The sequence below is a fragment of the Vulpes lagopus genome, chromosome 12 (genome assembly GCF_018345385.1).
Source record: "Vulpes lagopus strain Blue_001 chromosome 12, ASM1834538v1, whole genome shotgun sequence".
Lineage (NCBI taxonomy): Eukaryota > Metazoa > Chordata > Mammalia > Carnivora > Canidae > Vulpes > Vulpes lagopus.
In genome coordinates, this window is record NC_054835.1 from 84,650,465 (window position 1) to 84,938,822 (window position 288,358).

A 288,358-nucleotide genomic window follows, 5' to 3' on the forward strand; every position below is an offset into this window, starting at 1 on the left:
CTTGATTAAGTCCCAATAGTTCATTTTTGCTTTTGTTTCCCTTTCCTTCATAGATGTATCTTGCAAGAAGTTGCTGTGGCCAAGTTCAAAAAGGGTGTTGCCTGTGTTCTCCTCTAGGATTTTGATGGAATCTTGTCTCACATTTAGATCTTTCATCCACTTTATCTTTGTGTATGCTGTAAAAGAATGGTCTAGTTTCATTCTTCTGCACGTGGCTGTCTAATTTTCCTAGCACCATTTATTGAAGAGACTGTCTTTGTTCCAGTGGATAGCCTTTCCTACTTTGTCAAATATTAGTGGACCATAGAGTTGAGGGCCCATTTCTGGGTTCTCTATTCTGTTCCATTGATCTATGTGTCTGTTTTTGTGCCAGTATCACACTGTCTTGATGATCACAGCTTTGTAGGACAACTTGAAATCTGGCATTGTGATGCTCCCAGCTCTGGTTTTCTTTTTCAATATCCCCCTGGCTATTTAGGGTCTTTTCTGATTTCACACAAATCTTAAGACGATTTGTTCCAACTCTCTAAAGAAAGCCCATGGTATTTTGATAGGGATTGCATTAAACGTGTAAATTGCCCTGGGTAGCATTTCACATTATTCACAATATTAATTCTTCCAATCCATGAGCATGGAATATTTTTCCATCTCTTTGTGTCTTCCTCAATTCCTTTCAGAAGTGTTCTGTAGTTTTTAGGGTATAGATCCTTTACCTCTTTGGCTAGGTTTATTCCTAGGTATCTTATGCTTCTGGGTGCAATTGTATATGGGATTGACTCCTTAATTTCTCTTTCTTCAGCCTCATTGTTAGTGTATAGAAATGCCACTGATTTCTCGGCATTGATTTTGTATCCTGCCACACTGCCAAATTGCTGTATGAGTTCTAGCAATCTTGGGGTGGAGTCATTGGGTGTTCTATGTATAGTATTATGTCATCTGCAAAGAGGGAGAGTTTGACTTCTTCTTTACCAACTTTAATGCCATTTATTTCTTTTTGTTGCCTGATTGATGAGGCTAGGACTTCTAGTCCTATGTTGAATAGCAGTGGTGAGAGTGGACATCTCTGTTGTGTTCCTGATCTTAGGGGAAAGGCTCCCAGTGTTTCCCCATTGAGAATGATATTTGCAGGGATCCCTGGGTGGCGCAATAGTTTGGTGTCTGCCTTTGGTCCAGGGCACAATCCTGGAGACCCAGGATCGAGTCCCACATCGGGCTCCTGGTGCATGGAGCCTGCTTCTCCCTCTGCCTGTGTCTCTGCCTCTCTCTCTCTCTCTGTGACTATCATAAATAAATAAATTAATTAAAAAGAGAGAGAATGATATTTGCTGTGGGCTTTTTGTGGATGGCTTTTAAGATGCTGAGGAATGTTCCCTCTATCCCTACACTCTGAGGAGTTTTGATCAGGAATGGATGCTGTATTTTGTCAAATGCTTTCTCTGCATCTATTGAGAGGATCATATGGCTCTTGTTTTCTCTCTTGTTAATATGATCTATCACGTTGATTGTTTTATGAGTGTTGAACCAGCCTTGCATCCCAGGGATAAATCCCACTGGGTCATGGTGAATAATCTTCTTAATGTATTGTTGGATCCTATTGGCTAGTATCTTGTTGAGAGTTTTTGCATGTGTTCATCAGGGATATTGGTCTATAATTCTCCTTTTCGGTGGAGTCTTTGGTTTTGGAATTAAGGTGATGTTGGCCTCATAAAACGAATTTGGAAGTATTCTGTCCCTTTCTATCTTTTGGAACAGCTTTAGTAGAATAGGTATGGTTTCTTCTTTAAATGTTTGATAGAATTCCCCTGGGAAGCCATCTGGCCCTGGACTTTTGTCTTGGGAGGTTTTTTGATGACTGCTTCAATTTCCTCCCTGGTTATTGGCCTGTTCAGTTTTTCTATTTCTTCCTGTTCCAGTTTTGGTAGTTTGTGGTTTTCCAGAAATGCATCCATTTCTTCTAGATTGCCTAATTTATTGGTGTATAGCTGCTCATAATATGTTTTTAAAATTATCTTTATTTCATGTGGGACTTGACCCTGGGACCCCAGGACCACACCCCGGCCAAAGGCAGGCGCCAAACCCCTGAGTCACCCAGGGATCCCCTCCTCGTGGTCTTTTAATTGTTTTTCTCTTTTTTCCTCAGCTTCCTTCCTTGCCATCAACTTGTCTTCTATGTCACTAACTTCCTTCTACCTCATTGACCGCCGTCATTAGGACCTTCAGTTTGGATTGCATCTCATTTAATTGATTTTTTAATTTTGCCTGATCAGATCTAAATTCTGCAGTCATGAAGTCTCTTGATTCCTTTATGCTTTTTTCCAGAGCCACCAGTAGCTTTATAATTGTGGTTCTGAATTGGCTTTCTGACACTGAATTGTAATCCAAATTCTGTAACTCTGTGTCAGAGAGTACTGTTTTGAATTCTTCCTTTTGTGGTGAGTTCTTCTTTCTAGTCATTTTGCTCAGTGCAGAGTGGCTGTATGAGCAGGCTGCGTCAAGAATATCAACCATGACCTAAGTAAATTTCACCCTAGATGATTCTGCCCAGGTCAGAGACCAGAAATTGAAAACAAAGATCAGAATGAAACAAAAAAGGACCACTAAAGTGAAAACCATATTTTAAAACAAAGTATTAAAAAATAAAAGGCCAGGAATCCCAAAGAAGAGGAAAAAAAAAAAAGAAAAATGAAAAAAAGGAGAAGAAAATAAAGGGAGGGGTACTGGGAGATGGTGGTGGTTATGAAGTTTAGTGGAGGGAGAATTATTCTACCTGAGGGGTTCTAGATGGTGATCCTCTTGTTTCTAAGTATATTAAGTTCTCTATGTTAGAAAATGCTTAGTCCCAAATTTATATAAACCTGAAACACTTGTAGAAGGCCCCAACATTGACTACCAAAACACAAATGAGATAAAAGAGGGGACTGAATGGGAATGAGGAATCTCACAGAATACCAACATAGTATCCCACTTGGTTCTGGGTGCATGCTGGTCATGTTTTAGACGGTATTAACTCCTGCCACTGGAGAATAAAATGAGGCAGAGAAAACAAAAAAACACAAAACAAACAAACAAAAAACCCATATCTTGTATATCTCCCCAAATTAACTTGAGTATGTTGAAGGGAATCTAGAAGTGGAAAAATTATCTAGGACTTGTAATTGTAGAAATATGAAAGTCAAAAAGGAAGAATCTTAAAAATGAAGAGGTACATTTTTTAAAGAAGTTTTATCTCTACTTCACACTTTACACGGTAATAATTAATTAGGGATTTAAATGTGAAAGTCAAAACTATAAAAGCTCTAGAGTAAATTAGTAAGATTACATCTCTATAATCTGGAAATATGAAAGGATTGCTTGAACATTAAACTCTGACCACAGAAGAATAGATTGGTAAATCTATTTGTTACACATGCAAGTGACAAAAAAGTACTGACATTGAAAATATAGATAATTCCTATATCAATAAAAAATATACCCTTTGAAAAAGAAAGTTAAAATGGCTAACAAGTAAATAGATGTCTCACACATTAGTGGTCAAGAAAATATAAATTAATACCTCAATGAATATTATTTGTTGCAAACTAAACTGCCTCAAATTTGAAAGACTGATAATACAAAACTTTGCTAAGGTTGTGACTCAATAACTTATTCACTGCCATTTGGGACTGAAAATTCCCAAGTTAACAATAAGATATTTTTCACTAATTTTTACATTAATTTTTTTTAAATGGTGGTATATATACATAACAAAATTCACCATCTTATCCATTTTTTTTTAAAGATTTTATTTATTTATTCATGAGAGGCACAGAGAGAAGACAGATGCTTAACCAATTGAGTCACCCAGGCACCTTCATAAATTAATTTTCAAGAAATTACTGAACACCCACTCTTTGCCCAATGCCGTGCTAGGTATAACGGGTGTTAGGTTTTCTTTTAATGATCGGCGGAGAAAATTAAAGACAGTAGAGCCAGGTGGTAAGTTCGAGGGCGCTTTAACCGGGAGCGCTCCTGGGCGAGGTTTCGTGACTCGGAGAGGAGGCCCGAGTCAGCGAAGCCGCAGGGGGCTTATGAAGAGTTTTCGGAGGGAAGATGCGGGCAGGGCGGCACTCCGATGAAGGCAAGGGTTACAGGTCTTTGTAGACCTGGGTGGGGCGGCCAGGTGGCGTTGGCGGGAAGATGGGGGTGGGGCGGCAAGGCGCGTAATTGGGAGGTTGCTGGCCTCGGGTGGGCCGTTCTGAGGTCCCCAATCTCAGCAGCCCAACAACGGGGATGTAAAAGAAGTGGACTATGACTTCATGAAGGGCATGTCTTCCTCCAGCCCACACAGAGCAGAGAATACCGCCTACTTTGCTAGACTGATAACTACTCCTGAGCTGGAATCCCTTCTGTAGGATAATCACTCCTGGCTGCTAATCAGACTACACAACTGCCAGGGACAAATCTATAGCAAGATGAAATTAGGATAACTGGTTCCTTGCAATGAGGGAGATTGCACTGCAGAATCTAGAAGTGTCTCATCAATTAGAGAGAGCTATAAGGTTATTATCAGATTTGGGGAAGGGCAAGGGTTAGGTGGAATTTAAGTAAAGCAATATTTTGGTAGGCTCAAAGCAGAAAAGAGCTGTGTGTAAAGAGATCAATGTTAGGTTGGACTGTAAAGTGGACCCAGGGGCCTATTCCTTGGAATTGACAAAGTTAAGATAGATGCTGAATATGTTTAGAAAGCCTTTATTAGAGGCTTTTTAGGTAAAATGGAAATAAAGGCTGCTTCTTTGAAATTCACTTAGATCATGCCAAATAGGAAGAACAGGATGTTTCATTCTTATTAGACTTTAAACAGTAAGTTTTCTGACACTTATGATTTTAGAGAACAAGGATTCTAAGTAAGAAAGCAATGGTCAAAGGGATTGTGATGACACTTTGCAGCTGCAGCCTGTGGTAGAAATATTGTTTCCTTGGGTTCCCTGGGTGGCGCAGCGGTTTGGCGCCTGCCTTTGGCCTAGGGCGAGATCCTGGAGACCCAGGATCGAATCCCACGTCGGGCTCCTGGTGCATGGAGCCTGCTTCTTCCTCTGCCTGTGTCTCTGCCTCTCTCTCTCTCTCTCTCTCTCTCTCTCTCTGTGTGACTATCATAAATAAATACAAATTAAAAAAAAAAAAAGAAATAGTTTCCTTTACCTTTGCAGCTGGTTTTATCTGTCTCTTATCTGTGTCTGTTATTTGTCAAAAAAACCCCAAAAACAAAAAAACAAGACAATGGGTCCTAAATGAAGTTTCTTATGTTAAGCCTCACTTCACCAAACTGAGAATTAGTGTAGGGGCCAATGGCAGATCGCCCCAGGATAAGCCACTTTGGCATGAACATTATTTTGAGTTGAAAACAATCCAAACCTAGCAGATTCAGAAAAACTTTTTACTTTCCCCTCAACCGAGGCCTTACTAGGAAGTGAGCTATTAATAGAGCTGCCTCTTTACCTAAGAAACTAATTTGCATAATAGGTCACCTTTGTTTTCCAAACATCTCCTTCACCTTCCCAGTGGTGCTCTCCCGCCCCTCTCCTTAGCTCCTATCAGCATCCTGCTTCCTGTCTTTGGAATGTCCATGTCTGTGTAGATTCCCCACGTGCACACTATTACACTTGGATTTGACTCCCTGTACGTGTTATTAAATTTGATTTTTTCCTGTTAATCTGTCTCATGTTAATTGGATTCTAGTCCAGCTAGAAGGACCTTCCTAATTCTTCCTCCCCATGAGTTTCATTTGTCCCAGACAGAATCTTAAACCACCGACCTGCCATCACCCGATCAAGCGCTAGTTGGGTCTTCTGCGTGATGAGGTCCCGGCGTCCCCTAAAGTAAGTAACTGGGCAATGACAGACTCACTTCCTCACTTGGCGGCTACTCGGACCTCGTTCCCACTCCCCGAGGCCCCGAAGTCTTCCCTTTCGTGCAGCTCCCGTGGACGCCATTCTGCCCGCTGGGCTGGATGCTGCCTGATTCAAATGGGCTGTTTTTGTTCAAAGAAACTCTTTAGTATCTAAAAATATGCTTCAATCGATCTTTTCACATACCCCAGCATGGCAAATGGCCGGTCTGATTTTTACTTTTTCAGAGGGAGCTGATGCTTTGCTGCCTCCTTCGTTGTCGACTCACCACACAATGCAGGTCCCTGAACTGTGTCAACTCGGTCATCACCTCTGGAAAATGACAGACATCGATCGACCTTTCCTTCCAAAAGTGGAGACAAGGTGGAGCCACAGAAACCCTAAAGCTCACGCCTTCTTCCTCTTGGTCCCCGTCCTCCTCCGCACGCTCCGTCCTGTTTCCCTCCGGCCCCAGGTGTCCCAGGAGGGATGCCCGGTGACCCCCTCCGGGCTGAGTCAGTCCCACAGAGCCGTGGAGGCGGCAGGACGGGGCTCCGGCTAGAGAAACAGGAGGCTGCTCGGGCTGATTAAGCCTGGCTCCAGGAAGGCCCGCGGTGTATGCGGGCGAGAGTCGCACCGCCAGCCGCGGGCCCCAGAGCCACGCCCCCGTCCGCCATACTGCGCTCCGCCTGCGGCTCAGGTCCTGGCCCCGCCCCCCGGCGTCCCCCTCGGCCTCGGCCCCGCCCCCCGGCGTCGCCCTCGGCCCCGCACCCCCGGCGTCCCCATCGGCCCCGCCCCCCCGGCGTCCCCATCGGCCCCGCACCCCCGGCGTCCCCATCGGCCCCGCCCCCCCGGCGTCGCCCTCGGCCCCGCACCCCCGGCGTCCCCATCGGCCCCGCCCCCCCGGCGTCCCCCTCGGCCCCGCACCCCGGCGTCGCCCTCGGCCCCACCCCCGGCGTCGCCCTCGGCCCCGCCCCCCGACGTCCCCTCGGCCACGCCCCCCGGCGTCCCCCTCGGCCCCGCCCCCCGGCGTCCCCCTCGGCCTCGGCCCCGCCCCCCGGCGTCCCCCTCGGCCCCGCCCCCAGCCGCGAGCTTGGCGCCCGGAGCTGGAGGGACCGGCTCCCGGGCCGGCCGTGTGGGGGCGGGGCGGGGTGCAGCTGCGAGGCCCGCGGCGGCGGGAGGTGGAGCCTCGGTCCGGAAGCCGGCGGCTCGCTGTCATGGCGGTGCCGGCCCGCGGCGTCTCCCTGGTCGGCGGCCGCCTGAGCCGCGCGCCAGCGCTGGGTGGGGGCCCCGCGCTGCCCCTGGGGGCGTCCCGCGGCCTTCGGAGCAGCGGCGTGAGGTAGGGCGCCCGGGACGCTCCTGTGCTCGCTGCGGGCGCTGCCCTCCCGGAGCGGGGAGCGAGCCGCGGGCCGCGGGGGGGCGGCGGGGCGGGGCGGGGGCTCCGGGCTCCGGGCTGGGCCTGATCCGGGCGGCGTGGACGTGGCGGGCTTCGGGCTGCAGGAGCGCCGGGGGCGGGCCTCGGAGGAGCCTGAGGCCCGCGGGGCGGGCGCGGGGCAGGCGGTCGCTCGCCTCAGGAGCCGACGCCGTGCGGGTGGCCGTGGCCGTGGGTCTCGGGAGCAAAGGGGCGAGCGTTGCCCACGTGGTTCCCGGCGTCGGAGTCTCCGGATTCCGCTGGTCGCTCTGGGTCCTTTGCAGCCCTGAGACCCCCTGAGGCCCGCAGTGATTCCGCGGGTCTTGGCCTCCCGGCGCCTCTGGGCCGTGACACGTGCTGGGGCCCCCGGACTCCTCACTTCTCCGCGCTGTTTGCTGGAGTCACAAACCCAAATCTAAAGAGCCTTTTTTTTTTTATTGTATTATTTATTTATTTATTTGTTTGTTTATTTATTTATGATAGTCGATTTATTTATTTATTTACTTATTTATGATAGTCGCACAGGGAGAGGCAGAGACACAGGCGGAGGGAGAAGCAGGCTCCACGCCGGGAGCCCCACTCGGGCCTCGACCCCGGGACCCCAGGATCGCGCCCCGGGCCAAAGGCAGGCGCCAAACCGCTGCGCCACCAGGGATCGCACAAACTCAAATCGAGGAATCTAAAAATAATACTCTTGACCCAGAGCCAGTGGGTGCAGAAGAGATTCTGTTTTCAGACACTCGGGGCTTCCCGTTACGCGTGTTCACTGCAGTTCTACGAGCTCAGAGGTTGTGTCTTTTTCATCCTTTTCTTTTCTTTTTTTTTTTTTTCATCCTTTTGTATCACCAGTGAGCAGCACAGTGCCCGGAAGAAAATACTAATCAGTAATGTAGAAACATAGCGACTGCTTAAGTTAAATTGATCAGCTCTCATTTTACACATATATTCTCAGTCCTGAGGGACTAAAATTCAAAAAATATGTATTTCCAGTAGGGTTTCCTTTAGATGTGATTTCTATTGATTAGGTCTTCTACAAGGATATGAGAATATAACTGGTTATGAGTTCTGCTGATGGAAGCTGTCTGGTGTCTGAAAAAATTCCAGTTAGTTTGGATACCTAGCAAAAGCAGATTCTGTGGGATTCTGGTTGAATCGCAGATTTTTTTTTAAAATTTGTTTTATTTATTTACGATAGACAGAGAGAGATTGAGGCAGAGACACAGGCGGAGGGAGAAGCAGGCTCCTTGCGGGGAGCCGGATGTGGGACTCGATCGATCCCGGGTCTCCAGGATCAGGCCCTGGTCCAGAGGCAGGCGCCAAACCGCTGAGCCACCCAGGGATCCCCTGAATTGCAGAGTTAAAGATACTATGTACTGTAGTCTCTCTAGATAATTATTTTTAAAATTTCAGTTGTTTTAGGACTTCTTTCCAGAGTGAGGATAGCCTTTTCCAGATTGTGTGAAGTTGATGAATTTCCCTTTGTCAGCTTGATGTGAAGAACTCCTCACCCCCTCCTTTCCATGTACATTGAATGGGAGTCACACAGTTATAACCCAAACACTTCCTGGTAGCCACTTGCTTCATACATACATGCACAAGCAAAGGCTTAATTCAGATCTTTTAAATTGTATTTAATGATCTCTTTATAATTTAAGATAGTTGAGTTCAACAGTTTTGGAAAGCTGTTCTTAATATAGAGAAGTATTATTTTAAACCCAGCAGCTTTCATCCCCCAGATGATACAGGTTATAATTACAAAAATAATTATTATTTAGCTTTTATTTTCTTAAGGCAGCACTAATCAAGTTAGGATAGGGTGGTGTTTTTGACATCCTCTTGTCACTGAATATCATATATGAAGGTGAAGTTAGCTGTCAGGTTGAGAAACACCTGTGGACTATTGGGTCTCGGGTGGGGAGGAATTCGGACAGTGTGTTGATGCTTATTGGTGTCTCTTTTCTCTTCTAGGACCAGCAGAGAGAAGAGATTCCATCTTCCAGAGGTCGCCACTGTCTGCCTCCTCACTTGTCCCCATCCTCAGTCATCTTTTTGAATATGTAGTTACACATTAGTTGCCTAGTTCTTCATAGTGAAAGTAGTTTAATCTGACGACATTCTTATTGACTTGAAATTTGAGCCTTAGTGTTATTTTTACTGAAAATTATCTTGAGTTTGATAAACTCTCCCCAGTATTGACTGTGTTAAATTAACAGATTTATTACCAGTTTCTGAGCTATATAGAGCCTTAAATGAAAAACGAAAAAGCATTTTTGATTATTTTTCATATATTTTTTTGAAGATTTTATTTATTCACCCATGAGAGACACACACACACACACAGAGAGAGAGAGAGGCAGATATGCAGGCAGAGGGAGAAGCAGGCTCCATGCAGGGAGCCCGATGTGGGACTCGATCCCGGGTCTCCAGGATCAGGCCCTGAGCCGAAGGCAGCGCTAAACTGGTGAGCTACCTGGGCTGCCCTGTTTTTCATATTTTTGAGTAGATACCTACGATAATGGAACATATAAGTACTTCTTCAATGAAGTATTTTTTTAAATTGGAATTTCAAAAAGTAATTTTTTTTTTTTAAGATTTTATTTATTTATTCATGAGACAGAGAGAGAGAGGCAGAGACACAGGCAGAGGGAGAAGCAGGCTCCATGCAGGGAGCCCAACCTGGGACTCAATCCCAGGTCTCCAGGATCAGGCCCTGGGCTAAAGGCGGTGCTAAACCACTGAGCCACTTGGGCTGCCCTCAAAAAGTAATCTTTGACGGGATTTGAAAATTATTAAATCTTGAAGTATTTAAGTTTTCTCTCATTTTTTAGATTTACAGTGAGATTTTTTTTCTTATTTCATGAGAAATTTCATGAGAAATTAGTCTTATTAATTTGAAGAAAATATATTTAATGTCAGAGAAATAAATAAGCCCTTATATTTGTTGCGGCTTATTATTTCTTGAAATATCTAAAGAGCCAAAAGGTTAAAAATTAAAAAAAAGAGGTAGTGATTAAATTTGTATTGTTTTGCCTTTCTGTGTGAATTTACAAATCAAAATTTCTTTGGATTATAAATATCACATGAATCTTTGGCCCAGTGCTTTCAATGTATGGAGGTAGGCAGCAGCATTTCCCATTTGGAGGGGAGGTTCTGCACCTTGTACATTAATGCCAAGGCCAAAGCAGATTTGCAGGTATCCTGCAATAAGAGCTCAAATGCTGCTTTTGATCATCCTACCTGAACTCATTTTCAATAATTAAATGGATCTCTTAAACTTTGGTTCCACGTTTATCCTGTTGCAAAGTGATTCCTAAAATAATTTATTTGGCAGATTTTCTTTTGTTCCCTGCTCCTGCTGTGATGCCTTTTAATATTTAAAATTTTAATTCCAGCCTATAGCTCTTAATAGAAGCCTCACCTTACTTTATGTCTCATTGCCAGTGGCGTTACAATTTTTGCAGCTAGATTAGCATTTAAAAAAAAGCAAAAAACGGGTTGCCTGTGTGGCTCAGTCCAGTACGCAGCTGCATCAGGCTCCCTGCTCAGATTCTCCCTCTGCCCCTTATTCCTGAGCTCTCTCTCCCTCTCTCTCTCTCGAATAAATCCAATCTTAACAACAACAAACACCACTACAGTTTTGGAGCTAGTAAAAGATACTGGTTTATGTTATTTAAATATTCATGTCTTATAGAGGGAGTAGTTGAATTTTATAATTGAGAAAAGTCCAGATTTGGTCAGTAAGGCTGTTCATTTTTATTCATACTCTCCCTGTTAGTATTTATACAACATTTCTGTCTCTATGAAAGAATTACTTGATTTAAAAATCCTCTTATCATGTGAAGCTTGAGGGACTCAGACTCCACTTAGGACCCTGACTAAAGCTGGCTTTCCATAGACTTGATTTCAACCAAGATACGAGTTCCAATGACTAGCAAAAGCAGTTTCTCAAAATCATATTTTGTTGGGAAATGTGATAGTGTGGTTTTCCTATCTTAATGCTTTATCAATCTAATGAGATAGCTGTCTGGCTACAATGTTGATTTTATAAGCAGTTCTTAATGGCATTTTAAATGTGGAACCTAAATGTTTTACCTTTTAGTATCTATATCTGAGTTTTATGTCCTCGTCCCAGCTGTTTACAGATAATGTGTTCAATGTAATGTCTCTAAAATCAAGTTTCCTGATTAAAATAGATCAATAGATGAAAAAAGACTGGCATTAATCTCAGATCTTGTTACTCATTCATGGTGTTAGGAATATTTAGCAGTTTCTTTAATGATCTGACCTTGTTTTTCAAATGTTATCTTTTCATGTTAATACCTTGATTGGATGGTTAAAAACCGCAGGAGAAAACCAAGCACCACATAATTTTCCATGATCACATACTTTTCTGGAATTCTGTGGAGCCCGATGACAGGTTTTTTTTTTTTTTTTTCTTAAAAAAATTTTTTTTAAAGATATTTATTTATTTATTCATGAGAGAGACAGAGACCGATGACAGGTTTTAAAATAGTTTGGCTTGGAGATGATTAAGTTGTAGAGGGAGGTTTAAAGAGCTTGGAACTTGGGAGGAATTTGAACTGTCCGTGGGATAAATTAAAGATTAGTAGTAAATGAGATTTGTTATTAAGTGCCATTTGGACCAGAAAAAAAAAGAAAAAACCCTAAAAGAAAACTTTGTGGTCATAATGGAACATAATCTAAGCCTAAATTAATGTCAAAGAACTCATGGTTGGGAATTAGCCAAGAATGCTTATCCAAGCTGTTCCACTTAACATTACATCATGTCCATTTTCTGTGTTGCTGTTGTCTTTACTAACATTTTATTGGCTGCATTATATTACATTAAGTCAGTTGGTCATAACATAACCATCTTGGCATTGTTCAGTGTCTAGTTCTTAGAACATACGAAATAATTTACTCTCAGATTCAGGTCATGTTCTTGTCAACATTGTACCAATGAGATTCGTTCACTTAATGATCTGAAAGTGATCAATGATGTGTGTAGATTTCTGTAATTACAATAAAGAGTGTGCCTAGAACCAAAAGACTAAAGATTCATAATTTTAAAGTTAGGGCATTTATAGTTTAAAATAGATGTCTTAGCATCTAAGATTCTGAAAAAAGCGGAAATATTTAGGTAGCTAATGTTCTATTTTACAGGTTAAGGGACCTGAAAGAGAAATTGCAAAATTGAGTCACAGAATTATGCATAATGAAAAGAACTTGTTTTTAGGTTATGCTTTTAGTTACAAAAGTATAATTTCTGGTAAAATAACGTTAAGGTAGAAGTATAGAAATTACGTGAAATGAAATGTTTTTAAAATTCCATAAACTTAACATTCCTAAATATTACTTTCAAAAAATTTATTTACTTCAGAAGGCTCCCTAGTACTAAAGTAGAGACATTTCTACTCTAATTCAGACAATCTCCAAGTGAGGCCCTAAAATACAGTGATTAAGCTATGATACAACCTGCAGAGAAATTTGAATTGCTAATGATCATATTAGATTTTTTTATCTTTATAGATCATAAACCAGTCCATTGCAGCCCTAATTTTAAAAAGTTGTGGTTGAAAATGAGATTGAGGGGATCCCTGGGTGGCTCCGTGGTTTAGCGCTTGCCTTCGGCCCTGGGGTCCCAGGATCGGGTCCCACATGGGGCTTCTTGCATGGAGCCTGCTTCTCCCTCTGCCTGTGTCTCTGCCTCCCTCTCTCTCTGTGTCTCTCATGAATAAATAAATAAAATCTTTAAAAAAAAATGAGATTGAAACCTAGATGCAGAAGCAAGATACCAAGAATACAAATTAAATATACTGCTGATCCTGGGTATATTTTTTTTGTTGTTGTTTTACTATTTTATGAAGGAATATTTTGATACCCAAGAAAAGTAGTGATTTTTTTCTTCTATTTACTCCTTTACTATATTTAAATACTACATTTTGTTCTAATAACCATAGATTAGAATGATTACAGTTTATTTCCTGGAAAATATGGAGAAATCAACAACCTCATGGAAACAACACTAAGTGATGGGTTTCTGGTCTCATTTGCTCCTGGTTATTTGAGTATATCACCATCTGTCACTTAAAAGAGACATTTTTGCAAATCAGCCAGTGAACTTTTAGCCAATTCCTTTTCTGTAAATTAAACAGAACATTATTTAGATAAGGAAATTGCATTCAGAGCAGTTAAGTGTCCAGCCTCCTTACAGCTCCCATCTACTAAGAAAGACTCCACTGGAAATGTAAGCAAACAGGCATTTATTTGGGCAATTAGAATTGCAATTTGGGAAACCCAGATTCAGGTAGAAAGCTGACTCCTGAGAAAGACACAGAGGGGACAGAATTATAAAGGCTAAAGGCTTACGAGTGTAGTTCTCATTTAAGTCATCAATGCAAAACAGATTGAAACTAGGTTAACTCCGATTGGCTGGGTTAATATTCAAATGAGGGATTTGAGGTGAGGTTAAGTCTAGGCTGAGGGCTGTAGCTGGCAATAAAGTTGAGTTCCTCCAATGAGGGCTTGCATAAATTCCTCCTTCCTACAGCCTTTCCACCCAATTTTAAAGAGACTTTTAGACTTGCAGGTTCCATTTTAAAATCTCCTTTTACACTATTAATGGTGAAAGTCAGGGCTGACTTATGGCTTAGAATAAATAATTTGTAATGCATTATCCTGCCCTAATACTCACTGCTCCCCAAACTCCCAAAACTGATTTATTGCTTTTTAATGAAGCCACATTTAGTGCCAGCCAGGCAATGGGGGGAGAATACTGAAAGGGAGAGCTCTTTGTCCTGCTGCTTTTGGGAGTCACTTGCAATATTACCTATTCAGAAGATGTCACCTGAGCAAGTAATGACAGGGTGCATTGTGTGAGTAATATCTAAAGGGTCGGGTAGCCCAAGTGGCTCAGCGATTGGCGCCGCCTTCAGCCCAGGGTGTGATCCTGGGGACCTGGGATGAGTCCTGTGTGGGGTTCCCTGCATGGAGCCTGCGTCTCCTGCCTGTGTCTCTGCCTCTCTCTCCGTTTCTCATGAATAAATAAATAAATAAAATCTTTAAAAAAAAAATCTAAGGGGTTAAATTGCACTCTTGGTGTGTATTAATGGCAATATGACTATATAATTTTTTGATCAAACCACATTTTTAAGAGTAAAATGAGACATTAAAATAATGAAAATTACATATTTGGAATATTTTACTGACTTACAAATATTTTAGGCCCTATAAAAGAGTCCTGTTCAAAACTTTTTCAACATTAACATTTTAAAAGGTAATTTATATCCTTATACATTAAAACCATTGAAAAATTTTGATCTTAGTTTTGTATTAATTTTTTTATGTTAATTATGTGACTACTAACTTTCAACATGCTGAATTCTTGGTACTTATTGAATCAGTTTCTTAGCTGTTTAATACCTTGACATTGATCATTTCCTGGAGAAAATCTTTTTTTAAATTTTTTTTTAAGATTTTTTATTTATTCATAGAGAGAGAGAGAGGCAGAGACAGAAGCAGGAACCATGCAGAGACCAGCTGTGGGACTCAATCCAGGGTCTCCAGGATCACGCCCTAGGCTGCAGGTGGCGCTAAACCGCTGCGCCACCGGGGCTGCCCTCCTGGAGAAAATCTTATGCTTAATTTAAAAATTAAATATGCTACAGTTTTTTCTTAAGTTGGAAATTATTCTTTAGACAATGTATTTTTAGTTTTCAGAGTACTTTTTCTACAGATACTAAAGCACCTATTAAGCTCAGAGCAAACTTCTAAGTGGAACATCATTTCTAGTTTTTTTAATATTGAAATATGAAGATATTTTAGCCTAAATATTTTCACCATTACTGTCTTTGTGTCTCCTTTCAGAGTACTTCTCTTTGACAAATACTTATGTTAAATGTCATCACATAAGTTGTTTCTATCTGTGCCTTTTAAAATATTTTGCTGTGTTTAGATGTGCTAAAATTATAGGTCTTTTTAATTATATGCCATTACATTCCCAAATATAAATGTATTCAATGAAAAGTAGCTCCATCAAAAGATTCTTCCCACAAATTGGTATATTTTATTTATTTTTATTTTTTATTTTTTAAAGATTTTATTTATTCATGGGAGACAGAGGCAGGACACAGGCAGAGGGAGAAGCAGGCTCCCTGCAGGGAGCCCGATGGGGGACTAGATCCTGGGTCTCCAGGATCACACCCTGGGCTGAAGGCTGCGCTAAACCACTGAGCCACCAGGGCTGCCTAAATTGGTATATTTTAAATTAGGATTATAGATGTGTTTGTTTACTAAGGTACCCTAAACTAGATGGTTTAAAACAATGGAAAATTAGCCTCACACTTCTGGAAGCTAGAAAACTGAAATCGGGATAGTGTGGAGCTTTGTTCTCTCCTCTTCTTGCTGGCAATCTTTAGTTTTCCTTGGTTTGTAGTTTCATAAACTCCCAATCTCTGCCTCTGTGGTCACAGGGCCATCTTCCCTGTGTGTCTTCAAATGTAGTTCTCTGTGAATATCTCTGTGTCTTTTCTGATAGGGATGGCAGGCATATTGGATTAAGGGCTCACTTTACTTCATATGGCCTCTTCATCCTACATCTTAATTATATTCGCAAATATTTTATTTTGAATAAGATCACAATCACAGGTACAAAGGATCCAAATTTGAACACATGTTTTTGGGAGACATAATTCAGCCCACAGTAGACTTTCAGAATTGCTTTTATGTTGTTCAAGCCTTTGTTCAGTTCTTATATTGCTTCTCATACTTTTGAAGGGATACATTTCTTCCCTTGAAGGGACACATTTCTTTTTATAAGCTTTGGTTTCAGTGATTACAATTCACTAAAAGTTTCAGATCTCAAGTCCCCTTTCCACTTGGTGTTTTTTTTTTTAATGTGTTGATTAGCAATTTCCAACAGATTTTGACCAAAATGCAACAATTTTCGGACCTTAGATTAATTTACAAAGTAAAATTTCAAACATTTATTTCTAAAATCTGACATAGGCAGTGAGGAGAGTAAAGTCTGCCATAGTAAAAAATAATTTTTTTATATTCAAAATATAATAAGGCTAGCAGTTTAGTTATAGTAACTGGATTTATGTGTACGGTATTTGCTAATTTTGGTTTTGATTTACATTTTAGATAATAGTAGCTTATGACTTGTTTGCACATAGCTATAATTTGTGCCGTGACCCATTTCGGGCATATATGTTTCACAGGTTTCTTCATATTGAAAGTGACTGGCCCCCTGTCAGGAATATAGAATGAGGATTCCTGCTCTGGGAGTGATGTGGGCCTAAAGAAATTCTTTTTTTTTTTTTTTAAGATTTTATTTATTTATTCATGAGAGACACAGAGAGGCAGAGACATAGGCAGAGGGAGAAGCAGGCTTCCTGTGGGGAGCCCCATGTGACATTTGATCCCAGGGATTCAGTCCCAGGGTCCCAGGATCATGTCCTGAGCCAAAGGCATTCGCTCCACCCAGGCGCCCCTAAAGAAGTGGTTCTTAACCGAGGCTCAGCAGAACTGCTTTATACCTGCTTAAATACAATACTATGGGATTTTAAAATCTAGTCTATAGAGTCTCAAAAAGTTCCTGGCAATTTCTTAGCCAGTTTGTTTCATCAGCTGAGTCCTGTTGTATTCTATGACAGAAATTTTGCCAGAGTTTGCACTTTTTGTGCAAACTAGAAGCAAAACTGGTTGAGTTTTTCATTAGAATTAAGAACTTTTCATCAAACGTAATCAAAAGAACTGAAAAGACAAACCACATAATGGTGATACTTGATACACAAACCTACCTGACATGAATGTGTAAATAACTACTACAAAATAGACACAGATTAATATTTCATTAGAAAAAGGGTCAAGAGTGATGAACAGGCATTCCAAAGAAGAGGAGCTCCAAATGGCCTATTAACCTATAAGACCTTCAACCTTTAGTAATTAGGAAAATGCATATTAAGACCACAATTAAATACCATAGAACTAATTGGTTAAGTTAAAAACTTTGACAATACCAAGGAAGTAGAGCAATAGAAACTATTATACACCACTGAAGGACTTGTGAACTAGTGCAGCAGCTTTGGAAAACAAGTTGAAACACAGCTGAACACACATGTATCCTATAATCAGCAATTCCATTATGGAGTGTACACCTTTAAGAAACATGCATATATTGTATTTTATAGATAATGTTATATCTTCAATGTTTAGAGTTATAAACATTGGTTAATAAAGGAAAGCAATGGAATTATAAACCCACATCTCAGGATAGTGCTTAACTCTGGAAGAGGATAGGGTTTGGATAGAGAGGGTTACAAGATGATTTTGGTGATTATGTTGATACCTTAAGCTGGGTTGTAAGGTTGTTAATTGTATTATTTTTCCTTTTTATATGTTTTATAGGTACTTTCAGTTCTCTTCTAAATATAGTTCAATAATACCTCTTTTGATAACATTTAAAAAAACATTTTAAGATGGATAAATAACTAGGGACACCCACCGGTGGCTCAGTGGTTGAGCGTCTGGCTTGGGCTCAGGGTATGGTCTTGGAGTCCCAGGATCAAGGAACCTGCTTTTCCCTCTGCCTATGTCTCTGTGTTTCTCATGAATAAATAAATCTTAAAAAAAAAAAGATGGATAAATATCTAGAATATTGTCTCACCATTTTACGTCACATATTCCCTTTTAATCTTTAGTCGTATGCAGGCACATTTTGACAATTGAAATTATGTACCTACAACTTTTCATCCCATATTTTCCCTTAACTTTATGCAGAATGTGTTCACATATTGCTGTTTTTGTAGTTACTGTTTTCAGTGGCAGCGTAAGAATTCTAACAAGTTATAATACAATGAACAATTTATTTTAACTCTGGTGATTCCACAGGTATTTAATAAACACATACAATGTGCGAAATACTCTTGGGTAGTAAGAAAATGGTAGTAAATATAAACTTCCTGCCCTCCAAGCTTAGAGCATGGTGTGTGCGTGTAGGGGCGTGAGGCAGTGGTTTTCACAAGGGTTTGCTATGTGATAGAAAGTTCAGGGCAGGGTCCTGCAGGGGCTCACAGCAGAGGCAGTTCCCTGGGGCAGATGGGTTAGAGAACATTTCCCAGAGATCTTTCCAAGCTGAGACTTGAGGAATGTGCGGGAGTGAAGGAGGAACAGACTTGGTAGGACGTTGGGGAGGTCAGAAGGAGTAGAGTTTCAGAAAGAGGGAGTAGTGTATGTAAAGGCCCAGAAACAACCTGGCACAGTCAGTACATTGAAATGCAGCTGCTGGGCAGCTCGTTGGCTCAGTGGTTTAGCGCCGCCTTCAGCTCAGGGCCTGATGCTGGAGACCCGGGATCGAGTCCCACTTTGGGCTCCCTGCATGGAGCCTGCTTCTCCCTCTGCCAGTGTCTCTGCCTCTTTCTCTCTGTGTCTCTCATGGGTGAATAAATAAAATCTTAAAAAAAAAATTGAAATGCAGCTGCATCTAACTTGGGACTCGGTGAGCATAGTGTTCTTTAGTAGTGAGGTAAAAGAAAGCTCAAGCAAGGGGCTCATAAGCTACAGGAAATTTGAGTTTTAGTTAAAATTCCCTTTGCTCAATTTTTCCGGTAAAAAATATTGGAGTTCTATTTGTCTTATGTTCTTGTCCTCATACCTTACACCCAGTCTCAGTAAATCCAGTGGTTCCAGCCTCAAAATTAACTCAGAATCAGACTACTTAGTGCCTCCACCACTACCCTCTTTGTGCAAGCCACCATCATCTCCTGCCTGGGATACCACACTAGCCTCTGATTGGTACCCCCACTCCTCCCTTGTTATCATAGAGTCTCCCCACATTTTAACCAGTTAGGGAATAATGAAAATCGGGTAATAGCATTCTGCAAAATTACCAAATGGCTTTCAGTATCACAGTAAAAGCCAACATCCCTTTGAAGGTCTGCAGCACCTTATGTGATCTGATGTTCCATGACTTCTCTGACTTGTGTCCTGTCCTGGTACACTTGTTTCCACTGCCACCACTGACCTTGCTGTTCATTAGCCATGCCAGGTGTGCTCCTGCCTAAAGTACTTACTATGCACTTCCCTTGGCCTAGAATTATTTTGTCCTGATACCTTCATGACATATTCCCTCATTTCCTTTAATTATGATAAAATATCACCTGATTAGTCAGAGAAGAAACACCTAACCCATCTATATAAAATGACAACTCTCTGGGATGCCTGGGTAGCTCAGTCAGTTAAGTGTCCAACTCTTGGTTTCAGCTGAGGTCATGATCTGAGAATCATGAGATCAAGTCCTGCATTAGGCTGGCACTCAGCACAGAGTCTGCTCGATATTCTCTCTCTCCATCTCCCTCTGCCCCTCCCCCTGTGCACTCGCAAGCTTTCTAAATAAATAAATAAATAAATAAATAAATAAATAAATAAATAAATAAATAAAATCTTTAAAATGATAACTCTGGCTTCCATATACGCCCTTTTCCTCTGTTCTTCACATGATATGTTAAATGATATGTTAAATATTTGCCTTAGAAAGATTTATGTCTTCTTATAAAAAAAAAAAAAGCTTACCTCTTCTTCAACTAGGATATAGTTCCCATAAAGGTGGGCAGTTTGTTTTTTGTACTGTTACTTATATTTCCAGTGCCTATAATACTGCCTGGTAGAAAGTTTTCAGTGTGTATTTATTAAATTGATGAACAGTAGGCTTATAGTGAGGAGTTTTAACCAGAACTGGCATTATTAAATTTGGAAAATCACTCTGGCTATGTGTGGACAATGGGTTGGCAGAGAATGACGAGTCAGGGAGAACTCTAGCAGCTGTATGCTTCTATGGCTGAATATTTGCACTGTTATTGATATTTAATATTTTTCAAAAATGTGCATGTTGAAAGACTATGCAAGCTAAATAATGAATGTGTTTACTAGTTCTTCCAGCATATGGACTGAAATGGGCATGGTGAGATACCACCCCATAGCCACTTGCAGTCTAAAATTTGAAAGACCAGCCATATGAAGTTATGGCAAGTATGTGGTGCAACTGGAACTCTCATATACTGCCTGTAGAAATGTAAAATGGTACACCCACTATGGAAAACAGATTGAAAGATTCTTACAAATGTAGACATATGACCCAGCCATTCCACTCCTGGGTATCTGCTCAAGAGAAAATATGTACATACAATGACTTGTATATATGTGCATACCTTGCATATGTGCAAACAATGACTTGAACACGAATGTTTATAACAGCTTTATTTGGCACTACTAAAAACTGGAAACAACATAAATATCTATCAACGACTGAACAGATAAACAAATTTTGATATATCCATACAATGGAAAACTACTCAGCAATAAAAAGAAATAAGTAGTGCGTGCTTCAGCAGCACATATACTAAAAAAAAAATGAAGTTTTGATACATGCAACAACATGAATGAATCTTAATTATGCTGAGTGAAAGTAACTGGAGAAAATGGAGCATGTAATGCATGATTCCGTTTTTATAAAATTTGTGATAATATAAACTAATATATAGTGATGGAAAGCAGATCAGTGGTTAGGGATGGGGAAGGGAGCATGGCAAGGATGGGGGAATGATGAGATTACAAAGGAGTACCAGAATTCTTTTGGGGGTTTTGTTTATTTGATTATGATGATAGTTTCCCAAGTATATACATAGAGTAAAACATCCAATTGCACACTTTAAACAGGTGCAGTATATATTATTCAGCTATACTTCAATAAAACTTATAAAATTAGGACAGTGGAGCAAGATTGATACACTGAATTTGCCATGATTTTCTTTGCCTTAAAAGCTATGAAATTTTAGTGAAAAGTAGACAGAAACAAAAGTTGAGTTTACTTACAGTTATAGAGTCTAGTTATAATTGTATTGTCTAATCAGTTTATTTGCTTAGTTAAATTGTTTACCTACAGTAAGGATTATTTATAAAATATACTTTTGTGTTGAACTGAAGAAGTGGTTTTCGAACATGGTCATGCACAAGAACACCTGTGGGAATTTGTTAGATGTACAATTTCCAGCCTGTTCTGAATGATGGGGGTGGGAATCTTCAACTTCAGCCAGCTTCCCAGGCAGTTTTGGTGTATGTTTCCATAGACCACATTTCAGAATCACTTCTTAGTAGAACAATGTTCACGTCAAAATTGTATGAACCTGGATGGACACTACGGACTGCTAGTGCCAGATTGAGGTGGAATATTCTTCTTGATATATGTATGTATATATGTATATACCCCAACCTCTTAGAAAGGACAGTTGACTTATTTGGAAGGGGCAGCAAATTTGCATTTTATTTGGGTTGGTTGATATTAATGATGCCTGCCCCCATTAGAAAATAAAAAGAGTACAGGTACTAGAAAGAATTCAGGTGCCATAAGGTTTCCTTTTCTCCTTTTTTCTCTTCTGCTTCTTCCCCTTCCTCCTTTTCCTTTCTTCATAATATTCATTGACCTGCATTTGGTGTTTGTGTAATAATCATATGCTACATACAGATGTTGCTTCCACCATCTTTCAATAGTGAAAGGACAAGGGCAGCAGGAAGGAAGAACCATGTTAGCCTCTATCAGGTACCTTAAAAAGAAATGGACACACAGTAAGAGCAACCTTAATTCACCACTTTTAAGTTTGAAATCATGGGGAGCAAGAGAGCCTTTTCAATATATGCATTACTCTGTGCCTTTTTAGGGATTGATATATGGTTGCTCACTCGGAGAGTCATAGATGTGTTACTCATTCTTGGACCTTATACCTTTATGTGACTGAGTGTTCCTTATTGTACTTTTAGTGCTCTATTTATTCTTTTGTTTTCCACAGACGTGATGCCATTATTATCTCAGGAACTGAAATGGCCAAACAAATCCAGAAAGAAATACAGAGAGGTGTGGAATCATGGATTTCCCTTGGGAACAGAAGACCTCACCTCAGTATCATCTTAGTGGGCGATAACCCAGCAAGCCATACATACGTCAGGAAGAAGATCAGAGCCGCCTCTGCTGTAGGTGGGAATGCATTTTAGTTGTTCTTTTTATTATATCACGTGTTCTTGTTTTTCTTCCAAGTCTGATAATTCTCAATGATAATTGTCAAATAAGTGCTATTTGAATAGCATTTATTATTATTGTTATGTTAGAGATTAGTTACCAAGGTATATGTTCATTTCTTAATCTTTTTCTTCAGCTTTCTTACTGAATTAACTCATTGTGATTTTGGGTCATATGGTGACATGTCAGAGGAACACTGCACATTTAAAGGGCCCACTTTTAGGTACAGCAAATGGAATGTAGTCAGTGGTATTGTAATAGGATTGTATGGTGACAGGTGGTAGCTACACTTATGATGAGCACAGCAAAATGAATAGATTTGTCAAAAAACCCTATTGTACACCTGAAAACTAAGTAGTATTGTATGTCAGCTATATATTTCAAGTTTTTTAATTGCCCATTTTTATTATATTTGCTTGAATCAGATAATAAACTTGGCCAGTTCACTCTGCTGAACTTGGCCGGATAGTGGTGGCAGTAGTATTGGTATCTTTACTGTATTCAAATCTACTAACAGTAGCTTATTACAAATAAATGCAGTGGGATACTGGGCTGAAAAATGCATGTGAATCATGAGAAAGCATCTGTGCTATTTGAGAAATCCTTTTAATGGTGCTTTGAACATGAGTTTTGTAGAAGGACTTTTCCTTCCAGTGGGACAGGAGCAGAGAAAACCAATTTGCATACCATGTAAGACACCATTAATGAAAAGCGACATCTTTGTTAGTCCAGTGACTTTCTGTATTTGTTTTTCTTCCAGGTATCTGTAGTGAGATCATTCTAAAACCTAAGGATGTTTCTCAGGAAGAACTTTTGGACATAACTGATCAATTGAATATGGACCCAAGAGTCAGTGGTATATTAGTTCAGTTGCCACTGCCAGGTACATCAGGCTCTTCTATATGTCTGCTTTGGTTGTAGGTTAAAGGGCATCTTTTAACATTGTATCATGATACCGCAAGTAATTTAGAAAATAGTTCATCAAGGGACTAGCTGTTATATTAGCAATCTTCTTGTCATTTATAGTTTTTTTCAACAATGTGAAATATCTCTGAGAGTTTCTTTAATGTGATGCTTTACACTGGTGCCACTTACTCTGGGATGCTGTCTCCTTTTGGTCACAAGAACCTTCTTCCTTTGTGTGAAACAATTGGCCTTCACTAAGCTCATGTGGCTGCATAGCCACATCGCTCCAAAGGGCAGCATCAACATTCCAGGTCACTTAGTTCTTGGACAACCTACTCCCATTCAGTTAGAATTCTACTGAAGTGACTTAATCTTGTTTTCTGCATTTGTAGTTCTTACCTTCACGTGGACCTGGGCTTCTGCTGTCTTTGCTTTGTTGTTGCCATTTTCAGACCTTCTGTTCACATCTAATTTCACTTCCAGCACCCCCACATTTTGTTTCATTGTTGCCCTGTCATCTTTACAGGTTAATTCTTTTTGTCAAATGTCATGTGAATTGATCACTGGGAGACACTGGGAAGTATGATTTGCTGTTTATGTTTGAGCGGAATAACAAATGTACAGTGGCCAATCGTCAACAGACTTGTAAAGAAGTGACATGTTGCTCATTTAACCTGATGCTCATCTTTATTTACATAGCAATTTGTAGACCAGAGGACCGGCAGCTCTTATGTAATTACTCACAGTTAATTTTACCACTATAACTACATTTGAACTGTGTTATCGGATGTCTAGTGTTATTTAACTAAATTGTGGCTCTGAAATTCATGCATATTTCAGCTACGTACAGTGAGGACTGCCAGCATACTATAGATTACAGTAGTTTTGAGTTCTGTAAATTTTGACTTTCAGAAAGCAAAAGCTGAATGGTGCTATGGCATGGGATCTTTGTAGGACATTAATATTATACTCTACCCAGCAATGTAACCTGATGCCTTAGTATATAACTTTTGTGCTATTTAAATTGTACCAAAAATACATATTTCTGATTCTTGTAGGGGTTTATTAACATCACAAATCTTTCCCCCAAAATTTGGCCGTGGGCTTACATCCAATTGTTTGGCTCATATTTAACAAGTCTTTTTTTCTACTGTATTTGCCAAGCAACCTTGTTGTAGTTTGTAGTTTTTTAAATCTCTCCCACTTCTATTTGTACTGAATTCAAATAGTTATAGAAAACATGTCACAAATTTCCCAATTTCCAAATATAAAACATTAGATTTAGTTTGTCTTAAAAATTAAGTTCTTACCTGTAGAAATTTTATACCCTTTTTGGGCAACCTTTCTCATTTGGCAAATTTATTAGAAAATTGCCACTAGATGGCACTGTTGATCGGTCTGTACTAAAACTGCTTAGTCCTGTGTTCATTTTAGTGAGAAGAGTAGAGGCAAAGGAATTGTGGTAATAACAAATATCTAGATGCTCTAAGAAAGGACAATTCTCTAGCTTGCTGCAAAACCACTAATATATAAAATAATACTGGCTAAAATTTATTATATTAAGCATTTATTCTCAAGCACTTTACATTTATTACTTCATTGAATCCTCAATAATGGGAATGGGAAGAGGGGGGTTGGAGCTATTATTATGTACATTTTACTAATGAAGGATTTGAGGCACAGAGAGGTTAAGTAACTTCCCTTAAGGTCACTGGAGCTGGTAATAATTGAGCTGGGATGTGATTCCAGAAAGACTGCTTCCTCATGCTCTTCCTCTTAACCATTATGTTACCCCTCACCAGCATATCAGTGTTAGCTAGTAAGTAATGTCTCATACCGTGTGGCAAGTATTTCTTAATATGGATGGTTTTATCTAATTCTCACATAGCCTTGTGAGTAGGAATTATCTTCTTTATTTTATATATAAGGAGACTTGTCTATATTACTTACCCTACTTAATTAATCTATATTATACTAGGACAGATGGTTTGTTGATTGATAGAAAAGTTGGCTAAAGTAGGAAACCCTAAAACAATGCATATTTGTATTATATTGTATAATATATTATAACATATATCACTTAAATATTTATTCATCAATCTTTTGATGTGGATCCACAGCTCTTTGGAACCTACTGATTAGAATAATGAATCCTCTTCTGGCATTAATAATACCTGTGATTCATTGCCTCTCATTTTCAGTTTGAGGTGAAACTATCTCCATGAAAATTCATATTGATTTTTTTTTAAAAAAGATTTTATTCATCTATTCATGAGAGACACACAGAGAAAGACAGAGGCAGGGGGAGAAGGAGGCTCCCTATAAGGAGCCCGATGTGGAACTTGATCCCAGGACCCCAGGATCATGCCCTGAGCCAAAGGCAGACAGATGCTCAACCACTGAGCCACCCAGGCATCCCTTCATATTGATTTTTAAAATATCTCCCAATCTGGGGTGCCTGGGTGGCTCAGTGGGTTAAGCATCCAACTCTTGATTTTGACTCAGGCCCTGATCTCAGGGTCATTGAGATCAAGCCCCACATCAGGCTCTGCACTTAGCTTGGAGTCTGCTTGAAATTCTTTCTCCCTTTCCCTCTTCTCCTTCCCTTACTTGTGCTCTCTAACTAAATAAATTAATTAAATACATTTAAAAAAATCTCCCAATCTTCATGATTGTCTTGTCCATATCTAAATCCTTACTAATTCATTTTAGTTTTCAAGAGTGTTTCCAAAACATTCAATTTATTTTTTATAGAAATAGCAACTGTTTTCTTCTCACATTCCTTGTCATTTTTTATACCATTTTTAATTAAATTACATATTTTACTGTGAAAGAACTAGCAAAAAAAAATGGATTAGGAAATATACAGAACTGTCTTTTGATTATCATAAAAGTAGTTTTCTTAACTGCTTTCTGATTTGTTCAGCAAGCCCTGAGCATCAGCTTCTGTGTTTTGCAGAAGAAATGGAACTCCTTTAGTCATTTTGGTAGGCTAGTTATGTGGAAGTAGGTTGAGATAGCTCATCCCTGTCCAGGTCTTAATAAGATTGTTACAATGAATAAGTGAAACAAAGAGCAAATGAACAAATGAGACGATTCTAGTGGATAACACCTCCAGTTTTCAATCATTTGGCTAATTATGTCATGATTAGAAATGGGAGATTATTTTTCACAATTTAGGGCAATATTTGAGTAAAAGAAATTCTAAATTAGAATTATTCTGATGTCGCAGGACAAGTTTGCATAGATTAATCAGAGTGTACAAACAGCTTCCAAGCATCTCATTTGGACAAAACCCAAAGAAATAAGATAGAATTCTGCCCTATTTGGTGGTATTGAGTCTGTCTTAGGCCAGTCCCCTTTTTATGTTTAGAGGCTGCACAACTTTGGTCAGGATTGGAAGTATTTGGGATATAATTGTGTATCCACAGTCATACAGCCTGGATGTTTTTCCTATAGCTGATCCTCAAACTTTGGAGAAATAAAGCCATATGCAATGCTTTCCTGTTCCTATTCTGACTGTAAGCAGTCTGTCAGTATCAATAAGTGGGCATTTTGTCAAGGCCACAAAGATATCTGATATTCATGTTCTGTGGATTTTTTTCTCCTAATCAGGTAGTTTGTGCTTTTAGCTTTTATTGAGTAATACCTACTGAAGTGACACTATATTAAAAGTTATGTCCTTTGTAGGGTATGTATCAGTATGTAATGTGAAAAAAAGGTAAAATAATGATCTTTAAAAATTGAGAGCCATTTTTTTCTACTAAAATAATGAAAGGGAAATTACAATATCTAGAATCTTAAAGCACACTGGAAATTCGCTATAAATATTTGTTATAGTATGGGATTTGGTACAGGAGAAGTTTGGTTTAAAAGGATTTCAATGAAATTAATTGTGTGAAAGCAATCAAATGTAAGCCTATAAAACAACAGTCACTTAATGAGATTTTATTTATTTATTTATTTTTTACTTAATGAGATTTTAATGTGATATTTTACTTAACAACTATTACTAGTATTAGTAATTGCAAATATTTACCATTTATTGTTGGCAGACACTGGTCTAAACTGCTTTGTATATAGTAAATCATTTAACACTCACAGCAATTCTTACCAGTAGGTGCTATTTCTTTTGGTCAGTGGCTTAAAGTTAAGGATAGTAGGTGAACCAAGAAACTTGTATAAGGTTAGGGAGGTAGCGAGTAGCAGAGCAATGCTGGGAGAATCAATGATAGTATCCTTTCAACCATAATCACTGTCCTAAGATGGAGACTGCAAGGCAGGTGCCAAGAGAGATGCTTGCTCATTTCCCCTTGTTTTCTTGCTTCCTCAAGTCAACTTTTCACCTATTTTTAAAACAAAATCATTAGATAGAATGGGAAAACTTATTCCATCTTATCTTTTTCTAAATAGTTTTTCAAATGTTTCCCTTCAGTCATTCCCTTTGAATGTTAACATCTTCCAAATTATGCAAGGGTATTAAACAGAAATTAGAATGAAATATAGGATTATATTTGGAGGGATTGAGTAAGAAGGGTTAGAGTTTGCTGTAGAGATTTAACAAAGATAAACTTTTCTAATAGTAGGCATCAAAATGGGGATATTTATCTAATTAGTAAGGATAGAGATATATGCACTGCCTAAAACTTGTTTGGAGAAAAAAAGTCTTGCCATAATTGCTTTTCTTAAAAGATTGTGCAGTTTATGTATACAGAATACTTGTTGCTCTATTTTTAATGTTCTTGACAAGAGTGGGAAATTTTCATCACGGGACCTCTTCATGTTTGTAGGGCCATTTATTCTGTTTATTTCTTTTTTTAAAATTTTTTATTTATTTATGATAGTCACAGAGAGAGAGAGAGAGGCCGAGACATAGGTAGAGGGAGAAGCAGGCTCCATGCACCAGGAGCCCGACGTGGGATTCGATCCTGGGTCCCCAGGATCGCGCCCTGGGCCAAAGGCAGGCGCTAAACCTCTGTGCCACCCAGGGTTCCCTATTCTGTTTATTTCTAACTGATTTCCAGATTTTGCCTTGACCTTTGTTAACAACATTTTCTCTCTTTCTCTGGGGAGAAAGCCCAGTTCTGTGTTTGAGTGTTCAGAACAATTCCACATGGAATATTTTATTACTTTTTTAGTAATATGTTTCCTCTGCTGGAGTGCTAGTTCCACCAAAGTAGGGAGAATATTGCAGTCAACATTTTATTCTGAATCCACTCTGTATTATGGTAGCCCTTTAGTGAATGTTACTGCTGGAATGAATCAACCCTCTAGTTTCTCAGCAGCTGCTTTTTTTTTTTGTTTTAATTCAAGCCTCATTCTTCTGCATATTTTCTAAGAGTTGTGTATAAGTTCTGACTTTGTTCAAGATTTGATGAGGATCTTCTGTCTCTCCACCCCTGCAAGCTTCCTATAGCTATAGTATTTATTATACAGAAGACACGCCAAGATAATGTATATTTTATTTCTTGAATAGAGCTTTAGCCTCTGACCCCTTAACTATATTGGTTATCTTTCAAACATAGAGCCGACTTCTCTCCATCCTTCAGGTCTTAGTTTAAATGCCACTGCCTCACCGAGCCCTTCCCAGCCCACACCCTCTGAAATTATTTTAATTCTGCTATTTTCTGTTTTAGTGTTGCCTTTCTCAGTGGCAGAAAAAGTTCTCCAAAATCCACATGCTCCTTTCCATGTCCCAGCTTCTCAGAGTAACTGAGTTGGGGCCATGTGACTACTTTCCACTGGACTATAAGGGGAAGTGACTTTTTTTGAGCCATTTCTGGACTGAGAGTGGCTAAAAGCTACTGCGCTCCACTCCCACTCTTTTTTTTTGTTGCAGTTATCACAGAAGGTAGGTGTTACAAATGATAGTAAATTATAAGAAGGAGGAAAGTGGGATGCTTGTGGAGCTTTACATGAATAAGAATTAAGTATCCTTTCATAAATGACTCAGATTTCAGATTAAAACTCACACACACACACGTACAAATTTGATGATAACTATAAACCCACTGACCTAAGAAGCTCAACAAACTCCAAGCCCATGCAATATGAAGAAAACTATACCAAAAAACAATCAAGTTATTCAAAAGCAGTGTGATAGAAAAAATATTAAAAGTAGCAAGGAGAGGGCACCTGGGTGGCTCCGTGGTTGAGCATCTACCTTTCATTCAGGTCATGATCCTGGGATCCTGGGATCAAGTCCCACATCAGGCTCCTCGAGGGGAACCTGTTTCTCCCTCTGCCTGTGTCTTTGCCTCTCTCTCTCTCTCTCTATGTGTGTCTCTCATGAGTAAATAAATAAAATCTTTAAAAAAAAAAAAGAAAGTAGCAAGAAGGGGAAAATCCCATTAATATATTTGGTACTAAATACTTATCTTAGAAAAGAAGAAAGATCCCAAATCAATAACCTCAGCTTTCACCTAAAGATACTAGAAAAAAAGAGCAAGTTAAAACAAAGGAAAGACAGAAAAGAAAATAATAAAGATCAAAGCAGAGATTAATATGATAGAAAACAGGGACACCTGGGTGGCTCAGCAGTTGACTGTCTGCCTTTGGCTCATGGTGTGAGGATCGAGTCTCACATCAGGCTCCCTGCATGGAGCTTGCTTCTCCTTCTGCTGTGTCTCTGCCTCTTTCTCTGTGTCTCTCATGAATAAATAAATAAAATCTTTAAAAAAATAAAATAGAAAACAAATAATGAAGAAAATGAATGAAACAAAAGCTAGATGGATCAAAGCAAAAGAAGATACAAATTACTAATATCAGGAATGAGAGAGAGAACATCACTACAGATTCTAAAGCAATTAAAAGGGTAAAAGAGGTGGCTCAGCAGTTTAGCGCCACCTTTGGTCCAGGGCGGGATCCTGGAGACCCAGGATCCAGTCCTGCATTGGGCTCCCTGCATGGAGCCTGCTTCTCTCTTTGCCTGTGTCTCTGCCTCTCTCTCTCTCTCTCTGTATCTCTAGTAAATAAATAAAATCTTAAAAAAATAATAAAAGGGTAAAAGGGAATATTTTGAACAGCTTTATGCCAAGTAATTTGAAATGGACAACTTTCTTAAAAGACACACAGTGCTAGGGCCCATTTAAGAAGTGGATAATGTGAATAATTCTATTAAAAAATTGACTTTTTAGTTAAAATTCATTCCACAAAGAAAGGTCCATGTTCATATGGCTTCACTGGTGAATTCTACCAGCTATTTAAGGAAAAATAATGCTCAAAAAGGAATGAATACTCTCAAACTCTTTATATGAGGCACCACCACCCTGATATCAAAACCAGACAAAGACATTACAAAACAGGAAAACCATAGGCCAGTATCCTTTATGAACATAAATGTGAAAGATATTAACAATGTCTAACAATACCTAAAAGGGATCATTCTTCATGACGCTAAAAGGATTTTGTTCTAAGAATGCAACATTGCTTTAACATTAGAAAATCAAACAATCAGTTAACAAACTAAATATGAAAATCATATGAACATCTCGATAGATATAGGTTAAAATATTGAATAAGATCTACCACTGATTCTTGATGAAAGTTGTCATCTAACTAATAATAAAGGGAGTGTTCTCAAGCTGATTAAGGGGCAAGTATGAAAAATTTCCAGCTGGGACACCTGGGTGGCTCAGCGGTAGAGCGTCTGCCCTTGGCCTGGGACATGATCCTGTAGCCCCAGGATCAAGTCCCACATCAGGTTCCCTGCATGGAGCCTGCTTCTCTCTCTGCCTATGTCTCTGCCCCTCTCTCTCTCTCTCTCTCTCTCTCTCTGTCTCTTATGAACAAATAAATAAAATTAAAAAAAAATTTCCAGCTAATGTCATAGTTGATCATGAAAGAATTAATGTTTTCCTCCTGTGATCCAGAGGAAGTAAAGGTCCACTCCTGCCATTTCTGTGTGACACTGCACTGGAGATTGTAAGTGGAGCAATAAGGCAAGAAAAAGAAAAAAAGGCAGAAAATACGACTGTCTATGTATAAAATCCAATGGCACCTAAGTAAAAGACTACTGATACTATTAAGTGATTCTAGCGAGGTTGGAAGATACAAGAGTAATATGTTAAACAGAATTGCTGTTTTGTATATTAGCATCAAATATCAGGTATTAAAATGAAAAAAAATAACATCAAAAAATGAAACTGTTAGGCATAAATTTGACAGAAGATCTGAAAAACCTGTACATTGAAAACTGTAGAACACTCCTAAGAGAGATGAAGTAAAACCTAAATAAATGGATCAATATACTATGTTTATAGATGAGAAAACTAAGTATTCTTAAAATGTCAGTTATTTTTACATTGATTTGAAGATTCAAGGCAATCAGAAATCTTAAAATCAAAAGGTACAAACTTCCAGTTTTAAAATAAATAATTCATGGGGATATAATGTGCAGTGTGTACTAAAATTATTAATACTATATTGCATATTTAAAAGTTACTAAGAGTAGATCTTGAAACTTCTCATAAGAAAAAATGTAACTGTATAGTGATGGATGTTAACTAGATTTGTTTATATACATATATTTTGCAATATATATAAATATAAAATCATGTATAACTGAAACTAATATAATGTTATAGGTCAATTGTACCTTTATAACAACAAATTTTTAAAAAGACTATAAAGCTACTACAATAATCAAGGCAATATAGTATTGAAGTCACCCAGATTAATAGAAGAAATTAAAAGTCCAGAAATAGATTCATACCTATATCAACATCTGAGTTTTTCCAAGGATGGGAAGACAAATTAATGCAGAAAGAAGGTGCTTTTCAACAATAGGTACTGGAAAATTAGACTACTTATGGATATGAAACAACAACTTGATAAATTAGACGTTATCAAAATGTAAAACCTGTGTTCTTCAAAAGATACTGTTAAAAGAAAGAAAAGGTAAGACACCGACCAGAAGAAAGATTTGCAAAGCATATATTGTATAATGTATAGAATATACAGAATATGTGAAGAATTCTCAAAAATCACTCTCAGGAAATTAAAAACAACCCAAGTGAAAAAAGCCCAACTCCTAGCCAGAATAATGTAAGTCCTTTTGTTCTTAAAACAAGAAAAAGCTGAACAAACTAAAAATCAGTCCTTTTCTTGACCCATCAGAGAACTGAGGTTGTAGGGCAAACCACTATCCCAAAATCTAGATAGAGGTAAATCCAGAGAGTCACAACCAAGTTCTACTCCCATTGAATGGAAGCTATTGGAGCTATAAACTGATAGGAACACTTAAATGGAATTTTGATGAATTTTTGGAGGCAGAATGTGTATTAGCATAAGAATGAGAAACTCCTGAACCCATAGTTTTGGGTGTGGCTTTCAGCAAAAAAAATCACAAGGCATGACAAAAGCAAATGAAAACAGTCTGAAGGAACAAAACGAGCATCAGAACAAGATTAATATATGACATAGATTTTGGAATTATTGGACAGGGAATTTAACTTTGATTAATATATTAAGGGCTCTCATGGAAAAAGTAGATAACATGCAAGAAAAGATGGGCAATGAAAGCAGAGAGAGGGAAACTCTCAGAAAGAATAAAAAAGAAATGGTAGAAATCAAAGCTACTCTAACAGAAATGAAGAATGCTTTGATGGGCTCTGTTGCAGACTGGACATGCCAAGAATCATACACTTGAGAATATGCCAGGAGAAACTTCTCAAATTGAAATGCAGAGAAATAAAAAAAGGAAAAGAATAAACCCCAAAACATCGAAGAACCATAGGACATTTTGAAAAGGTATAGCACACATGCAATTGGAATTTCAAGGGAAGAGAGAAACAGGGCAAAAGAAATATTTGAAGTAATAATGGCTGAAACTTTCCAAAATTAGTGACCGACAACAAACCACAGAGAACACCAAACAGGATAAATACCAAAAATCATTGAAAGATTTAACAGACACTTCACCACAGAAGACATAATTACATGAGTAGATACTCAACATAAGTAGTTACTAGGGAAATTCAAATGGAAACTATAATAAGATAACTATTACACACCTGTTAAAATGACTGAAATTAAAAAGACTACTGACCATACCATATATTGGTGAGGATGTATTGCTGGTGAAAATGCAAAAAGGTTCACCTTGAAAATAGTTTGATAGTGTCTTAAAAAGTTATACATATATGTATATACTATATGGTGCAGCCATTCTGTGTCTTATGTATTTACCTAAAAGAAAAGCAAACGCATATTGATATAAAGACTTGTATATGCATGTTCATAGAAGCTTTATTTTCTTATAATTCTGGAGGCTAAAAATCTGCAATCAGAGTGCCAGCATGGTCAGATTTGGGAGAGTTCTCTTCCTGTTTTTTGTATTTTCTGTATCCTCACATGGTGGAGAAAGAGAGCAAACTCTCTGGTATCTCTTTTTATAAGGGCACTAATTCCATCATGATGGTTCCATCCTGATGACCTCATCTACACCTAATTACTTCCTAAAGGCCCCATCTCCAAATACTATTATATTAGGATTTGGGGCTTCAGTATGTACATTTGGGGGGACACAACTGAGTCCATAGCAAGTGGTTACCTATGGTTGGAGGTTAGGGGACAGGACAGGAAAGAGGGAGGGAAAGGGGCTTGAGAAATTCCAAGGTGGTGGATGTGTTCATTGATTGTGATGGTTTCACATGTATATACATATGCGAAAATTTATCAAATTATATACTTCAAATGTATACAGTCTCTTATATTCAAATATTCTTAAGTAAAGCTGTGTTTAAAAAAACAAATCTTTTAAGAATGCAAATAAATGCAATGGAAGTGTGTGGAAAGGAAGTCAAAGGACTGATAAGCTCAGGATGTAGGATGAAGTTTCCATTAAGTTGGAGCAGTTGATTGTATTGTGTGCTTAAATATAGATTACTATCAAGGCCATAACTTTTGTTTTGGGTGATGGATTTGCATATGCCTAGCTTATTGTGAAAAATAATTGTTTAAGGTTGGACCGCACTTGGACCAATATTGAGATGTGTCACAAGCCATGAATTATGATGTACCCAATTGATGCATTTGAGGCTTACTCAAAGAAAAAAGGCCAGATTTCTAAGAATATTCTGCTCAAATCCTTTGTTACATGATTTGAGTGTTTACATAGAAAAAAAAGCCATCCCTATGATAGCATTTTTCCATTTTATTTACTTATTTATTTATTTTAAAGATTTTATTTATTTATTTGACAGAGAAAGAGAACACGAGAGAGAATACAAGCAGGTGTTGGGCAGAGATAGAGTGAGAAGCAGGCTCCCCACTGAACAGGTAGCCTGGTGCGGGGCCTGGGATCATGATGTGAGCCAAAGGCAGATGCTTAACTTTAAAAAAATTTCTTAACAGGTAATATTTATATGCAAAGAATTTATATGCAAGGTCAACAGTGGAGGTGGGTTCTCCTGCATGTGGCTATGTTAACCAAGTGGTGGCAGCATTGAGTAAGCAGTGTGTGTGGGGGGGTGTGTTTGTTTGTTTTGTTTTTAAGACATGGTTTATACTGGAAGCCAAGTAAATTACTTTGATATGATTTACATATTAGTACGATTCGTTGGTCCCTATCGCCATGTACATCTCTCATTTATTCCCAGGTAGAAACCATTTCAAGAGGTCACCGAACTCTATAGAATTACCCCTTTGTGAGCAATTGCTATCATAGACAGGTTATATCATGTAACTCAAGATGCCTGACTACTCTAAAGTACCTTCAAAAATCCAGAATTTTTGGGAACGCAGTGATTACTTCTTTTCCTTTTTTCCTTTTTCTTTTTCCTTTATTATGATGTCCTTATCTATTTTTGAGTGCATTCAACATTGATAAAAAATTTACCAAAATCAAAAAGCTCTTCAAAACATCTGAATATTTCTTTGTAGAAAGTCTTTTGAAAGATCTGTTCATATGATTGCTTTCTGGCCCTCTTCATTCATCTACCAGTTCATACAATATTTACCTAGAATCTAATCTGCATATGACTCTGTGCCAGGCACTAGGGGAAACAGGTAGTTAGAAAACAGTTGGGTCTAACTATCCTCGCAAAGTTTGCAGGCAAGGTCCCCCAAACACAACAATCTCTTCTTTCCCCTTGTGTGTCAGAGGAAGCTCATTAGAACAGACACGCTCACTCATCTGAGGGTTTTTCTTCATAGAATATACACTGCTTCGACTGCTATATGGTACATTTATCAGAAGTCAGTGTGTCTAGTATATAGGGTACCAAGAGCTTAATTAACCAGGATGTTTTCAATACTTCTTCTGAAGAATAAGGCAACTTTTGCATCTCTGTGTACTCTTCAGGTTACTCGAGAGAATTATGAAGAGCAAAGGTAGCAACCTTTGTGTTGTGTATAGGTTCCCACTCCATTCTTTCTTTCTTTCTTTTTTTTTTTTTCCTTGCCAGCCTGTGAAATAGGCCTGCCTAGGGATATCCTGTGCGGCTTCTATGGCTATAGGAGAAAGAGGCTAAGGAAGGGTGGAGGGCCAGATCCACCTCTCCTGGCCTAGTCAACACCTCCCACTCCACCTCCAAGCTCTACTAATTCTCAAATTTGGAGGTGGAGTAGCAGAATGAGATTAGACTCACTTCCCATTCCTTTCTTGTCCGCTTACTCTTTGATGATGAAGCAACTCTTAAATGATGTTGGGCAAGTGGTAAGCACCTGATAAGTATTTTCTGTCTCGAAACCTTGATGTAGAACCCAAAGGGTATAATTTAAATATTACTTATTGGCTTGAGAACAGGAAACACAGCTTCCAGAGGTATCTCTCTTATTTACTCCTACAAAATAATTAACTCGTTAAGAGACTATAGCTAAATAATTTGATTAGGCAGACATTTATTCCATTAGAATATAGGCTCCAGAGGGTAAGGATTTTGTCTGTTTGGTTCACTACGTATCCTCAATCCTTAGAACAATATGGGGCACATGGTAGACACCCAGTATTTGTTGAGTGAACAAGTGAGCGAATTTTCAAGGGCCTATATATTGTGTTTAGAGTGTGGACTTCAACCTATCACAAAGCTTTGCCTTAAATTTCAGACTTTTCAAATCCTGAAATGAAGAAATCAATAAAAAACAGACAAACGTGAATCTTTTACTTTAGATTTATATTGGAATATGTAAACATGCCAGATACATAACAATGCAGATGCAAAGATACTGACAAAGATTTTAATGAAAGCCACCTTTGGTTTTTCGTTTTATTTTTAAAGGGTAGATGTCAGAGGTTGTAGAAGGATCAGACATCTGTTCTAATTGTTCCTGGTTGTCCACTGATTTTGTCTAGTTTCATCTGTAAGTCAGGGATAATAGTACTCATTTATCTAACAGGTATTTATTGAGTCCCTCCTATCCCAGGCATTGTTCTTTGTGCTAGGAAGACATCAAGGAAAAAAAGACAAAAATTTCTGTCCTTGTGGAGTAGCAGGAGAGACAGACGATAAAAAGTCAATGTGATAAATATACATTTATATTTATTAGAAGTTGATGTGCTATGAGAAAAAAAGTAGAGCATAGAATAGAGAATCAAGATATTGGAGGACAGATTGTATTTTTGTTTCTTCAACATTTTATTATGAAAAATCTCAAATTTACAGAAGAGTTAAAAGAATGATACAGGGAACACCCATATAATCCCAACCTAAATACTATAATTGTTAACATGTTGCTATTTTGCTTTGTCATATCTACCCATTGATTCATTCATCAATCCCTCTTGTTTTTGAGGCATTTAAAAGTAAGAACATACGATGTATCCCTAAAACTTCAGCATGCATATCATTAACCACAGGTCAGTATGTATGTTTTTATGTAAAATTTATGTTGCATTGACATACATACATTTTAAGCATATTGAATGTAAGTTTTAATCAGTTTTGAAATAATGTAAACCCCCTAGCAGAATATAGTGTGTGTGGGTGTGTGTTTATCAACTGAGAGAGTTTTCTCATGTTCCTTTCCAGTCAATTCCTGTCCCTGCCTCCATCCTAATCCTCAAGAACTGCTGGTTTGTTTGTTTTTTATATGCATATTTCCCATTTGAATACATTCCTTTGAAAAATACCTATTTATGTATTTGGCTCATTTTTAAAAACTGATTTATCTTTTAATGATTTTGTTTTGAGAGTTCTTTATATATCTGGATACAAGTTCTTTGTCAGATATATATTTTACAAATATTTTCTCCCAGTTTTTGGCTTGGCATCCGTTTTGTTAATATTATTTTTTGGTGGGTATAAGATTTTAATGTTTCTGAAGTCTAATTCATCAGTTTTTTTTATTTTGTGCTTTATGCTTTTGTATTCTAAGAAACCTTTGCCTGTATCTAGCACAAATTAAAGTTTTCACCCAGAACCCAGTTTTAGCTTTTATGTTTAGATTTATTACAGTTCAGTATCCCGCCCCACTGCCAAATGGCTATCAAGTTACTCAAGGACTTTTTGTTCAAAAGATTTTCCTTCCTCCACTGAATTGCTTCGGCATCTTTATAAAAAATCAAATGATTGTATAAATGTGAATCTAAAGCTGGGCTCTTGGGCAGCCCCGGTGGCCCACCGGTTTAGTGCCGCCTTCACCTGGGGTCTGATCTTGAGACCCAGGATCGAATCCCACGTCGGGCTCCCGGTGCATGGAGCCTGCTTCTCCCTCTGCCTGTGTCTCTGCCTCCCTCTCTCTCTCTCTCTTTGTGTCTGTCATGAATGAATGAATAAAATCTTTTAAATAAATAAATAAATAAATAAATAAATAAATAAATAAGTAAGTAAGTAAGTAAAGCAAGCTGGGCTCTTTATTCTGTTTCTTTGATGTATTTTTCTGCCCTTATACCAGTACCACACTGTCCTGATCACTTAGCTATATAGCAAGTCTTCAAGTCTGATATTATAAGTCCTCTAACTTCACTCACTTTCAAGATTGCTTTGGATATTCCTGTGCCTGCTCATATAAATCTTAGAATCAGTCAGCCTCTACCAAAAATACTCATAGAATTTTGATTGAGATTACATTGAACCTATAGATCAATTTGGAAGACTTGACATCTTAGTACTGTTGAATCTTCCAGTCCGTGAACACAACATGCCTTCTATTTGTTTAGGTCATCTGTCAGCAGGGTTTTATAGTTGTTATTATAGAGGCCATTCTCAAATTTTAAAAATTTACTCCTAAGTGCTTTATGATTAGTTAACTATTATAAGAAATATTTTTAACATTTCATTTGCAAGTAGTTGCTGTTTGTATACAGAAATACAACTGATTTTTTTGTATTGATTTTGACTTTGTATTCTGTGATCTTGCTAAGTCCACTTTATTAGTTCTTTCATTGTTTTGTAAATTCTTTAGAATATTCTGTGTAAATAACCATGCCATCTGTGACTAGAGCATTTCAATTCTTCCTTTCTGATTTAGGCTTCTATTTTTCTTTTTCTTATATTATCACACTAACTAGGATCTCCAGTAAAATATTGGATAGTAATGGTAGCAGAGACACCCTTGTCTTCTTTTTTTTTTGGAGAAAAAGATTCAGTATTTCATTATTAAGTATAAACTTAGCTATAAGTTTTTTTGTAAATGCCTATTATATTGAGGACTTTAAGCTTTGCATTGCCTTTACCAAACCACTGGTACTATCTTTGTGTAGTTCTCCGAGCCTTGGATGGGCTTCTCGGAGTTTTCTTTCTGTGTGTGTTGTTCAGGGGTCAGAGATTTGAGCAGAATTTACAGATATACTTTGAGTCTCCACTCTGTGGCTTTCTTCTTTTCTGGATATCTCCCTCCAATTTTCAGCTGCTGTGGTAGCCTCAAACTTTGTGCTTTGATTCCTTAAGCAAGTAGGACTGCAGATATCTATCCAAGTTCTAGCTGTTCTGAGCCTAAAGAAAACCTCCAAAATGGGAAACTTGGGCAGCCCGGGTGGCTCAGTGGTCTAGCGCCACCTTCGGCCCAGGGTGTGATCCTGGAGACCCGGGATCAAGTCCCATGTCGGGCTTTCTGCTTGGAGCCTGCTTCTCCCTCTGCCTGTGTCTCTGCCTCTCTCTCTCTCTCTGTGTCTCTTATGAATAAATAAATAAACTCTTAAAAAAAAGGGGTGGGGGACTCTTTGAGTGACATTCCTGTCTTTCAGATGCCCACTCTCCTCCAAATCTGTCTGGGTCTAGTGATTCTCCAGTGTTTTACAGATGGCTTTTATAAAATAGTAGTTATTTGAACATTTTTTATTGAGATATAATTGGCATATAACATTGTATTAGTTTCCAGTGTATAACACAACGCTTCAATATTTGGATATATTGTGAAATACTCACCATGGTAAGTCTAGTGAACATTTATCACCATACATAGATACAAGATTTTTTTCTTATAATAAGAACTTATAAGATCTATTCTCTTAACAATTTTCAAATACACAATACAATATTATTCACTGTAGTCATCCTGCTGTACACTACATCAGTAATGTACATAACAACTATAGGTCATTGTTTTTTATGTTTGTTTTCCAGTGTTTACAGTAATTGTGAGAAGTTTGGTCTAACCTAAACTACTTCACGATTATCAGAAATGGAACCTACTTTAAATAACATGATCAGAATAGTCCTTACAAATAATGTAACATTTAAGCAAAGATTGAGTAGATGGAATAGATATTGAGTGTGAGTCAGAATGGCTCCAGACTTTTTTTTTTTTTTTTTTGGCTCCAGACTTTTTTGGCAAGCAGCACAGGAGGATGGAATTGCCATCAACTGAAATGGAGAAAACTATGGGAAAATCAGTTTAATAAAAAAAGATCTGTGCCCTAGAAGGCTCACACTCATAAGTGAGAGAGAGAGTTAAATAACTAATGTTATCAACTGACTGAACTAATGTGCTATAAGTATTCTTTATAGCAGTTCTGTGGGAGAGCAGAGGAGGAAAATGTATCATTTCAATTTGTGATGAAGGAACAGGTGCCAATCAACGTGTTGAGGAATGACTAGGGTGGGAAAGACAGGGAAGAAGGAATTAGTTATGGAAGAGTCATCATGCATTTCATGAACAATAGTACAGAAATACAAAGTTAATTCTAAGGAAATGAGGGAATGGGACATTGCTTGATGTGACCAATTTGACTATGGTGGTTGGGAAAGAGATGGAGCCTTTGGAGAGGAGGTTTTAGGAAAAAGATATAACCAGGCTGAGGACAGTATTATTTATTATGCTAATGAGCTTGCACTTAACCTATAGAGGCAGTAGGAGAAGGTACTTTTTTTTTTAAGATTTTATTTATTTATTTGAGAGAGAGAAAGCAATAGAGCAGGCATGAGCCAGGTGAGGGGCAGAGGGAAAAGCCAACTCCCCACTGAGCAGGGAGCCTGGAGCTGCATCCCCAAACCCAAGCCACAGGCAGATGCTTAATCCACTGAGCCATCCAGGCGCCCCAAGAGGAGGTACTTTTAAATAATAACATAAAAATCCTTGGATAGAGAATAAACCAATAATTTGTTCTTTTTTGGGTGTGTTCATTGTCCAAAGGCAATTAAGCATACACATACGCGCGCGCGCGCGCGCACACACACACACACACACACACACACACACAATCATACACATAGTGTAGTAGTTCTATAGAATGGTCTCAAGGCATTCTCTGGGTTGTTTTCTTGCAACATTATGGTTATAATTTGAAGGCCTTTTTTTTTTGACATGATTTAATGACCTCTCATGATCATAAATAGAGGGGAAACATAAAGTGAATACTGCCAATTTTCCCATTCATTTGGTAGGATGTTGACTGGTTATTCATTAGCCGCTGTATTCTGTGGGTCAAAAATATTTTATAACCATTGTGAAAAAAATTGATGCTACTGAGTCTTAGGATTGTTTCTTCAAATCATGGACCCAAGGACTTCAGGGGACTTCCACTACATGTCAGTCAAAAGCAGAAAATATATTTATTTCTCTTACTCATATAATAAAGTATTCAATGCTTTTCTGCACATGTTTAGGCATGTATTAACCTAGAAATTGTGTTGTATTTGTAGGCCTAAAAGAAACAGTGCATTCCTTGGGATATGTTAGGATTATCAAATGTCTTGATTAGAAAGTGGGGGGCTCCTCCAATTTTAACTTTTAAAAAAATAGTATTTATTTATATATTGATTGATTGATTTATAGTGTGTGAGCAGGGGGAGGAACAAAGGGAGAGGGAGAATCTCAAGCAGACTCCCTGCTGAGCATGGAGCCCAAAGTGGGGCTGTATCTCATGACCCTGAGATCATGACCTGAACTGAAAGCAAGAGTCGGACTCTCAACCGACAGTCACCCAGCCACCCCCAATTTTAACTTTTTTTAAAGATTTTATTTATTTGAGAGAGAGTGAGAGAGAGAGCATGAGTGAGGGAGGGGGCAGAAGCCGGGGGGAGGGTGAGCAGCAGACTCCCTGCTGAGCAGGGAGCCCAATGTGGGACTCTGTTCCAGGGCCCTGGGATCATGACCTGAGCCAAAGGCAGATTTTTAACCAACTAAGCCACTCGGAGCCCCCAAATTTTAATTTTTGAATGGTATTTGAGATGATTGGATACTTATGACTTCTATATACATAAGGAAAAACTGGCTTTAGGGCAAAAAGATGTAGATTTTAATTCTGGATCTTCCTCTTCATAGTGGCTTGAAATTAGCTGAATCTCCCAACTCTGGGCTTTGTCTTGAAAATGGAGATGATAATACCTTTTTCATTTTAGTCTCCAGTAACTATGAATATCAAAAAGGAAGTGGATATGATAGTAACATGAACATTATAAAGCACTATGTAAATATAAGTTATACGAATTTGTATTATTGCCATTCACTGCATATTACATAATAAAAAGTGTATCTTTCCTGGCAAAGACTGCAAGTGAGATTTAATTCACTGCTGAGATAACATAGAGTTCTATAAAAATGTATGTATGTATGTATATATGTATATGTAATGTATGAATCAGTCTCCTTTATTCTTATGATCTTAATTTTTAAAATCTACTCATATAGGTTCTTTTCCTTTTAGACTAAATAACCTCAGTTTTCATATGCTCTCTATGTTACACCTTTGTGTGTCCACACATCTTTTAAATAACTATTAATGAAGTGGCTTAAGAAAAAATTGCTTGGAATTGGTGGCCTGATTATGAACTGAGTTTCACTTGAAGGCATACCTAAGAGGACTGGTCTCTAGTGCTGGCCCCCATATTCTCACATGTTTATAGAGCTTCTTAAGAATTTTAGCCGTTGCATGAGATAAATTATTTGCTATAACTTCAGTGTTATTGTTAGTGAATGGAAGAGCACAGACCAATAGGTGGTGACATTAAGTGTAGCTCAGACTTATTGGTAAGGGGATGACTCTCCAAACCTACAAGAGACCTGAGTTCTTTCAATCAGTCCATGTTAAAATTAAAATTAGCCAATTTTAAGCTTAGAAATGAACTAATTTAAGCCCTAGGTCAATAATGGAGATCTTAAATACAATTACTTTTCATTTACAAAGCTTTTGATTAACTGTGCCATCTATCCATATGCCGTATATCCATGGCATGGAGCTTCAACATAAATGGTTAATGTCTAAGAAATGAATCATCAATATCATCCAAGTTAAAAAATGAGCCACTGTTTTTATTCTCAAATAGTGAACATGTGGTTTTTAAGAAGTTTTACTAGAACCTGTATAATCATTTTCTGGTTTCAGAGAAAACAGAGGGATACTTACTCTGCTAGAACATTACAGAATAAATACAGTTATTGAAAGTGAACAACTGTTGATTGGAAAGACATTTCAAAGACCCCATTTCTATATGAACATAATTCAAATTACTACTTTCATACATATAAAAGACTTCAGTAGTTTAATGCTGGAAAATTGGATTTAAAGTAAAATAGTAGTATCCCATTTAGAATATAGAAGATCTAAGGTACAAGGCATAGCTCTTGAAAACAATTTAAACTTTGACTTTGGTAATGTTCTTAAAAATTATATTTAGGGACACCTGAGTGGCCCAGTGATTGAGCGTCTGCCTTTGGTTCAGGTCATGATCCCGGGGTTGTGGGATCGATTCCCACATCAGGCTCCCCCCAGGAGCCTGCTTCTCCCTCTGTCTATGTCTCTGTCTCTCTCTGTGTGTCTCTCATGAATAAATAAATAAAATCTTTAAAAAAATTATATCTAAATGCCATCCATTGTGTAATGAACAAAGAAACTTTAATGTAGCAAATAGTAACTTTACTTCAGTAATATTAGGCGGATGGGCTGATTGTTGGGTTTAGGGTAACCTAAGCCACTCTGCATAGAGTAATAAAAGCCTTATTACTTTTACTTATTACTTTTCAAAATGAGATGATGACTGACACCTCCTATCTATATGTTCTTTTCCTTCCAAATAGAAAACCAAAATGATATTTTGGATATCAGTGTGCTAGTGCTTCAGAGAAATATGCGTGTGTGTATGTGTAGGTGTGTGTGTGTGTGATTTGCTTTTTTGTTATGTCATTTGGGAGGAGGTTAGGCACACAAATGATGTTATGAGTATTTTAACACCAGCAAAGCCCTTTAATCTGTGATAGTGGAAATATTTAATAGAAGACTATTCATGGAAATGTCTTTTGTAGGAAAAACATAGATCTAAACCACTAAGTAGGGAAACTAATTGAGGCAAAGACTTAGGACCTGGCTGTTTCCAGATCTCATTGGTATTGTTTTATTTCAGACATTTTACCCTTTCACCAGGCCAGCCGCTCCCGCCCTGCAATTGCCTTATACCATTACAGTGGTTAATTATAGCCATCAGCCAAAGCACTTTGGCTTACTATTTTGGTGGAAAGAAAAAGGGCGAAGTAATGATTTTACACCTTTCCTGAGGCTAACTCATAATGTAGATCTTCAGATCTCAAGTAAAGACCTCCAAATAAATGACCATTTAAAAATAGACCAGGGCAGCCCCCATGGCCCAGCGGTTTAGCGCCACCTTCAACCCGAGGTTGATCCTGGAGACCCGGGATCGAGTCCCACGTCAGGCTCCCTGCATGGAGCCTCCTTCTCCCTCGGCCTGTGTCTCTGCCTCTCTCTCTCTCTCTCTCTCTCGCTCTGTGTGTGTGTCTGTAGTGAATAAATAAATAAAATTTAAAAAATAAATAAAAATAAAAATAGACCAATTTATTTACTTTTCAGACCATGTGGATGAGCGAACAGTGTGCAATGGAATTGCCCCTGAAAAAGATGTAGATGGATTTCATATTATCAATATTGGAAGACTGTGCCTTGATCAGCATTCTCTCATACCCGCCACTGCCAGTGCAGTTTGGGAAATAATCAAGAGAACAGGTTGGTAACTTGTGGTCCACTGGACATATGTATGAAGTGCCACACTGAGCATTTGTGCAGTTCCTTGGTGGAACCATTTCACTATTGAGTGAAAGAAAATGATAAGCCATAAAACTTCAGTCTGTAGAAAGTTATAAAATCATAGAAGTCAAAGAATAATCCAAAATAAATAAAATAAAATAAAATAAAATAAAATAAAATAAAATAAAATAAAATAAAATAAGGAACGCATGTCAGCTTACTGGTAACTACTGTTGCACCTTATAGGAGTGGATTTTTCCCAGTAGTAGGATTGTGTCCCTGCTTTTAAATTATAAACTTACTGTGCATTTTCCAAAATGAATTGTGATTTTCCTTACCTTTAGAAACAAAATGTGATGAACATATTTGAGCCATCTCTAATGGCTTCAGTGTTTACTGTAGACATTTACATTTGAATTGTGCTCTGAATACAATACAAATATTCTCTTGGACTCTGGAGGTATATAGAGAGATATATACCTCTACATTAATCAGTTCCATATTGCCTTTATGTTGTGATTGTCCTGCCTCTCTCTCTCTCACTGTCTCTTCCACTTCTGACAGCATCTTCTCCTTTCAATTGTGCTATTTTCTAAAGGAGAAAATTTCAAGAGAAAGTAAATCCTAGAACCATGCTCTTAGGACGTTACTACTTGTAAAAGCCTTAATTCTAACCTCTTCATTTTACTTATGAAGCAACTATGCCCAAAGGAGGTAGAGTGTGCTATATCTGCAAGTTTTATCTTTCATAACTTTCTGAATCCCTAAAGTTCAGTGCCTTTCTCCTATGGGGTAAAGTGCATGAGTTTTGTAAGAAATACCCTTTTTCCCAATTCATTTTGTTCCAAATTTGCTGAAAGTTTGATTACCAATTAAGCTTGACATTGTTGTACTTTGTTACTTTATAATTAGTAGTAATTATTACTTATATTTTAAGTTTTTTGCATGTCTAACTCTTTGTGTGAATCTCCATATTTAAAAGTAATTTAGTGACAACTTGAAAAATGTAGTTTTTTAACAAGGACAATTAAAGAGGAAGTGACAAATCCAAGAAACATAAAAATAATGTTTATAAATAATGAATGTGGGCACATTATAGACTAGCCACACAGTAATTCAAATTTTATTCGAAGTTTTTAAAGAATGTTTTAGTTGGCTGTTCAAATGTTTAATTTGCTTCTTGTTTTTGATTCCTCATTTAAATCAAACTCTGTGTTTTAAGGAATTGAAACATTTGGGAAAAATGTGGTTGTAGCTGGAAGATCCAAGAATGTAGGGATGCCCATTGCCATGCTTTTACACACTGATGGAGAACACGAACGGCCAGGAGGTAGGTAGGACCTTAGAGATTCCATATACTCTTACAAATTTCTTTATTGTTAAAGTCATCAAGTAAGGATGTTTAACAATGTGACTTGGTATATTCGTGAGTTTATGCAAATTAAGGCTTCCCTTCTTCATCTAATGACATGAGCACCTTGAAAATGAATAAAAGAATTGCTGGGAATATACAGCCCCTTTGTCCCTATTACTGTTATTATTTTGGCCTTATACATTTTCTTTAAATAATTGACAATATAAACATTAAGAAAAGTAGAAAGCCACTAAATACATAACAATCACATGTTGACGGACTTCTGCATGCTCAGAGGCACACACACACACTGATGTATAGATATATAGATTTCTTATAATTATTAACCTGGGTGAATTCCAGTGTCTTGATCTTAAATTTTTAGATCTTTCTTTTAGGATCTTTGTTGACATAAGGCACATGAAATAACTTTTTAAGTCACAAAGCCCTATGGGAAAAGAAGCCCAGTGATGACATATCACTATCTTAAATGATGAATGAGACTTTTGAGTATTACTTTTCCTTCCTGGGCCTGAGGATTTAAATATTTCCGCTAATCAAAATGTGTATATGGATTGCAGTAAATTAGGGCCTGGTAATGATTCCAGGTAACTTTAAAAAGCCTTAGTTTTGAGGAGCTTTTTGAAAGGCTAAATCTAGTAATATGAACACAATATCATGGTGAACATCTACAATTCTAGTGTTATTATTTATGTCTAACTCAATCTACTAGTGCTGTCTCTTAGGATATAATATTGATTCATATTTGCCTTTGTGGAGTATTTTCTGCATTAAGCAAGTTAAAACAACCAGAAACATTTACCTGGGTATACCATTTTTTTGGAAAATTTTGACTCGGTGTCAGTTTGCCATTTTTTTCTTCATTTTCAACCTTTTATTTTCTTACTTCATTGATAACATAACAAGCAGCATTATGTTGTTCCACAACCTACATGGTACTTTCTCATAAACCATCTTTTTCATTCTTAGTAATTCTGGCATAGATTATTTTAATTTTGCAGCTAAAGGAATGAGCTCTCCAGACTTTAGATGACTTACCTAAGGCACACAAAGAAGTGGTGAATCCAGAGCTGGGAGCTGGGTGTTGACTGGGTTTAGGAGGATAGACTTGGAGTCAGACCCTGTCCTGCCAAGCCATGTGTGCTTGGGCGAGACATTTATGCCCAAGTTTCCACTTCCCACATCCGTAAAATGCAAATAATATTAATATCTCCTTCTCTGGGTTTTTGTGAAAATTAGATGAGATATGAGTGTAAAGCCCTAATTATAGTGCCTGACACAGTAAGTTAAGTTAGCGCTCAGTAAGTGTGAACTGTGGCTGTTACTATTATTTCCACTATATGTTTAACTTAATAATCTGCGGCCATATTAACTGTAAAGTTTAGAGTGACATGATCCAAGTTAATGATGTATTTTTCCCCTTCATTTGGAATTTTGTCTTTTTCTGCTAGTCTTTGTTGCAATAATTTACATAAACATAAAATTTATAAAGTCTGTAAAGTGTTTGATTAGAAATATGACATCATAATGTACATAATCGTACTTCCCATTGTACTTTTTCTCATAGGTTATCAATGTATTTTATGCTAATTTCTTGGTAGGTTTGAATTTTGAATTATTTATTTGTCTAGAATACCTAAGTCTAAGAAAATCAATTTATCCCTTTTTTATGCGACTTTAAATTAGACATCCCCGTGTCATAATACATATTAACTTTATAAACATTTTATGTTGTGTATTACAAAATATTCTCACTTGAATGCATGTTAAAAATTGAATAAAAGTGGAATGAGTTATAATATTGGTTATTTATATGCCAGGTAGTTAAATTTGCATTTATTATAGCAGCACCTAGGTGCCGTTATAATTGCAGTATCTAAAAGGTAATAAATTATATTAAAAATGAGGTTGGGCAGTTTGTAAAATGAGTGGTGTTTAATCTCATGCATATTTAATGGGAATGTGGTGACATATATGATTAATATAATGAATTGTTGAGAGCTGCTTACTGAAGATTTGGAGTCTGTGGGAAAGTTAATATTTCAAACGTTCCTGTCTGTTAGAGCAGTAATTATGTGCAGTGACTACATGTGCATTGTTAGCTAATGGAGATAATGAAGGGGGATTAACTAGGCAAATTCATATCTATGGGACTGTTCTGATGACACTCACAATGTTGAGCAGTCAGCTCCTACTGTATTTCTTTGCCAGAAGAGATTCAGAACCCTAATGATTCATTTGTGTCTTAAAGCCAAAGATAATTGTACTAGAAGAAAAATGGCTATACTGTAATTTAGCTTGATTAATATGTGTCACTTTTGGCTAGCTTTTAGTCCTGATTATTTAGGACATAAATCCCAGTTGTTTGGTGAGAAAGAGTTTCTTTTAATTCCTCAAGGGCTTGAAATATATAAAGCACTGAGAATGTGCTAAAATCATGAGGCAAAAGGGTAGTGCTGGTGCTTGACACTGCAGGATGCTGCAGGGAGATCATCTTCTGCTGAGGACATGTCATCACAGAAGGCTTTGTTGAGGACGTGGCATTTGAGCCACTCTATAATTTATATAGAGTAGATCAGAGATGGTTCCTGTCTTTCAAGAGCTTAGAGTCTTGGTGGTAAAGGGGGAGATAGATACAGAGGTGCATGATATACAAGTATGCATGTTTTAAATTGTAAATATCCAATGGCACAAAATAAATTTTGACATCTCTAAGAAAACACTGCATTTGCTTAGGGAAGCCTGTGGTTAATTGAGGGGGTGTAAAGATAATGATAATGGAGAATCTCTTCTCTTGAGCTCCACTACTTACAAGGATACTTGAATGCCATTGTGACTACCTAGAAGACACTGTGTATTCTTTTAACTTCTTTGTATATGGTAACCTACCCAGTCTCACTTTTCTTTAGAATGGAAACTGAATACCATTGGTTTCAGCCCAATGTCTTTATTTGTAGCTTTACTATGAGGAAGCAAGAGAGAAGTTCTTCAGTTTCTCTAAAATAGAAATTCCTCCAAGATAACAAAGTGGCATGATGACCAGGTGTTAAGATTATTAATTGTCACCAAAGGAATGAGATTCTGATTTTATTTCAAGGTTTTTTAGAGTAAGTGTCTTTTTGCGTAGTTTATATTCTTACATTTAGGGGTCTTAGATTACCCCTAAATGACTACAGCATGTAGTTACACGCTTCTCCTCTAGCTGAAAGGTTGTTGTATCATTGCAATCCTTGCATTGATGTAGGGATTTACTTTTACTTTTTTTTTTTTTAAAAAGATTTATTTATATATTTTAGAGAGAGCAAGCATGCATGCTGGAGGGGGAGGGGCAGAGGGAGAGGGAGAGAATCCCAAGCAAACTTCCCAATGAGCATGAAGCCTGATTTGGGGCTCTATCTCACGACCTTGAGATCATGACCTGAGCCAAAACCAAGAGTTGGACACTCAACAATTGAGCCATCCAGGTGCCCTGATGCAGGGACTTTTTCAAAGAGCATTTTAAAAGGAAGAACAACAAGATAATTGTGCTTAGAGTTCAGTAGGCTCAAGGATCTTCTTAATTTCATACAATATGCATTCAGTACTTAATGCTCTGTGAAACACTGTAGAGAAGAGTGGTAGAAAAGACTTAGTTCTGTTTCTGGAAGATGATAGTCCACATCTTCAGAGTTCATCTTTGAAGACTGTTTTCTCAAAACACTGCTTCTGCTTTGGTGAGCAGCTTTGGATTCAAGCTGCCCTTCTGCTGCAACTTTCTGTATATCAGGTAATTTTTACTCAAGGGGAATCTTATCAAAATGGAAAACCATGAGACATTTTGCCAAGAGAATGCCCTTCCTTTGTGAAAATTGGCTCCAGTTGTGAAAATGAACACTTTTGCCGGACTGGAAGCATTATCTCTTACCTATAGGACATGCTTTCAGGTGGTAACACAGGAGTGGATGTTCCAAGCAGTGCAATGTGATGTGAGTGGTATGTATGATTAAGGTCAGACCAGTGCCAGGTTGGGCCAGGCACTCTCGGGTTTCAAAGAGAGGAGCCAATAGGAACGCCTGGGAACGCAGGAGTCATGCAAAGGATCACACCACAAGGACTGGAGACAGTCTTGTTGGCAGCAGAGTGGAGTGAGACGTTTGCTACCTCCATGGAATGAACCATTGTCAAACTGGGGCAGGGAGGATGGCAGGCATTTAGTCTCTCTCCCTCCCATCCCACTACCCCTAAGTTAGAAGTACTCATAATAAGATATTGCAAATATTATGTCTTGTGATGTTTCCATGTTGGTTAGACTTTACTGAATTCCAGCCCTGAGTTTGCATAGTGGAAAGTAACAGAAAAAAAAAAATGCTTGTTCTAGTCTCCTTTTCTAAGCTGAATAATAAGGGTACTGCTTAATTTATTTTTAAAGATTTTATGTATTTGAAAGAGAGCATAGGGGGAGGGGGAAGGCAGTGGGAGAGGGAGAAGCAGGCTCCCCACTGAGCAGGGGGCCCAATGTTGGGCTGGATCCCAGGACTCCTAGATCATGACTGAGCTGAAGTCAGACACTTAACCAATTGAGACACTCAGGTGCACCGAGTACTGCTTAATTTTTAACATCTCCTAAATTCAGCCAGTTCTTATCTAGAAAGCACTGTACTTGGAATATAGCACGTATTCTTACATAAGACAGCTGGAACTATTACACTCTTGGATCTAACATTAAACATTATTTAAAATATAAAGTGACATCCACATCTTTCTTTTTCCCTTTCATTTTCTCTCTTTCCCCATGACCTCAGAGTACGAGGTATTTATTACCAGTACAAAGCATCCCTTTTCTAGCGTTTGTAAGCCAGCTTATTCCAGGTACCACTCATAAGGTTATTGTGATCTGCTCTACACTGCCTTTCAGTACATTCCTCTTGTCACTTTCTTCCTGGGACCTGATGCTGAAGGTCCATGGAATCCGAGGCTGGACTTCAAACATGCCATCCTTTCCACACCTCCTTGCCCTTGTATATCCTGTTCCCTCTGCATGGGATGCCACTTCTCACCGCTCACCTGCTCGCTTCACCACTTCACACCCATTTTTTTAGATGCGGCCCAAATCTTCTGACCTTACACATGATGTAGATGCTGTAGTCGCAATACTTCTCCTCTCTCATGTTGATCATCTACATGTTCTTTCCTACACATGTTTGGTGAATGTGAACTTCTCCAAGACAAATATGTGTCTCTGGCTTTTTCATATTTCTGAAATTCAGCACAGGACTTGGCATGTAATAATGTAACCAGCCAGCCCATCAATGAAAGTTTATTTAGTGTCTCCTATGTGCCAAGTAATGTGCTGGTATTGTAGAAAATGAGGCTACAGGCTAGGAATTTAAAATAAAATATTGTCATTTACAGAAATCCTTGTATCTTGAGAAGGAAGGGAAAAAGGGTGAGAGAAGTAGCTAGTAGCTAGCTAGTAGCTTACCACACACTAATTCCTTCGTATTTTAAAGTTACAGACATTGGGACACCTGGGTGGCTCAGCGATTGAGCACCTGCCTTCGGCTCAGGGCATGATCCCGGGGTCCTGGGATCAAGTTCCATATCCAGCTCCCTGCGGAAAACCTACTCCTCCCTCTGCCTGTGTCTCTACCTCTCTCTCTCTCTGTCTCTGTGTCTCTCATGAATAAATAAATAAATCTTTTTAAAAAATAAAGTTACAGACATTTATTATAAAAGTATAATTTAAGACTCCCCTCTCCCCAAGAATCAGATCACAGGGGAGAGGAGTGCTTCATGACTATCAGAGGATAGAGAGGAGACCTCAGGACACTGGAACGGAGGGGAGGATATTCCTGGCAGCATTAATTCAAAGATGTTACCGTACTTTTCCAGGAAAAACATTTAGGATCTATCCTTTTTTAGACTAACTTTTTTTCCCATCAAGCTGTTGATAGATACTGCTTTCTTACAAAAGAGCTGATTTTTTTTGTCACTAAACATGGGGAATATGATGGTAAATAAACCAGCGATTGCTCTGTCCTATTGAGCTTACAGTCTAGTAAGAAAGACAGCCATTAAACAGGGATGAATGATTAATCACCATAATTGTGCAAAGTGCTGCAAAAGAGAGAGCTTTCTATAATAAGAGTTTAGCTATAGGAAGGAAGAATTTTTAATTATGGTTATATATGAATGTTATATCCTTCTGTTGTCTACCTTCTGTTACCATTCTATACTTCAGACCACTAATAGGTGAAAACAAAGCTATCTTCTACTTGAAATTATTAAAAATTATGTCTGGGGCCATACCACCCTGAACACACTTGATCTCATCTGAAATTATTAAAAATTCCTAAAATCTGGAAGAAAACATTTCTCTCTCTACAAAATAAATAATTCATACCATACATATAAATGATGCATTAGTGATTTAAAACAAAGTCAGGGGCACCTGGGTGGCTTAGTTGGTTGAGTGTCCAAGTCTTGGTTTTGGCTCAGGTCATGATCTCAGGTTCATGAGATTAAACGCTGCATCAGGCTCCACACTCAGCGGAGAGTTTGCTAGAAGATTCTCTTTCTCTCTCTCCTCCCCTCCCTTGACCCCTCCCCACATGCACTTGCTGTCTCTCCAAAATAAATAAATCTACTTAAAAAAAAAAAAGTCAGTCCCAAAAGTGTTGTTATATAAAGATCCTAAATGTGCTTAAATAGTGTAGGGTCTAGTCTGTTTGATCAAGAAGTATCTCTGAAGTTTCTTGGTTTTTTTTCTTCTTCTAATTTGTTGCTTTTTTTAATTCTGAAATCTTTTTCTATTTCCCTTTGTGAATATTTCTGCAGACTTTCAGGACTTCCCAGTGCTGCTTCTCTTTGCTACCTCCCTCTTTGTTCTGTTTTAACCCCTTAATTGCCATTCTTCAGCCTTGCAGATAGGAGTGCTCCTTCTTACTCATGTATTATATGTCAGCGCAGATATAACTTCTTGAGCAGGCTTCTCTGATAGCCTGTCCCACCATGGACATACTGAAGGACTTCTCCTTCACATCATATATCAGTTGGTGATTAGTGTTTCTTAGTGTCATTATTTGATTAATGTTCATCATACCTACTTGACTGTTAACCCCACAAAAGCAAAGACCGCCTCTGTTTATCTTCCCATCTTATCTCCAATACCTCACACAATAGCTGTCCAGAAAGTCTTTGTTCAACAGATGAACAGGTACATTTACTTTATTTGTAGACAAAGAGTATCATGAAAGATTTAATACAGCTACTCATAAGCTGTATTCTAAGCAACACTGATGTAAATGGATTTGAATTTTTTAAAAAAGGGAGAGGAGTTGGTCAAATAAGTTTGGGAAGTCTGGATTAAACAAAATTGAACCTATAACTTGACTGTGATATTTCTCAGAAACTTTAATATAATAATAATATAGTATAGCCTCTAACATGGTAAGCACTGTGATTCTCTGACATGGTGACAATATTTAGTATTTGATTCTGGGAAGTTGGTTTTTTGTTTTTTGTTTTCCCTAACAAAATACATATATTTGTATTTATGTTTGCTATATTTGTATCTACATGTTTGCTATATTTGTGCTAGTATACCCCCAGAGCCCTAGCCTTTTTCCATAGAGAGGATGAATAGAAGGGCAGTAAGCAAGCAGCACAATGTTCTTGGAAACGTCTGTATATTTCACTCTCAAATGCAGGCAGAAATCTTGCAAATACTTACTTAGTATTCATTTTTGATCTTCTAAGCATGCTTGCAGAATCAGACATTACTGTTAGGTCCTTGAGTTTTATTTTCATCTGTTAATCTTGGAAAGTGGAAAATAAATGCAAAAATTATATACAGCTGTAGCAAACACACACACACACACACACACACACACACACACACACACACAAACCCCTCTTCTAGCCAAAGAAACTAGAAAGGAAAAAACAATACTTTGGCTCATGTCAGCACCCATTGCCCATGGCTGAGCTGGCTAGCTTGTTTTGGCTAAAATTTGGAGGGATTTGATTGCTTTAGTTTTTTTATAGTTTAAAATCTGTTTCACAATCAGAAATACTATCAATCCTGACTTGGCAATTTGGCACCATGGGGAATTTGGTCACCTGGGGAATTGATTCATGTAGATGACTCACCGCATTTCATTCCCATTCATAGGAAAGTAGTCCTAGAAATAGAATGCTTCAAAGCCAACATCTTCATTTATGGCTGCCATGTTGTTCACACCATAGCTGCAGTTTTGATTGGTGAAGATTGGCTTCTGGAGCAGGAGAACCTAGTTGATGAGCATAGACTCTTTGTTCTTATTGCCTAAATACACATTCTGTTCTTGTATATCACTATGAGATCAGAGTATGCACAGCACAATTGTTGGAAGAATTAAGTGAACTGATACCTGTAAAGTATTTAGTATTCACACATGTTAGCTATTACAGTATACTTACTCTAAAAAGTGTTTTTAGAGGAGCAGCGCCACCTTCAGCCCAGGGTGTGATTCTGGAGACCCCGGATCAAGTCCCAAGTCAGGCTTCCTGCATGGAGCCTGCTTCTCCCTCTGGCTCTGCCTGTGTCTCTGCCTCTCTGTGTGTGTCTCTCACGAATAAATCAGTAAAATCTTAAAAAAAAAATACACCTGTCTCAATTTTTAAAAATAAATAAAAAGTATTTAAGGTATGCCATAGCAATATATAAAACACATTGCCAATGAGAAATAGTTAAAAGGGGGGAAGCAAGGCCTAAACTAAAACAGAGCCAAGAATAAGGCCATTAAAAATGGGCATATCATTAAATCTTAATGGGTATATTACTACTGTCAAGCACATTGCTTTTCATATACTAGTGCTGAATGTATGTTTGGTGAATTTGTTTGAATCTAAACTATACTTTCTATGATTGAGTCACTAATTTCATCTTGAGAGCTTTAGCAGGAAAAGAAATGATTAGTTACCCAATTAAGTGTCTTTAGGATTAAAAAAAATACATGCTCAGGATAAAGAAAACATTTTCTGGTGTTAAGACTGAAAAATAATTTCTCCTGAAGGTACTTATAAACAGGAAACTATATAATAAACTGAGTAATATTCACAAAATGCTTTTTATTTTTTTAATTTATTTCTTTTTAAAGATTTTATTTATTTATTTATGAGAGATACTGAGAGAAAGAGAGGCAGAGACCCAGGCAGAGGGAGAAGCAGACTCCATGCAGGGAGCCCGATGTGGGACTCGATCCCTGGTCTCCAGGATCACACCCCAGGCTGCAGGCAGCACTAAACCATTGCGCCACCAGGGCTGCCCTCAACATGCTTTTTAATTTAATGAAATGGCCACATCTTATAGGGCTATTTCTTTTATTGCTTAAGCACAGATTAAAGCTACCACTGGCATGCATTTCTTTTATTTCACTAGATATTTCTTCTCATTCTCTATTTCTGGGTCATTCTGTTCTTCCCAACTTCTAAAACAGTGTTTCTCAACCTTTGCCGCCCACTAGAATCATTGAGGGGCTTTTGAAAATATGGCTGCCTGAGCCCAACACAGAATAATTGAATCAGAATCTTTTTTTTAAAGATTTTATTTATTTGTTCATGAGAGACACAGAGAGAGAGAGAGAGAGGCAGAGACACAGGCAGAGGGAGAAGCAGGCTTCATGCAGGGAGCCCGACTTGGGACTCCATCCTGGGTCTCCAGGTCCACACCCTGGGCTGAAGGCGGCGCTAAACCACTGATCCACCCAGGCTGCCCAAATCAGAGTCTTCAAGTTGGACCTGAGTATCAGTATTTTTTAGAAAGCTCCATAGAAGATTCTAAGGTTGGTCAAGGTTGAGAACAATTACTCAAAACACTGGGATAAGCCTAGAGCTTCACTTCTCATTCCAGAGCCATTCCTGGGTCATCCTTTCTAGTACCTTAGCTTTAAATGCCCTCTGTATTGCCAATATGTCAAGACCCATGTAACCACTGTTCACTTGACAAGTCCACTTGCATGGCCAATAGACACTTCCCAACTTACCATATGCAAACCTTCAATCTTAATTTTACTCCTCATAGTCTGTCCTATCTTAGGACATACCACTGTCACTTCACCCAGGTGCTCCGGCCACCCTTGACCTCTCTCTCACATTTCATGTCTTATCATTAGCAATCTATTTAAAATATACCCATGATCACTTCCACCAAAACGATCCTAGTCAAGATAGCCATCATCTTTCACTTGGAGCACTATCAAATTTACAAACTAGTTTCTCTGCATCCACCCTTGTCCCTTCTTCCATACGTTCTACACAGTGGGTCTCAATCACCCATGGTTTCCTGTAACATTCAGAACAACATTACATCAGAATAAACTCCAGATTCCTTAATATGATATGCAAGACCTTACAGGAACTGACCTGGGCTGCATTTTTTCACTCGCTTCCTACCATCCTCACCCTCCATCACTGCCCTCCAGCTGCAGCTGCCCTTTGCTTCCCAAGAATATGTCATCCACACTCTTGTGTCAGGGTCTTTGATTTGATTTTCCTTCCAACTGAAATGCTCTTTTTTGAAATTATTTACATAAGTTATTTTTCTAATTTCCTTTGGGTTTCTCTCTGAATGTTAACTTCTCACCTTATCCCTTGCCACCTTATCAAAATAACACCCATGCTATTATTCTATATTCACTTACTCTGCATTCCTGTCTTCATAACATAAATTACTATGTAGAATTGTATTATGTCTATTTTTTCACTTATGTATTATCTTTATTGAAGAAATGAATCTTTGACTTCAATAAACTTTGGCCAAATAAAGGGGCAGATATTTTTCAATATCTAGAAACATTGGTGGTCAGGGCTCTGTCATTTCTCCCTAATACTGTTTGTTTCAAAGGTACTTTGAGATAGTTGTTTAAAAGAAGGAAGCTTGAAATGGTATTTGACTATTTAAAAGTGAAACTGTCTCCCTTAGTTGTCATCTACCTAATTGTCCATGTGTTTGGAAGAAAACTGAAGGATCTACAACAAATCAGACCAGCCAGGTCTTAACCAGATAAAAATGCATTTGAAACCTGGCCCATTTTAAGCATGAAAAGAAGGCTTAGATCTGAGTGCTCTGTAACTATCCCTAAAATTATTTGGGTGATTTAATCCAGAAAAAGCAGCTGAAGTTGAAATAGAAAACTTAAAGAGGTGCCTGGGTGGCTCAGTCAGTTAAATGTCTGCCTTCAACTCAGGTCACGATCCCGGAGTCCTGGGGTGGAGCTCCACATCTTTGGGCTCCTGCTCTACGGGGAGTCTGCTTCCTTTTCTCCTCTCTCTCTCTGCCCCTCCATCCTGCTTGTGCTCTCTCTCTCTCAAAGAAATAATAAAATCTTAAAAGAAATAGAGTAAAACAAAGAACTAGAAAACTTAGAGTAAATGGAATTTAGGAGTCAAGAGAATGCAGTACTATTTCAAGATCTGGGAAATGGCCCCATGATCATTTTATAAATGATAAAAATGGAAGCTAAAACTGCCCTTTTTGTATTAGAGACACATGTGTTTTCTGTCATTAGCTGGCCTCTTATCACTACTACCAGTGCACACCAGGTAGGATCTGAAGGCAGAATTTATCCCTATGAAAGAAGAAGTGTCATCCACGATCCCTCACAGGCAGGACAATTGTCCAGAAATGGTGTTCTGAAGTGACTACATAGTGGTTGCCAGCTCTGATTTTACCACTGTGAACTCCAGCAGAGCTGCTGCTTTCTGCCCAGTGTGGACAGAGGCTGTCGAGTGCCATGATGAGCAGCCTGGGCTCTAGAGCCAGACTAAATTAGTTTGAATTCTGGCTCTTACATAGTTTATATGACCTTGGACAAATGACTGGACTTTTTGTGTCTCCTTGGTTTCTTCATTTATAAAATACAAATAGCATTACTCACTACCTTATAAAAAATAATCTAACAGTGTCTTGTGAAGATTGTGTGATATGGAAATGTATGATAATATGTGTAAGGTGCTAGAACAGTGTTAGATGTAGTAAGTTCTTATATAAGGGTTATCTTATATCTAGACTCTGTCCATTTAGCTGTTACAGAGAATTTCTCTGTGTGTGTGTGTGTGTGTGTGTTATGCTACAAGATACAATCACATCTTACAAATTGAGTAAGAAACACACAGTCAGGGCTGCCCAGGTGGCTCAGCGGTTTAGCGCCACCTTCAGCCCAGGGCCTGATCCTGGAGACCCGGAATCGAGTCCCACGTTGGGCTCCCTGCATGGAGCCTGCTTCTCCTGCCTGTGTCTCTGCCTCTCTCTCTCTCTGTGTCTCATGAATAAATCAATAAAATCTTTAAAAAAAATAAAAGAAACATTCCAATCCAGAATCTTTAGACCTCTGTAGGCATTTGTCCAAAAACAACTCAGGCTGCTTTTCTCCTTTGGATGCTGTTCTGGTGATGAATACCGTTTTCTTGCCTGTAATTTCCTCAGCGTTTTTTCTTTCTTTCTTTCTTTCTTTCTTTCTTTCTTTCTTTCTTTCTTTCTTTCTTTCTTTCTTTCTTTCTTTCTTTCTTTCTTTCTTCTCTCTTTTCTTTCTTTCTTTCTTTCTTCTCTCTTTTCTTTCTTTCTTTTCTTTCTTTCCTTATTGGAGAGGGAGGAGGGAGAGAGAGAGAGGGAGAATCCTAAGCAGACTGCACACCCAGCACCAGAGTCTGACTCAGGAGTTAGTCTCACAACCCTGAAAGCATGACCTGAGCTGAAATCAAGAGTTGGGTGCTCATCTGACTGAGCCACCCAAGCACCCCTCCTTTAAAACCAGACCATGGTATGAGTTAATGTATTGAGAATGACTCTGTTTTCTCTTATCCAGAGAAAGTGGCAAAGCAAAAGCCTACATGTGAGATTCTAGCTCCTATTGGATTTGCCATTTTACTTCATCTGTCAATTCAAGTTCAAGCTGCTATTTGAAAATTTGCCTCATGGAAAAGGAAGTTGAGACTTGTTCTGTGTTACTGTTGAAGACAGATCTAGAATTATGGTAAAAGTTGCAAAAAGGTAAACTGGCTTTTGCAAGGAAGAAGTTTCTGTCTGGGCTAAATAACATGCCTTTGCACATTTTTATGGAAAATAATTTATTGATGCATAAGGATGGGGGTATTGAAGCAGAAGAAAAATAAGTTCTGCTTACATCAAGAATCTGTCTTCTCTAAGACCTTTAACTGCCCCTGCGCTGTTCTTAGTTAGAGAAGATAGTGATGCTCTGTGCCAACACTGTAACTTATAACTCCTTTTAATGTGGAGCGTACCACACTGTATTCTCATTCCGATTTACATATCTGTTTCTCATGTGAGAGTATGGAATTGTGTGTTTCCATTGCTTAGCATGATTCTGGGATTACTTCTTGATAATTGAATAAATGGAGCTAGAGAATGACCTAGAAATGGCCAACAAAAAAATAAACTTTTCATTTTAAGTAATTTAAACAAAAAAGTGCTACTCTAAAATGAAGTATATTGTGCTGTTTGTTCTAGCATCTTATAGCAAATATTATTTGTCTCAAATTGGCACTCTGTGTTAGTTGCCAAAACTCTTCACTACAATCTGCAATTTTACACAAATTACAGTGTAATAATAGCCTAGAAAACTGCTCAGACAGCTCCCAGTAGACAATTCTTGATTGACTGTGGACTTTTATATAGTAAGAAGTGTATCTTGCCCAGTAGTTAATTATTAAGTTCTAACAGAACTCTCAGATTCCAGGAGATAGGTTCTAAGTTTTTTATTCTTACTCTATTTTACAAACATGATGTAAAGCTCTGGGCACCATGAAGTTGCTTAAGACTCTGCTTATAAATGTTTTTTATCTGGGTCTGTGTGATCATTAGAAAAATTAGGTCCTCGCCCAGGCTGATATCACATGCACAGTAAGAGGATGAAACCGAGTGTGGGAGAAAGTCATCTGAGGGTCAGAGATATTCATCATTCTGCAGAGTAGCTGCTGTAACTTGTTAGTACTGGTTACCCCAGGGAAGAGTTGAGGAGTTAGAAGGGATTAGGTGCAGCAAGCCAGAGGATTTGCTGAAGAAAAATTAAGAGGGCACCAAAACTGGAAACAGGAATGACAAGAATTTTCACAGGTTAACTAAGCATATAGTTTGCAGGACAGCTGGTTCCCAGGAGCAGGGACAGGTACCAAGGTGCTCATCAGCAGGAGGCAAAGGCAGAAGAGACTGAGGCATGATTTGAACACATTCGCCTTTCACTCCGACGATTTACCTCTCCTTTGCTATCATCCTCTGGTCTCCTGAGTAATAGGCTGAAAGCCTTTCCACAGGGTGATATGGTTATAATCAGAAACTCACCAATCGAGTTTAACTATAGTTTTGATATTTCCCCATGGGTTTCACTGGTCAGACTCACTCAGGAGTAATAACAAGTTAACTAGACATTATTGAGGGGAAGGTGGAGTTGCCTAGAAGAGCTTTCTATACTTACTGAAATTCACCTTCATATTTTTTTTCTTTTACTCAAGACTTTACAGGTTGTTATCTGTATATACAACTCAGTGGATTATTATGTATCTCTCAATTCCTTGCTGAAATCATCAGCACTGATGAAAGGGGAGGTTTTAGTGTGGTTTGATTTTTGTGGGCATTGGGAGGCTCTCATGCAGGAGAACACGCTTACATAGGTTGCTGATGTGTAAGAGGACCTTTCTGCATGTAGGGGAACTGTACTAAGAGATGGGAGGAAGCCTCACAGTTTTGCCTTGGGATGCTTTGAAACACGTATTCTACACTTATTGATGGTTTATAGCAAATGAGAAAAAGAAGAAACACGAGACTTCATAGATTTTGCTCTGTATAGCTGGGCAGATGGTGGTACCGTTAACCGAAATAAGAGACTATCAAGTGCTACCAGCCTCTCATTGTTCTTCCTTTTCAAAGCTTTCCTTGTTGTTTTCTTTTATTTGTCCTTACTAACTTTAAGATGAAATCATATTCTTTCAAAAAAAAAAAAGCACAACTACCAGTTTTTATTGGAATTGTATTAAATTTGTAATGAACAGAGAGAATTATCATCTGTATTGTTTTGAGTCTTTTATCCAAGAACATGGTTTATCCTTCTAGTTCTTCAGTCTTATGTCTTTGGTGTTGTTCTGGAGATTTTCTTTTATCAGATAGATTTTCCGTATTTCTCGTTAGGTTTATTTCCGAGTATTTTATCTTTTGTATTGCTATTGTAGTGGAGTCTTTTCTTTTACTGTTTCTTCTAATATGTTGTTATAAATGAAAGCTGTTTATTACTGTATGTTTATTTTTTACTTGGCAATTTATTGAATTCTCTCACTGCTTATGATAGACTTATTTAATATTAACACCTTACCTCCTAATTTCTTTTGTTTCTTTTTTGTTCTTTATCTAACTTTTAAGTGAAGTGATTGATTTGCTTATTTTCTTATTTTTATTTTATTGATATAATAATTTTAGATCTCTGAGTTTTCCTCTATGCTTTGTTTTATCTTTATTTTATAGGATCTAATATGTAGTGATTTCATTATAAATGTTTCTAGAAATTCCACACTGTTGTTTGTGTTTTCTTTTTGATCCAAAAATTATTTAAAATAGGATTTTAAAAAATTCCAATGGAAGAACTCTAATTTCTGATTTTTTCAATAATTATAACTATTGATTTGTGATTAAAGAAAACACTAAAGTTTATCTAGTTGTCTATTTTTGAGTATTAATTAAAATACTCTGTGGTTAAAATCATACCATTTAAAAATATTCTTTGATCACATGAAAAGAAAATATATATTCTACTTTCAAAATGTGATGTATTACAATCAGGTACATAACATGAATTATGCTATATACATTTTCTATATCTTTGATCTGTTGATTGAGAAAGGTGAATTAAATTTAGCAAATACAGTGTGTTTCTTTTTCAATTTGTAGCCCCTATAATTTCTGCTATATGAATTATGTTTCTCTTTTATATGTTATCTATTTATCATTGTTGTGTGCTCATTTGAATCATGTCTTTGCATTACGATGTGCACTTCATTGTCCTATCTAATGTAAAGTTACTCCTTATTTAACAATAAGAACATCATCTCTTTTTTTGTAGTTGTCCTGCTATACATTTGCCCATTTTTTAACATTGCCAAACAGCTTTGTTTTAGATGTGCCTTACATCCAGCGTAGAATTAAATTTTGTTTTTGCTTTGCAAGCCAATTTGGAAGTATTATTATTTTAAATAGATAGCTTAGGAAAAGTTAGTGTGATGATAAATATGTATGATCTGAACTGTCATAGTATTCTCTGTTCTTTTTGTTGTTTTTATTCATTTTTTACATTTTTTCCCTTTTTTGTGGATGGTTCTTCTGATACTTAGGAAGGTTTGTTGTTACTCTAATAGTTATTTTAACTTTACACAGTACTCTTAGTTGTCTGTTCTTCATATGGTATCTATTGATACTCTAATTTTAAAAATGATAAAATACTTTCTTTTTCTTCCCTGATTCCATTTCTTTTGTCTCCTACTTGATATTTGCCAATAAAAATGATCTTTTAACACTTTTACCTTATACTTCTAAAATCCTTATACTTCCATTAGTTGATTGATCAGCTTTAAATGTTTTTCTGTTGATCCTGCTCATTAAATAGTAGATGATCAGCGAACTTTCTCACCTTCGCCCTTCCCATTCCAGTTTGGTTGGTTGTAACATTTCTCCATAATCAGAGCAAATAGTATTTACATTTTTGTCTGTCACCCCCATCCTCATATTTTTTTAAGTCTCAGTTTTATGGCTAAATATATCCCAAACTCTCCAATAATCCTTTTGATAGTTTATGATATATGATACTTGATTCGTTAAATTTAATCATTTAGCAAGTTCCTCAGGGAAAAAAAGAAAAACATGGGAACAATATTCCAAGTTCTTAAAATTTCAGAATTGTTTGTAACTTTTAATCTTGGATGATATGACTGGATATAAAGTCCTTGACTCCCAATTTTTTTAGATGAGTCTCCTGTAAATATTGCTCTGCTGTTTTCTGGAGTTGAATGTACCAATCTGAATTTTTGCTTTTATGCTTTTACCACTCTTTTTTTAAACTTTACATTACTGAAATTTTTCTTAATCTTGACCATTATAGGTCACTTTATATGGATTCAAATCTTCTTTTCCCAGATTTTGTGACTTTATGTTCTTAATTTTTAAATTTTTGGTGTAATATTTGGCCATAATGTTCAGCTTTTCCATTGCAACACTTTTTGTTGTTGAGTATATTGGTATGTTAGTAAATTATTTTTTTTATTATTATTTTTTTAAAGATTTATTTATTTATTTATTCAGAGAGAGAGAGAGAGAGAGAGGCAGAGACACAGGCAGAGAGAGAAGTAGGCTCCATGCAGGGAGCCCGAGACGTGGGACTCGATCCTGGGTCTCCAGGATCACACTCTGGGCTGCAGGCGGCGCTAAACCGCTGCGCCACTGGGGCTGCCCTGTTAGTAAATTCTTAAAAAAGTTTTTTTTTGCCTTTTGTTTTTTTCCTTGGGTCTGCTATTTTTTAAATGTATTCTTTCATTTACTTAAAAAAAATAGTAAAATCCACTCTTCTGGGTGTACAGTTCCATGAATTTAGACAAATGAATATTGTCATGTAACCACCACTAGAATCAGAAAAGATCCATCCTTCCCCAAATTCCTGGGCTAATTTTTACATAGCATCCTTTTGCTAATTCTATGTCAAATCCTTTTTTTGTTTCTTTGTTTTATTACTTATCATTGAATGAGTTGGATTTCTTGGATCTGCTATTCTTAGGGTACTTCTGCTGGGGGTTGGAGAGGAGGTGCCTGGCAGTCCTCAGATCCCTCCTTCATCACTTACACAGACTCCAACTGCCTCCTGTTGAAATGGCTCCTCCATGGGAGTCTAGCCACTAGGAACTTTACTGGATCCAAGAAGGCTTCTTCTGTATTTATTCCTATCTTTGCTACAGATAAGAGATATGTTTTGCATTTTGACATGAACCCTGCACCTACAAGCAGTATATTTTTGCAGTCATTTTCAGAGATCGCTGCTACTGGCCATCTTACTCTCTGCATTGCTTTGCTGCCTTTATTCTTGTGCAGTATATGCTAACTCTACTGGGCCTGGGTAACTCTCACATATTTTTTGGAGGTTGTGGAAAATATGTCTTCTAGTTTTGCTAAAAATGGATATTATGGAGTTTTTTTAATTCATTGTGTAGCATTTGTATGTTATCTACAGAAGAAGAAAAAAGGCACTGTCTCACGCAATGTCCTCACCGGGAATCCTTTGACTTCCTTCCTCCTGGCCTTCTTTCACTCCTCCTCCTTGGTTCACACTTAAAGCACTGGAACCCCTCAGTCTGCTAACTTCTCTTATTCATACATCAGTTCCTTAAAGCATGTGTGAATACCACCTGTTACATCTTAGACCTCTTTGTCATTTCCTAAACATATAACTTCAAAAGTAGTCCACTTTTTTTCCTGTTATTCTGTTGGCTTGGAACGCCCTTTCCCTAATTAGTATGCCCTACCTCATACTTGAGACCAAAAAAAAGTATACTGCCTCCTTTAGGAACCCTTCCTAGACACCTTCAAAAGAAGAGGTAGGATTAATCTCTTAGCTGTGCTTTCACAATACATTGCTCCATTTTTGGTGCACTTATCTTGCTGTTTTCAGTATTTATATACTTTGTTATCAGGCCAATGAGTATCCCCTGCATTTATATGTTAACCTGTCAGCACAGAACTTTCAACTGTTGTGTTTCTAGAAACTTACCTTACAGCTCCCTTATGATGGTCAGTCTTAGTTGATTTTCCACTGATTAATTGAAGGTTACAGTATTTAGGGTCATGTAGGTTTTCTTATCTAGCTTTTGTTCTTAATTTCCCTACTCTTAGAATGTAACTGAATCTCCTCTAGAATTGGGGCATTCATAAATTTTGAAAAACCTCAGTAACCATTAATGGCAATTCTTCATTCCAGGTGATGCAACGGTGACAATAGCTCACAGGTACACTCCCAAAGAACAACTGAAGATCCATACTCAGCTGGCAGATGTTATCATAGTAGCTGCTGGTAAGTCTTTAGTAGCTGTTATTTGGTAGAATGTCATCAGCAGAGTAATTCCTCCCCTAATTGCTGACATGTCTGTAAAAACAGCTTCTCGGGAGAGGTAGGAATACGTATGACTAACTTCCATCGACTGGATCCTGTCTCTTGGCAGTTATTATATTGGTTCCTTGTGCCTACATTAACATTTGTCAGTTCCAAAAAAAAAAATTGTCAGTTCATTATGGAAAACCCAAATCGCCTTTGGGGTGACAGATGAAGCACAAGAACAAACATGCACATGGCCAGTTCTTCACAGACATGGTTGAGTCTAAACATGAATGAGTTATGGGGAAACAAGTAGGAAATGCTCTTTAAAAGATAGCCAGGGACAGCTCATATAGGACCTCGGCAAGGACCTGGATATAAGCCAAGGACAGCTGAATGCAGATTGATGTGGCCTGGCTTATGATTTTAAAAGAGTGCTTAAACTATGTCAAAGAGTGTGGACCCAAGAGGGGCAAGAGGAGGCACAGAGAAGAGGTATTGTGTTTTCATTTACGAGACCTGGGATTTTTCCTAATTTGTTTTATATTTGAACATACAAAATAATTTTATTCTACTTCTACCTCTACTCTTGCCACATGGTATTTCTACATCGCAGATGATTGTGATTCTTCTTGATTTATCCAAGGCTTGACTGAGAGCCTTTTTCATTTTGTTTATCAATGAGATGTTGCTGATAATTTCTAGACTTTATATTTGAATTGCTGGGTAGTGACAAACTGTAAAATAGAAGTTCCAGAAGAAATTGAGTTTGATGAAGAGGCTAATGATAGTTTAAATTAGTTTCAGGCAGCCCTGGTGGCTAGCAGTTTAGCTCCGCCTTCAGCCCAGGGCCTGATCTTGGAGACCTGGGATCGAGTCCCACATCGGGCTCCCTGCATGGAGTCTGCTTCTCCCTCTGCCTGTGTCTCTGCCTCTCTCTCTCTCTCTCTGTCTCTCATAAATAAATAAATACATAAAATCTTTAAAAAAAAATTAGTTTCAACCAAATTTAGTTTGCTTTCTTAATCTGATCTAGGCCCCTCCTTAAAATTTGGGATATATATGTGATGACTCCAGGTAAATTAATTTGCTTCCTGATAGAGAAAAAATACAAATACTTATACTCCAAAAGTCTCCAGTAAGCTGGTACAGCTAATTACATTTCTGGTTTTTCTGACACATTATATTCAGGTGACAATAAATGCTAATTTTTGAACAGAATTGACAGAAGGAAGACAGGTCTTTGGAGAAGCAATAAACTTTTTCAGACCCCACATAACATTAAGTGATATACTGCTGCAGCAACTGATATATTTGCAGAAGACAAATATTATACCGACTTCTTTTTAGAAGTCACTTGGATTCACATACAGGAGTCCGCATTTGGTGAGTAGAGAGGCGTTTGGCCATCTTTGTTCATCTCAAACTTTAGAGAGAATGAAATCTACATATTCTTGAAAAGTACTCCTTGATTCTAATGTTAACACTTGTAAATAATAATTCACAGTTTATTTTAGTTTCTATTTTCCAGTTATAATAGTGAATACTTTCTTCTAGTGAGAAAAAAAATCCCTCTATGTGCATTTATGGTTATGTTTTTCTTGTCATGGGAAGTGGCATATAGAAAATCCTCTCTCAAGAACCAACAACATTCTCTTGTGAATAAAGCAAGCTTTATGTTACAGACATTATTGCTACCACTGTCTTCATTTTTCAGTGTTTCCTACAGACTCACTGTATGCTCCTTTGTAAAGGCCTAAATAGGCACTGACTACAAGGTGTTAAAAAAGAAGATGGGAAAAGAAAAAGGAAAGTAAGGCAGGGAAGGGAAAGGAAAGACCAAGCCTATATAAAACTAACAAAATAGGAGCCTGGAGGTACTCAGGCCCCTAGATGTGGATGCAGTTTTGAGGCTCCGTCTAGCAGCCATCTGAGTCAGGGCATCGTGGTACCACTAGAGGGCACCAGGCGGGTACCAGCTGTGGTAGACAGCCAAGCTCCATTCACACTCCATCCCCGTCCTGGCTGGAGGACATTTTGAATGATGGTGGTATGAGCAGGTCTTGTGCCCTGCCTTGTATTCCAGCCTTAATGCCTGTAACTAAATACAAAGCTATGCAGAATGCTAGAAGTCAGCCCTGTAGATAACCCTGCAGTTGTCCTGAAGAATAAATATTTGGATAATGGGAAATTTGGGGGAAGAACATTGAGAGTTTATAAGAAATAATAAAGAGTGCTTATTTCCACATCCTTAATAATCACTTGGAAAATTTAAGGATAAAATAGGTAGGTATCAGCAACTTACAGTGAAATTATAAAGAATGCACAAATTAACATAAAAAAAGAAATTCCGTATCACCAGACAATAGGAATGAAATCTTACTAAAATGAACCACATCATGCGTTATGTGTGGGAAATAAACAAATACAATTAGTGGGTATTAAAGAAGGAGATAGTGATCTAATGGCAGAGGTAGCTGGAACCGGGAGGGCTGGATCGTTGTCATAACTAGAATGTCAGCATATATGGAAGCAATCCCATCTAGAAGTCAGGAAGAGTAGAAGGAGGAGTGGTGCATGATGTATCAGCAAGATCGATAACGTCTTTCGATAATGTCTGAGGGATGACACTGAAGAATGTACTGACGAAATCTCGCAATGGGCTTGCAGAAGAAAAAGTAAAAAAAGGAAATCATTGTGTAAAGATCCTGAGGCATGAATAGAATTAGCTTAGGTTAATATTCATCTTACCCCTCCAGTTTTTCAGATTCTCGTAGTCCTATCCTTATAGGTTTAACTCTGTATTGCTTCCGTTTTAAACATATCCCTGTGCATTCAGGATTTAGATTAATTTAGCTCAAATCTGAAAATCTGATCTTGTCAAGTTATGCATTTAGAAATAAGAAACTTCAAGTCACTCCTCAGAGCTACTCTCTGAGTTCACAGAGAGAATTAAACTGTTTCTGGGGTACTTTACTGTACCATGGTTATGACACTTACCTGTATGGTTGTCCATTATCTTCACTAGACTGTAGTAAGAATGGGACTGGTATTTCTTTTTTTAACATGGTACATAAGTGCTTCAAACAGTATCTGGCACGTAGTGAGTACTCCATTAATGTGTGTTGTATTCCTTTTGAAATTACAATTGGAGCAAGGACTTCAAATTGATACAAATTTAGCTGATGAATTTTTAAGAATATAATTTTATGAAGATGGAATCATTCTAGTTATTAGTTGATTCACATAGTGGTAGCGTTAGTAACTACTAAACATTCATAGTTTGTCATTGTATAGTAAATTGATATAAAGTCATAAAGGTAAAAGATTTGTTCATAAAAGAGCAGTTTGTATCATTAAGTGGATAATTGAACTGATTTGATTTGAAATAATAAGATTACAAAATTCTGAGCAGGAGAAAGGAAAGTAGCCAGAATAGGGCACAATGCTAAGAGTGTATTTGAAGACCCTTCGTTCACTTCTATCTCATGCTTCCAGGAAAGTGTGGGAAATCCTGTCTATAAAAGTTCTAAGAATCTTCATTATTTAAATAGGATAGGCAAGTTTTTTCCAGCCACTGTCTGAAGGACAATATGAGGAATATGTCCAATATGAGGAAACTGTGGAACTAGCTTCATTCAGATGATGAGCTGCTGAGTCAATGCCACTTGCATACTATCTTCTGCATACAGAGTATCATAGTTGGTGAAAGCTGGCAGTTTGTCCACTAAGCCATCCCCTCCAGCATGATGAATGAACCTTTACAGTCATAACTCCAGCGTCTCTATTGCAACACTTTTAATGATAGACACTGTAATATAAAACAGGATAAATAGGCAATTCGGTCGAGTAATTTGGAGTATTCATACTTACTCGTCATAAAATAAAGATGACCAGCCAACTTCTCTTCATGACTTCTCCCATCATATCAAGTTTTGCATGTGCTGCCATCAAATGCCCTCTTAGGTTCTCAATAGACGTCCGGTGGATTTCCTCTTCCTTGGAGTAGGGTTAATTATTTTCAGGAGGCCAGGACACTGAGAAATTCTAAGGGGTGAGGGATGGAAATCTGCTCCATCATCATCCATAGCTCATGCAACTTGGGAGTGGAACTTGTTCCTTTACAGCCATGGGTGCTTTCTGAGTGCATGCCAGCACGTTTCACGGCTTCACTATTGCTTTTGTTCTTTTCTTATCTTATTTCTTATTTTTCATCTTGCCCCTTTAGCCTCTGTCTCTCCACTTAGAAGTCCTTCCTGCCCTCCTAAATGTCATTTATCTCAATTTTATCAGTTATTTTCATGCCGTAAATGCACTGTAAATACATTGAGTACTGTAAATGCACTGGCCTTGCCAGAGTGAGAATTCTAGAATTTAAATTCTACCTCTGTCACTCGCTAATTGTCTAATCTTAGTCAAGTCATCCCGCCTCTGAGCCTCAGTCTCTTTAATGTGAAGAATAATCTCTAACATAGCATTGTTATGCCGGCCAATCCAGGCAAAGAATATGGCAGTGACTAGCCTATTGCAAATACTCAAAAAGTGTTGTATGCTAATATGTTGTATGTTAGTCCTTCTTAGACCATTGCACATGAATTTAAACAATAATTTAGAAACAATAGATCAGTTTATTACTAATCTACAACTTCTACATAACTAAAGGAATATACTTTTGATACTAACATAGTATCAAAATTGACTGGTCATCATAAACTTAAAGAAAGTGACTTACAGATACGAGACCAGCTTCATAAAAGCTCTATTTTTACGTAAGATTTGTGGCTTCTCGGGATGACACCAACTTTTGCTCATAGCTGTGTATTCTTTTGTCCCTGGATGAATCCCTTGTGGCCCTCTCTTTTGGAACAGTTGGACTTTGTGAGGGGTTTCTTCTCTCAGACCTTACCCCCAGCCTCTCAGTCTCCCTCTCCTTCCTTCTACCTCTTTCCCCTCCCCCATTGTAGCCTCTACAACCCAGCCCCAGAGCCTCCCTGATCCGCAACAATTAGGCTTCATCAATGTAGAGAGGATGCTTAACTATTGATTATTTCCCTGACATCAGTAATTCATCCCTACCATAAAAACCTAGCAAACATGCGCAATAAGCCAGTGTAAACCAACCAGTTAACAGTCTGATGTTGAGCCTTTCCCTATTTTATATTTACATATAAATATTTACACAGTTCTTTCACCCTGCATGGATTATTTGTGTTTTACAGCTCCACCCTGTGCATGTTTCCTTGTAAAATGTATTCTTTTAAACCATGATTTCTACTAACTTAATAGTATTCTATGCCATAGGTATAATTCATTTATTCAGTTCTTGAGGGTTGGACATTTAGATTGTTCCCAGTGTTTTACTATTATAAACATTGTGGTAAACAACTGTGAACATCTTTATAAACACCTACAATTATTTGCACAAGGAACCTATTATATTTATTAGATTGGTCTTTAGTTCATTATTTGCTAATGAATGGTTATTTGTGTTCTCAAAAACAAAACTAATATAATTTGTTTATTTAAAATATTTTATTTATTATTCATGAGAGACACAGAAAGAGAGAGCCAGAGCCAGAGACACAGGTTGAGCATCTGCCTTCGGCTCAGGGCATGATCCCAGAGTCCCGGGATCAAGTCCCGCATCAGGCTCCCTGCATGGAGCCTGCTTCTCCCTCTGCCTATGTCTCTGCCTTCTCTCTGTGTCTCATTAATAAATAAATAAAATCTTAAAAAAAATATTAAAAATGCACATAAAAGTGAGCCACAAAACAATGTTACCACCTATACATCCCACCAGCCAGGTTTGTCTAATCTGAATATCATTATAGATGTTTTTAACTTCTACATACTGTACATTTCTGCAAACTTGTTTTGTTCTGCTTAACATTATGTTTTCGAGATCTGTTTATGCAGATACATGTAGCATATACTACTACTTTATAATTCTCAGTTGATGGAGTGTCCATTTTCTGTTGATAGATAACGTATGTTCTCATTTACTGTTTTATAAACAGTGCTATGGTGTGTAAGGGTGATATTTCCTTAGATATTAATTTTGCCTCTACTTGGGCCCTACATCAGGGGCTGGAAAACAAAAATAAGTAAAATATAGTTCCAATTCTTTTATTTTTAATTTTAATTATTTTTTACTTTTTATTTTTTAATTTTTTTTATTGGAGTTCAATTTGCCAACATATAGCATAACACCCAGGGCTCATCCCGCCAAGTGCCCCCCTCGGTGCCCATCACCCAGTCACCCCAACCCCCCGCCCACCTCCCTTTCCACTACCCCTTGTTCGTTTCCCAGAGTTAGGTGTCTCTCATGTTTTGTCACCCTCACTGATATTTTCACTCATTTTCTCTCCTTTCCCCTTTATTCCCTTTCCCTAATTTTTATTCCCAAATGAATGAGGCCATATAATGTTTGTCCTTCTCCAGTTGACTTATTTCTATAGTTCCAATTCCTGAGAACAGAGTCTTAACAGAGAAAAAAGATGATGCACAAACAAATCAGTATGATACGGTTCACTCATATAGTATTAGAGTCCTGTGTATGTGTGTTTGTGTGTGTGTGTATGTGTGTCTGGTAACAATCCATTATCTAGAAAAAGGGAAAAAGAGAGACAAAGAAGGACAAAGACAGAAACAGAGAGACAAAGACAGAGACAAGAGAGATAGAGACTGAGACTAAGATAGAGAGACAAGAGACCAAGAAGGATGGAGACACAGAAAGGGAGAAACACAGAGACAGAGACTTGGAGGGAGAGTGAGAGAGAGAGAGAGAGAGAGAGAGAGAGAGAGCATAACTGAGGAGCAATGACCACCTCCTTCCTCCTTTGGAAGATGAAATGATGGAGCTGGGTGACAGCCCACAGAATGAACAGAGAGGCACTGGGCAGAATCCAAGGGAAGGGGACCTCTGACAGCTTCAAGCTGTAGAACACTATGCATGTATCAAAGGAAATATTAGACACCTGTCAAAATGATAGATGCCTGTCTGTGGTCATCAAATGGTGAAGCTGAGTCTTTAGGAAAGACCAGACAGCTGAAAAAATGAAGAGATTTGGATTTTTATCCTGTAGGCCAGGGGCAACTGTTAAAGTTGTAAGCATTGGAATAACATGATCGTATTTAAATTCTAGGAGGGTTACTTTGGTAGCTTCTGTGCAGTGATGAGGCTGGAAGTAGCACTGACGTGGCTCTAAACTAATACAGGGGGTTTTGAAAGTGAGATGGAGAAACAGAAAGTAGACTAGAGAGACTTTCTGGCTTTGCATCCTGGATGTGTGGCATGGCCGTGGACGAGGAAGAATGCATAGAAGGAAGCAGGTGTGGAAGGAGTCGAAGATGGGTGGGTACAAATTTTGAAGTATAACAAAATAATAAAAGAGGAGAAGGGGATGGAAATCTAGAGCACCTAGATGAAACATGTGATGGATACAGAATAGTGAGAAGTAACTCACACTGTACTGTGACGTCCAGTAGCCAGGACCATGCCTTATTTATCCTTGTATTTTTATAAGAACCCTACACCAGGGACTAGAAAACTCGCTGTTGGATGAATATGCTTCTTTCTTTATAATTCAGGTGCCTATCTTGGTTTTTTGTTTTGTTTTTTCCCCTATCTTGGTTTTAAAGGCTTTATTTTCCCCTAGAAGTTGAGGAGGGCCTTCAGAGAAGCAGATGATGTCTTTCAGGTCCATTCAGCCTTAGACTCTCCTTAATACCTTGTTTGGGACTATTCCACTTCACAAAGACTTAATATGGCATTGCATCAACATCATTGACTCAGAGCTCACACCTGCAGGGTTCAAAGGTAAGATAGGGAGGAGGCAGAGAAACATCTGAGAAATGATGACTGTCTTCAGTGAGAGAACAAGAAAATACTATAGCTCTCGTTTCTAGTGTGGGTAAGAATATGAGCCCTTCTCTGGTGAAGTCAGCATTCCTGTGGTAGATTGGAGTGTGTGGTGTGGGATGTCTCCTCTAAACGTGTGTTGACTGGTGGAAAGTGAAATGATTTCATTAGATCTGTAGTCATTAGTTGTGGCTTTGCAATAGCATCCACTCATCTCATTAAACTCCAGGAAAATTGAAAATTAAAAAATTTGGGGATCAAAATGTCACCTGTCAGCACTTGTGTAATCATCCACACAGAGGTGGTGTTTGAAATGTGCTGTGGAGACTCTGTGCACCTGGCTACCTGCTTTAGGTGTGGCTCTGGTTCTAGAAGGAGAGCAATGAGAAGTAAGGAATCACTGTGTTGGCATAGATCTCCTCCGGCAGCTTTCTATGAAAGTCCTTTCTTTTTGCCCATTTATATAGTCAGAAAGGTTTCTGTCTCTGTTTCTTCGTCTGATGCCAAAGTGCATTTCCCCCAAATTTATTTCTGATTTGGCTAATTAATAATTGCTTATTTTAGAATGACTTACCTTTGTTAACAAAACCTGAGGATTAATGAGTTCTATGCATGAATGTGGGCTTTATGACTGTGGTTGGAACAAATTCAAATAAGTCATAGTTCTTCTCTGAGTGTTCAGATTGCAGGCAATTCACTCTTACTATCCTAATATGTGCCCTTTAAATCAAGATAGCAGTCAATATCAGGGATCATATATTTCACTGCAAAGCAAGGCAGGTGTATTTCAATAATGTTTCTGTTGAGTTTCTATTGTGTTTTATAATTCACACTTTCATTTATTTTTGAAATAACCAGGATGATTCCTTGTCTTTATAAAATACAAACACACACATACAGGGATACACACACACCCAGGACACATAGACACACACAACAAAGGATACATTATAATACACATTCTTCCCAGAGTAGTTGGTCAGGATATTTGTGGTAAAATAATGTGGCACACCACGTCAGAATGAATGAGAATTGCTTCTTGAATACTAACAGTATTCAAGAACCAGAAGTTCTTTTAGGTTACTAAGATATCACCTCAACTTTACTTTATTTGAATAAAAAACTATTTGAAGGAGTTTCCCCTTCTATGATAAATTTTTTGACTTTTTTGGAAGCTCTTCAAAGGAGTACTAGATGGCTTGGAAAGAACTCAGAAATGGCATTAGTTTACCATGGGTGCTGGATTAGATAGTGAACCGGGGTAAATTTCTCCAAATACAAATAAATATATTTAAAAACTTGTTTTGGATATAAGCTTGTGAACAGATATTATCTCAATCCCCAAAGTACTGCATGTAGGAATTTATCGCAGCGGTTTGGCGCCTGCCTTTGGCCCAGGGCGCGATCCTGGAGACCCAGGATCGAATCCCACATCGGGCTCCCGGTGCATGGAGCCTGCTTCTCCCTCTGCCTGTGTCTCTGCCTCTCTCTCTCTCTCTCTCTCTCTCTGTGACTATCATAAATAAATAAAGATTAAAAAAAATGTTTAAAAAAAAAAAAAGATAAAGAGAATTGTAGGGGTGCCTGGGTGGCTCAGTTGGTTAAGCATGTAATTTTGGCTCAGGTCATGATCCCAGGCTCCTGGGATAGAGTGCGACATGGGGCTTCTGTTCAGTGGAGAGTCTGCTTCTCCCTCTGCCCCTCCCACCACTCATGCTCGCTCTTGCCCGCTCTCTGTCTCTCTCTCAAATAAATAAAATCTTTAGGGAAAAAAAAGAATGGTAAGGAAGTCTACAGAGACGTTATTCAAAGATAGCTATCACAGAGTTATCTATGATAGCAAAAAGCTGGGAACAGCCTAAACATCCAACAACACGGAAGCATCTACTGTGAATGATGATATAGTTATAAAAAGGGATTCCTAGGGCCAATTATATTTGAAAATAATTATATTAGATTGCATCTATGGTAGAAATTCAAATAGGAACACACGCACACACACACACACACACACACACACACACACACACTAACAGGGAAACAAAGAGGGAAGAAAAAATACAACTTGAGTAGTTACTTCTGGCTAATGGGTAATAGATGATAGGTAACTGTTGATTCCTTCTTCATCTTCCTCTGAATTCTCCAAGTAAATTCTCCAAGTGATATTGATTTTATAATTACAAAATGAAATACAAAATATTAAGATGACTCATTCCCTGTTCCTGGCAACATTTTGCCTGCTGTCCATTTGTCTGCTGAGGCTGTTGACCCTTTACTATGGAGGAGGAGCGTGAGAGAGGTGTACTAAACTGAAATGGCTCATCTCCTACCAAGTGCCATATATGCTAATTAAATGGCTTTTCTTGGTAGAAAAGAAGAAATGAAAAGAGAAGTGCCTGGATGGATTAAATGGTGTGTAAATTATATCTCAGTATGGCTTATTTAAAAAAGAGAGATGGGAAGCTGAAAGACCTAGGGTTGCCAACCTTGAGGGTAACTGTGGCTTTGAAGTTCATTTTCAAGAATGTAGTAGAAAGAAGTCATCTCGATTTCAGTGAGCACTAGAAAGATTGGAGCGGGGCAAGAGAGGCAAGAATATGAGGGAGGGAGATTGGAAAGGAAAGTCTCTGGCTACTCTCCATTGAGTTCCTGACCTCCCCCTTGCCCTTCTATCTTGAACATTCCTTGGTGCTGAAGCTCTTCTTGCCTCACACTCCGCAACTAGTCACAGGTCATTAATAACTCTCTCTGCTTTAGTCACCTGAGGGCAAATTCAGATTTGGCCTGTAGCAAGCTTTGTAATAAATAGGAGTACTTTCACTTCTTTTTTTGCCCTTATATAAATATTTTAATCATTAGGAAAATCTATATAGTTTCAGATTAATCTGATTTATCTCCAGCACCAGCTAGTTCTTGGTGTTTCCTAAAAAGGCATGTATAGGGATATTAACAAATTTTTTTCTATAACATTAAATAATACATTCTCATATTTCTGAGTATGAGATTTTCTTTCTAATATTGCAGTTATCAAACAGATTTAAAATAGTCTTTGAATAGAGAATTTTCAGGATAGGCATTTCATCATTTTATTTATTTAAATATCAGTGTTCATAATATTTTTTTCAGGATTTTATTTTCAATCTCTATGCCCAACGTGGCGCTCGAACTCAAAACCCAAGATGAGAAGTCACATGTTCCACCAACTGAGCCAGCCACAATCCCCCAGTGTTCATAATATTTGTTTTAATAATAATAATGACAAATATTTATTAAGCATTTCTGAAACATGATATTATTTAAATCTCACAACACCCCTAGGAGGTCAATAAGGTTACAGCTCTTATATAATATATGCATACAGTTGAGGCTTAAAGTGAATTGATTTGCCCATGGTCATATAATGAAGATCCAAACCAGGACTGCTAACCACATCTTACTCTAGAGCCTTTGATCTTGATTCTTCATTCTGTTTTTGGCACTTCGCACCATGATTTTGGGAAGTGGGATGGGCTTTTATCTTCCTTGTTTATTTGCTTTATCTTACGTGTGTTATAATAATTGAAAGGGCAGGCATCCAGCATGCATTAACTGTTTCTCAAGACTCTGTAGTTATGTTGGTCACACTTTACATTTTATTAGTAACACTTTTCAATAGAAACAAAGGAACATATCTCAGGGATACAAAAAGCTAGCATGTGTTTAAATTTGCAAAGCTCAAGGAATTGTGGCTACAATTCTGTAACTCCCCGGCCAGTAAGTAACATTTCACATTCATGTGTTCAAATGGCAAGAAAACTTGACATTTCCCTTAGCTGAGTAGAGTATCATTATATCTTTATTCTAGCTGTGCTTTTCTAAAACACAGCATGCCATGTATATCCTTTTCATAATGTGTGACCATGATGAAGAACATACTCTCATAGAGTGACATTGACATTCTTGAAGAACTAATAATCTGTTAAAAAAAAAACGCAAAATTATCCTTTCATTTCATTTTTTTTGGTTACAGACCCATATTTGTTTCTTTTTTTTAAAAAAAATTTTTTAAAGATCTTATTTATTTATTCATAGAGGCAGAGAAAGAGAGAGGCAGAGACACAGGCAGAGGGAGAAGCAGGCTCCATGCAGGGAGCCCGACATGGGACTCGATCCTGGGTCTCCAGGATCACACCCGGACTGCAGGCGGCGCCAAACCACTGTGCCACCGGGCTGCCCTCAGATTGGTTTCTAGCAAAATATGTGTTTCAGTTGGAAAAACTTAAGCTCCTGGGACGTTTTTAGTAGGACTCTGATGGCCAGTGATTTAACTTATAAGTCAAATCAAGATATATATATTTTTTACCTATTATTTATTTTTGCATATTCATTAAATGTTTTCCTATCAGCAAATATGCCTCATTAGGGATTTTGGTCTCTAAACTCTAGATGGAAACTAGCTGGTTTGGTACATTGCTAATCCTAGAATAATTATGTAAAGAAAAGAAATCCACCCCCCCCCCAGTCCTCAAAGAGACAAAAAGATAACGAATCACAAATTATGATATCGGTTTCCTGGAATTAGCTGGAGATCATATCATAGTCACATAACAGTAGTGACTAAAACAGGTAAAATTTTAGTTTATTTATATGTGATCCTTTCAGCCAATTTTTTTTTACCCTATAGTAATAGCTAGAGATATTCATAAATTAAATCAAATTGCTAAAATCACCAAAAGGAGATTAACAATGAGATTTATTTGTGAAAATTAATTATACCTTATTTTTTTTTTGGAAAAAAAGAGGTTTGAAGTGACTTGTATGAAAAGGTGGACATTTTAGTTACATAAAAAGGTCACAAATAGTAACTTAATATTCATAAAACTATATATGACACAAGATTCATATTGTGTTTGAGATTTTAATTAGAAAACTGAGAAGCCAACGACAATTGTCAATCATCAGATGCCACTGTCTGCCAATTACCAGGCTCTGTTCCTTCTCTGTTTAATTTCACTTTTACAGCAAATCTAGACCAAGGGGTAGGAAGTGTGTTTATTTTTGTAAATGTGGGATATAACCTTGCTATTAGTGGAAGATCATACAATTTACGGTTGTCATGGTGGAGATCTGTTTGCCTCCAGAGTCCCAAGTTCTTTCCAATGAGTCAGATCACATGTGCAGACCAAATGGCCAAGCTGCCTACCCTACGGGGGTAACCACTAATTCCCAATAGAGAGTTGTCAGTATCATTGTTTTCCCAAATGAAGAATTCCTTGGATCTTAGTCCTGTCATGCCCCATGGCATGGAATAACTGGTCTGCATCCACGCTTCCCCCTGAGATTTGAGATTTGGAACTCCTGAGATTTATGCTCACTTCTCTTTTCTATCCTGCTGTCCTTGCTCCTGAGGCTAGGTGAGACACTTCTAAGACCTGCAGAGGCACTTAGTGCTATTCTTTCTCTTTAGCCCTGCAGTGCCCGCCAAGCCAATTAAATTATAAGGCACATAAATGAGAGGAACTACTCAGTGTTCACTCCTCTTGGAGGCTTTTTCTTCCACACTACCAAGAAATGAGAAACTTATCTCACAAAGAATACTTCACATTCATCGGCCCGGATTCTGAAGATTTGTATGTCATCTGAAGATGTACAATATGTGGTTACTGAACTGTATTCAGTTGCCTTCTGATATTAACTCCTCTTCACCAAGTTCAAATGTACGGGACAGAAACCTTGATAATTCTCCTATTTTCCTATGGGACTCTTTGCCATTTGTTTTTCTCCCAATTAGCTTGATGTGCCACCTCTAAGGATTGACACATTGAGCCTGTCTAAAGCTACACTCTACCTCCCTACCTTTATCATCCCCACACACTTATTGAACACCGGGTAGTGTCAGGAACTGTGTTAAGTGCTGGTTTTACAATGAGACTTACTTAGTTTCTACCCTCATGGAGTTTATAGTCTTAAACAGATATTGATCAAGTAATAGCATGAAAATGTAATGGCAAAATTTGAAAATTGGTGAGAAGGTGCAGGGCCAAAGATGCGTACATATAGAGACTTGACCTTCTATTAGGATCGGTGCGGCCCCAGAAGAACTTGCAGAGGAAGTGGCTGTTTGACTGCCATACACTTTTCAAGGTAAATAATCGGCAAGAAAGACCTTTGCAGTTTTCTTTCCCTTACCACTTTTACCCAGGCACCTTGCATACATCTGGTGTATTTTTTATGGCCATGCATTTTGGTTTTACAAGTCTGCTGCATGTAGTGCGCTCGCATTCTCTGCAGGCAAGGGCTCTGTCAGTGATCTTGAACTCCTAAATGTCTCCTGAATGCCTCCTTACAGTCCTGTTAGACTGCATGAGAAGGAAGCGTGATGGCAGGACACGAACTCTACCAGGAAGTCTGAAAGCTTTCTCAAACCCACTTTTGTGGATTTCGTTCATTTTTTTTAAAATCAAACATTTTGGTATTTAGTGTTATTTTGTTTATTTTTAATGAGCATTTTTTAAAAATGAGCACTTTTAAAATATTTTTGTTTTTTATTTTTATTTCTTTTCAAGATTTTATTTATTCATGAGAGACACACACACAGAAAGAGGCAGAGACACAGGCAGAGAGAGAATCGGGCGTGGGACTCGATCCCGGGACTCCAGGATCACCCCCTGGGCCAAAGGCAGGCGCCAAACCGCTGAGCCACTCAGGGATCCCCCTGCATTTTTTTTTAAACATCAAAAAACTATTCCTGTGATTTCCCTACTTTTCTCTCAGGCCTCTTCAGAACTCCATGCTCTGCATATTTGTGGTGTTTCCAAGTGAATATGAATGTGTTTGGTTTTTACATTGCAACAACTAGTAATACTCCCAAAACAAAGCTGTCGGCAAGGTAACAGAGCCACCCATTAAATCCCTGAGAGAACAGAGAGCTTTCTTCATTCTCTCAAAGTGCCCCTTCTTTCCTGACTTTGGCTTACACACTGAGCTCATCTATGGCAGTGGACTCTGTCAGGTTTGGCCTTAATTATTGTTTATATTGTATTGTTTTTACACCTTTTGGAGGACGAAAATTAGAAATAACACCATTCAGTTTGTTAATAAGAGTGACAGACCAATCTTCTCATTACTATTTATTTCAACAGTTGTTATGTGATCATGTGTTTAAGGCCACTCCTTTATGTGGGGGATGGGGTCTCAAGTGAAGAGTGGGATCATTCATTATATTTATCAACACAGTCTTTCCAATCTGCTGGGGAGTGGTATGATTTTTAGACCAGAAAGATGGATGGGGTGGGGAGGTCTGTGCCTACTAGCTGAGACAGACCCTTCTATTGGCTTTGAAGGAAATAAATCAGGTAACTCAGTGTTCTGCTTTTGTCAGTGGGAAGGAAGCTATGGTATGGGTACAAAAGGCACCCAGGTGAGTTGTGGTAGGACATGCCCTAGCCCTCTGGATTAGGCTATAGTTTGATTAAATTAAAACTTAGAATTTTGCAAATGTAGTGTTTTCCCCATAAACTTGACAGCTTCCCGATACTAAAGTTTTTTTTTTCTCGTGAGATTAATGGTGGTATCAATAGATGTGATGTTTTTTATTGTGTAATGATAAGTGACAGCATTTGGTATATCTGTATAACTCAATAAAGTAATGTTTTCCAAATAAGCAATGCATGATGTCACCAAATCCATTAAAAATGGAAGATAGACCAATATTGGACTTTAATATTACAGAATATGGGAAGCTCATTGAACTGGCTTCAAATTCCACATTGTAACTAATCTTTGAGAAATTACCACTTGTCAAGTTTTGGTGTAGATTCAGAGAAAGATAACCATGATTATCTTAAAAGGCTATGTTTTTTTTTTTTTTTTTTTTTTTTTTGCAGTTTAAAATGATTTATTTGACAAACTTCTGTGGCTTACATTTTAGCATTTCATCAACTGCAAAAGTGAGGAAATAATTTATGGGCCTGGTATGCTTTTGAAAATATTTATGGTTCATAAAAATGTACATTCATATAGTTTGAAATGAACATATTTTAAGAAAGTTCAAGCATATACAAACATTGTTTAATCTCACAAAATGTATTAATTTTGTTGGGAATATTTGCACTATAAAAAGGTCTTTAATTTACCAAAGGATTTGACACAAAGCTTTACTTTAAGTTGCAATTATTTTTTCCAGTCTAAAGAAGGGTTACGACTCATGCTATCCTCACATTGCTGCTTCTGTGCAACCATATGGATGAGAAGAGACACCAAAAGGGTAAAGTCTTAGTTAGAAAGAAGATGCAGGACAGACAACCAACAGGTGTCCCTTAAGGAAGACCTCGGAACAATATGCAGTCAGATATAAAGACAGTTAAATATGAGGGTCAGTCCTCCTCTGCATATACCTGTTCTTTTTTTTTTTTTTTTTCCTTTAACACACTCATTCATACTGGAAAATGTAATGGTGACTATTTGGTCATGAATCTTAAAAGGCTATTTTTATTAGCCTTTTACTCCAACTACATATGTGTCTGATGCTGGATACAGAAGCAGATTTGAGAATCCAGCTGTCTTCTCCTAAGCTGAACATAAAAAGATTATCAATGGTAAAACAGTGCCTCTCTTCTCACTATTTTTTGTCTTTGAATATATAGTTATTTTAAATAAACTTTATTGTTTATTTTGACATGTAATAGGTTTATTATTTTTTTCCAAATAATTAAAAAATATTTAAACAGTCTACCAGTTTTAATTGCTTATATGATAAAATAATTGTATATAAGTTACATAAGCAAAGCTCCTTTGAGTCTTTAATAATTTTTAAGAATGTAAAGTAGTCTTGAAAACAATGTTTCCCAAACCAATAATTTGCATAGTAACACTCTTTTTATTCATGTCTCTATTCAAATGGCTTATGTTTAGAGAGGCCTATCTAAAAATAGCAGCCTTTTATTTTTCGTTCTGGCACTTCTCATTATCAGACATTGCATTATGTATCTATTTTTTTCTTTGCTATCTTCTCTTTGCTATCTTCTCTTTGCTATCTTCTCTTTGAAAGTATAGGTTCTGTTAAGAAAGATTTTTGTCTGTCTTGTCCATTACCTTATTTCCTTCACCTACTATAGTACCTGGCACATAGTAGCTATTCAGCAAATATCTATTGAAATAATGAAAATATTTCCTATGTGGATATTTTCCCTGTAGTACTAAAGCTTTAGAGACTCCATGTGTAATTCTTTTTAATTATGCCTCACACTTTTGCTATTATTTTTTAGTCCGTCATGGGTTTTTATACTACCTGACATATCCAATCAGTTTTCACATGGTGTTCCCCAGCACCCTCTCCCCACGACACATTCATATGGGTATGAGGTTCCATATTTCCTGACAACAACAACTGTCACCGTGGCCAGACACAGTCTCTTAATTACACACCCCATTCTAGGTATGCTGGAGACCTCAAGCTAGAACTGCATGAAGTTCTATTGCAAAATGGGAATGAACACCTCTTCGTGGTACTCTCATAGAGGGGCACAAAACATGCTATAGAATTTTTAAGGAAAGAGCCCTTCCCATTGTTTTTGACTTCTCCCTCTCCAGAGACCCTGCGTGAACTTCATGGGAGAATGTAAGTCCAATCTAAGTTAAGAACACTATCTACTTAGACTCATCTCTCCCCTAACAAAAAATACTATGCTGGTGTAAGCTCCTTACATACACCTGACTTCTTTCTTTAGAGCAGGATCTCAACCTTGGCTATATATACATTTGAATCAATTGAGAATCTTCAAAATACCGATTATTATGTTCCACCCACAGAAATTCTGCCTTAGCTAATCTGGGATGCAGCCTAATCAGTGAGAATATTCAAAGCTCCCCAGATAATGTGAACTGGCACAGCCACTCTGTAAAATTGTGTGGAGATTCCTCAAAGAGTAAAATAGAATTACCCTATGACCAAGCAATTGCTCTACTGGAGATTTACCCCAAAGATACAGATGCAGTGAAAAACCAAGACACCTGGACCCCAATGTTTATAGCAGCAATGTCCACAGTACCCAGACTGTGGAAGGAGCCTTGGTATCCATCGAAAGATGAATGGATAAAGAAGATGTGGTCTATGTATACAATGGAATATTCCTCAGCCATTAGAAATGACAAATACCGACCGTTTGCTTCAACATGGATAGAACTGGAGGGTATTATGCTGAGTGAAGTAAGTCAATTTGGAGAAGGACAAACATTATATGGTTTCATTCATTTGGGGAATATAAAAAATAGTGAAAGGGATTAAAGGAGAAAGAAGAGAGAATGAGTGAGAAATATCAGTGAGGGTGACAGAACATGGAAGACTCCTAACTCTGGGAAATGAACAAGAGACAGTGGAAGGGGTGGTGGGTAGGGGGGGATGGAGTGACTGGGTGTTGGGCACTGAGGGGGGCACTTGATGGGATGAGCACTGGGTGTTATACTATATGTTAGCAAATTGAACTCCAATAAAAAAATATACACACAAAAAAAAACCTCCCCAGATGATTCTAATGTGCAGACCTAGGTGAGTTGTCCCTCAGAGACTATTCAGTCCTCCCCAGAGGGACTTCTGTTGTGTCCCTCCCCCCAGATCATTGCATAAACCCAGCCATAATTTTTTCTAAGAATTGAATTCCAAGCAACTAAGCTATTTCTGACCTGTCCAATGGAGAAACAGTCTTGTAAATTCAGGTTGTATCTGAACTGGAATGTGATCAATTGAATGGGAATCAGCCTTCCTCTTCTCCTAAGTGCACAGTGGGAAATAAAGTATCTTCTCTGTCATTTGGTAGTTATCTTCAGACTCCTGCTCCATCTCCAGCCATTGCCCCCAGTGTGCATCCTAGACTAACAATCTCAAACTCTTTTCAGTTTCCTTAAACATAAGAAGTTTATGAGGAAGTACATATTTGTTTGTAGAGTTGGGTTCCTGTGTTTGGAACAGCTTTTCTTACCCTTTTACCTGACATATTTTGAGGCATCTCAGAATCATCACAGTCCTCTGGAAAACAAACCTTCACTACCACAAGCCAGGTTAGGTGTGCCCTCCTTTGATTGATTTTCCTTCTCATCCTACAAATTTCTACACTACACTGCCATTTTCTGTTACAGTTGTCCGACTCTCCTATTTAATCATGAACTCCTAAAAACAGACCATGTATTTTTCTTAATTTTTGCATTGTCAGTATGCAGACAGAGCATAGTGCATTAAGCCATCAATAAGTGCCTATTATATGTTGGGAAAAGTTAGTGAATATTTTATGAAATATTTATATTTGAGGTGTTCTTAGGGAGTAGATGTCTATAACTTTTACTTTACATGTGTTGTCCAAACAGTCATATGATGTATCTTGGGTCATACTCCCTAGTTGTTGGGTACCCAGTCCTAGACAAAAGAATTCCTGACTTTAATTCAGTGCCCTTGCTGTTCAGAATTTTCTGTATTTTTTTTTTAAGATTTTATTTATTTATTCATGAGAGAGAGAGAGAGGCAGAGACACAGGCAGAGGGAGAAGCAGGCTCCATGCAGGGAGCCCAAGGCGGGACTCGATCCCGGGACTCTAGGACCATGCCCTGGGCCGAAGGCAGACACCCAACCACTGAGCCACCCAGGTGTCCCCTGTAGGTTTTTTAAATTGACATTGTGTTGCTTGGCTTCGATTTTGGTTAAGAATGATTTAGGTGCTGCTATGTGAGAATGCACTTTCCTGAGTATAAGTTAGATATTTGGGGAGAGTGTCTAAATTCCTAAGCTGCTCAATTACCACAACTCATGCTATCTGCTCTAATAGTTGAAACCATACCTGTTGACATCCCATGGTATATGCTTAAATATTCCCTTTGAAGTAAATAAAATCATTAATATATCACAGCATATGGTAATATGAATTGCATAGTACTTGCACTTAACCTAGATAAATTTTTAAAGCAATAGTAATATTAAAAAACAGTGAGAAATAGTATACTAAATAATACAGGCTATTTACTTGACATTCTATTTAATTAGGAATGTCCAGGAGTGAACATAACATAGAAATATAAATATACTCTACCTTCAGACAGTATTGCTTCCTACATGTCTCTTAGAACTCAGGCATCATACTTCATTATATGTGAGTCTGTAGATGAAAGATATGACTTATTTTTCATTCAGCATGGCCCATAAACCTGAGACAGCCACCACCTCTGGTATCAATCAGAGAAACTGATCTTATCAAGTACTGGAGAGAAAAACCAGCCATGTTGGATTCACTGAGAGGCAGTAGATTGTTCTCCAGCATGGTACCTTCAAGAACAATTTTCATAGACCTTAAAACCTATTATCCCATTAGGTAGGATTTTTCTATATGTATGGGAAAATAAGATTTCTGCATATTTTATGGTATATATTGTGTATCATATGTTCTGTATATATTATATCATTGCTAATATAGAACATTTTATATAAAGAAATTATTTGTATTATTTTCTGGTCAGTAATGTTGAAATGTACACATATTGTCCTATCTGCTACAAACAGACATCAGAGCAAAACATTTTTAAAATTAATAAACATAGTTGTTCTAGAAAACAAGAACGAGAGATCTCTGTATTCAAGAGTAAGGATATTTTCCTAAAAGAAAAAGGCAAAAAAAAAAAAAAAAAAGAAAAAGGCAATGGGGAACAAATAAAGTTCAGAACAGTCAGAGCTGTGAAATCAGTCCATAGGCAGGCAAGGGTTGGAACCCAAGTGAGTGCTTGGAAAAAGGTGCCATTATCTTTATGCCCACACAAGTTGTGTGTGTAGCTCACAGCCACATCTATACAACTTGTGTAAAACTGGGTGCTGGGAAAAATGCCACCTGCTTTTGACTCTCAGCTGACCTAAGGACAGCAATACCTCCTGACATTTAGCTTGGGGCTCCTGCAACACAGCTCGTACAGTTATGGGAGCCCAGAGCTGAGCCTTAACAGGAGCATTTCTAGAAATAGAACTGTAAAGAGTGTAGCCCTCAGTGTCAGACTTGCAGAGGAGCCAGACTGCCAGTAGAGCCTGTGCAGAGGCCACCACAACCTTGCTTATAAGAGAGGAGAATGGAAAAAAAAAAAAAAAAAAAGACAGCAGGAGGCTCTCGGAGGAGACACTCTGTGGAAAATGACTACATAGGCACTCCACAAAGACAATGAAAGACAACAAACTGGTAAACAAGAAAAGCTGATAGTGAGGAAAATACATATACTAGTACAACCAAAAAAGGACTTCAAAATAAGGACTTTTGATGCCATTAGTAAGATAAGAGATTACAGCCATGAGAGAAGAATGAAAGTTTAAAAACAAGAATATGGGGTTATGCCACAAGAATAGATAATTATTAAAAATAAATAATAAGAAACATTGGCAATAAAAAATGTAGTTATTGGAATTAAAAAATAAAACTTTAAAGGCAAACTGAATAGCAATGAGCACAGCAGAAAAATAAGTCCACTGGGATAATTAAATGAACTTATCTCAGAATTCAACTTGTGATATGGACAATAATTCAAGAAACTCCTCCAGGAGAGGATAGTAGGGATAATATAGATAGCATCTTAAAGGAGGATCACTGATAATTTTATGACACTGAAGAGAAATAATGAGTTTGAAAAGATTCACTGTGATGAGAAATACTATGTCAAAATAATTGACATAGTATTAAAACTATGTCATAATATTAAAACTTCAGAACATTAACAATCCTAAGATTTACAAGGGTAAAAGAAAGTATTTGTAAATGAACAAGGATTTGAGTGAAGACTGTTTACTTATCAATGGTTGTGGATGCCGAAAGACAATGGAGTAATGTTTTCAAAAATTTGGGGAAGAAAACTGATTGATTTTTTTAAAGATTTATTGATTTATTTGAGAGAGAGAAAATGAACGAGGGGGAGGGGCAGAGTGAGAGGAAGAAGCAGACTCCCCGCTGAGGAGGGAGCGGGTTGTGGGGCTCCATCCCAGGACCTCAAGATCATGACCTGAGCCTAAGGCACATGCTTAACCATCTGAGCCACCTAGGTGCCCTGAGGGGGGAAAAATTAAGGTTCTTACCTAGTCGAACTATCACTCAGAAGTGATAGTGAAACAAAGAAAGTTCTAGATATATAAGGACTCAAAGTTTGTCTCCTTTAGAATGAGTCCCTAAAACATCAGTAGAAGGCATGATGTTAAGGTGAGCTCTCCCTCCAAAATATGTCTGTCTGAGGGCAGAATGTGTAGAGTAACACTCAATCTAATATGGCTGAAGTTGGAAATAAAATTTTCAACCAACAGTACTACAGGATCTGTGTGAAGAAAGATTATGGAGGCTGAGTAAAAGTGTGGGACAAAGAAAACCACATCAGTTCAGCTCTTCAGAGTCTCTGTCTCTTCTCTGAAACTCATTAAAGCCATGGGCCACTGTCCCCACCCTCAGGCCTGGAGAAGTAGCTCAGAGTTCTTGCATAGGGAGACTGGCTGGAAGAACAGAGAGCAAGGTAGGTCCTTCTAAGGACAATGACTTTATTTGGAGAGACTAAAGGGAAGATCAAGCCTTGAAGGCACTTTTAAAAATAATGGAGATTTTGGTGGTAGACAACTAAGAGGAGGCAAGTTCTTGAGAGCAACATGCTAAATCACAGATCAGCTGTATGTTTAACAGAGATACAAGGAAAAATAGAACCGGGAAAACACCTCCTGTGAGTGGGACAAAAGACTGGCCTCAAAGATTATCTCTGTAAAGAAGCTTAAATCTAATTGATTCACACTGCAGAGCAATTTGTTCCTCAAGGTATCCTTGAAACACTAGAGCAATCAATTGACAATTAGTGGAGCCTAAAAACTGGGTTTGATACCAACAGTGAAAGACTAAAATAAATTTATAATCTGTACTATAGAATACACTAGAATTTTCCCGGATGTGTGTAGTCATTAGGAGCAAAATTAGGAGAGAGGAGGAAAAAAGAAAGTGATGGCACAAAAAGTAACATCACAAAAATTTAAGTTGCATGTAACTAGATTGTGGAACATTTTACAATAAAGAATTATATAAATAAATTTATGCCATGAAATTTTAGAACCTCGATATTTTTATTTTTTATTTTTTTAATTAAACTTTTGTTTTATTGGGTCTCAAAATTCTGTGACAGATTTTTGGTCAAGTGGTTTCCATTAAAAAGTACTGATTTTAAAACTAATAACTTAAAACTGCCACACACGCACACACACACACACACACACACACACACACAAACCAATGGTCCACAAAACAGTGTCCTTTCCTTCTGAAGGTTTTACGATGCGTTGTCATCATTAACCAGACTTTTACTATTCAACTTCAATGGCCCATTGACACAGTCCTGAGACCTTCTTCCACCACCGATGGAGACTGGGGTGCAGGTGTCGGGGATGATATTCATTCCGCCTTCGGAGCTTTCTGGGCAGACCCGGTGACTTGGCCAGCCCCAGCGGCCTTCTTGTCCACTGCTTTGATGACATCCGCGCAAACAGTCACGAACAGCAGAACAGCCCGGAGGAGGACGGTCAGAGAAGCTCTGGACACACGTAGGTTTGCCAGGAACCACATCAGCAATGGCAGCAGCCCCAGATTTCAGGACTTGGGACCATCTTCCAGCTTTTTTCCAGAATGATGATCTGTCTTCTCCTTCAGCTCAGCACCTGCCGGCGCTGGGAGCTGCGTGACCATCAGCACAGGTGCGTGTCCAGCGCCGACCTGGCCCGGGTGGCTCAGGATAACCCCCTGAGCCGGGAAGCCGCTGCTTCCATGGTGGGTCATTGCTGCTGTCGCCGGCCGCGTTGCCACGACGAACATCTCTGACAGATGCGCTCTTGACCTTGAAGTCCACGTTGTCCCCAGGAAGAGCCTCACTTCATGGTGCATTTCCGCAGACTTTCCTTCAGCTGTGACATTGACCGGAGCAAAGGTGACCCCCGCGCCAGGCTAAGAGCACCAGGCCCGCTCGGCCCGGGCCAGCACCGACACCCCCGATGCTGTGGACGTGCTGGAGAGGCAGGTGCGAGGCCTGTCGGGCGGACGGGGCGGCGGCAGGACGCAAGCCCGGGCTCCAGCAGTGTGGCCCGCGGGCTCCCGTCTTTAGGGGGACTCTCCGTCCCTGGAACCAAGGCCTGTGAGCGCTTGGCTCCAGCACGTGGTCCCCATTCGAGCCAGAAGCTGGCACCAGTGCTCCTGTGTCGGGTTGTAGCCAGTCTTCGGAATGTAGGTGCTGACTTCCTTAAGGATTTCCTCGGATCTCTCCTGGCTGCAGGGTGGCTCCGTGGAATCCTTCTGTTAACACCAACAATTAGTTGTTTTACACCCGGTGTGGAAGCCAGAAGGGCACGCTCACGGGTCTGCCCATCCTTGGAGACACCTGCTTCAAATTCACCAACACCAGCAGCGACGGTCAGGCCGGCACAGTCAGCCTGAGATGTGCCTGGAATCATGTTTTGATAAAGTCTCTGTGTCCTGGGGCATCAGTGATGGTCACATAATACTGCTGGCCTCGAATTTCCACAGGGAGATATCGATGGTGATACCACGTTCACGTTCAGCTTTCAGTTTATCCAAGGCCCAGGCACACTTGAAGGAGCCTTTTCCATCTCAGCAGCCTCCTTTTCAAATTTCCGATAGTTCTTTTGTCGATCCCACCACATTTGTCGATCAGATGGCCAGTAGTGGTAGACTTGCCCGAATCTATGTGTCCAATGACGACGATGTTGATGTGAGTCTTTTCCTGTCCCATTTTTGGTTTAGGTTTAGCGGTGGTTTTCATGACACCTGTGTTCTGGTGGCAAAACTGTTGCAGGAAAAAAAAAAAAGCAGTATTTTTAAACCTAAGGGGAAAACATGACCAAAACTAACCTAAGAAGTAGGAAATCTGATTATTAAGTATAAAATAAGTCGAAAGACTAGGGTTCTTCATATTTAAAAAATAAAATAATAAGCTCTGAGATAATTTCTGTTAATTCTTTGTAAAATATATTATTGTGCCTTATACAAACTGATTTGTGGGAAAGGAAGAAAGGGAAAGGAGAAGGGGAGAGGAAATTTTAAAACTCAGAAACAAACACATATGTATGTATGTATGAAATAAAGGTGTTGTCAAACTTTGAAAGAAATAGCAATCCAATACATAGTATTAGAACAATTGGCTTCCTATTTTGGAAGAAAAAAAATCCAATTAAGTTCCTACCTCATACCATACATAAAAATTAATTATAGATGGAAGTAATAATAATAATAAAATGAATTTTTGGAGATTTTAATGGAAAAACATTTCCATGAATTTCAACCAGGTAAAGCTTTCTTAGAAAAGATACAAACACAAATGAAAAATCAACAACAACAAAAAAATGACACAATTCAATGCATCAGATTTGTTTGTTTGTTTGTTTCTTTGAGAGAGAAAAAAAAGAATCACCGTTGAGCATGGAGCCTTATGCTAGGCTCAGTCTCACAACCCTGAGATCATGACCTAGGCTGAAATCAAGTCAGAAACTCAGTCAATTGAGCCACCCAGAGGCCCCGAACAAATCAAATTTTTAAAACCTATAAACAAGGTGCCCATTAAAGTTAAAATAAGGGATCCCTGGGTGGCGCAGCGCTTTGGAGCCTGCCTTTGGCCCAGGGTGTGATCCTGGAGATGGGATCGAATCCCACGTCGGGCTCCCGGTGCATGGAGCCTGCTTCTCTCTCTGCCTATGTCTCTGCCTCTCTCTCTCTCTGTGTGTGTGTGACTATCATAAATAAATAAAAATTAAAAAAAAATAAAGTTAAAATAAAATATAAAGCATTATATTGGGACAAAAAATCTTCATTATATCCAGTATATGTAAATACATATTTATTATGTAAACCTAAGGTCTCACATATTTATCACTGAACCAGCCTACTAGGACAGAAGCATAGAAATGGTAGAAAATGGTTTTCCCAGTAAAACATGTCTATTGTCCAGGGGACATGATGTTACAGCGGTAACCTACAGACATACGGTAGGAGCAAGGGACATCGTATAGCACATATACATGTGCCATATCATGTGCGATTACTTGTAGGCCCAGCTTGGCTCTCTCCCATGTCTCCTCTTGAGGTTGTCTCTGATTGTGTTACCAGCTTCCATCCAAATGCACCAGGGAATGCACAGTTTCTACTTTTATTTCTTGGCCAGGAATTGCATGACCCTGAAAGTCTTATGAGAAGACAACACAGTGGGTGGGGCCAGTGATCTTGAGACCGCAGGTCTTGGGAAGCCACCCTGGATCCAATGGTGACAGAAACTTACCATGGTAAGGAACAGTCTCATATAAATAAATCTTTTTAAATGATTATGAAAAATACAAAAACCTAATTTTAAAAGGGGTGATTTATAAAAGATGTTTAAATAGTAAATATGAAAAATTTCTCAATGTCACTAATAATCAGGTAAATGCCGACTCAAAATGAGATACTTTTTCACACATCAGATTGGCAAAGAATAAAGTCTGATGATATTAATGTTGGCAAGGATGTAGGAAAGCATATACTTGTAAACACTGCTGAAAGAGATGTGCTTCATGGCAGTCACTCCAGAAGGTAATTTGAAAATGCTAATAAATCTGAAAATGTGCCTATCATATGGTGTAGAGATCTCATTTTTCAAGTGACTAAAGAGAAATCTGCTGGTATAATCAGAAATGTTTACTGCAGTTTGTTTTAATAGTGAATAACTAAAAATAGTGAAAGTGTTCACCAGTAGAGGAATAGATAAATAGAATGGTGTGCATGTATACAACAGATAACACTTGAATACTGTAGACTTATAGGTATTGATGTGAACCTTCTTTATAAAAATGTATTCACCTAAAATAATATAATCATGGGACTCTGCTTCTGACCAAGATATAGGAACAGGGTGTTTTCCTTGCCTGAAACAACTGGAAAACACACACACACACACACACACACACACACACACACACACACACAATATATGAAAAAGCAATTTACATTCACTAGACTCAGCAACTCTCCCTTGAGACATAAGAAACAAATAAGGTGAGCACTTTGATTATCCCATCTGATTGGCTTGAGGGTTTCAAGGCTGTGTCATGAGATGGGGGTCACCCTGGTAAAGCACACAGGACTTTCTGAGCTGAGGAGAATGAGCCTTGAGTCTGGGAAGACCATAGTGGCTGAAGTTCACAGGACACAGTATCGCTAAGAGGCTGCAGAGAGAGAGACTCAGATGGGGGGGGGGCACTCTTGAGTACTCAGGGTGCATGTATATAAGGAAACTTATACAGAGAAAGAATCACCTAAAAGGAATGGAGATAACAGTGCCCAGCACCTACATAGAGCCAGGAATAGTGCCTATTTCTATTATCCAAACCGGAAAAACCCAAGATCCACAAGCCTTTGGGTGGAATACATAGAAAATATATGTAGTTGAACATACCTCTAGCCAGACTGATTAGGGAAAACAAATAGAAAACACAAATTGCCAGTATCAAGAATGAGAGAGTTGATGTAATTACAAATTCTAACATGTTAAAAGGATAATAAAGGAATATGATGAAAAATGTATGCCAATAAATTTAACAAGTTAGATGAAGTGAACCAATTTTTTTGAAAGACACGAAGTACCAAGGCTCACTCAAGAAGAAAGCTAGAGGGGCACCTGGGTGGCTCAGTGGTTGAGCATCTGCCTTCAGCTCAGGTCATAATCCCATGGTCCTGGGATCGAGTCCCACATCAGGCTCCCTGCAAGGAGCTGGTTTCTCCCTCTGCCTATGTCTCTGCCTCTCTCTGTGTGTCTCCCATGAATAAATAAATAAAATCTTTTAAAAAAGAAAAAAAGAAGAAAGCTAGAACCTAAATAGCCCTATATCCATCAAAGGAATTACATTTATAAAGTTCATCCCACAAAGAAATCTCAATGCCCAAATGGCTTCACTGGTGAATTTTACCTAGCATTTAAAGAAGTATTGGGGCAGCCCCGGTGGCCCAGCGGTTTAGCGCCACCTTCAGCCTGGGTGTGATCTTGGAGACCCTGGATTGAGTCCCATGTCAGGCTCCCTGCATGGAGCCTGCTTCTCCCTCTGCCTGTGTCTCTGCCTCTCTCTCTCTCTCTCTCTGTCTCTCTCTCTCTCTGTCTGTCATGAATAAATAAATAAAATAAAAAAAAATAAAGAAGTATTACCAGTTCTATACCAACTCTTCCAGAAAATTGAAAAAGAAGGAACACTTCCCAACTGGCCAGCATTACTCTGATACTAAAACTAGACAAAGATTACAAGAATAGAAAACTATAGACTGCTATCTCTTGTGAATATAGGTGCAAATATTCTAACCAAAACTTTTGCAAATTTAATATATTAAAAGAATAATGCATCATGACCAAATGAAGTCTACCACAGGAATGCAAGATTGGTCTAACTTTCAAAAAGAGCAACCCATGTAATTCACCATTTTAACAAACTAAAACCAACCAAACAAAAATAATAATATATTTTTTAAAGATCTTATCTATTTATTCATGAGAGACACAGAGAGAGAGAGAGAGAGAGGCAGAGACACAGGTAGAGGGAGAAACAGGCTCCATGCAGGGAGCCCGACATGAGACTCCATCCTGGGTCTCCAAGATCACACCCCAGGCTGAAGGTGGCACTAAACCGCTGAGCCACTGGGGCTGCCCAAAAAATAATAATTTTTAAAAATCTCAATAGCCCCAGAAATCACAGTTGACCAAATCCATCATTCGTCCCACAAAAACTCTCAGCAGAGTGAGAAAGAGACTTATTCAACCTAATAAATAGCATTTATGAAAACCTTCCAGCTAACATCATACTTCACAGTAAAAGAATGAATACTTTCCCCTGAAGATCAAGAACAAGACAAAGACTGCCCTCTGACCACTTCAATCTAACATTCTACTGGAGGTTCTATCCAGTGTAATCAGGTAAGGAAAGTGATAGAGTGTATCCAGGTTGGGAAGGAAGAAGTAAAATGGTCTTTATTTTCAGACAACATGATTATCTGAAAATCCTGTGGAATCTACAAAACAACTGCTAGAATTTGTGAGTCAGGTTGGCAAGTTTGCAAGATATAGGGTCAGTATAATAATAGTAATTATATAATAATTATATAATAATCATTAATACCTATGTGCTTACCCCTTCCCAAGAAGTAAAATATTACCAGTAACTTGCATCTAGTATGTGCTTCTTATTCCATCCCTATGTTTTAAAAGCCTCTCAATGCTTTATGTGTAGTTTATATGCAGGAGCATATAAATGTAGACAAAGGAATGAGAAAAAGATTAGAAGATTAGGAGAATACACAGTAGTCTAGCAAGGGGATAAGAATGAGGATTAAGTTTGAGTTATACTTTACCTATATCTACAGTTCTAATATTTTAAAGGACAATAAAGTGCAAACTTAGAAAAAACACTTGAAGTAAATATGCCAAGTGTTTATATTTGTTAAATCTGAGTGGTGGCATTATGGGGGTTCTTTTTTTTTCTTCCTACTTTCTGTGTTATTACTTTGTTTTTGATATATCTTTCTATGTTACTTCTCTGTGTTGTTTAAATTTCCAGAAACAAAAAGGAGGTGATTTTTATATAACATCATAAATGAGAAGTTCTGATGTACAGTGGTCTGAAGGAGTAATAAAAGACCTTTCATGTTATCATATGTGGAGGTATTAGGGATCTATTAGAAAACAAATTCACTGCCCATTATAACTGGTAGGATATATGTCGATTTCTAACTTGCATCTTTCAAGTATTTTATTTATGACCAATTTGTTTGTTTGTCTTACTTCATACTGTTGTAGTAGAACAAGTCATGCCAAAATTCTGTGGCACAAAACAACAGTCATTATTATAACTCACAGCTCTGGTTTGCTGGGAGATTGATTCCTGGGCTAGGTTCAGCTGACCTCAGATTGATTAATTTGTGTCTCTATAAGTTGACTGGCTTATTTATGTGTCTGTGAGTCTGCTGGGTCTCTCCTCTGCTCTGGGGTTGAGTGATGCACTGTCACTGTTCCTTGCGTGTCTCCTTAACCTGGGACCAGCACACAGGCCCAGATGTGAGTTTATAGTGATTGCGGGGTTGCCAAAGGGCAAGTGGAAAGATGCAAGACCTTTTGGGGGGAGGTTTTGAACTAGCATATTGTCATTTCTGCCTTATTCTGTTAGACTGATTGATTTCTACAGCCAGACTCAGATTCTAAGCATGGAAAATAGACTCCATCTCTTAAATAAAGAGACTGCAAAGTCATATGTTAAGGAGTTTGAATACAGGGGGAATAGGGATAAAGAATTAGGGCCTTTAATGCAGTATATACATTTCATGACTTAATATATACTTATATATATAAACATAAAACAAATTTTTATGAAGGATTTTTTTATTATGTGTCTTGCTCTTTGATTTATGCCATGCTGTGTCATGCTATGCTATTTCTTAAAAAAAATGCTGATGGGTACTGAATTGTTTCAGGACTCATTAATGGGTCACAGACCACAGTTTAAAAAATACTGTCATCAGTGGGAGAGACTGTGTTGTGTGAATAGAAGTTTCAGTACCTGGATTCCAGAGGGAAGGCTTTTACAGGAGGATCTTCACTTGCATAAAGACAGCAGGAAGCAGAGTAGCAAACACAAAGCAGTTTATAAGGACAGTACACTCTCAGTGGGAGGATGGGCAGACCCAGACTTGGCAACCACCCGAGGCCACAGGGGTCCTTTCCTTTTATGTGGGCAGGGCCTTGGGTCACAGACAGGGTAGTCTCTAATGGAAGCTGCTTCCAGTCATCTGACAGGCTCCTCCCACAGGTTGGGAAGGGGAGTGTTTGATGCTACAAGGTTTGTACTGGAAATGTCATGGCAGCTTTCCCCCCTGGTGGGGGGGGAATAAAACCGCAATGCAAATTGCATTTAGGAATTTCCTTCCGGGCAGAGGTGAGAGAGGAGAGCACGGGTTCTGCTCTGAGGTCTTGGAAGCCACAAAGCTAAGATGTTGAGGGGTCTGGGAAGCCACAAAGTCAGGATGATGTGGTCCCAGGCTTCTAAGGTGTGATGTTGTGCTTCTAATGTGTAACCTATTTATCACCATCCTTGCTTCTAGCTCCTAAGTATCAATACCATGTTATAACATAGCACATGCAGGTACGATAACTTTCTCTTCTTCCACTTTTTTTTTTTTTTGTCCAGAATAATGTGTGAATGATTCTGGCATATCCTGAGCATGAATTGGGTAATTTCTAGATGCCAGGCAATGTGCTAGGCATTTTATATGCATCATTTCATTTACTTCTCTAGCCATTTTTATGAAGTTGTTATTATTCTAGATATATAGGTAAAGAAACTGGGACTGAAATTGAAATAGGCATTTCTTCAAGGTTACCAGGTTTTAACTGTACAGCCTGAGATTTAAACCTGAATCTTAGATGTTGGCCAAGGAACAGAGGAGGCTAGACAAGCATTTAAACTTTGCCATGACTAGTATTTTTGTCATGGATAATCCTAAATATATAGATTAGTAAAATAGTAATTTGATACATATACAACCTGCCAACTTTAATATTTTCTTTATCAACATTTGTCTAGCAACAAGCTTTCTAGAGCAGTACTTGTCTAGTAGAAATCTAGACAAGATCCCTAGTTTTATGTGGTGGATAAAGAAGAAAGGCAGTTTATCTAATTCGCATATGTGGAGGCTTCATTATTTTCTTTTTTTTTTTTCATTATTTTCTTTTAAGAAGCAAAGCACTGTTAAATTGTCTTCCCAACATACTTTAAACATGATAGATTAAAGACAGTTATCTATGCTTGAGATTCTGGTAGTTGTAGATCTGGTTTAATTCTTTTTTTTTTTTTTTAAGATTTTATTTATTCGTGAGAGACACAGAGAGAGAGAGAGAGAGGGAGGTAGAGACACAGGCAGAGGGAGAAGCAGGCTCCATGCAGGGAGCATGACATGGGACTTGATCCCAGGTCTCCAGGATCTGGCCCTGGGCTGAAGGCAGCGCTAAACCACTGAGCCACCCAGGCTGCCCTGGTTTAATTCTAAAAACATTTCAGTTGTTTGGTGACCAATTATCTAGACCAACCGCTGTATCCTTAAACATCTGTTAGCCTACCCCCTCCCAATTGTTATTGACTTTTTCATTAATATCTTTAAAAAGTTCATTTGAAGTAGTAAAAAACTCAAGCTTCATCTATTTGGACTCTCCTTCTAGCTTCCCTGAGGTTGTGTAAGGACCCAGACATGGTGGGGCACTTAGTTCTCACTATTATGTTCCTTAACTGTCTTCCAACGAACTATCCTTCATCTCATCTGGTCCTCAGCCAACTGTCTACACATGCACTGGCCCTTGTGTTTCCAGTGGCTTATCACTCTGCAACGGGAAACTCTTTTTTTTGTTTGTTTAAGACTTTATTTATTCATGAGAGACACAGAAAGAGAAAGAGAGAGAGGCAGAGACACAGGCAAAGGGAGAAGCAGGCTCCCTGTGAGGAGCCTGATGCGGGACTCAATCCCAGGACCCTGGGATCACAACCTGAACCAAAGGCAGACACTCAACCACTGAGCCACCCAGGCATCCCTGCAGTGGTAAACTCTTAACTAAGTGTCTAAGGCATCTGCCTAGGCTCTTCTTAGATCCATTTAATTATTTGGAGCCATGACACCTTCTGAACCTCCACCCAGACCATGAGGAAAAGATGCCTTTGTTTTTGAACATCCCAAACCAATACTGGATTTTTTGCCAACTCTCCAAGACACAGCCCAAGGCACATTGACTGGCAACCTCTCCCTGGGAACCTCTCAAGTCTTAAGCTCTCACCACCTCTTCCAACTGTCCTGACTTTATATTTAGCCCTTTTTCTAGCTTGAGTCCCTCTATCTTTCCTAAGTGTTAGTCTTTTGAAATCCAAGAGCCAGAGAGGAATTCCTTCTTCTCTCTTCTCTTTCCTGTCTGTATCACTTCTCTGAGTCTGTAAGCACAGATGGTCTCAGCCACAGCTTGACTGCTTCAAGGAGGTGTGTGGCATTAAGCTCTGATGGCTGCTTTTTGTAAACCAAGTGCCTAATAAGCTAGGCCTAAGAGTTTTGATTGCCAAGGCATACACTTCAAAGAGGCATCCATTTCAAAGATGGCTATCTCCAGTAAACACCTCTCCAGCTACTAGATAAAGAGCCAGGCTGGCCCTCCCTGCCAGAGATCTTGGTTGGTTTTGATAACTGAGCACTTGGGCTACTTTGTGTTTTCTCTTCCTGCGCTTTAAATTTCCACCCTAACCCACAATGAAAGCAGAATCCCAGGCCTGTATATCTCTCCTTATGGGTGACTTCACTGTGTGCCCATGGTGTGCTGTCATATAAATAATAAGCTTTTCCTTTTTCTCGAAGTTTCCTGATGGTTATTGCTGACAATGTCTTACAGTCATAATAAAAGCCACAGGGGCTGGTCCAGCCACAAAATTGGTTACCAATAGGCTGACACCAGCCCACAATGAGGCAGGAGAAGGGAAGGTCTAGGACTATAGACAAAGGGAATTACAGGGATTATCCAAAAATGATTTGTGTTTCCTGAATATCAGGTCTCTTTTGTATGCATTATTGAGACTATCTGGCCTTTAGGAGCCACATCCTGAAAGAAAAGGAATTGGACTCCCTAGTTTTCAAATTTGACTCTGGGGAACCTAAGGGGCTGTTAGCTGGCTGTAGAGCACCACCCCCCAACCCCATCTCTTTGCAACTAGTACATTTCTCCTTGCTTTGATAATGTTACATATTGAGCTTGGTAAACATTTTTCCTTTAAAGAAAGGGGTTAAAAATGTTTGAAATCCGTTCCATTTGGCTTTAATACTCTGTGTATATAGCATAGTGGTTAGTAATATAGCCCCCTGCCCATTACCCCCACTGACCTTCAACCTCTACTCATGCCCCAGATGCACCAATGTCTATTTGAAGGGAACAAGGTTTGGTTGATGAGAGGAAAAAAAGAGAAGTGTGCATCCAGCTTCTACAAGTTCACTGGATTTTGGAGAGAAAAGATTCAAGGCAGAAGCTCAAGAGTGATCCTGTAAATTTCTGAGAACAAAGGGATTCCATACTCCTAAATGATCAAATATGGCAAAGAGCAGGATCCTGCTAGCCCTCAGTTCTGTGAGAAACCTGGCATTGTTCTGGCACCCCAAGGATTAGAGGCTTTATTAGATATCCAGAGATTGTCCTTGGTATGGACAATATATTCTAATGATACGCATCACAGCCAAATAAATACCCGATAGGAACCAAAGAAGCCAGAGAAAAAGAAAATATGCTCTGTAGTCATTGCCACTGACTCACTAGTTTATAAATAACTTTTTGAAGGTTCCTAGAAATTACAGGGGGGCTTTGGGAGGAAGACACTGAAGTACTCTTACTAGTATTGTAGGTTCTATTTAGCTAGGATACAGTTAGCCATCATATGACTCTCAAAGCAAATAATGCTGAAGAAAGCTTTTCTAATCTAGAAAGAAACGTATACATTCATACAAATTCCACTGCAATTACTCTTGTTATTTATGTAGTAGGACAACTTCCATCGGCAGGAGTGATCCACCTGAATAAGCATTTCCATGGTGCTACTTTTATATCTGAACAAGAGTTCTGGTTTTGTTCCCAGCCTCACCTCTGACTCATCATTGTGAAACTAAGAAATCATTTATCCTCTCAGCACCTCAAAATCTCTCTTCTGTGAATGAGGATAATGGGTAAACCTTCTCTTGCTTCACTGAATTGTTGTGAAGTTTAATTAGATAATGTTTGCACAGCCCTTTGAACTCTACTAATTAAATTGATGTGTAAATATGGTGCTTCCTTTTATCAGGATGCCTTGACTGAGCCGTTTCATAAGGACTTAAAGATGACCACGATAGGAGGATTCATAAGGAAGGGATTTTTTTTTTTTAGTTCATGTGAACTCAATTCTGAGTTTGTCAAATAGGCATCTGAAAATATTCAGTTTGAATTCTAATTAATAGGAGTAAGGATATAGCCTCAAACTTGCTCAAGGGGTAATGGTCACACCTTCATATCAGGGTAAACTTAGCACCTAGGCTATACTATTGTGCTCTGTGTGTGCTTTAGGTATTGGTGTTGTTGGGGTTTTTTTAAAGATTTTTTAAAGATTTTATCTATTCATGAGCAACACAGAGAGAGAGGCAGAGACATAGGCAGAGGAAGAAGCAGTCTCCCCACAGGGATCCCCCAGGACCCTGGGATCACAACCTGAGCCAAAGGTGAACACTCAACCATTGAGCCACCGAGGTGCCCCCCTTTTAAAGATTTTATTTAGTTATTTGAGAAAGCGCAAGAGTACAAGTGGGGGGAGGGGCAGAAGTACATGCAGATGCCTCACAGAGCAAGACGCCCTGAGATCATGACCTGAACTGGAGTCAGATGCTTAACTGACTGAGGCATCTAGGTGCCCCTTATTGGCATTGTTTTTAAGGTGTTATGTTTATTCATTATATTTTACTAAGAAAACACTGGTGATTTATTTCATATTTGTCATATAAGGAATCACCCAATAACAGATTTGTAGTCATCTAATAAGAAAGTCATAACTTTTGAAGTAGCATGATTCAGTGTAGCTCACCCATGGGTTAGTCTACTTATCAATGAAAGAGATTTTTACCTACAATAGAGAAATCCTAGATAAATCAGAAATCTGCTTACTAAATTTTCTAATGAGAATAGTTCACCATAAAATAATTATCCCAATTATTTCTGAAAATCTGTGTTAATAATAGGTCTTTTTTTTCTCTCAGAAATAAATTCATAGATGGATTAATTAGCTTGGGGAAAAAAACATAAGTCTTCCTCTATAAACTGGCCTTGGGCTTTACTGTGTAATTATATTTGTAAGCTAGAATTTTTTAATGATGATATCATAAGTATGTAGCAATTAAATTTCATATATTACTGAATATCCCAGTATATAGAATTGAAATGTTTTATCAGGAATTTAGACAATTGAGAGTTTTGAAAACTATTAAATATCAAGATGGGAGTTCATAACAGCAAATGCTTCTGTAAGATCTAATACCTACTTTATTATACATAAGTAATGTTTCTTCTGTCGTATGTACTTCTGGAATATATTTGCTGATGGACCAGCTTAATATAAAAGTACTTTGAACTGTTAGAAACTTCAGATTCCACTTCTGATTCATATCTTCTGAAATGGATTATCTGTCCTGAGTCCTCATCTGAATGAAAGAGTAGAATTCCAGGAATTCTTTAGGCCCTGGCTGAGGACTTGTGAGAAGTGTGGTGTGAAGTGCCTTAGTAAACTCCAGGCATAGCAGGCCCAGCTAGGTACAGTGTTGATATTTTCAGAAGAAGGCAAATAAGTTTTGATTATTATGATCTAAAGGGACACTAAAGAAAACAAAATACAAATCTAAAACCACAATATATTGCCTCAGGAGGTTCAAAGACAATAGAATTTGAGTTTGCTACTATAGGAAACAGGGAATTGATATTCCATTTATGGCTCTAAAATTCTGAGTGAAAATACATCCTTACCCACTGGGGTTTTTAACTAGGAGGATGAATATTTTAAGAATCAGTTCTCTATTAGTTTTACTCTAACTTGAGCTTATTTTGGAAAATAAACCTTTCTAGATTTTGGAAAATCTTTAACACTGCCTTTCAGCTCAGAATAAGACTGGATCTTAAAACCAAAGCAGTTTTCCTTGCACTCTGGAGGTTTCTGGCCAGCCAGGAGAGAAAGGAACAAGTCAGAAGAAAATGGCAGAAATAGCTGAAGAATAATAGGATGAAGGCTAGGATTGTACTGAGATTTGGAGGAATCTAGAAGAGACACCAATTTTAGGTTTTTATCTTTTGTTTGCCGTGGCCAAGACATCTTTTAAGGGAACAGTTTTGGATTCTGAATACCTTTGGAAAATTCCTCAAAAACAGTAAAAAACACAGACCACTGATGTGTGGAATTCTGTTCCTTTACGCTGTAACATAAGTCTCCAACAAACACTTTTGTTCACCTCAAAAGTTCTTCAAGATGGCTATTATAATTCTAAATTATTCTTGGTGGAATAATGCCATCTAGAAAGGTAATCATAAGAATTTGGGAATTGGTATAAACATATGTAAGAAGCAGGAGTCTATATCAGAGGGAATAAGAGTGTTGGTACTGAGGCAAATCCAGGAGAGTCTGGGACTGGTGAGTTGAAAGTGCTGCTTGTATACCTTGTGCCTCACGCCACCACCCCCCCTTGTCTAATGGCTGGCCTGTCTCCAGCTACAAACCTGACCAATTTGTGGCTCTCCCCAGACAGAAAGGTTTGGGGAGATTTCACAGACAAAACAAGGCTCTTGTTTTATGAAGAAAGTTCTCATAAAATTTTACTTAGTGACCTGAGGCATAGTTTTTCCACAGAATTTTCTAAAGTTCAGAAGATACTCTCTGAATTTCTCAATTCCTAGGGCCAGTTTGAAGAATGGATTTATCCAGGTTACTCACATATCCTCCCTGTGAACTTCTCCCATATAGATACACAACAAAAATGACAGGGACATAGACAAATTTCATTCTAAGTAATGACTGATCTCTACTAAGGATAAAAGATTTTTAAATGATCAGGTAATCAAAGATTCCTAAAGAGGGTTCCTTATTCATAGAAGACAAAATAAATTCAGCATTTGGGGAGCTTTAATAAAAGAAACCAAAGTTCAGACTCAAAACAAGACTGACCTCATCATTCCACTCAGAGAGACCAATAGCTCAGCAAGAGGCTCTAGGGGCCACAGAGGCACCCATGGTTTCTGAGTTGAGATCTTGAGTCATGGCCAAGAGTGATTATTGATGAGATCTTCATGGGTCCCCAATATTGTTGAGTACTGGCTCTCCCTAAATACCCAAACAATCCATTAATAAAACAATCTGAGCTTATGGTTATAGAAGCATGGGAAAACACTGTCTTAGCAGTCTTCTAGGAAGAATGCTGTCCTGGAGCTTCCTAAAATCATCCAGCCTGTGAAGGTTGATCCTGAGCATCTCTTTCTATGTTCAGTTGATGTCATTTGCCATAGAACAGTATTTATACCACAGAAATCATAAAATTCCACAAATCAGGGATGCCCCCACAGCCCCCAAAAGCCAGTTTGCCTTAGTAGTGTCTTGGGGTATAGAAGCAAATTTGGGATTCTTAGATGTTGAAATTTGTTTTAAGGCAAATCTTTTAATGTGGAGGCTTGCTTAGAATTAGGTAAGGATCATAATATAAAAGGCTAGGATTGGTGGGTAAACAAGGAGAGGATTTTGAAGCAAGGATTTTCGAGAGTCTTGGAGAACAAATAGTCATTTGATACTATCTACTGAAAAGTCAAACAATTGGATGTTAATTAAAATGAGTTTTTAAATAACTTCTCAAGACAGTGAAATTATTTGCAACTTCTGTCTTTCAGAGCAAGAGTTTCCTGGAATAATAAAGTCATCTTGATGAAGATAGTGGAATAATAAAGTCATATTAATGTATACAGTAAGCTATGTGGGTGTGGATAGTTTCGGTTCTCACCTACAATGCTTGAGTCTTCAAATTATGTAAGAATTAAGGATAGGTTTCCATGGAATGATCACAGCAAAAATAAATTAATAAATCAATCAATAAAAATAAAGCTCATAGGAAATAGTTATTTGAACTTTAAGAAAAGTTCATTTGCAACTTTAACAAAATGTAAAAAAAACACCCAAAAACCCAAAAAACAGAAAACAACACTAATAGCATTTAAAACCTATTGGTGTTAAATATTCACCAAATATTTATTTATTTATTTATTTTTAAGATTTTATTTATTTATTCATGAGAGACAGAGAGAGAGAGGCAGAGACATAGACAGAGGGAGAAGCAGGCTCCATGCAAGGGGCCCGATGTGGGACTCAATCCCGGGTCTCCAGGATCGCGCCCTGAGCCAAAGGCAGGCACTAAGCCGCTGAGCTACCCAGGAGTCCCTTTTACCAAATATTTAAATAGTTTTTAATTCTATACCACTGTAACTCAAGTGATAAGAATTTAAATATATTGCATTTGTATACTTGGGGAGCTAAATATATCATGTCTAAGAAATCTCTTTTCAGTGCCTTTAAAAATATAATTAATGAACTCCGTGGTCCTGGAGTCCCACATCGGGCTCCCTGCACGGAGCCTGCTTCTCTCTCTGCCTCTCTCTGTGTCTTTCATGAATAAATAAAATATTTTTAAAAATAATAAAATAAAATAAAATAAATAAAATAAAATAAAATAAAATAAATAAAAATAAATCCTAGAAATGGGAGTGCCTGGTTGGCTCAGTTAGTTAAGTATCTGCCTTTAGCTCAGGTCATGATCCCAGGGTCCTGGGATTGAGCCCTGCATTGGGCTTCCTGCTTAGTGAGGAGTCTGAGTCTACCTCTGCCCCTCTCTTTTGCTCGTGCTCTCTCTCTGGCACTCTGTCTCAGATAAATAAATAAAATCTTTTTTAAAAATATCGTAGAAATGGAAGGCATTATAACCTTCCCAGATTAATTCCTTCTTTATGTGATTGTGAATATCCCTAGTGAGGAATAAGGGCAGTATATACTTTCTTTGTGGAGCATTTTTTATCCTTTTTTTTTTTTTTTATGATAGTCACACAGAGAGAGAGAGAGAGAGAGGCAGAGACACAGGCAGAGGGAGAAGCAGGCTCCATGCACCCGGAGCCCGACGTGGGATTCGATCCCGGGTCTCCAGGATTGCGCCCTGGGCCAAAGGCAGGCGCCAAACCGCTGCGCCACCCAGGGATCCCCATAAAAAAATTTTAAAATGGCATCAACAAATACTTTTCATGGAAGACCTCAATAGACCTTTTTACAGATGCATTGATCACCATTTTTTGGAAAACGTTAACTATCCATGACTATAACAATAGTAGCTTTTGTGCAACCCATGGCTTTCCACCAAGTTAATAAGGGTTTAGTGAAAAATTTTGTCAAATTTGATGCTGTAATTAAGAAATCAGGGATGCATTAAAAAAAAAAAAGAAAGAAAGAAATCAGGGCAACGCAGGTGGCTCAGCGGTTTAGCGCCTGCCTTTGGCCCAGGGCGTGATCCTGGAGTCCCGGGGAAGGCCCACGTCGGGCTCCCTGCATGGAGCCTGCTTCTCCCTCTGCCTGTGTCTCTGCCTCTCTCTTTGTGTGTCTCTCATGAATAAATAAATAAAATCTTTTAAAAAATCATCTGTAGTTTTCTGAACAGAAATGATGATCACTGCATTTAATTATAATAGCAAAATATTAAAAAGTTCAGAACTATGTAACTTATGGTAATTCGTATAATAAATTATTTCATGTGGGTTTTAAATGTCAAATAATTGATAAAATGGGAAAATGCTCACAATTTAATTTTAATGACAAAATGGTAGGGTACACAAACACAATATTAGCAAAGTTATAGGTATTTTATATATGACATATAAATATTTTGAAATCCTAGAAACACAATAAAAATATGCTTACTGGGAAGCCTGGGTAGCTCAGTGGTTTAGCGCCACCTTCGGCCCAGGGCATGATCCTGGAGACCTGGGTTGGAGTCCCACGTCGGGCTCCCTGCAGGGAGCCTGCTTCTCCCTCTGCCTGTGTCTCTACTTCTCTGTCTCTCTGTTTCTCATGAATAAATAAATAAAATCTTTAAAAAAATATATACTTACTGTCTTTGAATGGCATGATTATAGTGATTTTTTTTTTCATCTTAAACCTACATATTTTCTAGATTTTCTACAATGGGTATATGTGATGTCATCCTCGGAAAAAAAAATAAACATGTATTTAAGGTTTTTCCGGGATCCCTGGGTGGCGCAGTGGTTTGGCGCTTGCCTTTGGCCCAGGGCGCGATCCTGGAGACCTGGGATCGAATCCCACATCAGGCTCCCGGTGCATGAAGCCTGTTTCTCCCTCTGCCTATGTCTCTGCCTCTCTCTCTGTCTCTCTGTGACTATCATAAATAAATAAATAAATTTAAAAAAAAAGAGTCTTTAAGGTTTTTCCATTTTGTAATCTTCCTGAGAATTAAAATCAAACACACATTTCCCTCCATTTTGTAAATTGTGCATTTATTATTGCCAGTCTGATATTCACTGAGAAAATGTAATGAACAACTACAATTGGGAGGGAAATTTGGATCTTTCTCAGAAGCATAGTAGCTGAATTTTAATAACTATTTCATCAACATTTTCATCTTAAAAGGAGTTCCTGAAATTATAATCAATGTATGTTTCCTCTTTTTTTTTTTAAGAAAAGTTTTCCTTTTATTAACCATCTATAAAACTTCCATCCAGATCACTATGGCTTAAAAAAAGATCACTAATCTTTCAGAGCTCTTTAGTACCTAAGAGCAATGGATAAAATCCATACAGCAGTTCAGAAAAGTTCATTTCACCATTAGTTCAGAACATCTAATTCACTAAGCTTAGATTATTTAAAAAGAATGATTAGAAATTAAGCATCACAAATAAGATTTTTTATTTGTCACCATTAAAAGTCTGAGTTTTAAAGAGATTCTTGGACTGGTGACTCCTATCTATCAGCTCATTCAACTATAGCACCTATCTCATCCCCAGTAGCAGAACTACTACCATCATCATGAAGCTCCATGAGCTTTCCTATTTCAAACTTGGGCTTCTTCAGCATTTTTACTTTTCTGATAAAGAAAGACATCTTGGAGTGAATAAGTAGACTGACAAGGTATTTCTGTATCTTTTCTGATGCTATCTGGAATCAATTTTTTGGCCATTTCTTTCAGGTCATTTGCCTGCATCTCTTAGGTCATGATTTTGCACCATCTTTTTCTGAGTTTGGCCACCTGTTGGTGCTGAACATAGCAGGTCTTCTGAATCTGATCATTGTGTTTTTTATAAAACCAACACAGAACAGACAAAGCAAATAATCATGAGTAGTCTTAACATCAACATGAGTCTGCCACTTTTTGACCATGGAGCACATATTGTCATGGGAAATGAAATGATCCACACCATGGAAATTAGGCAGTTTCTGCCCTGAACATCCTCTGTAATTAGCTTGAATTTTCTAAACGCAATTTCATTGTTCAACAGATCAGCAAAGCTCACTTTGAAAACACTGCCCTTGAGGCCATCAGATCCTATTTTGGCTCTTTGAATAACTAATGTTTTTCCAAAATTTATTGTATTGAACGTAGCTGGTGCTTTTATATCATACCAATCTTTCTTCGAAAATGGATCAGCCATTTACTTCTTGGCTCCCTTTTCGCTGCCTTCCATAAGGTGCTTATTCTTGCCAACTGCCATGGCGCTGCTCAGAGAGCCAAAAGGCTATGTTTTCTTTTTCTGTTGGATGCCAAAAAGAAACAGGATTTCTGACTATCTTTAGAAAAATACTCAATATATATACTAGAACTGATTTAAAAGGAAAAAGTTCTATGGGCTAGGATAGGAAAGCTAGAGAAAAAACATTTCAAACATCAATGCCTCATTGGTTATATTATTATGTGGTTGAGGAACCTATCAAATAGCTACATCTACTTTAGTACTGACCATTTCTTTATAGCCTTTAAATTCTTGTACTAAAACTCTTATGACAACAAGGTGACATTTAAGCCATCTGGAATGCTTAAATGGATAGTTTAAATGTAGAAGAAAGCTTCTGACGACACAACATGTGTCCTTTTCTTGCAAGGGATGCAGAATGTGAAAATGAGTAAGTCACCTCCTAGACACGGTAGTGGTAAAGATGGCCACAATCTTTGATTTTCCTCTCACTGAAAAGTGAAATCTCTGCCACTACTTAGCTGATACAATATAACAGAGGTGGTATAACAGAGCTTCCAGGTTCCAGCCTTAAGTGACTGGCAACTTCTGCTCCGTGTTTCTTGGAGCACTCTTTTTTGGAAGTCAGCTGCCAGGAAGCCCAAGCCACAGGAGAGGCCACACCTACTTACTCCAGTTGATAGTCCCAGCTGAGCTCCAAGCATGTGCGGCAACTGCAGGCATGTGAGTGAGCCGTCTTGGATAGTCAGCCCAGTCACATCTTAGGATAACTCCAGCCTCAGCCACTGTCGGATTCCAAGTAGATGAAAGACCCCAAGGAAGATCCATCCAACTGAGCTCAGTCAACCCACAGAACTATGAAATGTAATAACGAAGTGTTGTTTAAGACACTAAGTTTGGGGATGATATCTTAATTATTAACAAAAATAATTGAAGCATCAACCCATTGTTAGCTTGTAATGTTGTACTTGAAATAAAGTTTGAGGGATCCCTGGGTGGTGCAGCAGTTTAGCGCCTGCCTTTGGCCCAGGGTGCGATCCTGGAGACCCGGGATCGAATCCCACGTCGGGCTCCCGGTGCATGGAGCCTGCTTCTCCCTCTGCCTGTGTCTCTGCCTCTCTCTCTCTCTCACTGTGTGCCTATCATAAATAAAATTAAAAAAAAAAAAAAAGAAATAAAGTTTGAAAATAGTAATAGAAAATGAATGGTAACATAAGATCCCTGTAGAGCTATATTTCTTTTTTTTTTTTTTTTAAGATTTTACTTATTTATTCATGAGAGACAGACAGAGAGGCAGAGACACAGGCAGAGGGAGAAGCAGGCTCCATGCAGGGAACCCAACGTGGGACTCGATGGCGGGTCTCCAGGATCTGGCCCTGGGCTGAAGGTGGCGCTAAACCGCTGAGCCACCCAGGCTCCCTGTAGAGCTATCTTTCAAACTGCAATGAGGAAATAGTGAGTAGAGCTTACAATGTCTTATACCTTTCCAAGTCATATAAAAACATAATGAATCAAAGAAACCAAGAAAAAATAAGAAAGCCCAAGATAATACTTCATATTTAGAGTTGATACCACTATGTGTACAACACTTTATCATTTACCACAACCCTGAGTATTCGAATTATTATTGCTTCATCTTTTTTCTTTTGATTCCTCCCCTGCACTCCACTCTACCCTTCCTTCTCTCTAACCTCCAATTTCCAAATAATTTTCCAGAAGCCTGTTATTCATGTCTATAATGTCCCTGTGCTGTTTACAGTGCATGAAATACAAAAGGATGCTACTCCAGTGGGAACTCATCTGGAGAAATCTCTGAGGTGAAAGGGTAAATCCAGGTAGGATTTGATGCACAGAAGCTCCCATGTGCTGCCTTTGTTCTTCTGCTTGATCAGAAAGGATCAAGTGCAGTTAGTGTCTTCCTAGAAACAGTGTATTTTTATACAGTTTTTAAAACCATGACAACAAAACATTAGATGTATAAATTGTTAGGCTCAAGGATGAAGTTGAAGTATTTTCCAGAGTGTTTTACAACTCTGTTTTGCTTTCAGGTATTCCAAAGTTGATTACATCTGATATGGTTAAAGAAGGTGCTGCTGTAATTGATGTGGGTATCAACTATGTCCATGACCCAGTGACAGGAAAGACAAAACTGGTTGGAGATGTGGACTTTGAAGGTAATAAACTATATCTCTTTTGATGAGTGAAGAAGAAAGTGAAAGATTCTACTTTGCATGTTCTGATGGTAGAGAGAGAAACTTTGTATTTGATGCAGGCACTATTAAGTTATCAATCATTCTACCTCTTTCCTCTGAGGGAAAAGAGTTTAATCACTTACATATTTCCTGCCTCTCTTCTTCCCTCCCCCACTTCCTTCCTTTATTCCTTCCTTCCTTCTTTTTTCCTCTCACTTCTTGGGAGGAAAGTATAATTACACTATTAATATTTAGTTTTAGGATTAAATTCCTGATAGTGCAGGTTTTTAGTGAAAGAATTCAGCTGACCTTCTCTACCAGGCATTATTTTGATTTTTGAGTGTGTCTCTATACTTTACCATCCATGCTATGTATTCAGCCATTCACACTTAAAGCCGGAAGGCGGGGCTCCCTGCATGGAGCCTGCTTCTCCCTCTGCCTATGTCTCTGCCTCTCTCTCTATGTCTTTCATGAATAAATAAATAAATATTTGAAAAAATAATGCCAGAAGGCATCTTGGGATGTGTTTGCTAATCCTAGCAATATTTCAGATCTAGAGAGTTACCTTGTTAATTCAAGTCAACATTCTCACCTGTGTTTTAAAGATGTGGAAGAGGATCAGATACTTAGAGGCATTCAGGTTTTCAGTATAATGTATGAATCTTAGATGTCCAATGAGATATGAATTTAGTAAAGTAATTGGAGATATGTTCATATTAGAAATATCATCTAGGGCAGTTCCGGTGGTGCAGCGGTTTAGCGCCGCCTGCAGCCGGGGGTGTGATCTGGAGACCCGGGATCGAGTCCCACCTCAGGCTCCCTGCATAAAGCCTCCTTCTCCCTCTGCCTGTGTCTCTGCCTTTCTCTCTCTCTCTCTCTCTCTCTCTCTCTATATATATATATATATATATATATATGAATAAATAAATAAATAAAATATTTTTTTAAAAAAGAAATATCATCTTTATTAGATTGATCTTCTGGCCAAACAAAGCAAGGCCATGTCAAGAACTTTTTTTGGGGGTGGGGTGGGGGGGTGTTGAATCTGGACCATGTCAGGAACTTTATCAGTTATAGGTATGTCTTTATAGAAAAACTGAAAGGAATAATAGATGATGCCATTTTAAAAATAATTCCAAATTTTACATTTCCTCCTGGAATCTGATCATCAGCTGATGTTTTATCCAAGTCCTAGCATGGTATTGAATGAAACCAAACACGCAGGCATCCAAGTGTTCTAGGGTATTGGCCCTATGTTTGTGATATTCCAGGGAGCATCGGGTAGGCAATCTGAGCCTGGTGCTGAAACAGAAAAGAAAAACCTGAGGACACATGTGTAGCAATACATTTTGGGGACAGAAGGGCAAATAAGAGCAAAGTACAAACAGCACACTGCTGCCCACCTAGGCTCTATTCATATGTTCCCTGCCAGTGATGGAGCTTCCAGTATAGCAGATGTGGCTCTCTAAGCAACCATGGGTGTCTGTCTGCATATATGTGTGTGATAAACTCTTTAGGAAGTGACCTCATTTCTTTATTTCATTTGTCATGTTCAGTCAGTAATGTCAGATATCAATAATCTATCTGAATTTCTCAACCTGAAAGAGTAAGGATACATTTCATTTTAAAACCTGACCTTGGGATCCCTGAGTGGCTCAGTGGTTTAGAGCCTGCCTTCGGCCCAGGGCGTGATCCTGGAGTCCTGGGATCAAGTCCCATGTTGGGCTCCCTGCATGGAGCCTGCTTCTGACCTCTGCCTGTGTCTCTGCCTGCCTCTATCTCTCTGTCTCTCATGAATAAATAAATAAAATCTTAAAAAAAAAAAACCCTTCTCTCATATGATTGTTCATTGGTCTCAGACCGTTTCCATGCATTCTTATGTGTAGCTGAGAATGTATTTTGTTTATGGGGGTATTCTAAAAACATTTTTTTAAAAAGTGAGCATTTTGGGGTATGTGCCCATGCACAGTCACACATAGATGATGTACTTCAGATGGTGTACCACTGTACTTGGTAGACTCTATTAGGTTGAATTGCAGTTATGTGTATCTAAACATACATTAATTTTTTTTCTAAAAAAGAGGAAGTGACAGAAAGGTATAAGATAAATGAAAGAGCATTGGACTAGGAGACAGAGAGGTATGTTTTAGACCTACCATTGTAGCCCAGTAACTTTGCAGCTTTGCTTGGCCATCAGTGGTATTAGCAGTTAAATGGCAGCCGTCCTGGCAGTGGCTCTTCCCAGCCCGAACACTTGGTGCATCTTGGACATTTAGCTGATTGCAACCAGGTGATCATGTGAAAACACAGAAACTTTTGGAAGGTCAGGTTTTTCTGATCCAGTAATAAGATATGCTCATCTGATTGATAATATTACTCCTGCTACCCCCTGGTTCGTAGTCCCAGGACCCTAGGGAAGACCCAGACCTGGTAAAGAAGGCCTTGCGAATGAGGCCATGACTCAGCCACCCAGAGGAGCAGGCAAATGATAGGTTTTGACATGTTGCTCTTCAGGTTGTTCGTCAGGACTTAACCTGAGGTAAGGGATGATCCCTTGGCTGAGAGGGAGGAACTTTAACTTGGGTTATGCTGCAGAACTTATAGGTAGCACTTGGCTGCCAATTGCCATAGGCAAAGTGTGGCTACTTTGTGAGTATCGGTGAGCATTTCACTCCAACATTTCAGCCAACAGAAACATGTGAATGCAGGTAAAATCAAGTGCTAAAATAAATTGTCCTTGCAGAAATGTTCAGCTGTCTAATAAAGGAAAACGGGATGGCCTTTGGCAGGAACGATTTTTTTAAATAACAATTTCATTATTCACCCCCCTTGGGAAATAGCAAGAATATGTGAATAATTGCAAATTCAATGATTTGTTAAACCAGGAGGCATTTTATCTATTTTGTTTCTAAGAAAATGTGGATGCTTATTTGTAATCTTCTTTGTTATTAGATGTTTTGGTGTCAGTTTTGAATCAGGCTCCTCATTTATGGGTGATATTTTATATTAGACACAACATGAAGGTTGCCTCATCCCTTACTATAGTTCTTGACGAAAGGGGACACAAATCACTCTAAATATTTCTTTTTGATGTTAATGTCAGGGTTTTTAATTTAGATATAATTTGCTCTAGACCACATCTTCCTTCATGTACAAGGGTTTCTCATTCTTATTTTTTCACTGCTCCATTCTTTGCTTCCTTCTTGCTTTGTTCTCCTTCTCTGGAGCTCAAAATAAAATTGAATAACCCTTCTTGAACTGGTGGACTGGTATGGGGGTCAGGACTCAAATGGCCTGGAGACAAATGATTGTCCCTCCCTTCACTGCTCCTCCAACAATTCCCTGCCACCTCAGTCATAAAATTGCCAATATTCTTAGAAAGGAAGCAAGCATATCTAGTAGAAAATTATATTGAGGGTGGGGAAGGTGGAAGAAGCTTTCTTACATGGGGATACCCTCTTCTCAGATCATTTGGAATTCTTCATTTTATAATAATAGCAGTGTTTGAGAGATGCTTACTGTCCTCAGACTTTTACCTGAATTATTCATTTAATCCTTATGATAGCCCTATATGGCATTATTATTATCCCTCATTTCACAGAGGCACACAGAACCTGGGCATCCTCCCTGAGATGACATGTGATGCGGCACGGTGGGTTCATAGCCAGGCACTTGGAATTTCTATCCTGCATTATCTTCACTATCCTGTATTTCACTGGATTAATACTTTCCTTTTGAGATGTGAAATTATTTCTTTTATGTTTCCCCCAGGATATGTATAATAGCAAGTTCTAAGAGTGCCTAGACAACAATATCAACATATGTCAGTCCTCTCTACATGGTCTGATACGCACAATTCCAGTTACTGTGATTTAGGTAAATAACACCAGTCCTGCAACAATGTGGCTCAAATTTCAGTGAGCCTGCTACATTAACCGTAGCGGCAGAGTGCAAACTTCTCTGCTAGCCCTTCAATCTACAGATCATTATGCAAATAACAAATGTGCACTGTGACCTGTGGCCAATGACATCACTTACTTCAAGTCTATTCATGGTCAGTCGTGGCACTCCCGTTACTCAGTTCAAACAACAAAGTGTGTCATTCTATTGACTCCTTGTTTCTCACTAATAAACTACGTGACATGTTACAAAGATAGATCAAGAAAGAGGGAATTGCGAGCAAAGAAATGGAAAGCAAAGAAAAACCCTGACATTAACATATAATGCTGAAAATAGAATTTGAAATACCTGACAATGGGATGTCGAGAGTGCCCCCACTTGCCATTTGAGACTCTGGCTATGCAGCCAGAGGAACTTAGTGAAATCCAACATATCGATGCAAACGAGGAAGTGGTTGCTGCTAAAAGGAAGACAATATCCAAGAGGAAGTGACACTGGCATAAAACTTCATGTTTAAAAACCCTCTTTCATGGCATTGAAAGGGCAAATACAAAATGTTGGATGCTGGTCCAAATTTGGAAAGGAATCCAAATTCACCAAGACGCAGGAAAGGTGCTCACCCAATACTGTACCGTATGTGACCAGAAGAACACAAAACACTGTTCAAACTACTTTTGATAAGTTTCTGCAAATAAATAAAACCCTTTAATTCTCAGTGTTTCTAATGTTTTAAATATATTATGGCACTCTAAAGAAATGTTTTAGTACTATTTTCAATTCCTATACATTTATAAACCATAGAAAGAGGATTTTTAATGTTTTGACAAAAATTTCTAAAGGTCGAACAAACGTAATGTCCTCCATCGATCATTAAAATGGCTTTGTACTGTTTCAGTTTGCACAGGGGTTTGTAAGGTCTTTTCTGCTACTGTGGAAAATGAGCACTGCCCATATTTAACTCCCTGTCCAGTGAAATTAGTTGGCAGTGAGTCATTGAGTTCAAACTTCTATCCAATGCCACAATCACCTCTACTACATGATTATTCACTTGTGTTTGTGTCACACCTCTCCCAGGGAATCCACACTGGTGTTTTTCCTCAATATAGATCCAAGTTAGGCCCTCCCTACAACACCTTTCCTCTCTGGGTGTCTTGAGTTAATAGGGCCTTAAAGTTATTACTAAATTGAAATGCAATTTTGGTTTGAATTGATCCTTAATTATAGAATTCAAGATAGCTCATCATTGCTTCCAACCTCTGACAAATACTTCCCACTCCCCTTCAGTTACCTGAACCTACCTCTTCCCTCTAATTTAAGGCATTAAAAGAAGAAACTGTACTTAAAAGCATCTGTGATAAAATTATTTTCTATGTCTGAGAATTGTTTCTTATTACTAACAATCACACAATAAATAATGTCTCTTGAAAAATTTAGATCTGCTCTACAGATTTAAAAAAATAAAAACAATGGGACTCATCTACTCTAACCTGGTCATCTTCTATTAGTAGCTTTGAAAGAAATTTCATGCATTTCTAACAAAGAAGAACATATCCTCATGAGGTCGAAACAAGAGATTATGTGGTATGAGTTGCAAATTGCTTCTTCTGACTGGAAAGCAGTCTGCAGTCCTGGACTAGCTCATAATTATACTGCTTTTATGACAGCAATTCTCTGAATGGATTTGGCGAGCTGAACAATCTAATTAATGACTTCCCGTGCTGTTAATTCAGCTAACCTCGTTTGCATTGGCCAATTCTCAGGCCTCATTTGCACCTCCTAGCTACCACACAGATGTTTCTATAATCTTTTGAAGCTTTTAATAGCTTTACTTCAGTTTTATGATGAGTTCTTCAGGGATTGCAGTGGAATGAAAGGAACTAGAATGTCTGCTCCTTTTCTCCTCCCATCTTTCCTCCCTGCCTTCTACTCCTGACCACACCTCTCCACTCATTGGTCTGTCCCAAGACAGGGAATTTAAAAAAAGGCTGGGAAGAACTGCTGAAAAGAAAGAGGCAGGAATAATGTGTAGGCTCTTTTCTCAAAGTCTGAATAGGTGAGGCTAATGTCTAAGAGTGTCTCTTTGCTGACTTAAAGTTATAGAAATACATAGAAATACAGAGATAAGTCTTAGGTACACTACAGTGTTGATGAAACAGATTTAAATTATAAAAATGGATAAGCCACATTATTTGGAAAAGAATGTCTACTCTAATGCAACCCATTATTTTTTAACTGTACTTGCTTCCAAACGGTTCATGTATGCATATTTTCCATATCTTGAGGAATATCTGACTTAGGCCCGTAGATTTTTAGCAACTGTTTTCCATGCTGGAGCCCTGATTCATGGTTATGTTTAGTGAATTTTTCAGAGTTTGCCTCATTCTGTCTCTTTTATTAAGTGTTGTTTCTATTTTTCCCCCTCTAAATATTATACTAGAGTATAGGTTATGCTGCTGTAAGAAAGGGACACCAAAATACATGAACTCCAACAAGGGAGTTTAGCTGTCACCTACTGAAGTCTGGAGTTAGACAGCTCTTCTTCATTCAGGGATACTGCTTTCATCCATCTTACAGTTGGTATTAGTTTGATAAAACTGCCATAACTAAGTACTAAACACTGTGTGGTTTAAACAACAGAAATTTATTTTTCACACATCTGGAGGCTAGAAGTCAGAGATCAAAGTATCACCAGGGTTATTTCTTCTGCAGCCTCTCTCCTTGACTTGTAGATGGCCAGCTTCTCTCTGTCTTCACGTTAGCTTTCCTCTGTACCTGTCTATGTCCAATTTTCCTCTTCTTACAAGGACACTAGTCATATTGGATTAGGGTCCACCCTAATGGCATCATCTTAATTACCAATATAGTGACGTTCTGAGGTACTGATGGTTAGGACTTCAACATATGAATTTTGGGGGAGACACACATCAGCCCATATCACTGTTTCACTTGAGTATTCTTATCCATACAGTTGAAGTTGGAAGCAGTTGCCTCCTCATCCATGTTTTCTTCTATTGAAAAGTGAAAGAGAGATGAGGACAAGTGGCTTCACTTTAAGAAAATTGAACTGGAGGATGTATGCATAACTTTTGCTAGCATCCTATTGACCTGAATATAGCCATATGGCTATTGTATATGGAAGTGAAAAGATGTGGAATCCATAGTCTCTAGATGGAAAGCCATGCCTGGATGAAGAATGATCCATTATGTACAGAAGAACTTGAAAACTAATCTCTTACTTGGAATAGAGAGAGAGATCTTCCTCTAACCCCCATATACTATTTAGTCTACCCTTAATTCATTCAGCTGTGATAGCCTCATCGTATAGTCTCACTGCTTGCTTTTTAGTAAGTTTCAAAGCCTGACCCACTTATTAACTCCTTCCTGTGTGATTGGTGGATGCCTAATGTCACTGAAGTCATATCATGACTCAGATCTTAATAATATTAACAGTGAACTCTGTAGATATACTTTAGATATGTAGATAGTACAATTTCACCAAAATGTCTTCAGTTCTAACTAAACTCATTTTTATTATTCAATCATTTGTAGAGACTAGACACTTTTTATTTTTTATTTTTTATTTTTTTGAGAGAGAGAGTGTCCATGAGAGTGGTGTTGGGAACTGGGTAAGTAGAGGGAGAGAGAGAGAATCCCAAGCAGGCTCCATGCCTAGCATGGAGCCTGACATAAGGCTCAGTCTCATGACCCTGAGATCATGAACTAGGCTGAAATCAAGAGCTGATTAAGCATTCAAGAGTTGAATTGCTTAACCAACTGAGCCACCCAGGCATCTGAAGACTAGACACTTTTTGACAACTTCATGCAATGTTGAAAAGTATATCAAGTCCCTTTGTGGTTTCCATTTTTCATATCTCTTTACTGACCTTTTGATCTCTTGATCATTACTGATATTTTCAGTGTAGCCCTTCAAATTCACTAAGCCATACTTTTATTGAAATGCATCTCATACAGTATATTCAGGAGTTGGAAAAATACCAAGGGGAATAGATCTAGATCTCAGCCTTGTCTCAGCCACCATCTATAACTGGTCCTGAATAGGAAAGGCATGTAAGTTACCACCTATTGTGACCAGACAGGAAAGAGAAACCCACAAAGTGAAATGTGTCAAGAGAGCATGAGATCTGCTTAGGGTGAGCAGCTAGGACAGTTCCCAAGCTTTCTTCTACCTCTGCTGATCTTACTGTGGCACACACTGACCACAGGTGACCTGCCTCTTGAGAAAGGGTTCCCAAAGTGTCTGAGGATAGATGATAGTAGGTGAGGCAAGGATCCCAGTTAGATAGAAAAAGGACAGAGGACAAGCCAGCCTTGACTGAATTGGCTCATTTGGCCAAGACGTGGGGTGGAGGCCTCAAGGTGGGAGTCTGCAGGGGACCTGAGGCCCCCAGCCTCAAGCAATGGAACTATTGCTGCTGCCATAAGGCCCTGCTAGAGACCAAAGGCCTGGGCCAGGCATACCCCAGAGAGACTCCAGTAATGAAGACATGGTACTTTTAGGCAGCTTTAGGTAAGTAAGCTCTGGTCAAACCTGCAGGAAGTAGGGACAAGCCTGTGAGAAAGGCCCCATCTGCTGATCATGGACTCAGGGCCCACACAGACTCTGCATGTCCCTGGCTCAAGTACTAAGGTTTTTGTGTGTATGCTCTGTAAGGCATTTTCCTGAAGATGAGTGATATTGAACTTCTTTTCATGTACTAGTTGACCATTTAGAAGTCTTCTTTGGAAAAATATCTATGTCTTCTGTCCATTTTTTAATTGGATTAGTTTTTGTTAATGAGTTTTTTGCATTCTTTAGGTGTTTTTTTTATAAAGTATTTTGGATAATAACCCCTTATGTGATATATTATTTGCAAATATTTTCTCCTATTCTGTAGGTTGCCTTTTCATTTTGTTGATCATTTCTTTTATTGTGCAGGAGCTTTTTTTGTTTGATGTAGTCCTGCTTGTTGATTTTTGCTCTTGTTTCCTTTGTTTTGGTGTCGTATTCATAAACTCATTTCCAAGACCAACGTCAAGGAACGTTCCCCCTATGTTCTCTTTTAGAAATTTTATGGTATCAGGTTTTATATTTAAGTCTTTAATGCATTTGGACTTGATTTTTGTAAGTAGTATAAGACAGGAGTCCAATTTCATTTTTCTACATGTAGTTTTCCTAGCACCATTTACTGAAGAGTGTACCCTTTCCCCTTCAAGTGTTCTTGGCTTCTCTGTCAAACAACAGTTGACGTTACATGCAGTGGCTTATTTCTGGGCTTTCTACTTTGTTCCATTGTTCTATGTGTCTGTTTTTATGCCAGTACCATAATGTCTTTAGTATAGCTTTATAGTATAGTTTGAAATCAGGAAATGTCTATTCAGGGCCTTAGTGGTTTCATACCATTATTTTTTTTCCCTATTTTTCCTATTTCTGTGAAAAACACTATTGGAATTTTGGTAGGAATTGCATGGATCTATAGATGGCTTTGGGTAATATGGATACATTAACACTATTAGTTCTTCCAGTCCATGAACATGGGATATCTTTCCACTTTTGTGAGTGACCTCTTCCATTTTCTTCATCAAAGTTGTGTAGTTTCCATTATACAGATCCTTCATTTCCTTAGTTAAACTTATTCCTAAGTATCCTGTAGTTTTTGAATGGGATAGTTTTCTTTATTTCTTTTTCATTTATTTCATTGTTAGTAAATACAAACAAAACTGATTTTTGTATATTGATTTTATGATCCGGTGATCCCACTTCTGGGTGTGTATCCAAAGGAAATGAGAAAAGTTTATCAAAAAAGATATCTGTGTAACCATATTTATTGCAGCGTTATTCACAATACCCAAGATATGGAAACAACAGTGTCAAGTCAATGGATGAAGGGGTAAAAAAGATGTGGTATATTCAGTTGAACATTTTCAGCCATTACATAGAAGGAAATCCTGCCATTTGTGACAACATGGGTGGACCTGGAGGGCATTATGCTTAATGAGATAAGTCAGACAAAGACAAATGCTGTATGATATTACTTACATGTGGAATCTGAAAAAGCTGAACTTGTAGAAGCAAAGTAGAATGGTAGTTACCAGGGGCCCAGTGGGGAGTGGGGGACTGGGAAGATGTTGTTAAAGAGTGCAAACTTGCAACTAGAAAGTGAATAAATTCTGGAGCTCTAATCCACAGCATAGTGATTATAGTCAACAATACCATATTATATATTTCAAAATTGCCAAAAAACTAGATCTTAAATGTGTTTTCCCACAAAAAAAGAAATTATAATTCTGTGGTGTGATAGAGGTGTTAAATAAAGCTAAGATGGTAATCATAATATATATATATATATGTATATATATATATATGTTTCAGTCCATCAGGTTATACACTTTTAACTTAAACAGTGTTTTATATAAATTATATTTCAATTAATTTTTTTAAAAATGCAGTGCGAGGGATCTTAATTAGGTTCAGACCAAGACACCATGTATACTGGGGTGTGGGTAGGGCGTTTTCTTCCTAGTGTTAATTGTTTGCTCTCGGCTCCTCAATGCCCTGCTTGCTCTTTGGAGCCTCCTTTGGGGTCCTGTATATACGTTTCTGTGAATAGGCTGGGAGAGCAATGGGCCAAGTGCCCTCCTGAAGCTAGGTTACCTCACCCTCTAGTCTCAGAGGGATGACACAGGACCAACACAATTCTCTAAGGAGAGCAAGTTTCATGAGAGTCTGAGCTTAAACTTAAAGAAGAATGTGTGGATGGGGAGAGGATGGTCCCAGGGAGGGAGAGAAAGGGGACCCCTAGGCCAATTGCCCAAGACAGTTAGGGAGAAGAGAAGGCCCAGAGCCTAGGCTAATTCATCCATCTGTCTTACAACCTGCTCTTTTCTTTACTACACCAAGAATGATATACACCAGTCTTGCAGGGCTCACAACAGCTGAGCACATTTCCTGCCAGTGATTTTCTTTCTGGCCCATCATTCCTAGTACTGTATAGTCCAGGGGGCTTCTCTGGCCCCTCACCACAGCCTTTTGCAAACAGAAATAAGGAGCACAGTGGGAAGGGATGGAGCCTCCCTTGGCCCTCTCAGGAATACCTAGAAGGCAGAGTGAGGCTGAGGCTGGGATGCAGGTGGGTTTGAAGTGAAGCTGTGTGTCAGGTGTTGTGATAGACACTTGAGATGTGACAGTGATCTAAGTAGGCCAAGTTCTAACCTATAAGAACTCACATCTGGTTGGAGAAGACAGGTAATAAACAAATCCATACATACCCAGTATCCAATATACTGGGCAGTGTTTATGTTACAAAATGAAAACAAGATAAGGAACGGCTAGAGAATTATAGAGCAAGGTTGCTTAAAAGGGGTGGTCAGGGAAGGCACACTGCCAACCAGAACAAAGTGAGGGAGAGGGCCATGTGGATATATGGGAGAGGAATATTCCACACACAGGGAGCATCAGGTGTGAAGGCCTTGAGGATCAGCATGCCTAATGACTGTCATGAGCTCCATCAGGCCATTGTAACTGGCTCAGAGCAAATAAGGGGAAGAGTTTGGGGAATAAAGTCAAAGACGTAGCAGCAGGGTGGCATATCATGTAGGGCTGTGGAAAGAAATGTGGATTTTACTTTTAGTGCAATAGAAAGCTAGTAGAGGATTTGGGGCAGAGAAATGACAGTTGACTTGCATCTTAACAGAATCACTGTGGCTACTGATGGCAAACAGACCCTGCAGAGGTTAGGATATAAATAGGGTACCTGTTAGGAGGCTATTGTAATTATCCAAGTAAGAAATTATCCAAGATGGGATGTAGGCCAACATGGTAATGGGTGAAGGTGTTAACAGGTGGTTAGATGGGAGATATAATTTAAAGGAAGAGTTGGAATGATTGGCTGAATGATTAGATATACAAGAAAGAGAAGAATCAATTATGGCTCTATAAGAGTTTTCAAATAAGCAAGAGTGAAGGTGCCAGTTCTAGATTCTTTTGAGATGAGTCTGAAAAGATGAATTTTACCAAGTGTGTGTATATAGGGTAGAGAGTGCATGGGGTGGTGGGGGGGATCTTTCCAAGTGAGAAATAGAAAATCAAAGGCAAAGAAGAAAAATTGCAAAAGGTCTTTTGTACACAATAGTAGTCTCACCATTGTTGAACAAGGGAAATATGACATTGAAACAATCCTGAATATTGTGCCCCGAGTAGCTACAGGCTTACTTTGTATTCTTCAGAGTATCTCTACTTGACGTGAAATCCCTCCTAGAACAAAAAAAAAAAAAAAAAAAGGCTCTATAATTTAGGACTTTACTGATCAGAATTATTTCTCAAAATTCTAACCCAGTAGTCAAAATATGAGGACAAACGAGGTCCAAAATTATTACAGAAGCACACTACCATTTTCTAAAAAACTACTAGATGTGGAATAAAACCCCTGGAGTGCTTTTGAAGCAGCTTTTAATCTGTATTTTCTCTTCCTTTACTATAGTCGCTTCCAGATGTCTTGTGTATGCACAGTATTTCACCTTTGAAAGCTGAGCTACCTTTTCGCTCCATGCTCTGTATATATTATGTCCTATCTTTCTTAAAAGAGTATGATTTGGAGTCAGGCTTACTTATGTTTGAATCCTAGTTCTGTTGCATAAAACAATTATGATCTTAGGCAAATCCCTTCACCTCTCTCTGAGACTTGATTTTATCATCTGAAAAGCAGATGATAATGGCTATCTTATAAAGTTGTTATGAAGATTAAATGAAATAATCACCTCACATGAGCTGAGCACAGTGCCTAGCAGAAGACAGTATCTGTGTGTGTGTGTGTGTGTGTGCACATGATTCACCTTCCTCTTCTTTCTCACTTCAGTACTAGTCCAGAAAGATGTAACTTTGCATTGCTGTTATGACCCTGTCCCTCAGGGGCTTTTCTGGCCTCAGCTCTCTTCTGGCCAAGTCTGTTCTTCAGTCGAAAATCATATGAACCAACTTTAAAGCACTCATGTTTATCTCTATCTTCTCCAAACTCCTATAGCAGGTCTCGTCTGCCTTGTTCATTTTGTTCTTTTTTTAATGAATTTATTTTTTAAAAGATTTTGTTTATTCATGAGAGACACACAGAGAGAGGCAGAGACATAGGCAGAGGGAGAAGCAGGCTTTCCATGGGGAGTCTCATGGGGGAATCGATCCCAGGACCCAGGATCACAACCTAAGTCAAAGGCAGTCAAACACTCAACCACTGAGCCACCCAGGTACCCCTGTTCATTTTGTTCTTAATCCTGTACAACCTTGCACTTTTACTTAGTTGTTATCTATTGAATTGTATGTCTCTGTAAGATAAACTTCTTGTCCTACACTTCTTTTGTCTCCATCCCACAGCAGGTCTCAGCCTTCTTAGTCATACCATTGCTCAGGTGCATGATCATCCTCTGTATTTACAAATCTCTAATGTTGCTCTTACATTACAGAGGTAATTCCTCAAAGTTGCCTTAATGGGAACACAAGCTGCCACTCAGGGTAGCATCAAACATATTATTAACCCACAACAATCCAGGTCCAGTAATAATATATCCATTGAATCATTCGTTGATTTACTCAACATATATTTCTCCTTCAGCATACCTTGAAGGTATCAGGGACATAGTCATGTGCAGGATAAAGTTCCTGCTTTCATGGAATTTATATTCTCCAGATTAATTGTTAAAGTAAGCTGCTGCCGCTTTTTTTTTCAATGTTTCAAGCTTTTATTTAAATTCTAGTCAGTTAACATATAGTGTAATACTAGTTTTGGAAGTAGAATTTAGTGACTCATCACTTATATGTAACACCCAGTGCTCATCACAAGTGCCCTCCTTAATGCCCATCACCCATTTAGCCCATCCCTCCACCCACTTCCCTTCCAGCAAATCCTCAGATTGTTCTCTGTAGTTAAGAGTCTGTTTATGGTTTGCCTTCCTTTCTTTTTTCTTCTTTTCTCTGTGTTCATCTGTTTGATTAAAGTAAGCTTCTTTTGGAAGTGATTTTGGCACTAGTTACTCATAAGTATGTGTTATACAAGATGGGAAAGCAAGATAATATTGCCAGTTTCTTTTTTTTTTAATTTTTATTTATTTATGATAGTCAGAGAGAGGCAGAGACATAGGCAGAGGGAGAAGCAGGCTCCATGCACCGGGAGCCTGACGTGGGACTCGATCCTGGGTCTCCAGGATCGTGCCCTGGGCCAAAGCTGCTGCACCACCCAGGGATCCCATATTGCCAGTTTCTAAGGAAAGAGTACTATCTTCGAAGTAGATCACTTATACGTAACTATTATCTATGATATTGTAAAACAAACAAACAAAACAAAGTTAAAGTGACTTCCCACCAACTCAGTTTTCAGTGTTAATCATTTAATTTGATGATATGTGTCTTAGTTCAGGCTGCTATAACAAATTACCACAAACTGGGTAATTTAAACAATAAGCATTTATTTCTTATAGTTTTGGATGCTGGAAGTCCAAGATCACAGTGCCACCATAATTAGATTCTATTCTCACATCAGGCTCCCCACAGGGAACCTGCTTCTCTCTTTGCCTCTGTCCCTGTCTCTTTCTCTCTGTGTCTCTCATGAATAAATAAAATCTTTTTTAAAAAGTTGATGGAAATTTGCAAAAACCTCTGTTAGAGAGACTGTTACAAACACCGTGGTCATAGTGCCTATACAGGTCAGTTCAGAAAACAAGTAGTAATGGTCACTATGAGATCCTTATTAGTGAGCCAGCTACCGCCACTGTGGCTCACAGCACACTTACATTTTACAGTGTAGCATAATGAGCTCATTATGCAGTCTAGGTCTTTGAAATCAGGTCAGCTTTAAAGATTTTATTTTCAGAGGAATATATTTGACATTGAGCAATCTACCTTCATAGAGAAGTTAAAAGTTGAAGCACAAAAAGGACATCCACAAGAACAAGAGAAATGAAGGTACATCTACAAGTCTTTCTTCTCTTATACCTAATGATGAGATTTTGTTGTTGTTTTTTTTTTTTCGTTTGTTTGTTTTTGGGTTTTTTTGTAGTTGTTTCTCAGGGCTCCATATTAAAGTACAAATATCTATGGAAGGAGATTTTATCTTTTAGTATCTTGGGTTGATTATGGCAGATTCCTGACATCGAGGCCTTGCCAAGAGACTTGGAGGACACTTTAAACAGCCTACAGATTTCTCACTATATGATAGGAATGTTCAGTAGCTTGAGGAAAAAGGATTGGGGAGAATGACAGGAGTAAATGATAATTATGTTTCTCCTAAAGAAATAATGAAAGGGAGATATTGTTAGTCTTTTGGGTAGAGTACTAGAAATACACATGGCAGTAATCCTTACTCCTGCCTACCAAAGTGGAAACTGCCCCTGATAGCTGACACCATCCATAGTCAGAAAGGAGGTTCCATGGATAAGCCATAGACAGAGTTTACAGAAAGGAATTTCAGATTTTCATTTGGTTATTGGTTTGCTGTTTGGCTCGACTGAATGCCTTCCAAAGAGTGTGAGTGGTGTTTTTTGGTATTCATATCTATGAGGCAGGTACCTGGACATATGGATAGATGGGATTTAATGTAAAGAAAAAGTGAAGGCGGGACCTCTGGGTGGCTCAGTGGTTGAGCATCTGCCTTCAGCTCAGTGCGTGATCCTGGAGTCCCGGGGTTGAGTCCCATGTCAGGCTCCCTGATGGAGCCTGCTCCTCCCTCTGCCTGTGTCTCTGCCTCTCTCTCTGTCTCTCATGAATAAATAAATAAAATCTTTTTTAAAAAAAATAAAGAAAAAGCAAAGGCTTAGCCACCCTACACATACAGATAGTATGGTAAATAGGTGAGGGGTGCATTGGTAAGTGCAACTTACAATGCTAATGAAGCCAAAACAATCTGTCTAGACATGTGGATCAGTCTCATACTCAAACTCTGTAATCCTGCCTGTTCCATTGCTGCTCCAAAGGTGCTGTGCTAATAAATGTCCTAATATATGTAGAAATCTTGTAGAAACCCCAGAATCAGGCAACCAGATAAATGCAAAAGGAAGCATTAGTGAATTGCCTTTGGGATATCTGAGTCCTTGTTGCCCTGCAAGTGTCCAGTGGTGAGCCATTCACTTGTCAAGGAGCCCTTTCCTCTCTCTAGCTCATCATGCTCTTAAGTGTCATTTTTATATCAACCATATGAGAAAGTGAAGTGTTTTCCATATTACCTCCTGAGTCATACTATTTCTCCAGTCCTATGCCAGTCAGGTTTTTCTGGTTGTTATTCACATACTTCATTTTCCTGAAGCTTGTCTCCCCCTTCATTATAGTAGATGTGTTTGAGAGGTCATGCCTAAATGGCCTACATTTAGAAGCATGGGAAAATTCTCCAAGCACTTAATTTAGACAATTACACAGGTATACTAGAATATAGAAGGTTGAAATTCATATGAGAAAAACAAGAAATTTTCATCTGCTGTCTTGCCACACATAAGGAATCATTCCTTTTCCTTTTGGGGAAGGAAGTTGGTTTTAAAAATCAGTTGTTGCAAATCTGACATGGATCATGGAGTACTTCCTTAAAAGTGATGGAGAACTGGACAAAATACAAAGAGAAATAAACCAATATTACAGCAACCTGAGATGTGAGGTCCTCATCCTCCACCCAAAAATGCATTTATAAAGCACAAATATATTCTTTAACTTTGCCAGAATATGCAACTTCCAAGCCATACTAGCAAAACCAGTTGTTTAGATACATCTGGAAATTCCATTATTTGGAACCTTTGGAGTACATTATATACTGAAGCAGACATTCACTATTTGCCAAAGAATTGTGGAGTGTCTAACAAAGTGTCTTAGGCAAGAATTTGAATTATGAAGTCCAGGCCCTAGGAACCTGGGAGCATAAAGTTTCCAGAGAAAATAATGACACAGAACATACCAGCCAGAGACACCCAGTCATGAGACATGGATTGCTGGTGCCAAAGATTAATAATGGTCACATACGCTTCCTTTCATTCTTACTTGACTTGTTAAAGGGCATTTTGATGTCTCTTATGTTGCTGTTAGTATCCTTCATGAGTAATCTTTCCACACCTTGTGATCACGTGTCACTCCTGGATTTTTTTGAGACATAGACACTGGACATGTAGTCTCTTCCATCATCCCTGTCATCATCTCAAATTTTAAGTATAAAATAACCTAATGACTTCTGCTCCATACTTCTTGTTCTAATCTTGACCTTGATACATAGTTGTCTTCAGTGGAAAAGATGTCAGGCCACACCCATCTAAATTCTTTACTTTAGAAATCTGAATCTAGTAACCAGAAGAGTGTAGTCAGTCATCCACTGAGTGGAGAAAAAGGAGCATGACAGATTAGATTTCAGACTTCAGGCAAAGAAAGGATTTCTTGGAAATAGTTGAATAATGTTCCAGGACCTGAAACTTTGTGAAAATGCAATGTGAATTTCTCTGTCATTTTCTGAAATTATCATGTAGTATACATTTTTCACACCCAATTTCTCGCTTTGCAAAACTGGCTATTCCAACCTATAAAAATAACCAAGTTTATTCACAAAAGACTTGAAAGTTTATTCGCCGGGACACAATAATTACAGCTGCCATCACCCCATCTAAATGTCCTGCCCCCTCACCTGGGGGTCATGCAGCCCATGGCTACATCCCCCACTACATCTCACTCTACTCTGTTTTCTCATGCACTTTGGTCATAATGAACTACTGTCAGCTCCTCTGTTGCATCAAATTCATTGTCAGATCAAACCTCCTTTTGCTTTTACTATTTCCTTATGTCTTCACTGTAGTCTCTCCTTTTTCTTATGCCTCTGGCATCCATCAGATCTTGAAGCTTTTCTGTCTACAGATCTTTCTTTGATGCTCATATCTGATTTGTGTTTCCTCCTTGAGCTACTCACTGGAGAACTAGAATTTATTACCATCTTAGCACATCTTACTTTATGTTCTTACTTTTATTATCTCCCTTTCCTCTGTGTCAGATGATGAACTCATTTCATTAGAGAAATACACCAACACAAAGCAGACAGCTTCCCCACTTGATCTTATCTTGCTCAGGATAGATTTCTTTTCCTCTAAATTTAAAATTACTTCTGGGCTCTGCATGAGCAGGAATCTTCTCCTTCATACCTACATGTTGGCAACCCTGGCCTTATTGCAGCGTTTCTAAGGGTTCATGCTCCTTTCCACCTGAAGGAAGCTTCTTTACACCTTCACCACAGACATTGTTCCACCTACCAACAGTGTCTATGCCCCACCCCTTCATTTCACATGGAAAAGTTTGATTTATCCTTCATGTTTCTGGGCTTGGCATAGATAAACCCCATATGTGTATGCAGTGCTCAGTTAGAGCCTCCTCACAGTCACATGGGTAGCACATTTCCTAACCAGAGTTCAATTATTTTGGGGGTAATTTTATATATATATTTTTTTCTCATTAAACTTTTATTTTAATGGGTCTTAAAATTCTGTGACAGATTTTTGGTCAAGTTGTTTCCATTAGGGAAGACTGGGTGGGTGGCTCAATGGTTGAGCATCTGCCTTCAGCTCAAGTCATGATCCCGGAGTCATGGGATCGAGTCCCAAATCGGGCTCTTTTCGTAGAGCCTGCTTCTCCCTCTACCTGTGTCTCTGCCTCTCTTTGTCTGTAATGAACAAATAAGTAAAATTGTTTTTAAAAAGTTGTTTCCAATAAAAAGTACTGATTTTAAAACTAATAACTTAAAACTGCCACACACGCACACACACACACACACACACACACAAAAACCCAAATGGTCCACAAAACAGTGTCCTTTCCTTCTGAAGGTTTTACGGTGCGTTGTCATCATTAACCAGACTTTTACTATTCAACTTCAATGGCCCATTGACACAGTCCTGAGACCTTCTTCCACCACCGATGGAGACTGGGGTGCAGGTGTCGGGGATGATATTCATTCCGCCTTCGGAGCTTTCTGGGCAGACCCGGTGACTTGGCCAGCCCCAGCGGCCTTCTTGTCCACTGCTTTGATGACATCCGCGCAAACAGTCACGAACAGCAGAACAGCCCGGAGGAGGACGGTCAGAGAAGCTCTGGACACACGTAGGTTTGCCAGGAACCACATCAGCAATGGCAGCAGCCCCAGATTTCAGGACTTGGGACCATCTTCCAGCTTTTTTCCAGAATGATGATCTGTCTTCTCCTTCAGCTCAGCACCTGCCGGCGCTGGGAGCTGCGTGACCATCAGCACAGGTGCGTGTCCAGCGCCGACCTGGCCCGGGTGGCTCAGGATAACCCCCTGAGCCGGGAAGCCGCTGCTTCCATGGTGGGTCATTGCTGCTGTCGCCAGCCTCGTTGCCACGACGAACATCTCTGACAGATGCGCTCTTGACCTTGAAGCCCACGTTGTCCCCAGGAAGAGCCTCACTTCATGGTGCATTTCCGCAGACTTTCCTTCAGCTGTGACATTGACCGGAGCAAAGGTGACCCCCGCGCCAGGCTAAGAGCACCAGGCCCGCTCGGCCCGGGCCAGCACCGACACCCCCGATGCTGTGGACGTGCTGGAGAGGCAGGTGCGAGGCCTGTCGGGCGGACGGGGCGGCGGCAGGACGCAGGCCCGGGCTCCAGCAGTGTGGCCCGCGGGCTCCCGTCTTTAGGGGGACTCTCCGTCCCTGGAACCAAGGCCTGTGAGCGCTTGGCTCCAGCACGTGGTCCCCATTCCAGCCAGAAGCTGGCACCAGTGCTCCTGTGTCGGGTTGTAGCCAGTCTTCGGAATGTAGGTGCTGACTTCCTTAAGGATTTCCTCGGATCTCTCCTGGCTGCAGGGTGGCTCCGTGGAATCCTTCTGTTAACACCAACAATTAGTTGTTTTACACCCGGTGTGGAAGCCAGAAGGGCACGCTCACGGGTCTGCCCATCCTTGGAGACACCTGCTTCAAATTCACCAACACCAGCAGCGACGGTCAGGCCGGCACAGTCAGCCTGAGATGTGCCTGGAATCATGTTTTGATAAAGTCTCTGTGTCCTGGGGCATCAGTGATGGTCACATAATACTGGTGGCCTCGAATTTCCACAGGGAGATATCGATGGTGATACCACGTTCACGTTCAGCTTTCAGTTTATCCAAGGCCCAGGCACACTTGAAGGAGCCTTTTCCATCTCAGCAGCCTCCTTCTCAAATTTTCCGATAGTTCTTTTGTCGATCCCACCACATTTGTCGATCAGATGGCCAGTAGTGGTAGACTTGCCCGAATCTATGTGTCCAATGACGACGATGTTGATGTGAGTCTTTTCCTGTCCCATTTTTGGTTTAGGTTTAGCGGTGGTTTTCACTATGGGTGTGAAACAATGGGTGGCAAACCTATTGCAGAAAAAAAAGGGGGTAATTATATTTTTAATATCTGTCTCCTAGCTACACTATAAGTTCCAAGGGACAGTGGCTCTGGCTGTCTTTCTCAAGAAATATTTGTGGTGAATCTATCTGGGCCAAACTGGAGCCAGTGTGGGAACTGTGAATAAGTTAGGAAAATGTGCAAGGGTTGGGAAATAATGCCAGACCCGGATGTAGGGCCAGATCCTAAAAGACCTTAATTGCCACGACAAACGGTTTATACTTTATCCTGAAGACAATAAAGATTCATCAAATGTTCCAAAGCTGAAATGATCAATGAAATAATCTGTGTTTCAAAGAATGAGTCTGGCAGCAGGTTAGAGGATTTTTGTCTCTAAACCAAAAGACTATTTTAGTAGATTATAAAAAAAAAATGACTACGTATTCCTCCTGTCCCCATATGGACATCCCTTTGGCAATGTGGCTTTATCATTCTTCTTATCCCATGGTTTTAAATATGAGTTTAGCCATGTGACTTGCTTTGACCCATGGGGCATTAGCAGCTGTGATTCAAGCATTTGCACCTAGGGGTTTGCCTGGGGCCTGAAAGGGAAACCAGAAGTCCCTAGTGAAGTAGCTTCATGAAGCAGTGAGCTTCAGCCATGTTTTAAACTTCCTCTTTGCTACTGTTAACACGTATAACACTGGCCCCCTCACACCACCACTAAGAGAAATCTCTCTCCCTTCAGCAAATGATTCTCAGAAGTGTGCTCTAGAATCTTGAGGTGGGAGGGAGCCATAAGTAGCAAGACTACATTTGTCAGGAGATTACAGCACTCATTATAACTGCAAATTGAAAGCCACTCTACTAAGTTTATGGGTCAGTGAATGAACAGTTAATTCAGCCTGGAGAGTTAATGAGCACAAGGAAGTGACATTTAGCTAGATTTGCAAAGGAAGAATAAATATTCATCAGGTAGAAAAGTAGAGGCAGGGTACGTCAAACAAAGAGAGTAGCATGTACAGAGGCAAGTGTTGCATCCCGAAGGACTGATTTTAAATGGTCATCTTTTCCCCTTCTATACAACTGAACATCCTCTCTGATATTCTAGATCATGCTAGCAGAACCCTATCACCCTCAAGGAAGCCTATAGAATTTACTTCTGTGGTGTCTATAAAGTTTATAGAAAGGCCAATGAAATAAATTGCCGTGGTAATTATTGTCTTTCCTCAAAATAGTCTTTATTTTCAGAAACCTGTTTTAAACACGACCAAGTCATTTTCCTCTGACTCTCATTCCCCAGAGTAAGCTCCATGCAAGTAACAATAGGATCTAATGATTGTTTTATTTGTGTTCACTGTCAAATGGTTTCAGTAACTCTCGAATCATGTTAACTTCATGAAACTGAATCTAATCCTGATAGCGCAGTATCTGTTCATGAGCCTCTCATGAAAATCCTGATATTGATCAAGATCTAAGGCATGTTCCCCTGCTTCTTGAAAGTTCATGTTGCCACTTTGCTGTTACAAAAAAAAAAAAAAAAAACAGAGCAAAACTACATTAGTATCTGTTTTCACTAAGTGAAAGAAATCTGAGGTTTTTAGCTTTTCTGAAAAAAGCAAACAACAACAACAACAACAAAGAATAGGTGCAGAGCCAAAAGCATTCAGTATTTGCTTCACAGTGAGCATCTGACCTACAGTGTGCACAGAGGCAGTGCACACCCCCAGCAGGGAGAGGGGCCCCACAAGGCTCCTTCCCTGGGAACTACACTTCAGCATGTCCGTATCCAGCAGCCAGAGCTGTGAACTGTGTCTGTGAGCACTTATGCTTCTCCCCATTTATTTTGCACATCTGTTAGCAAGGTATGTCCTAAGATGTCAGAAAAGCCAAAAAGGTTATTTTTTAGGACTAAGAATGCTCAAAAATTTTCCCCTATAAATTAATGGTATATGCTTCTTCTGTTACTCCATCATGGCGTAAGAAAGGTTTTTTTGGATTGCTGGGAGGATCCTGTACCTGGTTTTCATACATACAGAATTTTTGGCATTTTCCTTAACATACACATATACTCTCTTACACCTAAACACAGAATAAATAAGTCTCTGAAGGAGATTGTTGCCTTAAAGTGCTTCTGTGATTCTTTTCAATATAGCATATAGAACACTTTTCCTCACACGTAATAGGATCAATCTTTAAAAGCATCATCTTCTACAAGCAGGTGCAAACCTTTGTCTGCCCTTAGGGAGAGACCAGCCAAGGAGAGCTGTTTCTGGTGATGTAATGCTTGTTAACTTACGCTCTTACAGACATGATTGGGGAAGATGCTTTTCAGAGCATCAGACATATTGAATTTAACTCTTTCTCACAAGACTAATTTAAGCTCACAAGCCACTTCTGATGCTTCATAAATATGTCAGGTAGGACAACCCTGAGATAGTTATGCAAAATCATCAGTCTAGAGAATTTCTTTTAAGAATTGGCATCTTTACCCACTGGCATTTGCCAATGATAATTCCCTACCTTTCTTGAGAAATCAGTACCTCCATATCCTGGTTCTTCTGTAAATAGGTGATACATTAACCCTAGCCAGCAGCAAATAAACTTCTATTTCTTTCTCAGATATAGATTCTCATGAAACTCAAAAGGGATGGAGACCTTGTATGGCTTGTTTTCCATCAAACTCATCACAGTTGACCTCTCGTGACTGTGTACAGACTTAATTTTCATATTCATCCACTTTCTTTCAAAAATTAAAAAAAAGGACAATATTTGATAGCCAGGGGTATTCATAGTGATATAATCTTCTGCCTAGTGAGTAGTGTTCAGGGCTCTGTTGGTGCCACTGAGCGCTTGTCAATGTCCAGAGAAGCCCTCGCCCAGGGCAGGTAAAGGCCCACTACCCATCACACAGTGTGTTTCTATGAAGTGATAGGTAAGGCAAGGTAAATGTGTGTTACCTTCTACAAGTTGAATGTGCAAAAAAGCAGACATAAGCTACAGATTCAGGCAGATGTTATTTTGTGCAACAGCTCATCCTCATTCCTCTGTCCTTCCACCCCAAACCTCACTTTTTTGAGCAAAAAAATGCAACATAAGCACATTGTGAAAAACATAATTTGGAAGAGGAGTGTCATGGTACCTGAGCAGACCAGTGGTTTATCTGATCTGACACCCAGGAAGAAAGCAACTCAGACTGCTAAGCCAGCTGTGTAATTTGAAGTGCTGGATATAATTCAGAGATGATGAGCTGTGAGTACTCAGAGTAAAAATGTAGGAAAGTTACTTTATTAGAACTTCCCTCCTTATATCTTTTTTCAGACAATCCTCCAAATCCTTTGAGAGCACTGCATCAAATTTTGGCACCTGAATCTTTCCTGGGACTTTTCTACTTATTCAGGTCATGGTAATACAGTTGCATTGGGATGGGGTGGAATCATGGAATCGTAGAATGTTTCAAACTGGGCTGTAGATAGCATCTCCACCATATAAGGGAGTGGTAAGTCACTCTAACTGCAGGGAGAAACACTTTCTTCATCTATTAAGATGAAATAATAATTCCATATGGATTATCACAATAATATTTGTAAAGTTCTTGGCAAGTAGAAGGTATTTAATTGATAGTAGCTATGGTTAATATGATCTTTATATGCATAATTTCAAGCCACTTTACCTTTCAAAGTTGAAAACCAAATTATATAAAATGACTTTACCTACAGCAGATCCCCTGACATGATGAATTTTATCTACCTTTTGACTGTAAAATGAATAATTTTGTTTTCCATTGCAGTTAGTTTGTACTTGATTCTTCATTTACCAGTAGTCTTTTATTTTTACCCTTTAGTATTTCAAACTCGGGACTTTACAAATACATAATTTTAAATACTACCAGAGTAAATAGTCGTAGCATAGTACATTTCTGCCAGAGATCCACTGATATTTTAAAAGCATGGCATTTCCAATTCTGTAGAAAAAGTCCTGGAAGGCACTGGTCATGCTATCAAGTCAGCTTATTAAAAAGGGGGGAAGGGGCAATTTGTCATGATCAAGCAAATTAGTAGCTTGAATTTTTCAGTAAATTAGCTTGAAATAAATTGTCTGTATCCACTGACACATTCCTGCAGATTGATTTTAGATTTTAAATCTCAAAGGCTGTGTAGTTCACTTCATCAAAATTTACCGAATGCATGACCTGTGCATGGTGCAACTCGCAGATGAAACCCAGTGACGACAGCACCAGCTGTAAAGCCTTGGCTTCCACCATCCAGGTGCTAGTGCCTAGCTAACGGGGACAGACAACACAGTTGCTAATTTCCATAACAGAGTTACATATAAAGTTACTGGAAATACAGGTGGTGGGGCTTTTAATTCAACATTGGAGAGGTGAGTTTTTGAGAAAAATTATAGCCAGGTAACATTTTATTGGCTTTTAAATAAGGATTTTCTTATTTGGATAAAATAGAAGAGTATTCCAGGTGGAAGGAATAGCTAGAGCAAAGCAAGAAAGGATTGCTAATTCATAGCTATTTGTGAAGTGGCTATTGACCTAGCCTAGACTTTGACATTGGATGGAAGTGTGATGAGGGAAAAGACATGTTTGTGTGTAGAGAAGCTTTGTGGAAAACGAATCCACTACCTTCCAAATCATAAGTATTCTTATCTTTTCTTTGTTACATACCATGATTGATAATACATACAAACTGGATTTTTTTTTCTTTTGGTGATGTCTTTAAGCCTATTTGGACTTAAGCAAAAGAATATTATTCCTTTGCTCTTCCTATGATTAAAAAAAATTCTAGAGTACTACTAAACTTCAAATAAAGGTAAGTGTAAACTTTACAAACCCTATTTCTAGAAGGCAACATAAATCATACAAAAATAATACTTGAGATCTAGAAAACCTGTTAGGTTTTTTTTTAAGATTTTATTTATTCATGAGAGACACAGAGAGAGAGAGAGACAGAGACATAGGCAGAGGGAGAAGCAGGCCTGATGTGGGACTCAATCCCCGGAGTCCCAGGATCACGCCCTGAGCCAAAGGCAGATGCTCAGCAGCTGAGCCACTCAGGGCCCAAGTTGTTAGTTTTGATTCCTATAGAAGCATATACGAGCAAAATTTGTAAAAGGCAATGCATCTAAGTAACATGTGAACTAATAATGTCAGAGTATGTTTTAAAGAAGTATTGTCTGTGCTAACTGACAATAAAAGAGTTATCTGGGAAAACTTCATTGTTCATATTCACATGACAAAGCATAAAACCAGCAGGTCAAAGCAGGGGACCATTCACGTGTAATAATGTGGGTGTGAAAACATTCTTAAATAAGACTTGCTGAAAGTTCTCTGTCGTTTTCTTTGAGTCTATTCACTGAATAAGAAGTCTGCATACCTTAGAACAGGACTATGTGTATATGCTCAGTAATTCAAATATATTTGATGATTTTTATTAGACTGCACTGGGAATGTATTATTCACACATAAATGATGCTGTTGTTAGAACAGGAATTTATCAATTTAACAAATGGTGTGTGCTGAACTGTCTATATCCTGTTCCCCCTTTGTTACTAATATCATGTATTTTAGAAGTAGTTAACTAGAATTAAAGGTAGTTGGGTCACTCATGGATTATAGATTTTCAATCATGTAAAACTAACTGCATGGAGATTCAACCTACAGTCTTAGGCTGATTAGGTATCATACACAGGATTGTCCAAGTGTGTGAGTGTTTATAGGCTACCTTATTCTGACGGTGTTTTGAGGTTGTTAGACTTATATATGTAATGCAGAAAAATCCACTATATTCTGTTAAATTAATTAAACAAGGAGGCTTTTAGATTCAGATGGCTCTAATGCCATGGCAGCCCATGTAAGCCAACCAAAATCTAAGCCTAAAAATGCCTCAAGGTTACAAAATCAAAACCGAAGGACAACCAGTCACAAAGAGCCAATTGAGTTTTTAAGTGATAGCCAAAACTGAAAGGTCATTATTGAATGACCTTGCTTTGTTTCCACCTGTTCCCTTAAAAGTCGCTCACTAGCCTCTTGTTGGTAGAGCGCTCCTGACTACTTCCAGTTTACTGCTATCCAATTCAAATAGATAATATAAACTCTTAAAAATTTTTGGGTTACCTGACTGGCTCAGTCGGTAAAGCATGCAACTTTTTTTTAAGATTTTATTTATTTATCTGAGAGAGAAAGAGAAAGCACACAAAAGAAAGCATGAGAGGGGGGGGGGGAGAGGGAGAGGGAGAGGGAGAGGGAGAGGGAGAGGGAGAGGGAGAGGGAGAAGCAGGCTCCCTGCTGTGCAGGGAGCTGGATACTGGGCTTTTGATCCCAGGACTCTGAAATCATGACCTGAGCCCAAGGCAGATGCTTAACTAACTGAGCCACCCAGATGCCCAGAGTATGCAACTCTTGGTATCAGAGTTACAAGTTTGAGCCCCATGTTGAATGTAAAGATTACTTTTTAAAAAATGTTTTAAAAAATTTTATACACCTCTGTTTACCTTTTAACAGTTCAGGTTATTTAAAAATATGAGAAAATTAAAAATAAAGATTGCTTTCTGTTTTCTCCATCAGCTGTTAAGAAGAAGGCTAGCTTTATCACTCCAGTTCCAGGAGGCGTGGGACCCATGACGGTGGCAATGCTTCTGAAGAACACCCTTCTGGCAGCTAAAAAACTCATTTACTAGATCACGTGAAAGAATAAAGCAAAATGAAATCATGCTATTTATTTATTTGACAAAGGGCAAACATCTTTATATTTTACTACAAAGCTATTTATTTCTACATTGTATTTATTTTTTCATGGATGGAATCATTGTGGATCAGATGATTCATACAACTTGATGCATTTCCTGCTAACAGATTTTGAGTTTTAGGGAGAAAAAAAAAACAATTCCAGTGAAAGCTTTGGTAACAGCGGTTTATTTTGTGGATAATATTTGTTCATAGTTTTAAACAATAAAGGGCTCATAATAAATGAATATATTTTTGACACAAATATCACACTATGTTTTCAACAAATGTCCTGTCAACCAAATGGGTGCCCTTATAAAATGTAATTTAGGTTTTGACATAAGTATGCTCAGTTTTTATATATTCTGTTTATCATATGCTGAAAAAGAGCTTACTTGCTAAAAGAAAGATAAAATATTAAAAGTAAGATCTTGATCTCATATATTCCTCAAATGGATCCTATAAGGCCCCTTAATGAGAAATGATACTCTATTCAAGGAAAGAAAAATAAACAAAGAAGGCAAAAAATGCAGAGCCACTTAGAAAGGTAATGATCATTCCAAATTGCAATGACTACTTTCTATGGTGAAAATGTGATAAGAATATGTTAGGTTTACATGTAATTTCTTTCTTATTCTAGAAAAATATTTGGATAATACCTTCCTTGAAGAATAATGGAAAATCCAAAACCAAACATATACAACAAAGCTATGGTTGTATTTTCCCACAAATATTAGAAAAATATAGTATAGAATGAGTGAGAACTGCATTAAAGAAAAACTGTCAGGTTTGTTCACAGATTCAGAAAGGAAAATAAGACACTTAACAAAATGTGCCAAAGCTAAGTCTTAGGCTATGACAAAAAGTCTACTGCTTTGTTCCCCACTGTTCTTACCTCTTCTGCTATGGCATTTGGTTCTCAAAGTAGATGCCATATTTCTAACGCCATTTAAATTAGGAAATACACATGAATGTCAGTTGAAGGCTATTCTGAGACTACCCTAAGCACTTCATTGTATTGTTTTCATGTCCAATTCCAGTGTGTTTATGCACCAACAATGATTCTTACCCAGTGCATGTCTTTATCAGTGTGTGTTTCTGATCAATTGTGTGAAAATAGACTAGATACTTATAATTAATAATATTTCAACTGTATAATAAAAGCAATTTGAAGAATACCTGTCTTTTTTCCTTAAGATATTTGTGGTTTTTTTGTTAATATATATTTGTTACCTATTTCTTTCTCCTTCTTCTTGTTCTTTTTTTTTTTTTTTTTTGTAGTTTCAAGTTCTTATTTATATTCCAGTTAGTTAACATACAGTGTAATATTAGTTTCAGGAGTAGAATTGTAGGGCACCTGGGTGGCTCAGATGCTGGTTGAGCATCTGCCTTTGGCTCAGGTCATGATCCCGAGGTCGTGGGAAGTATTCCCACATCAGGCTTCCCCATGGGGAGCCTATTTCTCCTTCTGCCTATGTCTCAGCCTCTCTCTCTCTCTCTCATGAATAAATAAGTAAAAATTTTTTTTTAAAGGAGTAGAATTGTTACCTATTTCTTTACCAACATGCTGAGGAAACGTACAGGTTTTTTAAGCATGTAAGAAAAGGTTCTACAGCCCATTCTACAATCAGTCCAGACCAATCTTTGTCTGATAACGCCGACAGATTTTAAATTCAAAGCTCCCAGCAAACATCTCAGAAAGGGCCTATTTTATTCTTAAGGGCCCCAAATTCCCCAAACAGACAAAATGACCCAAAGTACAGGTACCTGCAAAAGGTGAAGTCTGCAGTTTTGAGCTTACCACCTCCAACCCCTCAAAGTACAGGAGGAGTTATTTTTGGAAGGTTTCTGACCTTTGGCTAGGCTAAAATTCAGAAGTGAATCTTTCTAGAGACTTAAAATAGTGTAAATGAAAAATTGTTCTGACATTTGTTAAAAATGGTAAGGAAGACTTTATCCAGGACTATTGCAATGGGATCAAGACTATTGCAATAGAGAAGATTCAACTCAACTCCAAATACAGCAAAGACAGCTATGGATCTACATCCAGTAAGTGAGTAAGGAGATCAGTAGGTGGGAAATTACTATAAGAGGAAACGGATTATATATTAAAAGTAGAGGGAGTCTTGGTAAACTAACTTACCAGGACTCTTGCTGAAGGCAGACCAGATATCAAGGGTGGGGCATGAGAACTTGATCAGATGTGGTGGGGAGGGTGGTCTTCATTAACTGACTCAGCAGCATTCTTTTCTAAAACGGGGCTCAGCAGGCCTAGTCAAGAAGACTCAGAGGAATCTGACTGAAGTCCAGTCAAGAAGGAAGCCTTTGTCAATACATAAAGGAGATAAAGTTGATTTGTTGGTACCATGACTTTATTTATGGGTATTTGGACTGCATGAAAGATAGATATACCATGGCCATGTAGAGGAGCTTTGGAGAAGTAACCTTCCTTCTCCTGCTAGTATCTATAAAAAGGACCCTGAAGAAGTAAGGGGATTGAACAATAATACAAAGATATGGAGGTGAGAATGAGTTTGGCATATATATATTTATGAAAGCAAGAGTCCGACTAAAATGAAAAGCGTATGTTGGAGAGTGGTAGAAGCCCAACTGGATAGATTAGAGAGTACCTGGATAATTCAGACCGTGTTTAATGAGTTAGGAGAATTGTAGTTAGACCCTGGAAGATGTTATCACTAATTATCACAAGGAAGGTGTAAAAGGGAGCTGATTCTGGAGGAGAGATTATGTTCAATTTAAGAGTAACAGATTATAACATGATACATAAAGAGAAGTCCTGACATAACGTCAGTCTGGGAAGAGACTAATGAGAATTTAGGATTCAGTACTGTAGTGGGTTTTTTTTCTTTTTTAAGATTTTATTGATTTATTTGAGAGAAGGAGACAGCGTGAGAAAGAGAATGTAAGAGCATGAGCTGAGGGAAGGGAGGAAAGGGTAGAGGGAGAGGGAGAAGCATACTCTCAGCTGAGTAGGGACCCTGATGCCTGGCCATCCCAGGACCCTGAGATCATGGCCAGCCGCAGGCAGGTGCTTAACCCAACTGAGCCACCCAGGCGCCCCTCCATTCCATGTATCAACCACTAAATTCCTGACCTTGTTGACCATTATACACCCCCTCTGTCCCTTTACTCTTGTTCAATCGTAACAGCTATCCATTTATTTATTTATTTATTTATTTATTTATTTATTTATTTTTGTAACAGCTATCCTTAAGAGAGCACCTGGCATGTGCTAAATGCTTTACGGATTCTTGTTGTTATTGACAATCTCCATTTGACAGATGAGAAAATTGACCCTTGGCTTTATTAAAAACCTTCAGCCAGGGCTAAATGGATAGTAGATGTGGGATTGGAATTCAAAACAAGGTCTGGGATGATATGAGCCAGAGCTCACTCTCCGTTACACCACACTGCTTCCCTCAGTGCCCTCCCCAACCCCTCGGAGTCCTTTCTCTTATTACACATCTAAATCTTACTTGTTATTCCAGATTCACCTCAAATGAAACTTGTTCATGAAAACTGCCATAAGAATTTGACTAAGTCCTACCCCTGAACTCCCACAGTTATTTCTGCAGACATTCGCAGCACTTATCAATTCCTACCTAGTTTTGTAGTTATGTATGCACTTTGCTTAACTCCCTTCAGCACCTGAAAGTCAGAGTCCATGCATGATTTGTCTGTCCTGCTAATACCATATCCAGCCCAGTGCTATGGATATTCTAGGCATTCGATATTTTATGAATGAATGAATAAGTGAATGAATGAATGAATGAATGAATGGCAACTGCACCCATGAGAATTACAGAATAAGTTTCGAGAGAGATAAGGCAATGGACTGATTTCCTGCCAATGTCTAGCAACATTTTTGTTGAATTAGTGAAAGAGCAAGAAAGAAGAAAAAAAAGGGAAAAAAAAGACAAGGGAGGGGAAGTGAGGAGTGGGGAAAGGAGGTGGAGGGAAGACACTTTCAGAGATGCTTATGACAAGAGGAGAGAGATGAATACATTAAAAAGAAAAAGTGGTAGAAGGGAAGAATGAAAGTGTAGTGTACTTAGCCTTCTTTCCCCTTTCTCTTGGAGCAGGTTGCTCCAATATGTATCAAGAAAGAATGAAGATAGTCAGTGAGGCCACCTTATAGTGCCCATCTTCCCCAATCTTCAGGATTGGGAAAGGCACTTTTCGTGAGAGGGTTGAAAGAGGGGACTCTCTTAAAGAGAGTGTAAATGGGATCCAGCAGTATGAGTCCCAGTATGAGTCCCAGAGGCAAGACACGTGTGAGCAGACTAGAGCTATTTTGTTGTATAAGTCTTCCGGGAAGTGGAGTATAAGTCTTCAGGAAAGTGTAAGCGAGTTTCTGTGTTATGTGGCTCACAGCACCAGAGTAGGGGAACACCAGGAAAGAGCATGGGCCACTCCTTTCAGCCCAAATGTATGTGAAAGCCACAGTTCATTTAATATTTAAATTCTTAGGATAGAGGTGATTTATTCAAAGTTTGATTTTTAGGAGAATTCCTCTGAGATCAGTATTACGGATTCCTACCGGAGAACACAGCTAGAAAAGTAGAAAGGACATGTGATCTGGAATCCGAACGCAGATTCCAGTCCTGACTGTAGGGCATATCCTCTGGTTCATTGCTCAATTCTTTTGAGCCTCCATCCCTCCGTTGTCACAAGGGAATAGAAATAATGCCTATTGTTTATTTCTTTATTGACTCAGATGGATTCATTAGGTAAATAGCATATGCTAGGCACTGGATTCATTGGGGCCAGGATTACTGAAGAAATCACTGAGATGTGTGTGAAAGCCTTCTGCAAAATGCAAAGCACCATGGAAACTCTAGTTAACAATTACAACCAAGATGGCTGTTGTACTATGTCTTAGTCTTACAAATAAAGATATTTAACATCAGTCCCAGCATTTCCCTCCAAAGACTGCAATTTGTCATAAGGGTTTATTTAATCCTTTGAAAATGTTAGTCTTCTTAAATTCACACCAGTGGCACAGAGGATGATTATTTGATTTATAATTCAAATATTATTTGCCTGGAAAAAATATTGTCCAGAATTGTCTTAATAATGAGGAGTTTTTAAAAATCCACAAAAGTAGAAATACAAAATGTATGCACATTTAAAGTGAGCCAAGTGCTATATATTCTTTTAACTGTAAAATGAGGACTCCTGTGGTGATTGCCCAAGTTATAATGAGTTCACAACAAGCTCATTCTTGTGTGATTTCTAAAGCCAGATTCATATTTCGGTAGTGAAAGAGATCCTTTCTGGTAAACCAAATTTGCTGGATGGACATGATGCAAATGATAACCTATCCTAACAACAGGTTTTCAAGGTACAGAAAATACAAGCAATTGAAATTCCTGGTAGAAAGGCACAACACCTCAGTAGACCATGTTTATAGAAGTTCTTTATAATAATTTGGGGCAAGTGAAAATGTATGGGAAGCTCCCTATATTCACAAGATCTAATAGGAATAATCACATTTTTGGCCTTTCAAATGGCATTTTGATAATCATAACTAGATTAACAGTGAGAAAAATTTGAATGTCATGTTACATTAAAAACTTTCTGTTCCTTGGACATACCAAACCTCAATGATGACATCATCATCACCACTTTGGTACTTTACTGGTTCTCTCTAGCCTAATCGAGCATAGATTGAAGCTTTGCAGCTCTAAGGAAATTGGTAGCCTGATCCATTTACTCAGAAACTTCTTAAATGGCAGAATGACATAAAGGCAAATGTTATGCTGTTAAAAATAATTATTTTTACAGAACTTGTAATGGCAAAACAAAGTAGCAAAAAATAAAATGGAGTATGAAACCTCTCTTTTCACCCAAATTTAATTTTCTCTCCTGCTCCTAAATTACAAAGTATCTGAACTTGCAGTGGAATATGGCCTCTGTGCCGAGAGGTGGTGTCATGTCAGTGACAACAGTTTCAAGATGTTTGATTCATATCCCGGCCATGCTGCTTCCTGGTTTGCAAATATCAGACCTCTCCTTCCTGGCATCCTAGGTAGGTGGCTAGCAGCTTTGGAGCTGGTACAAGTCTGTTCCGCAATGGGGCCTTTCCCGAATTTAGATTCTTTTTTGTTGTTTTAAGTACTTTTACATACACGATTATGCCCACAGGTAACAGGAAACCAGTGTTTCAAAAGAAAACTTGATCACATTGCTAGATAACACAGGTATTCTAAACAAGTGCGTGAGCGCCTCGAGGGCTCTACCTACAGCTGCTGCCAGAAGTACATATTTTTTTGATTGGTAAGAACTAGCAGATGACGCTTCATGAAATATAAATGCAAGAAAGACTCAGGAGAGCGCATTAAAAACCTTCCACCGTCAGTCTAGGAGGATAAGAAGGATCCTGTTAGCAGCAGCAGGAAATGGCTTTCGGAGTTCCAGTCTCTGTCTATCTCTTATTCAAAGGTAGGTAGTTCCTTTTTGCCTTGTTCATTCTGTATCCCTGTAAAATACGAAGAGGATTTGTTTTCTCCGAATTAATGAGAAGTTGGCTTTTAACAGTCGTTTTTTCGTGACAAAGAAGGGAGCAAGGAATCTGTGAATTAATTGAGTTCCTTATGGAATGTAGATTTGGCTCCTAACAGGTTGGGAGACCCCCTTTTTTGAGACCTGTGTGCTTGCTCCATACAGCTGAAGAGCAGTTGATATACTCTAACTACTATGCCATGGTATCCTTGTGGCTGAATCACTATACACATGTACCCACTTCCTCTTAAAAATTAATGTATTTCTATTTTTTGGAATTATAAGGTAGCCAGTAGAATTGGTACGGATGGGAAACTGTCAGGAAACTACCTGTCAGGTTTTGGATCTCAAATGTAAATGAATTAAGAATGTACACAAATGGGAAGAAGTAGACTAATTTTTGATCTGTGACTTGTGCATAACATTTGATCTGTGGCTTGCACATAGGAGGCTCACCTGCTAAAGATGCCTTTCCCCTACCCCTTCATATAGCAATGACGGCCTTGACTCAAGAGGCAGCCATGCCGGGAACACCTCCAACCACAATCCAGCAAAGTAACTGGACAGCTAACAAAACAGAAGGTATTTTCTTTACACTTTTGTTATTTTAAGTGACTTTTTTTTTTTTAATCTTTGAGAGATATTTGGATTGTGATAAAAAGCAACATTGGACGTTTTTAAGTATATATTTTATTAGTAGTAATCAATTCTTTTAGCAGAATGCTGTTAAATGAAAGTGACAGGCAAATGTGCCAGCAAAGGATTCCCTTTTTAAAAGGGGCAAGTAAAGGAAATGAGAGACACAGAAGTTGTCTTTCGTTACTGCCCTGAATGTGAAACATGACACATTTTCTGCTTGGCTCCTGTTTGGTTCCCAATAACCCATGCATGTCCTGAGGCACTTTGTCTCCGTTTTGGCATTCTTGATGACTGGTATTTTGATATCGTCATTTTAATCTGTGACCAGGACTTTGAAGCCAAAGAAATTATGACAAAATGAAGCCATAATCCATCTTTGGAAAGATCTTTTTTCTAGTTTTGTTTTGGGGGCCTTTTGTTGTTGTTTTATTTAGCCTATGCTATATGTCCTAACCACTTAGACCCAATTTTGATGATATATTTTCTTTCCTATATTATTACTATGACTATTATTATTAGAATAGCTTCTGGCTGTTGTTGAACATCAGTATTTTTTTAAGCCTGTTTGAACTCTCAGAGGTGAACTTGGAAAACTTGTTACCTGCCAAGACCTGTTACCAGGTGGTGATGGTTCTCACACAAATCACTACCCACCCCCCCTTGTGAAGATTGGTAATGTGACATAGGACAGAGGAAACACCGTATCTTGCTCTCAGAGCCAGGCAAATAAAAAAATCAAGTCAGATAGATATTTTGTTCCTGAATATGAAGGCAAGTAATATTTAAACATTGCTCACTTCACCAATAATTTTTAAATTAAAAATAACTTACTTATAATATTTTGCCCATTTGAGGTTTGAATATCTATCCATTTGCAAAACAAAATCAGTGTGAGCTTTAGAATAATTTTTAGCCAAACTTCTTCATGTCTCCTGAGCCTTTGAGCAAAGAGAAAAGTTCTTCACCGGCAGATAAATACTACAGAAAATTCAAGTTTCCCTCAGTGACTTACTTCATAACAGTGCACCCAGCACCACCTTTTTACTTCCTTAATAGTGAAAGTTTTCCAAGTTACAGAGAATAATAATAGAAAACAAGGGACAGAAAATATCATCTCTACAGGTTTCCTTTGCTTTCTTGATGGAGAGCTTCAGTCCCCCCCCCCCCCCCCCCCGCTTTTTTTTAAGATTTTATTTTATTTATCCATGAGAGGCAGAGACACAGGCAGAGGGAGAAGCAGGCTCCATGCAGGGAGCCCGACATGGGACTAGATCCCAGGTCTCCAGGATCACTCCCTGGGCTGAAGGCGGCGCTAAACCACTGGGCCACCGGGGCTGCCCTCCCCTTTTTAATTTAATTTAAAAATCTGCATCCAATACCTCAGGAAATTTTTAATAAATTTATAACTAACATTCTTCTCCTTAGGAGAAAGATGAGGCTCTCCAGCATACTCTTTGTTTGAAGATATCTCCTTTCAATTCTCATATTTTCTGGCAAATCCTGCTTCAGGCTTGGTTCATTCAATCTATTTAGTCTTGAAGCAGGAAGAACCTAACACAGTTTATAAAGGGAAATTCTTACTAGCTTACAGTTAATTATTAAAATGAGATACTAAAAAAATGAGATACTAGATTCACAACACCACATTCAAAAAAAGGAGGTGAATTTTAAGGTAACATTGTGTGTTCTCAAACAAAATGAAGTTATATGACAGTATCTTATTGGCGGCTTACCTAAGATTTAGTATTTTCAATATAAAAAATACGCTTTTTAAAAAAAAATAAAAAATACGCTTTTTTAGATCTTTTTTCCCCTAAAAACAAGTAAGTAGGATTCTGTTAATCTACTTAGCAAGGCAAATACGATGTCACATGATAACTAAGGATGAGGAAATATGTTTATTCATAACAATGACAAAATAAAATGCCACTAATTTTGCTTGAGACAAATTTAAGAATCAGTAATTAGGTTTTTACCAAACAGGACTCAAGTGTCATTCCCACTGCATATACCCCAAGATTGGCTTAGGCATGTATCTTCAGTACCCCAGGGAACAAGGAGTAAGCATCCTGAAACGAATGCATTATGCCAAAGGGAAACTTCCCATAGAGACTTCTGGCACTTGACCACAAAAGTTTTGCCGGATGCGGTCATTTGCATGATGTTAGAAGACAAAACCCAGATTTTCTCATTCTATCTGTCTCGAGGGCTTTCCCCACTATCTCATAATGTCTCTTAACTGAGTACAATTTCCAATTAATATTCGAAGGTGTTGTCTCAACTACGTGAAGCTTGAGCTATAACTTATTTCTGGCTTCCTGTATAGGTCATAACAATGCCTCTTCTGAAATCAGGCACAGTTACTTTGCAGTTACCTTCTCAAGTGGTGGTCCGCAGGAGAGGTCATCTTCTCAAGTTCATTATCTCTGTAAACCCAAATTTACAAAGTGCTGACTCCTTAGGTGTAAAGCGGAGAATTAAAAAACGAGAATCAATGCTGCCACCTTTTGGCAAACTTGTATCTATACCTCATTGTGCAGCTTCTGAAGAACAGATCATCGGTCCACCTCCACCCCTTAATTAATTAATAATATGTCCAAATGATGGGGGAACCCTGGGTGGCGCAGCGGTTTAGCGCCTGCCTTTGGCCCAGGGCGCGATCCTGGAGACCTGGGATCGAATCCCACGTCGGGCTCCCTGCATGGAGCCTGCTTCTCCCTCTGCCTGTGTCTCTGCCTCTCTCTCCTTCTCTCTCTCTCTCTCTCTGACTATCATAAATAAATAAAAATTACAAAAATAAGTTTAAAAAAATATGTCTAAATGATATTAACCTAAACTTTGTGAGTATAACCTGCCGACCGAATTAGCCAACAGTTTAAAAGGCAGAGCACCCAAAGAATATCCTTAAAATTAAAGATCTCTTTACATATGTGTAAAAAATATACTATAAAAGTATGACCCACTTCATCTGTTAACATTGTATGTCCTTTTCCTAGTTGACTACACAGAAGGACCCATAGCCTTGAAGTTCTCACATCCTTGCCTGGAAGACCACAATAGTTACTGCATCAATGGTGTTTGCGCATTCCACCATGAGCTGGAGAAAGCCATCTGCACGTAATTGCAAAGAACTTTCCAAGTCCTAGAGATGGGAGGAGATGAATTTATGTTTCACATGTTTCTATGCGTTTCACATAGTACATTTCCACACACCTCTCTCTTATCTAGTAAAAAGGGTGCATCATCTGAACATGATTCACTGTATTTGAATATCTAAGGAGTCTTTCTCTAAACTACCTAATCCTCATTACTCAAAAGTAGGGTTCCCACATTAGCAGCTTCTGTGTAACCTGGGAGCTTGTTAGAAATGCAGAAGCTTATGCTCCACCTCAAAACTACTGAGTCCAAATGTGTACTTTAGCAGTATGCAAGGATGATTCTGAGTTTTCACGGGGTTGGTTGATTACAGAATGAGGTGAAAAAGACTCTATAGCAACACACTACAGGAATATGAAGTTCTAGAGCAATTAAGTACTATTTTTATGATCATTGCTTTGCTAGGCATTCTCCTATGAAAGAGGAGATTAACAATTTTCTTGATCAACCCATGGAAGTGGACTACCTTGCCCCTCTACCCATGAGGGAAGTTACAGTAATATGGGGCTTTAAAAAAATATATGGGGCTTTAATGATTTGATTATTGTGAAATACAGAGCTTCTTCAATACATTTAACAGTTGGCTTTCATTTGGCATTTTCTGCTTTAAATTACATTCTGTGGAAATTTTTCATTCTTTGAAATTGGTCATTTCTTTATATCTCTACCACTATGAGTTTTACAATTACATATTCTTTTCTTTTTTTAAAGGTGTTTTACTGGTTATACTGGAGAAAGATGTGAGCACTTGACCTTAACTTCATATGCTGTGGATTCTTACGAAAAATACATTGCAATTGGGATTGGCGTTGGATTATTATTAAGTGGTTTTCTTGCTATTTTTTACTGCTACATAAGAAAGAGGTATGAGAAAAATAAAATAGGAAGTCACTGGGCACTTGTTCACTTGATGAATATTTATTGAGCCCCTATGATGTACCAAGTACTGACATGTATAATTTTTTAGTAAAAATGGCTGCAGATATGTAAATTTCCTATTTGTTTTGATGCTTTTTCTTATAAACACAGAGAAGCAGTACAAATTTACCTGCAATTGCATTAGAATAGCTCCAATTTACAATTTCCCTACATCCTCATCTCTGCCCACGTCAAAGTTATAGGTAAGGAGGACAGTAAGTCCCACAAGAGAAGAGGTAAAGCATGTCTTGTTTGCAATTATATATTCAGTGCTAAATACTGTGCCTGGCATACAGTAGACACTCAGCAAATATGTGCTGAATGAACAAATCAAGAAATGAGTATTAAAGGAATGAAAACGTATGGCAGGGGCAGCCAGGTGGCTCAGTCGGTGAAGCGTCTGCCTTTGCCTCAGGTTATGATTCCTGGTTCCAGGTTCTGGGATTGAACCCCACATCGGGTTCCCTGCTCAGCAGAGAGTCTGCCTTTCCCTTCACTCATGTTCCCTCTCACTCTCTCAAATAAATAAATAAGTAAAATCTTTTAAAAAAAGAAAAAAAAAGAAGAAGAAGAAAAGAGAAGAAAAAAAGAAAGAAAATGTATGGCAAACATGGGCCTTTTTTTTTTTTTTTCCAGATTTCAGTTGAGGGTTTATTCTGGAGATTCTAGTCTACTGCTAAAAGCCTAAGAAAATAAGCTTGATCCACAAGTATAAATTACTTGTGTTATCCGCACTGGTAATCTTTTCTTAAATCCATGTAACTAGGAAAAAGGCAAGAAATAATGTGAGCTACATTAAAGAAAAAAGTGCAAATACATTTCCTTTGTTGTATCCTATTCACTAAGTTGCCATTTTTAAAACGACCAAAACAGATTGCACAAAATAGAAAAAGAATGTTTGCTTAGTAATGGCATCTAAGAACATCTGTTATGTCAATTGTAGATCAACTGATATAAAATCAGTCCTACCAATTGATTTCGTTATGTCAGTTGCCTAAGAAACCAAGAAAGGAAGAGAAAAAATAGGAAGTAACTTTTACTTATTTTTATTTTTTTAAAGACTTTATTTATTTATTCATGAGAGACACACAGAGAGAGGCAGAGACAGAGGGAGAAGCAGGCTCCCCACAAGGAGCCCAACGTGGGACTCAATCCTGCATCCCAAGATCAGGACCTGAGCCAAAGGCAGACGCCCAACCGCTGAGCCATCCAGGCATCCCTTGACCTTTTAATGTTAACAAGACTACTGTTGGAGGTCAGATTCCTTAGCAGCAAAACCTAGGATGGGGATTCTTGTGCAAGTCATTGGCCAAGGGCGTGCTCCAAGTGAACCCTGGTATGGAGAATGGAAAAATGGACTAGAGGAAGAAAGTGAGCAAAGATGAGGACATGACTTTCACTCTGTCTAGCCTTGGCCCAATTGCATAGGAAGACCTAAAATATAAACGGTCTCCCAAGAGAGTAAAGGATCTTGAGTTTGTTTGTTTGTTTTTTTAAAGATTCTACTTATTTATTCATGAGAGACTCAGAGGGAGAGGAAAGCTCCCTGTGGGGAGCCCGGATGCAGGACTCTATCCCAGGACCCTGGGATCATGCCCTGAGCAGAAGGCAGACACTCAACCGCTGAGCCACCCAAGCATCCCAGATCTTGGTTTTAGTGCCCTATGTCATCAAGCATGGGTGGCAGGGTGCTCCCGGTGGGAAAGAAGGCAAGGGCTTGCAATTTCCCAGGAATCTTCAGGCAAGTGCCCTGTTGGCCAAGGGCTGTCCTCTGGAGGAGGCAGCTGTGAGCTTGTTGACAGGTGTAGCCCCAGAGGGGTGGGGGTGGGGAGTAGGTCCACCCCACAGATTGGAGGTGGGGACACCAGGAGCAACAGCTATACCACAGGATAGATGTCATTCTCAATGAATTATACAGACAGCAGTCAGATTCACATGGAAACCAACATTCTGTTTTAGGTGTCTAAAGCTGAAATCACCTTACAACATCTGTTCTGGAGGAAGACCCCTGTGAGGCCTCTGTAAGAAATTCTCATGAGGCATTTATAAAAGTCAGCGGGCCCCAAACTGAAATCTTCAACTGAAACAACAAGCTGACTGGACTGGAAAATAACGGAAGTTGGAATCATGATGAAATGAGGGAATAAGTTTCAACGTCGGTCTTCAGACTTTGTCATTGTTAGGGTGCCATGGGAGCCGAGGGAACAAGCTACAGTGACAGAAGTCAGGTTCATTGTCCTACTCTGGATTTGTTGCTGTTGTTATGTGGTTATTGTTCTGATTGCAGAAGGACTGAGTTTCACGCTTCTGGCCATGTCAGATGTGAGTTTTCATGGCAATAATGATCAAGCTTGCAGCAAGTCAAAGCAGTGCCAAGCTTGGGCTCTTCATGTCCTTGCTGCCGCCAGTATTTTGTATCAGTGCTCTGTGGACCTCATCCCAGGCATGCTGCTTTCAAGGTAACTAAAAGAACGTGATGTCAACTGTCTAGATGAGGTCAGTATTATGACCCCTCCAGGGATGCAAGCATGTGCCTGAAGCCTAAACCAGAAAAAAGAAAATGCCATGTCCAAGGCAAACATACATCATGCCCACCTTGTGACAATAATGTGTAGCCTTTATCTGTGAAATATGGAATAAGCTAAAGAGTTTTTAATGACTGAAAGCTTTCTGGAAATTGAGTCCTGAGTAGGCGAAACATTTGTTTCTGCATGGATTATAAAACTCTGTGTTGGACTTATTGCTCCCCTAATGTTTATGTTCATCGCCTCTTCCTGTTGTTAGTGGAACTACCTGGTGACTATCCATTTTGGCTGAAATTCTAGAATTCTACTAATAAATAAAATGCTACCATTTGCCCTGAAATAGAAACTGAAGAACTGGACATAGGAATTTTTTTATAGGAATTTTTTTCATCAGCCAACAGCATCTGGAAACTTTCGTTCCCATTTCTGGATACTTGATAGCAGATTTGCACAGAGCGAGAGATAATGGAACAATGGCAGAAATGCCTGTTTTTAAATTAGAGTCCTTCCTCTTTAATCCTATTTCTTCCCTGTAAGTCGAATAGTCTTGTGCAGGTCCTTTAATTTCTTCGGGCTTTGGTTTTATTTCTACAAGGCCCTGATAGCTTTAAAATTTGAAAGTGTTTTCTGTGTTTGTTCTGCTAGTGGGATTATTCTCAACCCCACCTCTGTCCTCTGCGCCACCTCTAGTCCCTAGACACACCACTGGATATCATCTCAGATGTGCATTTTAATGTTTGGTTTGTAAAATAATTAATTAAAAACTTGTTTTGCAAGGAAGTGAAATATGAAATTGAAGAATAATGTTATCTACTAATTTTCTTTTGGATTCAGTCTGAAACTATGGACTTTGTTTTCCTCCATTGTGATGTGGATAAGCAAAACAGTTCTGATCACAAGATGGGTTAAAAGAGAATCAAACACAAATGTTCTTAAAAAAAAAAAAAGATTTTACCTACTTATTCATGAGAGACAGAGAGAGAGAGGCAGAGACACAGGTAGAGGGAGAAGCAGGCTCCATGCAGGGAGCCCAATGTAGGGCTTGATCCCAGGGCCCCAGGATCACAACCTGAGCCAAAGGCAGACGCTCAACCACAGAGCCACCCAGGCGTCCCTCCGCTCACTCCTAAACAAAACTTTACAGGCTGTCTCCTTTGAGTAGAAGGTATTTCTCCAGCTTTGTTTTTCCTCCATAAGGAATTTAATGCAGATGAAGTGCGTGTCAGCACTTTCTGCTTGTCCTCACAAAGTATGCAAAGGTTACATCATACCAAAAAGTGGGGAGGTGAAGGTTCCTCCCAGTGACTCCAGCAACCGCACCTAGAAAGCTATGCTCTTCCTGGGCATTTCAAAAAGGTGTTAAAAAGCTAAGGAGAGTCCAGGAAGAAGCAATAAAGCTTAATTAAGGACTGCCTCCTGATGAAAGGAAAGAGGAATTAATGCCAGAATCTGGGGAGGTGATAACGTAAAAAGTTATAAATATCTGCTGTCTATAAATATGTCTAAATTGTAAACATAATATAACTGAAATTAAATAACACCAGACAGAGAATTAAAATTTCCAGATTGCCAAAGCAAAACAGAGACCAATAGAGAATCCAATACTGTGGAATAGTGTGCGTTCAGGGTATAAAATGTCCTCCCTCACCCCATGAGAGACAGAAATGTAGAGTGTGGCTTAAGAGAAGCCATCTGTTTGTGGTCCATCATACAAAATAGTCTTCAGGTCCCATAACACCTAGATTTAATTTTGCAGGGAGAAATCTTGGCATTCCTATAGCAATATTTACATATGCAAGTAGAACTTGAGTGAGAAAACATACAAGATGTTTTGCAAATTTTTCGTCTTTTTTTCCCCTCTTCTCTGTATGCAATAAAGACCTTGGGAAAAGTCTGCCAGGGAAGCCCTGCCTCAGCACTACCTTTACAGCTTTCAGTCATGAATTATTAGGTGAGGTGGATCATCTAGGGAAGAAATGGGAATGTTTCTGGCATCTTTGACTAAATCAAACTGGATAAGGAGTTCATTGATTTCATTCAATTCCTGTTTTGTCTTCTTCCTGTGTCTATCCTTCAATCTTTGAGAACACATTCTTAAGTCTCGATATTCATGAGTGCTTCATTAATTAGTATATTGGACCATGCTAGGGGTAGGAGCAAACACTGTAACTTCAGTCATATGTGAACCAGTAAATTAACAAAAAAGAATTTTAATTACTTGTTATTGTATCCTCTTTCCCCAAATTACTTTTTTTTTTTTTTTAAATAATCTCTATACCAACATGGGGCTTAAAATCATGACCCTGAGATCAAGAGTCCCATATTCTACTGTCTGAACTGGCCAGGTGCCCCATCCCAAGTTACTTTTTGCATATTATGTTTTTATGATGTTTGAAGTGGATGAAATTAAAACATAGATTATCTTTTAGTGTTTCCTGGCACAATACAAAACCTAATCCTTTAATTTTGAATTGTCCACTTTGGTGACATCAAGAAGATTTCTGTTCCTTATATGTAATTGAAAAAATTTTTTTAAGAAAATAACAAGGCCAACATCAGCAATTTAAGCATTTGATGTTGGACATAAGGACAGTTTTTGTCTGCAGAACACCATGAGTAAGCCATCTAACTTCTGGTATTGCAAGATGTCACAGACTCTCTGTAGTGTGATGTAAATATTGATATCCCACAACCCACATTCATGGGAAGGGTTACCAGAATCTTTCTATTGCAAAATACCACTCTTTCTGGCTTACATCATGGCTGCATGACATCAGATTACTAGCATCTGCCAAGATGAACTAGAAGTGTTGAAATTTAATTTGTCAGTCTGGTACTGCTAATCTGGGTGAGTCCACATTTCTGTCCAAATCTTGGCGCAGCCCTATTCAGTAGCACATTCAGGAGCAGATCTTCCAAATTCACCTCCAGATTTCTGTTAATTATTCAGTCCATGAGTGCACAGCTCAGCGTACAAGAGGCCAAGCAGTTCATTTCCTAAAAATGCAAAGGCTAGGCCCCTGAATGAATGAGTCCCACCATTTTATTTCACCCCTCTGCCAAGACTAAGCATGATGGCAACACCCACAGTCTCCAAAGAAACATCCCATAAAGATCATGAGTGTGATTATAGGGTAACAAGGAGAATTGAATTTTTTAGTTGGGTTTCATTTATAATATATCTCATGGCTTTTCTTTATAATTTTTATGTCTCAGGTGTTATTGGAGCATAAATCACTTAGATTGAAATTCGGTTAGGACCACAGTCAAGTAGGTATCAAACCAGCAGTGCTTTTGATCTTTAAGAGGATATTATATAGGCTTCAAGCTTTCTGGAAAGAATGGCATCTATAGATCTTTAAAATTGCATGAAAATATCAATTCAATATTGAGTCTCCTCACAAATCGAGTTAAACTGATAGTGTAATATAGCTACCAATCACGAGCACTTACAATCTTTGAAAAGCATTATTAGCATTATTTTAGTGAATCCACAACTGTGTGTAATCGAGGGTAAGAGACAAGTCTAATCTTTGTCAAGGTCACTTAGCCTTTCAGTGGCAGAGCCTAGATTTGAACAGATAGACCTAATGCCAAAGCCCCACATCTAAACTCCGTATGATAATGCTCCCCAATATTTTATGGAAAATATTGATGTTAAGGGGTTTGTTTCTTGATTAGCTTAGAGATAATATCCAAGTGGTTTGTATGCAAGTGAAAAAAAGTTCTTTAAATTATATAAAATAATAATCTTTGTCATAGATCAACCACAGAAACTCCTTGCTATCATCTGTTGATTATTAAGATCTGCATACTGGGACACCTGGATGGCTCAATGGTTGAGGGCCTGCCTGTGTCTCAGGGCATGATCCAGGGGTCCTGGGATTGAGTCCCACATCGAGCTTCCTGCATGGAGCCTGCTTCTCCTTCTGCTACGTCTCTACCTCTCTCTCTCTGTGTGTCTCTCATGAATAAATAAACACAATCTAAAAAAAAAAAAAAAAATCTGCATACTATCCCTAGGGTGGGGCCAGAACAGGGTTCCAGTGCCCGCTGACAGATGAAGGTACATTCTGGGGAGAGGCTGTTGACTGTTTTACCTTCAGGACTCCAGGATGAGGAGGTCACTCAGGAACACTTGACCCCAGCCTGTGAAAAAGGGACACCCTTAATTGGGACACACCTGGCTTAGTTTGGTGAGGGGATGGGGAATGCGTGGTTTCCCCATCTACAGAAAAATTGTATTAATCTCCTTCCCACCACATCACCCTTACAATCCTACCCCAAGTCCCACATACACTTTAAAGAAAGATGCTCAATGACAGTGGCCCACCAAGGGGCAAAAATTGGAAGCAACATTAAAAGGATTGATGCAAGGGATGGACACTTGAATGACCTGCGATCTGGTCCAGCTGCGTGATAGTTTAACTTTGTCGGGGCCCTTCGCACATGATGTCCTCATCTGTTAAGTGGAGGAGTTAAGACTCTCAGGATGATCTCTACATTCCCCTTTTGGGTGAAAGTTGTGTGTGGAAAACATGCAGCCTTTACAGCACATCCAGCCTGAAGATACATTTCCTTTGACCCTCATGGTGTTTATTTTAAAACAAGCTCACATTTAGAAATCTAGGTATTTTAATATATTTTAAAAAATCTAGCTTTTTTTTTAAGCTTCCTTTGGAAAATAGAAGATAGAGAGCGCTGGTCCCACATGCTTGCAGTGCTTTGGTGAGGCGCTTGCTCTCAGCACCTAGCCCGCTTCTGTCATGCTGCTACTTGTTCAGGGTTTTATGGGCCTTTCAAGTCTGCACCCTCAGTTCTTTGGACTGATTTTAAGATCCTGCATCATCTCCGTTCCTCTGAGTGTAGCCATCAGGTTGCCTGCAGAGGGCCTTGTTGTACAGCAAACCGAACAAGCCAGAAAGGACCATCAGAGGCCGGGCTGCCTAGAAGGTGCTTCTGGGAGAGCCCACACTCATCTGGAAGCTGACAGGGGCGGCATCTGATGACTCAAGCCCTCTGTCCTGCCCACGCCCTCAGTCGCTCTCTGCTATAATCCTCACCAGATTTGTTGTTTTCTCAGAGCTCAGCCCTGCTTACCTTACCTCCGTGCTCAAAAACCAAACTGACTCCCCATCATGCACCAGATTCAACAAAGACTCCTCTCCTAGCAGTTTGAAGCCCTCCCCGGGGACACCCAGTAGGTCTCTTTCTCATCTACCCTTCCAGGGTTCCCTACACAGACCACAGCTGCACTCTGCTCCCCGAACAGACTCCACACGAGTCCTATCTGTGTTGGGGTCTCTGTGTTCACTCCACATACCCGACCCTCCAACATCTCTGTCTGCCTGTTTTGCAAATATCATGTTTCCTTCCTTTGAACTCCCTGGATATTCATGGCCCCCATCTCCCTGCCCCAACACTGTGCCTTTTTCATCTCCCAACACTGTTTACATTTTACCTTGTTTTATAATGATTTTTGTTTCTGGCTAATTTCCAGTGGTAATAATACTGTACTTCATTCACTGAGTTTATCCCTTAGACTGGGCATAATGCTAAGCAATTTATAGATCCTCTCTTTCAAACCTCAGAGACAGCCAGAAGAAAGGTTTTTGTTTGTTCTATTTTTAAAGATTTTATTTATTTATTCATGAGAGACACAGAGAGAGAGGCAGGCTCCTCGCAGGGAGCCGGATGTGGGACTTGATCCCAGGACCTTGGGAACATGCCAAAGGCAGATGCTCAACCACTGAGCCACCCAGGCACCCCACTAGGAGAAAGGTTTTATTGGAGGTTGTGGTAGATAGTGGTTCAGGTGAGTCTTTGGAGTTTAACAGACTGAGGTTAAATCCCTGCTCCACTGCTTACTAGCTATGCCACTGTGATCAAATTTCTTAACTTTTCTAAGCCTGAGTTTTGTCATTTGTAGAAAGGGGATCATATTTCTATCTCCTAAGTGTTTTGAGAGAAATAAGACATACTCAATAAATATTAGCTTTTTTTATTATGATTGACTTCCATTTTTCAGATTAGCAAACTGAATGTAGAAAGTTCTAGTAACTTGTTCAATGATATACACCTAGTTAAGTGGTGAAACCTGGATTTGACCTCAAGGATGTCCAGTTTCAGGGCCTGATTCCCTTGGCACAGTACTTTGACCATGGCTGATACGTGGCCCTGCTAGTCAAAGCAGGATCTGCAATCTCAGAGAGCTGGAATCCCAACTGTTTGTTAGTTCTGTGATGGAAATAAAGTATTTAATTGCTCTAAATCCTATTATAAAATGTGGATAATAATTACACCTAACTTGTGTCATTTTAAGACTAAGTTAAATTTGGGCCAACTGAGTGGCCCAGTCATTAAGCCTCTGACTCTTGATTTCGGCTCAGGTCACATCTCAGGGTCTTGAGATGCAGAGCTCTGCATTGGCATCATGCTGGGCGTGGAGCCTGCTTAAGATTTTCTGTCTAGCAGCAATGTCCACAATAGCCAAACTGTGGAAGGAGCCTCGGTGTCCATCGAAAGATGAATGGACAAAGAAGATGTGGTCTATGTATACAATGGAATATTCCTCAGCCATGAGAAATGACAAATACCCACCATTTGCTTCAACATGGATGGAACTGGAGGGTATAATGCTGAGTGAAGTAAGTCAATTGGAAAAGGACAAACAGTGTATGTTCTCATTCATTTGGGGAATATAAATAATAGTGAAAGGGAATATAAGGGAAGGGAGAAGAAATGTGTGGGAAATATCAGGAAGGGAGACAGAACATAAAGACTCCTAACTCTGGGAAACGAACTAGGGGTGGTGGAAGGGGAGGAGGGCGGGGGGTGGGGGGGAATGGGTGACGGGCACTGAGGGGGACACTTGACAGGATGAGCACTGGGTGTTTTTCTGTATGTTGGTAAATTGAACACCAATAAAAATTAATTTACTAAAAAATAAAGAAATAAAAAAAAAAGATTTTCTGTCTCCCTCTCCTTCTGCTCCACACCCCTGCTAACGTGCACACATGCCAGGCACTCTATCTCTTTCTCTCTCTCTCAAAACAAAACAAAACAAAACAAAAAAACCCCACCTAAGTTAGCTAACCAATACATGTAAAAATCTAGAACACAGTGCTCATTCAATAAATATTACTTAAAATTATTTAATATTGAGAACTTCTGTTGAAGAAGCTTTTTTGATACTTGATACAGTTGATTTTATTCTAAAGTGACATATATCTTCCTAAAAATCATCACCCTGCAAAATTGAGCAATAAAAACCATAGGGCTTACAGGAAAACTGAGGTTAGGGGTGTGACATTCAAAAACTGTCAGTGATACATTTAAGGGAAATAAATGAGAACTAATAAAAACCACAGCACAGTTTGGTACATTTTAAACGGTTAAGAAATAAATAGTTCAGTATTTAATATATTTTTAAAAATCTAGCTTTTTTTTTAAGCTTCCTTTGGAAAATAGAAGATAGAGAGCGCTGGTCCCACATTGATTGTGAATACACAATTGTGTATTGATTGATTGTGAATTATCGTCAAGTAATGGAGGAAGCATTATGGAAATGGGATGGAGACTTGTACCAACAGATGTGGATGGGTATAGCTCATAACACAAACATAAACCAAGGTAGCTGGTTTATACTTGAGATCCTGGCACGTGTATGTGTGTTTGAGTAGCCCACTCAGCTCACTCAGCAGCTCTGTGCATTCCCCTAGCAGTTCTAGCCTCATTCTGCTCAAATTATCCCTTTAAGTTAAAATAAATTGATGTTTTCAAAACAAGCTTTCAAACAGAACTGACTATACCTTGAAATTATCACAACCTTTGTCTCTCGACCTACCTTAATTATAATTATGAAGCACTTGAAGTATTCTGATTATATTAGGCACTAAAGGGGGATTCTTCAACTAAATTTTAACAGGAATGTCAAGGACATCATTCCAAAGACCCTGTTACTGTGGATTTGAGTTCTCTCAGACAAACTTGTTATTATAGTGTTTGCTCCTTTCTTAAATGGATAGAAAACCTCATGACCTCTTCCCTTCTTAAATTAATTAACACTAAGATGGCTTTCCTCCAAATATTACTGACTTACAGTACAAATGGGAAGAGATCCAATTTTTCTTCCTTTCATTATGATTTATTCCCTTCCTATTTTTTTTTCTCACCCTCTGAGGAAACTGTTCCTTTTGTTAAAACATCTTTCAATGATGCAGAAGGGGAAAAAAAGTTTGCTTCCTGCAGCAGTCTATATTAGGCAATAAACTATGCTAAATTGCAGACATTCTAGCAGCAAGGACTTCTTAAGAATGAACAGAATGACAAAGAAGGGGCCCTTAAGCCAAAGGAAATTCCTAAGAAGGAAAAGTCAAACTTGGCATATGCTGGAGTCCTCAGCTTGAGCCTAAAGCACTACTGTTCATGGCTCAGGCCTGAGTGGGCTGGGCAAGGAGGTGTGTCTGCAAACAGGGCCTCTGGGCAGAGTGAAGTCCATGTGCCTGAGGAACAGGAGTGCTTCCCTGCCACTGGGCAGACCTTCAGATGCTCCTCAGATCAGGATTGACTATCCTCCAGTGGTTTGTTTGCATGGCTGAGGAAATATATGGCATGTAGCAGCATGCAGTAAAAATTCATGGGTTTGCCTTGCCAGCATCCATGCTGCTTCTGTAAACAGCACCCCTATTGTGCTTGGGAGTACCATCCTCCTTCACCTTCACCAAAACTGGGTTAGCTGTCCTTACCTCACCCCTAATCCCAGGGGCACTCAAAAGCCTTCCACCACCCCTAATACGAGCTACTCACTGAGATGCAGGCTTGTGACCTAATTCAAGTCAATGAAAATTAGCCATTGGGTGTCTTTTTTTCTTTTTTCTTTTCTTTTCTTTTCCTTTCTTTTCTTTTCTTTTCTTTTCTTTTCTTTTCTTTTCTGGAATCTTGTACCTGATGTGAGGCTCCAACTCATGACCCCGAGATCAAGAATCACATGCTCTACCAACAGAACCACCCAGGTGTCCTAAACCTTGGGTTTTTATTGGAACTCTCTACTGTAAAAGTTCTCTCTTTTCCATTGGATAGCTAAATTAGCAGAATGAAATCTTGGATTTTTGTCAAGGCCACCATTGCTGCCATATGACAATAGCCTGCCTAAGAAGGAAATTACAGCAGAGAAAAGCAGTGAGAAACAGGGAAGGGATTTTGACCCCTCATTTGAGCTATGGTGGAGGTTCTAACTCTGTCCCTGGACTTTTTATTTTATTTTATTTTATTAAAGATTTTATTTTTAAGTAATCTCTACACCCAACGTGGGGTTCAAGTTTATAACCCTCGTTAAAATCCAGAGATATAACTGTATGAAATCATCCATCTTGCTATTTTATACTATCCTGTACATTTGAAAAATATCCTATTTTGCAGCTTCAAAGAAAAAAAAAGTCTTCCCCTGGTAGAATAGAAAACCCAATCGGAGGGCCAAATTACAATTGCTTAAAACTTCCTTCAAAGTCAATTTCAGAATCACCTTGGATAATAAATTGGATTGAAGAATGTTGCTCATGCAGCGATAGGCCGAAGCCAAGCTGAAGAAGGTGCCGTTATAAAACAACTCACATAGTAACAAATGATTAAAAGATTGAGCTCAATCCAATTTTCCTTAAACTTAAAATTGGATGGAAGCAGAAAATTTCACTGCTATAAAATATGTTGTTGGGCAGCCCCGTGGCACAGTGGTTTAGTGCCAAGGGCAGCCCAGGGTGTGATCCTGGAGACCTGAGATCTAGTCCCACATCCGGCTCCCTGCATGGGGCCTGCTTCTCCCTCTGCCTGTGTCTCTGCCTCTCTCTCTCGCTCTGTGTCTCTCATGAATAAATAAAAAATAAAATCTTAAAAAAAAATCTTAAAAAAAAAAATTTGTTGTTACTAAATTTGTGGGTGACATTGGTAAAGACTTATATTTCTGAACTGCTTAATGGTAAAACAACCAAAGACATTTTAAAGAGTTTTTTGGTCCTTGGTATTGATTGGAAAAAAGGTACAATGTATACATCTACGGATAAAATTTATACACACAATTCCTGATGGGATGGTCCATATCAAAGCCATTGTGTGCTGTAGCTGGACTCTCCTTGTCTTAAAGAGTCTGCTCCATGCTTTTCTCCATGTGTCCGATGGGTTCATATAAATATTAACATTTATTAAAACAAAACAAAATAAAAAATGACAGAAGTTTTAATGTTTTTGTTTTAGACAAATGTGTAATACAGTGAAAATTAATTAATAAGCAATAAAATAAGAAGGCTTTGAAAACTTGTTCCACTTATATGTTGGTATAGAGGAACACAAGTGCTTGTCAGTTTTCAAACCTAAAATTGAGTAATAGTTTTCTATATTAATGATTAAAAAGTAATAATATTGCAACAATGAATTTTTAAAAGCTAAAAATGGAAAATGAATTAATGGCTTACCTTAATAGCATTAAGTTTAAAAGCTGGCTTATTTAACAAATAAAACTGCTCAATCAGGTACTGTGAATGTTTTCATGAATAATAAATTTGATTGTAATTTCAGCCATTTACTTTATGGGTTAATTTCTGCCACTGATAATGTAGTATATTCAATTTACTTGAATTCAAGTAAATTATAAATTCTAGTAATTTGTGTGTGTGTGTGTGTGTTTTACCTAATCCATCATAAAATTATAATAATTATAAGTAATTCCCAACAGATATATTAGGGTTGACTCATCAAAATCCCTATGGTTCAGACATTCTTCTTTTTATTAATTTATATTTTAAACACTTCTCTGGTGCCATTTCTCCCTGAAAAATATTCTCTAATTAATTCTTCAGATATGGTGCATTGTGTATGGATTTCAAACTGCAGGATAATATTTTTTGTTTTTTTTTGGTCTTTTTTTCTTTTTCAAGTTTTTATTTAAATTCCAGTTAGTTAACATACAGTGTAATATTATTTTAAGGTGTACAATGTAGTATTCATCACTTACATACAACACCCAATGCTCATCTTAATACAAGTGCACTCCTTAATCCCCATCACCCATTTAACCCAATCTCCCCTCCAGCAACCCTCACTTTGTTCTCTATAGTTAAGAGTTTGTTTTATGGTTTGCCTTTTTTTCTCTCCTATGTTCATCTGTTTTTTCCTTAAATTCCACATATGAGTGAAATCATATGGTACTTGTCTTTCTCTGACTGATTTATTCTGCCTAGCATACATAGTACTCTCTAGCTCCAACTGTGTCATGGCAAATGGCAAAATTTCATTCCTTTTTATGGCTGAGTAATATTTCATTATAAATATATGGAATAATGGAATATTATATATATTATATATATATACACACACAGATTTTATATATATATACACATTATACACCACACGAATAACTTTGTTATCTATTCATCAGTTGATGGACATTTGGGCTCTTTCCATAATCCAGCTATTGTTTTGTTTTTTAAAGATTTTATTTATTTATTCATGAGAGACACACAGAGAGAGGCAGAGACACAGGCAGAGGGAGAAGCAGGCTCCATGTAGGGATCCCAATGTGGGACTCAATCCCAGAACACTGGGATCAGGCCCTGAGCCAAAGGCAAATGCTCAACCGTTGAGCCACCCAGGCGTCCCAGCCAGCTATTGTTGGTAATGCCACTATAAACATCAGAGTGCATGTGTCTCTTTCAATCAGTATTTTTATGCCAAAATTTAGTGTGCCCACGAATCATATGGAAGGGATATTCGTTAAAATGCATATTTTTGAACTCGGACACAGATCAAGAGAATCAGAATTCCAGGAGACAGTCCTAGGAGTTGAAGTTTCAATGGTACTGTATCTCCTCCTCCCCATTCCCAATTAGTCATAGAAACACATTGTTGGAGGTCTTTGATAGTAGAGATGAAAAACAAGCAATATGATAGTTTTCTTTGTGAGGAATATTGCTTCTAACTCTATCATTTTATTCTTTATGTTTTTAAAAGATAGGAAAAATAATCTGAAATATTTAGCATCAGAGATTTTCAAACAGATTGCTCTTAAAAGCCCCTGTTCACAGTATGTAGTAGAAATGTTTATGTACAATTTAGCCATAAGATTTTTTTTTGGCTTTAAAATTATATATGAGTACATTGGTTCTAGCTTGTTGAGTGGAAACATGAATAAAATAGGAAATAAATCTTATTGCAGTTAAAATTATGTGTCATGGCTTTTCCTATGTGTCATCCATGTAAAATTTTTCACATGCTAATTCTTATTAATGTGGGACTGTCAGACAAAATAAAAATTTGGTTAGTGTCACCTTCACCATAATAAATGCGGGGAAAATTTTCCTTTTTAGAATAGATCTGAAAATGTTCTGACATGTAAATTGATTCTGAATCCCGTTGTTGTGCTGGCACTAGGAATGTTCTACACTTTCTTTTGTGTCAAATTGCTACCTTTCAGCACCTTCATTTTTGTAATTTGACTTTCATTGCCTATCATGTTATTCAAACAATATCTTTTCAAAAGTATAGGTGGCCTTTCAACTATCAGTTCTGTTTTTGTTTTTTAAAAGATTTTATTTATACATTCATGAGAAACAGAGAGAGAGAGAGAGAGAGAGAGAGAGAGAGGGAGGCAGAGACACAAGTAGAGGGAGAAGCAGGCTCCATGCAGGGAGCCTGATGTGGGATTGGATCTCAGGTCTCCAGGATCACACCCTGGGCTGAAGGTGGTGCTAAACCACTGAGCTCCCCAGGCTGCCCTATTAGTTCTGTTTTGTTTTTGTTTTTGTTTTTGTTTTCAGTTCTGTTTTGAAGTACTTTGTAAACTTTGACGTACAAAGTGAGACAGACTGAATCTCAATAATCTCACTTCAGTGGAATGATCATTTACCATTAAGACAACTCTGTCACAACAAAACTATGCATATAGATCTGCTGTATTGTCACTTAACACAGCTGCAGAGTCTGATGCTATCACAGGGGTTCAAAACATAACTTCATAGAATTCTTTTTCTATGGTTTCTGATATCATCACAATTGCTTTGTTTTTATGCTTATATTTTAACCTGGAAAATGATGTTAGTGTCAGAAATTGCTGTTGCATGACTGAACTCATAAGAAAGAAATGGATATGATTATGTATCAAAAAGAGAGTGATCCCAGAGTCATGGAGTAGAAACTGAAGTTATATGGAAAGAAAGGGATAAGTGATTGGAATCTATAATAGATTTATGTCTTGGGCTGAGGATTTTAAAATCTTCTTCTGGGTAAATATTTAGAGCCCTGAGCTCGAAAAGCTTTGCTCTATCTATGTACAAGGACTAGAAAAGTTCCACCTGTCAACTAAGATCCCAGTTGGTGGAAAAATACCCAGTTTAGGCTGTGAGTAGAAACAATCAATTTCAAGAGAGCAGAGCTTGAAGATATACAAAATAATGATACAGGGGCCAGAAATCACATTACTCATATAGCATGGGACAACCAAGCTGAGAAATTGAATGTAAGACAAAAGAGAGAAAGATTCAAAGCCTGAGATGCCTGGGTGGCTCAGTAGTTGAGCATAGTTGAGCCTGTGGCTCAGGGCATGATCCTGGGGTCCTAGGATCGAGTCCCACACCAGGCTCCCTATAGGGAGTCTCCTTCTCCCTTTGTCTATGTCTCTGCTTCTCTCTCTGTGTCTCTCATGAATAAATATATAAAATCTTTTGAAAAAAACAAAAAAATTAAGCCTATGACTCTAATTGCACCTAAGCTGTGTTCATCTTGATACCTTATAGAGAGATCTCCATAGCCAAGAGTAGATAGATGATGGCCTTCCAGAGAGTATGTTTCCCACTTAAGATGACCACATGAACAAAAATTAGAAAGCACATGAAGAATATCAGAGAGGAGAGTCCACAGACCCAAGAATTGTGGAATTAACACTTAAGTAATTAGAGGACTTGTGATCTAAAACACTTTTTAAAATGTGTAGCTAAAATTGTTCAAAGAGATAAAGTAAATCATAAAAATAAGAGTAAGGAATTGAAAAATAGACAAGTGAAAATCTTAAATTCAGTCTTTGGGATTAAATAAAATCCTGTAGCTAGATTAATCAGTAGTTTAGGCACAATAAAGAGAGTCACCAAAATGAGGGAAGATCTGAAGAAATCACCTAGAATGTAGCACAGAGAAAAAGAAGTATAAGGCATGAAGACTTCCAAAGTAAGTCTACATCAAGTAAAACCAGTTAATTAATATAGTGAAGCTCTGGAATAAATCATACAGCCTTGGATGCACTTGAATGAAAAAATCTGCAAAGATATGATGTTAGATAAAAGACAAAAACTAGTATATATAGTATGCTTTGGTTAACTTGTAACCTAGAGACCCAAAAGGTTTGTTTTAAAAAACTACATTTGCTAAAATATTTGCTCCAGTGAACTATTCACACTATGTTTGCTTCATAGAAAACAGATGTGAAATAAATCCATTATGTAGGATTTCACTGCATTTTCGTAATCTCAATTATGTCTAAGTGGTCTGATTACACTTTTTAGAAAGCATCAACATCCTTTGTGGCTGAATGTCTTTATTTTGTTCTTACTATTAAATGGGGGTAGAATTCCGTGGTGGCATTGATTCTACCTAAATATTTTTTTAGTATTTCATTTCACTTCATTCTGTTGTATAATAATAATCTGTTTGATGGGAAATTTGCTGTTATTCTAATTGGCTTTTTTAGACAACCTATCTACTTTTCTTGGGAAATTTTAAGAGTTTTTGGTCCTTCATGTTCTGCAATGTGATTGTGATCTGTTTAGGTGTGGACTTGTTTTTACTCATTTATCTCAAGAGCAGGCACACATCTCCAATGTGAGAGTTGATGTTCTGCTTCAATTCTGGAAGTCATTAGCCATTATTTCTTGAGAACTTCTAATCCATTCATTCTTATGATATTGAGTGTTTTGTCCAAGACTAGGGCACATCTTCCAATTGATTCAAGTCTTCTGTTATATCAAACAATAGCATTTAAATATTTTGTTCACAGAGCTCTTGCACATTTCTTGTTAAAGTTATTCATAAATATTAAAAATTGTATTGGTATTACTATAAGTTGAATCTTTTTCCATTTTATGTTCTAACTGGTCATTGATTATATATAAAAGGGCCATCAAATTTTGTATATCAAATTTGCTTCAGCCATCCTACTGAAATATCTCTTTGATTGCAATAGTTTAGTACTCAATTCTCTTGTCTTTTAAAGATATAAAATCATTTCTTCTATTAATAATGATAAGTTACCTCCCACTACTCAAATATTTTGCCTCTTATTTCTCTCATCTAATGCTAACTATTATACTAGCTAGTAATAATTTGTCTCATTTCTAACTTTAGTATATCTAGTGTTTTCCACTAACATACTATGGACTCTTGAGTTCATCTATGTATAATTAAAACAACTTTTCATTTATGTTTTACTCTAAGTATTTTTGAAATAAAAATGAGGGAAGCCCGAGTGGCTCAGCAGTTTAGCGCCTGTCTTTGGCCCAGGGCATGACCCTGGAGACCCGGGATTGAGTCCCGCATCAGGCTCCCTACATGGAGCCTACTTGTCCCTCTGCCTGTGTCTCTGCCCCCCACCCCCCATCTCTCATGAACAAATAAATAAAATATTTTAAAAAAATAAAAATGAATATTGCATTTTATCAAAAGAATCTTCAGCATCTATGGAGATTATTATGACTTTGCCCTTGTATTAGTATTTTGGGTTAAATTAATAATTTTCTTCATGGTAAATCCTCTTTGCCCTGTTAGCATGAATCACACCTGCTCTTTTTATATCATTCATTTAATGTGCTGCTGAATTTTGTTTTCTGTCTTTTTTCCAGATTATTGTATCAAAATTTATATGTGAAATTGGTCTAAGGTCTCATTTGTGCTGTTGTTGTTGGATTTGGATGCCTATATTATACAGAGATAATACTGCATAGTGATAGTAAAAAGCATGAACTCTGGAGCCAGACTAGCCAAGCTCAAATACCAGCTCTGCTCCTAGTAATTGTAGGACCTTTGGCAAATTACTTAACCTCTCTGTATATCTGTTTCCTTGACGTAAAATATGAGGCCTGGTATATTTCCGGTTCTTTCTCACTAGTTGCGTGTAACTCTTCAAGTCCCAAGTGAAAGGCTGGACATGTGCTAACAGGGAACCTCTTATTTGGTTCTAAAGTCTAATTTTTGTTTCCATCCTGGTAAGTATGTCAGCTTTTCAGTCCCTCATCCACTATTCTCTGTGTTGGGAATCATCTCAAGGGAAGAGCAGTCCAAAGTGGTCTGTCTAGATGCAGGTCCCTCAGTTCCTTTCTGCCTGGCCTACTGTCTGATGTCTTCAGATCAATGCCTTCTTTCATTTTGCTTCGGTCTTTCTAATTATACTGAGTGGAGAGGTTAATTCCACATACCATAGTCTCTCCACTTTTTATCATTACTGTAAAATTTAAATAAACTAAGATTTTCTGCTCAGTAATTTTGTTTATATACATTATATCACTTGTGTTTCTCGATTCTGTCTTCTATGTCCCTTATGTGTTTTAAGCATATTGTCTTTTTTTTTCTTGATATTTCAAAAAATGTTCCTTTATATGAAAGTTTACTTCTATATAATTTTTGAGTGCTGACAATGTGCCTCCAGTCATTCTGTTGTCTCATCACAGGTCCTGAGGTCTTCTATGTTATCTACGTGAACTTTGATTATTACTCCAAGCCATGTAAGTTTATGGCAATATATTGTCATGGTTTTTATCTGCTCAGTGGAAATATTTTTCTTATGAATGTTCTAAACCTGCATTTTTCTCTTTTCTTTTCTTCTTTATTCCTATCATAACTTATAATTTGTTTTTTTAATAACAATATACTCAATTCGACAATAAAATATGTATAATGTAAATATGGTTTTAATAGCATTGTATATAATAAGCAGTAAGAGGAACAAGAAAGCTTGGAGGTCAATGGCAAGACTCTGATTTTTTACTGCCGACATCAAACCCTGGTTCCTGTGCTTTTTTTTTTTCTTTTCTGTTCTATAAAATAACAACAAATTTTAAAAAGTAGTAGCTATACTTTCTTCCTAAGCGTTTGTAAGAATCAAATCTGTATTAGTTTGCTAGAGCTGTTGTCACAAAATACCACAGATTAGGTAGGTTGAACAGCAGAGATTTACTTTCCGATAGTTCTGAAGGCTGAGACATCTAAGATCAAGGTATTGGCAGGTTTGGTTTCTTCTGAGGTTTGTCTCCTGGGCTTCCCTTCCTGCCATGACTTCACATGCTCTTTGCTTGGTGCAGGTGTTTATATCTGATACCGCTCCATGTCCAAATTTCCTCTCCTTATACACATTGCAGCCAGAATGGATTAGGGCCTACCTAAAGGGCCTCATCTTAACTTAGTTACCTCTACAAAAACTCTATCTCCAAATACAGTCGCATTCTGGGAGCCTGAGAGTTAGGATGTCAACATAAGAATTTTGGAAGGACAGCTTTTTCACAACAGGTTTGCTGCCAGAAAACAGGTGTGAAAACCACCACTAAACCTAAACCAAAAATGGGACAGGAAAAGACTCACATCAACATCGTCGTCATTGGACACATAGATTCGGGCAAGTCTACCACTACTGGCCATCTGATCGACAAATGTGGTGGGATCGACAAAAGAACTATCGGAAAATTTGAAAAGGAGGCTGCTGAGATGGAAAAGGCTCCTTCAAGTGTGCCTGGGCCTTGGATAAACTGAAAGCTGAACGTGAACGTGGTATCACCATCGATATCTCCCTGTGGAAATTCGAGGCCAGCAGTATTATGTGACCATCACTGATGCCCCAGGACACAGAGACTTTATCAAAACATGATTCCAGGCACATCTCAGGCTGACTGTGCCGGCCTGACCGTCGCTGCTGGTGTTGGTGAATTTGAAGCAGGTGTCTCCAAGGATGGGCAGACCCGTGAGCGTGCCCTTCTGGCTTCCACACCGGGTGTAAAACAACTAATTGTTGGTGTTAACAGAAGGATTCCACGGAGCCACCCTGCAGCCAGGAGAGATCCGAGGAAATCCTTAAGGAAGTCAGCACCTACATTCCGAAGACTGGCTACAACCCGACACAGGAGCACTGGTGCCAGCTTCTGGCTGGAATGGGGACCACGTGCTGGAGCCAAGCGCTCACAGGCCTTGGTTCCAGGGACGGAGAGTCCCCCTAAAGACGGGAGCCCGCGGGCCACACTGCTGGAGCCCGGGCTTGCGCCCTGCCGCCGACCCGTCCCCCCGACAGGCCTCGCACCTGCCTCTCCAGCACGTCCACAGCATCGGGGGTGTCGGTGCTGGCCCGGGCCGAGCGGGCCTGGTGCTCTTAGCCTGGCGCGGGGGTCACCTTTGCTCCGGTCAATGTCACAGCTGAAGGAAAGTCTGCGGAAATGCACCATGAAGTGAGGCTCTTCCTGGGGACAACGTGGGCTTCAAGGTCAAGAGCGCATCTGTCAGAGATGTTCGTCGTGGCAACGAGGCCGGCGACAGCAGCAATGACCCACCATGGAAGCAGCGGCTTCCCGGCTCAGGGGGTTATCCTGAGCCACCCGGGCCAGGTCGGCGCTGGACACGCACCTGTGCTGATGGTCACGCAGCTCCCAGCGCCGGCAGGTGCTGAGCTGAAGGAGAAGACAGATCATCATTCTGGAAAAAAGCTGGAAGATGGTCCCAAGTCCTGAAATCTGGGGCTGCTGCCATTGCTGATGTGGTTCCTGGCAAACCTACGTGTGTCCAGAGCTTCTCTGACCGTCCTCCTCCGGGCTGTTCTGCTGTTCGTGACTGTTTGCGCGGATGTCATCAAAGCAGTGGACAAGAAGGCCGCTGGGGCTGGCCAAGTCACCGGGTCTGCCCAGAAAGCTCCGAAGGCGGAATGAATATCATCCCCGACACCTGCACCCCAGTCTCCATCGGTGGTGGAAGAAGGTCTCAGGACTGTGTCAATGGGCCATTGAAGTTGAATAGTAAAAGTCTGGTTAATGATGACAACGCATCGTAAAACCTTCAGAAGGAAAGGACACTGTTTTGTGGACCGTTTGGGTTTGTGTGTGTGTGTGTGTGTGTGTGTGCGTGTGTGTGTGTGCGTGTGTGGCAGTTTTAAGTTATTAGTTTTAAAATCAGTACTTTTTATTGGAAACCACTTGACCAAAAATCTGTCACAGAATTTTGAGACCCATTAAAACAAAAATTTAATGAGAAACCTGTGTCTTCTTTTGGTCAACACTGTAACCTTGTATAGTATTCAGGTAAAAGATGAGAGTTGCACAGAACCTATTTCTAGGGTTTAAACTAAAATTTCGGTTAACTGTTTTCCTGGGTGGGAACTTGAGGTTTTTCACCTTGTTTAAGGGGAAAAACTGTTTAAATACATAGTGAAAACAATGCTATGGGAAAAGGGGGTGTGTTGGTGCAACACATTTTCTCTTAGATAAGCAGAGTAACACCATAAGTAACACTATAAGTAACAGCATAAGATAGTTTATAAAACAGGTTAAATTCTGTAATACCAAAGTCAGTGTGTTGTGTATAAAATTTGTATTCTATCACTATGAAGTAAACTTGTTAATAGAATGTCATGTTTTAGTTTTCTCAGTTACTGGAATGCATTGTCACACTTACAAATGTTGAAGTAAAAATACCCTAAAATGAGAGGCATTTGATAACATTTTACTTCATAGTAGTGTTAATTGTATCTAGATTGTAGAAGAAAAGCTACTGGAGTTCACAGTCACTTAAGAACTTAGAAATCCGTTTTAAGTAGGAATTTTCATCTTTAAAGAGCAAGATTGGGTGAAGAGGGAACATTACCGCACTGGAGAGTAAACCCAAAGTTTGAAGAGGTGCAATGGGAAATACCTAATGAGAGTAAGGATCCATTTGGACTGGAGTGTAGCGTAAGCTTTGTTTTTAGTCTGAAAATGTCTTAGAGGTTTTGCTAAGTGTCATTCCAATAACATTGCCTAATGAAGGGAATATTGAAAGATGACAGTTTGAAGTTGAGAAACAGGATGAAAAGCAAAGAGCTCTTGAGAAATGAGTGGTAATTTATAACATATTGTGAATTTAACAGTATTTGGGTGACAACCATTAAATTCTTGGCTTTGAAAAGCTGGCAAATTTGAGATATTGCTATGTGAATTTTGACCATTTGAGCATTCTTGAAAGACCCTATTTGATCCTAAAACTTTTGCTTTGTGAAAGGGAAATCAGTTTCTCAAGCTGCTTTGAAGTGTGGCAGAAAGCATACAGGACACTTTGTATTTTATGACAATGCTAAGTGAAATGTCTTACAACTTAACTTCTGTAGAAAGTGACTGCAATGGAAAAATCTCCATTTAGTTCTAAACTAGGTAAACTGGTCTCAACAGTACCACCAGGGGCACTGATGAGGCCTATAAATTAGAAACCAATAGAATTCCACAACTTCAAAATAAAACAAAACAAAAAAAGGATTTTGGAGGAACAAAATTCAGCTCAGGACACAAATCATTGTCCATTTCTGTTTCAAATGATATGTTTTTTTATCTTGATAGTGCAAAATTATTCTCACTCTAAAGAAACCAATACAATTAGTTTAACCAGTAGAGATAGTAAAGGTATAAAAATAATTATTTAAATATAAATAATTGTTTGTAAAGTTCATTATAGTTAATGCTAGCAATAAAATACTGTGGCCTATGACTAAGTTTAAAGTGAAAAAATAATGTGAGGCTATTTGTAGTCAATATTAGTTAACCTGTAGTTTTATGATAACTACAGAATTTATAGATTACTGAATCTTTCAGGTTGCCTACAATGTTGCTATTGTTTAGGATGCATGTTTACAACTTTTATAACTTTAGATCAGTAACATTGTGCTTTCAAGTGTTCTATACTCTGGATTTTATCCAGTCTTGTTTAATAACTTCATATGTCCTTGAACAAAATAAAACTTCAAATATGCTGCTATTTCAAACCTGTTGTAATGTTTCTGCTTTCTGAAAAAATTTCTAAGGAAAAAATTAAGTTCAGGTTTACAGAGTTTATATTACAGCATTTACAAAATAAAATTGACGTCAATTAACAACCAAAATTTAGATGGATGTCACACTTACAAGCAAACAAAAACTAGAGAAAGAAAAAATATTAAATTAATTCTTTTTTTTCTTAAGATTTTATTTATTTATTCCTGAGAGACACAGAGAGAAGCAGAGAGAGAAGCAGGCTCCATGCAGGAGCCTGATGCAGGACTCGTTCCCCGGACCAGGATCACGCCCTGAGCCAAAGGCAGATGCTCAACTGTTGAGCCACAGAGGCATCCCAAATTAATTCTTCTTTTTGTCCTTTATGCTTAGATGTGTAGGATGATATAAATAGCTGAAAGTAAAAATAGTTCACATATTGTTCCTGATGGTAAATATACTCCTCTATTTTCTTCATTATTTATTTCCCCAAAATTTAGACATTAGAAAAAATGTCCTATTATTCAGCCCTCTTTTATAAAAGGAAAATATCCTCCCATTCTAAATTTTGAAGAGTCATTGTTTATAATTTTTTTCTTTTTTTAATAATTTATTTTTTATTGGTGTTCAATTTGCCAACATACAGAATAACACCCAGTGCTCATCCCGTCAAGTGCCCACCTCAGTGCCCAAAACCATTCACCCCCACCCCCCACCCCCCTCCCCTTCCACCACCCCTAGTTCGTTTCCCAGAGTTACGAGTCTTTATGTTCTGTCTCCATTTCTGATATTTCCCACACATTTCTTCTCCCCTCCCTTATATACCCTTTCACTATTATTTATATTCCCCAAATGAATGAGAACATACAATGTTTGTCCTTCTTCGATTGACTTACTTCACTCGGCATAATACCCTCCAGTTCCATCCACGTTGAAGCAAATGGTGGGTATTTGTCGTTTCTAATGGCTGAGGAATATTCCATTGTATACATAGACCACATCTTCTTTATCCATCATCTTTCGATGGACACCGAGGCTCCTTCCACGGTTTGGCTATTGTGGACATTGCTGCTAGAAACATCGGGTGCAGGTGTCCCGGCGTTTCACTGCATCTGAATCTTTGGGGTAAATCCCCAGCAGTGCAATTGCTGGGTCATAGGGCAGGTCCAATTTTAACTCTTTGAGGAACCTCCACACAGTTTTCCAGAGTGGCTGCACCAGTTCCCATTCCCAACAACAGTGTAAGAAGGTTCCCTTTTCCCCGCATCCTCTCCAACATTTGTGGTTTCCTGCTTTGTTAATTTTCCCCATTCTCACTGGTGTGAGGTGGGATCTCACTGTGGTTTTGATTTATATTTCCCTGATGGCAAGTGATGCAGAGCATTTGCTCATGTGCTTGTTGGCCATGTCCATGTCTTCCTCTGTGAGATTTCCATTCATGTCTTTTGCCCATTTCATGATTGGATTGTTTGTTTCTTTGGTGTTGAGTTTAATAAGTTCTTTATAGATCTTGGAAACTAGCCCTTTATCTGATATGTCATTTGCAAATATCCTCTCCCATTCTGTAGGTTGTCTTTTAGTTTTGTTGACTGTATCCTTTGCTGTGCAAAAGCTTCTTATCTTGATGAAGTCCCAATAGTTCATTTTTGCTTTTGTTTCTTTTGCCTTCGTGGATGTATCTTGCAAAAAGTTACTGTGGCTGAGTTCAAAAAGGGTGTTGCCTGTGTTCTCCTCTAGGATTTTGATGGAATCTTGTCTCACATTTAGATCTCTCATCCAATTTGAGTATATCATTGTGTATGGTGCAAGAGAGTGGTCTAGTTTCATTCTTCTGCACGTGGATGTCCAATTTTCCCAGCACCATCTATTGAAGAGACCGTCTTTCTTCCAGTGGATAGTCTTTCCTCCTTTATCGGATAGTAGCTGACCATAAAGTTCAGGGTCCACTTCTGGATTCTCTATTCTGTTCCATTGATCTATGTGTCTGTTTTCGTGCCAGTACCACACTGTCTTGATGACCACAGCTTTGTAGTACAACCTGAAATCTGGCATTGTGATACCCCCAGCTATATGGTTTTCTTTTTTAAAATTCCCCTGGCTATTCAGGGTCTTTTCAGATTCCACACAAATCTCAAAATAATTTGTTCTAACTCTCAGAAAAACAGGGTAACAGTGACATTTTCACAATATTAATTCGGCCAATCCATGAGCATGGAATATTTTTCCATCTCTTTGTGTCTTCCTCCATTTCTTTCAGAAGTGTTCTATAGTTTTTAGGGTATAGATCCTTTACTTCATTGGTTAGGTTTATGCCTAGGTATCTTATACTTTTGGGAGCAATTGTAAATGGGATTGACTCCTTAATTTCTCTTTCTTCAGTCTCATTGTTAGTGTATAGAAATGCCATTGATTTCTGGGCATTGATTTTGTATCCTGCCACGCTGCCAAATTGCTGTATGAGTTCTAGCAATCGTGGGGTGGAGGCTTTTGGGTTTTCTATGTTGAGTATCATGTCATCGGCGAAGAGGGAGAGTTTGACTTCTTCTTTGCCAATTTAAATGCCTTTAATGTCTTTTTGTTGTCTGATGGCTGAGGCGAGGACTTCCAGTACTATGTTGAATAGCAGTGGTGAGAGTGGACATCCCTGTCTTGTTCCTGATCTTAGGGGAAAGGCTCCCAGTGCTTCCCCATTGAGAATGATATTTGCTGTGGGCTTTTCGTAGATGGCTTTTAAGATGTCAAGGAATGTTCCCTCTATCCCTACACTCTGAAGAGTTTTGACCAGGAATGGATGCTGTATTTTGTCAAATGCTTTCTCTGCATCTAATGAGAGGATCATATGGTTGTTGGTTTTTCTCTTGCTGATATGATGAATCACATTGATTGTTTTACGAGTGTTGAACCAGCCTTGTGTCCCAGGGAAAAATCCTACTTGGTCATGGTGAATAATTTTCTTAATGTGTTGTTGGATCCCATTGGCTAGTATCTTGTTGAGAATTTTTGCATCCATGTTCATCAGGGATATTGGTCTGTAATTCTCCTTTTTGGTGGGGTCTTTGTCTGGTTTTGGAATTAAGGTGATGCTGGCCTCATAGAACGAATTTGGAAGTACTCCATCTCTTTCTTCCTTTCCAAACAGCTTTAGTAGAATAGGTATGATTTCTTCTTTAAACGTTTGATAGAACTCCCCTGGGAAGCCATCTGGCCCTGGACTCTTGTGTCTTGGGAGGTTTTTGATGACTGCTTCAATTTCCTCCCTGGTTATTGGCCTGTTCAGGTTTTCTATTTCTTCCTGCTCCAGTTTTGGTAGTTTGTGGCTTTCCAGGAATGCGTCCATTTCTTCTAGATTGCCTAATTTATTGGCGTACACCTGTTCATAATATGTTTTTAAAATCGTTTGTATTTCCTTGGTGTTGGTAGTGATCTCTCCTTTCTCATTCATGATTTTATTAATTTGAGTCTTCTCTCTCTTCTTTTTAATAAGGTTGGCTAATGGTTTATCTATCTTATTAATTCTTTCAAAGAACCAACTCCTGGTTTTGTTGATCTGTTCCACAGTTCTTCTGGTCTCGATTTCGTTAGTTCTGCTCGAATCTTTAACTCTCTTCTTCTGCTGGGTGTAGGATCTATCTGCTGTTTTTTCTCTAGCTCCTTTATGTGTAAGGTTAGCTTTTGTATTTGAGTTCTTTCCAGTTATTGAATGGATGCTTGTATTGCGATGTATTTACCCCTTAGGACTGCTTTTGCTGCATCCCAAAGATTTTGAACAGTTGTATCTTCATTCTCATTAGTTTCCATGAATCTTTTTAACTCTTCCTTAATTTCCTGGTTGACCCTTTCATCTTTTAGCAGGATGGTCCTCACCCTCCACGTGTTTGAGGTCCTTCCAAACTTCTTGTTGTGATTTAGTTATAATTTCAAGGCATTATGGTCTGAGAATATGCAGGGGACGATCCCAATCTTTTGGTATCAGTTCAGACCCGATTTGTGACCCAGTATGTGGTCTATTCTGGAGAAAGTTCCATGTGCACTTGAGAAGAATGTATATTCAGTTGCATTTGGATGTAAAGTTCTGTAGATATCCGTGAAATCCATCTGGTCCAGTGTATCATTTAAAGCTCTCATTTCTTGGGAGATGTTGTGCTTTGAAGACCTATCGAGGGTAGAAAGAGCTACATTGAAGTCCCCAAGTATAAGTGTATTATTATCTAAGTATTTCTTCAATTTGGTTATTAATTGGTTTATATATTTGGCAGCTCCCACATTCGGGGCATATATATTGAGGATTGTTAAGTCCTCTTGTTGGATAGATCCTTTAAGTATGATATAGTGTCCCTCTTCATCTCTCACTACAGTCTTCGGGGTAAATTTTAGTTTATCTGATATGAGGATGGCTACCCCTGCTTTCTTTTGAGGACCATTTGAATGGTAAATGGTTCTCCAACCTTTTATTTTCAGGTTGTAGGTGTCCTTCTTCTTTTTTTTTTTTTAAATCAACAGTCATTTATTTAAATCACAATTCTCTGTTGTGTGTTTGTGTGTGTGTGTGTGTGTGTGTGTGTGTTTTAAATCAACAGTCATTTATTTAAATCAAAATTCTCTGTGTAGGTGTCCTTCTGTCTAAAATGAGTCTCTTGTAGACAGCAAATAGATGGGTCCTGCTTTTTTATCCAGTCTGAAACCCTGTGCCTTTTGATGGGGTCATTAAGCCCGTTCACGTTCAGAGTTACTATTGAAAGATATGAGTTTAGTGTCATCATGATATCTATTCAGTCCTTGTTTTTTGGGATTGTTCCACTGAACTTCTTAAAGGGGAATTTTAAGAGTCCCCCTTAAAATTTCTTGCAGAGCTGGTTTGGAGGTTACATATTCTTTCAGTTCCTGCCTGTCTTGGAAGCTCTTCATCTCTCCTTCCATTCTGAATGCGAGCCTTGCTGGATAAAGTATTCTTGGTTGCATGTTCTTTTCATTTAGGACCCTGAATATATCCTGCCAGCCCTTTCTGGCCTGCCAGGTCTCTGTGGAGAGGTCTGCTGTTACCCTAATACTCCTCCCCGTAAGGGTCAGGGATTTCTTGTCTCTTGCTGCTTTAAGGATCTTCTCTTTATCTTTGGAATTTGCAAGCTTCACTATTAAATGCCGAGGTGTTGAACGGTGTTTATTGATTTTAGGGGGGGTTCTCTCTATTTCCTGGATCTGAATGCTTGTTTCCCTTCCCAGATTAGGAAAGTTTTCAGCTAGGATTTGTTCAAATACATATTCTGACCCTCTGTCCCTTTCGGCTCCCTCGGGAACCCCAATTAAACGTAGGTTTTCCTTCCTCAGGCTGTCATTTATTTCCCTTAATCTATCTTCATGGTCTCTTCATTGTTTGTCTCTTTTTTCCTCAGTTTCCCTCTTTGCCATCTACTTGTCTTCTATGTTACTCACTCGTTCTTCCACCTCGTAACCCTCATCATTAGGATTTCTAGTTTGGATTGCATCTCATTCAATTGATTTTTAATTTCTGCCTGATTGGATCTAAATTCTGCAGTCATGAAGTCTCTTGAATCCTTTATGCTTTTTTTCTAGAGCCACCAGTAGCTGTATAATAGTGCTTCTGAATTGGCTTTCTGACATTGAATTGTAATCCAGATTTTGTAACTCTGTGGGAGAGAGGACTGTTTCTGATTCTTTCTTTTGAGGTGAGGTTTTCCTTCTAGTCATTTTGCTCAGTGCAAGTTGTATTGGGAAAAGGAGAAAAAGAGAGGAGAGAAAGAAGGAAAGAAAAAGAAAAAAGGAAGAAAAAAAGAAAAAAAGAGAAGAAAATGAGAAAGAAAAAGAAAGGGAAAAAAAAGGGTGGGGGAAGCAAACAGAAATCAAGAAGAAGAAAAAAAAAAAAACACAGGGGAGTATCCTCTGATTCTGTATACTCTAAGTCCCTTGACTTCCCCTGGAACTGGTCCGTCTCGCTGGTCTTCTGGGGGAGGGACCTGCTGTGCTGATTCTCAGGTGTTAGCACTTGGGGGAGCTGTTCTGCCCCTGCCTGGTGCAGGGCTCAGTGGGGGTTGCTCACCCCGTGAGGCCCCAGGAGGAACAGCCCCAGTGGCGGGGCCAGCTCTGCAGCCCTGGAGTCAGCCCCTGCAGTAGCTCCGGGGCTCTCCGTCTGCAGGGCCTGGGGGCTCCGGGGCGGGGCCTCTGATCTGCTCAGCCCCGGGCAGGAGCGTCCTTGCTGTCCTGGGCCCTCCCAGCCTCTGCCTGTCCCGGGGGAGGCCGGATCCTGGGCTGTGTCCCGGCGCCCTGGGCACTCTCCCCGGGGCGCAGGTGCCTGTTAGTGTCCCCGGGAGCCCGAGGGCATCCCCGCCCTTCTGGGTCCTGCTCCACCTCCCTGCGGGCCCCTTTCCGCCCGGGAAGGTTGGTGCAGCTCCTGCTCCTCCGGGACGGGGCTCTCCTGTCCTGGGGACACTTCCCCTGGCCTCAGCCTGGCTCCTCGCGGGGCCCCTCCCCCTCGGAGGCCTTTTGTGTCTTTCTTTCTTCCCCCCCCCCCCCCACCGTCTTCCTACCTGATAGAGGCACGAACTCTTCTCACTGTAGCGTTTCCGCTGTTCTCTCTTTAAATCTCAGTACGAATTTGTAGATTTTCAGGATGATTTGAAGGTTATCTAGGTAATTTGGTGGGGACAGGTGACCTGGGGACCCTACTCTTCTGCCATCTGCCCCTCCTCTCATTGTTTATAATTAAGTATCCTTCTGATATCCAGCAACTATGCATATGTGAAAATATTGCTTAAACTGTCACAATATTGCAACACTCCGTACAATGAGGAAATCTATATCTGCTAAACTTTTGTTTATTTTAGATTAAAATGAAAGGGCCCTCTCTGACATTTTGGCATATACTGTTTATCTGTGATCTTCATCATGGACGATGATTGTTTCTTGATTACTGTGTGTGTATGTGTGTGTGTTTAGGGGGAATTGACATATCATTTCTTGAGTACCTTCTATGGGTCAGGAATTCTTCTGAATATGTGAAATTATTTCAACCTCAAAAGTGTCCCACGGTGAATGTTCTGTTAGCTCCATTCTACAGAGAAAACTGATTCAAGTTTGTGAATTTCACACTAATGTGTGTAGAGCTGAAGTTTAAAAAGAGTGAAAATCATCAATAGCAGACTCAATACCTTCAAGAAGCTATCTGATCCATTCTGCTGTCTTTTGGCAAAATCTCACCCCAACCATAGATAGCCATCTGCCTGCCAGACCCCACCTCTGTTTTTAAAGACAACAACTGCACCAATCCTTTGTGATCTAGTCCAGTCTCTATACTTACCACCCAGAGTACCTGCTGGAAACATCTTACCCTTTGAGGACATCCTGATTTGTCTCATTTCAACTGAGAGAAAATCTGTTCACCACGACTCAAAATTTAAAGGTGTTTTGTTTTGTTTTAAATTTAAAGGTTTTCCTTCCATTCAACACACCCTATTCCTGTGGCTGTTCTTGGTTTTCTGCTCAGCCCAGAAATTCCAACACAGACACTGATCTGAATCTGTTCTCAGGTTTCACCATGGCTTTCCAGGGTGATCTTGCCTCCAAATCACAGTTCTGGTAAATTCTGAGTCTATCTGGTACTTACATGAACAGACTAACTGCCAGCCTTAATCCATGCTTTTATTTCAAATGAGAATGACTCTGAGTTGGGCTGGATATTAAATTCTTGGGGTTTACTCAGGATATCTTAAATACCTGTATGAGTATTTAAACAAGAAGATGAACAGGAAAATAGGATGAGTTTAAATACATACAAATTTGTCCAAATAGATAAATGAAAGAAATCCAATGGGTTTTACCTGTATTTTTACCAGTATATTTCTATAACCATATCTATGACATAATTACTGTTCATTCTTATGTGATGATAATAATAATTGTTATTACATAGCTTCTTTGCATGACCAACATTGTCTTTGTTTCCAGGTACAAACAGTGGATTCATAGGCACTTCTCTGGAAACTGTCTTTATCTGGTCTCTGATGTTACTATACACTTTTATCACACAATTAAAATCACAGGTTCCATTGGGATGGGTGTGGGCCCAAGAAGAAAATAAGTTCACCAATAGAAGACAAATACACATACTAATCTGATATTTAATGGCAAAACTGTTGTGTCTCAGATTATTTTTAATGGACTTTTTACAAATTGGAAAATGTATGAGTAGAGTTTATTTGAGGAATGCTGTTAAGAATGAGATTAATCTGGGATCCCTGGGTGGCGCAGCGGTTTGGAGCCTGCCTTTGGCCCAGGGGACAATCCTGGAGACCCGGTATCGAATCCCACACTGGGCTCCCGGTGCATGGAGCCTGCTTCTCCCTCTGCCTGTGTCTCTGCCTCTCTCTCTCTCTCTCTCTCTCTCTATGTGACTATCATAAATAAAAAAAAATTTAAAAAAAGAATGAGATTAATTTCAAGTAAGAATTATTATTTCAAGTAAGAATTATTCAAGTAAGAATTCAAGTAAGAATTCAAGTAAGAATTCAAGTAAGAATTATTTCAAGTAAGAATTCAAGTAAGAATTATTATTTCAAGTAAGAATGTAATTTATGACTAACATCTTCACTACTTAAAAAATGATTTGATGGTTATCTGATTCCAGTTCCAACATGTAAAGAGCTTAGAAGGCATCACTTCTGACAAAAAGAAACCATTGAACAAATTAAAAATCAACACATTTTCTTGGATCTATTAGAGAACTAAGGTCACAAGACAAACTGCTACCCAAATCTAAAGAGACAGATGAATTTAGAATCACTGCTGAAATCTGCTGTTTCTATCTGAAACAGATGCCCTTAGAGCTACACACTGATAGTAATTTTGACAAATAAGTAATTCATCAAATGTTGCTAGTAAATAGATGGTAATTCTGATGGCTTGTTAGAGGCTGAGTATGGAATTCTTTGGGAGTGAGAAATGTCTGGGGGTTGTATTGTTGGCAGAGAAGAGAGGGGGCTCCCTACTTTAATGGGTTTTATCTCCAGGAAGCCATAAGTTTCTCCTGGTGAAGAGCTAAGAAAGAGACCTTCCTGGCTCTGACTGAGAACAGGAAGTATAACCTTACAAAATATGCATAGAGCATTCTCCAGAACAAACATCTATTTTCCATAGGAAATACTTTACCACAGCCTTATCCCACATGGGGCAAAGGCATTTATATCACTCTACCTCCCTCTAGTCTTCTTACCTCATTTGACAGAGGACAAAACAATCTAAGGAACACTTGTCAAGCTCACAGCCCAGAGACAAAGACTCATGAAAAAGCGGGTTTCATCATAAGATTATAGAACATCTCTCTTCCCACAAACTTATACCAACGCAATGGGATTCCAGTATAAAAGAGTAGATTATAGCTGAAAGAGCAGCAAGATATGCAGACTCTCTGAAAAAAAGTACTTAGGGAAGCCCAAAGTAATGAGGGAACACACACACAAAAATACTGTAGAGGAATTTTTAAGCCTGTTATACTGACCACTGTAAGAAACATTACATATAGCCCAATTAACTAGCCAGATTAACATAAAACCTGACACTAAAGTTTACCTCAGTTTCTATTTCCTGATACATAATGCCCAGCTTTCAACAAAAAATTACAAGATATGATAAAAGGCAAGAATAAACACAAACAAAGCAAGTGACAGAAAAATAGTTGAAGCCATGAAAGGAAACAGGGAGCAAATACAATGGATGGAAAATAGATATAAGTGTGGTCAATATTAAACCCACTGTATACAAAATCAATTTAAATGAGAATTGTCTAAATACAGCAATTAAAAGACAGATTGTTAGTGACCCAACTACACAGTGTCTGTAAGAAGCTCATTTTAAATAAAAAAACTCTGAAAAGTTAGAAGTATAGGGATGGAGAAAGATATACCATGTTGAATTAATGGAAAATAGATGGAGGAGATGTATTGATGTCAGGAAAGGCAGACTTTGGAATAGGGAAAATCACCAGGGATAGAGAGGGCATTAGATAATGGTACAGTGTTCAATTCTCCAAGAAGACAAAGCAATCCTAAATGTGTCTGCATCCAGTAACAGAATATTAAAAAATTCAATCCAAAATTGATAGAAGAAATAGACAAGAGAAATAGACAAATTTGCTATTATAGTTAGAGACTTCAACAACTCTCTTTCAGTAGTTGATAGGTCAAGCAGGCACAAAGATGCAGTTGACCTGAAGATCATATCAGTCAAAATGACCTAAATGACATTTATAGAATCCTCCATCCAACAGAAGCAGAGAACACATTATTCTGAAGCTCACATGGAACATTCACTAAGATAGACCGCATACTGGGCCATATAACATACCTCAACAAGCTTAAAAAAATAGAAATCATGCAAAAAATTATTTCAGAGCACAGTGGAATTAAACTTCAAATCAGTAACAAAAATAGCTGGAAAATCCTCAAAATTTTGTAATTAAACAACATGCTTCTAAGTGACACACAGTCAAAGAAGTCTCAAGTAAAAATAAAAACATTTTGAACTAAGTGAAAATAAAAATACAACTTATTAAAATTGATAGGATACAGTGCCTCTACAGGAAGCCAGGAAGTTCAGTTGATTTTTTTTTTAAGATTTTATTTATTTATTCATGAGATACAGAGAGAGAGAGAGAGACAGGCAGAGACACAGGCAGAGGGAGAAGCAGGCTCCATGCAGGGAGTCTGACATGGGACTTGATCCCAGGTCTCCAGGATCACTCCCTGGGCTGAAGGCAGCGCTAAACCACTGAGCCACCTGGGCTGCCCAGTTCTGTTGATTTTGGATGAGTTTCCTCATGAGTTTGCAATCAGTCTGGAGGTGGGTTGATCTTGACTGGTGTTGGCTAGGGACTTAGCTCTCTGTTCCACATGTCCCTCATCCTTCCCCTGGGACCAGTGGGTAGCCTAGTCATTGGTTCTCATGATAACCGCAGAGCTTCGAGAAAGCAAGGGCACCCATGCACATGCTTTTCAAGCCTCAACTAGCATCAGATCTGCTTACATCTCATTTGTCCAAGCAAGTCATATGGCTGAAAGCAGAATCAAGACATAGGGAAGTACCTTCGACACATGTAAGTGGGGGAAGGGAAGTGAATATTTTTGAACAATGTCTATTACAATAATGGTGTCAACTCCAAAGGATTGTTGTGAGTATTGAATGAGATATCGAGGTCAATTATATAAGCTCTTAGCATAGTAGCTGCCAAGTAGTAGATGCATCATATTTTTAAGCTATTTTTATTATTGTTTCAGGCTCTAGAAATAAGACAGACCTTATCCTTGTTCTTAAATTGCTTATTAGGAAAATAGATAAAGACTATGTAGTTATAGGAGGTGTCAGGTGCTGAGGATGATGTTTTGGGGCACACTTTCCAGAGAAAAGATTCATCTTGCATGCAAGACCAAGTCAAATTACAAATTACTCCAAGTTACAATCAGGTATGGGAATAAACAGTCAAATGGAAATTATTAAACAATCAAATGCCATGGGTTTACTGTATCACAGTAGCTTTTTATCCAATCTCAGTCATTTTAAAAACAATGAAAACCTTGTATAATTTATAGTTTCCAAGTTGCTAAGTTCCAAGTGGTTAAGCTTTACCGAACTCTTACAGTGAGCCAGGTACAGTTCTGAACACTTCATGCTTATTTAAGAATCATAACATCTTTAAAACACAGTAATATTATTTCTACTTTATAAGTAGGGAAAAACTGAGGCACTAAAAGGTTAAGTGTCTTGCCAGGGTCACCCTATTAGTAAATGGAGTAGTAGGATTTCAACCTAGGAAATCTGGTTCAAAATCCACGATTTTTAACCATCCCCCCTCTTCCATGCTTTCATATCTGTCATCCCATTTAATGCCCAACCCTGAAGAACATTGATGGGGCATTGATTACACTCCAGGTACAGAACCAGGTGCTACAGAAGATGAAAAAAGTGCTAGACATGGAGCCTGCTTCACCATCCAGAAAAGGAGAGAAACTTTAAAATAGTGTTCCTCAGGCCTTTCTAGTGTGGCCTAGGGCAACTGAGTGCCCTCCCCATGTCCTTCTCCAGTCTACAGAAGAGGAAGTTCTCTTGGGAATTCTATACACTATACACCATAGTTTTCCAGATGGTCAGTAGGGTTTTAGTTGCAATAAACTTCCATTCCTGAGGATCTATACTTCACTTGAAGAAAGTTCTTCATTGTTTTCTTTTACTCAAGATTAAAAGCAGGGAGAAATCTCCTTTCCCTCACAGCATTATATTCTATTGTTATGTTACAAAGAAACTATGTCCCTATACTCTCAGCTTTCTATAAAACAGGATGCTATAGCTTTGTGGTTGACTTACTCACAATTCCAGCATTTTCTGTTTAGCCTCTGAAGCCCTTCTATAAAACATTCTTAATTTTCTGCCTTCTATGTACCCAGTAGTCTATCACCCGCAACCACCAAGTTCTTTTCCACTTCAGGCAAAGGACACCTTACCATCTTCCCCTTTGAATGACTCTCTTCATTACCTGATATATGGCTTGGGGTAGAGGAAAGGGTTGACTCCGCTCTGCATGCCCCTGAGGGTTTCATTGGGAGCTAGATATTCACCTCAAGCAGTCTCAATTCTCCAGTTCCGGGACACCTGGGTAACTCAGTCAGTTGAGCCTCTGCCTTTGGCGTAGGTCGTGATCCCAGGGTCCTGGGATCCAGCCCCACGTCTGGCTCCCTGCTCAGCAGGGAGCCTGATTCTCCCTCTCTCCCTGCTTGCCCTCTCTCTCACTATCTCTCTCTCTCTCTCAAATAAATAAAATCTTTTAAAAAATTTTTCCAGCTCCTCTAAAGCCTCATGCAAATAGACCTGTTCTTAACAGTTCAAATCTCAAATCTTAGGCCTGAATACTTTCTCTCCAAAGCCTGAGTCATAAGGAGGTGAAGTGTCTGCATAAGTGTTAATCCTCTCCTTTTGGAGATGTGACTTTCTTATAGGAGGAATTACTCAAGTGGGGCTCTAGTACAGCTTTCGACCAAGAGGCATATTAACCCGAGGTAGCCTTATGCTGTGTAGTCAAAAGTTAAAACTAAAACGGGGTTAAGTGGAAGCTAAGGATTAAGAGAGCTGACTCTGAATGGTGAGATGGGTCCCCAAATGGGAGGAGGAACCACAAAAGGCTTGGCCATAAGTGGGCTGAGGAGAGGGAGAGTGAGATGAATGTGGCTCAGGGTTCTGACCATGATCAGTGAGAGAGTCTGTGCTTAGGCAGGAGAGAGGAAGGCAACTTAGGGAACCAGTAGACTGGTCTTGAGAAGCAAAAAGAATACCAGGAAAGACTAAGAATTTGAAATCTAACAAATTGAGTTTCAAACCCGGCTTCATCACTGCATGACCTTGGATATGTTATTTGAGTCTCAGTAAATTGATAATTATTATATCTACTCAGTGGGTTGTTGCAGGATTTTTTTAAAAAAAATATTTTATTTATTTGAGAAAGAGAGAGAAAGTGAGAGAGAGGATGAGCAGGGAGGAGAGGGAGAAGCAGGCTCTCGCTGAGCAGGGAGCTCAATGCAGGGCTCAATCCCAGGGCCCTGAGATCATGACATGAGCTGAAAGTAGACATTTAACCAACTGAGCCACCCAGGCGCCTCATATTGTAGGATTAAAAGAAGGAATATGTGTCATGCTCTTAGCTTAATGTTTCACAGATAGCCCATCAATCAACACAAGTTCTCGCCCTTCTTTTGCTTCCTATGCCTCTCCTCCCCCAACTCCATCCGAATCTTGATTCATCTTTATAAACTGCTTCTGTGTCTCTATTCCAAAGACACGTAATTTTAGGAAGTTCTAATAACCATTCTAAATTCTTTCCAATTAGTTTAAAACCATAGGATGTCACTCTTGTGCTTAAAATATCACATATCTCTTTGGGAATATTCTCTTCTCATTTTTGGTCAACTGATAATGTCTAAAGAAATATTTGACTTTTCCCATTGACTGAAATGAAATGTTCTTTCTCTGCAAAAGCATGAAGAATAAAGCAATCAATAAACTATCTTAACCTCTAAAGAATAGAGTCACTTGTCAGAAACAAAAACAGTGACCCCTCAAAATTTAGCCTTGAATTTTGAGCAAAGGGATTAAAATCCATGCAAATTATTTAACCAGATTAACACAACCTAACAATATAAATTCGAAATTTTACCTGATGCCAGGTAGAAAATGTCAGGAAATGTAAGGAAAACTGCATTATAAGGAAATACTAAGGACCCAGGCAAATATTTGAGTTTTACCGAAACTTTGTGCCTAGAGTACTTGAAGTACTTGAAGTAAACAGAACATCATAGGATAAATCTTTTATTTTATACAATTATTTCAGAAGCAGTGGTTTTTGTCATAACAGAATTTGACCTATAAGTTAAGGAAATTATAATGTACAGAGGTAACTGCCAAACCTTCTAAGCCAATGATATGTTTCTTTAAGTGAAATTTTATGTGGAAGACCCAGGCACACAACAAAACATATCAAAAGTGAGAGTGAAAAGGTAGAAACCATCCACTCCATGGATATGCATTTGCTCTGCCATCTCTGACCACTACAGAGACTGAGTCCTCCACCCCTTCACATCCCTCATAGAGCTCCAGGAGCGACAGGAAAACCACTGCTGATTTACTTGTTTTTCTTCTAAATTGCATATTGCAATCAATTAATATGTCATTCAATAGATTTTAATGAGTCTGCTATTTTTTTACTCTTTCCCCTGAAATAAAACAGAAAACATCACCTGAGTGATCTGAACGAGAGTGCACCTGAACAAGATAACATATTGCTTTTAAAGTATTTAATTCTGATATATATGAATATATATTCCTGGGTATACTGCATCATAATGTAAACTGATTCAGGTCTCAGTCCAGAAAAGTCTACCTACTTTGCGAGGTTGGGAAACCTCATGAAAATGATAACATTTTGGTAAGATGGCTTTGTAATGACAACTCTACATAAATGGAACTCTATTCAGAAAAAATGCATGATTGAACATAGGTGTAGGTCAATTGGTGAGGAAGTTGGAGAAAAGAATTTTTGTTAACAATAAAAAGAAGTAGCTGGGTCAAAAAAGCATTATGTTGTATTTAATTTTTTTTATAATTTATTAATTATAAGTGCCATGCTAAAACTTTTTCCTGTCAATGAAAAGCAGTGTTTTAATTTCAAATCTAAGATTGTTGAATTACTTGGGCCCTCTTGTGCTCTCTATTACAGTAGCTATGTCCTTTATTTATTTATTTTATTTTTAAAATAAATTTATTTATTATTGGTGTTCAATTTGCCAACATACAGAATAACACCCAGTGCTCATCCCGTCAAGTGCCCCCTCAGTGCCCGTCACCCAGTCACCCCCACCCCCCACCCTCCTCCCCTTTCAGCACCCCTCGTTCGTTTCCCCGAGTTAGGAGTCTTTATGTTCTGTCTCCATTCCTGATATTTCCCACACATTTCTTCTCCCTTCCCTTATATTCCCTTTCACTATTATTTATATTCCCCAAATGAATGAGAACATACAATGTTTGTCCTTCTCCGATTGACTTACTTCACTCAGCATAATACCCTCCAGTTCCATCCACCTCGAAGCAAATGGTGGGTATTTGTCGTTTCTAATGGCTGAGGAATATTCCATTGGATACATAAACCACATCTTCTTTATCCATCATCTTTCGATGGTCACCGAGGCTCCTTCCACGGTTTGGCTATTGTGGCCATTGCTGCTATAAACATCGGGGTGCAGGTGTCCCGACGTTTCATTGCATCTGAATCTTTGGGGTAAATCCCCAACAGTGCAATTGCTGGGGCGTAGGGCAGGTCTATTTTTAACTCTTTGAGGAACCTCCACACAGTTTTCCAGAGTGGCTGCACCCGCTATGTCCTTTAAAATCAGGGAGGGATGAACATGTAAAACTATTTCAGATTCTTGAAATGTAAAAAATGGCAGTAACAGTAACTTAGTTAATCCATGGAGTTGGTGATGCCACTTCTTTTAATAACATGGCGGATATGTTTATCTTTCAGGTCTCAGGATCATTCCTGTGGTAATTTTCATAGTATGGGCATCCAAATGTTAGCAAGTCTTTTTCACGTGGAGCACAGGGTCTTGTGTTCGTTGAGCTCCTAATTGGTGGTTTCCAATAGAAGAACGCTGTAGTGTATGTGAAAATGATTTATTTCATCATCTGACCAGGTCTCAGTGTGGTTCAAGACGTTATAGAATCTTCAACAAGCAGCATATTCTAAAGACTTGAGTTCTTCTTCTGATCATTAGGCCTTTAGTTATCCACACCAAACCCATCCTATGGCACTGTGACTTGTGTGTGGTACTGATGAATGCCAAGAAGTAATGCTAAGAGGCCTGTTTAATGGACAAGTCTTCCTCACCATTAGCCCTAAATCTGATTCATAGGTGTCTAACAAAACTGGTCCAGGAGCTAGTTGAGATAATATGCCCATCATTAATATAATAGGAATTACAATGGCAATAATTATTAACATCGTAATGTCTGATCACTACCAAATATAGGACGACTGAGTCCCAACATAATTTCCTTCTCTTCCTATAATTTATAATATGGAATTCAGCTTTGGTAATCAACAAATTCATTCAACAGGTATGTATTTGTTACCTATTACAAACAAGACACAGCAGTGGATTATCCAAACACAAGCAAGGTATCACTTTGACTTCAAGAATATTCGAATTTGGTATTGAGAATACAACTCCTAGGGACACCTGACTGGCTCAGTCGGTAGAGCACATGACTCTTGATCTCAGGCTTATAGGTTACAGCCCCACGCTGGGTGTAGAGATTACTTAAAAAATTAAAAAAAAATTAAAATAAAGAATACAGCTTTTCAATCACCACTAACAGTAACAATAGTCAATACTTACTGAAAACTCATATCTGCCAGACAATGTTCTAAATTTTTTTTAACAATAAATTTATTTTTTATTGGTGTTCAATTTGCCAACATACAGAATAACACCCAGTACTCATCCCGTGAAGTGCCCCCCTCAGTGCCCCTCACCCATTCACCCCCCTCACCCGCCCTCCTCCCCTTCCACCACCCCTAGTTCGTTTCCCAGAGTTAGGAGTCTTTATGTTCTGTCTCCATTTCTGATATTTCCCACACACTTCTTCTCCCTTCCCTTATATTCCCTTTCACTTTTATATTCCCCAAATGAATGAGAACATACAATGTTTGTCCTTCTCCGATTGACTTACTTCACTCAGCATCATACCCTCCAGTTCCATCCACCTTGAAGCAAATGGTGGGTATTTGTCGTTTCTAATGGCTGAGGAATATTCCATTGGATACATAAACCACATCTTCTTTATCCATCATCTTTCGATGGACACCGAGGCTCCTTCCACGGTTTGGCTATTGTGGCCATTGCTGCTAGAAACATCGGGGTGCAGGTATCCCGGCGTTTCATTGCATCTGAATCTTTGGGGTAAATCCCCAACAGTGCAATTGCTGGGTCGTAGGGCAGGTCTATTTTTAACTCTTTGAGGAACCTCCACACAGTTTTCCAGAGTGGCTGCACCAGTTCCCATTCCCACCAACAGTGCAAGAGGGTTCCCTTTTCTCCGCATCCTCTCCAACATTTGTGGTTTCCTGCCTTGTTAATTTTCCCCATTCTCACTGGTGTGAGGTGGGATCTCACTGTGGTTTTGATTTGTATTTCCCTGATGGCAAGTGATGCAGAGCATTTGCTCATGTGTGCGTTGGCCATGTCCATGTCCATGTCTTCCTCTGTGAGATTTCCATTCATGTCTTTTGCCCATTTCATGATTGGATTGTTTGTTTCTTTGGTGTTGAGTTTAATAAGTTCTTTATAGATCTTGGAAACTAGCCCTTTATCTGATATGTCATTTGCAAATATCTTCTCCCATTCTGTAGGTTGTCTTTTAGTTTTGTTGACTGTATCCTTTGCTGTGCAAAAGCTTCTAATCTTGATGAAGTCCCAATAGTTCATTTTTGCTTTTGTTTCTTTTGCCTTTGTGGATGTATCTTGCAAGAAGTTACTGTGGCTGAGTTCAAAAAGGGTGTTGCCTGTGTTCTCCTCTAGGATTTTGATGGAATCTTGTCTCACATTTAGATCTTTCATCCATTTTGAGTTTATCTTTGTGTATGGTGCAAGAGAGTGGTCTAGTTTCATTCTTCTGCATGTGGATGTCCAATTTTCCCAGCACCATTTATTGAAGAGACCGTCTTTCTTCCAGTGGATAGTCTTTCCTCCTTTATCTAATATAAAGTTCAGGGTTCACTTCTGGGTTCTCTATTCTGTTCCACTGATCTATGTGTCTGTTTTTGTGCCAGTACCACACTGTCTTGATGACCACAGCTTTGTAGTACAACCTGAAATCTGGCATTGTGATGCCCCCAGATATGGTTTTCTTTTTTAAAATTCCCCTGGCTATTCGGGGTCTTTTCTGATTCCACACAAATCTTAAAATAATTTGTTCCAACTCTCTGAAGAAAGTCCATGGTATTTTGATAGGGATTGCATTAAACGGGTAAATTGCCCTGGGTAACAGTGACATTTTCACAATATTAATTCTGCCAATCCATTAGCATGGAATATTTTTCCATCTCTTTGTGTCTTCCTCAATTTCTTTCAGAAGTGTTCTATTGTTTTTAAGGTATAGATCCTTTACCTCTTTGGTTAGGTTTATTCCTAGGTATCTTATGCTTTTGGGTGCAATTGTAAATGGGATTGGCTCCTTAATTTCTCTTTCTTCAGTCTCATTGTTGGTGTATAGAAATGCCATTGATTTCTGGGCATTGATTTTGTATCCTGCCACGCTACCAAATTGCTGTAATCTTGGGGTGGAGGCTTTTGGGTTTTCTATGTAGAGTATCATGTCATCGGCGAAGAGGGAGAGTTTGACTTCTTCTTTGCCAATTTGAATGCCTTTAATGTCTTTTTGTTGTCTAATTGCTGAGGCGAGGACTTCCAGTACTATGTTGAATAGCAGTGGTGAGAGTGGACATCCCTGTCTTGTTCCTGATCTTAGGGGAAAGGCTTCTAAAATTTTTAACTTCATGTTTTAAAGCATGGCCTGGCATATAAATTACTCAGTAAGAATAGTTGTTGATCTTTTCCTCGTAGAATTAATCTCTTAGTGGGAGAAGCAAAGAAGCAAACGCATGAAGAACTGATAAGTTTTATGGTACAACAGATATTGTAACAAAGAGCAGAAGGTTTCTTTTTTGGGTGCCATACTATCAACTGTAAGACTGGGAGCACAGGGTAACTGTAAAGAGAAGAGCAGTTTACAACCATTCTTTTTGGAACCCCATAGCTCCATGGGTGATAAGTTTCCAAATCCAAAGATACAGTCTGTCATCTAGGTAAGGTACAGAAGGCCCTTAGGAAATTGTCTCAAGATTCATGTAAAACTCAGGTTTTCTTTCAGTGAGATTTGGGGTTTTATTGAACTTCACTTTTCATAAAGTCTTAGGTATGCAGTGGTTGTACTAAACCAGGAAGAATAAATCTAAAATACTATTTCATCTCGTACAAAGGTAGAAAGATAACTGGATTTCATAAATAGGTATGTGTTAAGAGGTGCCTTTAGAGGAAGGAAAATTGATCCTGTTCCAGGGAGTTTGTGGGGTTTATGGGTGGGATGACAGCAGTTTTGAAGGATACTGAGTCTGGATTTATGGTCCAAGAGACACAGGAACTTAAGTGTAGTATCTAGGAGTGATAAAGACGATATTTTTCCATGTTATCACTTTTCTGATCTTATGTCTGAAGTCCAAATCAGTTTATGTTCCAAAGCACCATATAAAGGCTGCAGATGTTGACTCATGTCCGATTCTCTAGAGTCAGCTATTGCCCTCACTGAAGATATGACAGGATAACTGTATGTATATGTATATACGTATGTGTACATATATGTGTGTGTACATATATACATACATATACATACATATATATGTAATATCTGTTCTTTATCTCTGTGCCCCCCCCCCACACCAAGTAGAATAGGGATCAGTGGGAAAGGAATAAATAAGGGAAGACCAATACATTTAAATAAGGAGTGAGATAGTAAGTATAGAATCTCAGTATCTCAGAAAATCACTTTGTCCCTAATCCCTCTATTACAGTATATGAGGGTATCTTCTCAGAGCTTATGTGATATTGAAAAAAAAAATTATTTGTGGTTTCTGTCTAAATTAAGCAAGGAAAAGATAAGAAATGTATGCCATAGTAAAACCCAGCATAAGCAGCTTCTCTATCTCATTCATTTGGACTAAACAAAGGCCCCCATGGAAGAAGGACTCATCTTTATTATGTGAGTTTTACACTTAATTTTGACCATTTATGAGAGTTGAGGCTCAGAGACAACACATTTCAGATAGTAATATTTGGTATTGACTTCTGTCCTCTCCATTCGACTGAACTTTCTCCTGAAAGGTTACCAACCAGTGAGCTCATAATTGCTAAATCTCTTCCTCCATTCCTACCGTCTTGACCTCACTGCTTCACCTAATGATGCATCTGCTTCTTCTTTGGAACTCCCACTTCCTTTTGCTTTGGGAATATGGCACCAGCATTATACTTTCAATAAACTTCTTTAGCTTTGTTATATATCTTGGTACTAAATACATGTCTGATATTCATTAATATCAACAATCAATATCACAATTTCATTAAACATTATCTCATTTGAGTCCCAGGAAAATACTGAGGTGCATGAAAGACAGAAATAATTATCTCCAAGTCTTACATTGTTTTTTCATCAGAAAGTGAAACTTTCTCTGTGGATATGGTTTGGGTCATACAACAATACAGTCCTCTTTATGTCCAACAGGATCTAGATTTTCTAGTTTCTAAATTCCCAGTTTTTTTTTTGTTTTTTTATGAAGTTCATGATTCTTAAGTTGTGAGCAATGGGAAGATTTTTTTTTTTCAAGTAGGCTCCATGCCCAGTGTGGAGCCCAAAGTGGGAATTGAACTCATGACCCTGAGATCAAGACCTGAGCTGAGATCAAGAGTTGGACATTGAACTGACTGGGCCAGTCAGGCGCCCCAGGAAATAATTTTTTTTTAAAAAAAGGAAAACAAAGCTAAACAAAAATTCAGAGAAGATTGAAGCAGGATTTTAGAAAACTGGAGAAGCCTGTTTATAAGATTAAGTACCTTTGAATATCCTGAGGCTATTATCTCCGCTATCACTCTGGGATATTTAAGCCAATGCCTTTGCACACTTGCCTAAAATTGAGAAAAGCAAGAGATAATAAAGCTGTGTTCCATCTTAGTACGATATTTCAGAGGTCATAGGAAGCCATTCCATTAGACATCATGTAGTTCAAATTCACATTTTAAGGATGAGAAGAGTCTGGCCCAGTTAAGTGACCTATACAAGATCACCCAACAATTTATTTTCAGGCAGGATTAGAACTTGGATCTTAAATGTGTGCTTTAGTATTACTTCTCCTTCCATATTTTAGTTAAAACTTCAGGCTGTCTGTTCGTAAAAATAAATTTATTTGAGGCCCTTCTAACACCAAGTGAATCAGAATCTCTGAGAAGATAAGACCCAAGCATCTACTTTTTCTGAAGCTGATCAAGTGATTTTTAAGTGAAACCATGGGTGAGAACCTGTGTCTAGCCAGCCAAACAACAAATTAACAATTTACATAAATAATTCCTTATAGAGAAAGTGTATTACAAGATAGAGTATAATTTTATTTGTGCGTAATTTTATTGGTAAGATTTCCTAAGTCAAATATTATCAGTAATATACAATACCATTAAAATAAAGACTTTAATAACTATTGTTTTATTGCTTTTGCTACCAATTTTTTACTTGTCTGTGGATGGTAGTGCTAAACAAACAAACAAACAAAAGAGTATCGGTCAAAAAATATTCCTAGGGTTTTCGTGGGATTCCATTCTGTCTTCTAGGTATTTTTACCCCCAGGACTTTATAAATTTGGTGATCCTAGGTAAAGTTTATGGAGACTTAAATTTAAAAATAATTCAAGTAACTTTGGGAGATTGAAAGACAAGGAAGTTTCAAACTTAAACGTCTGTTGTGTATAGTTATCTCCTTTTTCCACACCTGAGAAGAACATTAATGTTAAAAACTTATAAAACCATGTAAATCCATTTGTAATCATTCAATGATCACGCAGTACAATGATTCATTCATTCATTCATTCAATGATTTAGCAGTACAATGCAAAGTTCCTCAAAGGCTGATTTGTGATCCTTTGAGACATAAAATGGTTGTTGAGTGACCAAACATGGCTGTTGAATTGATGACTTTAAGAAAGTTAACATTTTAATGTAAAATGTTGAAGGAGTAGCATCAGGGATGAAAGCAATGTGGGATTACAGGCAACTAGGCGTTAGCTCAATGTGAAATAGCAGTGCTTTAAATAGGGGTAGCTGCATTCCTAATTCATCATCACTACGTGTGTGATTAATGCTCTGTGGGCACGCATAAGTGATGGGAGGGGAGGCTCTTTTATTACTGGGACACAACTCAGGGCAAGTCCAAGAAGCAGCAGCCTCTGAATCGGCGGGCTCCTCAAACCAAATAGTGTCTGGATCTTTTTATAGCCTATGATTACAAAGTGATTTTTGGAGGATTCTGTTGATGAGACTCACAAATGGCATTTTAATGTGATGTTTTTTAGAATAAAATGTTTTTCATAAGTGCAATGAACAGTAAAAAAGATTAACAAGTGCTTTGGCATAGGAATCTAGAAGACTGGCACACGTGATCTTCTCCCTTTTTGTGTGTGTGTATGCTTTTCTCCTTAATAGGAAAACAACATAGAATGTTCTTCCTAATGAAAGGGTATAAAGACTATCCACAAAGGGATATGAATGCTCTTTGCAAGTAATCTGAAATGAAAATATATAGAGCAAGCCCTGAACTTTCAGGGCACTAAATATGACACATAAAATTCATGCAGCGTGTGGTAAAGAGTGTAGTGCTGGCTAGAGTCAGGCTGTCTAATTTGAATCCTGTCTCTGTTCATGAGCCTTGCACTAGTTTCTTAATATTTTTTGCCCTAGTCTCAACTGTATACTAGAAACAAAATATAGGGTTACTCTACCAATATATTTTAAGCTCCCTAGTGAGTTAAAAATGTTAGGTATGAAGATTAGTTGCTATTAGTAGTATTAGGCTCATCTCATTTAGATTTAAGAACAAATATCAACTGCTTTCGTGTTTCCTTCTACCTACTGTTCTGAATCCAAATTAAACCACAAAAAGAAGATACTGTTTTTAGTGATTCTGCTCATCCAATCAGTTAATTAGCCACTCACACCATTCATTCAACATTTAAATGCCATGTAAATTTTCAAATACATTGGAATATATATATATATATATATATATATATATATATATATATAATATTAGAATTTATTTTTAAGTAGTCTCTATACCATCATGGGTCTTGAACTCACAACCCTGGGATAGAGAGTTGCATGCTATACTGACTGAGCCAGCCAGGTGCCCCAGAATCATTTTTAATTTAAGAAAAACCTCAAATTATCAGATCAATCAATGAGAAAATATAATTTACTATTTAGTAGACTTGAAAGCATTCTCAATTTCTATTTTTCTATTTTAATTATACACTGAAAGAAAAACAAGAGAACTTTCCATTTTTAATTCTTTTTTAAAGAGATTTATTTATTTATTTTGAGAGACACAGAGAGAGAGGCAGAGATATAGGCAGAGGGAGAAGCAAGCTCCCTGCAGGGAGCCCGATATGGGACTTGATCCTGGAACTCCAGGGTCATTCCCTGAGCCGAAGGCAGAAGCTCAACCACTGAGCCACACAGGGGTCCCTCTTTTTATTTTTTATTTTTATTATTTTTTAAAGATTTATTTATTTATTTATTTATTTATTTATTTATTTATTGTAGACACACACACAGAGAGAGAGGCAGAGACACAGGTAGGGGGAGAAGCAGGCTCCATGCCAGGAGCCCGGTGTGGGACTCGATCCTGGGATTCCAGGACCACGCCCTGGACCGAAGGCAGGCACTAAACTGCTGAGCCACCCAGGGATCCCCATTTTTTAAAGATTTTAGTTATTTAAGATTTTACTTTTTAGAGAGAGAGAAAGAGAGAAGGAAAGAGTGCACAGGAGAGAGAGCTAAAGTGGAGGGGAGGGACAGAGGCAGAGGGAGAAGCAGACTCTCCACTGAGAAGAGAGCCCAATGCCCCTGGCTAAATCCCAGGATCCTGAGATCATGACTTGAGTCAAAGGCAGATGCTTGCTTGACTGACTAACCGAGCCACCCAGGTGCCCCAATATGTATTTTAAGATTTTATTTATTTATTTGAGAGTGAGACAGAGAGAGAGCAGACTAAGGGGCAGAGGGAGAGAGGGAGGGAGGGAGGGAGAGAAAGAAGCTCAAGCAGACTCTGCCCTGAGCACAGAGCCAGACTCAGGGCTCAATCCCAGGCCCCAAGATCATGATCTGAGTAAAATCAAGAGTCCAATGCTCAACTGACTGAACCACCCAGGCTCCCCTAGGTCTTATATTTTAGATATTAAATTTAACAATCTGATCTTGGACCCTTTCCTAGATTTGTCAGTGCCTTCCCTATAGAAAAGCAATCCAAAAAAAAAAAAAAAAAAAAAGAAAAGAAAAGCAATCCAATACCATTCCATCTCAGTGGTTCTTGCTAAGGACTAGCTAATAAAAGACTTTAAACATTTGTGTTGTATAAAAGCTAATTCACCAAAGCAAGTATGGTTAGTTGTCAGTTTGAAAAGCAGATTTCATAATAAACAAGTGCCAGCTGCAATCCCAAAGAGCACTAAGTTGAGGAAGAAAGCAAGAGATGAAAGAATTGCAAACTTTCTAACTTCTCGTCTGAGGCTAGGTGCTGGCTCTCTGGTCAGGCCCAGGACCTATTCTGGCTACAGTCTGTAATGCTGATACCAGTTTGGGCCCATACGTCTATGCTGCCAGTCTAGGTTCCTCACTTCTAAAAGGACCTCCTTTTAATGTAAAAACGTTATTTTTGCAGCATATTCTCCAACTGATGGTGATTACATGTTTGTTATGTATCATTTGAAAATCATGTGCCACCAAGCCACCTTGAATTCAGGATCAATTTAAAATGAATATATTTTAATCATCACATTAAAGGCTCAATATATTAAAGTAGCATGAGATAGATATATATTTATAGCCTATAGATAAATACTTAGATTTACTAACCCCTCGGGAAAAAAAAATACTCAACTCACAACGTAATGCCGCTAAAAAGTTCCATATGACTTGATTATTGTCTTCCCAAACTGTTCTATCTTTAAATATGTTTTTTGCCTTTAAGAGGAATTATGATTGTACTTCATACTATGTATATATATTTAAATGAACAATTAATGAAAATTGTCCCCAATTATTAAAAAAAAAAAAAGAAGACTGTTTTGCCAAGGCAGGTGGCAAATATTCCCTGATGTGTCATGATGGAGTCATTCTCAAAAACTAATGGCTAGAAAATTGAGTAAACATAGAAGCACCAATAAAGAAAAGATTTCTTCACACCATGTGAAATCAGCACATAGAAGAGCACACTACCATGGAAAATTTTAGGATAAGCACAAGGATTTTTTCATGATGATATCTCATGCTTGCAAGGCATCACTACAAAGTCAAAAAATTCCTCCCCACATATCAATACCATGGAGTTGACTGTTGCAGCCTGACCCCATTCTCCCCAGTGCGTTCCCACCCTATCCTTCTTTTGAGCACAGAGCACAACGGTATATTTGATTAAACAGGATATTAATCAGAACTAATAAAATTTTTCTTCCTGTCACTCCTTGCAAGTATCTGACAGCATCCCTGTACGGAATAAGGAAACATTTCCAGTTGACACCCCATTCCTAGGAATTCTGTTCTAGTTTTCCAGACACTTGTGTTATTTCTTTTCCTAATGGAATCTGTAAAACAAAAGGCATTATGTAGCCAGTGGTCCCCTTTCCAAATTCAAATTTATCAAACTTGTGATCCCTATCAATGCTCCATAAAACTAACCCATTTCTGGGATCATCTTTCTTGGTTCTGCTAGTTCTCTTATAAAATAGCAGTTAAATGAGAAGTCACTTACTACTTGTTTTCTTGGTAGATTGAGAAGCTAGACTTAGTAACTCAAAATCCTATCTCTAAGGTCCCATTCATGAATTCATTTAACTCATGAATACTGATCAAGTACCATCATCCTCTGCGTCAGTGTTTATGTACAATAATAAATATTTTTAATGCATGCGAACTCTGTGCTAGGTACTGTGGTAAGCACTTTCATTATCTTCCTATGAGGTTCTATTATTATCCTTATTTTACATATGAGGAAACTGAGAGAGATGAAATAAGTCGTCAAGGGATTTACTTGCAGACAGTCTAAATGCAAAACCCATGATCTTCCCCACTGAGGGAAGGGTAAAGTATGTTTCCAACATGAGAGTTGTAGACATTACCAGGTACCCCTTGGGAGGAGGAAGAAAAAGGGCAAGATTAAAAAAAAAGAAAGAATAGGAAGAAAACAATAAAAAAGTAGAAAGGAAAGGAACTATCATCATCCAGCAGATTCCACTTTCCATTCAAATATGTTTTCATTACTTCTAAATTGGCCCACTTCTTGCACCCCACAGGGGAATGCAAGACAAAGTAAAGACAATTTATGTACTCATACAGATCTGAACATAAGGCTTACAAACAAGAAAAAAAAACAAGAGAACCAATACAAAGTCATTTCATCCTATGTAAAGTACTAGATTTAGAATTCTTTGAGCCTGAGGGGCAGAGAAACAACACAAGCTGTAAAAGGTCAGAGTGAAAGGAGATCCCTGTGGGCTCAAGAAATCCAGGCCCTTCCCGCTTAATAGGAAAATGAGAAGGATTTGGGTAGCTCCAGTAGGAAGCAGCCAGGACCCCATCAGCCAAGGCAGGAAAGCCGGAGGCAACGACGGCGGCAAAGGGTTTTCCAGTCTTTTTTTTTTTTTTTAATTTTTTTTTAAATTTTTTATTTATTTATGATAGTCACAGAAAGAGAGAGAGAGGCAGAGACACAGGCGGAGGGAGAAGCAGGCTCCATTCCCCGGGAGCCTGATGTGGGATTCGATCCCGGGTCTCCAGGATCGCGCCCTGGGCCAAAGGCAGGCGCCAAACCGCTGCGCCACCCAGGGATCCCTTTTTTTTTTTTTTTTAAATTTTTTTTTAATTTTTTATTTATTTATGAGGTTTTCCAGTCTTGGCTGAGCTGAGCTAACTCGTCTGCTGAGCCAGTGGGAGCTGGCGTCGAGGAGACTGGTTCGGGGCACACGAGCGGACTTTGTCGGAAAGGCAATGGGACGTCACGGACACGGGTAACGGGTCCGAGAGGCTGAAAGCAAAATTCGGGGAAGCAAGATCAGAAGCAGCGGGCTGATGGATGGCACACAGGACAGGGGGAAATAGTCTAGGGCTTTTTCTCAGGACTGGACTTTGAAGCCATAAATGCCTGCACCGCGCTGGAAGCAGAGCGGCCGGGAAGGAAGGTGTAGAGGGGAAATCCCGGCACTTCCCGGCGGTGGCGCGTACAGGCGAGGAGCGCGGCTGAGCCACCGGGCCCGCGCAGGGCTCTCCGAAAGCACCTGCTGGGACGCCGCCCTGGCTGACTTGGGTCAGGTCAGGCCCGTCGCCCGCAGCAGCTGCAACCACCCACTGCAGAGCAGGTGCCCCCACCGAGGAAACCGAAGCATCTGGTCCACGCCCCCCCTCCTGCCACCCGAATCGGGGACGGGGATGGAAAAGTCCGGGGAGTGGTCCCGGCTCGCCAGGAGCGCAGCTTCCCATCCCCGCGCACTCTCGGGTGTTCAAGGGAGGATGACCTTCGGGCAGGCCCCGGCCACTCCCCCCGGGCCCTTGTGAAACTCGGGGCTCCCCGCACCTCGCCCCGCCGGCGAGTCCCCGAGGCCCCTCCCAGGCACTATAAAGGCCGCCGCGCCGCGCCGCGCAGCTCAGTCGCCGGACGGACCGTGGTCCCTGCAGCCTCCCGCCGCGCTCGCCAGCAGCCCCGCGAGCTCCCGCCCGGCCCCCCCGGCCCCCCCGGCCCCCCCGGCCCTCCGCGCCCCGCGCCCCGCGCCCCGCGGGGAGGAGGATGGAGCCGCGCGGCGCCGGCCGCGCCCCCGCCCTGCTGCTGAGCCTGGGTAAGAGCCCGCCGCGCCGGGCCGGGGATGGGGCCGGGTGGGCCGGGGCGCGCCGGTGTCGGGCCCGAGTCCTTCGTTGAAAATCTAACTACAGCCGCGTGTGTCACGCAGGAATCGATGCGGCTCCGAACAGGCGAAATAAAGAGTCAGAAAGCCTCGGTTCTTTCTTTGGAGACTGCCAAAGACCAGGGAAGCCCCGTCCGCATCCCAAGCTCTGTTCTTTCCCGTAGGGCGGGGGGGGGGGGGGGGGGGGGGGGCTGGGGACGGGGCTAGGGACCAGACCTTTGCAAAAGAGACCTCTTGGGAAGAAATGCTTTTCCTCCCGTCGTGGCCGCAGTGTCACCTTTCCGGGGCGCACGCGGGTGGCAGCTTTGCGGGAGCTCGGGGAAGCGCAGAAGCCAACGTCCCTGCGCACCTGGGGCGGGGCGGGCCCCGGCGCTGCTCCGGGTCCGGTGCTCCCAGCCCTGCGCCGGGAGGCCTCCGGTTTCCTCCCGAAACCCCTCCTGCTGCACCCGGTGGTTTGGAACTGCCCGGCGTGTTTTTAATGCCCGTCTTTCTATTTTTTTTTTTTTTAAATTTTTTTTTAATTTTTATTTATTTATGATAGTCACAGAGAGATAGAGAGAGAGGCAGAGACACAGGCAGAGGGAGAAGCAGGCTCCATGCTCCGGGAGCCCGACGTGGGATTCGATCCCGGGTCTCCAGGATCGCGCCCTGGGCCAAAGGCAGGCGCCAAACCGCTGCGCCACCCAGGGATCCCCCGTCTTTCTATTTTGAGATGATTTAGCTCTCGCGGACTGGGGAAAAATAAAAAAAAAAAAATCCTTGGTGAGCTTTCTGGTTTGAAAGAAAGATCGTTTCTCTCTAATTGCTCACATTTCAAGAGGAATTCGGAGGTGTATAGGAAGATTTTAACAAGGAAATGAAAGCTGCCAGTCTCACATTCCTTCTGGGGTTGCAATGGGGCGAATTCCCCTAACAAATGAACTCTACCTATGCAGGATGTGACAGTTAAATTGTTATTTCGACACGCCTTCTCTCAGGGCTCGGGGACCTAATGACGTGCATACTATGCATAGTTGGAACTTACTCGTGCAAGTTTAGGGACAGTAGTAGATACTGGATCTGTGGCTTCCGCCAACACTGTGCTAAGAATGACTTGCTAGAACATTCTCAGTCAATAAAGTGGCTTTGCTATCTTTGTTTTGAAGGCTCTGTGAAAAGGACACACTTGGAAAAGCGACCGTCTTCCTAGAGTTAGGAATTAACCTAGAGGCCAGAATGGCTCCGCGCTTTTTCCCCTAATTGTCCGGTTCCATCTGAACAATGACAGTGTCTGTTCTGGGCCACTCATTGAATATTCTAATTAGAGACAGCAAAGAGCCTATGAATAACCTGGTTACTACCCACCTGGTTACTGCCCACTCAGAGAGTGTGTTGTGTGTGTTTTTGTTGTCATGAAAGTGTTTAACTCCTTTATTGCGTAGCTTAATTATAGTTCACTTATTTCATCAGCCGCCAAGCCCATTTCCAAATGAGCTAGGTCAGTTTCTGTTTTCCCAGTTTGTTTAGATATTTCCCCGCGACTACAAAAGTTCCTGTTTGAAGTTCTCTTTCATATCTCTGTACTCTGATCAGGTATGCAAGTCCAATAGTTTTATTCTAGAGCACATGTAAAAATGACAAGGCCACCCGGCATTTCTGAAATTGCCTCCCCGTGCCAAATACAAGGTTACCTAGAACTACTTTTCCCAAATGTCCCGTGTTACAAAGAAGGTATTTATTTCAGATTTCAGCAAATATTTTATTACCGTGTGTGTGTGTGTGTGTGTGTGTGTGTGTGTGTGGAATTTATGTTTATTTATAACCGGAAAAAATGTTTTGGTTTCATCTTCCATTCCAATACCTGCAGATTTAAATTGCTACACATTTATAAGATCGATTGCTTACTTTTAAATTTCATAACTATTTGATATTGATGTTCTTGCCTTACATAATGGGAAAGTATGACTTAAGTTCCCATAGAAAACCAAGGCTAAACTGAGAAAGTTCACACCTGGATTTGCTGGCACTTTTAGCTTGCTGAATATTAAGTAAAGGGGTTGAGATTCCCCAAACTAGGTAACACATTTATAAGTGATTTACAGCTTTAGAACTGAAATAGCATTTCTAATATAATGATTGGTCCAGAACAAAGAGGAGAAGTTTTTGTCTTGAGTACTGCAATAAAGGTTTAGAGAGGATCTCTATCTAAGATCCAACATTTTCATTGATACCCAAATGGGCTTTTGAGCATATTCCCGAATGCCATCTCCAAGACAATTTAGTCCTACTTCGACATTGTAATTGTACAATGACAGAAAACTGAGCAGAGTAAACATTCTTTCCTGAAAATATGAGAAGCACAGGTCTCAATGAGACATTGGCTCACCCCTGATCTTTTCTGTTGACCTTAGAGTTTATGGACTGCCTGAGTATTGGCACCACCTACCTGCCTTCATCCATCATATCTCACCATGTGAACAGTTTGGGTAATTAGGATGTGTGGTTCAGCACCAAGGCCCAAATCCAGGAGTTGGGAAAGAAGTAAACAGTTACCAAATGCCTACTGTGAGCTAACCCTGTTGTGTGTTAAGTGCTTTATATATATCATCTCATTTATTCCTTCAAATCAATATATGAGGTAGATATGATTAGCCCTTGTGATGAAGAGACTAAACCTAAGTGAAGTCAAATATCTTACAAGGTCTTAGAGACAGTAAATGGCATCGTTGTTCTGGAACAATGTATGAGGCGCCAGAGGGTCTCAGGATTATCAGAAGCATAATAAAAGTTACAGATTCTAATAAAGAAGTTTCAGGGTAGTCTGGGGGCTATCCCAAGGCTTTGAACCTGTTTTGGGGACAAGCATATGTACAAAAATCGTATCTTTATGGTATCACTCAAAATCAGGCACAGAAAGCATGTGGCTGTTTCCTTAAGCTGTGCTAAAATATGTTGGATTTTTACTGAACCTTCAGTCAGCATTTTTCAGCAACACAATTCCCAGGAAATGAATCTTATTTCCAAGTAGTCATTACATCATTTGACTGAGGCCTTATTTCTGAATTTGCCTAGATGTATATTAAGTAAATCAATCAAGAAGTGTACCTATGTCCTTTTTATTCCCTGTATCTTTTTATACTATTGTGAATTTAATATAGTATCAATAAGGGACTAAGTTAGAATCAACAGCACATTTCTTTTCTTTTTAAGTTTTATTTTTTTTATTTTAGAGAGAGAGAGAGCATAATGGGGAGGGGCAGAGGAGAGGAAGAGAGGATCCCAAGCAGACTCACTGCTGAGCCCAGAGCCCATGCAGACGAGATCCTATGACCCTGAGATCACGACCCGAGGCAAAACTAAGGTGCCCAACCGACTGTGCTACCCAGGTGCCCCTGTTAGTATATTTCTGTTAGCAGTAAGAAAATAAATATACTTCCTTGGGGAAAAAAAGTATAATATTCACATAATCGCTTTGGTAAACTTGAATTTGAATGCCTTCTGTCTATTTTTGCCCAAGAATCTTAGATTTCCTGGTTAATGGTGAGTTAAGAGATGCAAATGACATGTAAGAAATCCTCTTCAAAGAGACTAAGTTAAGGTGTTGTTTCCCCATCCATTGGGCTTTACTCCGAATATAGGACTATGCAAATAGTCTAAGTAACATGGCTGCTATTGGGAACATTCCTTTGGAAGACAACGGGAAGACTCCCCAAAGCTTTAATAGGAGAGATCCTTAGGGAGGAGCACCCTGACAGCCATTAGTATGGAAATTCTGGAACCTTTGAAAAAGTGAAATAAATTAAAAAAAAAAAAAAAAGAAAAAGTGAAATAATGCAACAGACTCAGTCTCCTCTGGCAATGCAGTTTATGCAAAACTGGTGTTTAGTTACAGGGCAAGTAAAGATTTGGTGACATTCTAGGTTAAAGTCATGATTTCTTAACTAGGATACTCTTTATAATAGTATTTTTTAAAAAGATTTATTCATTCACTTCAGAAAGAGAGAGAGAGGAGTGTGGGGAGTGAGGGTGGAGGGAGGAGAGGAGGGCAGGGGCAGAGGCAGAGGGAGAGAGAGAATCCCAAGTGGACTCCATGCTGAGCATGGAGCAGGCCACAGGACATGATCCCAGGATCCCAAGACTACCGCCCCAGCCAGAACCAAGAGCCAGACCCTTAATGAACGGAGCCACCTAAGCACTCCTCTAATAGTATTTATAATACACAAGACGATCTGACAACTGTCCTGAAAAAAATGTTAACCCTTAATTTCTTAGGTCAAAAATCCTGAATTTTAAATTTAAGTCATGAAAGTGAGTTAAAATACAAAGTCTCCTAAAAATATTCTCAGGATAAGAGAGAGAAAAAGCCCCCCTCTCATATTTATATATAACCATGTTTATAAATGTCAAACTTTATAGTTTTGAACCAAGAGACATGGTGAATAGAACACACATTCCACACCGCTGCTCCTTTATTTCATACTTTTAGGAAGAGTTTAGTTTGAGTTTTAGTTTTCTTATCTGTAAAATGAAGATCATAGCTGTGTTGTTAGGTTATTGTAGATAGATGTGGTAAATATGATGCTATTATAAAATAATAAAAAGCTCTTTAAAAATGAGAGCTATCATCAAGTGCTTTCTTAGAAAAAGCTTCATTAGATCCTTACTATAGCCCTTTAAGCTAGGAAATGTATTATCATTCCCATTTTTCAAATCAGAGAACAGACATAAAAAGAAGCAAGTAACCCAGGGTGTAAGGTTCCCTCTTTAGGTAATGCCATGATCTCTACTGTACCCGAGCTCACATGTCACTTTTAGGGAAAGCTCTACTCATCCTTTAAGACTGAAGAGAAGTATCAAGGCTTCTCAGTTACTTGCCTCTTCCCCTGTCCTACCTCTCCAAAGTCAGCCTGCAGCAGGCCTCTGCCTCCTTTGCGAAGCTTTCATCCTTGGTCCTGCCTTCTTCATGCCAGACTGTGTGGGTCCGCCCTATGTCTCCTTGCTGCTACCATGCTCCTCTTTGATCATCCATATTGTGATAGACTTAAACCCTTACATGTTTGCTGGATGGATGATTAGAATGTTACCTTTTTTCAGAGTCCTTACCACTATAGACTTCAAGGCTGTTTTTTGAAAATGTGCTTGAGAAGCAAAATATTTTGAGACTATGCAATAGTTTTTGAAAATTCAATTCTGTTTGATCAATTTTAAGATTTTTTTTCTTATTTCTATCACTTAATATAATCCAGATTCACTGATGGTATACCTAATAAAATTTAAGGATATCTGTACTGTGTGTGTGTGTGTGTGTGTGTGTGTGTGTGTTGAAGAGAAAGAGAAATTTCACAAGCAGTGATATGACTGGATGATGGGTAGTCAGTAAGAGAAAGACAAGTATTGTTTTAGAAATGGAAGGATCCTTAGAGTAATCTAATTGAAATTCCATTCCCCCCCTCACACCACCCCCCCTGCCCCAGCCTACCCCACTCCTTAGGTCAATGTTTTCAGAGATAAGGAAACTCAGCCGCAGGGGTTTCAAAGTATTACCTGAGCTAGAAGTGGACTCCACGCCTCAGGGGGCTAGAGCAGGTTTTTTTCAGCCTTGGCTCTATTTACATTGTGGTCTAGGTAATTCTTTGCTGTGGGCCTTCCTTTGCAGGGTGTTTAGCAGCAATTCGGTCTCTGCCCGTTAGGTGTCAGTAGCGCTTGCCCAGTTGTGACGAAAAGGTCTCCAGACCAGGCCAAAAGTCCCTGGTTGACATTGCTCCAGGTTGAGAAGCACTAGCTTAATGTATTTTCCATTTGCTATCACAAATTGCCACTCATAATGCACAGTTTGAATAAGTGCTCAAGTTGCCAAGAAAATCAAAATTAATATTAATGGTAAGATGGATGCAAATACAAAATCAATGCTAGTGTTTTAAAAAAAAATCAAGTTAGCAGTGTTTATTACTGATTTTAGTGCCAGTTGCCCTGAATAAAGCCGGATCTTATTTGTGATAGAGTCGCTCATACTTCTTACAATCACTGTGTCACTAACCACCCCCATACCTCCTTTTAAAAGTCGGTGTTCTCTTGGATCCCACAACACTGAACTTCCTTTTTTCTCCCGTTTCTTTGACCATTTTTATCCATTCCTCATCACTTCTTTCCCCAAGCGCTAGTATTTTCCATTCCATACTATTTCCTTTGGAACATATGAATGGCTCCCATGCCTTTAAAGATCATATTTTCATATCTGACTTTCAAATAGATTCCACAAATTCATTTATTGTTTTTTTTTTTAAGATTTTATTTGTTTATTCATGAGAGACACACACACAGAGAGAGAGAGAGAGAGAGAGAGAGAGAGAGGCAGAGACACAGGCAGAGGGAGAAGCAGGCTCCATGCAGGGAGCCCGACCTGGGACTTAATCCCGGGTCTCCAGGATCACGCCCTGGGCTGAAAGCGGCGCTGAACTGCTGAGCCACCTGGGCTGCCCTCATTTATTCTCTTATTCAAGAACTGTATTCCCAAATGCCCCCTAAATATAAACAGATAATATATGAACTATAAACTCAAATTCCTTTACTTGTTGTGTTTTCCCTTCCTGTTCACTATTTCCAAATGCCACCACAAAAACCACTGTTCTGCATATGTCTTCTACTCTTTTCATGGCACCACCGTCCCTAGTATTTTCAGAAACTTGGCATCACCTATGAATTGCCTCCTTTTCTCTCCACCCATAAGACTCTAGCCTATTAACTCTGTTGAGGACAGAAACTATGTCTTTTGCATTAATTTTCCTTTTAGCATTTTGTTCAATCTCTTGCATATAGAAAAGTCTCAATATTTATTGAACAGATATAACTTGAGACATGTGGTTACTAGAAGTAAATCTAGGCTAAGCTACTCCCCTTTATGCAGTAAAACTAAGCCCTTTCTACCCTCTTATCATACTACAGATGCAGATGTGCTGCTCACTGAAGTTCAAGTTTCCCATGTTAACCAAAAGATGTATGTTCACAAAATAAAATTTCTTAGTGCCTCCAAAGTGCTAGTTGCTTACACAGGTTCTGTGAATGAAAAGTAATTAACTGGGATCCCTGGGTGGCGCAGTGGTTTGGCGCTTGCCTTTGGCCCAGGGCGTGATCCTGGAGACCCGGGATCGAATCCCACATCAGGCTCCCAGTGCATGGAGCCTGCTTCTCCCTCTGCCTATGTGTCTCTCTCTCTCTCTCTCTCTCTCTCTCTCTGTGACTATCATAAATAAATAAAAATTAAAAAAAAATTAAAAAAAAAAAAGAAAAGTAATTAACTTTGAGGCTTTTAAAATTACCTTTTATATACCCATTTCTTTGATGATCACTTATTCAAAACCATTTTTTTTTTGCAAATTCATTTTTGGCAGTAGGCTTCTATAAAGGATGGATGATATGATAGTCAATATGCTTCTACAAATACCATTAAGTTTTCAAAATTTCAGGCCACAATATGGTCATAATGAAAAGAAGGCAAATGGCAAACATTCTAGACTGTTGCTCCTTTAGGAGATTTTTCTTTTGACATAGTAATGCAATAATTTAAATTTCTGATTTGAATCAATAGGGATAGGTGTGAGAAGCAAGATGGAACAGGATGAAGGTACAGAGTGTTATATAAAGACTCCCTCATGTAACATCTTGAAGAAAAAAATATTTTCAAAAGAACATTTGAAATAATACTCTTGAGATGAAACTTTGGCTTTTAGGGAATACAAGTCCCATATTTAGAGCTCTTTGTCACAAATTCCAAACACTCAGATTTATATAAATCGTACCCTTTGCACAAGAGTTGATATGCATTCTTCTGCCTTATGAGAACACTTTCGGGGATCCCTGGGTGGCTCAGCGGTTTAGCGCCTGCCTTTGGCCCAGGGTGTGATCCTGGAGTCCCGGAATGGGGTCCTGCATTGGGCTCCCTGCAGGGAGCTTCTCCCTCTGCCTATGTCTCTGCCTCTCTCTCTCTCTCTGTGTCTCTCATGAATAAATAAATAAAATCTTAAAAAAGAGAGAGAGAACGCTTTCATTATGAATAAGATATGCATCCTTAAATCCATTTTTAGGGTAAATTAAACTGCACTCTCACTTTTTAACTAACAGATTCTTGATTGGATGGCTTTAAGAACAGTCTTCTCTGATGAATAAAATATATGAGCACGTTGAAGTATGGATTTAGGAATTACTACTAGAATTGAAGAGTATTATTTAATGCCTATGAATTAAAAAGCATGGCCTATTAAATCTTCTCTTGCCATTTGACAAGGAAGATCCTATGGCTACTTTTAAAACTCAAAATTAAAAGAAATACTTATTTGTAATATAACAACTTCTGGTTTCATTTTGTTTTATTTGAAATAGTTATAGTTGGTTTTTACATCTATTTTTTAATAAAGCTTACTTATAAGGTTAATGCTGGAAAACTGTGGGAAGAGGATAATGGCTAGAAAAAGACAAGGTTAATATCCTCTTTCTCCGTAGTTCTCTGAAAAGTAGGCTGTTATTAAGAAACACTAACAGGAGTTCTTTTCAGGATCTGATGTGCCAAGGTGAAGCCAGGCCTTTTCTAATAGTGGATTTTAATTTTAAATAGGAAGGCATCTGGAAATGTTGAAGACATTTGACTCCTTGCAAGTGTACAGGTCCTAACAAGCCTCCTGTGTTACAGACAAATCCTAAAATCATAGACTGCCATGGAAGAAGGTAGAAAACTAACAGTCCATGAGCAGGGGAGGCATGTTACCACACCAAAAGCGTGAACAAAGTGGATTTTTCTACCTGTTTGGGCTGGGCAAATATTATGATTCATTATAAGTTTCCTGTTCTGGTCTAAATATTCTAAAAGTTTAAGTCAGGAAAATAGGGTGCATTCCTTTCATTCTGTAACTGATCTCATTTTCTCTGGGCTCATTTTTATCTGCCTCATTGTCACTCAGAAGAGTCATTTTATCCCTGAGAAGTGCCAATTGACTTTGCAGAATCGGCTTTGTCAGCTAATCCCAGCCTCCTTCTAGTGAGCACCTCCATGTAATCGTAAGGAAGCAAGGTCAAAAGAAACTGTGAAATAAGGACATTTCCTATATCTGGCATTTCTCCTGACTGTTGGGCAAGCACTTCTTAGCGCCTCAGGGCCCACGGCATTTAGAGCTACCCCTCTCGGATGATGATCCTCGACCTCTCCCACGCACAGTGCCCCAATATTGTGTAAGGATGTAGGCTTGGTCCTGACTCACAGAGTTGAGGTTGATTTGTATCCTGTGAGTCATCTGTACCACTTCCTGTTGGCACATTGGAGATTTCATTGAAACACAATCTCTGAAAGGTGAAGAAGGCAGAGAGATGTAGAAGTGTGCTTCAAATTCCTCAAACGCATTTGGAAATTTGACAGGAATAATGGCCTATAGAGGAATTTTGACTTTTATTGCATTATTGAAACAGAGTTTCAACAGCCAATTTTGAGTTTATAGGTCATTCCCCCATACCACCTTGCACACAATTCCTCTATACTGTAGTTATTAATGTGGAGCTTGCCACCAGGCCTGTTTTCTGACACATGGACACTATCCAAAATCCTTAATATCATAGTGAATAATGTTTTTAGCAGGGACCCATGGTTGAGGATCAAAAATCTCAGATATAATATTTGCAATTGAATCATAGACCATTATTGTTCAAATAACACTAAAGTCATGAAAAAAAACCTGTAAGATTAAGGAAATATATGTATATGACTTTACCATATATTCCTTGCCTGTATGATTTTAAAATAGTGAGTAGTGATTCTTAAGGGTGATGAGGTGGTGGGTATCAGAATTTTCCATGGGTTGACTCTGAATATTTTGATCAGCTCCATCTACTGTTTTACTTGAGTTTGCAAGGGCCTGGGGCAGAGATGAAGTTGATGGAAGTTTGAGAATCACTCTTAAAGCAATAGCTGTGCAGAGGGGTGCAAGATTTAAAACTGATTTTGCTATTCTATTGGTCATGTACATCCACGATGGAACTGCGGCTTTTCATTTGAGGGAAATATTTAAAATTATTTACAGTTTCATCTGTAAAAGACCCGGATGTTGAATTCATGCAGCCAGTCTCATGGAAACCACCCCCAAGCCATGGACGATGTCCAAGAGAGCGTCACAGGTTAGGAGAGCCCAGTTTTTGTGGAGGCACACCCTGCACTGAACATTCTTTAATTCACAAAGAAATGTTTCATCTGTGGCTTGACCAGGTGGAACCAGTGGGAAAGCTAACAAACACTAAAAACCTTAAAAAAAAAAAAGATGAAGAAGCAACAGCCCAAAACAATTAGCTGAATTCTGTCATAATTGCAGGTTGCCATTGTCAGCAAATCCAAACAGGAAAGGCTAGTATCTGATTTCCACAAGAGATAGAGAAATGAGCTTCACAGGTGTGTTTGCACCGTAGCCTGGGCTGGCAGGAGAATTTCTAATGTTTTCGCCAAATCCTTCTTCAGTTGGAGAAGCGTGAAGGCATAGGAATGTCAGGATGTTAAAACATGCATCTAGAGCCCCAGCTGGTGTTGAGCGGATGGTGTAAGTCAAAGGGTTTAAGTCTTCGATCGAGAAAGTGCAAGGCCGAATTATATTGAGAAGTAGAACAAAATTGGCTTGGATGAGAATCTATCCTACTCTCCATAAAAAGCTTCATAGACAAAGTCATCTTTTTCTATCTCTGTTCACCTGACAATGAAATACGAACTTTAACCTTTTTTTCTTTTTGTCATTTAAGAAAGATGATTATTTTTTTCCCTTTAAGACTGATGGAAGCAGTATATGTTATAGGAGAAATATGGGGTGGGGAGGAGATCTAAACTTTTCCAAGTCATACTGTCAAATCAATGAAAGATTATGAGACTTGCTGTCCAAAGATAGATTCCTGACTCTTATTTTCTGAGGTCAATACATACTTGGTCTTGGACAAGACAATTTAATTGCACTGAGGTTGGGGTTAACAACTAGTTCACAGGATTGTTCTAAGGGTCAAGTTTGAAACATTATGAAATTATGAGCTATGATGCTGATGTATAATTTAGTTTTTAGCACCTCAGTAATATGCAATATGCTTAACATATACACGTCCCTTCTGATTGAGAAAAAATAAAACAAAATCCTTTATTTTGTGGATTCAGACACACTAAAATACCCAATTACAAAGAGATTTGTAATCTTGTTACAGACCAGTAGAGGGAACTACCCGCATACACTGCTAAAACTAGAGGCCCAATCAGATCATGAGTCTTATGGAACATTTGTGGGAGTCTCTGGTATGTTAAGCATTTTGAAAAAATATCATTTCCATTTAATTCAACGCCCAAACTCTGTAAGGTAGAGGAAACTGAGATCCAGAGAAGGTAATTAATTCTTCCAAAATCACATAATGCAAGCTTTCTCCCAAGATTGCCTTTCCATCATACTCTGTTGTCTTCCTATGGTATTAAATTACCCTGCTTCAATTATATTTACCCTGGTTTGTTTGTATAATGGCCATTATACTCCAGTATTATTGCCCATTTCCAAGTTCTATAATGTGGCCCATTAACAACATTGCTACTCACTCTTGCGAAAGTTAGTTTAACTCTTTCTAAGTCTCAGTTTTTTCTCATGTCTGGTGCGGTTAACAGTCACTGACTGGATTAAATGAGATAATATAGATAAAAAGGATAAGAACCACACCTGTATATAGTCGGTGTTCACGAAATGTTTTTTTTTTTTTCTTTTTTTAAAGCTTTTATTTACTTATTCATGAGAGACACAGAGAGGCAGAGACACAGGCAGAGGGAAAAGCAGGCTCCCTGGGGAGCCCGATGTGGGACTCGATCCCAGGACCCCGGGGTCATGACCTGAGCCAAAGGCAGACACTCAACCACTGAGCCACCCAGGTGCCCAGAAATTAATATTCTATTGTGACCTCAAGATGAATAGTTATTAATGGTTTAATACATTTTCCCCTTCAGATAGAATTCTAATTTTATGAAAATTTTCAAGGAGATAAGAAAAAGATGACAATCAACTGAAGAATTTGGGTATTATAGCAGAGATAATGAGGAAAGTACTGTTAGATAAGCATGTTCACGAAATGTTAACTGCTGCCAACTACTGCAACTAATGCTTCCACCACTGTTAGTATTTATATAACAGTTACTCATATTGACCAGAAAGAGGGGTGAAGTGCAAGTGCCCAGCCCCTAAACAGAAGCAGTCAGGAAACATCCATGCAATTAGAAGGATTCTTCTTATGCTTTCAGGCAATTCAGAAATTACTTGAGTCATTCTGGAGCCTATTTTCCAATATTTATCTTTCAAGTGGTGAGCACATGATAAAACACCTCATTCAAGCTTTTACTGGGCTGACAGAAACTGGGTCCTGGGGCTTAGTGGTTCATGTAGCATGGACCTTCATTCCCATCTTAGATCTGATCTGACTTAGATTACATTTTGTCCATTAAAATAAACTTTTGTGTGTAATACAATGCAAAGAGTAACCTGGGCATTTAGATTAATAAGGAACACATTTAAGGTTGAGTCTTGTTTAGTTGTCACTGTAAATGGAACCTGAAGCTTTTTATTTTTTATTTTTTATTTTTTTACGATTTTATTTATTTATTTATTCATGAGAGACACAGAGAGAAAGAGACAGAGACACAGGCAGAGGAGAAGCAGGCTCCCTGTGAGGAGCCTGATGTGGGACTTGATCTGGGACTCCAGGATCACGCCCTGAGCCAAGGACAGATGCTCAATCACTGAGCCACCCAGTGTCCCTACTGAGCCCTTCCCTTGAAGCATTGCTCTGAATACATCATGGGGCAAAATAGTGAAAATTCTACAAGTTCAATTGCTAAGCTTAGCAATAGCAAACTTCAAAATCAGATCTTTGCCATTTAGAGCAGGTCAAATCTGTAACTAGGAATATTATGCCAAGGTTTTCACCCTTGGACAGGGAGTTGGGGGGACATTTATTTTCAATTATGTGACTGTTAAAAAAAATTATGTGACTGTTTCCTTTTTTTATTTTTTTATTTTTTAAAAGATTTAATTAGTTAATTAATTATTTTATATATATATATGTTTTTATTGAAGTTTGATTTGCCAAGATATGGTATAATACCCAGTGCTCATCCGGTCAAGTGCCCTTCACCCAGTCATCCTATCCCCCCGCCAGGCTCCCCTTCCGCTACTCCTTGTTCATTTCCCAAAGTTAGGAGTCTCTCATGTTTTGTCTCCCTTTCTAATTTTTCCCACTCATTTTCCCTCCTTTCCCCTATAATCCCTTTCACTATTTCTTATATTCCCCGTATGAGACAATTATGTGCCTGTTTTCACAAATTAGTTTATTTTATTGTTTTGATGGATTGAGTTCTTGAAATAATTGAAACAACCCTATTGTACTGTGGTTACATGGAAATCTGATCAAATTTTTTTTCCTTGAAGCACTGTTTATATATTTGGTTTTCCCCCATAAATAGGTTTCCATCTTCTCCAAGCGGTTCTCAGCACCACTGTGATTCCTTCCTGCATGCCGGGAGAATCCGAAGATAATTGCACAGCATTAGGTAAGCCGCTTTGCCAGCATTGCACCAGAGGGTCACAGGTTCTTTTTTTTTTTTTTTTATGTTTTTATTGGAGTTCAATTTGCCGACATATAGCATAACACCCAGTGCTCATCCCGTCAAGTGTCCCCCTCAATGCCCGTCGCCCAGTCACCCCAACCCCCCACCCACCTCCCTTTCCACTGTCCCTTGTTCGTTTCCCAGAGTTAGGAGTCTCTCATGTTCTGTCTCCCTCACTGATATTTTCACTCATTTTCTCTCCTTTCCCTTTCACTATTATTTACATTCCCCAAATGAACGAGACCATATAATGTTTGTCCTTCTCCGATTGACTTACTTCACTCAGCATAACACCCTCCGGTTCCATCCACGTTGAAGCAAATGGTGGGTATTTGTCGTTCCTAATGGCTGAGGAATATCCCATTGTATACATAGACCACATCTTCCTTATCCATCATCTTTCGATGGACACCGAGGCTCCTTCCACAGTTTGGCTATTGTGGACATTGCTGCTAGAAACATCGGGGTGCAGGTGTCCCGGCGTTTCTTGGCCTCACAGGTTCTTAATGGAAATGTACCCAAAGACGAATATGTGACACTGTAGAGAAAAGAGGGGGATAGCCGCTGTGTTAAAATCATTTGTTTACACCCTGGAAAAATAATATAAAAGAATAACTGGTGGGAGAGGGACTGGGCATCTAGTTATATAGAAAGATTGGATATTAAAGAGATAGGAAACGATGAAAATCAGATTCTTATTTCTCTTGGTTTTGCTGGGAAACCATTGTTAGAGATTGGATCCCAGGCAAAACAGGAAATTGAAACTTTGTACAAAGTAGATAATCAATATACTTTGTTGCTATTTTTTGGTGAAAGGAACAAAAGATGTCCCTTCTTTCTGGTTACAATATTTGTTCAGAAAGCTTTTATGGGGGGGGGGATCCCTGGGTGGCGCAGCGGTTTGGTGCCTGCCTTTGGCCTAGGGCGCGATCCTGGAGACCCGGGATCGAATCCCACGTCGGGCTCCCGGTGCATGGAGCCTGCTTCTCCCTCTGCCTGTGTCTCTGCCTCTCTCTCTCTCTCTCTCTGTGACTATCACAAATAAATAAAAATTAAAAAAAAAAAGAAAGCTTTTATGGGGTACTTAATACATATCAAAAACCGCGCTTGGGCATAGGAATACAAAGAGAAGTTATGTGCAGCCTGTTTCTCTTGGGGACCCCTGGAAGGACTCTGGATGTGCTTCAAGAGAGATCTACTTTAGATTCAGCGTCAGTATTGAGTCAAGAGTTATCCCAAGGAACCAGGGTATTTCCCACAACGATTTCACCATCTCTTCCTCTTTTGTTATGCCTCCACTATGTACTTGGTTTCTAAAAAAATTTTATTTAAATTCCTGTTAGTTAACATACAATGTAATATTAGTTTCAGGTGTACAAAATAGTGACTCAACACTTCCATACAACACCAAATGCTCATCACAAGTGCCTTCCTAATCCCCATCCTGTATTTCACCCATCCTCACACCCACCTCCCCTCTGGTGACCATCAGTTTGTTCTCTGTAGTTATGAGTCTGTCTTGGTTTATCTCTTTCTCTCTCTGTATTTTTTTCCCTTTGCTCATTGGTTTTGTTTCTTAAATTCTGTATATGAGCAAAATCATATGGTATTTGTCCTCCTCTGGCTTATTTCATTTAGCATAATACTCTCTAGCCCCATCCATGTCATTGCAAATGGCAAGATTTCACTTTTTTATGTCTGAATAATATTCCTTCATATATAGATACCACTTGTTAATCCATTCATTGGTTGGTGGATACTTGGTCTTTTTCCAGAGTTTGCCTATTGTAGATAATGCTGCTATAAACATCAGGGTGTGGGGACGCCTGGGGGGCTTTGTGGTTGAGTGGCTGTCTTTGGCTTGGGGCATGACCCTGGGGTCTGGGATCGAGTCCCGCATTGGGCTCCCTGCTTGGAGCCTGCTTCTCCCTCTGCCTATGTCTCTGCCTCTCTCTCTGTGTGTCTCATGAATAAATAAAATCTTAAAAAAAAAATCGGGGTATGTGTACCCCTCTGAGTGGTATTTTTGTTCTCTTGTCCTCCTTCATCATTGGGCTCTCTAGAAGTTTTTTGTTTGTTTTTTGGAGCAGGAGTATTACAATCAAGATGCTACTGTTCGATTATTTCATAAGCATCCTTCACATTTTAGTAATTAAATCATCCTAAAGTGAATTTTACATATAGGCTGCAACACTATTTCTAATGAGGCTTCTATTTTCATTGTTGTATTGTCTAACCCAGGCACCTGTCAATATTTGTCTAGTTCAGTTCTCATGGTTACAGATGTTGGGGAGGCTTTAATTGGTTTCTTTGACGGTAGCCTCAAAAATTTGGGACCACCCACCAAAACATGCATTCCTGGCTTAAAACCCGTTATAGAATTATGCTCTCTGGGGACGCCTGGGAGTCTCAGAGGTTGAGAGTCTGCCTTTAGCTCAGGGCATGATCCCCGTGTGGGGATCCAGTCCTTCATCGGGCTCCCTGCAGGGAGCCTGCTTCTCCCTCTGTCTGTGCTTCTTCATCTCTCTGTGTGTCTCTCATGAATAAGTAAATAAAATCTAAAAAAAAAGAAAAAATGCTCTCTGGAATTAATTAATGGATTCAGTTTGCAATTGATTTTGGAATAATGAAACTGCAGAATTATTTTGAGATTTGAAAAAACATCAGGCAAATTTGGGGTAACTGAGTAACTAAGGATAATAATTTTTGAGTGTCTTAAACTTGTCTTTTCTATCCTTCAAGGTTCTCTTTTGTGACCTAGGTCCCTAGGTCTTATTTTGTTTGTTTAGTCTGTTGGATATTTTCCTTAGGGGTCAAATGTTTGTTTAGTGGTGTAGAGAATGTCATAACTAGAGGGACTTCTTAGTCCTAAAAATTCTCCTCAACTGATTGGCACCTGACCTGCTTTGCTGGGGTAGCTCAGCATTTATTATGTGAAAGGTTTAAGATTAATGCCTTAAAGAAAGCCGCAGAATATATCCAACTTTCCATTCCCTTCACAGTTCAGATAGAAGACAACCCACGTGTGGCTCAAGTGTCAATAATAAAGTGTGGCTCTGACATGAATGGCTACTGTTTGCATGGACAATGCATCTACCTGGTGGACATGAGTCAAACGTACTGCAGGTAATATGGCAAAAACCAACAAAAACCAGTGTTTTTTAAAAACTTATATTCTCTAATATTTTTTGAAGTTGACCTATGGGCAGTTTATACATACTATTAGCATGCAGTTATATGCAGTATTATTAAGTGAGTTTTTTAAAGTTAGGGAACAAACGGTAGCTCTCAAATCATACAGATACTTCAGGAGTGCAGACGGGGAAGGGCTTTGATTCTTCCTTCATATTGCCAAAATGGCAGCTCCACTAGATCTCTATATCAACCCCTGTTTTATGAATTCATTGCACTGATTTAGACAAAAGGCAGCTCAAACCTACAAAACTTACAAAGCACCATTGTAGATTGCTGGCCACCGTGCAGCTGAGCTAGCCTGTCCCTTTACCACCACGGTTTAGCTGAGAGCTATGTGGAGCCCTTTATCAAAGCTGGCCCTGCACTTAGGTCAGTCTTTGAAATCCTCTTTACAACTTTTGGCAAACCTGGTTGATTTCTTGCATTACAGTGTGAGATTAGTTCTTATAAAAATGAATTCATAATAATAATTTCTTTTTTGAATAACTGATCTTTTTCTCATATTTTCCTTTAGGTGTGAAGTGGGTTACACTGGTGTCCGATGCGAGCACTTCTATTTAACTGTCCAACAGCCCTTGAGCAAAGAATATGTGGCTTTGACTGTGATTCTCATTATCTTGTTTCTTATCATAGTCGCCGGTTCCCTATACTACTTCTGCAGATGGTAAGCCAGTGTTTTTTATACTTTGCATCTATAAATTATTTTCATGCAATACAGACTTACAAACTGGGTAAAACTATGGACAAAGTATTATTTTAAGGGATAAGATGGACTCTGCACTGACTATATTTACAAAGAAGTTTCAGCAGCAGAATGTGTGGATTAGACTCTACTGTTAGCTCTGCTATTTCTTATCTCTATAACCTTATACTAGTCCAGCTTGGAGTATCAGTTCCTTCCTCTATTGTACACAGATAGAAATCCTCCCCTGCATTAGTGACAGGATCAATATTGAGTGTTATAATACATGTTAAAGAAACCATAGAGCATGATGTCTATGCTATACTCAACCAATTGTATTTAATTTATGAGGTCAAATTTTGTATTTCATAAAAGATGTGCTTTGTAAATTAATAGCCCTAGAGTTTAGGATCTTAAAATTTAAGGCAGACTAGTAGAAGTTTCCAGACTGTTGTTAAAAACATACTTTAAAAAAATCATCAGTCTCCCAGAACATTCACACTCCAACCTGATGTACAATGCTACACTGATATAGGCTGATAACTGAGAAAGAAAGGCAACGAGCATTGATATTGCTGACAGTATATCAGACTGGCAGTGTTTAAGGGTTAGGACTAGGGTATGGAAAAATGTAAATTTGTTAATAACAGCTGCTTTGAAATGTCTCCATGAAATCCATCTCATTTTGTGACTGATACAAATTTTTCAGTACAGCTTTTTGTTTCATTTTTTAGAAAGAGAGCATAAGTGTGCCTGTGGGGTGGGGCACAGGGAAGGAGAGAGAGAAAAACCTGAGGTGGGACTTGATCTCACAACCCTACAACCCTGAGATCATAACCTGAGCCAAAATCAAGACTCGAATGCTTGATCAACTAAGCCACCCAGGTGCCTGTTCAGTGTAGATTTGAGTGGATTTCATTTTATTTGTTTGCTGAAAGTAATACACTTCTACTTTTGAAGGTCTGAGAGTGTGCTACTTTTGTAAGATTAAATTTATTTTGCCTGTGTTTGATTCTAAGCATTCATCAAATTATAGTGCCTCCCTGATGAATTATGATGACAAAACTGAATACTATTAAAACTGAAATACCCCTAAAAGGTCTTTGGCTATAATCCTTTCCTTTATAAGGATAGGGGAAATGAGACTCAAGGAGGTAAATCAACATACCCCAGCTCAGAGAGTTGGCAAGTGGCAGAACTGTGTCTAAACAAAAGCTTTTAAATTGTGTTCCTCCACTAAGCATAAGCATGCACTTTCCTCAGGGCTACGTGCTTCATCTCCAGAATGGGTAAAAAATGAACACAAAATATTAGGAGGATTGCTTGAACAAATGAATGAATGAAGATTCAGAATGGTGACAAATTTATGAATCCTAGCTGGAAAAAGTTGGCCAGCTCATGTGACCCATTTGTACTTCACTGTCATCATATGTAAAATGAGGATGATACCCATTTGTACTTCACTGTCATCATATGTAAAATGAGGATGATACCGGTAAATATGAGAATAGAAGAATAGAAGAATGAGAATGCATATGTAGCCCTTGGGGCACTGTCAGCCACCTAAACTCAGCAGCTATTCTAATTGCTATTGGTTATAGCATTATATCAGTGAGATGGTAGAATGTAATGATGTGTGATATTCAAATACTGGGGCTTGGGGTTTTTGTCTTTGAGAGAGAGAGAGAGAGAGAGAGAGAGAGAGAGAGAGCAGGGGCAGGGAAGGGCAGAGTGTTAGACTCCATGTCCAGCGTTCAAGCCTGATGCAGGGCTCAGTCTCACGACCCTGAGATCATGACCAGAGCCGAAATCAAGAGTCAGAAGCTTAACTGACTGAGCCACCCAGGCGCCCCACAAATGGTGTGTTTTTAGTAGGAAAGAAAGAGAAAGAAAGAGAAAGAAAGAAAGAAAGAAAGAAAGAAAGAAAGAAAGAAAAGAAAGAAGGAAGGAAGGAAGGAAGGAAGGAAGGAAGGAAGAAAGAAAGAAAGAAAGAAAGAAAGAAAGAAAGAAAGAAAGAAAGAAAGAGAAAGAAGGAAGGAAGGAAGGAAGGAAGGAAGGAAGGAAGGAAGAAAGAAAGAAAGAAAGAAAGAAGAAAGAAGAAAGAAAGAAAGAGGAGAGGGAGGGAGGGAGAGATTGAGAGAGAGAAGGGAAGGGGAGGAAATGGAAAGAGAAGAGAGAGAGAGAGAGAGAGGGAGAGAGAGAGAGAGAGAGAGAGAGAGAGAACAAAAGGCCCAGGCTTAAATTTGGTCACATGCTCTCCTGGAATTGTATAATTTTCATGACATGTTAGTGTCTGAGAAATCCTTTATCTATCTTTCACTATTCCCTGCACTCCTGCAAATTGTTTGACCACAGAACACTACCCCTTTCTCCCTCCTTTTTTTTTCTCTTGTCCAACCTAAACTCGTTGACCTTTGTCACTTTGGAAACACTATGCTGATGTACCTTTTGAGTCCATTTATTGGTTTATTTTGTTAGCATCCTTTGTTCTTACTACTATTAACTAGAGAGCTAACAGTTTCATTTCTGAATATTTCTAGGTACAGAAATCGAAAAAGTAAAGAACCAAAGCAGGAATACAAAAGGGTGACATCAGGGGATCCAGCATTGCCACAAGTCTGAATGGTGCCATCAAGCTACAGACAGGGATGCGCAGCATGCCTGATTATGTTGATATTCCTATTTTATTAATAATATTTATGTTGGATCATGTGTTAAGTCAACAATGGTGCATTTTTAATATAGACACTTTTTTTTTATTTTTTGTTTTATTTTTGACAGAATATTTGCTAATGTATAATGTATATAAAACAAATAATATAGAAAAAAGTTGATATTTTTGTAAGAAATAATTTCCTGGACTAAACACTTTCACTCCAAAGCTCAGTTGCCAGGTATGCAATGCCTAGGAGTGAGTGACATCCAGTTTGTTGCTCAGGAAGTGTCACAAATGATGGATTTTTGTTAAGCTTAAATATATGGTTAAATCAACTCAACAAGTAGATTTTCCTACCCCTCAAGCGATAATTGGATTCACCATATCGGACTTCGATGTATGACTTGGCACCACTGTGTTCTGTATTAAAACACTAATGCAATGGGAATTGAGGAGAAGCTACATGCGGGGAACACACTAATCCAGGGAGGGCTGTGTCCCTCCACCCCCATCCTCCGCTGTGACTCCAGGTTTACTGTCTACTGTCCTGTACGCCGAGAGGGCAGTTCCTTATTCCAACTCATGGCTCCTGTGGGTACTGGTCACCAATCTGCAGATTCTCCTTGCATTAAATGAGTTGACAACTTCATTCTATACCACCTTTTATGTAAATAGTAGGTATTATATAGCTTCGTGATGTTTCTTTTCTTTTCTTTTCTTTTCAGACGTTTCTTTTCTTTTCAGATTTTTTTCTTTTCTTTTCTTTTCTTTTCTTTTTTATGAGACAATAAAAACGATATCCACACTTGGAGCCAAAATTTGGGCTTCTTTTTATGAGTATTTATTTTTATAGGGACTTTAAGAATCCTAGGATTATATATAGTAGTCCAAAATTTGATGGACTGGTCACCATTTTAAAGTGTAAGACAGTAATTCTATATATTGTCCAAAGATGGAAATACAGTTATTTCATCTTCTTTGCAAGAGTTTTATTTTTATTTTTTTATTTTTTATTTTTTTAAGATTTTTAATTTATTTATTCATGAGAGACACACAGAGAGAGAGAGGGAGGCAGAGACACAGGAAGAGGGAGAAGCAGGCTCCATGTATGGAGCCTGATGTGGGACTTGATCCTGGGTCTCCAGGATCACACCCTGGGCTGAAGGTGGTGCTAAACTGCTAAGCCACCAAGGTTGCCCTGTAAGAGAGTTTTAGTGTAAAACAATGTAGTAAGTAGCTCCTTCTACAATTTAAAAATATATTTGTAAAATGATATCTTGAAGGAGGAAGTGGAATAATATTTTCCCAAATGAACAAATTCATTTGAAAAGTTTTAAAAATTTAGAGACTTAACCATGCCTTCTTTTGGAGACTGAGATGAATCTAGGGCCCGGTTTTCTGTCTTTTGTTTATTTTGGGGGGAAGAGACTAAAGTTTCTCTTGTGTTTGAGCCCATGGTCTCAGTGAGTTCCTAAGGGTACTTGGGGCAACCACAGAAGGAGCTGCAGCTCTCAGCATCTCCTGGTCTCAGGGGAGACTGCCTCATTGAATACTAGACCTTTGAGTAGAGTCTCTCAGGATCACACACCTTGCTGGGGAGGGACTATTCTTTTTTCATCTTTTTTTCCTGGCAGGTGCTAGGGCAACAACGAGAAAGTAAACAATGACTGACTTCTGAAGTGCCAGGTGCCAGGACTTGCCTTCATATGTATCCCTTCACTTGTCCTCTGGTGTTTCATGTGACTATTTTCCAAAGTGCTGGATCTGGTCCCTTACTATAGGGGAAAAACACACGTGTGTGTGTGTGTGTGTGTGTGTGTAATATATATATACATAAAAATATACAAATGTATAAAATATACAAATTCATATGCAAATACACACCTGTACACATAAGCTCAATCATAGAATTAGTCATTTGTTGCTCTTTCAAAAATATGTAAAACTTAAAAACAAGAAACAGAGAAACAAAATAAAAATTCAGGAAGATCTAAAAGCACGTTTCTGTCTCACATTTAATATAGCTAAAATCAAATGTGCTGTGTAAGAATACATTTTAAGTCCCTCACATTGTTATTGAGACCTACTAGATGAAAATGAAGTCCGCCTATTTTAAGTGATATTGACTGTGTCAAAGAAAATCAGTTTACTGAGAAATCAACAGCAATTCACTTATTATATTTACAAAAAGGGAGTTATATTGGTTTATCTTAAACATCCTATTTCATTATTATATAACTAATTATATGTAGTTTGCAATGTTTTTAATCTTTACTTAAGGGTACTTAAAAAACTAGCCCCTGTAAAAGCTAAATCTTTATAGATGTATATTAAAATTTTTTTAAAAATATGACCTAGATTGTGTTCTATGGATGAAAATAAGTCAGAAATAATTGTTTTAATGAGGATAATGCTGAGCAAAAATAGCAGACGATTGCCATCAGCTCAGATTTCCTACAAACAATGGAAAGATTTGGATTAATATTTAGTCTATCTTCCTTATTTTACAGATTCTCACTATATATATTTGTAGCAGAGCCTATATATCCAACATACTGAGAACAATGCTTTCAGGGATCAAATCAATATTTATGCTGGAAACAGATGCACTAGTTTCTACTTTCTGTTGAATTCAGTAATCTTGTTTTGAAAAGCTCATCTGTGATCCACATTGTCATTTTTACTCCAATAACCACTCTGTAGACTTTGAAGGGAAAAAGATGTGTTTACTCCCTGCCCAATATTTTCTGAGTTTTTTTCTACTCTTATTCATATGGGAGAAGGGGAGTAACAACTTGCAAAGCACTGTACATTTTTAATGTTTTAGCAAAAAATAATTTTATCTAAAACATGTCTGTTATTCAAACTGGAAAATGCTAAATGTAAGATAGTGCATTTTTATCTTTGCTGTTTTTGCACTTTGTAATTGCACTTTTTAAGTTTGAAGAGCCATTTTGGTATACAGTTTATATTGAAGATGCTATGGAACATAAACTTGTAATGCATGCAGTTTAACTTATTTGAGAATGGATTTTATCAGAGTACTGAATTGTATCAATTTGTTTGTGTTCAGTATCAGCTTTGATAATTGTGTACCTTAAGATATTGAAGGAGAATATAGATACTTCGCAAGATGTTGTTAATGTTTATTTATTTTTGTCGGCAACTAGAAAAAACATGACTGAAAAAGAAAAATACATTAAATATCATGCGTAAAAGAGTTTCACTGATAATTGTAGTCTCTCTCTTTTTTTCTTTTTATTCCATAATAAATTAACTTAAAAGCAGTGACAGAACTACAACATATTTAGATATAAAGACTTACGGAGGCATGCCTGGGTAGCTCAGTGGTTGAGTGTCTGGTTTTGGCTCAGGGCATGATCCTGGAGTCCCGGGATTGAATCCTGATTCAGGCTCCCTGCATGGAGCCTGCTTCTCCTTCACCTGTGTCTCTGCTTTCTCCCTCTCTCTGTGTCTCTCATGAATAAATAAATAAATAAATCTTTTAAAAAAAGACTTAGGGAGATAGGTTTTCTATTTCTTCCTGTTCCAGTTTTGGTAGTTTGTAGCTTTCCAGGAATGCGTCCATTTCTTCTAGATTTCCTAATTTATTGGCGTAAAGCTGTTCATAATATGTTTTTAAAATCGTTTGTAGCTCCTTGGTGTTGGTAGTGATCTCTCCTTTCTCATTCATGATTTTATTAATTTGAGTCTTCTCTCTCTTCTTTTTAATAAGGCTGGCTAATGGTTTATCTATCTTATTAATTCTTTCAAAGAACCAACTCCTGGTTCTGTTGATCTGTTCCACAGTTCTTCTGGTCTCGATTTCGTTGAGTTCTGCTCGAATCTTAATTAACTCTCTTCTTGTGCTGTGTAGGATCTATTTGCTGTTTTTTCTCTAGCTCCTTTAGGTGTAAGGTGAGCTTTTGTATTTGAGTTCTTTCCAGTTTTCGGATGGATGTTTGTATTGCGATGTATTTCCCCCTCAGGACTGCTTTTGCTGCATCCCAAAGATTTTGAACGGTTGTATCTTCATTCTCATTAGTTTCCATGAATCTTTTTAATTCTTCCTTAATTTCCTGGTTGACCCTTTCATCTTTTAGCACGATGGTCCTTAACCTCCACATGTTTGAGGTCCTTCCAAACTTCTTGTTGTGATTTAGTTCTAATTTCAAGGCATTATGGTCTGAGAATATGCAGGGGACGATCCCAATCTTTTGGTATCAGTTCAGACCCGATTTGTGATCCAGTATGTGGTCTATTCTGGAGAAAGTTCCATGTGCACTTGAGAAGAATGTGTATTCAGTTGCGTTTGGATGTAAAGTTCTGTAGATATCCGTGAAATCCATCTGGTCCAGTGTATCATTTAAAGCTCTCGTTTCTTGGGAGATGTTGTGCTTAGAAGACCTATTGAGGGTAGAAAGAGCTACATTGAAGTCCCCAAGTATAAGTGTATTATTATCTAAGTATTTCTTCACTTTGGTTATTAATTGGTTTAAATATTTGGCAGCTCCCACATTCAGGGCATATATATTGAGGATTGTTAAGTCCTCTTGTTGGATAGATCCTTTGAGTATGAGATAGTGTCCCTCTTCATCTCTCACTACAGTCTTCGGGGTAAATTTTAGTTTATCTGATATAAGGATGGCTACCCCTGCTTTCTTTTGAGGACCATTTGAATGCTAAATGGTTCTCCAACCTTTTATTTTCAGGTTGTAGGTGTCCTTCCGTCTAAAATGAGTCTCTTGTAGACAGCAAATAGATGGGTCCTGCTTTTGTATCCAGTCTGACACCCTGCGCCTTTTGATGGGGTCATTAAGCCCGTTCACGTTCAGAGTTACTATTGACAGATATGAGTTTAGTGTCATCATGATATCTATTCAGTCCTTGTTTTTGTGGATTGTTCCACTGAACTTCTTCTTAAAGGGGAATTTTAAGAGTCCCCGTTAAAATTTCTTGCATAGCTGGTTTGGAGGTCACATATTCTTTCAGTTCTGCCTGTCTTGGAAGCTCTTCATCTCTCCTTCCATTCTGAATGAGAGCCTTGCTGGGTAAAGTATTCTTGGTTGCATGTTCTTCTCATTTAGGACCCTGAATATATCCTGCCAGCCCTTTCTGGCCTGCCAGGTCTCTGTGGAGAGGTCTGCTGTTACCCTAAAACTCCTCCCCATAAAGGTCAGGGATTTCTTGTCTCTTGCTGCTTTAAGGATCTTCTCTTTATCTTTGGAATTTGCAAGCTTCACTATTAAATGCCGAGGTGTTGAACGGTTTTTATTGATTTTAGGGGGGCATCTCTCTATTTCCTGAATCTGAATGCCTGTTTCCCTTCCCAGATTAGGAAAGTTTTCAGCTATGATTTGTTCAAATACATATTCTGACCCTCTGTCCCTTTCGGCGCCCTCGGGAACCCCAATTAAACGTAGGTTTTTCTTCTTCAGGCTGTCGTTTATTTCCCTTAATCTATCTTCATGGTCTCTTCATTGTTTGTCTCTTTTTTCTTCAGTTTCCCTCTTTGCCATCAACTTGTCTTCTATGTCACTCACTCTTTCTTCCACCTCATTAACCCTCGTCGTTAGGACTTCTAGTTTGGATTGCATCTCATTCAATTGATTTTTAATTTCTGCCTGATTGGATCTAAATTCTGCAGTCGTGAAGTCTCTTCAGTCCTTTATGCTTTTTTCTAGACCCACCAGTAGCTGTATAATAGTGCTTCTGAATTGGCTTTCTGACATTGAATTGTAATCCAGATTTTGTAACTCTGTGGGAGAGAGGACTGTTTCTGATTCTTTTGAGGTGAGGTTTTCCTTCTAGTCATTTTGCTCAGTGCAGAGGGGCCAAAAACAAGTTGTATTGGGAAAAGGAGAAAAAGAGAGGAGAGAAAGAAGGAAAGAAAAGAGAAAAAGAAAAAAGAAAACAAGGAAAAAAGAGAAGAAAAAGAGAAAGAAAAAGAAAGAAAGGGAAAAAAAGGGTTGGGGAAGCAAACAGAAATCAAAAAGCAAAACAAACAAACAAACAAACCACGGGGTAGTGTCCTCTGATTCTGTATACTCTAAGTCCCTTGACTTCCCCTGGAACTGGTCCGTGTCGCTGGTCTTCTGGGGGAGGGGCCTGCTGTGCTGATTCTCAGGTGTGAGCACTTGGGGGAGCTGCTCTGCCCCTGCCTGGTGCAGGGCTCCGTGGGGGGTGTTCACCCCGTGAGGCCCCGGGAGGAACAACCGCAGTGGCGGGGCCAGCTCTGCAGCCCTGGAGTCAGCTCCTGCAGTAGCTCCGGGGCTCTCCGTCTGCAGGGCCTGGAGGCTCTGGGCGGGGCCGCTGATCTGCTCAGCTCGGGGCAGGAGCGTCCTTGCTGTCCTGGGCCCTCCTGGCCTCTGCCTGTCCCGGGGGGAGGCCGGACCTTGGGCTGTGTCCTGGCGCCCAGTGCTCCGGGGCCTGCGCTGTTGGATTCGCGCTCCCGCCCCGCAGCCCCCACCGCAGAGCCGCTGCCCGAGCCCCTCCGAGCTGCTCCGGGTCCCGCCGTGCGCGCTGCAGCCCTTAGGGAGCTGGGGGCGCTCTCCCCCAGGGCGCAGGTGCCTGTTAGTGTCCCCCGGAGCCCGAGGGCATCCCCGCCCTCCTGGGTCCTGCTCCACCTCCCTGCGGGCCCCTTTCCGCCCGGGAAGGTTGGTGCAGCTCCTGCTCCTCCGGGACGGGGCTCTCCTGTCCTGGGGACACTCGCCCCGGCCTCAGCCTGGCTCCTCGCGGGCCCCTCCCCCTTGGAGGCCTTTTGTGTCTTTCTTTCTTTTTCCCCCCCACCGTCTTCCTACCTGATAGAGGCACGAACTCTTCTCACTGTAGCATTCCAGCCGGTCTCTCTTTAAATCTCAGGCCGAATTCGTAGATTTTCAGTATGATTTGAAGGTTCTCTAGGTAATTTGGTGGGGACAGGTGACCTGGGGACCCTACTCTTCCGCCATCTGCCCCTCCTCTAGTCAGACATCTTTTGATAGACATCTGAACTCTTTCCACATTTTGGCTATTGTAGTCCTGCACTTCTTTATACAACTCCCTATGTGACGTTTCACTTGGATATCCACTAGGCATCCAAAAGTAACATGTTCAGTCACTGATCTTCCCCTAAAATGTTGTTCCTTCTAAACTGTTCCCATTTCAGTTCAATTCAATTCTATCCGTACTGTACCCTAGATTGAAAACACGGTATAATCCTCTGGACGTGCTGAATGAATCACTTTCAAGAGATTTCAGAGAAGATTAATCTAAACTTTTTATAGTAATGTCAAAATTATTCATTCTGTAGAGATCATACAGAGGGAAGAAATTTCCAGGAAACCACAGTTACAATATCACAACTTTCTAAAGGAGAAAATTATAGGCTTTTAATTTGACTTTGAGTCATTCTAAAACATATTTCTTCCCAAACGATCACAAAACATTATAAAACATAGTGCTATTCATTAGGTTCTAACATGGATTTATTAAGAAGGATAGAGAAAACATGGGTCTTTTTTCAATATCCTATCTGGTCACCAGCTAATGGTAACTACTCACCATATGAAGCCAAACAGAGATAGCCCATTCAGTTTATCTGAATTTCAGAGAAAAATTTGGGGAAAGTCTTCTAAACATTTCATATCAGCCTGAAGTGCAATGTATCTATTAAGAAAATAAGCACAGCTTAGACTCGTTTAATGCAGGTACTGTGAGTAGACCATTACATGCTAAGCAGATGGAGGTCATGTGATCACATTATAGAAAACATTGGAGATAGAAGAAAAATGCATAAAAAATAGTCAGTGGAGTGGTGCCCCTTCCAATCCATCTTTTAGGAGGGAGCAATGCTTTTCTATTTATCCTTCTAGGGATGGCAAGATTGAAACCAAGGAAGTACATGTCATGTTCCTTGCCCACAAGCTTGCTATCAGGAGCAAATCACATTCTGGAATTTATGAATTAACCCATATTTATTGAAAAGCATTTTTGCATCTCATAATACACAAGGGATTTTGGAGTATTCAAAAGACATATAAAATATACTGTAGTTTAAAAAAAGAATTTGAAGTCATGAGTATATTTAAAGAACAATGGAAGGCTTTAGCAGTTAGGGTTCTTTGATTTTAATGAAACAGAAAATGATTTTGTCTTAACCAAAAGACAAAAATTTGTAGGAAGGATATGGGGGGTGTTGATAGAATTATAGTAAGAGCCAAATAACCAAGAAAATTCTGGGATTTTCTTAGCAGTGAGCTGCTTCTAGAAAGTGTGAAGTTCAGCCACTTTTACTTCTTGGGTGCCTGTGGTCTAGAGAGATACATCTGATTGCCCAGCCAGGATCACAGACTCAGCCTTTTTTTTTTTTTTAAGATTTATTTATTTATTTATTCATTCATTCATTCATTCATGAGAGACAGAGAGAGAGAGAGAGAGAGAGAGAGAGAGAGGCAGGGACACAGGCAGAGGAAGAAGCAGGCTCCATGCAGGGAGCCCGACATAGGACTTGATCGCAGGTCTCCAGGATCACAGCCCAGGCTGAAGGCGGTGCTAAACCACTCAGCCACCGGACTGCCCCACAGACTCACCTCTTGATCAAGAGGGCAATTCATTTTATTTGAGAAGCCACTGAGTTCTTAATCTAAGGGGGAAAAGTTTCCCTCAAAGGGAAACCAGTGTGCTATTACTAGAGAAAGATTGAATGAGTTCTGAACAAACAGAGAAGTCCACCACATAAACCAAACAGTATCATATCAAACAATTTAGATAAAAATGGGATCAATTGGGAAGCTTTTATTGAGAGGGCAGGACTCTAACTCGACTTGGAAAATTGACAGAACTTTGAAAGCAAAGGAAGTATTGTAGAACATGTCAAATGGAAGAATAATCAGCAAAAACACTAGGAAAACCATAGCATATCATAGGTGTGTCACGAAGACTATCCTGACGGTGGCACAGGATCTCTGTTTTGCAAAGAATATAATTTGAAGGATCTTCAAAGCCATACTGAGAAGATAAACTTTACATTAATGTCTAATAGGGAATCATTTAAACACTTGGTCAGGGAATGACACCATTAAATTGCTGTGGTAAGCCGAATAATATCCTTTATCCCCCAAGAATGTCCATGTCCTAATCCCTAGAACCTGTGAATATATCATCTACATGGCAAAAAGAACAGTGCAATGTGATTAAGGTTATAGACCTTAAGATGAGGAGACAATACTGGATTAGCCCAGTAGGCCCAAAGCCTTACAAATAGAGAATTCTTCCTATCTGTGGTTAGAGAGCTGTGATCTGAGAAGGACTTGACCCACAGTTCCTGGCTTTGAAAGCAAAGGAAAGGGGCCACAAACCCAGAAATGCAGGTAGCCTATAGAAATTTGAAAAGGCAAGAATATGTATGCTCCCTCAGAGCCTCTAGAAAATAATGTAGCACTGCCAACACCTTGATTTTAGCTGGCTGAGGCTTAAGTTGGATGGGCTTCTGATCTACAGGACTATAATACAATAGATTCTATTGTTTTAAGCTGCTAAATTTGTGGTTATTTGTCACAGCAGTAATGGAAATCTAATACAATGTTGGGAAGATTGAAATGAAATTATTTGAGAAGACTGATCAAGAGAAAGGCTGGAAATAGACCAACTGATTGAGTAAAGTGACCTACCTAGTTGTACACTGAAGAAAGTTTAGAGTAAGACTATGTCTGGGAGAAGAGAGAGCAGGAAACAAATTTTAGGCACATAACAGAAGGAGTATGAACAGTGCTTAGTGATGCATGTGACAAATGAGAGAAAGCAAAGGCCAAATTCAGTTTGGGGAAAAAGGAAATTCATCTACTTTAAATATGTTTAATTTAAGGTGGCAGCAGGTATAGATATATAAATAGCATATTTGAGGTATTTGAGAGCATCAAGTAAAAAACTATATGTACTGCTTAACAATTTACAAAACACTTTCACTTTTATTAACTCTTTGTTTCAATGCACTATCTGAGATGGAAAGTAGAGATTAATAATTAATAATTATTACCTACAGGAGAATACAGTCTCTGGAAAGGTGGTGGTTTGCTCTGAGTCACAGAGCATTCTTACCAAGAAGTTGGTAAAAGAAAAGGAGCCAGTGAGGGCATAAGAAATGGTTAAATATTTTCATTCATTTATTTATTTAACAATTACTTACTGAAGGCTTAGTATATATTTTACTCTTCTGTATCCTGAGAAAGTGATGAACAGACAGATAATGCCTAGAATTTGTATTTTGAATGGGAAAAGAAAGAAAATAAGAAATACTCCTAACAAGGGCACCCGGGGTGGGTCAGCAGTTTGGCACCACCTTTGCCCCAGGGCGTGATCCTGGAGACATGGGATTGAGTCCTGCGTCGGGCTCCCTGCATGGAGCCTGCTTCTCCCTCTGCCTGTGTCTCTGCCTCTCTCTCTCTCTCTCTCTCTCTCTGTCTCTCATGAATGGATGAATAAAATCTTTAAAAAAATACTCCTAACAATAATAGTAATAAACACTTATATAGGGCTTACTATTTGCTGTGAAGCTTCTAAAATGTAGTAATATTAAATCCTAATAACAACTCTATGAGGTCTGTAACTAGTTTTGTAAGACTCACTTCTCACATGAAACTGAGGCACAGAGTAACTTGCGCAAGGTCTAATGGGTAGTTTCAACATAAGGTAGTAAAAATACACAATATACTCTGGTCTCAGAGCTGCTGTAACTAGGGTGGTCAGAGATGCATCTCTGTGGTCATATATGAGCAGAGATGTGGAGAGATGAGGCGAACCAACGTGTGAAGCCAATTTTTGACCTGGACAGGAAGTATAAGGACTCTCACGTTTAAAAGACAGTGAGATCAGTGTGGCTGGAGCATGCTCCATGGCAAGAGAAGTCAGAGACGTAGGCAAGAGTAGAAAATTTATAGGGGGTAGGCTTTGCATTCTGTTAACAATGCAAAAAGCCATTGGAGGGTAAGGGACAGGGTAGTGATATAATCTGTATTTCTAAAAGACCAGTCAATCTGTTCCATGGAAAATAGGCTAAAGAGAGGCAAGACGAACCTGGAAGATATGGAAGAGGATAATTTAAATCATCTCCTTAAATTATAACATGGCTAGGGCAAAGATGGTAGTAGTGGCCGTGATGAGAAGTGGTTGAATTTGGGCTGTATTTACACTGTACTTCATATCAACAAGACTTGTTGATGGTTATAACCAAGAGAACAACGAAGAGAATACAATGACATGAGAGTCAGGAGAAAGAAGAAGTCAAGATTTCCAGCAATAGTCAACACTGTCTAGCACAAAAGAAACTTAGAAAAAACCCAAGGAGAAGAGAAAATGCCACTGGTTTTGACTTCTGAATGTCATGAGTGTTGAAAGTGTGTTTTCAGTGGAAAATGAACATGGATATCAGATTGCATTAGATTAAAGGAGTTGGTGGTGTCTACTGATAGAAAAAATTTATCTAGAATTCTGGCCATGAAAAAAGAATGGAAATGACAAGTGCTCGCCTGTTCAACGATTATGTGGTTTTGTTTTTTTTAAGATTTTATTTATTTATTCATGAGAGACACAAAGAGAAGCAGAGGGAGAAGCAGCCTCCATGCAAGGAGCCCAACGTGGGACTCGATCCCAGGTCATGCCCTGGGCTGAAGGCAGTGCTAAACTGCTGAGCCACCCAGGCTGCCTGATCATGTGTGTGTGTGTGTGTGTTTTTTTTTTTAATTTCCTAGACCCTATGCTTTTCATTGTGGCCTTCTCTGTGTTCATTAAAATCAATAGCAAAAGAAAATTGGGATCATAGAGGAGGTTAAAATCACTGGTTAAAATGGACATTGGGAATGTCTGATGGATGTCGTTTCTTCCAGTCATCTCTGGCACTCATACCACAGATGACTGTGAGTTGGCTCTCATCCCAAATTCCAGGAAAGGTACCAATGCATGTGAGTCATGTGCTCACAGAAGGTGAAGTGGAGATTATGGTGGGGGAATCTGGTTGGGGAATATAAATAAGCCCTTTATCTCTGGGGAGAGATCCCCTGTGGGGAGCCCGATGTGGGACTCAATCCCAGGATCCTGGGGTCACGCCCTGACCCCAATGCAGACACTCAACCACTGAGCCCCCCAGGTGCCCCTCTACAGATGTTTCAACCAGTGATTCAGTCACACATTCAGTCCAGATGATCTCAACAACATCTTGTTCCCTCCTTGTAAATGGTGGGCTGAACGTTCATGCCAAGGACAGCGGAGGGAGTGAGGAGCCTCCAATTGTCTGGGTTCAGCTGATGGGTTAACCGGTGGTCACTTCCTCTCGATGACCTATCCTTTAATATTCCACTAAAGAGTTTAGGGGTCATATTCTAAATTTCACTCACCAAATTCAGCAGCAAAAGCTTGCGGAATTGGAAAGAAGTTATAGCATGTAATTGGAGGAGCGGGGGAGTGTAAAAAAACAGGGATTTTGTTGAAATTTATGGTTATTTCTTTTTAAAGATTTACTATTTCTTTGTTTTTTAATGATTCTTTATTATTATAATTATTGTTTTTAATAACAAAATAACATTTGTTTTAGGAAATTTTCATAGTACTGTAAAATACAAATAAAAATAAGTTTAAAAGTTACCTTTTCTACTACATCTTCAAATCACCACAGTAACATTAATTTATAATTTTGTACTCTTTTATGTGTATGGGATTGTGGATATATTTGTATGTACATCTATATGCAGAAATTGACTCATTCTGTGTGTACCATTTTGCATCTTGTTTTACCACTTAATGGCACTTTTACATATCATTGATATTCAATAGCATTTTAAGGACTGCATAATCATAAAGCTACATTGTTAGATGTGTAAGTTTCCTCCAATTTTCCAAAATCGTATACAAATTTTGATGAATATCCCTCTGACAAAGCCATTGTGCCTCTCCATCGTTATTTCCTTAAAATAAATAGCCAGAAGTGACATTATTAGAATAAAGTTAAGGACTTACAACATTTTCCCTCTAATATAATCCTCAGCAATTATTTTTTTATTTCAGATGATAAAAGAAATTTCTTAATGCCAGTAGACGACTTTGGCAAGTGGTTCAGTCATGAGTTAACTCATGAGCTTTTCATCCCTTTTCTGCCATCAATCCTTCTCTCCAAACCATATGAGAAAAGTTCTGGGTATCGTGCCCCTCTGCTTCTAATTATTTCAGTATCTATTTCCTAATAAGGATATTCTCTTACATAACCACAATCAAGTTATCAAAATCAGGCAATTTAATATTGATGTACTATTATCTGATATTTCTTCTATATTCAAATTTCATCAATTGTCCTAATAATGTCTTCTATGGTTCTTTCTCTCTCTTTTTAGTTTTTTGGTCTCTAATTTAATCAAGACTCACAAATTGCATTTCATTGTCAAGTCTTTTTAATTTCCTTTAATCTGGAACAGTTCCTCAGCTTCTTGATTTTGACATTTGTAAAGGTTACAGTATAGCTATTTTCTAAAATCTCCTTCATCTTAGATTTCTCTGGTGTTGGTTCATGAGTAAATTCAAGTTGTGTATCTTTGAAAAGAATATGCTGGAAGCAGTAGTGTGTTTCTTGTAGTACATTATATTAGGAACTACATTATATTAATTTATTTCAATGTGACGCTAACTTTGATCATTTGGTTAAGGTACTATCTATCCATTAGATTTCTCCACTGTAGTTGCTATTTTTCCCTATATAATTAATAACTAGTTTGTGGGGAGGTATTTTCAGACTATGTTAATATACTGTTTCTCATCAAAATCTCACCCACTAGTTTTGGCATTCACTGACCATTATTTCATCATTGAATCATTGGATTCAAATCCATCATTTCTTCTACATTTATTATGTGGCATTCCATAGTAAGGAAAAACTTTGACTAAAGCTTTATTTATTTATTTTTATTCAGTACAAACTTATGAGTCCTTGTTCTATCACCATTTTTATAAGTTAAACAGAAGTGGCCTCTTGTGCCAATTTAGTAAAGGAATAAGGGAGCATGCTCATGTCTAGACGAGCTGAGAACCAAAGTTTTGGTATCTTGGGTATCTTACTTAACCTGTGAGCTTGGCCATGTTACCAAATCTCTTTGTGCCTCCATTTCTTTATCTTCACGGTAACCTCACCCCATAAGGTTATTATAGGGATTAATGGAATTAATACATATAAGATGCTAAGCATAATACCTGGCAGATACTGGAAGCCCCATAAGTGCCATCTGTTAATACTGTTTCAAAAAAGAGTACTTGCTTATCACTACTGGTCATTTGGGAGTAACTTCAAATTTAGGTAATTTCTTCAAACCACTTCTAATTACTCCTAAATTACATCTAGGGTGAATCGTTTTTTTCTCACCCATATAATTAAACTAGCTGTGCTACTGTACTTGGGTTTCTGGTAAATTTTCAGCATTGCTTTTTAAATCTTTCGTCAGAAGTATTCCTGGGCAGGAGAAAGCAGAGAAATGCGCAGCTTTCCCAGATCTATCCCCAGCCGGTGGAAGGCCGCATCACAGGAACCTGGTAGATGAAGCATTTCCTTTTAGTGAGACACTGGGTCTTCTTGGAATCCCTAAGGTTACAGAACTGGATATTGATGTCTTTCTGTGATGCACTGTCATCAAGTGTGAGTAGAAAAACCACTGTGCCACCTCAGAGGGCTTCTTGCTCCACTTTTAGAGGCTGGAGTTTAGGAATAGGAAAGAGGAAGTGCAATGGCTTATGCAATGTTCTAAGAAACACCACAAAAACAAGACCTGGAGAGATTAAAAATCAGGAATGTGAGCAAAGAGTTATTGAGAAAGTTATCCATTGAAACTCAATATTTATTACAACCAAATGGCAATTCCTGTTTCCTCTCCACTTCTCCTACAGAGTGAAAGAACAACACCCTCTAAACTTTATAATCTCACAGTTGCCTACAAACTCACTTTGGAAAGCCTGGCTGTGCAGTCAGTCTAGACAGGGAGCAAGTGGGCTGATGAACAGGGAGCAGGACAGGGTCTTGGGCTGGTGAAGTGGGCAGATGAGGTAGGATCTTACGGCCGTATTAAAGATTTCATACTGTCCTGAGAGCAGCAACGCACCACCAGCAGTGTCCTCCCTCACCTGGCACATTTTATAGGAGCCGCTGCTCAGCAGCTGCAACAACTTTGATTATTAACCTCTTTATTCTCATCTCCAGCTCCTAGACTTGCTCCAGATGAGGAGGTTTAGGTTGTCAGCTCAACTAGCTAGCAAAACCCTAAAGTGTACCTGGCTCCAGAAAAGAAAAATTCATTTAAGAAGAAGATAGAAAGTTGCATATCAATGGGCCACAAAGATTTTCGAAGTTGCAGATAGTAGAACATATAGCACATGCTTTTTCTTTTTTTTAAAGATTTTATTTATTTACTCATGAGAGACACAGAGAGAGAGGCAGAGACACAGGCAGGGGGAGAATCAGGTTCCCTGCAGGGAGTCCAATGTGGGACTTAATCCCAGGACCCCTGGATCACAACCTGACCCAAAGGCAGATGCTCAACCACTGAGCCTCCTAGGTGCTCCGATGCTTTTTTAAATTCCCTTTACCCAAGTATGTTTGACTTTATATTTTAGGTTTGTATTTGAGTCTAGTCTTTCACAGATTTTCTTTTTTCTTATGCCTGTAATTTTTTTTTTCAATGCCTATAATTCACTTAGCTGACAAGTAGTTCAATTAGTTTGGGATCATCTGAGTAGCTGAGTACACACAAATAGTCTAAAATGCAGATGTTGATTGTTTTCAAATTACATATTTACATCTATAAAATTAATATAAAAAATTTAAAAACAAATTTATAGTCATTTCAAATAATTTTTAAAACTGGTATAATTCTTTCTCGTAACTTCTAGGACTGGAATGAGAATTACATGGATAACATGTCCAAGGGATATTTAGTACATGCATGTAATCTTCCCTTCTACCTAAATAAGAACTGTACTCAGTAGAAGCCAAAGCTGACCAGGAGCTGACCCATTATATCCATCTTTCATTTTCCTCAGTCTGATTTGGAAAGTGGCATTGCCAGGGCAACAATACAGTTGGTATTTGAGGCTCTATTCAGAGGATATTCAAGAAGTTGAGCAAAAGCCCCAGTGAATACAATGGTATCTTGGATTCCATTTCTCATCAAATTTGTCTTCTCCAAAGAAGACTTTAGTAGTTATAAATCTGCCATAACTTGTCAGATTTTGTCCAGTGGAACTGAACTAAAAAAATAAATAAATAAAATAAAAATTCTAGCAAAATAAACTTCCCTAGGCTATCATTCACATGACTCATTTGAACGGAAATGTGAAATTATTTGAAGGCATAAGAAAAGTTTTATATTAAGTGATCTAAATTAAATGAGTTAAATGCCAAGGGATGAATCAATTCTTTTCTCCAAAAGCAACTATAAGTTCTGCTGACATCATTTGGAAACATCTTCACATAATTATTCTACCTTTTCCTTCACCTTGCTTTTAGTCCTCAGTTCTACATTTAAACCACACAAACTCTCTCAATATTGTAAAGCCAGCATACTACTATTTAAATTTTAAAATTAAAGTTGGTAATTTTGCCTTTGACAGAAGCTCTCTGAGTTTTTCAATAAACATTCAATTTCGCAATCCTTTCTTTTTATAAACAGGTGATATAATGCATCAGGAAGATCCACTTATATAATAGTTCTGAGAAACTGATAATCCAAGATATCTCCAAACTGTGTCATGGATTGATGACACAGTAGGAGTATTTACAAACAAATGATAGTTGAAATATACAAGGTTTTGTTTTATCCGTGTAAGATGTGCAAGGGGTAAATTAATTTCCTTCCCAGATGGTGGTTTGTATAGCTAGTGACATCTGTGTTGTAATGATCACACACGCTTGCACGCTATTCATGCCCAGACTTTTTCCATCAAAGAGGGATGATTAAGAGTGACCTTGCCAGCTCATAGGGCCAAGAATTCCAGGATAGTCTTCTTGCCTGCCCAAGCCCAACCTTTCAAAGGTTTAGGGATAGAAATCCCTTCTGATCATCCTCATAACCACTTACAACTGGGAAAATTTTAAACAGAGTAGTCTCAAACTGGATATTACTTAGTTCTTACCAGTGACAATAGTCAATGACAAAACCTATATTCTCTTCACAATTAGATATATAGTTTTTGTTAATTCCCTAACTCTGTGCATATCAACACTGGGTGCACATCACTATCAAATTTAAGATCTGAAACCATAAAAAATCCTAGAGGAAAACACAGGCAGTAATTTCTTTGACATTGAGTGTAGCAACTTCTTTCTAGGTACATCTCCTTAAGGAAGGGAAACAAAAGTAAAAGTAAACTATTGGGACTTCATCAAAATCAAAGTTTTCAGCACAGTGAAGGAAACAGTCAACAAAACTAAAAGGGAACCTACCAAATGGGAGATATTTGCAAATGATATATTGGACATGATTTATCCAAAATATATAAAGAACTTATCAAACTCAAAACCCCTAAAACAAATAATCCAATTAAAATATGGGCAGAAGTCATGAATAGCCATTTTCCTGAAGAAGACATAGAGATGGCCAACAGATACACAACAGATAGTCAACATCACTGATCACCAGGTAAATACAAATCAAGCCTACAATGAGATATCACCTCACACCTGTCACAATGGCTAACATCAGCAACACAAGAAACAACAGATGTTGGCAAGGATGTGGAGAAAGGGGAATATTCTTGCACTGTTGGTGGGAATGCAAACTGGTGAAGCCACTCTGGAAAACTGTGTGGAGGTTCCTCAAAAAGGTAAAAATAGAGCTACCTTATGATCCAGCAATTACACTACTAGATTTTTACCCAAAGAATACAAAAAATACTAATTCAAAGGAATGCATGTACCCTGATGTTTATAGCAGCATTATCTACAATAGCCAAATTATGGAAACAGCTCAAGTGTCCATCGACTGATGAATGGATAAAGAAGTGGTCTGCACGCACACACATACACACAATGGAATATTACACAGCCACAAAAATAATGAAATCTTGTCACTTGTAGGGGCATGGATGGAACTAGAGTATTACCAGCAAAATAAGTGAGTCAGAGAAAGACTAGTACTATATGATTTCACTCATATGTGGAATTTATTTTATTTTTTTTTTAAGGTAAGTTTCCTTTTTTTTTTTTAATTTTTTATTTATTTTTGATAGTCACAGAGAGAGAGAGAGGCAGAGACACAGGCAGAGGGAGAAGCAGGCTCCATGCACCGGGAGCCCGATGTGGGATTCGATCCCGGGTCTCCAGGATCGCGCCCTGGGCCAAAGGCAGGCGCCAAACCGCTGCGCCACCCAGGGATCCCTCATATGTGGAATTTAACAAACAAAATCATTGAAAAAGGGGAGAGAAAGAGGCAAATCAAGAAACAGACTTAATTCTGGATAACAAACTGATGGTCACCAGAGGGAAGCTGGGTGGGGAATGGGTGAAAAAGTGATGGAGATTAAGGAGGGTGCTTGTTGCAATGAGCATCAGGTAATGTATAGAAGTGTTGAATCACTATATTGTTTTTTTGGTTTTTTTTTTTTAGATTTTATTTATTTATTCATGAGAGATACAGAGAGAGAGAGGCAGAGACACAGGCAGAAGGAGAAGCAGGCTCCATGCAGGGAGTCCGACTTGGGACTCAATCCCGGGTCTCCAGGATAAGGCCCTGGGGTGAAGGTGGCGCTAAACGGCTGAGCCCCCTGGGTTGCCCTGAATCACTATATAGTACCCCTGAAACTAATATAACACTGTATGTTAGCTATACTGGAATTTAAATAAAAACTTTAAAAAAGAGATTAGGAAATATGTCTATGCCTAGGTCCTACTTCAAACAAATTTCTCAGGGTGAGATTTGATTAGAAGCTCTTTGGGATGCTTATGTGCAGTCAGGATGAGAAACCAAGGTCTCAACAATGGGATCACTGGTGCTTGGACCCCAACCCCAGTGATTTAGTCTTAATTGGTCTGGGGAGCAGCCTGAGCACTGGGAGTTTTAAGAACTCCAAAGGTGATTGCTATGTGCAGACAGGTCAAGATGGTGATTTTGTAAGTTGCCTGCATCTTCTCTTTAGAACGCTGTAGAAGTCTAAGAGGAAGAAGCCTCTTGAAGCAGTGGCTCCAACATTGGATCTCTTCAGAGACAATAAAGCCATTTATAACGATAATAACGCTTCACATTTATTTAGCATGTAGTACATCTCAGAGTGTTTTCCAGGGCTTTAGATTATATTAAATTCATCAAAATCAAAGTCATAAGCAGGGGAAGGGGCAGAAGGAGAGGGAGAAAGAATCTCAAGCAGACTTCAAGCTGAGTACAGAACCAAACCTGAGATCATGACCCAAGTCAAAACCAAGAGTTGGGCGCTCAACTGACTGAACCACCCAGGTGTCCCTAAGCACACAGGATTTTTTAACAGAATCACAACCATTGTCCCATTTGGCCTGCCAGTACTCTTAAAAGACATTTGATTATAAAATCCAATGAGCATGAATTCTAAAACCCAAAGCCGACTTTCTCATAGGGGCAGGCAAATTTATTTTGGGCCGAGCCTCACTCAGCACCCTGCAGTCGAGGCGCCAGTGAATCAAGATGTAATTCTGAGTAAAGTCAGGGCATTTATGGTTTCTCCTCATTTCTCCTCCTCTTTGGATATGTTTTGAAAATAATTAAAATATAGAAAATCAATACCTCTCAATATTGTCTATCATTTTCTGCGCATTATCATTTATTTTAATCCTTATTTAGTTCCTCTAATAAACTAGAAATTGCTTAAGGTCAACTTCTGTACTTATCTTTTTATTCTACGCAAGTGCTCAGTAAATATTTTTACTTGGTAAATGTTCAGTACATTTCTTTTGAATAAATGATTGGATAATCCTATTTGCTTCGATGAATACTATTGAGAACTTCTGTGCCTGCTTCTCTCCACACCTTCTAGATACCTGAATCTTGTGCCCACATCTACTGTTTTCATGGAGCCAACATTCTGGGGAATGAATAAAAGACTAAGGTTTTAACTTCCAGGACTACTCCAATGTCGTGTTACTACTGACACGTCATAGGAGAGCTCCAAACTGGAACAAGCTAAAAAACTCAAGAGACACGTGCCTTTTCTTTTACTAACAGGAAGTCAAGAATTAGTCTTGGTTCATTGCAGACCTGTCATTTTAAATGAACAACTTCCTATTACTTTGAGCTGCCTCATATAGGGGACTTAAAAAGCACAACCAAAGGAATGCACTAGCAATGTTTAGAACAGAAACTCAAAATTTTAATGAATGATATAAATGCCTCTATTTGCCAGGTAATCTATGTTTTAATTTCCCCATTGGAAATTAAATCCTTATTGGAAGGATTGCACCTAAGGCTTCCATTTGAACCGCTGATTTACACCTGTAATGTTTGAAATGGATCTATTGCTAAGAAGTCTTGGCTTGAGAAAACATTTAACATACAATTAAAATAAAATTAAATATGTTTATGTGTAATGATCTCCCTTGGACAACACTGAGGAAAATAAGCGTGGCTTTTCCTTAGGTTATATGAAATTGAAGAAGTGAATAAGAAGAGCCTCAAAATGCCTGCTGTTAATAATATTAATTCTCCCTCTCCCAAATGGCTCCAGTGTCAGATGCTAGTTTATCCTCCTTTTAAGCAAAGACTAAATCCTATACTCCTTGTCATCATCAGAGAGTCACTGGGGGCTATAACATAATCTGAAGACAGGAAATTTGGGAATTAGACTCACTGGCCCTTTTCATTTCCAAGCTGCCCTGGGCAAAGAGGAGAAGAAATGAGGAGAAACCATAAATGCCCTGACTTTACTCAGAATTACATCTTGATTCACTGGCGCCTCGACTGCAGGGTGCTGAGTGAGGCTCGGCCCAAAATAAATTTGCCTGCCCCTATGAGAAAGTCGGCTTTGGGTTTTAGAATTCAAGCTCATTGGATTTTATAATCAAATGTCTTTTAAGAGTACTGGCAGGCCAAATGGGACAATGGTTGTGATTCTGTTAAAAAATCCTGTGTGCTTAGGGACACCTGGGTGGTTCAGTCAGTTGAGCGCCCAACTCTTGGTTTTGACTTGGGTCATGATCTCAGGTTTAGTTCTGTACTCAGCTTAAAGTCTGCTTGAGATTCTTTCTCCCTCTCCTTCTGCCCCTTCCCCTGCTTATGCTCTCACTCTCTCTCAAATAAATAAATAAAACCTTTTTTAAAAAAAAATCCAAATCCTGCATGCTTAAATTGGAGCCAAGATAATATTCAATGTAAACAACTAATTAAAGAGGTAGCATCATTATCCTGGGATGTGAGGTATGTAGGTGGGGTAGGGAGAAGAGTTATTTTGAGTTTTGAGTTTAAATATAAAAGTGATACACATAGATGGAAAAATATTAGTCTCCTTTCAAGTTCAAATACTAACTAAAATTATTTATCTCAGTAACTGATTATTTTTAAAAGCACCTTGAAAAAAATGCACAGAATGGAAATCATCTGAAGATCAGAATCTCAGAGTCACATCTAAAATTATGATTTTCTTCGTTAATTTCCCTTGTTATGTTTCTATAAGTGTGAATCTCAAGTTTATGTTTCCAAAGACAGTAGATGTCTCCCAGCCCTTATTATTCTTTTAAAATGAGGTCATAAAAAGAGCTAATAATTACTAGGAAAGGAAACATTTCCATTACATATCCCAGCAGCTGACCTATGGTATCACTTATACTTTTTTTTCCTAAAGCAGAGTAATAGGATGATAATCAGTAATTTTTTTTAAAGATTGAAAGTAACAAGATGTAATCATCTTGGCATGTAGAGAAGACTTTATTACTACCAAGTAATTAAGTAAGATAAAAATATCAATCATTATTTTATATAAAGGCAAGAGAAATTTTTTTCAAAGAACAATTCTATGTTACAAATATTAATATTTGAAGGAAGAAGTATAGTTAATGTCAGTTTTCTGTTACTTAGAATTTTGTTACCAGAATCGTCTATTAATTTCCACTTAATTTGAACATGGATAGTAATTACTCATTATTACAACCATGCGATATTGAAATATTATTTAAAGGCCAAGCATATTTATATCCTCCAATTCCTGAAAATAAAAAATGTTTATGTAAATCATGTTTGGTATATCTTGACTAACCATAGCAATATTTCCTAGGGATGCCAAACACCCAAATATTTAAAGGATTCTCTTTTAATTTAGTAGAAAAAGATTCATCATTGAGGCCAAGTAGAAAAGTGAATTATATTGAAGAAAAATTATTAATGCATCATTAGTCTCATACTTGAAGTACAATGAATTTGAACTCATTGGTTTCACTTCTCCATCAGTTTCCATCCACTTATTAGGTGGTTTCTGATTAAGGCTGGTTCTTCCTAACTTGTCACTTTTGCCATTCAGAGAATAATATTTTAGGCCCCCAAGATTAAGTTTGAGCATAGATGTGCAATGATGGCAGTGATTATAAACTCAGAGTCATGAAATATCAATCATTAAAATGCATTAAAATGGCATTTGCAAAGCATGGTCCTTGGACCATTAAGAAACTATCTGGGATGTTTATCACACACATGATTTCCTGAACCCCACTCTAAACCTAATAAATCAAAATCTTGAGGTATTTTTATTAGGTGCCTCAGTGGATTTGTATTCATGCTGAAGATTGAAAAATATCAGAAAAAAATGATTTTTTCTCCAAACTTAAAATCAAAATGTTGTAAAACCTGAGCGCAATTAAATATTTAGACTTTTGGTGAGCTCTAAGCTCTGGTAAGACTGTCTCTGATGGAGTACTATCAATAGCATATCCTATTATCAACAAAAACCATCTTGGAATGCAAGGATTTGGCCAGAGACAAGGAAAAGCTTTATTGCCATGAAGTTTGCAAACTGAGGAGATGCAGCATTTGCCTATAAACCAAAAGTACACTCTGAAGGGGGAAGGATTGGGCTATGGGTTATACAGGAAAGACTCACTAGTTTTGTGCCCTTTGCATAATTTGGTTGGACTGAAGTCCCAAACTAAGTTTCAGGAATGGAATGGCAAGGAGGATACAGTTCACCATTTTCGGTGGCAGTTTCACAATGAGGGCTGTTCAAGGGCACGACAGGTGTGTTGCAGGTGTCATTTTGAAAATTTTGCTGAATTTTGGGCAAGCTTGTAATATTAGGCTGTGTCAGCTACTTTTGTTCCTTATAATCATTCAGCCTAATTAAAATTTTAGCTTCTCTCCTTTGACATGAGGAAACCCATCTTGTCTGTCAGTTATTACTGTCTAATTATCGGGTCTTCTGTTCTCACTATGAAGCCTTGAGGAAGCTTTTCCAAGTTACAGGATGACGGTGAAGATGAAGGTGATGGGGGTGGGGATGCGGTTGACAATGGTGGTGGTGGTGATGGTGCGATCACATTAATTTCAACCAAAATTACAGAATGTTTCTTGAAACTATTAAATGTAACACTCATCCAGGGCCTTTGAGTTTATTTATGTTCCTCTCCCTGAAATGATCATTCTCTAGGTTCTAAATAGCCTAATTTTTATTTGTATTCAAGAATCACTTTATCTGAGAGATCTTCCCTGGCCACCCAAAAATTTTACCATCCTCCTTTACTCTATTTCTCACCTCGATTTGTTTTTCTTCTTACGTATTGTTGTATTATATATTAATTATTATTTGCTTACTTGTGTAAATCCTATTTCCACTAGAATGTAAGATTAAAGACAGTAATGTCTTCATGTGCTTTGTCCACTGCTCTATTCCCAGTACGTAGGATGGGAACTAGGACATAAGAAATCTTAATAAATATTTTTTGGAAACAAATGAACCAACATACACAGTTGTTAGTTAACTCCTCAGCACATACAGGTCTAAAAGGGAACTAGAACATAGCTTGTAAGATTCCAAGTAGCCTCATGTTTTTCATGCTCCAGCAATGTTGCCTACACTAAAAAAAATGTACTAAAGGAAAATTTATGTTCTAATGTTTTAAGACACTCCCCTATTAAACTCATCTCCCTGCTTTCACTATTGTCACATCTAATTCATCCTCCACATTGAAACCAAGGTGATCAGACCACATCACTCATCTGTTTAAAATCCTTCAATGGCAGCCCATTGTGTCCAGGATAAAAAGCCCCTAGGGCTTTGCATGGTTCTGCGTCATCTGGATTCACACCACTATGCCTGATCAGTTCACCCAGTAGTGCAAACTCTGCCAAACTCAGAGCTACATCTGTGTTGACTCCTCTATAGGGACTGACTCCTACTTTTTGCATTGACAAACGCCCCTACTCATTCTTCAGGTCTTAGATGAAATGCCATTTTTGTTCCTTAGAAGCCCTTTTTTAACCTTTTATCTAAGTTAATTCTTCTTAGTGTGTATTCTGATAGCATTTTATGATTACTTCCATAATATGATCACAGTTCATATAGTTTTTGATGGTATAATTATTATTTTTAAAAGAATTCATTTATCTCCACTAAATTCTAACTTCCATTTCACATGATCCTTGTGTTATTTTGTGTCCCTAGTCACTGATACAATGCAGTGTAGACTCTCAATCGATATCTGTGGACTGAGTGAATGAGCCAGCCATAGCTTTCCCCTGGTAAGAGTTCTGTTAAGATACAGCTATTTTATAACATTATGAGTACTTCGAAGTTCCTGGAAAGCTTAGTGCTTTTAAAAATAGTTTTAATTCTAGTGTCCTCTTTTTTTTTCTTTCTTTTTTTTAAATTTTTTTTTATTTATTTATGATAGTCACACAGAAAGAGAGAGAGAAGCAGAGACACAGGCAGAGGGAGAAGCAGGCTCCATGCACCGGGAGCCCGACGTGGGATTCGATCCCGGGTCTCCAGGATCGCGCCCTGGGCCAAAGGCAGGCGCCAAACCGCTGTACCACCCAGGGATCCCCTAGTGTCCTCTTTTTATTGTTAATGGTGACTCTCATGCATTATCTGGATTCCATTGAGTCCTTTAAAACTTTTTTGAAGTAACTGTTATTGTTTACTCATAGGGTTAGCATAGGTGATGGGCACCAGGATTTGAGTCCAGTCCTATGGACTCTAAAGCCTACCTCTTAACCTCTGGAATGTGCTATCTCAGCAGCAGTAGCCACTCCACATTCTGAAGCCTGGGACACTTGTATTCTTGCGGAGTACCCTGAATTCACATTTGCTAAAACTTAATTCTCTGCTCATTTAAGTATTTACACAATTGTATGGAAGTGAGCTAAGGCTTAACTTAACCATACACACTGCAATCAAATACTCAATTTAGTAATTCATGTATGGCCTTGTGTTTTTAGGTTCTGGATTGAGAGCCTTATAAGACAAATTTGTATTTCACCTAGTTTTTTCAATACTACAGGTCAAAAAACTTTAATGAGTACAACTATATATATTAACTCTCTATATTAGGATTTTCCTAGTATGCAATATGCATATTTGGCAGCTACCTGGCATGTTAAATGCCAAACTTAAACATGCCATGGCATGTCCAAATGAGTTTGCTCTCTCTGCCCTCTTTATGACATTTAGGCTGATAAAGAAGGCTCGTATGTCAATGAGAATGCCAGATCAGTTACGGAATTTGCTTTGAATCAAAGTTCATTTGATCAGCCCTGGCATTCCAGCTATTGGCTGGGCTCCTCCTAAATTGCCCTTGTTTATTCTAAAGTAAACGTCAGTTGATATTTTAAAATCTTGATTAATAGGAAATCAATGGGTTCTGTTGAAATAAGTAAAACCAAAAATTCTTTTTGTGTGAAAGTATACTGGGCCTTTGAAGACATAACATAATTGACACGTGAGTCAACAATGTGACCTTTAATCACTAATTTTTTTATGTGAGACAATTGTACTTATATTAAAACCACCCTAAAATTTCAAAACCCTGTATACCTTTATGTTTATTTCATATTAGATTTCAAATCTGATTATTCTTGCTTAGATTAAGACAACATGCCAAGACTGGAAATCAGAAACTTTCTGACTAGAAGAATTATCTATTTTGTTATGTGATTTACAGGAAAGTTGAGAGATATCGTTTAAGAAGTTTGGAAAAATTAGCAAAAACTTCACCCATATTTAAGATAGGAATTGGCCCATTTGGTAAGCCATGAAGGTTGCTTAAAAGTGACAAAAATAAAAGTAGTCATTTGGCTTCTTATTTTTCTAGGTTTGTTACATAAATGTGTACTAAGTTAGTGCATTTAGACTTTAATGTACCTTTGGAGTTGTCCAAGTATCTTGTTAAACAATGGTTCGTGATTTGGTAGGCTAGGACCTAAGATTTAGTCTTTCTATCAAGCACTAGATGCAATGCTGACAGTTCCTGAACTACTCTGTTCATGCCTCACATCAAGTAAGAATTCAGTAAAGTAGTGATTTTAGTTGAATTCATGAAAATTGATTTCCTGAGGCCCTGCTATAACCTTGTCATTCTCATATTTATTGAGAAAATGTATTGAGTGCCTACTCTGTTCCAGACACTGGTAGGCACTGGGTATTCATGGTGAGAAAACCAGATCCGTAGCAACTCTTACAAACCATGGTAGTGAGAAACAACTGAATGCCTATCCTTCAGAGTCCTGTGAAGAAGACAAATATTAAGGAAATAAATACATATGAATACAAAACATTACAAATTGTGGCAGATGAAATGACAGTATGATGAAAGAAACTAACAGGGGTTGTGAAAAGCAGGTTTGAAAGATGCCTATGTGTGAACCACATGAAAAGGAAGAGAAATGCATTTCAGGCAGAAGAAGGGATGATTTGGGCAGTGACCCTAAGAAAGGAAAGTGTTTAGCTTTCTAGTGAAACCTTATTTTTGTCTTTATCTTTAGATGGCCAGTGCTAACTAAAATACAGTGAAAGAGTAGAAGGGGCAAAGAAATGGGTCAGAGATGAATGACCACCTGCCTAATTTACTATCAAATAAGAGTGAAATACATTTTTAAAAATTACTTTAAAATAATTAGGTATAAACCAAGGCATAGGGTGACCACCCAAGTGCATACAGGCAGGCAGAAGCCAAATCACACAGGCACTTTGGGCTATAAAGTTGTTGGGAATTTTGGTTTTGGTTTTTCCTCCTATGGAAATAACTTCTAGTCATGGGAATAACATAATCCTATTTATGATTTAATAGATCACTCTAGAAGCTATAAGGGTGTGAGAGTGAAATCAGTCTTTTTATAAGAAAATAAAACATTCCAAATATTTTTGGTTTACTTCAGAAGAAGCAGTGTCAAAAACATATAACATGAATTGGAGGAAGACTAAGGTCATATTTTAATTTTGTCCATTAATTTGTTGCATGTAGTTACATGAAACTTAGTTATATACACAATGGTGTATGAAGTTAGTTTCATTTGTTTAATTATAAGTGCATAAACACCAAGTAAGAAATTCCCCAAAAGAGTTTTAAAATCTTTGGACTATCAAGTGTTACATAGATTCAAAGAATTTTTATTGATGGGACAGTGAATACGATGCATAAGACATGATAAAAAAAAGAACTTGGAAAAAATATCCGGTGTATATGCTAGTAGCTTGAGGTATAGAAGTAGATGTTCACAGAAATGATGTTCGTTCCTCATATGTGTCCACTGGAAAATTAAAATACCTCATACAGACAATATAGAGAGACTTCAGGAGTACCTTAAAACAACTACTAAATGCCACCAGCCTTCTCTACATTTCTTCTCTTCAAGAAGTGATTTTAATATGCTTTGTTTTATTGCTTTTACATGCTAAAGGTATTTCTATAACGAAAGTGATTTTATGTGCTTTGTTTTAATGATCTTAACTATAGAAAAGATGAATATTTCACCACTTTGAACCTTTTACAGTAACCATATCAAAAATCTCTCTTGTACACCCTTATCTTCTATCCCCACAAAACTCCCTCAGACAAATTTCCAACACTGTGCTTGGTTGTGTGTGTGCTGAAGCATTAAAAGGGGAGGGAAAGGATTAGGGAAGGTTGTGTAGCTGGCATTAGAGCAGAAAGGGAAGGAGGGAAGAAAGGGAGAGGGGTGGAAGAAGGGAGAGAGAGAGGGAGCAGAGGAAGAGATATTGGGAGGAAGAAAGAAAGGAGAAAGAGGGAAGGGGAAGGGGAGGGGAGGAGATTGAAATAAAGAAGAAGGAAGGAGGAAGCAGAAAAAGAACTAATGAGTTGGTTGAAATAGAAGAATACAAAGGTTACAGTCATACCACTCACTGGTAACCCAAGCTTGATTTTTAAAAATTCTCTCTCTCTCTCCATCTATCTACTGGGCAATTGATTTTTTTTTTTAAATCCTCCTTCTTGGGGAAGAAGCACATGAAGAGAAGACTGAATGCTGCCCCAAATTTTCCAAGTTTTCTCTCTCTCTCTCTCTTTTTCCCTCTATTCCTTCCATAACCAAGGAAATTCTGAGCCTCCCAATTGGACAGAGTTAGTCTTGTTTCTCAGAATCAAATTCTTATTCTTTGAAAATGCGGCTCTTAATCAACAGCTTGTAGGAGGGTTAAGAACTAACTCCATGTCAGTGCTGAAGAGCAACCTCACATGCTCGCTCTATTTTGGACAGTTAGGCTGGCCAGTGGCCATAGGCTGCACGCCATGGAGACATGTCAGAGGAGTTGAGTTGTATCTGAGATAGTTTCTTCTCCTGTTTTCATCAATGGAAGAAAAAAAAATCAATCATCCCTATTAGCACTTTTTTTTTTATAATTTATAATCAGCACAGTTTATTTGCTATTCTGATTACCTTTTTAAAAAACATGCTATGCTTGGAAAGCCTGTGCTAAATGAGCTCTTCCCAAATCTTCCCTGAGATATTCCAAATGCATTAAAACGTTTCCATGCATGTATGGATTCTAGATTTGGACCTATAAAACCTGTCTGATAAGAATTTGATTTTGGAGCTAGATCTGGAGCTCTAAAGAAAGTTTTAAAATAAATAGTTCTAAATTCTTTTCTATTCTCAAAATTAATATCTGATGACTGCTCAGGGAAGCATGCTTAGATTCATTGATTGAACTTAAAACGCACAAAAAATCCTACAACCACTGATTCACATTTAAGAGGAAGGGAGAATTTGGGCACTGTTTTAAATTCATCAGAATTTATATTCGTCTGGCAAGCATTTATACAGTCACATCAGTCATTCAAACATTCAGTGCTTCTGAACTACTCAGTAAATACCTACTCCTCTGAGCCCCTGACACTCCAGCCACACCGTCCACTCCTTCAAGATCGTTGCATTACCTAGAAATAAAGTAAACGATTTTTTATTTCCTTCCCAATGTTTCTAATTAGAAGACTGCCACGCTGACAATGCACAATGCTCTCTTCTATTGCAATGATTCTTCTGCTTTCATCACCTGGAAAATTGTGTGTCAGACCCTCCCCAAAGCCATGCTAGCTTCTGGCAGTGATTTGGTTGCCAGGGGAACCCAGTCCCTGTCTCAGGACACTGAGGACTGTTCCCGAACACTAGGAGCCTGGTGTGCGCACATAGGTGTGGGAGTGAGGGCGTTCAAAGGCCCCACTACTTCCTGTCTTCCCTCTTCCTCAACCCCTCACTGCATGCCCTATGATGCCGGTTGACTCATTCCTTCTCCATGACCCATGGCCTCCTCTGGAAGCCATCCACGTTCTCCTCGCCTTCCCACTTCCTCTGCCTGCAGCTCTAAGACATAGAAACGCTTTCCTAAAGAGATGAGTGATATCACATCCTTTTCCAAACTGTTTATCTTATCCCCAGTTCACACTGCACCCAGCAAGTTTAATTCCCTTTGTGCGAGAGTTGCCTTTCACATTTGTTACAGAATCAAATTTATTTTAAACGCATTATGACATCTTGGCTACTGAAAATAGTTCTCTGAAGAATGCTTAAGAGAAAGAAAATGAAGTAGGTATTCCTATCCACCCACCGTCATTTGTCTCTTTCATAAGTAAAGATTTTCACCCATTCTCTTTGCCCAAAAGGGGTACGCCTTTGTAAAACAAGGCCATCTCAGGTAATTAGTGCCCCTCCTTCAGCATGTAACAACTGGAGACCACTGGAGTTACTGGGAAAATAAAGGCCATTTTCTGATAAGTAGTTTTATGAGAAAATGTCTATTTTTTTGGAGACAATGTATTTTAAAAAAATTTTAAAGACTAACTTTTTATATTTGTTGCAAAACACAGTTGAACACAGAAAAGGACAAGGAACATGAATCACCCTTAATATAACCACCCAAGGATAAGTAAGGTTAACTTTGGGGACCACTTAGATCATATTTTCCAAACAAGTTTCTATGTTCTCATCTGGGTAAGCAGGGCTAGAAATGGAGGTGGGGATGAGAGAATGATAATCATGACCGATGGCACCAAAGTATTTCTAAGTGGGTGGTAGAAGGCATACATCATTTCCTTGTCCAAGCCAGGTGTCACAGCTGCGTCTGGAGAGTACAGTAAGAAAGGAAACTGGGGTGAGAGCAGAGGAGGGCATGTGACCAAACTCTCCCATTCCTACTTTCCTCTGGACACTTCTTCAAATGGTCAGAAAAGTCAAAGAATAAAATTTAATACAACTCACTATATTAAGTAATTCACCAAGTCTCTTCTGGGAACACATGAAGCTGGTTCTCCTTATGGATGTGATGTGATCAAAGATTATTGACTTGGATATAGTGAAAAGATCGTAATCCATCCTTTTCAATTGAACCTGGGTGGCAGGATATGTTTGTAATCCTATCTTTTCCACAGATGACACAATTCCATACAATTATTAGTCCCACTTTATGATTGGTTAAGGGTTCTAGGGAAATATTTTATGCTCTACAACGATTCTAGCCTCAAGGGGCTTCCCACTGGTTATTCCTTCTGCCTTGAGCAAATCCCTTCTTAATATTTCCATAGTTATTTTCTCATCCTTTATCCAAGCTCACATGCATACCAAAAAGAACTTCCCAGACACTTTTAGTACATAGTAGTCATGGTCACCCCAGCCCTCTCGAACTCATTTCAAATGTTTTACCAATATTTGAAAGAATTGTCTTCATATATGTTTGTTTATTGTCTGTTTCCCTGCATTGCAATAAGAGCAAGACCTTCTATGTCTAGTTCACTGCTTATCTCCAATGTCTAGAGAAGCACCTGGCTTTTAAATATATTTGCATTAAGTAAAAATATTCATTAAATAATGAATGAATAAAACAATATATGATACATTATATTGACAAAATAATTTCACTGACAGCAATGGACAAAGCTTAAATGTTTGCGACTGTCCAACTAGTCACTTGAAAGCTGAAGCAAAGTAGAAAATCCTGGGTGAACATAATACGCAGATTACCCAGAAGATGAACAGGTTTCAAAGAAATGCTTATTCATTTCCTTCCCCCAGATCCTTAATTTATGCATGTGAAAACTCTTGTCCACTGTGATGTACTTTATAAACATAAATGTTTTTTATTTTTATTGCCAAGAGTCATCTTACATCTGCCCTACATTTCTGTCGAAGAGGACAACGATGGCTATGTCGGGGAGGACCAGGAGATGAAAATTTTCTGAAGGCCAAGGATACGGAAGGGAACAGAACTTCATGGGATGTCTCCCGCTGATCAGGGGCGGTCACAGCTCTCAGCACAACCCTGTGGAATCCTCCTTGTCATCTCTGTTTGTCAGGTGAGGAAACTGAGACTAAAGGAGTTTTGAATAGCCTGTTTGAATCATATAACTTATAACTAAAGCTAGTTCTGATTCCAAAATTAATGTTTTCTACTATCCCACATGCTCCAGGATGGCAATCATGTGTGGAAAAAGGAAGCCAACTCTGTTGCCACTGTCCAGCGCCTTATTCCACATTACACACATCCAACCACAAGGGTCTGTACTATACGGTTCCTGGAAATACAAAGGCAAATGTCGATCACTTACATTACTGTGCCTGTCTCCCTGAGCCCTCATTTCCTCATTTCCACTGTGCCTTTTGACTTAATTTCCCATCACTGCTGTGAAGAAAAAAAGGAGATAGGAAAGGGAGGAGAAGAGAGAGGAAGGAAAGGACCCAAGGAAGAAAACAAATATATTAAGGCTCTGGGCACCAGGATTCTGTCATTTTTTAAAAGATCTTTTTGGCCTCTTTTATGTAAACATCTATATCTCTTATTATAGAAAATGAGACCAATGAGAGATAGATACATTTGTCTATATATCCCTATCTCTCTCTCTATCAATTATCTATCTATCTATCTATCTATCTATCTATCTATCTATCTATCTATCTATCATCATCTATCTACCTACCTATCTATCATTTATCTCTCTCTCATTTCCTCCATGTACATCATGCACCAAAATATCTGGCTCAGCGTGGGTTTCTCAGCATGGTTTTCTGTTGTTCTCTCACCACAGATATCATTCTCCCTTCAGGGAATTTCTGGCCTCTGATTTGTTCTTTATGGTCTTTTTTTGAGAAGTTTTTCATGGTGAGATTTTTTTTGCTGTCTCCGTAACTGTTTTTAGGAAATTCTCATATCCTTGAATAAGGTTAGGGAGTATGGATGTGGAAAGGAAGAGATAGGAGGAGAAAAGAAGGTGCTGAAGCTCAGTTTTAAAAGGGAAACATTGAAAAGGAGTCCAGTCACCTCACCACCACCCGTAAGTTGGCTCTTAGGTAAGGAAGAGGTGGGGCAGGATGAATGTTACCTACCAGGGGCAGGGGCGTCCTGTGTAACTGTGGCCAGTTTAGCGTAGGATCTAAGCTTATGGTCCCACTGTAACTGGTCAGCACTTTGATTACACAGTCACTCTCCATAACTCTCCATCCCTGTGCCACATACTAAAACCAGTTGTGTTTGATGTGAGATGGGGAGGATTTTTCTGTCCTTGGCCACCAGGGTCCAGTAGGGTAGTTTAACATCAAGCCATGTTGGGTGCTGGTTCTTCTCTGACTGGTGTCTCCTCCAGCTCTCCCTGCTTGTGACAATTATGTGCTTATATGTTCCAGCAGTTAATCCTTTATCTGGTTCATCCTACTGAGACCCTGAATTCATGCCCTTACATATCCATCTGGAGTCTTACTTTGCACTCCTGACTCACTTTGATGAGTCCTGATGCAGACAATATATCCATGGTTACACTACTACCCAAAACCAGTTGTGAAATGTTTTTATCACCCTAGAAAGTTCCTTGGTCCCCTTTCCAATCAATTCATCCTTTCCCCTGCTCCTAGAGCATCTACTTCCTGAATTATGGCTCTCTAGATTATTTTTGCCTGTTCTTGGACCTCATATAACTGAGGCCTGGTAGTATTTAAACTTTTGTGTCTAGCTGCTTTCACTTAACACAATGCTTTTGAGGTTCAGTCATGATATTGTATGTATCCTTCCACCACACAAATATACCACAAATTGTTTATCTTTTCTTCTGTTGATGGACATGAGTCTGTTTCCAGTGTGGGACAATCACAAAGATGAACAGTCATACACATTCTCTCCAGTAAATACATAGCAGTTGAATTGTTGGGTCCTAAGTTAGATGTGTGCTTACCTTTACTAGAAAGTTCTCAACAGGTCTCCGTTGTAGCTGTACCATTTTACAACCTGCCCCCCCCGCCCCAAACAGCAATATAGGAGAGATCTAGTTGGTCTACATCATTGCCAGCACATTGTGTTGTCAGTCTTTTCTGCTTTAGCCATTCTCATGGGTATAAAATGGTATCTCATTGTGGTTTTCATTTTCATTTCTTTGAAAACTAATGCTACTGAGTACCTTTTACTTCATGTATTCCTCATTTATATATATATTCTTTGTGCAATGCCTTTTGCACAAAGGCATTGTTTTGTCTAGTTGCTCATATTTGTATTGTCAATTTGTTTGAATTTTTTGTATAATCTAGATACAAATTCTTTGTCAGATATATGTACCATAAGTATATTTTTCTAGCCCATGGCTTTTCTATTCATTTTATTAATGGTGACTTTTGAGACTCAGGAATTTTGAACATGTCTAAAGTATTAATATTTTTTTCTTTTGTGGTTTAGTGGTCTAGTATCCCACCCAGAAAATCTTTGCCTGTGCCATGGTCTTAAAGGTATTTTCACATGTTATCTTTTAGAACTGCACAATCTAAATAGAACTTTCTTAGATGACCAAATTTTTTTCCATAGCTGCAATATTCAGTACAGTAAGCTCTAGGCCTATCTAGCTATTAAGCATTTTAAATGTGTCTATATGGGGACACCTGGGTGGCTCAGTGGTTGAGCGTCTGCCTTCTGCTTAGGTTGTGATCCTGGAGTCCTCTGCCTATGTCTCTGCTTCTCTCTGTGTCTCAAATAAATAAATAAATAAATAAATAAATAAAATATTTTAAAATAAATAAATAAATAAATAAATAAATAAATAAATAAATAAATCTGCCTAGATGGTTACCAGGGGAAAGAGAGGCAGAGGGATGTACAAAATGGCTGAAGGGGAGTAAGAGATACAGGCTTCCAGTTCTGGAATGAATAAGTCATAGAAATAAAAGATATAAGATAGGAAATATGGTCAATGGGATTGTAATAGCATTGTATGGGGACAGCTGATAATTGTCATATCACTATGTTGTACACCTGAAATTAATGAACATTGTGTGTCAGCTATACTTCAGTTTAAAAAAGAAGAGGAAAGGGCAGCCCCAGTGTCCCAGCAGTTTAGTGCCGCCTTCAACCCGGGGGGAGATCCTGGAGACCAGGGATTGAGTCCCATTAGGGATCCCTGTGTGGAACCTGCTTCTCCCTCTGCCTGTGTCTCTGTCTCTCTCTCTGCCTCTCATGAATAAATAAAATCTTAAAAAAAAAGAGGAACAAAAAATGTGCCTCATATGACTAAGAAACTGATTTTCAGATTTTTTAAAAGATTAAATAGACATCGATGTTAGTGACTACTATACTAGACAGAGCAATTCAAAAAGTTTTCAGGTTCTGCATTTTATATTTAGATCTAGAATGAATCTATACTTAATTTTCATGTGTGAAGTAAGAAAGAATCATGATTCTTTTTTTTTCCTCCATATGGATATCTAGTTGTTGGAGCAAGACTTGTCAAAAAGACTTCTCTTGCTCCCTTGGATTGATTCGTTGCCTTGGTGGAAAAATCAATTGACTGTATAAGTGTAGATGAAAAAAATTCCCAGGAAAACTGTATAAATCTGTTTTTTTTTTGTTGTTTTTGCTTTTTCTTTTTAGCAGTTATGCTCTAGGCAGTGTTCTAGACCTAGGAAAATACGGAATCCTCTATTTAAGTATCAGTCAAGAGGCTGTTACCCCCATTCTCATTAAGATATCAATGAAATTGGGAACAAATAACAGTCACTGAAATTTGCAATATGGTGGTACATGGTAGGTGAAATACAGAGAGCTTGATATACATGTAGAAAGTTCATGCAGTTTGGATTTGGGGGGCAAAGTCATGGAAGGTTTCCTTAAAGGAATTAATGTCTAACTGAAGGCTGAAAAAATTTTATCATCAAAGAGTAAGAGAATGTATTAAGGAAAAAAGCATCTAAGAAAAAGAATAATATTTGAGTACTTACAATTAGTCTATGCTTTTTTTAAGTTAGCTTTCACAATATTCTACTGAGGAACACTAACACTACCATTTTTCAGACAAGTAAATTGAGGCAGTTAAAGATTAAACTTTCCAAGGTATATATGTAGTAAGTAAAAATACCAAGATTATAAAACAAGCTGCCACTCCAAAAGCCAGCCTCTTAACTCCTACTCAAAAATGCTCATATTAGTTAATACTCATTCCATTTTTCTGTATTATTTTAATTTTTTTGAACCATGTTGTCAGATCTCCAGAACTTATTCATCTTATAACTGAAAGTTTGGACGCTTTGACCAACATCTCCTCATTTCCTCCAGCCCCCAGACCTTAGCAACTACCATTCTATTCTGTTTCTGAGTTCAGCGTTTTTAGATTCCACATATAAGTGAAATCATACAGCATTTGTCTTTTTCCTTCTGACTTACTCTACTTAGCATAATATCCTCAAGGTCCATCCATGTTGTCATTTGCAAAATGGCAGGATTTTCTCCTTTTTATCGCTGAGTAATATTCCATCACATGTATATATATATACATGTTTGTATATGTATATATATGTATATATGTACATATATATACATACATGTATACATATATACGTGTGTGTGTGTGTGTATATATATATATATATATATACATGTTTCACATTTTCTTTATCCATTTGTCTATCCATGGACACTTAGGTTGTTTCTATGTCTTGGCTATTATGCTGCAGTAAATGTGGGGGGTGGGGATAACTCTTCAAAATAGTGATTTTTGGATATATATCTAAGAATGGGATTGTTGGATCTATTTTTAGTTTTTTGGTAAACCTTCATACTGTTTTCCATAGTGGCTGCACCAATTTACACTCCCACCAATGGGGCACAATGGTTCCCTTTTCCCACATCCTTGCCCACACCTATATCCTCTTGTGCTTTTGATAATTGTCATTCTAATAGGTATGAAGAATTCCCATTGAGGTTTTGATATGTTTTTACCTGATGATAAGTGATATTCTATATTATTTAAATAAATGTATATATTAAAGAAGAATAAAAAATATTAGCCTCCCCCCCTCCTTTTTTAAGTAGGCTCCATGCCCAGCACGGAGCCCAGTGTGAAGCTTGAGCTCATGAACCCAAGATCAAGACCTGAGCTGAGATCAAGAGTTGCATGCTTAATCAAGAGTTGCATGCTTAATCCAGGCACCCTGGAACATAAGCCCTTCTGTTAGATCCTTCCGTCAAGAATCAAGGTAACTTTTTTTTTTTTACTAGAAATTATCTCCATCAACACTTTTAGCCAAAAGCTTAAGCTTCCTCTCAAATAATATTAAAGAATTTTAAGTTAGAAAATTCTATAGAGGTCAGACAATTCTGTCTTAAGATTGGTCAAATCTTTTAACCTGAGTTAAGTAAGTATCATACCTGCAGGCCAGATTTGGTCTTTTCTCATTCCTCTTATTCATACTTTGATATTGTGATAAAAGTTCTGGTATTAAAGGGTCTAATGCCCTATTACAATGCATATTCCAGGCTACAGTAGGATAGAGAAACTAGTTCACAGAGTACATAATGAGTCCTTGAGTTATCAAGAGCTGGTTGTAATAAACTAAGAATAGTGTGTAACTCACTTCCAAGTCGTTGGTGTTAGCTCTATAGTGCTGACAACAGGGAAAGTAAACAGTCAACACAGGGTTATGACTCAGACACCGTACACAGTATGTTTATAGAAAGCCAAGTCTGGCTCTTTCTTTGTATCCCACATAGTTCCTCCTTATGCTGAGTTCCTTTTGAAGTCAATTAAAGCTCTGTGATGGAAATGCATTAAGAAACATGTAGAAGAAAACAATAAATGTGTCAGTGAGTAGTTTCAATAACAATCATTTGGGGAAAAAATCATTATGTCTAATTAGGAATCTATCTCAAATAATTTCTTGATATCATGCAGATGACAATCAATGATCCTAAAGCTAGAGAATGGATACACAAATGTTCTTTCTTTTTTAACAAGTTCTTTATATAATTGCATGTATATTATAAATACACTTTGTACAGAATATTTGGTAATGAAAGTAGAAAAATGTATCATTCCACATTTCCCACTTAAAGATACATGGATAAATTTAATTCTGCCCACTTGTATTTCATTGTCTGCATTATTAAGCTTTCTTACTTATTGCACTTAAAATTATTTATAGCTGGCAAGTTTAAATTCACTTATCCTTGAAAGTATGAACAATTCCTATGAAAATAGAATGTTGATCTTTTATTTGATTTTAAAATATCTAAAATCCATAACGATAAACCACATGAAAAAGGCCAAAAAGTTTTCACAGAGATAAATAAAAGGCTGCTAGAAGAATCATACTGATGATGCTGGACTTCTCAGCAGCATTACTGAGTATTAGAAGGCAATGAGACAGTAACTATAATGGTGCATGTAGAAAAATTTGAAACTAGCATTTGATACTCAGTCAACCATCAACCAAATGTAAAAGAAAATACATTTTAAGGTGTATGAAAACTGGAACAACTAACAGCTCACAATCACTACGTCAAAAAAGTCTAATTGAGGAGGTACTCCAGGAACAGGAAAAAAAAAAAAAAAAGAACATGAAAGAGAATGACAGGTGGCATAAGAAAAAGTGATGGGGGGGCACCTGGGTGGCTCAGTGGGTTAAGTGTCTGTCTTTGGCTCAGACGGGGATTCCACGGTCCTGGTATCAAGCCCCTCATCTGGGGGATCCCTGCTCAGCGGTGAGCCTGCTTCTTCCTCTGCCTCCCCCCCACACACACTCATGTGACCTCTCTCACTTTATTCTCTCTCTCCCAAATGAATAAAATCTTTAAAAAGAATGACAGGGAATAAGAACCATAAGAAACTAAACAGAAGGACACTTTGAGATACATTGAAAGAGAGAGATGCCTGGAAGATTCTACTTTAAATAGCAGAATTTAAATGACCTCTTTCTCCATAGATGCAATGTATTGCCTGATTTTAAAGTGCTGCAACTGCTATGTGTTAATTTTCAATGTTTAAATTATCTATGTAAAAAGCAAAATGACATTGATCATAGTAATAGAATAGGATGTTGGAGTGACAAAAAGAAATAAGGTTAATAATGTAATAAAATAACCATTGGAAGGAGATTAGGAAGTGCAAACTAAAGAAATGAAAAGAGTACAATGGACTGATTTCTGTGTTTTATTTGGAAGGAGTCAATATTTTCTATGTAAGGTCAATACATCCAAAGCAGTGTTTTAAATACCTTGTCTAAAGTCATAAAGGCAACTGAATAAGAAAAATACAATTATAACTTGAAGAAGCTCAGTAACCAAATGAAATGAAGAGGCAGTGTTAATTATATTTCTCCTCCTTCTCTGATAAAACTAGATAATTTGTATAACATATAAGTCAAGAATAGAGCTACCACAAAGTTATAATAACTGTCAGAAGAACCAAAAGCAATCCCTGGCCTGCATCTGAGAAATGGCACAGTGGGAAGTGGTGAGAGAGGCAGAAGGCCTTTCCAAATTATTTCATGCACACTTTCAATCTTGATTTATTTAATCGTATTTAACAATTACTTTGAAAATTTAAGAATGCAGTGAATAAAACAATTTGTTTAAAATTCTATGGTTAAGTCTGTGACTGTTATTCACTGACATTCCAAAAAAGAATTTAAGGAGGCTCAGTTCCAGGAGTTTTGAGTCTTACATGTATATAAGCTTTTTCTTTCATTCCTCCCAGATATGCTTTTGAGAACTTCATAATATAAGAACTCAAAGGGAAAATGTCCTTCAAACAAATATCTGGTTATCATAAGGTGGCTGTAAGGTAACAGGTGAATGATTTAGGGGCTGCCCGAGAATGACACTCTCATTGTCCTACCCGCCCCCAGCCCCCTCCCCCGCCGCCTCCCGCCCCGGCATTCCTGTGTTGAGCAGATCAACACTGGATGACTTCTTCGTGGGATATGTCAGCATTCCTTATTATTCCATACTATTCCCAGTATTCTATACTACAATTTGTCCTTCTCGTGTAGAAATCCTTAAGAATGTTCTCTTCAGGTAGCAGTGTAGCAGTCATTCTTTGACTCCCTCTACAAAACTTTACAGAATAATGTTGGAGGCTTCCAAATGCAGGCTGCAAATCCCTGAACTGTGTGTTATTTGCAAACAGTACACAGATTGAGACCTCTTAAATTCATGGAGGGTGCTAAGTATGTTCAGGTCTGTGGAATGAATCATATGTAATAGAACTGCCACAGCAACAGTTCTGGATAGGTAACAGTCTTTCTTAAAACCTGAGGAAACAAAGCAAGATGATGTCATCAAGGATCAAATCCAGAGGTGTACCATTGAATGCCTGGGCTTTGGTTTCCTGGATGTTTATGTGGCTTGTAACAAAGAAAAGAGATCACAGCAGAAGAATATCTGTTGCTCTAAGAACGTCACGTGCATCTCAAGACTTAGAACGTCTCAAGAGTTAGATCTATTTCATTGTAACTTTAAGACTGTTGAGTGGTCCTACCAGCTCATAGACAGGGCTCAGTCAGTTACTGATAAGATTCAGGCCTTTGCAAATGGTGTTCCCCTTCTCTGGAACACTACCATTCTCTTCACCCTCACCCTCACTCCCACAGTAAACTATGTACACAATCACCTACTTATTTTTAAACACCTAACCAGTCCAACCCATCCTTCCCAGATGTCATTTCTCCCAGGAAGGCTTGTTGGATCTCCTAAGTCCGTGCTATATTCCCACACTAGAGAGACCTGAGGGTACCATGTTCCCTCCTTAGTCATCTCCTCTTGCCACTTATCAGAGGGCATTGTCATGATCTGCTTCTCATCTGTATCTGTTCCGGTCCTGTAAGCTATTTAAAGAAATTGTCTCGTTCTTTTTTGGATCCCTAGGGTCTATTAAAGTGCCTGGGAACTAATAGGTAATATATAATAATATGTAATATATAGTAACCACTTAATAGAGAATAGGTGTGAGATGGGTGAACGAATAACCTGTAGGTCCAGGACACCATCATGGACATTCTTGAAGGACAAACCTGGCTTTCAGAGGTGGTCTGACCATAACTGCACAGTGAGGTGGAAATCCAGATGTCAGTTTAGTAATTTACATTAAGAATGATGGTTGTTGATGTGCCTGGTTGCAGAATTTTTTCTAGCCTTCAGTGACTTTAGACAACTAGAAAGGATGACAAATTCTAAACAGGGAGTTGCAAGAGCATTAGGTGAGATGGATAGGTCTATTTTTTCACTAATGACGTGCCAGCTACCAGAAAGCTCTCTTCTTTCTAGAGCCTGAAAAGATCTTCTCTGGAAATGTGTGCGAATGGACAGAGCCAACCTTGCCTTCTTAAATCTCCCTTCTGACTGGCACATTTGTCCTTTGATTTTATGAAAATAGTTGATGTCTTGTAGGTCTATGAGCTATTTTTATCTTTTAGACTTGTTTCACATATATCTTTGTTTTATTCACATCATATAGCTGCTCTATTATTATAAACTCAGAGGTCAATTTATTTCTAGTTTCTTTTACACTGTGATATCATCAGCATTTGAGTTTATCAAGCAATCAGTTTTCATTTAAAAAATGTTTGATAAGCATCTGCTGTATGCCTAATGCTGTGCTAACCATTATATGTAATAGTGATTAAATGCATGGGCTTTGGGTCAAAGTGACCTAGGTTTGGATTCTACCCCTATGAAATAAACAAGTTCTTTGAACCCTCGACTGCCTCATCTGTTACATGGGGATGATTACATTTATTTAAAGGATTTTATGAAGGCCAAATGAGGTGAAACCTAGGAAGTGCTTAGAGCACAAACTCTCAGTAAATATTATCTAAATTATCTGATAATATTTACAACTTAAAGATACTCAATCCAATCAAAGGCACCTCTTACTGTAAAGGAAAGGGAAATTCAAATTAAGTTTCGGAATTAGTAATAAATTATGAGAGTTTTTTTGAAGTGTAGAAAACATTTAATGGATTTCTGTTCTTATCTCAGGTACTGTATACAATAATAGGTAATACTATTTACTGAAAACATCCAACACATATAAAATTGTGCTAGGAAATAGGGTGATGAACAGCTGAAGAGAGTACATCCCTTTTCCTAGTCTTGCAAATTATCCATGTTGGAAATTAGATAATAGCTACAGGCTGTCAGAACTAAAATTAACTTAATAAAAGATACTTACTTCAAAATAATTATCCATGTTGGACATAGTTAATTATCATTCTAAGTATATTTTCAAGTATCTGTTTCACTTAACTTTGTTAATCATATTAAATTAATCACTACACAGCTTTCTTATGTGAAAAAAATCACTTAACAATGATACAAGTTCCTTTAACTGTTACCTTGGCAACTGTGAAAGAAAGATAGTAATTGGATATTCTTTTTTTTTTTAAATTTATTTATTTATGATAGACATAGAGAGAGAGAGGCAGAGACACAAGAGGAGGGAGAAGCAGGCTCCATGCCAGGAGCCTGACGTGGGGCTCGATCCGGGGACTCCAGGATCACGCCCTGGGCCAAAGGCAGGCGCCAAACCTCTGAGCCACCCAGGGACCCCCGTAATTGGATATTCTTGACTTATTTACTAAGCATTTTCATTCATTCATTTAACTAATGCTAATGGAGCCCCTAACTTGCATCAAGCACAGTTCCAGCTGAGAAAGGGAAAAACAGCCCCTGACATCCGGGAGTTGGTCTACACTATCACCTTGGCCTTGACGTTCTCCTGTGAAACATAAATAATTTCACAGAATATCAACATCAAACAAGGCCACCCTGTGGCCATGATGTATTTATAGTAAAAACAAGACCATTCCATAATTGCATCTGAGCACAGACAAAACATAAACATTGTCCAAGTCACAACAGTGACCAAATGCCCTCCTCTTTGGCTACAATGGATGACTGTTGATTCTTTAACAATTATAGCTTTAGCCTCTCTACTTCTATAAGAGATCAATTAAGATACCCAATCATAAAATTATGCCCACTTCCTGACAGTATCCAATCTGGAGCAAAATATTGTTCCTTCAACCCTCCCCCTATTACCCAACGCAAGCCCAAATCCTGTATGTCCTTTCCAACACTTAATCTATGGTATCTCTTACTGAAAAACCCTCAGTTCCCCATGATGGACATTCTTCCTCACTGCAGCTTGTTCAGTTGTGGTTCTGATGGTCTTTGGCTGGAGGACATTGACATGAAAGGGAGTATCATAACATATACAAAATGAATGTTTAATGAATCATCTAGTATTTGCATATATCAGAAAACCTAAAACAATAATGGCTTTAAAAAGACAGAAGTTTTCTTTCTTATATAAAAGAAATCTGAAGGTAAAGAATACAGAGCTGATGTGGTAGCTCCAAATCAGGGTTTTGAACTTTTCTCTCTTCCTCTTCAGGGTTGGTTCATGGTCCCATATGACTCCTGGAGATGTAGCCAAGCTTCTATAGTCTAGGCATAGACTATAGTCGTAATCTAGGCAATTTGAAGAGTAAAGGGAGAGCAATGATGGGAGTGGTTCCCACGTACATCAGCTCCCTTCAAGAAACCTTCCAAGAAAGTCTACACATCACTTCTGCTTATAGCTTACTAGAACTCACCAGCATTATTTTCAAGAAAACTCAGTTGGGCACGTTGCTAAATAATACTATAAGGGTTCTACTAAGGAAAAAGATGAGAATGAATATTAAGTAGAATTTATGACAAAATTATTGACAGTAACTTGGATTGAAAAAATAGCTCTGTCTTTTACATCGGTGTCAATTGGGTTAGTTTATGGTGGAAAAGAAATTTCGCTTATAAGCAATGTATTTACAGGAGAAATGGCCTGATTCTGTAAGAAACTATGGCGTGATGACATTACATGGTAGGAGATTATCAGATACCTAAAAAAGGAAGAGAAAAAAAGGCAAGGAAAGGATCATTCTACATAGATTTTAGATATTTAAAAACAAGAAATGTTTGGGGGGCCTGATTGGTGCAGTTGGTTAAGCATTTTACTCTTGGTTTCAGCTCAGGTCGTGATTTCAGGGTTGGGAGATAGAGCCCCATGTTGGGCTCCGTGCTCAGTGTAGGAGTCAGCTTGAGATTCTCTCTCCCTCTGCCCCTCCCGCTCATGCTCTGTCTCTCTTTCTGTCTCTAACAAAAATAAATAAATGAGAAAAAAAGAAATGCCCTAGAAATGTCCTATTCCTCGAATCAGCAGTATAAGCTATTTGAAACAAGTCCCTAAAATAACAGAGCTCACTCTCGTTGCCTTCATCATTCCGAAATTTTTGAATTCTTATAGACTTATCTGCCACAGGAAGCAGAGGCTCTCAAGTTATGAATTCAATATTTCAACAAATGGTAAATTAAATCAAATCGACATGACAATTTACTTTTTAAATCTCTGTTCACAGATATGCCCTGGAAAATTTTTCATTGCAATCCGTCATCCTTTCTTTATTGGTCTCAATATTAACGATAATAATAGTAGTCCATAGGGTAATTTGAGTAATCATGAAAGATCATATACTGTTCCAAGTGTTTTACACACATCATCACATTGAAACTCCACAAGAACCCTATGATTTAGTTACTGTTACTATTATCATCTTTTTTGTTAGCGATGAGAAACTAGAGCCATAAAGTTTTTTATTTGCCCTAGTTGGTAAGGAGAGGAAGTGTACTAAAGTCCAGTAGTCTCAACCTCACGTGCTAAAGCATTAACCACCTGATTCTATCTTCTCCGTATCCCACAGGGCAAAGGACAGCACTGACATGAGAGAATTCACCAGGGTACAAAAGGGTGGGGAGAAGCACATGGTCAAGTGATCACCTTCTTTCAAAAGTAACATCCTCCTTGGAAAAATGAATGTGATTGATTATAGAAATCATAGAAAAATTGATTTTCTTGGGAAATCATATTGCCTAGACTGTGGTTTTTAACATAAAAAATTGAAATACCCAATCTTTGTACACATATTAGGACTCCAGGTAAGCAATTATCCCTTTGATCAAGATAAACATTGTTAACATTTCTCATATATTCTTTCAGAGTGTTTCTATGCATGTATATCTGTATATATGCATTTATATATAATATGTACATAAATACTGCTAAGTGTATTATTCAGAGTTTCACACCGTACATCCTGTTTTGTTAATGTTTTACCTAAAGGGTATCATATGTTTTAAACGTTAATAATATACGTTTATAAAATTTCCCTTGATTTTCTTGTTTTACTCTTAAAATTAGTGGATTCTTTAAAATGTGGACTCACTCTTATACAGTTCTCTTTTCTCATGTGTGTGCAGGTGTGTGTGCATGTGTGTTACATTTCAAAAATCTATGAATGCAGAAATAAGGTTAGACTTTTAGGTTTTGCAAGAAAATACCATTGAAAGTAATCATTTCATGCAGATTGAAATACTGCTGTCGGGGGGGTTCCTTGGTGGCTCTGGTTGAGCGTCTACCTTTGGCTCAGGGTGTGATCCCGATGTCCTGAGATCGAGTCTCTCATCAGGCTCCCTGCAGGGACCCTGCTTCTCCCTCTGCCTATGTCTCTGCCTCTCCCTGTGTCTCTCATGAATAAATAAATAAAATATTTTTTTTAAAGTATGTTGGAATGTTTGTTATCTTGAGAAGTAACCAAACCTAATGATTTTGGAATTCCTATGGAACGAAACAAAGCTAGGAGTGAAATTATATCTGCATATAGTAAAATCATTTAAGAGTACATAAATAGAGGTTTAAGACAAAAATATTGATTCCAGGGGCACCCAGCTGGGTCAGTTGGAGAAGTCGTGATCTCTGAATTGTGAGTTCATGTCCCATGTGTGGTATAGAGATTACTTAAATAAATAAAACTAAAATATATATAGATTCCAGGAAGAATACTGAGGGACACACTTCATGTTTATAAAATTTATAACTATATTTTTTAATTTCTCTTTTTTTGTGAGTTGTACATGTGTCTGTACTTTTCTGTATGAACTTAAAATTTTTTGTTTTTTTTTTTTTTAAATTCTGACCATGTAATTTCAACACAACATACAGGCAGCTCTTGAAAGCATGGCATCCAAAGGCCAGTTTCTTTGTGGTTTAACCTGTCCCTACATAGGATAGACTGTACAGAAGTGATTTATTCAATTAATTAGTAATTTCTTAACTTAGAAATTTAAAAATGGTTATTTTCATTGAACTTGAAACAAAAGCTTGTTGTGTTCATGGGAAAATAGAACAAAATCTATGCATACTATAGCCCAGCTTTGCTAAAAATGTATGAGCAACAAGAATACATCAATTATCAATGATTGATAATAGGATCATATCATTCTTAGAGGTGTGCCAACGGTATCCATTTTTAAGTAACCATAAGGCAAATAGGAGCATTCAGCAGCTATGAAAAAGTGGTCTTCACACAACATTGAATGTGCAATAACTGGATGGATTAAGTTATAAAATAAAATACAAGAAAATTAAAGGGGCACCTGCGTGGCTCAGTTGGATAAGTGTCTGCCTTCAGCTCAGGTCATGATCTCATGACCTGCGATCAAACCCTGTGTCAGGTTCCCTGCTCAGCGGGAAGTCGGCTTCACTCTCTCCTTCTGCACCCCCCTCCCCACTTCTGTTCTAGCTCTTGAAAGTAAATAAAATCTTTTTAAAAAAGAAAATTTAAAAAAAAGAAATGAGCTAAAGAAAGATTAAGTATATACAGAACATTTTTGGAAATAACTAAAAAAATCAAGGATGTAATTATTTATTAACTATAATAGGTAGTCCATAAAAATATTTCATAGTACTCTAACTACTTCAATCATCTGACTTCAAAATATTAATTTCTGAAATAATAAAATGCCAAATACTAATCTGAAATCCTAAATTCATAAAGAATTAATAGAATACTAAAATTTTACATGCTTCCTAATTCAGCGTAAATGGTTGCAGACATCCTGTTTGCTGATCTTACTACATTCAGACCATAGTGAGAGTCTACAAATAATTTGGTATAGATATGATTCCATTTATGTGACAAATTGGTTTCTGAATATGATACGCAAAGTGAATTTTTTCTTTTTCATATATTTAGATATATTTTTATTATACTAGTTTTGTATTTAAAGAATAGCTCTGAATCTGTAACATGAGTTCCTCAGAGACAAATGTCTTCATTATACTTAATCATATGCTTTCTGTTGAAATTCATTTCTCCATCCTTTACATTTTCAGCAAAATTTCCATATACATGAATGTGCAGTCTCACCAGTTTACAATCTCTCTGGATATACCTTGGCTCTTTTCACTTAGGTATTCCCTAGTGGAGTTGTTGTTGTTTCAAGATTTTATTTATTTATTTATTTATTTATTTATTATTTATTTATTTATTTATTTGAAAGAGAGAGAGACAGAGAGCAAGAGAGAGAGAGCATGAGTGTGGGAAAGGGCAGAGGGAGAGGGAGAAGCAGACTCTGTTCTGAGCAGGGATCTGGATGATGTGGGGCTTGATCCCAGGACCCTGAGATCACCACTTGAGCTGAAGGCAGACGCTTAACTGACTGAGCTACCCAGGCACTCTTGGAGTAGTTCTTAATCTTGAAAATTCTCTTAAAAAAATACACAGGTCTGGATCTTACTCCAAATCTACTGAGTCAAGAGAGGAAGATGGAGTGTACACTTAGAGAAGGTTCTCAGGCAATTCTGATCAGCTGACCTTTGGTTCAGAGCTGGAGAGCTCTGGTCAGTAGTCCGAGGAGCAGTGTTTGAGAAGTGACTGGTACAATAAATTCTTGGGCTGTGTCCTAAGATCCTCCATATTTTTGAGGCTCCATGCAAGGCCTCCCTCTGTTCAGCATCCTTCATTCTTCTTGTCTATGTCTATATCTATCCCTCATTCCTATCCATGCTTATCTCTGCTTTCCAGAATTGTTACTATTCAAAAGGATAGTCCTCTCCATTTTATACTACCCTCTGTAGAGGAAACAGAAGGTAGGATAAAATGTGAACTACTTAAGTGTAGGGGTTACTTTGGATTTCATTTTATCATCTTCCTCTACCATTCAAAGTCCTCTAGATCACATATTTTATTTCCTTTCCTTAGCACTACCTAAGGTTATTTTATGTATAGTTTCCTTGTTTATTCTATGTTTCCCCTAAATAGAATGCAAGGTCCTTAAAAACAAGGCCACTACTACCTATTCAAAGTTTTATCCCCAGTGCCTAGAAGAGCATCTAGTTCTCAAAATACATTTTTTTTCTTTTTTTTTTCAAAATACATTTGATGAGTAAAGGAACAACCTAGGAGGTTCGTTTTTCTGGTGTATAAATGCAGCTAATTGTATATGACATTTACCTAGTTTGTATAGTGTCAAATTCTCTGCTGTCCGCAAAATCCATCATGTTAAGGTTTAAAGGGCATGTAATTTTATTTTACTAGTATGTCAAGATACCTGGCAACCGAATTCATGTAAGGCCTGTTTTTGAAAAAACTAGAAATTACATATTCTTTAGCATCAATACATTCTAAGGCAAAAAGTAGAAAATTATAGACATCTAAATGAAGTTAACGCATTTATTAATAATATAGGAAATGTTACTTATACATTAGAGAATTTCTTAATTTTGGTTTAGGGTTTCATGTGTTGACTTATTAAAACAACCATGATGCAGTACTTATTCAGACCTGAATCTCTCTAAAAAACTCAAGATCAATTATATGAAGAAACACATAATTATTCTTTGGTTCTAGAGCACACCTTTTAGCAGAGTCAAAGTCAAGTTTCCACTATACATATGAAATCAGGATCCAGATATGAGGCTTCAAAGTGAGTGGCTGGTTAGGAGCATCTGTCCAGAGGGCTGCCTTTAGTCTATTAGTAGGAGTGGGAACCATCAATTTTTCAAGATAAAGAATAGCTTCTCTACTTGAATTTCTTGAAATTGTTCCTCCTTGTCTCAGCTTAGTATGCCGAATGTAAACTACCCTATATCACATGGGGTTGTTTTCCTTCTCATGCACTTATTCCAGAAGGCGATGAGTCATCAAGGGTTGCTGCATTGTGACGTAATTATTATGATGCCCCGTGGTACCCAATGATGAGCTATGAAATGTTCAAAACGGTTAGTTTAATGTGAAGTAGGTACAAAGTTCATGGGCTTGAAAATACTGAAGGAGGTTATTTCACTTGCTCTGTAGTAGCACTATTTGTAAGAGTCACTTGGTTCTTCGATGTCATTAATGCAATGTAACTATCATAATGCCAAGGTTAATAATACTAGTTACCATTTATTGAGCACTCCAGGTATGCTAGGTTTTGTGTTGTTAATGTATCTTATTTCATTTGATCTGCTTAACATAGGGTAGGTATCATTTCTATTTTCAGATGAGGAAGCTGAGTCTTGAAAATATTAAGTGATTAAGTATGTGATGGAATTTGTATATGAAAACCCAACTGTTTTGAATTGAAAGCTCATACTAAGCTAGGTGTCTGCCCCTATGATTCTGTGTCACATCCCACACCAACATAAATTGTCATTGGAAATGTGTACATTTCCAGTTGGAAAGAGACTAAGCAATTTCCATTGTCAAGGGCTGACTTTCACTTCAAAGAAAGTGAACAATTTTTTTTTTAAAGATTTTATTTATTTGAGAGAGAGCGCGAGAGAGCACAAGCAAGGGGAAAAGGGCAAGGGAGAAACAGACTCCCCACAGAGCAGGGACCCCAGGACCCTGAGATCGAGATCCAGCCCAAAGCAGATGCTTAACTGCCTGAGCCACCCAGGTGCCTCAGAGTGAACCATTTCTGATGACAGATGTGCATGATTTGCCTTCATCTCAATGTAGAAGAAAGAATAAGGGAAAGGGAAGGACTAGAACAAAAGTGAAGCCTGAAAGGAGAACAGTGCAAACAGCCTGAACTGTAAACAAAATCTCCACCATCTTTTGAAATCTGCATGCGGGCAAGTCTCTGAATCTGTCTGAATCACAACCTTCTCATGCAGCCAGAAAGATGACGATGCACGTTCCCGCCTCATGAACCTGGGATGGGTAGTGCCATCTTCCCAGTCTTATTTTCCATTCTTGGGCATACTTGGGCAGTAGTATTCTTTCCATTTAAACATTTTGCTGGAAAGAGCATCAAGAGGGGCAAAATTACCCTGCACCCTTATTTTCCACTCTGAATCCTTATCATCTGACATAACAGAATTACTTTTCTATGTATCTGCCCATGTCACACTGAGCTGCTGGAGAACAGGGGGCAGTCATCATTTAATTTCTCTCTTTACTGGTCCCCCCTGCATAGAAAATAAAACAAGTGGATTACACAGATATACTCTCGACAAAGTTGAAAAGGAGAGAAGGCATGAGTCGTGACTGTTTATTTCGTCCTACTAGTTGTATGGTATTATTTAGCCTCCTCACTTCCATATGCCATCGAAAAGTAAGTAGTTCTTAAAAAGTTTCCCAGAATTAGGATAGTTGCGCTGTGATCCACATTCCTAAAAAGGCTATTTTACTGGAAGAATTGAGGAAGAGATGTGTATCTTCTGGACAGGGAACCAGTTAGAGAGAGAGAGAACAATGCTTTTTTTCTCTTCAAGTCAAGAAAAATCCAGTTCTGGAATTAGCTGTGTCTACATCAAAGTGAGTGGAATTGGGCAGCTCCCTCTCTCCCCGTTTTATTATCTTCTTGTCAGGATGAATTGCCCTACCTCATTCTAACTGGGCCGTCAGAACTAGCCCTTTCATCTTGGGATCTGAGTTGCACAGGCTTGGGCACCACCTTCAATTAAATCCGAACACTTTACCAGGGGAGAGTGGAGATTATTCCTTAGCACCAAGTATTATTCTCCCCAGAAACTGTTCTTTTCAAAGATTAGGTTAGTCTAGATTCCTTTATCAGAATGGAGAGAGATTTTAGAGTCAGATTAACCTGAATTTAAATCCATCTGGCTTCTGCCATGACCAGTAGTGTCACGTCCTCCTTGTAAAATAGGGAAAATGATGCTTCAGCAGCAAGGTCCCTGAGTGAGACGGCACAGGCATAGCGCGCTAATAAGAAACGGCCAGTAAATCCGAATTTCGGGGCCCTGGGACACAAATACATGGGAAGGGAAGTGACTTGAGATTCTGGCCGGTTTTCCAGTAGTGGGCGGGGGAGAGCTGAGCTTCGGTCCCGTCGGGAGGGAGCAGCGCCTCATCAGGGGCGCTCTCCTGCCGCTTAATGAGCTTCCTCATCCTCGTTAGGCTCCTCGTCAAGTCGCTCCGGGCTTGAAGTGCTTCTGGGTCGTCGTATGGAGCGTTTCTGATTGACGCCTCTGGTCTGTAGGGCCGAGGCCAGCCGCGCCGTACCTGGGGGCTTCTGCAGGTGCTTTGCATCACCGGGACCTCGGACCGCGGGCCCGGGCCGGGGCGTTTCCAGGCCTCCCAGGGGCTCCCCGGGCCGGGGCGGTGGCCTCGCCGCGCGGGGGGGGGGGTGGTGACGTCACGGGCCTCGCTGGGCCCCGCCCGCCCTATAAAGCGGCAGGTGCGCGCTGCGCCTCGGGAGAGTTCGCGCACCTTGCGCAGCCGCCCGCGTCCCAGCGAGAGGCCCCGAGGCGACCCGAGGCGCCTCCCCACGAGCGCACCGCGCTCCGGCGGCCCCGTCCCGTCCCCGTCCCGTCCCCTCCTCCGCCTTCTGCAGCTGCAGCTCCGGGTCCGGTTGCCCCAGAGGCCGCGCCGCGCCGCCGAGGGACCCATGAGAGCCCCGCTGCTGCCGCCGGCGCCCGTGGTGCTGCCGCTGCTGCTCCTCGGCTCAGGTGAGCACCTCCGGGTCCCAGGACCCCCCGCGAGGGGCTTCCACGGGGGCCCCCCAGGCTCGCGCCCCGGGAGGAGGACACAGCGGGCAGGCGTCTGGGACCTTCCAGGCCAGCAAGAGGGCGCCGGAGAGCCCCTGAACCCTGACTTCAGTCCAGCCACGGGAGACCTCGGAGATGCCGTGGTCCAAACCCTTGACTTTTGCGGATAAAGGAGCCGAGCCCGGACAGGTGAAGCGACTTCCGCAGGTCTCAGGGTAGTCGAGTCCCGACCCCGGAGCGGCGCCTCCTGCCCACATGCTCCGTCTCCTCTACCTGGGGACGTTACCTTTACCTCCCTGGACGGCCTCCGGCGGTCCAGGGAGAAGTGGAAGCGCCCCCCCCCCCCGCTCCGATTCTGTTTTAGGGAGACCTACAAGATAAAGCAGGAGTTTGAGCCTTAAAGCCCCAGATCTCACCTGGTCCCCAGTTTCTTCCCGGGATAATGAAACAATGACAGTAAGAGTCATTACCGTCAAGTATCACGTTACTGTTTCTCAGCCGTACGTGTGATCTTTTTAAAAACTGTGAACCCGTGTTAAGAAAGTCGGATACTCCCATCTAGAACCTGTCCGTCCAATGGGGCGTTCGGGCACACACCCGCGCACCCGGCGGGAGAAGTGATGGGGATATACAGACCGTGTCGGTTAAGTAGTTAGATGAACGAGCCTACTTTGCTGTGTTATTCGGTGGGAAAAGTAGTGTAGACTGCGGAAAAGAAAACCTTGATGAAAGAAGCTCTGTAAACAGCCCAGTTTGCTTGTTGGCAAAATGTGAAGATGCTTTCGTAAGTGACTCAATCCCAAACAATAGCACATGTGCAATAACCGCTTCGATATCAGAAGATAAACATCTGGCCACACAGCTGCCCGGTGAGGAAGGCAGGCTGCTTCACCTTTCTTCCGTTGTTCTTTCTCCCACAGCCTGTTATGCTGCTGGATCGGACGCCAATGTCACCCGCTCTGGGAAAGGGGAACCATTATCTGGGGACCACAGCGCTGATGGATCTGAGGTCACCCCACCGAGTGGGATGTCGTCAGGAAGTGAGATTTCCCCTGTGAGCGGAATGCCTTCCAGTAGGGAACTGTCCTCAGGGATGGACTACGACTATGCAGAGGAGTATGATAACGAACCACAAATATCTGGCTATATCGTAGACGATTCAGTCAGAGGTGAGTGGAAGGTAAAGCAACATCATAGCCTATACGATGTGTGTCGGCATGAGCAAAGCTGCTTCAAAGAAAAGCCATTCCCTGGATCTTCCAGTGGTTTCCTTGTGTGCAGGTCTGATGCGTACCCCGTGGGTGAGCTGTCAGCTGAGGTGGAAAGAGCTTGGTGTAGGCACATCTGATACGTCCAGAGCTCTAACAAACGTTCCATGTCTATTAAGTCTCCTTCACAAGTAGGGATTGTTATCACTCGAAGATGTGATAACTGAAGCTCAAGATTGTTTTGCCCCAGGTTTCACAGCCAGAATGCAGTTGAGTCAGAATGAGAATTCCAGTGTTTGATTCCACAGCCTGTGCTCTTTCCCACGGGATGGCATGGCCCCGACGCTGAGAGACAGATGTAGGCATCAACCAGTCCTCAGCTCTTGGATCCACTCCCCACTGCCACGTTTCCCTAAATACCTGCATTTTAACGCAAATAGGAGAACGGAAAGTAGTGGGAAGAAGCAATTGGACTTTAGCAAGTACCAGAAACTGGTGATTCTAAAAAGAGTAATAACAACAGCAGCAACAATAATGATATAACCTTCTGGAAATATTAAAGAAAGACAAATATGCATGGATTTCAAGTTGCTAAAATCACGATTTAAACCCAAATTGTTCATTACCCTCATATTACCTTGGAGTTTCAGGGCAGATGAGGTCATCATTAAATCTGCTCTAAATATCTGAGGAACATCCACTGTGGAGGCAGGACATAATGCCCCTTCTCTCTTGACTTGAATATCCCTGACTCCTCCCTCTCTGTCCGGCTCCCAGACCCGGTGAATACAGCAGGTGATCCACAGGGACAGTGACTGGGTTGGGCGGCAGGTGGGAAGAACTTCAGGGAGCCCTCCACTTTACTCTTTGCTTAGTAACTTGTGCTTTTATGTAGGTAAGGTGGGGAAGGAGGTCCGTCTACGCTTCTTATTTTTGGAGATAAGATTAGAAACTGTTCTCTTAAAGGGGTTTCAAGTTGTTAACATTTCAAAAGGCCGAAGAAGTTGGTAGTGGTGAAACGGACTAGTGCATTGTGAAAGAGTGAAACTGGTGGTTGAACTACTTTGAAAGGCTGTTGAGCCCAGGGGCTTGATGTGTGTTGCAGTGCTTCAGTGTAGTGACCACTTGTCTCTATCTACAATCTGTAATATACCTGATAATCTCCAGTAATATTCCCTTAAACTGTTTCTATCAGAGGATTCATCCTAACTTGCAGTACTTATCATCAAAGTTTCAATATAGAAATTGTATAACTGGTTAAACATTGCTTCTAATTTGGCTATTAATGTTATAATAACTTGCTAAAATACTCATAATATTTATTTGTTGCTTCCTTAATCACAGGGTTCTATCTTTGATACCCTTCCCTGTGTTTCTAATGTTTTCTATTTAATGGACCATTATTCAGGACCATTATGACTAATGGTATTATGACATTATAGTATTTTCCTCTTTGCACTGGGCTGTTTGCTAAATATCTGCTTAGATAAGCCTACTCAGGTAGTAGTATAACAAAACACACAGCTCCAACATGAAAACTCCTCCTACCTGTGTTTAGCATGTGGGTATACTATACCCTGCATTGCTATAACATTGAAAAAATGTTTCTGTAGATCTAGAGTGAAGATGAGTGAATCTCTGAAGCATCAAGTTTCTGGATTCCTATTTTTCAAACAGATTGACCCAGAAATGAGTCTCAGGGAATTAATCATAACTATCGTCATTTGGGAGTTGGAGAAAATTGATTAATTCCGATGTGTAACTCTCAGTTTTTTCCACTCTCAAGTAATACACAGTAATTCCCAATTATGGTAGTGAGCACAAAACTGAGATGAGTAAATAAAATCGACAAATGTACTAAAGTTCCAGTTTAATCAGTAGCATTAACCTATCCAGGGGAAAATGTAGGATAAGGAGGGAACGAAAGGCTTTGACACCCTAGCACTGTCATTTTCTACTTGCGTGCCCTCGAACATGTTACTTGTCTTCATTCAACTCTAGTGTCCTCCTCTCTATCATCTGGATGACAATACATTCACCTGTGATCTGGGTTTAATCAAACTAAGACTCATTACCAAGAACATGGCATGTATAAGAAATTCAAAAAGTGTAAGATATTTCATGGATTTTTTAGACAGGTAAAAACTATTATCGATGATAATACCAGTACAAATAAATTCAAAATGTGTTTCTAAGTTAATAAAATAAACAAGAAGGTTCAGATTTTGAAGTGCCACACCATACAGATATTTTCTTTAACCAATTATTGTATATGAATTGTATTAAATAATGAGAAAAATATGGTCATCATCCCCATGAGCTTTCACTGCTAGGACTTCTTTGACTCATGTCTTCAAAATGATACTCAAGATGAAGAGAGACTTTTGTCAATAAATCTTATTTGTTTATTTTTTAGTTGAACAGGTAGTTAAGCCCATGAAAAACAAAACAGAAAGTGAAAAGACTTCAGATAAACCCAAAAGAAAGAAAAAAGGAGGAAAAAGTGGAAAAAATAGAAGAAACAGAAAGAAGAAGAATCCCTGTGATGCAGAATTCCAGAATTTCTGTATTCATGGAGAATGCAAATATATAGAGCATCTGGAAGCTGTAACATGCAAGTAAGTTTTCCTAAATTATATAGAAATCTGTATAACACCATCTCTGAAACTCCTAGATGCAAAAAAACACTCATTTTTCCCACATATAAACCAAGCACCTGTAATCTTTTTCTTAAGAGACCAGCTGGAAAATAATTTAGGCTTCTTTGGTCAAGATTAACTATATTCTTACAGAACCAACTAAAATATAACCACTTAAAAATAAAAACCATTCTTGGCTTGCACACTGTAAAAAAAAAAAAAAAAAAAAAAAAAACGGGCAAATGGCCAGAATTCTCATGGGCAATGGTTTGCTGACCCCTGGTATAAATCATCATTTTACGATATATATCTTACAAAACCTTTTTTATTTTTTTTATAATAAATTTATTTTTTATTGGTGTTCAATTTACCAACATACAGAATAACACGCAGTGCTCATCCCATCAAGTGCCCCCCTCAGTGCCCGTCACCCATTCACCCCCACCCCCCGCCCTCCTCCCCTTCCACCACCCCTAGTTCGTTTCCCAGACAAAACCTTAAAGGACCGAAACGTACTATCCTCCTTCCCCCCAAATGCCACTAGCACACTAAATGACAGTGGAATTAGCTGCATAACAAGTCACTGAACTCATCAGTTGGTCATAAAAGGAGCACAAAGAATGAAAAGGTGTGTCTTCTTGGAATATTACACCCAAACTAATCTCAGCTTGTTCTTATGCTAATAGATCTTTGGCTTGAATGCATTCTGCCTCATGATTTTGAAATATAAACAGAAGGCATGACTTTTTGGGTTTTTTTTTTTTTTTTGAGTGGTACAATTAAATATTGTATACCTGGAGAGTAAACCTAAAATATGTGGAATATTTACAGTTATTATTATAATTTTTGAATGTGGGTTGTTTACAGATGTCATCAGGATTATTTTGGTGAACGATGTGGGGAGAAGTCCATGAAGACTCACAGCATGGTGGACAGTGATTTATCAAAAATTGCTTTAGCAGCCATAGCTGCCTTTGTGTCTGCAGTGAGTTTCACGGCTATTGCTGTTGTTATTACAATCCAGTAAGTATGGCATAACTTAAACATTCCTACTAAAATAATGCCAGGTTGATTTTTTTTCAGTGTTTCTATCACAGTGTACTATATCATATTTTAGATTAATTATTCTATTGGTGGCATGTATCTTTGGTCATATCCTTATACTTCACTGACAAGGATCACAGAAATTAGTCAAAATTTATATTACTTTGGCCGCCACGGAAACTTAATATGTAAGGCTGTTTTTCAAATACCCTAGACATTTTTTGAACTTAAAAATTGGTGGTTTTGTTTCATGTCATACCTCCCCTCATGGCTACCTCCAAATGCTGGAGTGTTGGTGTCTACTATGAATCTCTTTAAGCTTACAGAAGCCTCTTGAAGCTAATTAGGACCTGGTTCATAGTAGATTGTCAGAGATTGTGCTTTGACACTAAAAACCACAAAGAGCTTCAAGCCAGGAGCCAAGAAATGATATATCCTCTGCCTCTATGAATTGTCAAAGGTAAGATGGAAATTCAATTTAAAAAAAAAAAATTCCTCCATATGGCATGGCGTAGGAAGCAGGGACAATTCTATTACTGTTCTACTCCTGCAGTAACTGCCTGTGCTCACAATAACAAATCACACACTTCACTTCATGACCAATGAATGTTAGAAGTAGACTGTTCCTGGTAGGCACTGGTGGTTATGTCAAAATGGCATTGTCTGTCAAACAGAAGTCAGCGAATTAAGGAAGTTGGGGAAGGGTGTGAGTGGCTCTGTAATGACTCATGTGCTACTAGAGCTTGGGAAAAGCAATAGGCTCATTATTCTAATTTTAGGTCTTGGTAAATTACTTTAACAACTGGACTGTGTGCATGATCTACCACTCCTGCCATTCAGGAAACAAGGGGTTATCTTCTGCCATTGTTTACTATTATTTTAAATGCAGATCAGATAATGATAAAAAGACACATTTAAAAAACTGTTTTATGATGCACATAGAGTTTGATGTGTGCTCTAAATTTGTTTTGCACACCTTAGAAGTTATTTTGATCTGCTAATACCTCAAGCCAGATATGCAAATATGTTTAGGAAAAATACCCTAAGACAAATAAATGATAATTGTTTGTCATAGAAGGATAGAAGGGAAAAAAATAGCCAGTGTTTTGAAATAATTATTCAAACTTGTGATCATTCATGGTGAAAAATTTAATCCTTCAGAAAATCATGGGAAAACTTTATCAGGTGGCACTCTTAAAACTGTGCGGTGACCTTCCTCCTTTTCTGCCATATTCTTGTGTTTGACACATAGAGCAAAGAGTGGCCTAATCCACATTTTGCTTTTTTTTTTTTCTATAATTGAATTTTTTCCCCAAACATGACAAAATTATTATGATTTTAGGAGTAATATTTAGTGGATGGAATAAAGACCTATTAAAAATAGAATTTCCTGTATAACACCAAGGCATTTTTAAATGATTGAGTTTTGTGAGAAAGTAACAATGAATAAAACTAAAAGTAAGTATTTATTATATAGAAATAAAATCCAACTTCTGATGTAAGCAGGTGTGAAAAAATTCTGATCATTTAAACTAGTTTGTACAAGTGTAAAGTCTTTCTGTGGTAAAACTATACCATCTTCTTCTTCCTCCAACTGTACTGGCACCTGTGCTAAGTGTTGAGGAAAAAAAGAATGAGGTCTTGCCATTTGCAACAACATGAATGGACCTAGAGGGCATTATGCTAAGTGAAATAAATCAATGAAAGTCACAAACTGTATGATTTCATTTATATGTGGAATCTGAAAAATAAAACAAATGAATAAACAAACAAAAAGCATAAACAGACCCATAAATACAGAGAATAAAATGATGGCTGTCTGAGGGGAGAGGGTAGGAGGATGGGCAAAGTGGGTGAAGGGGAGTGGGAGATACAGGTTTCTAGTTAAGGAATGAATAAGTCATGGGAATAAGAAGTACAGCATAGGGAATATAGTAATGATATTATTGTAACTGTGTTGTGTGGTGACAGATGGTAGCTACTCTTGTGCTGACTGTAGCGTAATGTATAGACTTGCTGAATCCCTATGTTATACACCTGAGACTAATGTAATGTTGTGTGTCAACTATAAAAAAAACTCCCATATATGAATGTGTTCCATGCCTTCTGAAAGTTTGTGTCTCAAGGGATGTCTATTTATTTATTTATTTTTTTTTGGGGGGGGGGATGTCTATTTAAACCTCAGTACTTTGGGAATGTATTTATATAAAGTCACCATGAACATCCCCTTGAAAAGAATGGTGGCAATATTTATAGCTGGGTTTAAGTTTTGGCTTGGTATAGAATACAGTGTAATGTTCTATAAGGACTCACAAAAAAGGAATTCCCTGTACTCATGAAAACCCCAATCAATGTATAGATGAACTTTGGTGACCATAGAGTATCTTGTTCTCTGAAGGCTTCGAAAACGATACTTCAGGGAATATGAAGGGGAAGCTGAAGAACGAAAGAAACTTCGACAAGAAAATGGAAATGCACATGCCATAGCATAACTGAAGATAATATTACAGGTTTGAGTTTTAAAAGGTAACTTTAGATGCTATCCTATAATTTTGAAAAATATAGCATCTGTTATCTTGAGTGAAGAAATTGTTCTTGATTATGGATACACTATGAACATTGGCTATGTGAAAGTCTTATTCTTTGAGCATGAGATGGAGTTCAATAGTGAGAAAAGACTATGTCCTTCGTCAATATTATAAGGGATGTAAAGATGAGGCAGACACAGTTCCTCTTCTCAAAGAAGTTAGCGTTTAGTAGATAGGAAGTAGTAAAAGGAGCCAGAATGCCAGGGCAAGTAAAATATGTGTCATATGAAAGGAATATGAGGAGTTTCCAGTGAAGGAAAGGAAGTGCTGTGGAATGTGTGTAAGGAGCAGGAAAGGATATCATGTATAGGGTGGCACTGGAAGTGAGCCTCCAAGGACTGACAAGATTAGGATAAGCAATTATGAAGAAGGAGGAAGATTAAAAGTGTAGGATGAACTACGTCACTTTAGAAACTTGTGAAAAACGGCCTAGTTCAAATGGGTGTTGAGGAGAGAAGGTTGGAACAAAGGTTGAGCTCTCATGGTGGAGAGCCAAGTCAGGGTGCATGATTACAAATGTGAGGAAGTAGAGAGAGCAGCTTGATCATCCTTTTAAAGAAAGGAAGTAGAGGGGCCCCTGGGTGACTCAGTTGGTTAAGTGTCCAACTCTTGATTTCTGCTCAGGTCATGATCTCAGGAGTGTAAGATTCAGCTCCATGTTGGGCTCTGTGCTGGGTGTGGAGCCTGCTTAGGATTCTCTCTCAACCTCTGCGCCACCCACCCCCCCCCAAAAAAGAAAGGAGGTAGGAAGGGAGAAGGGAGTACAAATTTAGAGATAGTTTGGTGAAGGGATATATTGTAGTTCTTATTTTTATTTTTATTTTTGTAAAGAGGCAGAGCTGTGCATGTTGTAGGGAAAGTTAAGGAGCTATGGACCAGAATATTTTATTAATAACCAAAGCTGACAGCCAACGAAGCAAACTTCCAGAGGAAGAGGAGAGTAGGAGATCAAGGACACATTTAAAGTTGGTCAGAAGAAGGAATTCCATTTCCTTAAACATTCAGGAAAGATGTCACATCCTTAAGTCATTGATTCTCTACCATCAGTGGGTTTAAGAATTACTTGAGATGCTGGTTAAATATGCACATTTCTAGGCCAAACCCTAAGTTTTTTTTATGGGTTTGGGGTTTGGAAGCACTGCAGATGCTTAGAGAAACACTGGCTAGCATTGGTTAAATGCAAGCATTATGTTAGGAGCCTATTACAGAATTAGCTCAATAACTCATAAAGTGGATAATTATCAATGCAATGATGTACTCAGTACTTACTGCATCAATATTTATTATACTATTGGCTTAATGTGCTAAGACTAAGACCACCAACATGAATAAAGGTAGATTTTTGGTTATGTAGTGCAGCTGAGATTTTTCAAAGTAGATCTGACATGACTTTTGGAAAAGGAATATGCTGTGCTGGCACATAGTGGCTGCTATTAGCTGGTAGCTTCTATCATTTATGCTCTTGGCACTGATTATCCTAAATTAACTGTATATCACAAATACACTGAGCCATTTAATCTGTCTTTTTAACTATGTCCACTGCATAGATTTGGTTAGGAAAACTACTTCCCATGAGTGTTGTTGCTTTTTATGAGGTGGAATTTGATGAAACAGGCTTCAGCTTATGCAGTCCTCCACCTAAGTAGGCATATAACCAAAGCAGGTATGAAGTTGAACTGGCAGTTCATCTCTGAAAAGCTTTTAGTATTTTTCAGAAGACATTCTAGATGGGCAGAAATTCTGATTCCTGATTTTAAAAAATATTTTGCTAAAGCTATATTGAAATTGCACTTTATATCTCTAATAGTCTTATTTTATTTTTGACCAGGGTATCGGATCAGAGTCATTGCCGGGTCACAACCTTGAGTGATGAGTTGGTTCCTCTTTTCGGTGGATCATAAGAAAACAGAACCTTTTTGTTCTGATGGTTTTACACTTTCAATTGTTGCTTTTTATGCTAAGTCTTATTTCTGTACATAAAGATGCATGGAGATAAAAAGTATTTTTTCAAGTTGTAAATAATTTATTTAATATTTAATGAAAGTGTATTTATTTTACAGCTTATTAAACTTTTTTAAGCAAAGAGATTGAGAGTTTGAATATTAGTTTTGAGATCGCAAGACTCTAGGGTATTTTTTTCCTAAAGCTTAGATGATCATTTTGAAAGAAGTTCCTTCCTTTTTTTCCTATTTTATGTTGATCTTCAAAACTTACTTCTTTTCTTAGAAAGCATTATTATTGGAAAGTTAGAAACTAGAGTAATTTAGTCCTCCCACAAATACTAGTATCCTAAACTGGTCTTTCTTATTCTGTGTAGAATTTATTCCAAGTCCTGGTAATTTTAAAACTTCTAAAATCAACCAGTGGCACTGCCCCTCTGTCACAGTAGACATAGATATTGTAAAAGAAAGAAAACCCACTGCCCATCATAATCATTGTCATCACAAACAAGAAAAAGACAAGAATAAGTTTTAAGGTGACAAATATGGCATTTCAAGAAAACCAGAAACGTTTAGAGATTTATTGCTCTAATATCATGACATGAATATACAAAGCATCTAAAACCACTCCTCTTTTTCCTCCCTTCACTACTGTTTTTTTATATTATTTTAAACAAATACATGTGCATTTGGGGTGAGTGCTCTTTCAAGAACATTAATTCCCTGGAGTGACCCACAGTTTGGTTCCTAGCCAGCCAACTAAGTTACCTGCATACAAAACAAAACAAGCCAATAATGTAGGGGGAACATCTTGAAGAAATCAGCCAATAATAAATGTAATTCCAGCAATCATCTCACAGAATTTGATCAAGAGTTCCATTTTCTCTAGCATACCGTTCTCAAAATCCTTGTCCAGTGATCATCTAACCAACTGGTTGCCAGCCTCACCTGCACATTATCATATGAGTTTTAGGTGTCTAAATGCCTGGGCCTCCTTCCCAGAACTTACAATTTGAATGAACTGGTGTCGGTCATTGGCATCTGGATTTTTAAAAGGTCTACAGATGTTTCCTACATGCAACCAGTGCTGAGAACCTCTGACCTATCTCTGCTTGAACAACTTCAGTACACATTTTCCTCAACCTCATCTACTAAATACTTACTGTTGATGATTCAACTATAGTGCTAGAGATACAAGACAGAAAAGCCCTGACTGAAACATTTGCTGCCCAGTTATTGAGAGGGAGTATGTCTTGTCAATACAGTGCAATAAGTAGGTGAGGTATGTAGCAGGGATCCATGGGAGCCCAGGAAGCTGTCACCTAGCCTGGCTTGAATGAGTCAGGGAGAGGTTTCTAGGGAGATACTTGCGAGATTATCCTTGAAGGATGAGTGGGAGTTATGTGGAGATCGTTATAGGCACAAGCAAAATTACCAAAATTACCAATGACCTGAAAGGGACAATACATAAAATAGTTCAGTATTACCAAAACAGGAAGTGTGAAGTCAACAGAGGCTGTAAAGGAAGCCAGAACAGTGAGGGCAGGGTCACATGGAGCCTTTAACATATACTGTAGACCATGTGGAATCTTTCAAGCCAGCTGGTCAAGGGTAGAAACTTGATCAAGTTTGCATTCCAATTAAGTTATAAGACAATTATGTGGGGGAGGACTTGAGCCAAAGCTAAAAGTCAAAATACTGACTTGGAAGCAGTTGAATGAACACCTGAAGCTGAGAAGGTAAAGGAGGGAAAGAGAAACTCACCATGTACTTGAAGATTTGTGATAGATTAAAAATATGAAAGCAAGATGATTTATTATAAAAACAAAACTATGGGTAATGAGGTAGCACGGGAACTGAAGAAATCTAAGAAAACTCTCAACTTCCTGGCTAGGAAGATGGTGATGTAATTCTAAGTTGATAATCTCTGAAGTTTATTGAATATTCTAGATGGGAAGCATGGCTTTTTATTTATCCTTGACTAAAGACTGGCTCTTCTCTGTTTTGTAAAGACATCCTTTCTAATTTGTGATGGATTTATGGGAAAATAAGGACCAGCCCAACCAATTAGTCAACTGAATCAACCCTAGGCCTCACTTCATATTTGAGATTGAGCCTACAAGTGGAAAAAGTCTGCATGTATGATAATGAGTTCAGCTTTGGATCTGTTGAGTTGGAGATGCCAGGAGCTATCTACTAAGCAGTTAGATATACAAATCTGAAGTTCAGTGAATGGAAGAATTATATATTGGGAATTGTCAAAATATATATGGTAACTTTTGTGAAGCCACAAAAGTGGCCAAGCTTACCAAAGGAAGCTATAATGAGTCCAAAGAAAATATATTTGTATTGACAAATCTCCGCAGTTGTCACCACACATGTATAGAAAGCCAGGCAACTATAGCCACTGTGAGGATTCTAGGCACTTGCCTGCTATCCCATGTATTTTTCTTGCTCTTAAAACAAAAAGTTTAATAAATCATTACAGTGGGGTAGAAGGAAAGAAAAAAAAAGCCTTACTTTTTCATAATAAAAATAATACTCAAGTTTATTAAGGACACATATACCCCATAGATTATTCTAAATGCCTTACACAGTCACTCGCCAGATCCTCCTAATTTCCTTTAAAAGTAAATACTTTTTGTAAGTAAGTAAAGTAAGGCTCAGGGCACCTGGCTGGCCCAGTTAATGGAAGATGCAACTCTTTTTTTTTTTTTTTTTTTAATTTTTATTTATTTATGATAGTCACACAGAGAGAGAGAGAGGCAGAGACACAGGCAGAGGGAGAAGCAGGCTCCATGCACCGGGAGCCCGATGTGGGATTCGATCCCGGGTCTCCAGGATCGCGCCCTGGGCCAGAGGCAGGTGCTAAACCGCTGCGCCACCCAGGGATCCCAGGATGCAACTCTTGATCTCAGGGTTGCGAGTCTGAACCCCACATTGGATGTAGACATTACTTAAAATAAAATCTTTAAAAAATTTTAAAAATAAAATTAAAAATAAATTAAATTAAACAAAAATTAAGTCTCAGAGATTAACTTGTCTATGGTCACATATCTAGTAAGTGATAGAGTTAGGCCTTCTGGCTCCAGAGCCGTCTGATTTAAACTCCTTTCTCTACTACTCCTATAATCAGTGTTATTTTAGGTTTAAAGATTCCTATCTGCATACCAATTTAGTATGGTTTAAAACTACCACTCATAAGAAATCTGGTTTATTTCTTCAAGATTCAGATGACACTTTTATCTACCTGAGTTGCCTTCACAAAACTTCCCAGTGTATACCCTCCCTCATGGTATATAGAAAACATACCTTAGAATAAGCACTGGGTGTTATACTATATGTTGGCAAATTGAATTTAAAAAAAAGAATTAGCCCACCTGCTGGGGTAAAAAAAGCTGGACTATTCATCCATAAATTTAAAAATTAGTTAAGAGTTGCTTCTGGACTAGGAAAGATTAATTCCCTGGAACTTCTGGCCAGCCTAATGTGTAGGCAAAATGACCTCCAGTGGTTAGAGGAAGTCCCTAGGCAATGAGATATAGGTGGGCTGTAGATTGAGACAATATGCTTAGAAACACAAATGACTTAGGGTTTATAGTGGAGCACAATGAGGATCTGCTTTAGTGGCTGATTTATTGCTGAACAATTTAACTCTTATTTCTTGGCTATATTGTCATTCATTCAGTAAACAATGATAAATCATTATTAAACTCAACTATGTACCAGGCGGGTCTAGATTACTAAAAAGCAACATAAGTCCTAAGAAAAGTACTTGCAACGTTAACAACAGATAGGAAATGGCAAAGTAAAGGATTTAGATAGTGCCAAACTAGATAATAATCCTCTCAATAATTCACTTTGTTAGATGTATCTGATCTTTAGGAGGTATGAGTAAAGTAATGATACTGATTTTCTTCCATGGTTTGGAAATCAACATCATTACTCAGTAATACCTCATACAAATATATTCACATTAACCTTCAATCCTTCAAATTACACATATATACTATATTTGTTTAATCATTAAGTACTTATTGAACATCTTACTGTAAGCATAATGCTGCTTTAGACAATGCAACCCAAACTTCTTTCAGATCTCTCTGGGGAGATCAATTACATCATGAGCTTCCCTGGGTGTGTATGTGTGTGCATGATGGTGGTGAGGTCATTGGCAGCTTAGGTCATAGAGTCATAATGAAATGCAATTAGAAAGCTTTAAAAGGATAGCAAAAAACTGTATGTCCAAATGCTAACATAATATAAAATCTCTTGAGTGGAAGTCATCTTAAGAAAAGTTACAAAATACTTAGAACTGAATAAAAATATTGTCAAAATTTGTGAGGCACAGCTAAAATAGTATTTAGTAGACAATTTATAGATTTAAATACATTTATCAGAAAGCAAGAAGAGCTTAAAAAGAAAACAAATGAAGCTAAACATTTAATCCAAAATTTAGAAAAAGACCAATAGAATAAGCCCAAGGAAGATAAAAAGGAAATGTTTAAAATAAGGGCAGAGATAAATGACAAAGATAATTGGAAACAAAGCCAAAGTTTATTCTTCGGAAATACTAGTAAGACAGGCCTCTGTTAAAATTGATCAAAATAAAAAGATATATAAAAATGGAATATATAAAAAATAAGTATAGATATAAAAATTCAAAACTATATTTAAAAAATTACATCATAAGGGCACCTGAGTAGTTTAGTCAGTTTATCATCTGACTCTTGGTTTGGCTCAGGTCATGATTTCAGGGTTGTGAGATTGAGCCCAGTGTGGAGCTTGCTTAAGATTCTCTCTCCTGAGTGAAAATATCAGTGAGAGTGACAAAACATGAGAGGCACCTAACTCTGGGAAATGAACAAGGGGTAGTGGAAGGGGAGGTGGGTGGGGGGTTGGGGTGACTGGGTGATGGGCAATGAGGGGGGCACTTGGTGGGATGAACACTGGGTGTTATGCTATATGTTGGCAAATTGAACTCCAATAAAAAAATTTTTTTTATAATTAAAAAAAAAAGATTCTCTCTCCTTCACCTACTGCCCCTCCCCTTCATGTGTGCTCTCTAAAAATAAATACATAGATAAATAAAGAAATAATAAAATATCTATAAAAAGTTACATCATGAACATAGAATTTTTGTCAGGAATGCAAAGATGGTTCAATACCAGAAAGTCTATCAATGTTATATAAAAGGAAAGTAAAAAAAAAAAAAAAATTAGAAATTTTCTGTTACACCAAATAAAAAGCATTTTCAAAATTTTTATTTTCTTTTAATTTCAGTCTGGTTAAAACATTTTTAAAAATTAAAGGCAGAGAAAGCTTTTAAATGCAAAATTCATTTATAATTTAAAATTATTTTAGAACTAGGAATAGGATACTTCCTGAGCTTGATAAAAGCTATATACTAGAAGTAATGGCAGAATTTATATTTAGTAACAGATCTGTATATTTTTTCCTTTTAAGATTAGGAATGAAACAAGGACCACCATTTAACATAGTATAAAAATCTGACCAAAGCTGTAAGAAAAGAAATTTGTAAAAGAGAGATAAATATTTTCTTGTTCACAAATAATATGATAGTCTATCTAGAATCACCAGAAGCATTAATATTAATATGCCAATTACCAGAATTTATAAGATAATTTCATGAGATTGCCAGATATAATATAAAATTCCAAAATTAATAGTATTTTTCTTCAATGACAAATTAACTTAATCTTAAAATAAAAAATAAAATAGTATTTACAATTGCTAGCAAACTATATGTATGTATATATGTACACACATATATATGGAATAATAAGTACATGGGATTTCATTTAAGAAAAGATTAAGTATCTGTTAAGAGAAAACAAAATAATCTGTCTTGGAGAGATCTCTTAGAATTTAAGAATGTAAAGAGGTTGATTTTCTTCCCAAATGATCTTTAAATTCAACAGAATGCTAATCAAAATTCCAGCTGAGTATTTTGAGTAACTTCATACATCATACTCTAAAATTTGCATGGGAAAATAACAGTTTGTGCAAGTCTGTCATTTTGAACAAAATCAACATAAAAAGATATATAAAAATGGAATATATAAAAAATAAGTATAGATATAAAAATTCAAAACTATATTTAAAAAATCACATCATAAGGGCACCTGGCTGGCCCAGTTAATGGAGGATGCATTGTATATAAAGTAAAAAGTAAAAGGAAGCCTTGTATATAAAAGCACATACAAAGTAAAGTAGTAAAACAGTGTGGTTCTAGCATGAGTATGGACATGAGTATGAACAAATGGATCAGCTAAACAGCACAGAGAGCTCAGAGACAACTAATTATGTGATAAAAACAGCACTATAAATGAAAAAGGAAAATATTGACTGCTTGGCAAATGTAGAAAAAAAGTCTTCAAATGTAGAGAAGCGTAAACTCAGATGATTACCTTATATCACAGTCAAAGGTGGATCTCACAAAGATGAAATATCTAAATGTGAACTCAAGTTAATACAAAATAATGCAGGAAAATATACTTGCGAATTAAGGCTGGGAAGAGTTTAAGCAAAATTCCACAATTAAAAGACCTAAAGAGAAAAACTGTTGTTTTGATTATGTCAAAATTAGGAAGTTCTGTTAAAAGAATGTCATGGCCATATTTCACAGACAAGTTGACAGAATTGTAGAAGAAATGGGCAATGTCTGAAACCAAAAGAGGATTATAATATGCAAGAAATGACTAAAACTTAACAAGAAATTACAAGACCTTCAACTTAATGGGGGGGTAAGGATATGAGCAAGGAATTCCCAGAATTTGAAACCTAAGTGACTAAGTATGTGATCCAGACTAGTGCTAGCCCATACGTCACCTTGGTACAAATTAGCAAAAGTCAGCCCTTTCTGTAGATAGCTCTAGTTTCATGCCAAGGCATGCAGGGCATGGCTCGGATTTCAGCTCCCACTCACATTCTTGACTGGGTACACTTCTATAAACACATGGTATACACTCAAACATCATGGCCCTGCATGTAAAGAGATGCTCAAACTTACTGGAAATGAAAGAAAAGCAAATCAAAACAATAGGATATCTGTGTAACCATCAGATTCACAAGAATAGAAAGATAATGATGGCCAAAGCTTGTGGATATAGAGACCACTAAACTTTACTGACTGGAGGTTGGCCTGGAACTGTAATGGAGGCACTTAATCAAGTTAAAGATAAATATATTCCATTACCCAGGGAAAACATATCCCTGAGACAGGTATGGAACTCGCATGAGGATGCTCACTGTAGTATTTATGACACTGGAGAATTTAGGCAGTCTAGGTGTCTATTACCAATACCACAAAAGTCAAACATGCTGACTACAAACTGGAAAACCATATTCAACCATGAGAAACAAATGATGGATATTCACAGCAATAGGAATGTATAATTTTGATGTTACAATTTTAAAAAGTGGTGCTGAAGCAAGTAAGAATAAACCAGGATGACTCATATTTCCTTATATTAATACACATTTTGCAAAGGTCACAAATTACTAACATTAAGTGACACTTTAATTATATATAAAAAGGTCATGTAAAACACATCACAATGGCCACCTAATGGTGAGGGAAGGGTGCTGGGAGCAGAGAGATAGAAGGGAAAGTATTGAGAATTGATTAAATAAAACAACAGGAAGTCTGAGGAATGTTTCATTTAATCCTCTGCACCCAAAGTAAGAAACAAAACAAAACCCCAAAACACAACAAGCAATGGAAAAAATATTCACATAAAATTATGACAAGTAAATGAAGG

At 38.7% G+C, this 288,358-nt stretch overlaps 4 protein-coding genes and 2 pseudogenes across 20 annotated transcripts; 5 read left to right on the plus strand and 1 right to left on the minus strand.

Annotated features, from left to right (window-relative positions):
- Nucleotides 1–6,969: 6,969 nt before the first annotated feature.
- Nucleotides 6,970–137,586, plus strand: MTHFD2L (methylenetetrahydrofolate dehydrogenase (NADP+ dependent) 2 like). 17 transcript variants are annotated; one of them, XR_005983024.1, is made up of 10 exons: nt 6,975–7,203; nt 22,119–22,303; nt 23,106–23,228; nt 44,433–44,585; nt 45,829–45,936; nt 64,962–65,054; nt 78,995–79,059; nt 91,117–91,234; nt 93,763–93,885; nt 109,317–109,427. XR_005983024.1 is itself a non-coding variant. In XM_041724443.1 (10 exons), exons 4-10 carry the CDS (start codon nt 22,150–22,152, stop codon nt 88,576–88,578), a joined length of 1,056 nt encoding a protein of 351 aa, XP_041580377.1. In that variant the 5' UTR covers nt 7,840–8,063; nt 9,244–11,692; nt 11,777–13,522; nt 22,119–22,149; the 3' UTR covers nt 88,579–89,361. The 17 variants fall into 17 exon arrangements, 16 of the variants coding, with proteins under 16 accessions (XP_041580391.1, XP_041580375.1, XP_041580376.1 ...); XM_041724443.1 differs by lacking the exons at nt 6,975–7,203; nt 91,117–91,234; nt 93,763–93,885; nt 109,317–109,427 and adding exons at nt 7,840–8,063; nt 9,244–11,692; nt 11,777–13,522; nt 88,219–89,361; XM_041724441.1 differs by lacking the exons at nt 91,117–91,234; nt 93,763–93,885; nt 109,317–109,427 and adding an exon at nt 88,219–89,365 and having other exon boundaries at nt 6,972–7,203.
- Nucleotides 128,303–129,651, minus strand: LOC121472877 (annotated as a pseudogene).
- A 5,184-nt stretch (nt 137,587–142,770) lies between the features above and the next one.
- EPGN (epithelial mitogen) lies at nt 142,771–150,536 on the plus strand. The gene is made up of 5 exons (XM_041726522.1): nt 142,771–142,881; nt 143,434–143,523; nt 146,577–146,697; nt 147,448–147,600; nt 149,614–150,536. Exons 1-5 carry the CDS (start codon nt 142,839–142,841, stop codon nt 149,666–149,668), a joined length of 462 nt encoding a protein of 153 aa, XP_041582456.1. The 5' UTR covers nt 142,771–142,838; the 3' UTR covers nt 149,669–150,536.
- Nucleotides 150,537–167,765: 17,229 nt separating this feature from the next.
- Nucleotides 167,766–169,261, plus strand: LOC121473542 (annotated as a pseudogene).
- Nucleotides 169,262–198,696: 29,435 nt separating this feature from the next.
- On the plus strand, nt 198,697–222,850 carry EREG (epiregulin). The gene is made up of 5 exons (XM_041723979.1): nt 198,697–199,424; nt 212,968–213,054; nt 216,114–216,237; nt 216,821–216,970; nt 219,529–222,850. Exons 1-5 carry the CDS (start codon nt 199,376–199,378, stop codon nt 219,608–219,610), a joined length of 492 nt encoding a protein of 163 aa, XP_041579913.1. The 5' UTR covers nt 198,697–199,375; the 3' UTR covers nt 219,611–222,850.
- A 47,956-nt stretch (nt 222,851–270,806) lies between these two features.
- On the plus strand, nt 270,807–280,714 carry AREG (amphiregulin). Its single transcript, XM_041726137.1, has 6 exons — nt 270,807–271,116; nt 272,076–272,324; nt 274,780–274,981; nt 275,870–276,025; nt 278,445–278,572; nt 280,463–280,714. Exons 1-5 carry the CDS (start codon nt 271,056–271,058, stop codon nt 278,536–278,538), a joined length of 762 nt encoding a protein of 253 aa, XP_041582071.1. The 5' UTR covers nt 270,807–271,055; the 3' UTR covers nt 278,539–278,572; nt 280,463–280,714.
- Nucleotides 280,715–288,358: the final 7,644 nt, after the last annotated feature.

Coding starts and splice junctions, on each gene's coding strand:
- EPGN (XM_041726522.1), top strand. CDS start 142,839: ATGGCTTTCGGAGTTCCAGTCTCTGTCTATCTCTTATTCAAAG. Junction 142,882..143,433: donor TGTCTATCTCTTATTCAAAG/GTAGGTAGTTCC, acceptor CCCTTCATATAG/CAATGACGGCCTTGACTCAA. Junction 146,698..147,447: donor CTGGAGAAAGCCATCTGCAC/GTAATTGCAAAG, acceptor CTTTTTTTAAAG/GTGTTTTACTGGTTATACTG.
- EREG (XM_041723979.1), top strand. CDS start 199,376: ATGGAGCCGCGCGGCGCCGGCCGCGCCCCCGCCCTGCTGCTGAGCCTG. Junction 199,425..212,967: donor CGCCCTGCTGCTGAGCCTGG/GTAAGAGCCCGC, acceptor CCCCATAAATAG/GTTTCCATCTTCTCCAAGCG. Junction 216,238..216,820: donor ATGAGTCAAACGTACTGCAG/GTAATATGGCAA, acceptor ATTTTCCTTTAG/GTGTGAAGTGGGTTACACTG.
- MTHFD2L (XM_041724441.1), top strand. CDS start 7,082: ATGGCGGTGCCGGCCCGCGGCGTCTCCCTGGTCGGCGGCCGCCTGAGC. Junction 22,304..23,105: donor CAGAGCCGCCTCTGCTGTAG/GTGGGAATGCAT, acceptor TTTTTCTTCCAG/GTATCTGTAGTGAGATCATT. Junction 23,229..44,432: donor AGTTCAGTTGCCACTGCCAG/GTACATCAGGCT, acceptor TTTACTTTTCAG/ACCATGTGGATGAGCGAACA.
- AREG (XM_041726137.1), top strand. CDS start 271,056: ATGAGAGCCCCGCTGCTGCCGCCGGCGCCCGTGGTGCTGCCGCTGCTG. Junction 271,117..272,075: donor GCTGCTGCTCCTCGGCTCAG/GTGAGCACCTCC, acceptor TTTCTCCCACAG/CCTGTTATGCTGCTGGATCG. Junction 276,026..278,444: donor GCTGTTGTTATTACAATCCA/GTAAGTATGGCA, acceptor TGTTCTCTGAAG/GCTTCGAAAACGATACTTCA.